Source organism: Eptesicus fuscus, chromosome 11 (genome assembly GCF_027574615.1).
Source record: "Eptesicus fuscus isolate TK198812 chromosome 11, DD_ASM_mEF_20220401, whole genome shotgun sequence".
NCBI lineage: Eukaryota > Metazoa > Chordata > Mammalia > Chiroptera > Vespertilionidae > Eptesicus > Eptesicus fuscus.
In genome coordinates this window covers 49,433,909-49,722,266 of record NC_072483.1, presented here as the reverse complement: position 1 = coordinate 49,722,266, position 288,358 = coordinate 49,433,909, and the positions used below count along the sequence as shown (strand labels likewise).

Sequence of the window (288,358 nt, the reverse complement as noted above, 5' to 3'; positions counted from 1 at the left end):
AGCAAAGTGGTGCAAGGAAAGAGAGAGATGGAAAGAGTACTTGGGCTTAGGACAGAGGGAAGCTGGTTGTTTAGAGTAGGACCGGATTTTGAAAGTCTCTACAAAGGCACATGGAACAAATTTGTCCCAACTGCAGTCCAGCTGCTCTGGTGGGGGGCGGCGTGCTGATGGAGGATGTGCATCACACCCCGAGAAAGCAGAGCAGCGATCAAACCTCATCTGGTAATGCTGCTCACTTAATGTGAATTATATCTTAGAAAGAGCCCTACATTTGACAGTCGCTAAGCCACATGCCAGCTACTTTGTCTTTTATTCTATAATTAAACAGGATTCCTTTTCTTGGGTTTGGAGCTTGCAGGAACTCTGTCTTTTGACTAATTCGCCTTCATATCAATGGTGTGTCTTGATGTATTACAGCGATAGGCTGCACCACGCGTGTAATCCATCATCGCAGTCAGCTGTTGCTGGGTTCCCAGCATAGAGAAACGGAGCCAGCTGTTGTTCTGACACATCGGAGCAATGCATCACACAAGCCCAGGATACCAGTGATCTATTCCTCCAAAATGGCACAGTCCCCGATAGAGATAGTCCTGGAGCACGTGGAGCATCGTGCTGGCTTGACAGAGACCTACGCGGGTCTGGGGAAGACTTTCTAACACTGAGTGGTTTGGAATAGATTGGTTTCCCAGACCCAGTCCAGCAGTTTTTATTAAGAGGGTGCAGAAGCCTTCCCATGTATTGCTGCTATTGATCCAGCTTGGGACATCAATTTCTTCGTGAGGTATTTCTGAAAAGTCAAAGCCATCCTGACAGCATTTTACATATCTTAATCTATATTGTTGATCACATAAATTTTTCAAGTTGGCCAATGATCTAGGCCACTGGTCGAACATCAGGGCCCCCAGTTGGGTAGGTGTGAAGAATTGTTTAAATACTGACTGCTGAGAATTTGCTGAAATTGTCTGCTTCCAGTTTGCCTTATGTTCATCAAGTGAACACTTGCATTGGTTTCTGCGCCGCCCTGGTGCACAAGAGCACAAGCAGTTACCTGAACCACTGCGGTGAACTACTTAGGAAAGCATAGTGACCCCTCATCCCCGCTCTCCCATTGACCCAGCCTTCCCAGTACTGAGCTGTCGAAGCGGGGATTGACCCAGATGGAAAGATTTGAAAATGCGTTATAAAAACTCTAAACTCTTGACTCTCCGTTTTCTACTGCATTTACAGAGGCCAAGTGTTTATAAGCAGTTCCTCCGGCATCTTTAAGAAGTCTAGTGAAACTGTTTTCCTGGCTGTGACTCCAGTGGCACAAAATGGACCCTTCGGTACCTACACCGCCCCATCTGCAATGTGAGACACTGGAGTGAACTGAAAGAAGAGACTGCCCCGGAGGAGAGGAGGCAGCACAGGCAAGGAGTCTTTTCAGTAACATAACAATCTCATCTATTTTTTCCCTTTTTTTATTGTGGCAAAATACACATAAAATTTACCAACTTGACCATTTTTAAGTGTACAGTTCAGTGGTATTAAATACATTTGTAATGTTGTGCGACCATCACCACCACCCATCTCCATAACTCTTTTCATCTTGTAACAGTGAAATTCTACACCCATGAAACAATAACTTCCCATTTCCCCTTCCCTAGCCCTTGGAAATCATGATTCTACTTTCAATATCTATGATCCTGACTACTCCAAGTACGCCATATAAGTGGAATTATACCGTATTTGTCTTTTTTGTGGCTGACTTATCTCACTTAGCATAATGTCCTCAAGGTTCGTCCATGCATAGCATATGGCAGAATGTCCTTCCTATTTAAAGCTGAATAATATCCCATTGCTTATTTATATTCCACATTTTGCTTATCCATTTTTCTGCCAATGGACATTTGGGTAGCTTCCCACGTCTTAGCTAATGTAAATAATGCTGCTGTGAATATGGGTGTGCAAAGATCTCTTTGAGACCCTGCCTTTAGTTCTTTTCAGTATATGCTCAGAGGTGGAATTGCTGGATCGTAGGGTAATTCTATTTTTAATTCTTTGAGGAACTGCCTTTCTGTTTTCTGTAGTGGCTGTACCACTTTACATTCCCACCAACAGTACACAAGGGTTTCCATTTCTCCACATCCTCACCAAAACTTGTTATTTTGTTGTTGTTGTTTATAATAGCCATCCTAATGGGTGTGAGGTGGTATCTCATTGTAATTTTGATTTGCGTTTCCCTAATGAATACAATCTTATCCATTTAACAGCAAAATGTTAATTTTACATAAAGAGAAAAGCTAGCCAAATAGTACAGAAAAGTTCAATTTGGAAATCCTTCATTCTTGGCTATTCTCTGTATGACCAAAAAATAATGATGGTAATGATTTCCATAAATAAAACATCCCCAGATAAAATTTCACACACCTTAATGGAATTAAAATGTGCACTCAGCAATTTTGTTTGAGGTCCATTCTCCCTCTCCCTGCCAGTGAGTAAGGTCTCCTTTGTTTATGCATGCACAATAATCACTTTTTACCTCCCCAACAACAAGAGAAGCATGGAGTTCAGGGATACTTATCTTTAGAAAAGGGATGAAGGCTATGTCTTTGCTCTGGATATACAAGTTGGGTGACCACTTTATCCCAGTTTGCCTGGAACTTTCTCAGTTTTTGCACTGCAGTCTCTTGTCCTGGAAAACCCCTCAGTGCTGGGCACACTGGGGTGGTAGGTCACCCTAGCAGTAGGTCCTCAGGAATTCACACCTGGGGGCAGTATAATTAAGCCCAAACAGGCTATTCTGCCTAACCTTAGAGTTCTATTTTCTCCTGGGAAAATAAGATATAAAATGTTGTGTGGTGTAAAACACAATTGGAACTAGGTTAAGAAATGGGTTTGCAATAGACACAGCTCTTCACAAAGAACCTTTACATGGATTCTAGGAGAGGAGAGAAAGGGATGCAACATTTATTAAGTAGCAATTTTAGGCACTTCACCTAGCTCATTCATATAATTCTCATTACCCTGCAATAAATGTTATTAATACTATTTTTTTACAGAGCACATTACTGAGAATCAGAGAGATAGTATAACTCTCCTAAGGTCATATAGATAATGAGTAAGTGGCAAATATGAGCTTTGCACAAAGGCCTTCCTACTGCCTTGCACAACCTTAGAAGTAGATGGATGAGTGGAATTAGAGGAGGAACCCTCACCCAAAATAGCAATGTAGTCTACTGCTTGTAAGTCTCTCATTATAAAATATATTTTCCTGCATCCAGAAAATGTTAACAGCCTCCAATTAAAAGGCAAATGCTCCTGGAAGGGGGCAAGGCAGAAAGTATTATAAGTTACCATTTTTCTTACTGGCGATAGCCAACATCTATGTCTGTCCCAAAATCTAGGTTAATGGGTTCTAGTAAACACTCAAAGCCTAGTGCCCATGGAGTATCACCATGTTTATCCTGGTCCCTGTCTATATTTTCTTCTTCAAATAATTTTTTAAACTTGTTTGATAAAATTTCACCCAGAGTCACCTTGTTCCCTGTATAAACCATGGCCCAAGGTCCATGTTAGGGGAACCTGTTCCTCTCCTTTATCCATTGCTCAAACACAGCTCTCTCCAAGCATGTCCATTCTAGAGGGTACTGAAGACATTGAGCCCTGGACCACTGATAATCATTCCCACAAAGAATCCTTCAGAAGAGCCACAGCAGTTGCCGGGGTTCTTGTCCCAGCTTTACAAAGGATTCTGCTATCTGGAGAAAGGAGCTGATGCGTAGATGATTAAGAAGGAGTCCAAGGACGAAAGATAATTTTGAAAGGCATTGGGGGTCAGAGGTGCTTCAGCTAAAGGAGCTGAAAGACTACCCTTTGTCTAAGGACCCCATGCTATTTATTAACACAATTTGTCCTAAGGCAAGGTGGAGACATACACTTCAAAGGGTAAGGTTCAAAAGGGTAGGGTACATTGTCAGTTTGGGGAGTAGCCTACATTGTCAGTTTGGGGAGTAGCCTACAGCTGTTCAGGTGTTTGACCAACAGGAGGCAATAATATGCAGATTTAAGATGCTCTGAGCTGTCTGGCAGCAAGCAATAATCCTATTCAGGTTTGGGGGAGATGCCCTCAGCCATCCCAGATGATTCAGCCCTTCTGGCATGCTGAAATTGGCTTCCGGCAAGCAGTCAGCACTGCTCCCACATGCTGTGCAGTCTGCCTCTCAACCCAGACCTAACCCAGACCTAAGTGGTCTTGTTTTCAAAATAGGTCACATCCCACCCACATTTCTCAGATCCTTCTGACCTTTCCTAGCTCCAATCAATTCCTGTTCATAGTCTGAGCCCAATGTAAGAGAACGGTAGCATCTTACTCCTACATTAAAATACTGAAGATTTGATACCAAGTAAAGGTTGCCTTAATTTAAAACTAACCATTCACTTAGGTGAGGTACCTAGAGTAGTCAAATTCATGGAGACAAAAAATAGAATGATGGTTGCCAGGAGCTGGAGGAGGGGGGGAATGGGGAGTTATTTAATGGGTATGGAGTTTTAGTATGGGAAGATGAAAAAGTTCTAGAGATGGTTGGTGGTGATGGTTGCACAACAATGTGAATGTACTAAATGACACAAGCACACTTAAATGTGATCAAAATGGTAAATTATGTATATATTACCACAATTTTGAAAAAAAATCACTGATCTATCATAGAAAAAAGACCTTGGATGTTTCCTCAGACTTTCCATAGACTAAATGTTTGTGTCCTCCCAAAAGTCACAATGCTATTAGGAGATGAGACCTCTGAGAGGTAATCAGGTCGTGAGGGTGGAGCTTTCATGAACAGAGGTAGTGCCCTTATAACAGAGGCCCCAGAGGGCTCCCCCGCCCCTTCCATCTTGTGAGGGCACAGTGAGAGCATGGCCATCTCTGAACCAGGAAGAGAGCTCTCACCAGACACGGAATCTGCCGGCATCTGATCCTGAACTTCCCAGCTCCAGTTTAAGCCACCCAGTCAATGATATATTTATTCTAGCAGCCCAAGCGGACTAAGACAGACTCTCTCCCTGCTTTATTTTAATGAGTACTCACTCTAACTGTGAATCCAAAGTGCTGGGTCTCGGGGGGGAGAGGGGAGCAGAGAAGGAAACCATGAACACAGCTCCTGCTCTGGAGGCTTAACCCTGGTGCCGAGAGGACTGTCTTGGAAAACAGAAAAGAAAATGCAGGCAGGGAAAGTGAGCATGCACCGAGCTGTGGTGTTTCCAATGCTGCACGTGTGCGTGTTTCACTGGAAAATGGTTTCTCCATGAGAATATGAACAGGCCCTTAGTGTTTCCTTATACTTCTGTCCAGAAGACAATACAGTGTAGTAGTTAAAGTCCTCACATCAAGCCCCCTAGGTTCAATGCCAGCTGTGTGTCTTTAACCCTTTAACTTAATCTCTCTGTGATACAGTTTCCCCATCTTTGAAATGGGGAAATGAAATGAAAATTTCCTCATAGGATCCTTGCATGTAGCATGTGAAGTGACTACATCTCACTTGGCAAATAATAAGTATTTGCCAAGTGAGATGTATAAATAATAAATAATAAATAAATGTTATTGGGTATTATTCCTGGCTATGCCTCTCTATGCCTTTCCAAGTGATGGTCAAATTAAGCTTGAGGTTTAGTGTTATATGTCTGCTTTCTTAAGTTGTTCCTTTCTGTTCTTGGACTATCAAACTTTCTCCCTGAGCAGTGGTTTAGCCAGATTTACAGATCAAAAGACTTTATACTCTTCGTGGTTACTTTGAAAATTTCCTAGAAAATCTTTTTGTTTTCCAGCCAAAGAAATTTTGACATACAAAGAGTAACATTAATATGCAAATCAGCATACTGTAAAATTCATTTTGGTGCCTCAGAGGCAGTATTTTTATAAATACAGAAACATAATTATGCATCCTCTAGAGGGCTAAAAATAATTATACAAATTTACAACAAAGCCCAAGGCTGTGTTTCCTTTTAACTGACTGTTTTTAATATCATTTAAATCTTGTTAGAACTTAATTACCAAATCTCTCTTGTAATAATTCAGGTGGAAGATTTAAAGTCTAAACTTGCCATTCAGAAAACAGAACCTCATCAGGGAAACAAAGACATTGAGGCACTGATTGCCTGAAGAGGACAATAGAAGAAACTGTCAGGATGGAGCCACGGGCCCCGAGACAAGGGGGCCCACTAAGAGAAAACGTTACTATTAAGATATGAGCCAGGTTAATTGTTTTAACCTACAATTTCTTGGAAAGACAAGATTAGATATTATGATCATTATGGATTATAAGCCCAATTAACCATTTCTTCCTCATCTTTGTTTTTCCTCTATACTTTCCTTGTCCTTTCCAAATTAAGGTAAATATAATTTGGGGGCAGCATTTTTTAATGATGACTTAATTATCTTTTACGAAGCCTATCCAGAGTGTGTGTGTGTGTGTGTGTGTGTGTGTGTGTGTGTGTGTGTGTGTGATATCTAAACACTTGCTTCTGTGACTGCAGAAAAGAACAACAAGCCAACTCATGAGGAAGCATCCAATTTATTCTCTGTCTGTCTTACAGGCATTTATTTATTAGCCCGCAGAGAAAATGAGTCCCTTGTTATGAAATAAAAGGCATAAGAAGCTCAAACAGTTGAAATTCAAACATATTTTTATTTACCACTAGTTAATAATAGTTGCTAGGATTTAGAGTTTCCTGGACAATTAATTAGTCAGCTTATGCTATAAAGGATAGTACTTTTTTTTTTTTAATGTGAGCTATCTCGGGCATAGGTTGTTACCCATTATGGCAGAAGCTGACCAATTAATTTTCCCAGGAACTATAGCAATTCCATATATGAGATGTCTATACCATGTTGCAATTCATTCTAGTCACTAAAAAATATCAATCCATTCAGTGATAAAAAAAATTAATCAAAATGGTTATTTGACAGCATGTAGACAAATCAGTTAGTTGGCTGAATTTCTCATTTTTCAACCATTTATTTTGGTTTGTGTAGGTATATAAATGTGCATGTATGTGCTTATGGTATATGGACTTTTCTATGTCAATAGCTTCAATCCTATAGAAAGGTCTATAACATGAGAACTTGTTGTATGTAACATACCTGATGGGGTGGGGTGGGGTGAGGTGGGGTGGGGTAAAAGGCTTTGTTCTTGCTTCCTGGTTTCACAGGCCCTTTCCCATCCCTTTCCGGTGGATCCAGAGGAAGCAGCACATTGACAGGGGGAGTTGGAATGAATGGTCCAGCTGAGTGGGCAGGTTTTTCCATTCTAACCCCTCTTCTTTCACTGACATGTGATCTTTTGAACAGTTACCCCCATTGTTCCATTTCTTTCTTTTTTTTAAAATATATTTTATTGATTTTTTACAGAGAGGAAGAGAGAGGGATAGAGAGTTAGAAACATCGATGAGAGAGAAACATCGATCAGCTGCCTCTTGCACACCCCCTACTGGGGATGTGCCCGCAACCAAGGTACATGCCTTGACCGGAATCGAACCCGGGACCCTTGAGTCCGCAGGCCGACACTCTATCCACTGAGCCAAACCGGTTTCGGCCCATTTCTTTTTCTTACCATGAAATGATGTCATTATCTGAATTCAAGCCATATTTAAGGCAATTTATTATTTTTCAAAATTCCAGTCTTGAAGTGTTTAAATTTCCTATCCATGATCTTGGCTGTCATTGTGACTGCTCCCAGTGGGACCTAAAATAGACCTGTGCAGATTGCACATCTGAAAGAGGCCTGTCCAGCAAGGGAAGCCAAAAGATCGATAGGTTCGACAGCATCTCTGAAAAACCTGCATAAAACTGTTCAGTTAGGGATAATAATTAAAGAAATCCAAGAACATAGGTTTCCCCTAATCTCTTTTTATTAGTGATGGAAGACTATTATTCAAAATCTTGCAAGTGGATATATTGGTTTGGCTGCCGAAAATGGAAAAACCTAAATCTCTTTCTGGAGAGATTATACCCAGGCCTCACAGCCTGTGCCCATCTTTCCGTTGGGCCAATAAGGGAAACCACCCAATGATAGCCGCCCATTGTCCACAGCTGTTGCATTTGCCAACTAATGTTTAGTAACAAGAGCTGTTTGTTCTTCTTGATAATTTGAACTTCTCCATTTGTGTTTACCTTCACATCCACACTGGAACGACTCTGTTCGGAGTTCATTCCTGAATTTCATTATGGCCATGTAGGGGAAGGGGGAGAGAATCTGCATCCAAAACACCAGACAGAAAACAATGGGAAGAGGCAGCCATCCAAGAGCGTTGGCACAATCTGCAGGAGGAAGCCAGCGCTGATTAATGCTATCAAAATGCTTGTCTTTCTTTTGATTGATATTCCAGGCCCTTGTTACAATTACTGATGCTGTTGACAACTATCATCAGACTCTTTACAGTTTGCTGCTGGGGAGGGAGGTGGCAGGGACTTCAACAGAACATTTGCACACCTGCCTCAATTTAACCTAAAACCCATTATTTTGTAAACAAAATTTATAAGCCCACCATAGCAATCATTGTTTCCTATATTCATTTATCAAAAACTCTCCAGCTCACGGTGGGAGGTAGGCCAGCTTCTGGCCTGTTACAAAAACAGTATATGAATGGCAGTGGATAGGGTAGGATGCACTTTTAAAAATATATATTTTTATTGATTTCAGAGAGGAAGGGAGAGGGAGAAGCATCAATAATGAGAATAATTGATCGGCTGCATCCTGCATGCCCCGCACTGGAGATCGAGCCTGCAATGAGGGCAGGTGCCCTTGATCAGAATCAAACATGGGATCCTTTAGTCCACAGGCCGACACTCTATCCACTGAGCCAAATCAGCTAGGGCTAGGATGCACTTGTAGAAGATTCTTTGGGATATGAAATCTGGCAAATTAAAGATGTCATTTGGAAGGGCATTGTTGTCCTTTGATGGTGGGTGACATTACAGCAGGCTAAAAACAGGCAGGGGTAAAGCTTTCTGGGTGTCCGCTCTTCAGGAGAAAATGATCAAACAGCCACAGGTACCTGAAGAGGACGTAACCCTGAAGAGCCTGCCCTGATGCCAGAAATGTGGCTGTAAACACTCAGCACAGAGCACATGGGTTTTTTTCTGAAATTGCTAGGCAGTGTGAATCGGTTGTTACTTACTCTCAGGTTATCTCATTATTCTGGTTAAAATAGTTGAAAAGACTAACCTCTGTGCACCTTCTCATTTAAACTAGACTGAATTAGAGACTTCTCCTCTTTTCCTGCCTCTGATACCTATGTGCCTGGCATGTTTGGTCTTTCTGTCTCCATGGGACACAATTCTAAATTAGAAAAGCCAGAAAAACATAAGAAGAGAAAGAGAAATAAAGTATGTGTTACAAATGCTCTTCCAGAGAAACTCAAGTCAACTTTCTTGGAATATATAGATTTAGTAAGGAGATTTAAAGAGACTGTGTGGGGTGTTGTTGTTTTTTTAAAGGCAGACATTGTTAAAAATAAATTTATATGTTCCAAACAATTTGTTTTCTCTAAAAGGTATTTTTGTTAAATAGGAGTTAACATATGTGCAGAGGAGAAAATAACCACATTTTTCCCACCTGCTGTATAGCCAGGAACTAGAATTGTGCCCCACATGTAGTAGGCACTTAACAAGTACTTGTTGAATGAATGAATGGATGAATGAATGAATGAATGAATGGAACCACCAGGGATGGATAGAAATAAGACTTTGTAGGGTGATGTTCTCTAAGGGTTGTTGTCGATTTAACTTAATCACTATGGGCAGCCAGATCTTGATGAAAATCGGCAAATGAGGTATACTTAGTCCAGATATCTGCTTGTGCTAATATCAAGTGCAGTTTTCCCCAACTTTTTAGTAAGAAATCTTTAAACGTACCAAAAAAAAAGTAAGAAGAAATTTATAGTTCAAAAAATGGTGATCATGTTTGCTTTCTCTGTGTATGTGTATGACTTGAAAGTGATCCACAAACATCCTGACATTTCATCTCTGAGTATTTCAGCATCCATCTCCTAAGCAGAAGGGCATTCTTGTACAGGATGTGATAAAGTTCTTTAACTGAAACTTTTAAGGAAGAAAAAAAAAGAATCGGATTTTTCTGACATGATATTTAAAGTAAAATGGATAAATAAATAACTCTTGAGCTCAAGTGTACACAGCAAGTTTCAATGGTGGGATTCTCACCATCCTTCCCAGTTCCTTGTCACGTGGGACGAATAGAAATTCTTAGCATCTATGCATAAGATGCTAAGAGAATCAGGCTCCCTTGAAGTGCTCTATGCACCCCTGCCTCAATTTAACCTAAAACCCATTATTTTGTAAACAAAATTTATAAGCCCACCATAGCAATCATTGTTTCCTACATTCATTTATCAAAAACTCTCCAGCTCACGGTGGGAGGTAAGCCTGCTTCTGGCCCGTTACAAAAACAGTATATGAATGGCAGTATATAGGGTAGGATGCACTTTTTAAAATATGTATTTTTATTGATTTCAGAGAGGAAGGGAGAGGGAGAAGCATCAATAATGAGAATAATTGATCGGCTGTATCCTGCATGCCCCACACTGGGGATAGAGCCTGCAACCAGGGCAGGTGCCCTTGATCAGAATCAAACACGGGACCTCCCAGCCATGAGGTTTCCTACATCATGGCCCTTATTAAGATCTGAAGGGAACTCTCTGGCTCTGACTTCAACAGCTTCAAGTCCAGGTAAAGGACAGTCTATTTATCAACTGCACTTAAAGCATAAGGTGTGCTCTAATGCTCTATCTTAGTCCATTTGGGTGCTCTAACAGAAGGCTACAGAGCAGGTGGCTTATGAACAACAGACATTTATTTCTCAGTTTAGACTCAGGTTGAGAACCGCTATCAGGCTCGCCTAAGACCATCGGAAAACACAGATATTTACATTACGATTCATTAACAGTAGCAACATTACAGTTCTGAAGTAGCAACGAAAATAATTATATGGTTGGGGGTCACAACAACATGAGGAACTGTGTTAAAGGGTCTCGGCATTAGGAAGGTTGAGAACCACTGGTTTAGAGGCTGGGAAGTCCAGGATCAAGGCACCAGCAGACTTGATGCATGTTGAGAGTTCACTTCCTAGTTCACAGATGGCTGTCTTTTCACTATGTCCTCATGTAGAAGGAGGGGTGAGGGAGCTCTCTGGGGGCCTTTTAAAAAATATATATATATATATATTTTTATATTTCAGAGAGGAAGGGAGAGGGAGAGAGAGAGAAACATCAAGGATTAGAAAGAATCACACCCATCGGCTGCATCCTGCATGCCCCCCACTGGGGATTAAGCCCATAACCTGGGTGTATGCCCTGACCGGGAATGGAACCACAACCTCCTGGTTCATAGTCCGATGCTCAACCAACTGAGCCATACCAGCCAGGCTGGCCTTTTTTATAGCAGCAATCATTTCATTCATGAGAGCTCCACTCTCATAACCTAACCACCTTCCAAAAGCCCCCTCTCCAAATACAAGTGCTTCAGGGATTAGGTTTCAACATATACATTGAGGGGAGATACGAACATTCAGCCATGGCCTCTGCCAGGCATTGCTGTCAGTCACTGCTCTAGGAGAGACTTCTTTACCCATTGCTGTGGGCTTAGAGCTTTCCTCTCTCTCTAAGCATTCTCTCTGAATGTGTGTGTTCTACATTTTGTCTGGAAGAATTTCCAGAGGGAGATCTGAGTTGAAATGGATGCCCTGTGATGCTGAATAGAAATATTATTACCTTTCATGTAATGAGCACCTCCCACTCAAATTCCCCATTCCACATCCTATTAGGACAACCAAGAGCCTAACCATTTAACCTATGCTCTTTCTATATTATATGAGTCACATCATATATATTTATGTTCTTAACAATGCAGATGCCAGCACAATGAAATATTTTTAATTCAGGTTACTGTGTAGACTGGAGCTGTGGCTTGCATTTTGGCTCAAATGTTAGATAATTAAATGCTAATCCACTGAAGATGTGTCCAAGATTATTTCCTTTTAGGAATGAAATTGGTGAGATGTATGTTTCATTTGCCATAGGATTCCTCCCTAACTTATTTGGGAGCTTATCTGGAAAGTGAACATGGGAAACAGTTGTAGTTTTGCTTAGGGAGAGACTCATTTCCTTCCAAGAAACATTCACTGTCTGCCAAGCACTAGCCCAGCACTGAAGATACAAAGATGATACTTGTCCCCGAGAAATTCATAGTGGGAGAGAAACTCACTTCTTACACTTACAGTACTCATTCCAGGACATTAAGTCATTTCTTCTATTTGAAGATATAAGAGGGTAACATGGAAAATGTCATTATAATCTTAGTAGCTGCCCTTGAGATAATACATTATGTCATTCTATTCTCAAAACAACTTGTTTATGTTGTTACTAATACCAGGTTAGATATACTAGTTACAAAGATTAGATAATTGGCCCAAGATCACCCTATGAGCATTCAAATCCATACAGAGACCTCAGAACCCAGAATCATAACCCCTACACTTTCCATTGTCTTTCATGATATAAAGGAGTTCTGTATGAAATAAACTCCATGAATTTGAGGTCATAAAGGCCATATTTATACCAATTGACTCTCTCTGGGTCCTCTCTGTAAGGCAGTAAAATCTTCGGATTTCTCTTTTCACACCTTTCAAGTGAGTGTTGTGTACTTGGTCACTTGGCCAGATTATAGTGTGGGTTTGTATGTAGATAGCTGTGTGTCCATGTTTCTGTATGAATCACAGTGATTTTAATTCTCTTAAAAATTGATCATAAATAAATGACACAGGAAAATCATTCCCAACCTTTAGATCAACACACTCCATAAAAGGGTGAATTTGGGGTGGACAAGACTTTCCCAATTTGGGTTTATGGTAATGATTCCCTGTGCCTTGGCTTTTTTACTCCACACTCCTCCAGCTTCCACCTTCCCCAATAAAAGAATGATTTGGCCATTTTCTGAAGTTCATAGAAGACTCACCCCTCCCCTTTCCAGATTTCTCCAATATATCTTCTTTTTATCAGCAAAAGTTTGGTGTTTGTTTGTCAACACTTATTAGAATAGACAGTGGGTTGGGATGAAAAGTAATTCATCACTATTTCACCTAGCTGCAGGTAAACGTCCCTCAGCCCTTGGCCTAGTTGCTGATAAATTTGTCTCAACTGTGATGACTATAGCATTATGATAATTATCGTAGAGATTGACTCTCCACCACCCTACCCATCCAGTGGTGACCAGCCTCGGGCTGGCGTTCAGTCATCTTGTCTTTCTGGCTGCCATAACATCTTCAGCCTCAGGCTGGAGATCTCGCCCTGTGCTGCTCTGCACCAATCCCAAGTTCCTCACATCCACCTCCCCACCCTCTCCCGCACAACATGCACCTTAACCTTGTTCACCAGCAGATCATCCCTCACCATACAGGTATTACCTAATCTAACCCCAAACCTCAACCTTCCTCTCCTCGCAGACCCTTCCATTGTGCCCTTAGGAACTCGCTGTCATCAGCAAACTTGTCTACTTCTAAAGCCATCTTCCTGCTAAAGTCAGCCAGGCTGTCCCCTGGGACACTACTTCCAGCAGCCCTCCCAACTGAAAACTGTGTCTGCACTACTCCCCGAGTACCACAAAGCTAGCGGAGATAAAAATGTTCACTTGTCCCTCCTTCTCATCTTCTCAGATGTCTTCCTCACTCAAACATCCCAGCATTTTTAAACAAATCATCAACCTTTACCACCTCTTGAACTTCTCTTTAAGTAATCTCCTGGCCTCCTGGTCAGTGGAGTCACAGGTAATGTCAACATATGGGTCACTGCCTCTGTCTCCACCATAATTCCTGTCATCATCCTTTGAGTCATCCAGCATCCTGATTCTCAGCTCCCCACTCTTCTTAACTCCATTTTTCTCCACCTCGCCTCAGTCATCTACTCACATCACCATAATCTAGGCCTTGTGATTGCCCTTGGCTCCCAGATACCACACTCCCTTTATTTTCCTCCTATATTGCCAGACACTTCTCAATAACCACGTGGTCCCTGTCCTCCACTTCCTCAAGTCCTCACTGCTCCCAGTACTCTTCCTAGGCTCCATGATCCATCTCATTTTAACTACCCTAAGTGTCATTAACTAAAACATTCTTAACCTCCTTGCCTCATCTCCCTCCATTGTACTCTCCTGGTGAAACCCTAAGTCTTCTTACACTCAGCTGCTTACAATATCCCTGTACCCAAGCAGGGGAAACTTGCTTGAGAAAATCACACAACCATTATGTCAGAATCCATTTCAAATTTATGACCAAAAATCTTCAGTGAATACTCAACACTATCTGACAACTAAACTTCCCTGGTAAATTCATTAGCCTACTCCCAAGATGACTATCATGCACTTTCTTCTCAATCCTCAAATCTTCAACATCCCCTCCCACCCAACTCACAGCTGAAGACTTTGTCATATATTTCATAGAGAAATATAGATGCAATCAGACCAAAATCATTTCAATGTCCCACCTTTCATTCCATAAGCTTACCTATGTCTGCAGTCACAAGCCCTGGTAAACTTGTGCCCTGGATCCTATCTTGCTCTCCTTCTCTTGGACTTGGCTCCTAAAATAATTTCCTCTCTTCTGCTTCATCTATTCCTAAATAGATTTCTAAACCAAATCTCTGGCCATTGATTGCAATGTGCAGAATTATTTCTCTCTTAGTTATTTCAAAAAGTCCCATGCCTTCAAATATCATCCATATGTTGATAATGCCCAAATATATTTTTCCAGTCCAGACCTCTTCCTTGAGGTTTAGACTTGTGTATATATAACTATATCTCTGTTGGAATGTTTAATGTGCCTTTTAAACTAATAGAGATAAAAGTGAACTATTGATTTCCCCTATCAAAAAAAAGTCATTCCTAATAAATGTTTGTATCCCACAAAATAGCACCACCATCCACTCAGTTGCTCAGGTCAAAACCCAAGGCATCATATTGGATTTCTCTCAATTTCACATTCATCCCACAGCATGGCTTCCAAAATGTATCTTGAATCCAGTCACTTTGCACCATCTCCACTGCTCCCATCCTGGTCTAAGCCATCATCTCCTCCCCTGTGGACATTGTAGAGCAACAAACAAAGAAAAATAAGTTAAATAATAGCATGCTTCATAAGAGATAAGAAGAAAAAATAAATCAAGGATATGGGCTATTAAGTGTTGAATTGATGAGATTGCAATTCTAGGTAGTGTAGCCATGGAAGGTCTCTGGCTTTGAAATGGGAGAGTGCCTGGAATGTTTAAGAAACAACAAGGAAACAAGTGTGTCCAGAACAGAGTTAAAGGGTGAAAGAGCGAGGAGACAAGGTCAGAGAGGTCACAAGAGTGGTGCCAGGAGGCTCAGTGGCCAGATCATACAAGTTCTTTTGTGTCTGTGTACCTTCTCAGAGAACCTGATTGAGTCTTTGTAACTTCTTGGACAAAAGAGTCTGTGAAACAGATGCTCTGTGACTTCTGAAGCTGGGTTATTAAAATGCTGAGCACTTCTGCCCTGTTATCTTGGGAGATTTCCTCTGGGACACTAGCTACCATGTTGTGAGGAAACCCAAACTAGGTGGAGAGTAGAAAGATGATTAAGACTTCAAGGGACTTACCATTTTAACTCTATTCTTTCACCTAACTTCTGTTCATTTTTCTTATGTCAACTTAAGTATTCCCTCCTCCATTAAGTCCCCCCGCCCCTCCCCTCCACCCCAGCCATCTACTTTCAGGCTTTGTTAAGTGGCCCTAATAGCACCTGGGCTTACCCCAGCATGGCCTTTGCAAGTCTTTCCTTCGGCTGACTCTGCTTGCTGGCTCTCCTCGAATCCACAGGCAGACGGCATGCTCCTGCAGGGCACACACCTTACTGACTGTTAGATTTCCTGACATTTACCTCACATCTGAGCCATTTGTTGAAAGTGTTCCATCGTTGAGAAAATGAAGGCCCTATGCAATGACCAAGTGAATTAATCTGCTTTGTTTCTCCTCATATGGAGATGAATTATTTTTCTTCCTCAAAAAATATGTATGTTTTAATAGATATCTAAGCTTTGCAGCCAGTCTTGTCTCACACTTCCACCCTCATGCAGCCTATCAAACTCTGTCCTCTAAATAACATGCCTTGCCCTTGTGCCTTCTCTTCTATTGATAGGAATTTTTCTCTTCTTCTCCTCTATCTGAAAAATTTATTTTTTTTCCAAGAGGCAACTCACATTCCCTCCTTTGTGGAAATGTCTATAAATGTTAAATACGGGTTATTTTGTTGTTGTTCTCTTTTCTCTCTCCATAGCATTTTGTATGTTCCTCTTGTTATTGCAATATGTTCCTTGTAATTAGTTGTGTAAATTCAATTGTCATATCCGATTTTCCACTTTGTCCATTCCAAAATCCACCTGTAATCTCTGGTGGATGAAGCTCTGTTTCACGGGCTACACCGTTGTGCTCGTATGCGTCAAGATATTTTAGAGAACTGTAGTACTTTTAATATTAGTCTTTTTTCAGCCTCTGGGAGTTAGCAAAAAGATAAACTTAATGACAGACTCTATCTCCCTTTTCTTCCACAATGTATTTTTTTAAACTGGCATATAATTGACAAACAATATCCTATTTGTCTCAGGTATGCATCGTAGTGATTCAATATTTATATACATTATAAAATGATCCCTATGATGTCTAGTTACCATCTGTCACCATACAGTTATTACACTATTATTGACTATATTCTTTATGCTATACATTATATCCCTATGACTTATTTATTTTAATATCTGTGCTGCCAAAGCAAGCACATGATTTGTTTATTTTATAACTGGAAGTTTTTTCCAGGAGGTTCTTCTAGGCCCTCATTAGTGATTATTCTACCCCACAAGTAATTCCCACCCACCAGACCCCTCGTGGTACCTCAGTGCTAGGATCCACACAGCGTATGTCAGTAGCTCAGTCTTCAGCATGCCGGCTGGTACTTCTGTCTCCCCACAACTAGTCCCTGAGGGCCAGAACCTTGTCTTTGGTATCCACAGATCTGTCTGAACATTGCCATGGCACCTGGCACCTGTTAGGAGCTTGGTGACTGAATAAATAATTGATGATTTACAATATCTTTCAAAAGGATTCTAGCTATTATTATTATCCAATCGACATGTTTTAACTCCCAACTTTTCAGTAAGCTTAAGGACTAGAGTGGTTTGTACATGATCTTGGGATTACTAGAAAATATTGTGCAGGATATATAATTTCTCTAACAGAAATGGATTTAGATTATAAACATATGCTTGTTATCCCAAGTGTTGTGATATATGCATAATTGCTCTCCTCCAAGAATACTTAATCACAGTGGGTGAGGCTTTAAATAATATTACTTAATATATTAGGAATCCAACATCCATCAAAATAATGTGACACTGCCTTATTTATGAGGTCCTATTCTACTGTTATAGAAATGATATCAGGTATCAACAAAAAGGGTATATTTGAGTTTTTGTAGAACTCTTCCCAAAACAGAAGCCTGACCTTACCCCAATGGATCTTGGTATTAAATTGATAACATTTCATCAGCAGCACATGAACTAGGAATCAAATTTTAAAAATTAGACACAACACTATAGCTTGAGAAATACATACAGTGTTTTAATATCTTTTATCTCATCGGAGTTAGCTTGAAGAATCTTTTTCTTCACCTTCTTTTAAGTTCACTGGAATGTAATAAGTCAACTATTTTTTCTGGAACATTATACAATATGGACAGTATCCTAAATATAGGATTTAAAATAAGAGTCTAATATTTTCTGCACTTACTTGGATGTGATGTAGGCTATATAGAAAAATTTGCTCTTGGGTGTGGTATAGTTTATATGATTAAATGCTTTATTCACACTCATATGTCAATCTATTAGTGTGCTGTTAATTCAAATGTTACTATGATGTATTTTATCCCCATTAGCACATTCATCACAGGTGGATGTGAAACTTAGACAAAGGTGTATGTTCTCATTAATGATGAGTGGCCTATTCATCTTACTAGAATGTAATTAATGTTAGTTACAATCCTTAATTTTTCACTGTTTGTCATGATGCATATTTAGCATTTCTCTTGTCCTTTGTCAACTGGTTCCCTCTTATCACACAGCCAATTCAAAAAGAGATATTTAAGCAAATCTGGTGCTTGATTTTTCAAGTATTTTATACATGTATGTTTCTTGATGTTTGTGGGAGTTCCCATACTGTGAGATTTCATATTGGCTGTAGCAAGTGCAAAAGCAATATTAAAGTGATTATTTGGTACATCTAATTTTGTAATGTATACTAGTAATATTGATGTACTTCACTTGCTAAGTTAAATTTTAAAACTTAAAAGGACATATTATTATATTCTGCACCTCAGCATCTACTGAATAGAGTTGTTTGTTAGATTCGGGGGAGGGGGGGAAGAGCTTTTAAAAATACATGCATTGTTATATATCACACAAATGCATAAATACATACTTATGCCTAGTATTCTCTCTATTAGATCCTACTAAATATGTGTGTATATGATAACTCATTTAATCCTCATAGCAATCCCCATTGACATGTTATTGAGATAGATACTATTTTTATTCCTATGTTATAGCTGAGGACATGGAAAGACAGAGAGGTGAAGTAACTTGCTCAAAACCACACAGCGAGTGAGTGATGGCACAGGACCCACGCCCAGACTGCCCGGCTCCAGAGCTCGTGCCCTTGATCTGACTATGCTGCCTCACATCGTCATAATTTCTAATGAGCTTCACCAGTTAATGATATACATTAAGTAAGTACAAAGTCTAAACTAAGGTTCTGGATTTCATTATACTTAACGATCATTTTTCATCATTTTGCTTTAATAGGACTCTAATTACATAAATGTCCTGAGTAAAATCTCTATATACTATTTGCAAAACAATGAACTTTAAGCTCTTTGCAGTCAGGAAGGACTTTTTAAATGAGTTTATCCTCCCCATAGCTAGACAAATACCTGTACTCAATAAGTGTTCAATAAGTATTTTAACAAATAAATGAATCTTTTACATTTAGGATTCAAAGAACAATGAAAGATAAATTTAAGCCTTATACAAATTACAGTTTTAAGGCTAACTAATCATGTATTGCAAAGGTTTTCAGATGAGATTCAAGCACTTAGCTGTGTCTCCTCCATTTCAAATATCAAAGTTTAAAATTGATTCAACCATCCTAGCGGGGTAGCTCAGTTGGTTGGAGCGTCCTCTTGTACACCAAGAGGTTGCGGGTTCGATACCGGGTCTGACACACACAAGACAACCAATCAATGTTTCTATCTCACATCAATGTTTCTCTCCTCTCTTCCTTCCTCTCTCTCTAAAATCAATAAAAACATGTCCTAGGGTGAAGATTTTAAAAAATACAGTTGATCCTTTGTATTTCTCAGAATATAGTTATTTGGTATTGAAATAGGTATGCTCTTAATCCTCAACTCAGTTTTCAAAAACTGTAATTCTCTTTACTTTTCTAATATGGAACTAGTTTCTATCTCAGTAGAAACTTAAGCCTTCATTCTGCCCTCCAATGGAAAACATTTTCCAATTCATAGTGAAATGAGGGTTTGCCTAATTGATTCAGGGTAAATTTGGTCAATTTAGGGTCTCCTTTTCCCAGGAGAGGAATGTCATCTACGTTCCCAGGAGTATGTGGCATCATGGCATCTAGGGGTGGCTTCTGGTCCTCAGCCTTCATCTGTCCACCTGGGCATTTTCAGAAATATGTATCTTGCCTAGTTTTCAGTTGTCTTCATCCCTCATGCTGGCATTTACCAGGGCAGCAATATTCCCTCTGGCCTCCAGCTATCCAGCCCATTCCTTATCTGCGGCTGCCTCCCCTCCCACCAGCCACAGGGCACCCCCAGGTCAGCCAGCTCATGTCATCATGCCCAATCTGTGGTAGGCCGTGCAGGAAAGCATTTCACTGTCCCTGTGTCCTATCAGAGCCCGAAAATGCTCTGGGAATCTAGCTTAGGCCAGGCTGCCCACATGTTCCACGTGAGTGGAAGTATAACCACAGTCCACTGCAGTTCTACCATTAGCTCTGTGCTGCCCCGTGGGGGGCCAGAGAGCAGGAAGCTGCAGATCCCTAACTCATCTCAGGGTCTGTCACATACACCACACACACACACACACACACACACACACACACACACACACACACTTGGCAGAAGGCACAATAGAGAAACTCCTTTGTGGGGAACAGTCACTAACTTTTGACTATTTTGATCTTCTCTTAAACTTTTTTTCCCTCTCATCACAAATCAGGAAGTTCTTCTGGGGACATGGAGGCCGTGATAAGAACTGCTTCCCCTAAACCATGTAGTCTTCCAAATAGTTGCTGTTTCATACCCAGACCATGGCATAGGTCTTCATAGCTAAGATGTTGATCCACCCCACCCGTCACCTTGGGTGTGAGGAGACACGAGAAGGGAAAAAATGCTATCCCATGTCATTCCTGTCACAGTACTATATGGAAAAAAAAAACATATATATCGGCATCATTAATTGAATGTCATCCATCTCTTTTAAACACCTATCTAATAGACAGCCCTAAAGTTGATCCTTGGTCCTTTCTGGTGTTTATTAGCTACTGTATTGGTATTCTTCCAGTGCTGTCTCTACCTTTTCTTCTTTTCTCTATTTACTTTCCAAACAGTTTTCCAATGCTGGTTTATTTTAACATATAGAGACCGTACGTTCCCTGGTCAGGCACACACTGGATTCAAACTGGTTCTTCCTCACACTGAGGCATGCCTGGCCAAATTGGCTGAAAAGCCTTTTAAAAAACACCAAAGGAAGCTTAAGCAACCTTCTGTATTTTTCCTGTTTTAACGCAGATTTGGTCTGCAATTTAGTCATTGTCAACATTTTAAACAAAGGGAGATATTTAGTAAATATGTTTATGATATAAAATATTTCATATCAAACTGGCATTGAGCTGGTTCTCTATGTCTCCACATGGCTGGTACCTCTGAGTACAGCAAACTGGAGAGCACTAAGAGTACTCTCACACCGGGATGAAGACGCGTGACCCCCACATGTAAATATCCTTGCAGGTTACCATGCGCTCAGGGGGTCAATCAGAGGCCACCAGAGAAAGTGGCAAGCTGTCAGTTCACAGTGTGGCTTTGTTTCCTGTAGACTTTGCTTTTCCTTCTCCAATTACCTTTGAAGGAAACTCCTTGCTCACCAGAAAACCATTCACAGCAAACCAACAAAGGCAGTGAAAGTCTTGGTGTTTTTATTTTGGAGACATCCTCCTGTTTACACCCTGAGACACTGGAAAACAGAAAATATCTTCAGCCCTGACCGGTTTGGCTCAGTGGATGGACCGCCGGCCTGTGTACTGAAGGGTCCCCGGTTCGATTCCGGTCAAGGGCATGTACCTTGGTTGTGGGACATCCCCAGTGGGAGGTGTGCAGGGGGCAGCTGATCGATGTTTCTCTCTCATCGATGTTTCTCTCTCATCGATGTTTCTAACTCTCTATCCCTCTCCCTTCCTCTCTGTAAGAAATCAATAAAATATTATTTAAAAAAAAGAAAAAGAAAATATCTTCATCTCTGTTTTAAGTAAGGGAGGCACCTATTAGTAGAATCACCTTTCCAACCTCAGGTCAGGAGACTGTCCAGTTGAAAAACGGACATCTCTCTACTACCAGAGGCTGCCTTTGAACTTGTCCCCCTCAGACACACAGTGCAGAGTGGCCAGCCAGCCCATCTCTGCCAACCTTGAACCAGCCCTCAGGCGCGATGCCACCTATTCTTGTTTAGTCCACCCCTGCCTGGACGTTAACCAGACCGACGGCAGCCGCATGAGACCTTGCGTGCAGCCCACCACAACCTCTGGACAGTGGCTCCCCGAGAGGAAGCGGTGGGTGGTCCTTGCTCTGGGTCCCCGCCGTCCCCGGTGTGAGGCCTCTGCAGCGGAGGTGGTCTGCCCAGGCAGAGGCAGGGGAATCAGTCTCTCTGCATGCAGCTTCCAACCGGTGTGTGTCTGCTGCACACCAAACGCCTTCTTCCCCTGCCCAAGAAGAGGCTTCCCTGTCGGAACGAGGCTCTGAGCTTTGTACAATCAAAAGCCTTTGATTAAATCGGACCCGGTCCTTCTACTTGCCATGGTATTGTGCGACCCGGAAAAGCAGCGGGGCTACAAAACAGCCCAATTTGTCGCTAGGTGGGCTGACAAAGCGGGGCTAAACACACGGTTGATTTCAAGCTACGTTACATCTCCAAGTTGCAAAGCTAGCGATAAAGCAAGCCAGAAAAGCATCCCCGTGGGTGAACATTTCTCACAGACAGAGGCCACTCTGCCTCGGAGAGGGCTGTTGTCCTTCCCACTGGGAGTTTTTAAGCCACTTAGGGACAGCGACCATTTGAACAGAAAATTGTTCCTGTTTCTAAATGATTTTTTTTTTTTTAAGAAAAGAAAAGGGTCCCAGGAAAGATGCTGCTTTTCTGACATCTAACCCATCAAACACACACATGGTCACACAAAAAGAGACCCGTTTACAAGAATTGACTCCAGTAGGTGTTTGCTTACTCTGCTCTCCCCCTGCTGATTGCGCTGTCCTCACCCTTTGTTTTTCTCTGACATTGCTGTGCATTCTCTCCCCAGCCTCGCAGCCCGCCGATAGAACTCAGGAGACCCCAGCTCACAGCTGCCTTTACTAGAAGCCCTCCCAACAGCCTCCTCAGGGCCAGAATGAGACCTGAGGGTGCCCTGGGTATTATTTGGGACACTTTAACTCAATGTCCTTTAAAGAATCAGCATTTAGTGACAAAAAGGTGAGCACTGAATAGGTGACGAACACAAGTGACAGTGCCCCCTGAATAAAACCGAAGCGCGAATTTAGCAGATCGTCCCCTCCTAGGTGGCATTTTGGCTTCCACCTATTGCTACTCAAGCATGCTCCTTGCACAGGGATGTCTCCGACCTAAGGGATATAGCAACAGATTGCTCCCAACTCCCTATGTGCTTGATGCTCCTGAAATGTATGGTGCAGTCACTTCCATCATAAGCTGATGCCTCCAGCACCCCCTGCCTGGCTCAAACCTGACTCCAGCTCTATTGCTCTATCTGGCCTTAGCCCTGAGTAGACCTGAGCTGTGACCCAAAGGCTAGATTTGATGGTGAAGAGACCTGAGCAGCAGCTACTGAGGAGCAGGTGAGGACAATGAAGTAGTGTCCAAAGCAAGGGGATTTACCAGAGTGAGAAGTCACCATCTGTGTGCCCCTCTGAGGGCTGGGATCAGCCTTGTGATCACTAGAAGGTCCTAAGGTGACCTTGCACTCTGAGGGTCCGTGAGCGACCTCCGCCACACAGAGGGCGCCACTCCACACCCTCAAGATCCGGGCCCATCCACCCACATCACAATACAAGCCCGGGCTTTGCAACAAATGAAAAGACCTATATTCACATATTCAAGTTTCATCATTTCTTTAACCCATTGGCATTAGAGTTCCTTTTTTTTTTTTTAAGATGACATTGAAGATTGGTATGTATTATTGAGAGCTGTAAAATCAAGGATAATGGGGCCACGTTATTGACATAGGGTGTTTCTGAGGCACATTCACAGTGAAAATGAGTTTTTAACACATTCCCACGTAGGCGGTTGCTCAGCATCACCCACCAATGGTTAATTCATTAATATTATTCAGTGAAAAGCACTTCTTCCATTTCATTTGTTAATAAATCTATTTTCATTCTCATGGAAATCAGTTCCTTTCAAGTTCGTTTAAGAGGAATATTTCATATCTTTCTAGTATGGTAAGTATTTTTATTTAAATACTTACAACAACTAAATTGAGAACTTATACCTTTCATCTTTAAAGGTATCTTCCTTGTGGTTCTTCAATGCTTTGGGGTTATAAGAGATTGAAAAACTAGGAAAGACAGGGAATTAAATAAAATGGAAATTGATTGCAATAACATTGGCTCCATTGGTACTATTTCTTCTAAATCAATGAAATAGTAGGAATTTATATTTAAGTTTAAAATTTTACAAGGGTATCATCTGCCTTATAAGGAGAGAAATACATGTGGTATATGTAATAACATCAGCAGGGGAAAGTTTGTTGCTAAATTTTTAATCCTTGGCAACTATCGTTGAGTTTTTTCTTAGTAAAAATAAATAAACAGAGGCCCAAAAAATAGATTTCTATTGTGTGAAATGCATCCAAGAGAACTATTAAGTGGAGTGTTTTTGTGGCATCCTACTGCTTCTATAATGTGGTATCTGGGAACCGCCAGCACTATGGAATTGTGTCATTTGTATTTTGCATTTATGTAAAAACCCAACAGCAGAGGCAACATTTGTGCATGCCTTAGACCTGAGGTGGTTAGGTCTTTGTTTTAGCTTTTAGTATTTCTCCTTTCCCCAAGCTATTTCCAATGTACCACTGTTATATAGTAGTAAATAATTTCATTATTACATTTGCCCTCATTTTGTATCTACTCAAAATGGATCAGCTTGTTTGGCTCAGTGGATAGAGCATCAGTTTGAAGACTGAAGGGTCCCGGGTTCAACTCCAGTCAAGGGCAAATGACCTGGTTGTGGGCTCGATCCCCAGTGGGGGGAGTGCAGGAGGCAGCCAATCAGTGATTCTCTGTCATCATTGATGTTTCTATCTCTCCCTTCCTCTCTGAAATCAATAAAAATATATTTAAAAAGAAAAAGAGAAAGGGAAAAGAAACAGTACCTTGCAATCAGCAGGAGGCAGTCTGCAGTGGTTGAGGTGAGGGGCCCAGGAAGCCGGACCCAGGTTAGAACCCAGCCTTGCTGGAGCCTGAACAGAGAAGCCTTGCAGCACGCCCTGGCATTCGTCAACCTGGCTGTTAGAAACTCTTGAACATCAGGAGAAAATTTTAATAATGATTATTTTCAGTAGCATAGTACAGCCAAGCCCTCAAAAAGAGGAAGTTTTCATTGGGAAGGCATTGCATTTAAACAGTGAAATCTGGTGTAATGTGAAGTATGAAATAAGTTTTGAAAGGAAGCTGATGATTAAGAAGAAATGCAGTGGGCATTTAATAAGTGGAGGAACCGCAAGATAATTAACTGGCATGCATAAAGATTCATGCTTTATACCAAAATTTTAATTTTGCACATAAATGTGCCTGATGTAGGCAGCATTTAATCACCTAGCTGACAGGAGTAACTACTTTCATTTAACCTTGACTGAAGATCATGAATTCTAACAGGTTTAATTGGATACATCATTTAACAGGATGAACAGAGCAAATTTTTCTCAATTCATAGGTTCTGATTGACATGCACCAGCAATAAGGCGTTGCACAATTACAGCTGCTCTGCATTCCTGCCCTGGGCAGCAATTGCCATAGCGACGTGACACCACTAGATCACTGGGGCACGGGAACTAGGCTGAATCTCCCCTTGTTTTGAAAAGGGCAATGTTTTATTTTAAAAAAAAAAAAAAAGAAAGAAGGAACGAATGAACCAAAAAAAAAAAAAGAGAGGGAAGCTGGAAAAGAAATTTTTCCCCCCATATTGATCGCATTGATATGCACCTGCTGTAAGAGAAGGGTATGTCATGTTATCAGCCACATGGACAAATGGGGGATAATGACATTATCTTTTATCTGGTTAGCCCTTCTTTGAGGAGTGTTAGAAAAGATAATAGTCAAAACATGCAGAGAGGAGGACCGAAAAGAAAGCCATGCTTGAAGCCTCTAAACCTGAAATGCAGTGTGATCTGAGCCCTCGGTGCTACGGACACAGGAGATGGGCACCCCACTCCCCGTCCCCAGAGTCCAATATGCACTGGAGGATCCAGACCCTGGATTTGCCTGAAAATAGCAAAGGTAGGGTTTGAAATGGTTCTCTTTCTCTCTTCTTTGCTTCACTAACAAAAACCTAAATGAATCCAGGAAAATAAAAGGCAAGTCCCAAAATAAAATTGTCTACCTTTTTCTCCTCATAAAATGAACATCAAACTTCAGGGAACTGCTCAGGTGGCTGACTCCTATAGTCCTTGGCCAATCTGAAATACCTCAATGAACTTTGTAAATATTCTAGAGAGATCTACAAGAGCTATACCTCATGAAATACTCTGCAAGTCCTGCTAGTTTCAGATATGGAAATAAACATAAAAAGCACTACATTTTAAAGACTTTCCTCTACAAATCAAACACCAATAGTTTCTCTACTCTTGTTTCTTTGCTTTCATTCTTGTTCAGCAAATCTATTCAGTTGTCAAAATACCTCCTCCACCCCTGCAGGCTGGGTGAGTTGCGCCCTCTGCTCCTCCCCACTCCCCCCACGTTACTATGTGATTTGTTCATTGTTACATTGATTTGTTCCTCGGTTGTCCTTTCACCTGTCACCTTCTCCTTATACACCCCCATCCCCCCCCCACACACACACACACCACCTAAATTGGGGGCCTCTTGAGAACAGACACTATACCCTCCTTTCCGTAGCCCCAGGTCCTGGAAGAGTGCCCAGTGGCTAACCCTGTAAGTGGGTGCTGGGGGTGTCTTTGAGTGGTGCTTTTGCTTTTCTCCTCCTGTCTTTGTCGTTTCCTTCCCCTCACCCAGTCCTTCTGCCTTTCTTTCTCTCTCCTAAGCTTTGCAAATAAGTGTTAATTCAGCAGAGGTTTGCTGTGTATCACCTACATGCCAGGCCAGGTGCTGGGTGCTGGGGCCTCCAAGATGACTAAGAAACTTCTCTCCTGCGGTAGCTCGTGGCCTCCTGGGGGAAGGAGGGATACGGATGGGAAATACGAAATTACAACATAAAGTTATTTGCATTGAACTATGGTGAGCAACAAGGCTGTGCAAACTAAGTGAGGGTGGGGGGATGGAGGTGTGACTCTGTTTGCCTGGGGTTCAGAGAAAGCTTCTGCGAAGGCGGTGACATGTTCCAATGAGGAGCAGGTTTGGAAGCCTGGACCTCTCAGCAGAGAGGACCACTTTACAAGGTTCTAGGGCGTGAGACAGCATGACTTACTGTAGGAATGGAAAGTGGTTCTGTGAGCAGGGGTAGGTGAGGGCAGGGCAGGGCAGGGACTGAGCGAAGTTTGAGAGGGAGGCAGGAGCCAGCCCCAGAGGTTCCTATGTGATGTGCCAAGGCGTTGGGCTTCATCCTAAGAAGCGGGGGAGCAGTAGGGAGGTTTTGTTAGGGGAGGGCCACTCTGTGTTTTAGAAATGTAGCCCTGACACAGAGGTGAGGGATGGGTTCGCGTATGAAAAGAATAGAAAAGCCCCGTTTCCCTTGCTCCCTTAAAAGACCTTCTTCCTCCGTCCCCTCTTTTCCTTGGGGCGTCCAGAATTCCTGTCTTCTTTCTTTCCATCTTTCCACTCCACTCTTCCCCCCACCCACACCCCCTTTTTTTTTCTTTCCCACCAAAATGAGCTCAAATAATCTTCCACAGAATTTTTGAACCATAAATGTTTGACAATTGATCACAGTCCATAAAGGGTACAAGTCTCCAGACGGTGCCACAGGGCCCATAGGATTTTCACTGCGCTTCTCCATTCTGGGGAGGCAGCAGGGAAGGGCCTCCAGCAGGAAGAATTAGGTTAGAGAATTCTAAGACGTTTGAAGAGACATCTGAGCCGGGAGCTATGGAGACTGCTGAGGAGACACCCACGCAACACTGGGTCCCCATGGGTTCCTAAGGCACCTTGGGCTGAAGAGAGAACCCCATCCCTGTAGGTGCCTGCCCTCAGGACTCTCCCTCCTGACCCCAAACATCAAGTGCTCTGCCCTCTGACCCACCTCAGTCACAAACCAGAGGATACCCCACCACCTGACAGTGCGGCTGTGAGCATCCTGTCCCTCCCAGAGCCACCCTCTGGCAGGGCACCCAGGGCCATAACTTCCAGGAGAATGGGGACTGCACCCCCACCCCCTGGGACCATTAATAAAGGGAGAATTTAAGTAAAAGCCTGGCCACTGCACTCCTCCCGCCTCTCCCCAGAAACAAGGGACTTCTCAATCCTTTAGGATCAGTATTGTCACAATTGGCTATAAATTCCTTTATTTGCCCTCATTTGCATATCAACCCTCCTGTCTTACTAAACTGTGAGCATGTGACGCCAGGGCCCATACCTTATTCATCTTTGTACCATCCTCCCCTTCAAGTTCATAGCACAGTATCTGGCACCTGGTAGCTGTTATGGTTACATTGTGTGCCCCCAAAATTCATATGTTGCAGTACTAATCTCTCATATCTCAGAATGCGACTGATTTTAGAGACAGGGTCTTTACAGAGTTAATCGAGTTAAAATGAGGTCATTGGAGTGGGCCCTACCTCCAATATGACTGGTATCCTTATAAATGCGGGAAATGTGAAGACATTGATATGGGAAGAATGTCATGTGAGGATGAAGGCAGAAATCGGTGTGATGCATCTTTAAGCCAAGGAACACCACAAAGACTGACGGCAAACCACCAGATGCCAGAAGAGAGGCGTGGACCAAATTCCCTTCACAGCCCTCACCTAAAAGGAACTGAACCTGCCAGCATCTAGATCTCAGAACTACGGGGAGACAATAAATACCTGTTGCTTAAGCCAACCAGTTTGTAGACCTTTGTTACAACAGCCTAGCAAACTTATACAGTAGCCATCCTATCTAATAAAAGAGTAATATGCAATTTGACCATCATTCCAATGCACAAGATGGCCGCCCCATGTGGTCAAAGATGGCTGCCCCCATGTGGACACAAGATGGCCACCACAAGATGGCCAGCAGGGGAGGGCAGTTGTGGGTGATCAGGCCAGCAGGAGAGGGCAGTTGGGAGGGGCCAGGCCTGCAAGGGAGGACAGTTGGGGGGGACCCAGGCCTGCAAGGGAGGGCAGATAGGAATTACCAGTCCAGCAGGGGAGGGCAGTTAGGGGTGACCAGGCCAGCAGGGGAGGGTAGTTAGGGGCAATCGGGCTGGCAGGGGGGTCAGTTAGGCGATGATCAGGCTGGCAGGGGAGAGGTTAGGGGGTGATCAGGCTGGCAGGTAGAAGCAGTTAGGGACAATCAGGCATGCAGGCAGGCAAGCAGCTGGGAGCCAGCAGTCCTGGATTGTGAGAGGGATGTCTGACTCCCTGTTTAGGCCCAATCCCATCAGGCCTAAATGGACAGTCAGACATCCCTCAAAAGGTCCCAGATTGGAGAGGGAGAGGGTGCAGGCTGAGCTGAGAGACACACACCCCTCCTCCCCCGTGCATGAATTTCATGCACCAGGCCTCCAGTTTGTCTAATAAAGTATTAACCTGAGGGTTATAGAAGAAGGGATAATGTTTTTTCTTGAGGAAAGATCACCCACGTCACCATCTGTGTTGTCATCAGTGCAGTATTGCAGTATCTGGTCTTTCCTCCTAATTTAAAGTCAACCTTGGTTTTGCCAGAGTACAACCATGAGCTAGATTTCGGAAAAGAACAGAGGGACATGGAAAACTCGGAAGGTTGGAGGTGGGTTGCTTAACTGGCTTGAGGAATTTTAAGTGGTGAACATATCAGGGCTAGTCTAAGAAATCATTTGACAGACCCAAGAAAAACTGACCGAGGCTCTTTTCTGAGGCTCTATAAACAATCTTCTCTATTTTCTATCAGGTTCTTAGCTTCAGTTTCCCTACGTTTTAAACAGACTGATAACTCAGCAGTCCCTGGGTAGCAGATAGTCATACCAAAGGAGCTCTGAGATTCTCAACTAAGTTACATGGCTGCGGAGAGTTTTCCTGGTTCTTACAAATTAGTTCCAGTGTTAATGTTTTTTTCATAAAAACGTCATGAGCAAAATTCTACACTATGCCACATTTACAAATGCCTTCCCACTACACTGGGAGAGCATGGACGGTTTCCCTGCCTCCCTGGAAGTTCTTTATAAACATTAAATGAGCAGATGATGTATTGAGAGAAAAGAGCAGGTCAGAACACACACACAAATAGTTCTTTGCTACTTAAACAATGATTCTTGAGTGTTGCCTTTTCTTGTCCAAATCTTCCTCTTCTCACCTGCCCCCTCCCCCAACAAATAGCCAAGTCTCTTAAACACACGTACACGCACAACCTTCATTTTCCTACCCATTCTTTCCACTTATTCTGGGTGAGCTCCACAGCCCGCTCAGTGGGACCCCCCCATCTCCTTGGCTCCCTTTCTCCATTACAGCCCCAGCTGGAAGTTCTGCTCTCGCTGGCTCCTCCCAGCTCCCAGGACCCCTGCTCCCTCCCTCCGAGCTGTAGATTCATCATCTCTCTTCAAATCTCACCTTAGAAGTGTCCCCCTGGGCTTTCTCTTGAGGTCAGCTCTCCATGCAAAATGTTTTGGGAGACTTTGTATTCAGGGTGTTATTGGCACTGATGGTACACACAAATCAATTGTATTAAATCTTCATGACTTCAGGTAATTTGTCTGGGGAAAATGACATTCTCCATCTCCCCCTGGGATTTTGAATTTGTGTGCATGTGCGCCTTTTCCTTGGTGCTGTTTTGAACAAACAACAAAAATTACATAAACGGCTGAATATCCTTTGCTTCCATTTTCCCCAGTGCACCTTCTCATTGTGCGAATTGGCACCGTCTCCCGAGCGAGAGCAGTTGTGTTTACCTCTGGGGCACACTGTATAATTTAACTCGCGGCAATATGAAATAAGTCAGCGGCGATATTTTTACTTGTTCTGACAATGTCCAAAGTTGTCTCTCGCTGTTTTTATTTAAAGGAACTAGACACAAACCTGGCTGCCTTCACCGTGGCCTCTGCGAGGGCTACAGCTGAGAAAATCCGCTGTCGGGGAGAAGTGAATAGAACTAACAAGACTATTGAGCTGGCCAACAGATTAGCGAAAGGTCTGGAGGTGAGGTCCTACAGGGCAGACTAATGAAGCAGGCCGAAGAAAGCACTTCTTTGTTATACACTACTGATCTGGCAATAACAGCAGCACTTAGCAAAGAGCCTGATGAGCTGAAAAAATTATGTCATTATCATTCATTTTTTCCATAATAGAAACATGTTTTTGACCTTTACATTTTCTTACATTTTACCATGCTGCGGCCCGTATTAACTGTAAGATTACCTAGTGACTAGCACATTCACGAAGCCCGACAGGAAAGGGAATAGTCGGTTCTTTCTTGAGTATTGACAAATAAAGTTGATGCCATAAAAGAGGCAAAGACTTTATTTGGAACAATTAGACAATGCTAATGATAGCGCCCTAGGTTGGTTTACCCCGACGCACGATGCAATTTGTCCGACTTAGTTAAGGAGTATGATAATGCCCTAATTATCTGTGTAAGATGTGCCCTGGCTATTACAGAGGAGACAAAGAATAGAGAGTGGCAAACCATGAATTATCCGAAATAATCCATATTGTTAAAGGTTGGCTCCTGAGAAAGTCTGGTCACTGGCAGCTTTCTCACTTGCCATTCATCTGTTGTTAATTTAATCTTTTGTATATATTTAAATTTTTTTCCCCTGGGTTAACATTTGTTGGGAGAATGTCTCTTCTTGTTCCCGGCCATTGTAGGAGGCATGTTTTTCCACCCAGCGGCTCTCCCTGCCTTTCTTTTATTCTGGGAACTGGACTTGCAGTGGGCCAAGAAAGCATCAACCCATGCTAATTAGACAGATTTACCCAACTGGATATTGTTAGGAGAATTTAAAACATAAATTGATGAGTGCTTGTTTAGCGCCATTTGAAGTTAAAACAGAAAGGATTTATCGGCTGAGAAGGAAAGGCCCCAGTGTCTTAGAGGAAAGCCGGAAAATCTAGTGAATTTGAAATGTATCCCACCAGGGTAGCCATATTTCTTCTCACTGTGAGACACTGATGTCTCCCAAATTAATGGAAGTAAATGACTGCCTTAATCTGACAAATTTATCACTGTTTCATCAAATCAATTTGCCCGGTCCCGAGTAGATCAGGGGAAATAGTAGAGGAGTAGCAATGGATTTCATTTTTCCCAGAGCCATGTGCACCCGGTCCTCTAAAAGAATGTCCAGGCCTGAGCCTGACTGGCTTCGTTTCACTCCGTTTGATGGAGCTCTTTGTGCAAAAGATACCTGTCAGGCACGCTCAAGGCAGTAACCCCACTCGAAGCTCAGAGCGTGTTGGATCTCCTCCAACATTGTCCGTGTCTTCTGCGCTATCCTTTCTGACCCAGTGAATCTGGCCTCCAGAGAACATGTGACCAGGGCTGTGAGTGTAGGGCACCTGCGGGAAGACCTGCCTCCCTCACCTGCTTGGACTTTGTATGGTGGCTCCTTTGCAAGCCAGACTCGCATTTGGCCTGTTGAGAAACTGAGTCACCATAACTAACCCGTCAGCAAGTAAATTCTCCCACCCCCTGGGGGACATGCTCACGTGGCTGCTCCACCTCTTCTTTGTGGGAATGCTTGTGCCACTTATTTTGAGGCATTTTGTAGCAAACGAAAGCACTGGAGGCTGTGTCGCCGCGCAGAATGGCATGCCCTTCTGTTCTTACTTCCATATGACAGAGCCCAACCACATCTGTGTCACCAAACGCTGCCATCTCTGCTCCTCTGGCAGATTGGGTGATTAAGGCTTCTTTCCAGCAAGCCTCTGTCGTAAGCTGTGCAGTCCTTGGACTTAAACATGTTTTGATATTTAGCCCATTAAATATTACCATCCCAGAAATAGAGTTTGCTTAAAAACCTTTCTCTTCTCTTTTTGCCTATGTTCTACTTTTGTATCCTTTGATAATTTTTCCTTTTAGTTTTTCTTTTCTTCATTACTATCTCCTTCTATGTCTTTATTTTTATTTCAGCTTTACTGAGGTGTAATTGACAAATAAAATTGTAACGTATTTAAGTGTACAATGTGGTGATTTGATATACATTGTGAAAGATTCCCCCACTGAGTTAAGTAACACGTCCATCACCTCACATTTTTTATCCTTATTTTTCTTGGTGAGAACATGTAAGTTCTACTCTCTCAGCAAGTTTTAATTATACAATACAGTGTTATCAACTGTACTCACCATGTTATACGTTGTATCCTCAGACCTGACTCATCTTACAGTTGGCCTGTTTAACCAATCTCTCTCTCGTCCCCAACCGTGAGTTCCTAGAAACACTTTTCTAGTCTGTTTCTATGGTTGAGGGTTTTGTTTGGTTTTTGCTTTTTTTGGATTTTTTAAATGTTAGAGTTTACATATAAGTGATACCATGAAGTACTTACCTTTCTCTATCTTGCTTATTTCACTTAGCATAATGCCTCAAGTCTTGTCCATGTTGTCAAAATGGCAGGATCTATTTTTTTCTCATATCCGAATAATTTTCCATTATATAATCTCACATATTCTTTATCCATTCATCTGCTGATGAATATTTAGGTTGTTTCTATGTCTTGACTATTGTGACTAATGCTACAATGAACATGGGAGTGCAGATATTTCTTTGATATTCTGTTTTCAATTCCTTTGGATATATACCCAGAAGTAGGATTGCTGCGTCATAGGGTAGTTCTCTTGATAAGTTATAGGTCATCCATAACATGAAATATCATATACCCACTAACAATTGTTGCAGAACAATATTTTTATCAAATGGAAAAATGCTCTTAGTATCTTTTGGAGTAAGCAATGCAAGTTACAAAACAAAATAGATGTTGTGATCTCAGCCTAGCATTATATTACCTCTCAGCTCCAAATCTTTACCTCTTCATACTGTTTTCCATATGCTACATCTTTCTCCCTCTCTCTCTCTCTCCCTCTCTCTGTCTTTATAAATCTTCCTGACTTCTTGTTTTTTCTTTTCTTTTCTCTCTCTCTCTCTCTCTCTCTCTCTCTCTCTCCCATTCTTCCTTTTCTCCTTTGTTCCTTCTTCATTTCATGTATGTTTTTTCTTTCAGGGAATATTTCTCTCTGTATTTTTCTGGGTGAAGAGTAGAAATCTAATTATCAATGATATTTTTAAAGGCAGCACTTTTGGAGCAAACTATTGAATTTTTGTCTCTTCCTTTGTAAAATACAAAGATGATGTATTACAATAAGTGTGTTTACAGTTTGAAATTTATATTTAGAGTAATCAGGATCTTCATTTATAAGTTCTGAGCATTTCTCTCTCTTTGGTGCTTTACTAATAGCCACTTCATTAGCATTTAAAATAATTCTTTGGTATTACTCATTAAATGTTGTTATGAGAATTGTTTCCTCCAAGACTATTTCATTACCATTATAAAATTTATTTAATTAGCATATTTTAAAACGTAGAACACATTAAAAATGAAATGCAGAAAATTATTAATACTTGTTGCTTTTAAAAATACTGCTATATTTCTGGAAGGAAATTTTAGAGCATGCATCAAAAATATTGAGTGTATATACTTTAACTCATAAATCCCATTGCTAGGACTTGATCCTAAGGCAATAAGAATATGACAAGAATTCACTACTAGGATATTTTTTGCAGCACTGTTCATAATAGCTACAGGTTAGAAATCACCTCAATGTCCCCAAACTGGGTATTGACTCAATAAGTTATAGGTCATCCATAATATGGAATATCATATACCCACTAACAATTGTTGCAGAACAGTATTTTTATCAAATGGAAAAATGCTCTTAGTATCTTTTGGAGTAAACAATGCAAGTTACAAAACAAAATAAATGTTGTGATCTCAGTCTGGCATTATATTACCTCTCGGCTCCAAATCTTGACCTCTTCTGCCTTAATGGCCTGGGCCCTTTACCCCTTTTTCCTTTGCAGGGAGCACAATGTTAGGTTTGTCAGTAGAGGGCGCAAGAGAGAGAGAATGCAGGAGGAAAAAAGCTCGCCCTCCTGGCCCCAAGGCTTACCTTTTGGTTTTCTTCTTGCTCCTACACCACTGCGAGGGGCCTCTGCCCCAGCCAACACCCAGAAGATGCAGTCCCTCAGCGAGCACTCAGCCCCAGCCCAGCCCGTGGCCACCTGGCAGCAGCCCTCCCAACAAGGACACCACCCCCCAGGCCTCTGCCTGTCCTGCTCGCAGCTGGTTCTTGGTGCTCTGACTGCCTCTGAGCACCTGCATTGCAGAAGCAGGGTCCCTGCTTGCCCAGCATCTATGGACCTGTTCTGGGTCAGGCAACCCAGAGAAGGGCACGTCCAGGGGGGCTGCAGACACACCCTGTCCTTCAGGGTCTGCATCCGTCTTGGGGAAGGGGCTCCCCTTTGAAGTTGCTCCTTTCTTAGATGCTCTTTCTTTCTCAGCCGTCAGGTGTTCTTTAGAGTTTTCTTTCCACCTTCCTCCTTAGGCCTGCAGTATAGTTAATAGTTCTTTAGAATAAATGTTCCCTCTTCAAATCACTGTGTGGTTTCTGCCTCCTGATTGGGCCCTGATGAACACATATGTTTATGTATAGGAAGAGAGAAATAAAGACTGAGACAAAAAGCCAACAACGTCACAGTGGTTGGTTGACTCTGGGTGGTGTGATTATAGGTCTTTTTTATTTTGGTCTTGGTGATTCACAGTATTTTCCAAAATATTTTGTCAGGAGCTTTTATTCATTTATTTCCAATGCTAAGATTCATTATTATGCTAGCAAAAGTTAAACCTCCACACAAGTTTATGTTCTTGATACAAAATTCAGATCCAAAACCAAAATGATCATATCTGGTGCCTATTCCATCAGCAGATTGGATGGAGCTGGCCTGCTAGTGGACCACACAAAGTTCCACAATTGCTTCTGCGAATTGGCTTCCTAAGAGTGACCACCATCAGCCCACCCACCACCCCTCCACCCCCAGCCCTGGAGAGTCACTGCGACTCCAGTTTTAAAGTTGCCGTGTTGATGCAAAGGTGTTAAGAGCTATTTTTGTGAATAGTAAAATGATTTTTTAAAAATACTGTCGCAATCTAACAATGTGTCATGCAATTTTATTGCAGCCTTCTGCTATTTAGAGATATGTGTGGGTACCCATAGAAAAGTGGCTTGTTACTGGTCAGCAGAAGTACCAGTAATGCAAGGATGTGGGCAAATTCTAAGATGCCCTAAGATGTGCCACTCCTTCTCTGATTATTCCGTCAAGCTCTGCAGTGAGAAGATTTTGCAGATGCAATGAAGGTCCCAACCCAGTTAGTTGATCTTATGATGGGAGATAATGCCCATGGGCCTGACCTAATTATAGGAGTGCTTTTAAAAGTGGTAGATTCTCTCTGGCTGATGGCAGAAAAGGAGGAGGTCAGAGATTGGAAGCTCAGGGAGCTTCAACGTGGAAGTGGTCCGTTGCTGACTTTGCAGGTGAGGGGGGCCAAGTGGAAGGAACACGGGCAGTCTCCAGGGCTGAGAGCAGCTCCAGGCTGACAGCCAGAAAGGAAACATGAACCCTGTTCGACAGGCACAGGAACTGAATCCTGCCAACAACTGAATGAGGCTGGAAGCGTGTTCTTCCCCAGAGTCTCCAGATGAGAGGAGAGGAAGCAGGCGGGCTGGAGCTCACTGGTCACCCCTCTTCTTAAGGAATAAAGACACAGATTTACAAGCTCTTGGAGGGACAACAGGTCCCTTGGAATTCTGAGCCGTCACCTGGCGCATCGTGCAGCTATGTGGTTGTCGCTGTGGAGCGGCTCCTGCACCACCAACGTGACCAGGGAGCCTGGACGGTGGACTCACCTTCCAGATTAGTCTACGCATTTGCTTTCGGATGGCCTGGGACTGCCCTTCTTTCTTTCTATTCCTTGAGGATTTGATGACATGAGGATTTGACCTCATGTGAGTAAAGCCTTGGGAAACGACTACTACTTTTTTATGTTTTGGTTATGTAACTGCATAAAAGTGTCATTTCTTTAATATAACCTTTTCTCCTTTCTTTCCTGTAGACTCAGACTGGCCTCATTCAGCACTCACCTGCCTCCTTCTGCCTGCCAGGACCATTCCTTTAATTATTACGCTCTCAGGACAATGGGGTTCTGATCAGCATCAGATAATCTTAGGAAACAAAGCCTCAGGTCTATTGACCAGGGAGACAGAGGATCAGTCAAACTAAAGATAGCATCTGGGCCTCAGTTGTGATCAGCTCCAGGTCCAGTGGCTGAAAGCAGATGTCACGGCTGACATCAGGACCCGATGCACTGATCAACTAGCCCCTACCCTAGTGCCAACCAATCACTAGAGACCACAGCCCTGACCGAGAACCTAACTCTCTTAGTCACCATGATTAATAATTTTCCCCTATGTAACCCATCCCCGAGGAGCCATCCGGGAGCCAGGTTTTTGAGCATTAGCTCACCTGTGACTATGGACATGGGCCACTTTCTGAACTAATGAATCCTCACTTTCTTTGCTGCAAACTCCTGTTTGTGTCTTACTGGGCTTTGATTCACGCAGGCAAATGAACCACTTTAGTCCACTACAGTTTCAGTTTTGAAATGGACTAACCCCTTGTTCAGTAACAGGCTTCTGTTTCCCAACACTTAACTCCTACTGTTAACACCCCTACTTCTACTCAGTTTTTTGTTTTGTGTTTGTTTGTTTGTTTTTTGCCCTAATTTTTCTAATATGATCTCTCTAATTTGTGCCGGAGCCTGCCGGCACTGTAGTTGAACGGTACCTGAAAAGGGGGGTGAGGATTAAAAAACACAGACACTCTAGTTCCCGGGAGGGCAAACAGTTCAAAACTGTGCGCCGAGTTTATTTTCTCACCTTCTTTTTATAAGCAGAAACAGCTTGTACAAGCATGAAGGTCATTGCCAAGGCTAGATGTTTTTCCCGCCTCCACAGGATCCTAGGTACACTCTATACTTCTCTCCCCGCCAACCTCCCTATCCTAGTTCCTGATATCAAGAACATACTACAGCTTTTGTCCCTGCTATTGAAAACATGTTGCAACTTTTGTCCCTACCACTATGCTACTCCCTCTGCTATGTATCAAACCTAAATATGTGAAACAAAGGGCCCCAGTAAAGCGGGGAAAACAAGATTACTGGATTGTTTACCCGATTGCCTCTCACGGTTTCCCACAAATTTGGTTACTTTTTGCTTTATTTTTGGTTTTCTGCATATCCATTTTTTTTCTTTCACTTTCTTTTTTAGTTTTGGTCAGTTTCACAGGGGTAGAAAATAAAATATAAATTTTACCTGAAACTTTAAGTGATTTTTGCCTATCAGCTTTCAAATCCTCAATGAAAATTTGAAGTCTGGTTCCAGATTTAAGTCATCTTTAAGTGATTTCTGCCAGTTACCAGAAAAAGAAAAGCTAAGCTTTCAGTAGCGGAGAATGAATTTTGAAAGTCCTGAAGAGAAGGGGTTGTTCTGAACTTTGAACTTAGATGATGTCACCAGAGTGAAGAAATTGCCACCCTTGGATAGAAGCTACCACGGGACCGTCCACCACCCACGACCTTTCTCTGCCCTCTGAGTGTGTTGCATTTATCCCAGTTTCCTGATAGGTATTCACCCTTGTTCACTCATTCTGAATACTCCCTCTGCGAATGGTTATTTTTCTAGTCTCCTAGTCATGTCAACAAGAAGGCAAAATAACATTTTATTTCCATCGTCAACTGGGAATACAGAAGCCACGAAATCACAGTGAAAGCCATGACATGATCAATTTGGAAGGGCAGTAAGGCGTGTTCCTCCGTTGACAGCACTGGCATTATAGGTGTGAATAGTCTTTAATGCTGTCTCCGTCTGCACTCACCAAGAGGGAAAATTATTTCAAACTCAGTTGAAATTCAGCCAGCCCATGAGTTTCTCACCTGCCTTCCCTCTGCGCAGTGTGATTTCCTTGGGGACACTTTCCCATTGGAGATGATCCCGCCCAGCAGCAAGGGAAAGAATGGAGGTTAAACACACAGGAAATCTACTTGATGAGTATTGTGTTGAACTATGTTGAACTGTGTTCCCCTGAAATCCACCTGCTAAAGTCCTAAACCCAGCACCTCAGAATGTGGCCTCACTTGGAAACAGGGTCATTGCAGATGTAATTAGATAAATTAAGATGAGCTCAAACTTGAACAGGGTGGGCCCCTAATCCAATAAGACCAGTGTCCCTATAGAAAGGGAAATGTAGGACACAGGGACCCACACTTAAAAAGAAGGCCATGTGAAGATTGAAGGTTATAGCTTCACCACTAAGGAGCTACCAGAAGCCAGGAAAGAGGCCTGGACCAGACCTTCCTTAAGCACCTTCAGAGGGAGCATGGCCCCCCTGACACCTTGATTTGTGACTTCTGGTCTCCAAATCTGTGACACAATAAAGTTTTGTCCTTGTAAGCCACCCAGTTTGTGGCACTTTATTACAATAATCCTAGGAAATTAATACAATGAAGACAGTGATTCTTACTTCCTTGCTTTTAATTGAATGCCCTTGGGTTGGGGGGAAGGTCATCATCATTGCCTCATTGCCCTTAAACCCACTATATTATCAAAATTACTGGAGGTTTGAAATGGAAAGAATGGGCAGGGCTGCATGAGGCCTTTGGCCTAGGAGCAAACCAGAGATCTGTGGGAGCTGCTGCTCAAACTGACCTCTGCAAAGCCCATAAATGAGTCCTTGAGATGTTCTTTGCCACCAGCATTTCACTGTGGTGACCGAGCCCAACAGCTGCCCCATGCTCAGGATCTGACATCCTCTTCTGCTGAAAGTGGATGGGAATAGTATGTGCCTGGAGCAGATAAAGTAATCTGTGCGTGTGTGTGTGTGTGTGTGTGTGTGTGTGTGTGTGTGTGTGTGTATGCCAGTGTGCCCTTTTTTGAAATGGTGAAACGGCTCACTGGAAAGTGAGAATTTCAAATTTTTTTCTGTATAAAAATTTTTTCAGTATCTTAATATATAAAAACCCAGGTCCGTAACTTCCAAAATGACCGAAGGCTCGACCTACTGAAAGTCAGTCCTGCAGTCAGTGCTGGTTGCTGTGGTGACCCAGCAATAACTGCTGCCAGTGCGGGCATGGTGACCCAGCACTGACGGCCAAGGGGGCTGCGGATCAGGCCCAGAGAGAGGCCCGAAGAGAGAGGCAGCCTCTGTGGCAGCTGTTGATCAGCCATTGCCTCTCTCTTTCTCTGTGGGCTTCGCCAGCAACCACGCCTCTGTTTCTCTCCAGGCCTCCACGGGGGCTGCTAATCAGCCCTGCCTCTCTGATTAGGCCTGGAAATAGGCCCAGAGATGCTGACTGGCATAGAAACCAACCAATCAGAATCAAATCTGGGTGAACTGTGAGGAACCAATGGCTGCCTAGGAGGCAGAGCATTTGATGCTAACTGGCATAGAAACCAACCAATCAGAACTAAATTGGCTGGCAGGGGAGGGCAGTTGGGGGCGAGATCAGTCCTGCAGGGGAGGGCCATTGGGGGCAAGATCAGGCCAACAGGGGAAGGCAGTTGGGGGCAACCAAGCAGGCAGAGGCAGTTGGGGGCGAGATCAGGCCAGCAGGGGAGAGCAGTTGGGAGCAACCTCAGGTCAGCAGGGGAGGGCAGTTAGGGGCAATCAGGCAGGCAGGCAGAGGCAGTTAGGGGCGATCAGGCAGGCAGGCAGCTGAGCGGTTAGGAGCCAGTGGTCCCAGATTGTAAGAGGGATGTCCGATTGGAGAGGGTGCAGGCTGGGCTGAGGGAACCCCCCCCCCATGCACGAATTTCATGCACCAGGCCACTAGTCCATATATATAAAAAGCCAGGGGCCATCATGACCAAAACAACCAGATGGACAACCGAACAGGCTGCATGGGCAACCAGGCCAGCAGGGGGGTTAGTGAGGGACAACCAAATGACTGAACAGCAGGCTGCCTGGGGCGACCAGGCTGGTGGGAGAGGGGGGGGCAGTTGGGGGCAACCAGGCTGGCAGGGGAGGTAGTTGGGGTCAACCAGGCCAGCAGGGGGGCAGTTAGGGGCAACCAGGCCAGCAGTGGGGTTAGTGAGGGATGACCAAATGACTGAACAGCAGGCTGCGTGGGGTGATCAGGCCAGCAGGAGGGGCCATGAGGAGTGATCAGGCTGGCAGGCAGAGGCAGTTAGGGGTGATCAGGCTGGCAGGGAGGGGCAGATAGGGGCGATCAGGCAGGTAGGCAGGTGAGCAGCTAGGAGCCAGCGGTCCAGGATTGTGAGAGGGATGTCCGACTGCTGGTTTAGGCCCAATCCCCAGAATCAGGCCTAAACAGGCAGTTGGACATCCCCCGAGGGTTCCCAATTGGAGAGGGTGCAGGCTGGGCTGAGGGGACCCTCCCACCATGCACAAATTTTGTGCAGCAGGCCTCTAGTAAAGTAAAAAAAAGCAAATACCCTAACTCTACTTTTCAACTATATGGTGATCACAGTTACCTAATTATAGCTTTTGAACACTTTTCTTACTCATTTTGGGAATATCTGTATTATTTTTAGCAGCTCACCAGCTTGAATTACTATTATAAAATTAGCCAGATTTGTTTTTCTTTCTGTGTGAAGGTCTTTTGTGATTATATGATCAAATTAACTTATTTAAAAGTGTGCCATGTCGCCAAAACCGGTTTGGCTCAGTGGATAGAGCGTCGGCCTGCGAACTGAGGGGTCCCAGGTTCGATTCCGGTCAAGGGCATGTATCTTGGTTGTGGGCACATCCCCCGTGGGGGGTGTGCAGGAAGCAGCTGATCGATGTTTCTCTCTCATCGATGTTTCTAGCTCTCTATCCCTCTCCCTTCCTCTCTGTAAAAAATCAATAAAATATATTTTTTCAAAAAATAAAAAATAAATAAAAGTGTGCCATGTGTTTTATAATTTTTTCCAATATTGAAGTTTGCCTGTATTGTAGTTGCCTGCAATATTAATGTTTAATTTTATTCTATAAACATGGATTTAAACGTGCTTAAATCTTCGTACATAGCCTAAGCAAATATATCCAAGTGTATGCAAGTTCTACTCCATTTTAACCACAGGGAGCCCACACATATTTTAAATATAGCTTCTGTATTTCAGAAGGAAGAACATTCTTTAGAAGGAACAGGCAGCAGTGTAACTTTTCCTTCATCATTAACATCAGATTTATGGGTAGTTTTCACACCAGATTCAAAGATGGGCACAAATTAACCTGCAATCTTGTTCTGCTTGTAGGTTTGCACCTAACATTCTCCTAAGTGCAAACCTGCAGGGGAGAGCGAGGGGCTCAGAGACGGAAAGCATTTGGTGCTCATGTTGGCATCTCAGGTTTCTCCAGTTCCTGACTCAACTCATGACCCCTCACTCCCCACTTCCCAGTGTAAAGGAGTAACAAATGTATGAAGTAAAATGGGGGGGGGGTGCCTCTAGCAAAATGCAGAGGGGACTCTTCATAGTGACAAAAAAGAAAACTCCTAATTTAATCAAGGTGGAGGGTAGGTTTAACATGTACCATAATTTTCAATACTGGATGAGGAAAGAAGTTGAAGATTTTAAATATGATTTGGCAGTTTCTTACTAACCAGTTTCTTCTGAATTTTTCTTTCTTGAACATTCTGTCATTTCTCAAAAGCCACCCAAGTCTCCACCCCAGAAACCTTTCTAAGAAGTCACAGTGTCATTTTGTGTCCCCCAGTTTTCACTAGGATCCCCTGAGGATCAAGGACAATGGAAAGAGAATATGTGAACACATCACCCCTCCCTGAGAGAGGGTCACCAGCATCATTTTTTAGATGACAGACATTATGTTTTCCAAACCATCTCTGGCTAGAATACCTAAGTTTGTCCATAAACATTTTTTGATCTGTTAAAAATTGGAGTGATCTTGCAAAATATGAGGAATGAGGCATCCAAGTTGGAATGCAAGATTCTCCTCTGGCCTCAAACCTTACCTGGAAACACTTGATTGGGAAGGAATTGTGTTTCCAGCTGGATGGGGTTGATTGAGGAATTGTCTGGAACCGATGGGCGACTCTCACCTATGTGTGAGTTTACCTTGTCATTTGAGAATTTCTGAATATATAAAGGCCCCTAGAGACTCAAGCAGTGGGTACTAATGTGTATGAAAAAATCCAGAAAAATACAGTGCTGTTTATTTCCTTGTCTTATGATTCATCAGGGCAGACTGAGATAGTTAATGCCCCCTTTAAAAAGAGCAATTTACTCTGCTCTTTCAAGTAAGATCAGGGCCAATAAACTGTAACAAAGTATAATATTTAGGACCCACATATAACTCCACTCAAGGATAATGTTCTACACATAATTCATAGAGTTAGTTCCAATCAATCCTCCTCCTGTGAACACATAGCGCTAATAGGTCTACTGTGGCCTTTAAATTTCCACCCACATTTTGATGTAGACGTTCACTAGAAAGCACCAATTATTAATCAGGGCAGTCTCTTTCATGCTTCTGTTATTGGTATCCAGAGCCACCTGAAATACAAAACAAGAGGAGTACATTCAAAGGTCAAATCATACCCAGTTTGCCATATGAAATTAGGAGTTAAGATGGAAAGTTTTAAAAAGAGGAAACATAAAACTTTTTCTCTATCTGCTTCTAGGACTCCATTCTGTTTTCAGGTTTATGGCTGCCTGTTGCTAGCATATCATGTGAAATTAGCTATTGGGCCTTCGAAGGTGAAGAGCTGATTTCATCACTCATTTAAGTTCTAAGGGATGCATTGCACTTAATTAAGGTAGCTCTTTACATAGGGTTTTAAAATATTTACAATGCTCCTTAGACTGTCAACAGGTGATGTTAACCAAACAACTGGAAAAGAACATTTGCCTCCAGATAATAATGGACCAGCCCAAAACTTACTCACATACTGTTTTCACAGACACACACACACACACACACACACACACACACACACACACACACACATTCTTCTGCTTAAAAAAAGTGATGGGGTGAAAAAAACTGCATAAGGAAGGATAATATTTTTTAAATACAGTAAGTGTTCAATTAAAGCTGATTTAAAATGCACCATCAAATGGATTTAATCATAGAAAATAAATTACCAACTATGTGTGGAGGCTGTGCACTCTGGGAGGCAGGATGTGGGAGTGCAGATCAGAAGGCCTTTTGACCTACCTGGACGCCTCTCTATTGCTGGGTGACCTTCTGTGTCCATGCTTTGGGCCCTACTTCACCCTTAGTGGGAAAGCACCCATCTGGTAATCTAGAACAACATTTCCCTCATGCCTTTTAGCTTTCACAGTGAAGAATTTTGAGACTATACCGCAAGTGAAAACATGAGTAAGGGAGTTGGCTCTGACTCTCTACAATATAAGAAAAGAAAGCAAGTAACTGTGGTTTGGGAAGGTGAAAGAACTGTTACTTAATGGTAAGGAGATAAAAATGATAACTTGGCAGAGAGATTCACAATCTCTTATCTGAACCCCTTTGCATCACATGTGTTTCAGAATTCAGAAATGTCAGGAATTTAGAATTGCAATTGAGTATACATGTCAAGATGTATAATACTAGAGGCCCAGTGCACAAAATTTGTGCCCGTGGGGGGGGGGTCCCTCAGCCCAGCCTGTACCCTCTCCAATCCAGGACCCCTCAGGGGATATCTGACTGCTGGTTTAGGCCCAATCCCGGGGATCGGGCCTAAACCAGCAGTTGTACATCCCTCTCACAATCCAGGACCACTGGCTCCTAACTGCTCACCTGCCTGCCTGCCTGATTGCCCCTAACTGCCCCCCCTGCTGGCCTGGTCTCCCCCAACTGCCCCCCCTGCCGGTCTGGTCGCCTCCAACTGCCCCCCACCATCACCGGCCTAGTCACCCCTCACTCTCTCCCTCTGCCAGCCTGGTCACCCCTAACTGCCCCCCCTGCTGGCCTGGTGACCCCCAACTCCCTCCCCTGCCAGCCTGGTTGCCCCTCACTGCGCCCCTCTGCTGGCCTGGTTGCCCATCACTGCCCCCGCTACTGGTCTGGTCGCCCCACGCAGCCTGCTGTTCAGTCGTTACTGTGAGGGCATCCTGTCCAATTTGCATATTACCCTTTTATTAGTATAGATTGCTACTGGAGGCTAGGCACTACTCCATAATTAAACAAATTCACATTTCCGCAGCTAAATGTATAATGTTTATACTTAGTGGGATAAATAAAAACTATCAAGAGCCTCATATTAGGTCATGGCATATTTTCCTGCCAAGAGTTATGAAATAACTTCCAGTTTTTAGAAAATTTTTTTAAATTTCAGAATTGGGCCAGCATCACACACGAACATCTGTCAAAGATACACCAAGTTGGTAAAACAGGTAACAGCATCCCAGTATGACAATGTGTAACCAAGGGTATAAAAGGTGAAATGATTTGACCCAAGTCATACAGCTGGATCTTGGAAAATTGAGAACCAAGCATTGGTTTATTATTAATTAGAGATAGTCAAATAATCAGAAAGCACAATAAATAATAACCCCAGTACTGTATCAAGGCCCCACTGTTAGAAAAGGTGGGAACCTCATCACCTAGTCCATTGCAGACATGATGACTAAATGGAATGTGTTATCCTGGATGTGATCCTGGAGGAGAAAAAGGACATTAAGTAAAAACTAAGGAACTCTGAATAGAATATGGACTTTAGTTAATAATAACATCTCTAATCCTAGCCAGTTTGGCTCAGTGGATAGAGCATCGGCCCTTGGACTGAAGGGTCCCAGGTTCGATTCTGGTCCAGGGCATATGCCTCAGTTGCAGGCTTGAAACCCTGGTTGAGGCTCGTGTAAGATGCAGCTAATTGATGGGTCTCTCTCACATCAATGTTTCTTTCTCTGTCTCTCCCACTCACTTCCACTCCCCCTAGAAATCAATGAAAAAATATCCTTGGGTAAGGATTAACAAAATAATAAATAATAATAATAACATCTATATTGGTTCATTAGTTATGATAAATGTACCATACTAATGTAATATGTTAAAATGGGAAATTGTTTATAAATGTAACTCACGTGATAACTCACTTGTACAGAGAGGATAGTTTTACCCTTTTGTTTCTTGCTGGTGTTCGTTTGACCTCTCACTTTCTGGTTGGTCAGGGAAATAACATCTTGTTTTATGCCATTCAAAACTTAGTCTTATCCTACCATTTTAAAATATTTTAAATATTGTTCACTCTCTTGAGGAAGAAATATTTTCAGACTCAGTTTACTCAATCTTCTTCCTGCCTCCTTACCAGCTGAATTTCTCAGTGACTGGGTGCACCGGGGTGTATCACGGCCTTGTGCAGACACGTAGTGGAAGGAAGAGTTGGAGCTGTAGATTCTCTAGTCTCCAAGGAAATCCCCTGCCCACCAGATTGCCAGGCATCTATAACCTCTGGTGCTGAGGACCATTACTGGTGAACTTGGCATTCCTTCGTTTAAGCCGAGATAAAGCACATGGGGAGTTGGAGCTCTGGCATCATCTTACCAGGTTACAGCATTCAATATTTACTTCAACTCAAGACACCCCTCCAAAAACCACATTTAATCTACTTTTTAAAGCATTACAAATAGTTTTAAGCTACAGTATCTTTAGGTCAAAACAAAACTCTCAGAGTTAATCTCTTCCTATGTCCTCAGATATCCTAAAACTAAAGATCTTCTTCTCCCTCTCTAGGGGATTTTCATTGGTCAAACCCAAAATAGAGTCGTGTACAGTTGGATTATGTCACTTGGTTTCTCTAAGGTCAGATGTCATACTCTCTGCTTTCTCAAGGGCTTGCTCTGTAGTTGCTTATCAACTAATTAAAAAAAAAAAAAAAAAAGGCTGGTACAACCCAGTGCTTCTGAAGCAATGTGTACTCAGACCCCTAACCACTATTGACAGGAGGATTAGGCTTATAAAGAAGACTAACTAGGTCTTTTGTGGATAAGCAGTTGGGGGAATTTGGGAGACTTCCTTGTCTGGCACTGTTTGGACTTTCCTAAAATGCAAACAGACGCTGGGCCCCTTCCTACTCTGCAGCCCCCTTGTGAATAGAGTGGAGAGCACTGGAGCTTGCAACTGGAAAGCTCTTTGTGTAACAGACTGAGTTTCTTCTGTGCCTTGTCAGGCCAATAAAATGAAGGCGACAGGTTAGAAGTGTATCAGGAACAATGCAGGGAATGGTGCCCGCGCCCCCCCACCCCCTTCTGATTCTTTCGAAGGTTTGATCTTTCTGTTCCAAATGGAGAACTTTAACTGTCCTGTCTCTTTGTTTGGCAGGACAAGGGAAAAGTTAAAGAGATTACAACTTCAACAGAAGAATCTTTTCTTGAGAGAGGAGACTCCAAAGTAGAATCAGCCCTCCCCTTCACCCACTACTATTTGCATCACACTCCTTGAATCAATGGTATGAGTAGTCAACATACAGACCTGGGCATGAGGCTGAATTCCATGGGGAAATAAGGACCTGAGCACTCCAGGATCACGGTAACTTACTCAGAGCTCACCACCACCCTTCCACCTTCCAGCCTTCTATGCTCTGTGGAATCCCATTTATCCCCAAAGGCCTGCCGTAATATCCCCTCTTCTAGGAAGTCTTCATTTATTTCAGTCTACCCCTATGGGGTGGCAATGCTCATATCAGACAAAATAGACTTCAAAACAAAGGCTATAACAAGAGACAAAGAAGGCCATTTCCTATAACTTTTCTCTCTCTTTCTTCCCTACCACAGCTCTTCTTCTTTAATCCCACTACCAAACAAGACTGTAGATGGGACTCTTCAACGTTGTCACAGAGAAGATCAATAACCTGATTGATGAATGATCCATTGAATTTCTTCTTTGTGTATTGTGGTCTACTGAGACAAATATATTTTAGTAGGTGTCTTGTTTTCCCACAGCTTTAATTAAAATACTTGTGATGAATGTGAGTGCATATTTGGACCATATTCATTAGGGTACACTGGGAAGCTACATCCCAACTTTTTTATTAGCATAGATAGGTTCTCTCACATTATTCCTTCATTCATATTTCTTGAGAATAGGTCATTCAACAGGTCTACACAAGGTTAAAGTAAAGCATCTGTGATTAGAAATAGCACTTTGAGTACTATGTCTTCTTGACCTATATGATAAGATGTTTACCTTTCAACCAGAAAGAGTTTATGGTCACTACACAAGATTCATCTTCTAAACATGAAAGATGGCTAAGGAAATCCTGAAACAGCTTTTATATATTAACATTTAAAGTATGACAATGCTTACATTTTAATATTTTTCATGAATAAATCATAGACTACCAATAAATTACTGTGTGTGATTGTTACCAGGAAGCAGACATTCTATAATCTGTGTCTCACCAAAAAAATTCAAATCTTCTCAAGTCTGAAATACACTTTTTAAAAAATGCAGTGAGCCATCAAAAGGGTTCTGAAGTGATAGGTAAGAGGGGGGAAATTTTTCTAGTGTATGTGCCTAAACTTTTCAGGATGAGAAAAGAAAGGAAGCAAGGCAGGAAACCAGAGATCCTGGATGCTTGGGTCTGCTATGCTATATGGACTCACTGGACAAAAGCCATCTGGAGTGGAACAGATTGTTTCAGGCTGTTAACGCTGCCACAGGATTCCTGGGATTTCTCTCTATTCCCTGTGGCAGGCTGGAAACTTAATTCTAAGCATATCCTAATAATGGGATGTAAACTGTGTGTCCTTAAATGAGGAAGGCAAAGGGTCTTACACTTGTCCACCCAATCTTGACTAGAACTCTAAAAAAGTAACTATGGGTGGGGGGAAGAAGGGAAGTAATGGTCAAAAAGTTTGAGAAACACATTATACCATCCCTGCAAGATGCATAAGGGACAGAACAAATTAAAAGTCTTAAGACATACCTGATTTGAAATCACTTATTTGAGTCACAGGACCTTTGCTGTTTGCATTTGGGGAAACATTGCTATAGAATGATGGGCAATAAGTTCTCTTTCCTACTACTGCCTCCACATGCTTCCAGACCATCCCTCAGAGATGTGCCCATCTAAGGCAAGTACTCTTGCTATTCTTGGGAAATGATTCTGATTGAGAAGCTCTGTCTTTTTCAATAATGTCCATGGCTTTTAATGGGACCTATGCTTCTACAGATTAGGTTCCCTTTTGGAAAAATGTCTCCTTCCTAAATATGTATTTAGGCAACAGAGACTTGTGTGGGCTCTAGGAAGTGCCCTCAAGACTGGAATCATGGGAGCTCAACCTTGACCCCTCTGCAAAAGCCCCTAATCTGAGCCACTAACCCAAACTTTGGGGAGTATATGACATCAGACCATTGAATTCTCAAGTCCTTTATATGTTGAAGGGCAAGGTCACCCCCAAGAGAAATAAATGTACTCAAGTAACCATAACCTTGGGAAGAGAACAATTCTTATGTAAAGAAAGAGAAGGTAAATCTAGTTAAAGGAAGAATCTTTCCCTTGATCTGTAAAAGGTTGGGTCTGGACTCCAATGAATGAAGCATAAACATGCTATATTAAGAAAGATAGTAGGTCCTGCAACATGGTTGCTGCCAGAGTGTAGAAAGAAAGGTGCCCAGGTGGGTATCCCCATGGGTGGGGTGATGGATGTTGACAGCAACCCTGTCTGCATCCTGGCCTCTTAGATTTAACTGACTTCCCATACTCCCAAACCCTCCAAAGTTACCATCTGGTCTCAACTTCCTCTGGGGAATTACAGGAAGGATCTATGTCCATATTCAGGCTGAAACGGGACAGAAAAACTCAGCAGAGCAGAAAAGTGGCATAAAATGGGGGAAGAGCAGAGCAGTGGCCCAGCGCTGGACAACCGGATTAGGCAGCAAATGGCTAGAGAGATGCGTGGAAGGTGGTTTGAAAAGGGGGCCCTAGATGATTGTGATAGGAACACCAGTGTGAGGATGAATATGGGAGAGTGGGATACATGTTCAATACATGACATTGTTCATACATTTTTTTTTATTTTTTTACAAATAAGGAATTAGCCATGGTTCTAATGCAAATGCCATCTTGATAGAAATGTCCATGATTGTTCCTCATGACCAAGGATGATAATATACATAGGAGTGGGTAAATCTATATATATAAAAAGCCAGTGTCCCTAACGACCAGAATGACCAAATGACCAGTCGCCATGAAGTGGCACTGACCACTTCTTGGTCCCTCCCCCCAGCCCGCGCGAGGGGGCAGGGCAGGACTGGGGAGTGGCGGGCAGGCTGAAATGCTGGCCTTTTGGTCCCTCCCCCAGGCCCACAGGCTCCGATGGGTCAACGATGGTGAACAGGGAAATCAGGGTGGGTGGCAGGAGGACCAGGCTGGCTGTCAGGCCATTGGGGTCACCAGTTCATCCCAGGCTGCTGGGAGCTCAGGACTGTGGGAAAGCGGGCGCCAGCAACTTCACCTCCATGCGTGTGCGCTGAGCTGGCCACTGATCGAATGCGCTGCCCGCTCAGGGCCGCTCATGCCAGGGTGGGTAGGTCGCGGGCATGCCCCGCAGCCTCTGTCAGTGCCTCAAGCCCCAGCAGCAGTGGCAGTGGCAGCTGTGGCAGCGGCGCCCACGTGAGCAGCCCCAAGCGGGCAGCATGTTCCATCGGCAGGAGCCTCCAGTGCCCGCTTTCCCGCAGGCCTGAGCCCCGGAGTAGCCGGAGATGAGCTGGTGATCCCAACGCCCTGACGCCCGGCGGCAGAGGCGGCGTTTGGCCTGGGAACTGGCAAAAGGGGAGAAGATGGCCCTGATCGCAGGAGGTTAGGCCTAGGGACCCTACCCACACAATTTAATTGTGTGCTGGGGCTCTAGTGATAATATAAAAAGTGAGTGTGCTGGGAGAATTCCAAAGGAGGAATTAAAGACAAGGAAAAATATTAATGTGTAAAGGACAGTCTTTTAACCCTACATATACTTGGAGATAACTGCCTTTATTATTTCAGTGTTGATAAGGTGTCATGGCCTTACTTTTCAGAATCACTTTAAAGTCAATAGTGTGCTGCTCACTTTGTGATCAGTCCTTGCAACTTCGATGGGCAGTCCTCTATGCCTTTTCATTGATAGGGCATTATATAAGCAAGCTTAAACATGAAAATGAAGGACATTCTCCAATAGTTCCAAAGATTGATTTGCTCTTTTGTTACTAAAGAAGACCTTCTAGAACGTAAGGCCCAGAAGATCCTCACTTCTGGTAGAAAATCATTCTCTTATCCAAACACAAACTTACTATGGATTCTTTGATTTGAAAATTAACATTACAATGTAACTGTCCTATGTAAAGAATAGTAGTGAAATAGCTGACCAAGCTGAACTGGATATTCTGACTCATTAAAGAAAAAGAAAAAAAAAAAAAGCAAGTAACTCTGTAAATACAATTTAAAATGAGCCGATGCCAAAGCAAAACCAAACTGCTTTCACAGTGCTGTTAACATTCAGGACACTGTGAACATTAACTCAGAATTTGCTACTCACTCGGGAGTTCTGTGGACCAGTTTGCTTAAAGTTGGAGGCTAAAACACCTTTTTTTTTAATGTCAAACTTGTAGGATGTCAAAGAGAAGAACAAGGTAAATGCAAGTAACAAAGAATAGAAAATTGGGGAAAGTGAAATTGTGGGCATTTGTATTTTAACCTCACGTAGAGATAAGTAGGGCTGTGAGTCAAGGAGGCATCAGAACTTGGAGTCCAAGGCTTGCCTGTGCTCTGGGAGCTGCCAGGGGAGGCGCGGGTGTGATCGGCTTCTGACTACACTGGCTGCCTCGGGCTTACCAGCAAGGGACCTACTCGAACAGCAATGGTGTCTCCTATTTCAAAAAACTCACCGTACACAGGGCATTATGTTTGAAGCCCACTCCCCATAACAGTGTTTAATCTAGAATGGGTTACTTATCTCCTTTAGTAGTAATAAGTAGCATTTCAAAATAGCCTGTAAAGAGATAAGGATCAACTGCATTGATTCCACGGTGTGCCTATGAGACTTTCTGTGAGTTTTTCTACTTCCCCTGACTTTTTTTCCCCCCAATCCTCATCCAAGGATATGCTTATTGATTTTAGAGAGAGGGGAAAGGAGAGAGAAAAACATCAGTGTGAAAGAGGCCATTGATTGGTTGCACTCTGCATGGGCCCCCAACCAGGGATCTAACCCACAACCCTTAAAATCTCCTTAGGCTAGCACACTAGAAAAAAATGTGTTGAAAACACCATTTAGGCCTCGGCTGGGTAGTTCAGGTGGTTAGAACATCGTCCTCATACACCAAGGGTTAGGGATGGATCCTCTTGTCAGGGCACATCCAGGAAGCAACCAATGAATGCATAAGTAAGTGTAGCAACAAATCAGTGTTTTTCTCTCCCCCTTCCTCTCTCTCTCTCCCTCTCTTTCTCTCTCTCTCTCTCTTTCTCTCTCTCTCTCTCTCTCTCTCCTCTCTATCTCTCTCTCTCACCAATCAGTAAAGTTTAAAAACACATCATTGAAGGGTACTTTAAAATCTAGTATAAATGAAGTACATGAACCCTGAGAGGCTTCAGCAATAGGGCTTGTCAACATCAGTGGTGCCCATCCAGGCCGGGCGGGGCCGGGGCCTGGTCAGGACCCGCACAGAGCCGGCTTCTGTCAAGTTGTAAGGAGCACGAACCCAGGACAGCCGCTGATCCAGTCGGTGACACATTTGCTCACTTCATAAGCTGTTTCTTACATAAGCTGTTACTGAATGGAAAACAAATGCAAACGCGCCAAGTCTGTGAACAGATGGTGCTTCTGTGTGAGGAAGAAAGAAAAAAAAAAAAAAAAAACGAGGGTGAGAGGGACAGCAGGCCTGAGAGATCGCCCTCTCCCCTCCCCCACATTGTCTGCCTGCTTCCCCTCCCCACCGCCCCGGGCCAGCCCCGTCTTTCTCTTCAGCTCCTCCCACCTTTGTTAGCAGGAGAGAAGTTACAGGTTGGAGAGAGAGAAGGTGAGGCTTAATCCTAAATCCCCTTGGTGCGTTTGAGTCCAGCTCTGGTCTCCCAAAGTCAAATACAGAGGCGCGGGCAGCTATAGGCCAGCAGCAAGGTCGCGCACAGAGAGCGCGGGGCCTACGGTGACCTTCCTTTCTCCCGGCCCTGCCGAGCCTCCGTTGGGGGTGCAGTGCGGGTGGGGTCTTAAACAGCATTTGGACACTATTGTTTGTCTGAAGCCCAGAAAAATGGGACTGTCTCGCCGAGCTGGAAGGGAGAAGAATCTAAAGAGGGGCTGATGGAAATGCCTAGAAATCTTGCCAAAATGTCAGTGTACTCATTGTCTGCGGAATTACATCTGAGGCAGCTCCATCCCTGCGCACGGGTTTGAAGTGAATGGGTACTTCCCCATTGTCCTCTGGTTCTTCCGTCTTGTCTTGGATCGGGGTTCTGTAGTATCCCAACAGGAGTGGCGTGGCATGTGTTCCGTCGAGAGCTATGCTGCAGTGACAATGACCACACAAATCAGATTTGTCAGGGTAGCTCCTATTTCAAACATTCTGTGTCTGTATGTCTATTCAGTACTCTCCTACTTGTCAGGCCATATGTTGCCCAGGTTTTTCATTCCGAAAATAAAACTCTATTGGTCCCTTGTTTATTATGAAACGAGTACATAGTAGGCACGAATAAATAGCGTAAGAAGGAAGGAGGGAAAAGGAAGGAAGGAAGGAAGGAAGGAAGGAAGGAAGGAAGGAAGGAAGGAAGGAAGGAAAGAAGGAAGGAAGGAAGGAAAGGGAAGAGGGAGGGAGGGAGGGAGGCCCTAGCCGTTTTGGCTCAGTGGATAGAGCACCAGCCTTCGGACTGAAGGGTCCTGGGTTTGACTCCAGTCTAGGGCATATGCTCAGGTTGCGGTTTGATCCCCAGTAAGGGGTGTGCAGGAGGCAGCCAATCAATGATTCCCTCTCATCATTGATGTTTCTATCTCTCTCTCCCTCTCTCTTCCTCTCTGAAATCAATAAAAATATATTTTTTTAAAAGAAGAAGAAAGGAAGAAAAAAAAAAGTGCTACATGAGAAGGTATCAGGAGGCTTAGACCTTAGTTCTAACTTTGCCACTAACTGATCCTATGGCTCTTGACCAAGAAAAGTAACCCTCTGGGTCTTTGGTTTCTTCATCTAGAAAATGTCTAGACAAACCTAATTTATTTCTGAGATACATCCAGACCCACAAAATGTGTATTCTAATAAAAGAAGACTTCATCCAACTTTTTAAAGCTCTTTTTCTTGGTTCCTGGTATGATGACTTAATTGTGACTTATCAAACGTGGGCAATGACATGTAAGTTTCTCTATCCTGTGGTGGGTGGCAAGCCCAGGACTGGAAGTCATTAAAAAAACAATCCAATATGGGGGAATATAAGCAGAAGCAGAATCATTTAGGCCTACTGCATTTCTTTAAGAAGAAAATGAGTATTAGTTTTAGGACAGAGGAGGTACCAAGGTATAGAGGCAAAATTGAAGGAAACTTAGTTGAGAATTTGAATAAATGATTTAAGAATAATATACTAAGTGAATCAAAAGACATAAAAGTGAAATATGAGCAATTTGGGCTTGCATGGGGCTGTTCTATAATGAAGACAAGACATCTGAACTTGCAGCCAACAAAGGAATGCCTTGTAGTTAACTGCACGCACTGGAAATGTGGTCCAAGTTAGAAGAGAAGACATGAGAAGTATTTTTTAAAATAATTTTTATTCTACTATTTCGTTTTGCTAGAAAGAGTGTTGTCATCTAATGCAGTAGTTAAGAAAAAGCTGATAGAGATGTAAGAAATGCATTCCTTCAAAGGCTAGGGCCTCTGAGGAGATCTCTGAGCTGGGGGTAGGGAGGTGGGGGGGGGGGGGGGATCCTAGAAGAAAGAGCCAGCAGCAATCGCTCTCTCTCTCTCTCTCTCTCTCTCTCTCTCTCTCTCTCTCTCTCACACTCACACACACACACACACACACACACACACACACACTGCAGTTTGCTGAAGGATTGCTCCCTGAGGACTAGGAGGAGGAGAAGGAAACTGGGGAAATAAACTTTGTGCATGTTTTGGGCGGTATGTCTTACAGGGAGGCCCACAATAGCAATGAGTATCGGGTAGCAGAACACCAATTCTGAGCACGTAGTATGTGCTGTTTGCTATAATAGCAACATAACTTTCTAGTAACTTGTTCTCTTCTTATGCAATGCTTTTCACTGATCAGTTGGCAAACAGGTACGTTTATATAAAGGGATTTCTTTTTTAGAATTGATAATTTTTTAAAAGGAAGAGAATGAGAAAAAAGAAAGGAAAAGGGGAGGATGGAAAATAAAAGTGGGAATGTAGAGAAGGAGGAGAGGAGGGAGGGGGAGGGAGGGAGGGAAGATAATGTACTGCAACCCATCTGCTCCCTGATGTAAAAACTTTTGTTATTTTCTAAGTCCAGCCTCAGATATGGTTTCTCGCTAAGATCCTAGGTTATGGTCCTGGCCGGGAGAGTGAGCTGGTCACCAGGACATAATTCTGAAAGTGTCTTCAGTCTGTGTTGACGTTCCCAGAGCAGCATCCAGCACTGAAGCAAGGAAAGGAAATAGCCCCTCTCTGCTCCCCACTCCCTCTCCCTACAGCCCTTCTTGCTTAGAAAAACTCCATAAAAAGAGGGGAAATATATTTCAAAACATAGGCTATCCACTTAGACTTCGCACAATTTTACAATTTTGCCATTGATCTAAGTATCTCTTCCATAAATAACAACAACAGCAATAATAACAGCAGCTATGACACATTGAGCATTCAAAATGTGGTCCACGCGCCAGGTGGTGTCCTAAGCACTTTACACATATTAACTTTTTTAACCTTAACAGAACTGTATCAGGAAGTTAACAAATATTAGTTCCATTTTGCAGATGAAGAAATTGAGGTGAAGTGACTAGTCAGGTCACATGACCAGGATCAGCCTCACGCATTCTGGCCACAGGGTCTGGAATCCTGACACTGAGTGATATTGAAAGCTTTTTCCTGGAATTAAACCACCTTCTTTTCACTTATCTTCTTCCTTTTTAAACCACACATAATACTTCAGCTTGGATTTCTTCAGTGAAATCTAGAATCAGAATCAGGTAAAAAAAATAAATAAATACACACACACACACACACACACAGAGAAGTTCAAAGAAATTCAAGTTGGAGAAAGTTCTGGAAGCATATTTGTTCATTTTTAAAGATTCTTACCAAAAATGCTAGTGTTTTTAATCTCTACCCCCATATGTTTAAAATAAAAGGCTTTTATTAGATCAAGTCATTGAACTAAGATGCAAATGTTAAAAAGCTAAAAAGAAAGAAAGAGACTCCTGAAAATGACCCAGAGCCATTGTCTTAGAAAATAAATAGGACCACAGATATAAACAGTTTTTAAAAAACTTAAAAAGAGTTTTTGGGTTCAGTTTGGATATTTTTACGTGTACCTCTAATCACCAAGGATTGCCATTGTTAGCATTTTGAAGTATTTCCTCCAAAAGGTATCAATAGTTCTAACCACAACCATATTGCTTATGTCATTTAGCTCTTAGGTTACAAGTGGGTTGTTGTTGTTTTGGGGGGAGTTGAAGATTTTTCTGCCTTATAAATAGCCCCCAGCCCTAACTGGTTTGGCTTAATGGATAGAGTGTCAGCCTGCAGACTGAAGGGTCCCAGGTTTGATTCCAATCAATGGCACATGCTCGGGTTGTGGGCTTGATCCCTAGTAAGGGGCGTGCAGGAGGCAGCCGGTCAATGATTCTCTCTCATCATTGATGTTTTCTCTCTCTCTCCCTCTCCCTTCCTCTCTGAAGTCATTTTAAAAATATACTTAAAAAATAATAATCTATACTAATAATAGAGGAATATGCAAATTGTCACAGTAACAGTAACGACCAAACAGCAGGCTGCGTGGGGTGACCAGGCCAGCAGGGGGTTTAGTGAGGGATGACCAAACAACTGAACAGCAGGCTGTGTGGGGTGACCAGGTCGGCGGGGGGGGAGGGGGGGTAGTTGGGGGTGACCAGGCCAGTGGGGGAGGCAATTGAGGGCAACTAGGCTGGCAGGGGGAGCAGTTAGGGGTGACCAGGCTGGTGGGGGGGGGTAGTTGGGGGCAACCAGGCCAGCAGGGGGGCAGTAAGGGCAACCAGGCCAGAGGGGGCAGTTGGGGATGAGCACGCCGGCAGGCAGGTGAGCACTTAGGAGCCAGAGGTCCCAGATTGTGAGAGGAATGGCTGACTGCCAGTTTATGCCCGATCCTAAACCAGCCGTCGGTCATCCCCCGAGGGGTCCCAGATTGGAGAGGGTGCAGGCTGGGCTGAGGGGACCCCCCTCCCATGCACAAATTTCATGCACTGGGACTCTAGTAAATAAATAAATAAATAGCCCCCATAGGTTGGGGGAAGGTAATGGTATTAATGTGTCAAAAGAAAGTGCCCACAGCACCCAAAAAAAAACCCAAAAGGTTTCACGAAGAAGTTAGTTCTGATTTAGGTGTAACTCCATATTTAGTATCATCTAGGTTTTACATTTCTCATCTACAGACTAGACCTCTGCAACACCAGAACAACTTGCCAGGCAATAGCTAGATTGTAGTTTTTGAAAAAAACAAAAATCCAGTCAAATAAGATTTTGAGATCATGAAAAGGAACAAAAGGAATGAACCATTGGAAACATCTAAGTTTTAAACTTTAACCCAATTTTTGACATCGTGGTCAAAGATATTTCTTCATTTGATCATTTCCTTTCTTGAGTTCCTTGAATGGCTTCAACCATTACCAGAATATAGCTCAGTAAACTTATTGAAAACATCTTTAGATGCTTGTTGGATTGAAATAAAAAATAAAATATAATTTTTTTAAAAGCCAGTACCGTTTGAAATCTCCCTGTGGAATGCCTTATTCATGAGAAGTTCACAAAAAGGGTTGATAATTAATGGGTCAGCTACTTTTTCTAGTATGTTCCTCATTATAGATGTCATGATATTTGTTCCTTGTGACCTATGTGGTTCAAGTAAATATGTATGTGGATTACAGTGGAATTGTTATTCTGTGGGTGTAACCTGATGGTTCTTTACCCTAGCTGCTTAGTAGAATCACTAGGTGGGTTTCTTTAAAATGATGATGCCCTGGCCTCAGCCCAGACCAAATTCTTCAAATTCTCTGGGTATGAAACTACTAAGGAAGTGGTGTGTTTTTAACTCCCAGGGCATACTACTGGTTTGGGGCACACTGGTACAGAGAAACTGCACAGGCTTGGGAGTCAGCTGATGCTGGGTTCAGAGACTAGCCCTGCCCCTGATTAATTGTGTAAATTTAAATCTTGTTTCCCCAAAGAGGACATACAGATGGCCAACAGATATATGAAAAGATGCTCAGCATCACTAATCATCAGGGAAATGCAAATCAAAACCACAATGAGATATCACCTCTCACCTGTTAGAATGGCTATTATCAAAAAGACAACAAATAACAAGTGTTAGCAACGATGTGGAGAAAGAGTGTACTGTTGGTAGTATTGTACATTGATGCAGCCATTAGCCATAATGGTAAATGATATGAAGGCTCCTCAAAAAATTAAAAATAGAGCTACCATATGACCCAGCAAATTCACTTCTGGGTATTTATTCATAGAAAACAAAAACACAAATTCAAAAAGATAGATGCACTCCAAGTTCATGGCAGCATTGTTTACAATAGCCAAGGAATAGAAGCAACCCAAGTGCCCATGGATAGACAAATGGATAAAGAAAATGGATACATATGCATAATGAAATATTACTCAGCCATAAAAAAAGAATGAACTCTTGCCATTTGTAAAATGGGTGGACCTAGAGAGTATTACACTAAGTGAAATTAGTCAGGAAAAGACGAAACAAAAACAGACTCATAGACGTAGAGAACAAACTGATGGTTGCCAGGGGGGGATGAGGTGGGTGGATGGTGAAAAAGGTGAAGGGGATTAAGAGGTACAAATAGACATTATTATCATAATAACTTTGTATGGTAACAGATGGTTACTAGACTTATTGTGGTGATCACAACCTAAAGAATATAAACATCAGCTCTAACTGGTTTGGCTCAATGGATAGAGCGTCAGCCTGTGGACTGAAGGGTCCCAGGTTCGATTCTGGTCAAGGGCATGTACCTTGGTTGCAGGCACATACCCAATAGGGGGTGTGCAGGAGGCAGCTGATTGGTGTTTCTCTCTCATCAATGTTTCTAACTCTCTATCCCTCTCCCTTCCTCTCTGTAAAAAAATCAATTAAAATATATATTTTTTAAAAAGAATATAAACATCAAATCATTATGTTGTAGACCTGAAACTAATATAATATTGCATGTTAACTATCTGTATATATAAAAGCCTAAGCGACCATCGCAACCGAACGGATGACCGAACAGGCTGCGTGGGGTAACCAGGCCCGCAGAGGGGGCAGTTAGGGATGACCAGGTCGGCAGGGGGAGAGCAGTGAGGGGTGGCCAGGTGGGGGGGGGGGGGGCAGCTGGGGGTGACCAGGCCAGCATGTGGGGCAGTAAGGGGTGACTAGGCCAGCGGGGGGGGGGCAGTTAGGGGTGACCAGACTGGCGGGGCGGGGGAGAGGCAGTTGGGGGCGACTAGGCCAGCAGGGGGGGCAGTTGGGGTGGCCAGGCCAGCAGGGGAGGGGAGTTAGGGGCGATCAGGCAGGCAGGAAGGTGAGCAGTTAGGAGCCAGTGGTCCCAGATTGTGAGAGGGTGCAGGCTGGGCTGAGGGACACCCCCTCCCCCAGGTACGAATTTCGTACACCAGGCCTCTAGTACTTCAATAAAATAAATAAATAATAAAATATAAACAAGTCCATTTTCCTTGTCTGAAAAAGGAAATAACACCTACTTTGTAAAGCCATTGTGACTATTAGATAAAAATATATATATATGCAGAAAATGCTTGTTAAATAGTAGATACTCATTAATGCAAGGTTCCTTCCCTGTATGCCTTCAAATTTTTTAATACTCTGAAACAAATCTAATTTTGCTAACATGTGTTGTGCAATGGGAATCTGACCCAAGAAGTTTTCTTTAAAATAAGGTATATAATGTGGTCTTAAAACCACAAAAGATCTCACCTTAATGACCTTGAGAAACTCTTGAGCTTTGTGAGGAAGTGAAGGGTTGCAAGTGGGCGTGGCTGGAGAAGTCAGAGGTTGTCCTCGTATGTTGTGGGCCTTCCAACAAAAGCCCTTTCCTGGCAGCCTGACGCAGGGGCGTGTGGGGCGGGCAGAAGTGACCATCCCTTCTCCTTAGCAGTGCTCTTTTCCCATCTCCTAGTCAAGTCTTAAACAGTAAGATTTCCTGGATTCTGGAAAGGTTCAAAAATTTTGTTGACTTCTGTGTTCACTTCAGAAAGAGAGAATTCTTTACATGTTCATCATCATAGTTCAATGGCTTAAGTCAAATACCATCCTGTCTTCCTTAATATTCATTATTTTGCCATGAAATGATATATACACTTTGGAGTTCAAGTTTGGATTTTCACCAGTTAGAAAAAGGCTCATACTGTATCCTTGGGTCAAAAGACAGGAAACGTGAGCACAAACAGCCATGGCAACTGCATCAAAAGAAGGCCACTGGGTTCTATTTCAAATAAGTGCGCGCTTCTCGTTACATCTGTGGTGCATTGCAGGACTGCAATCTGTAGCTTTTCAACATAATATATGTCTAGATCAAACAGTATTAAATAATCATTAAAATCTGCTTTGTCCTTCTTGAAGAGCTGCTCATAGCCTCGCACTGTGCTATGGTATTAACGGAACATTGGGTATTCTATAAAACGCGAATTGCAACTGTCTTGTGTGGTAGACAGTTTACAAAAGTATTATCCAGAACACATGCTATCTGGTTTACTAACTTATTATCCATTAAAAAAAAAAGAATCCCTGGGTAAATAAATGTGTAACTAAAAGAATTGTTACTCTGTATAATCAGATGAATAGATACAAACAGGGAAGATTGCTTTCATTATGTTGTATATTGTGCTAAGCAGATGTGCATGATTTTTGTCAGATAGTGTGCTGTATCAAACTGCTTCCTTCTGCCTAGGCTTTGCTTTTATCAATAAGATGTTTTATATTTCAAACCAATCGTTGTTCTCGAAGAAGGCCATTCCTCTCCCCTTCCTCTCCTTCTCCACCCTCCTGCCTCCCCACCCTGCCCCAAACCCTTCAGCCAAGGGGCGGGGCACAACGGGGAAGTGACTGGAAGCATCACTGTGCTGCTAAGCACACGGGGTCTGCTCTTACCCTCAGAAGCACATCGCGTCACAGGGCACCTCAGACACTCACCTCTAATCACAGTAACCAGAAACAGTCCCGGGAAGGCTGCCCCAATATCTGCTACGACCGTCAAAGGCTCAAGTGAACCCACAGGGCTTCTGTTTGGGATTCTTCGGCGGATAAAAACAGAGCTGTACTGACCCAACCATCCCTCGTTGGTTCTCTCCATTGGCCCCCATATTTCAGGTCATTGGTAGGATTTTTAAGAGCAGGCAGTAGCCATGCAGTAGCTATGGGGAGAGACCATCACTGGTCTTTTCCTTCCATCCGTCCTCTCCTTCCACCCCTTCCCTGCAAGAAACCTTCTGAGGTGCCTGCAGCGTCAGGCAGCACGGCCGGGATGGAGGAGAAAGGCCCCCTGAGACTTGCTAGCAGGGCACCAATTACAATATGGAATAATGAACGTGCCTGGCTCCTGTCAGAGATGCTTTTGGAGCCGAGAGGAGGGGTGCCTGACTCACACTGCGCCTCCACTCCTGCCCTAACCGTTGGAGTCAGGGAAGGAGGTATCCACTGAAGTGAAAGAGGCGGGATGTCAGGGTGAATTCCAGAGTTTGGGTTATGGCACCCGCATGTCTTCAGCCCTCCTGTAGCCGCTCGGTGGCAAGAATAAAGTAGGGCACATGCCAGAGGGTCGCTGAGGGAGGTTAGCAATGGCAACCGGCTAAAAGCACACTAGTGCCTGCTGTTAATGGCCCAAGAGCTGCTCTGGGGTCCACTCCTCCTGACCGCCATGGTATCTCTTCTCCGGAGGCCTGGCTTTGGTGTTGGTGTGTGTGTGTGTTTTTTTTCCAGCTTTAACAAGTTCGATCACGCATGTATCCTTACAATAATACCATCATTACTGAAAATGGTTCAAATGAGCTTAAAATGAAAAGCAGCTCAGAGGGATGAGGGGATCATGCACTCAGCACAGGATGTGCTGCATACGAGGAGCGATCGGGGCTCCACACTGAGCTGGTGTTGGGAGTATCCATGGGCCAGCGGAAGGGAGTCAGCGCTGTGAACGGGATTTGTGAGTGTTCCGGGTAGACAGAAGCCTTGGACACAGGGACATGAAGGTGGAAGAGACCGAGGAGCCTGCACAGGAGAAGGAGCAGGGCAGCCAGAGAAGAGAGGCGGGCGGAGAGCCAGGAGACAATGGCCGTGGACCCAGGGCGCACTCTGGTCTCATCGTGCTCCAGCCTAGAGGCCAGCAGCCTTTGCAATACGGCTGCCTGCATCTTCTTTATTCCCTCCTCCACCTGCTTAGGAAAGCAAACTGATTTCCCCACTCTCCGCTTCGATTTCCATTTAACTCAGTGAACAATTATTGAAGACCGACTTATGCTATTGGTAATAACCCGGCGGCGGGGGGGGGGTGGGGGGGGGGGTCATCATTAGGTCCCTGGACTCAGGGAAGGGAGAGAAAGACCTGGTGTTTATTGTGAGCTTACCATGGGCCGCCTGGCACCCAACAAGATATTGCTTTACGTTTTCTTATTTAAACCTCTCAACAACCCCGGCAGAAACTGCGAACGATCGTGGGCTAGAAACAGACAGAACATGGCTTCCGCCCCAAGCAGGTGAGTGATTGTGAAACCTTTCTCTAAGCTCCATTGCAAAGTGGGATCATAACAGATGCCTCTGGAGTTGTTGTATTAAATTATTGCTATAACCTGGATGACTTTGTCCCACAATGTTCATAGGTTGAAACTTAATCCCCAAATTGATGGTCTTTGGAGGTGGGACCTTTGGGGGTGATTAGGTCATGAGGGTGGGGCCCTCGTGAATGGGATTAGTGCCCTTACAGAAAAGACCCAGAGAGGTCCCTTGCCCTTTACGCCTCCTGAGGACACAGCTGAGAAGGTAGCTGTCTGTCGATGAATCAGGAAGCAGGCTGTCACCAGGCAAGGAATCTGGCAGTGCCTTGATCTGGGACTTCCCAGCCTCCAGAACTGTGAGAGGTGAATTTCTGTTGTTTATAAGCCCCCCAGGCTGTGGTAGTTTGTTATTGGAGCCTGAGTGGACTAAGACACTGAGATAATACGTGTACAATTCCTCATACATAGCAAGTACTGAATACATGGGCGCTATTGCCATCATTATCACCACTGCTTGTAAGGGGCAGACCTAGTTTCAGTCCCAGGTGTACAGACTGAACACTTGCCCACTACACCGTATTACAGGCTATGAGATGAGGGACATAGGGCAGGGGGGTCAGAAGAACCACCACTTCTGCACACGCTGTTTGTGCCAGTCATCTGCCCCCTACCTCCCCACCACTCCCCCACTTCACCTGGTTGTATTCTGGCTCAGGTAACACTATGCATGACAGCATTGTATATACTAGTGCTGTCAAAATGCAGTGCAAAGGTTTGAGAGAACTGGGAAGGGCCAGCCAAGTTAGGCTTTGTGAAGGACTTTTGGATATTCAAGATCCGTTTTTCATGCAAGTACACCCTTGGGAAGGGTCCCACTGTAGCCCTTATCAGCCCCCACCTTACTCAGGCAATAACCTCGTAGGAGGGAACACCTAAGGACTCCAGGATAGCTGGAGCGAGAGGCCCCAGAGGAGGGTGAGGCTGCCAGGAGAGGTGTGAGGGGGCAGAGACGCATGTCCACGACCACAGCATTCATTTCCCTGCGGATCTCTCTGGAGGGGCCCAGGCCGCACAGCCCCACAAATCCTCCCCAGGCCACCTGGGGTGTTGGTGCCATCTGTGGCTACATGGAACTGACTGAAACCCTCATAATTAGCCACAAGCCAGTAATAGAGAAAGCCAGGAAAAAGACCACATCAGTGGAAGTTGCCTTTGGAAATGAATTCAGACCACCCAGAAAGGCACTTAATTCTGCGGAGTTCAACAAATCTTAGTGCACAACATTATCAATAACAAATAGTGTGAAGTAAACCCTAAAATCAGAATTCTAATTCTGAATCTAACAGAAACCCACTGAGACAGAGCAGACATGACAGAGAGTTGTGAGCACACAGCACACAGCATACACCGCTGGCTCGAAAACACATCCTGCAACTCAGAGGTCAGAGACCTGCTGTCTGAAGGATTCCCCTATTCTGCTGTGATTTACTGAGATTTGGTGAATTATGTTTATAGAGGCACCGCATGCAAGGAAAAGAGTGTTAAGATGTAACCCCTGCTTTTGTGAAGAGTGCATCCTGGGTGGGGACTCGTAGGAACGCCAGCAGGATAGAGTGAGTGCTACATTGTGTGACCCCCAACTCTAAGAGCTTAGCATCCAGCAGATATCAGTGAAGCCTGGAAATATCAGGGAGGGCTCCAGAGAGGAGTCAGAACTGGAGCCAGAGTTTGGAAGAGAAGACTTCCCAGTTGATGAGAACAAGTGCCTGGCATATATATAGTAGGTGCTCAGCTACTTTTTGCGGTACTTTTTTAAAAATATTTTTGAACAAGGGCATGCAGATGGCCATGAGTAAGATAGATGCCCAGTGATGTCATTCTGCAAAACCCACTCCCCCACTTTCTCATCTTCCTTCTGGTACACCTAGTCAACATCCCCAAGCAAAGGCAGTCAAGGTAATACCATCCCCATTCGCAGCTGAAGCAGAGGCAGGACTTGGGGAAGAAGCAGAAAGGCCCTGCTAGCACAAAAGACCTGATGAGTCCAACCACTGTGCCTTACAGCTCCTTAGAAATAAACCTTCAGGTCTACGCTTTCAACCTGCACCCGTTCATTAACGTTGTCCCTCACTACCTCCAGCACCCGCTCTGGTTCACGCTGTTTTTCAGAGGAGCCTGTCAGTCCTGACGCGCTGTGGAACCCCTGTTAGAGTTTTGGGTGAATGTCCTCAGCAATTCAAGTTCATGTATGTCATGACTTAGAACGAAACCCTTGGAGTCTTGCACATGAATGGCAAAGAGAGGCACGCATGCAACTATCCCTTAGGTTAAGCAGCGGGGACAGATGAAGACAGAGACGTCACCACAGGACCGCAGTGGTTTATACACCAAAGGCAAGAAGAGAGGACCATTGCCTCCTCTTACCGTATGATTTTTGTCCATTTTGTCTGTTCGTAGACAGACGTCTACAACTTAACTTTCCACATAAATGGGCGATCCATTTCCATCTTCAGAAGCACAGGTTTTAGGGACTCCGTGTCTCCGAACGTCTGACGTTGCAGCCATGGGCCGCGGGGATATGTGTAGAACTGGAGGAATCGTCACTGTACAGAAGAGGAAACGGAGGCCCAGAGAGACTGAGTGACTCATCAAAAATCACAGCAGCCCTTAGATGCAAAGCCAATCTGCAGAAATGCGCGCGTTTCCCCATCCCCAGGACCCGGCTCTCTTATTTGCGCTCAGCATTTCTCAAAGTGTGCTCCAAAGAACACAAGTGCCTGCGTGCAGGTGCCCTCTGGAGAAGGAAGAATACGTCATGGTCAGATAAATTATGGAAATGCGGGTTAAGGAAAACTAAGTGGGTGCTTTTGTTTTTGTTTCTCATTTGTTCGTTTGAACTGCAGAACTCCGGAGACTTGTAACAAGCTTTCTTGCCAAAAAAAAAAAAAGGGGTGCGGGAGGAGGAATGCACGGCTAATACGTACACTCTCCCAAACTATGTGACCACGGAGCTTCTTGCCCCTGAGAGACCTGGGAGTTCCCCGAGGACAGCAACGCTGCATGGGACACCGCCTGGAGCGTGCGGCTCCGAGCCGCGCTGCTTCCCGGGTGTCTCGCGGGCTGGGTGGTTATTCCAGGACCGGTCTGCGTTTTGTGGGGCCTCCCTCCTCTCTTCTGCACCAAGCACAGCAGACGTGGGACGTGGAGTGATACAGCTGCTGCTTAAGGATTTTCTGTTTCTCCTTCCTGGGAATCCAAAGTGGGAGCAGCAGGGACATCAGGAAATCTGGCTCCTCCCAACCATAGGCCTCCTGTACAGCCCGGGCTGGCTCCCCTGCCCGCTGTGTCTTCGCCCTGTCCTATCCCATGGCAGCCCCTGATGGGCAAACGGAGCTGGGCCTCGGGGCGGAGGAAGAGGAAGGAGGAGCAAGACTGGCTGTTTTGTTTTTCCTGTGTTTGGAAGACTGGTCACACTCACTCCTAAAATGCCTCTTTTATATACAGCCAGGGGCCTGTGTTTCTAAAAGGTGTTACTGCTCTCCTCGTCCAGGGACCGGGCCAGGGCAGACCTCTGTGTCTGTTGGAAAGGTCTAGACCGGGTAACCAGCTTTCGGTGACCACTGACGGGTTTCCAGAGTTAGAGCTCCCCCTGCTGGCGACCAGAGCGCTTCGTAACCCTGCCGGGGATGATTTCCTCCCGGCGAGAGCGCGCGAAGCCCTGAGTGACTGAGCTTTTTTTTTCAGTCAACCACTTTATTCTGCACTGGCTTTTTCCAAGCACTTGAGCTGACATAAGTGTTCGGCCATTTGCTATTATTACTATCCCTGGGCTATTTCCCCCTTGCCGAAAGATACTCCCGTGTTCCCAGCCCCGATGGGATTGGACTCCTCCTGGCTGGGAATTTAGGTTTGGGCAATTTCCAAAATTAAAACATGGAAGTCCTTGTAGAACAAGTTCCTCAGTAATAAAATTATATTTCTCAAACATCAGAGCCTTTGAATTGCCTTTCTAGAGGGAAGAAGGAAGGAAGGAAGGAAGGAAGGAAGGAAGGAAGGAAGGAAGGAAGGAAGGAAGGGAGGGAGGGAGGGAGGGAAGGAGGGAGGGAGGAAGGAAGTCCTGTTTTTCTATCATGGGAAAAAGACTGTCAAAAAAAAAAAATGTTTCTCTTAATTGGGACCCAGGGGATGGAGGGTGGAAAAATACCTCCAGAAAGTTTCCCTTTGGCGTGACGTCTACAGCACAAACGCTGGGAGTCTGATTTCACTCGGCCCTGATTGCTAAGCCTTTCCTTGCTATAGGATCCTGTGGTTTCTGCCCAGCAATAAACAGTAAACCTTCCCTCATTTCCAACTTCATCTTCAGAGACCAGACCCTCCAGGCTCCCTGGTGGCTGAGTAATTTTGTGTTTCTCGATTCGGGGAATTCCTGCTAGATAGAGCTTTAATAGACACCATCCTTTTTAACACTTTATGCTGCTTTTTATTTTCCAAAAGGGGAAAAGGAAGGGAAAAGAGGGTGGGGAAGTCTGAGATGCCTATCTGGCTTTGTGGTGCGGGATAGGAGCATGGTTTTCTGCTGTGTTTGGGGGGGAGGGGTGTGTGTGTGTGTGTGTGTGTGTGTGTATGTTGTTTTTTTATCAGACGATGACTCATTGTTGGCACCGCATTTGGAGGCATGACAGCCCTGGAATCAGAGAGCGTGTCCGCTGTGGTTCCTTCCTCTAAAGGTGGAATGTGTGCCCGTTGGGGGGCTCATGGAAAAATAAGAAATGGAAAGACACCAAATGCAAACGCCTAAATAAAGCATACCTCCTTCAACTCAATGAATAATTATTCAGATTTACAGAAATGAATAATAAGGGAGCAAATCTTCATTTTACAGAAGGCTGCACCATGGGATTCCTTTACATTTCCAAGTTCCCCTGATGCATAAAACATATGATTAGATTTACAAAAACTTGATTTACATGGTTTTTTAGGAAAACATCTTTGCAGAAAGATTAGGTGTGATTAGATGCAAGAGCTCTTCTCTCGGGAGGGAAAACAAATGAGCTTAGCTAACAGGAGATGGTTAGGGAAACTCTTCATGCCATTTGGGAGCGTTGATTTCAATTTTGTGGGGTTCTCAGAGATTTCTTAGGCAACTGTAATGACTGCTTCCAGGGACAGGAATAGAACTCCTCCAGCAGCCGGCCCGCGCACTGGGCGGTGCTCAGCCTTTTCTGAACTCCGAGTTCTAGGTGGAGCCTGGCCCCTGGGAGGCACGGGGCTCTGCACACTGGCCTGGAACACACTCCCCCCTCCCTGTGGCCCGCGGTCCCCCCCGACCGGTGTGAGACAAAACCCTGTCAAAGAGAGAGAGAGAGAGTTGTGTGGCATTGGGGTCATTTGGCTGAGGCTAAAAGAAGAAATCTGTTATTCTAAATTAATCAATTTGTTCCAGGGTGGTCTAAGAAGTCTCTCGGAGCCTGCAGAATAGAGCTGGTTTTCCTGGTTGCCATTTCCATTATTTCCACAGACCTGACAGGGCAAACAGCACGGCCAAGGGCGTGATATGCAGGGTGATCTCTCATCTAGCTCCCTGAATGGTCAGAATCCACTTCATTTTTAAATTAGCCATTCTAACCTTAAAGGAAAAAAAGATATTCAGTTCACATGCTGTCTTTTCTAATAAAGAAATACTACCCTGGAATTCCTGGCACATGGTGGTCTCATCCCTGATCTGCTTTTAGACTCTGGTGTGAGAAGAAGCCAGGAGAATCCATATCCAGGTTGCTTTCTCCCCTTCAGGATTGCTAGGAAAGGGCTGTCCTCTCTTCCCCCCTCCCCCTCTCCTCTCTCTCTCTCATAGACTCAAGGCCACAATAAGGGTGAAACCATGCAGACCTCCACGTCGCTCGCTGCCATCCCTGTCCACGCCGCAGTGTTTGTGATGCTGCGGGTTCTGGTGATGCAGCACATTTGCAGCTCATGAATATTTGCTGCTGAATTAAACCATTTGTCTCTCTACTACATAAAGAACACAATTTAGTTCAGAGCAAACCACTGAAAGAGAACTCATTATTATTATGATACCACAATTTTATTTTATTTTATTGGAGTGTTTTGATTGTTAAATAGACAAAACATGTCTTTCTCTCTCTCTTTTAATGTTAATGTTTGTTTTTTGTCTAAAAGATGAAAACCTGCCTTTTATTTTGCAAACTACATTACTTGCTATCATTTAAATCAGGGAAAGTATTTTCCTAAAATATTAAATTGTTTGATTTGAGACAAATGGAAAAAAATAATGTTTTGCCAGGAGACAGTGCTTCAAGAATTAGAAAGGGAACATATGCCCCCTTTTTACAAAGGCCGTGTATTTAATAACAATTCCGCTAGGAGACGGTTCGGACAACCAGCAGCCGCCCCAGTTAGAATGTTTGTTGATGAAGAATCCGTAATTGAGTTCTGCGCACGTTGTTTTAACGCTATGGGCTCGTTTAGCCGTGCACGGATGCTTTATAAATGCCGGGTCATTATCAGCGTGATTGCTGCAACAGAATCACTGGCTTGTGCATCTGATCAAGGCACCTCCTGCGAGCAGTGATGAAGCTAACTGGGGGTCTGCTAAGCGAGCTGGACAGGCAATGGGTTCTTGTCCTGCCCACCCTGTTTTGTGTTGGGATTTCCATAACTGACCTAGTTGCACGGATGAAAGACGACCTCAGAGGACCTTGCCCTGCATGCCCTGTACCCTCAGGTAGAGATTGACTTCCTGACAGTGGCATGGGGTAGCCGGTCCTACAGCCTGGCCTGGGCGCCCGTCGTCGGTGAGAGGACATCTCAGGCAGTTAGTGAACACACGGAGGTGCTCAGCGAGAAAGGTGTACAAACATGCAGAGGTGGAAAATTGTCCACAAAAGTGGCAAAGCTTGTGTGTTCATTGATGATGGTCATTGATTTCACTTAACATAGCTATTTTCTTATTTGATTTTTTTTCCCTTTAATGTGACCAAAGCAAAGGAGGAAATAGTTTCATAATTTAAAGAAAAATAACCAATAATACAAATCAAACTATATAAATCACTTATTGAAGTCATAAAGATTTTTACCTTTATTTTCAATAATTTTAAGACTTAGCCATGAAACAAATTTTGTTCAAGAACCAGATTTTAATATGCCATATCAGTTATAAATATACTCAAATACTTACACTTCTCTATTTTCCTCCTTGTAAAAATATTTTGTTTCTTTTCAACAATCAATTGGTTTATAAAGGTCCAGGGTAACATTCCGTATGCCCAATATTGGCTGATTCACATTATAACACTGAACATAGCTTTTTTTTTTTAAATCCAAATGCTTCATCTGGTGTATAATTTAGATGAAGCCACGTTCAGACATAAAGGCCAAATAGACCTGTGCTTTCTAACTTACTATGTAAAACACCACAAATATTCAGAATTCCTCTGTTTTCTCTTGCATTCGATGGTTCTACTGAATAGTATTCCTTTAAAAACTGCCCAAAGCACATGGTCTATCACTGCTATCATTCCTAGCATAGCAGATGGCTCTCTGTAACGTTCCAGGCTATACTAGTAAAACAATACTAGTCAAATTTCTCTTTAATGATCTGTTTTAAGTCAGAAGGTACTGTTTAGGTGTTTGTGATGACATTTCCTCATGATTGACATTACACGGTAATCTCCTGTGTGCAACTGAATTGATCAAATATAATGCCCAAACCATCATAATTTGTGTTTTTATATTAATTGCCCATTATTGACCAAAGAGTAGATTTTATTTAATTGTTTTAAAGATTAATAACAACAAAAGCTGAACCCATAGAGTTGGTTAAAATGATGTGCTGTGTCTACACTTTTGCTTATGTTTTGTTTTTTTTTTTTGGTTGTTGTTTGGTTTTGAAATTTTGAGGACTCAGAGTCCTCAGGTATAAAATGAGGAAGTTGGATGATCTGATCGCTAGGTTTCTTATAATTCTGTCTCAATTTAAGGGCTGGTTTATGAAGCAAAGCTCTTTAGGATGAAATAAATAACTTAAGCTAACTCCTCTGTGTGGTCTCAGCAGCCACCTGCTATCACTGTCAGCACCGGCAGTGCTGCTGACCGGACAAAATTTGATGGTTTTGGTTGTTGCCATTTTTTTTTTTTTTTTTTTTTTTTCTTTTCTCTCTCTCTCTCTCTTTATCTCTCTCTCTCTCTCTCTTCTCCTCTCTCTCCCCCCCAACCCCACTTCTCTCTCTGTAACACACAAGCAGTTTCTCTTTTCCTATATTGCTTTCTTGCCTCCCTTTTCTCCCCTTCCTTGTAAGAGATTTCTTCTCGGACTTTCTGTTCACTCACCATTTTCCTCAACTACCTACGTCTAAATCACGTTAGACGTAGGCCCTCCTGAAAATTTGCTGGTTTGCCTCCCTACTCCCAGGGCTAGAGGGTCTCATGTCCTGTAATGGCATCAGGATGCTGCCTGCAGTAGAAAAGGCAGAGTTGCATTTTATTTGAAGAGTGTGGCTGTCCATGGTCTTGAAGAGGAAGAAGATCAAGAGAAGACAAGAAGATACTCTTGTGATGTGGGTTCTCTAGGGGCTCAGACATGGCCAGGAAGCTTAAAGGTTGGCCCCCGGGAGAGGGGGTCAGTTTTTATCCCAGAAGCCACCTAAATGTGGCGAGACCCAGACCTTATCTGCCCTCCTCTGTGGGCTGGCGAAGGCTTCCCAAGGCACCAGATTAGTGACTACATAACCGATCGTGTCACTCCCACTGACCAGCAAACACACACTAATGGAGTTTGTCTTATTGTTCACGGTGGCCCCACCCACCGCGGAGAGTGAAAGGGTCATTGCGGCCTCCCATCAGTCATCCTTAACATTCCAGCTTTACGTGAAACGGAAACCACACCGGGATTAAAGGTTAATCACACCGAGTCCACTGCTTTAAGTCTCGGGAGAAAGTATGGCATTTTAAAAACATAGTGAAGTAGGTCATCAAATCGGATGTAGTAATAGAGGCCCGCACCCACAGAGCAGGAAGAAACACTTTTGAAGAAACCAGAGAGCCCTTCTCCCCCATAGTTACCACTTGTTATTTTATACGGACTGTGTTTTCTACCAACAGAATGGTATTTCCCACCTGCTCGGTGCTTGCACGGCTGCCAGTGCACAAAGCTCAGACGACCTTCTTCTCCACTCCAGCCAGAACGTGGCCTCTTAGCTGCACATGTAAGAACCTGGTTGATTTACTCGGTAGCCTCCGAAAGCCAAGGGATAGCTTGTGTGAGTGGGAAGCAGTGGCAGAGATCCTGGGCTGGACTGGGGCACAGAGAGCAGAGACCCAGGCCCGGTAGGAATCCTATGCTTGAGATGCACACTGAACAAACTCTCCAGGCCCTCAGCGCCTCTGGCTCACCCAAGTCCAGCAAGCGTCTGTTGAGGACCCACTGCAGGCCCTGACCCGAGGACAGCCAGAGGAGACAGCCTGACCCTGGCTCAGTCACTGCAGCAGGCCCTGGGAGTCCAGAACCGCCTCTGCCCAGGCCAGAGGAGCCTTCCCCCCTGCTAGGCGTTGTCCAGTTTGTCATGGGCAGGGGACCCTCCAGGGGTACTCTGAGGGGCTGGGAACGCTGTGACGATGCAGGGTCAGCAAGGAGAAAAATAGGGGCTCCCTGCAGGTGCCGTGTGGATGTTGGCTGTCTGTCAAAGCATTTTCATCTCCAAATGCAACCTGTTCACCACTCAACTCCCACATATTAGTGCTGTAGGCAGTTAGAAAGACAGGAGCAGCGCAAAGATGATGGGCAGGTACGGAGAAGGTCACCAGGATGGAAAGCCCCAGGTGCCTAGCAAAGGACAATCAGTTTAGGGTGGGACCTCGCCCTCAGGGTGACCTTTCCTCCTCTAGCATAGCACTGGTCCTGGGGTTTGGACTCCCTGCCCTTTCTGTTCCTAGAGATAACATCTAGGCCTCGGTTGTATTTTAGCTCCAGGCCCAGGTAAGTAACAAAATCAGCCACAGGCTGACTGGCTGATATCAGGACCAGCTGCATTGGATAATGATCCCCAGCCCCCCTGCCCTGGTGCTGGCCAATCAATCAGTGGAGACCACAGCCCTGAATGGACACACCTGGAAAACTGCTGAATAGTCTATTGAGACCTTCCCCTGGGACCTCCCTTAAAATCTCTGCCCTTGAAACCCTTAGGATGGAAGACCCAGTGTGCTCTCCCTCCAGGGAGCACGCCCATGCTTTCCCCTTCCCTTCCCTTCCCTTCCCTTCCCTCCCCTCTCCTCTCCTTCCCTCCCTTTCCCTCCCCTCGCCTTCCTCCCCTTCCCTCCCCTCGCCTTCCTTCCCTTCCCTCCCCTCGCCTTCCTTCCTTCCTTCCTTCCCTTCCCTTCCCTTCCCTTCCTTCTCTTCCCTCCCCTCCCCTCCTCTCCCCTTCCCTTCCCTTCCCTTCCCTTCCCTTCCCTTCCCTTCCCTCTCCATTTCCCATTCCCTTCTCTCTCCATTTCCCTTTCTCTTCCCTCTCTGCTTCCCCAGGCACTTACCGTTAGTTTCCTCACTCCCAAGCTCCAAGGGCCCTTTCTTTACCTCTAGAACTGGTTTCCTAAGCCCATTTCTTCTAGAAGTTACTTTTTCTACCTCTGTGATTTAGCCAATAAATGTTTCTTACAGCTTGGATCTGGACTTTGGATTCTTTCCCAGCCAGAACCCAAGCACCGAGATTGCTGAACCCAGGTTTGGGCTGGCCCCACCGGTCAGACACCTGGTGCTGGTTCCCGACGCCCACAACCTTAGCTCTGGAAGAAAGCCTGCAATGATGACCTGAAAACACGAAATTGGTGCCATCCCCACAATTAATGAGGGGTAACAGTGGCTGCAGTTGTGGGTAAAGCCTCTCTGGGGGACAATTTCCTATTTGGATACACTCAAGTTCATCCGGTTTGTTCCGGAATCATAATAAACGCCCGCTGTGAGTCCAACATACAAAGCCGTTCCTGGGGCTCAGCCAGGCCCAGGCCCCGCTCTGGATCTCATGGGGGGGAGCAGATTTTTCCTAATTCCTTTTCGCTCCATTGTACACTGTGTCTTCTTGGGCAAGTTATCGGTGGTCACAGTAAAGCAACGAGGGAAAAAGGAACCAAAGGGTAGGGAGGCATGGAATCCTTCAGATTTTTCTTGAAGCTGTTCACATGGGTTAGGGAACTGACGCTGTCATCTGAGATGTCTGCAGGCACTTCGGTGGCTCCAAGCAGCTCGCCTTCTTAAAATAAACCATTTGTGCCAGCTGAGGTTTTCTTTGCACTTGGCCATTTAGCCACCTTGCGTGTTTTATGGCAACCTCCCACCCCCCGCCCCACCATTTATCACGTCATCTTATCACAGTCTCTTCGGAGAGACGCAAATAGCACACTAATGTTTCCTTTTGTCAGGGTGAGTTGTCAATCTCTTCAGAAAGGGAACAACTACAGACAGCTCTTCCTTTTGATAATCTTCCTGACACTTGCCTGATCCATCAGAGAGCCTGGCTCAGCGGAGAGGCGCATGGACAGTCAATCAGTATGGATGTCACCTGGTGTCCATCAAGAACATATGTAATGTGAGCTATCATGTATTTTGCTCTAGTAAATAGCCTTCCTTTTTTTCCTGAATCTTGTCTGTTTTTATGGGCTGACAGTACAAACACAACACACGGAGCTCTGCCCTTTGACATACAAGCCTGGAAGCTGTGCCTTTGTGCAGTTTTCAGCTTATTGATATAACTCTGTTATTTTTTATGACGATGGAAGGGGGCACACATGTGAAGAATCAAGATGCCATGCTTTTGACTCAAGAACACCTTGTTAGGATTAGGAATTCTGGGTTTGGTGTGAAATTGCTACGAAGTTGCATCACTAATCCTAACCTTCCAGCTACGGGAAGTCCTCTTGATAGGGGCAGAAATAAAATCTTGGGGACCAGCTATAATTGCAAGAAATATTAATCATGCTCTGTTAATAGTGATTGTTTTGTCCTGATGAAAGCAGGCACATTCTAACCTTGCTGGCAGTTATACTCGGGACCTGGGAGCTCACCTGGAAATGTAGCCCATCCTCCCCATCAGGGAGCTGCCTATTACCATGGCAAGATTAACAACCTTGTTGCAGAAACCAGAATCGCCAGCCCTTTGAAGATCCCCAGCCGTTGCATACCCACAGGCCTTTGCGTATCTCCAGACCAGTCAACTGCCCATGTGGCATACCTTTTGCCTACTTCCCATGTAATCTTTGTCCTTCTACCCAATATAAGCAGCTGGCTTATTGTGGGGGGCAGAGCAGGTTTTTGTGGATGACCTGCTGCTCCCCCATACTGCCAGCAATATGGGAATAAATGCTCATATATGATTCAACCCTGTCTCTGCTTAATTGGCTCAAGTAGTGACAGGCTGAACAGACCCACTGATTGTCCAGTCATACTCTCATGGACAACACCAACTATGAACAATGATTAACCCTGAGGTAATGAGACCAGGAGAGGCAAAATTTCAGGTTTTACTTTTCAGATGCTTGTTTGAATTTTTTAAAAACCAGAATTTATTTGCTTGCCTATTTTCTATGTCAATAGGAAATATTTTCTTTCTTCACTCACACAATTTCCTGGCCAGGAGGGTTTTAGGAAAGAAACTTCATGTGCCTCCATTGTTTTGGAGAAAGTGTTGTGTGTGTTTTTCTGAACACACATCAAAAAAATAGGATAATAAAAAAAAATATCTATGTTTAAAAAACTCCCATGCAGTCTTTGCTCTCCTTGGCTGAGAAAATTAAGATTTGGGTGTGCTCTGCCAAAGCAAGTGAATTGAGTTGAATTTGTTTAAGTGGAAGAGGAATGGGTTCTCCTGGGCCTCCCACAAAGATCTAGGGATTCCATGACAAAGAAATAATAAACCTGTGGTTTCCAGACTAAAAAGAATTCTGTAGACTTGTAAACAAATATCCCAATAAAAACCCCTTTTACTTTAAATACATATCTCTAAGGATTATTTTTACATGTCTTTTTTACTGAAAATAAGATACCTTTAAAAAAGAAATTAAATAACTGACCTGGAAAATGAACCTCTGATTTGAAAATTCAGCAGACATGCCAACCCACAGCACTGGAGTTTCCTACAAGAGCATCTCACCCCTAATGAAAACCATGGCGCCTCGCACAGAAAGCCTGGGGTTTGGGGCTGCGCAGCAAGGGCAGTGATATTCACGGATTAGAGCAGACAGAAATGCACTATGCACATTCCTGGAGGCTTTCCAGTCAAGTGGAAGGGGTGACATCACAACAGCGTGCCTGTATCCCTGTATCCAAGCATTGGACTCAGATGCAGGGTGGTTTGTTTGTTTGTTTGTTTGTTTGTTTTGCCCCGTGAATTGAAAGAATAGAATAATCTGTGAAGAAATGAAATGAAATCTGATGAACATTTCTGAATGACTTTTAAAGCCACATGACAGGGTGTGTGAACCCAAACATATTTTCTGTCTCCTACTCCAAGACTGGACTGGATTGGGACTACTAGAATAACAATAACATAGAATACACACACACACACACATGCACACACATGCACGCTCACGCACCCCACGCACACTGTCCTTCAGCATGTGCTGAAAGATGGGTACCTGCTAGAGAAGGAACAAATGTGGAGAAGAAAAGAGATGGAAAATATAAAAATGTAGAAGCATTTGAGAATACTCATACTTAATAACAGTTAAATTATGATTACAAAAGGAATAAATTTGCTCAGAGATGTTACCCTAATGTCAATTATTAAATATGATCATAAGGGGATGATGCTAAATATCCATCATAGGAAAGTAGTTTACAAATTATGCTACACATAATAACAGAATGCAGCCATTACAAATGTTGGTATAGTTTTATATTTATTGACATAGAAAGATACTATATAAAGTGATCTACACTAATAAAAGAGAAACATGCAAATTGACTGCCCAAAAGCCAATCAGAGCAAGTATGCAAATTAACCCAACAAATATGGCAGTTAATTTGCATATGCAGGCATGGAGCAAAGACTGAAGACAGCGCAGAAGGAAGCCAAGCGCTGCAGAAGGGAGCAAAGCTGCGGAGAAGCAAGTAGGGTGGTAGAGATGGGACGGAAGCCCACCTTGGCAGGCTTCGCTCCCTTCTCTGCTCCACTCCGGCCGCAGGAAGCCCTATTCTTGCAGGAATCTTCTTGCAACGGGCCTCTAGTAACTATATAATTACATATTTGTGTATAATATAAATGTGAGATTTTGTTGATGTTATATCAAGTAATATTATATAAATATTTGTCATATAAAAATTAAATAATAAAATTTTCATTTTATTTTATTATACTAGAGGCCTGATGCACAAAATTCGTGCAAGAGTAGGCCTTCCTTCCTCTGGCTGCTGGCATCAGCTTCCCTGTAGCACCCGGGACTCAGGCTTCCCTCACAGCCCTGGCTTTGTCCAGAAGGTTGTCTGGAAGGACGTCCAGTCTAATTAGCATATTACGCTTTTATTATTATAGATAAGGTGAGATTAGATGCAATAGTCTATAAAGAGTTCAATCCGTTTTTGTAAAAATGTCTGATATACATAAAACAATGTATAAAAGGTGTAATATACAGAGAACAAAGTATAAAACTGTGCTATGTGTATTATATATGCTGGGGGAGAGACCTCTTGGAGAGTATTGACTAGGAGGAGGCACAACAGTTATTGTGGTACAGAAATGTTTTGATCAGGGTGGGGGGGACATGGATGTACACTATTTTTTAAAAATGTTAATGTTTAGATGTGCACTTATGATCTCTGCATTTTTCTATATGTATTTTATACTTCAATGAAAAATAAAAAGACAAGCATAGAACCAAGATATTAAAGATGCTATCTTTGGAAAATATGGTTGATTCGTATTTTGCTTCGTCTATCTTTATTAAACTTTAGATAGCAGTCACATATTTATTTTGCAATCTGAAAACAACATACCATAAAGCAGTTCTTTAGAAAACAAATAAAGCCATAAAGACCAGGACTGTAGTGATTTTTCAGAATCAAGACAGAGTGTCCCAATGCCAGACACATTTCTTGATTTGCGGTGGACATACATTATCCAAATCACGTTTTCCATACATTGTACAAATTGTCCTCAATCCCAACTAAATCAAGTTTTCACTTCCTGGTTAAAAGGTGTAAGTAACATGGAGACCTAATCCTCCTGCCTCATTAGGAAAATATCCAACCAAAAGAGGTCAGCCACCAGAGCCGTGGCCAGCCCGGGAGGGAAGTGAATGAGAGAGGAGATGAAGGAAGCGCGTCTCAGCTTCCCACAGCTCGGGCCCACAAGTTGAAGGGCTCTGTTGAGGTATGTTGCTGTGTACGTGCCAGGTTATGTTTATTTCATGTTCTGAATGATTCCTTTTTAACCTACCAAGTATTTATAGCCCATAGAAACTCGGAGATGAAAGTTCTTCCAACCTGCAAAAGCCACAAATGACAAAATCTTGTTAGAGTGGCCGAAGCCAGGAGGGCTCTCAAGCTTGCGTGTGTGTCTGTCCGTCTGAAGCCCCGTTCATTACGACTGAGCTTTTCTGGGCTGGTCCTTAGTGGAGAATGGGTGACCCTAGGAAACCATTGCGACCACTGTGTTGTGAGCTGAAGGAGAGCCATTGAACACAACAAAAAGAATGCTTCAAGGACACATTGCCACACAATCAGAACCATGCCACAGGCTCTGATGGCTAGGAGGTGACAGCAGGAGTGACACAATTAGGGACAGGAGTGGTTCAATTTAGGGGGAAAAAACCAATAGAAGTGTGCTGTTTGTGGGACAAAGAGGCTGAGTTCTAACGTACCCCCAATAAGCAGCTTCCACAAAGAGCTGACCATGTGCACGCAGCAGCTCTGCGGATGGCTCTTTCAGCCGCACTCAGGCCTGGCACTCTCAAAAGGTTCGGGGCAGCAGGCTTGCAGGCAAGGGAGAGCGGAGCTGCGTGAGGATGTGCGTGTGCCCTCGGGTACCACGGACAGGCCGGGCCAAACAAAGCCATGCCTGGCAGGACTGGAGAGTCTCCAGCCTGCTTCTGCTCTCCTCCTGCTTCTTCCCCATCCTCCCCGCCCTTATGCATTTTGCAGTGATAAACCAGTTTAGAATTCCCACATCTCATTTGTTCAGCCATTTGGGTTACAAAGCTCAGTCAACCCATCAGTGAGTGCTTTTCCTCCAGACACACATTCTCAGAAAATAAGAGCTTTATAGCCTTCTGGAAGGAAAGGTTGGAAAAAGCTGCCTCTTACCAAGCAGGAATAGTAATCATGTACACGATGCTCTCAGTGACAGTGACTAAATATCAAGAATAACTAGGGGGCCTGGCCGGTGTGGCTCAGTGGTTGAGCATCGACCTATGAACCAGGAGGTCACGGTTCGATTCCCGGTCAAGGCATATGCCCAGGTTGTGGGCTCGATCACTTGTGTGGGGCCTGCAGGAAGCAGCCAATCTGTGATTCTTAACCATGATGTTTCTATCCCTCTCTCCCTCTCTTTTCCTCTCTGAAATTAATTTAAAAAATACATTTTTAAAAGACTAACTAGGGGAAGATATTGATGAAAAAGACAAATGGAATAAAATATGTGTTTAACCAAATCATTTTCCTGGAATACCAGGCCCAGGTTAATCTTTTATCACAACCCACCCACATGAATGAACCCCAACCAGACTTTCGCGTGCTGCTGGGGCAGGAGGCTGAGGAAGCTCTTTACCGCGTCGCACTACACGCTGCTCCTGAGTTTTGGGTGGAGAATAGCCAGCTCCACATACTCTAAACATCGATATCTTTGACTTTGGGGAGGGCTCTGGGTACAAATTTTTTAAACTTCTCTTGGCAGTTCATGTGGGGAAATGTCCTTCCTCAAATATGCGTGGAGTTTGCAATGCCATTAGTGAGGGAAATGCACCTGCATCTTTTAGAAAACGTAAGCCCTATAAATCCTATCAGTTTTAGGAAACAGACTCTCTGTCCTAGTAGACACAGGGGTAGTCTCCCTTGGAGAAAGTACAGACTTGACATTTACCCCTTTGTCGGCATTCCAAGACTGGTGCGTGGGACTCAAGGCTTCTGAGTATGGTTGTGCAGTTTGTGTACTGAACAAATAAACTGTAACGTGCAAGCTAATCTACCGTACGTGGAGGTGTTGCTTGATGCGAACAAAGATGAATGTTTGCTCTGGGACCGTGGTCGGCAAACTGCAGCTCGCGAGCCACATGCGGCTCTTTGGCCCCTTGAGTGTGGCTCTTCCACAAAATACCACGGCCTGGGCGAGTCTATTTTGAAGAAGTGGCATTAGAAGAAGTTTAAGTTTTAAAAATTTGGCTCTCAAAAGAAATTTCAATCGTTGTACTGTTGATATTTGGCTCTGTTGACTAATGCGTTTGCCGACCGCTGCTCTGGGATATTGTTATTTTGAATCAATGCAAGTACTTGCTCTTCTGGTCACTGCTGCATGCAAACCCAGGTATGAGGCAGTGCTGCCTTCACATTCCTCTACCTATGTCTATCCTATGCCCCCAAAGTCCATCTATCGGGACAAGCACTGGGCATGTTCATCCTGCCACACAGCTCACCAGCTGCCCCTTGGTAATGGCAATGATAGTTTCCATGCACTGAATTTTCTACCATGTGCATGACATGCCAAGACCTGTGCTGTACAGGTGATATGCCTTAGTCCCTTACAACTTACAGAGATGGGCTGGCCCAAGTTCAAGCTCAGGTCTGTCTGACCCCAGAGGCCACATTCTTTTATACAGTGATTGTGGGGGTCACTGCTTCCCTCCAGTCCCTGTGACCTTCCTGGTTGCACTCTCCAACCCAGGAATGCAGCTTTCTGTGCCTCAAATGCTCCCCCAATACTCCTCCACCTCCTCTCCCCCCTGATCTTTTCCATCCTAACTCTTCCTTATCCTTTGGGTTTTCAGCTCCATTTCACTTCCTCAAAATAAGTTAGGTCTCTCCCTCCCCAGCACTACCCCACACAGACACTGGGTGTTCCTTTGCAGCTGTACTTATTCAAAGTCTGCACTCACATTGGGGCCTGGGGCCTGGCACGTGCCCAGGATGCAGTAGGGCATCCATCTATATAATGAGGGAATATACAAATTGACTGTCACACCATCACAAAGCTGCGGGGCCCACAGCGGAGGCAGCGTTTCCGTAACACAAGATGGCTGCAACCACAGTGGAGGCCAAGTTCCCGTAACAAGCCTTAAGGAGCAATCAGCAGAGACCTGAGGCTGTGTGGCGCTGAGCTGGGGCAGGGGATGTGAGCCTGTGCCCCCCACCTGGCGGGGCTTGACAGGGGACCTCAGGCCATGCCCCCCACCCTGTGGGTCTTGACAGGGAACCTCAAGATGTGCCCCCAGCCCTGGTGCTGGGACAGGGGACCTCAGGTTGCTCCCCCTGCCCTGGGCCAGGGGACCTCAGGCCACACCCCCCACCCCGGCACCAGGCCAGGGTACCTGAGGCTGCGCTCCCCGCCCGACACCGGGCCAGGTGACCTGAGGGTGCACTGGGGAACCTGAGGCTGTGCCCCGCCCCTCTCAGCACCAGGCCAGGGGACCTGAGGCTGTGCCCCCCCACCTGGTGGGGTTTGACAAGGGTGGGGCCAGCCAGGTCTGGATCTCACCCAATGAGGGTGGGGCCAGTTGGGTCTGGGTCTGGGTCTCACGCAATTTTGAGGCGCCACGGGTGAGCGGGGACTTGACTCTGGGTCCCATGGCATGCCCCAGACTCTGACAGGAGGAAGATTTTCATATGCATTTTACTAATTTTCTTTCATCTCTGACAGTTCTATTATAGAGAAAGGGCAAATAGCAATATTAAAATATTTCCTCTAATTAATCCCCTTTTAATGTGCACGAATTTTGTGCACCGGGCCACTGGGTGAATGAACATATGATGAATGAACGAAGGGATGAAGAAATGAGTGACTGGCCAAGGAAGGCTTAAGCAGGACAGATTTACTGAAAATAACACCGAGCTTCATTGTATCCTCTTCAGATTGCTTCTAGTTTAGCCACATGTGATTTTCAGTGTAGAAAAAAAAAAAATCTCAATTATCATTTGCTCCTTCCTTCAAAAACCATTTTCCTGAGCAGGTATCAGTGCTTCAATCAGCCTCCCTGAGCCCTGCCTCCCTTCTGCTCTGGGCTCCCCAGCACGGCCCTCGCTGGCCACGGCAACACCTGCTCTCCAAAGAGGCCTCTGGCCCTTCCCCGGATGATGAAAGTCCTGCCCCCCCCTCCTGCAGGGCAGCCACCTTTCCTAGGTTCTCCTGCTAAAAGGCAAGGCTGCTCACCATTTATAACGTTCATGCGCCTCAGTCCCACCACAAAGTACAATATTACTCATTAGTTTCGTGTACAGTGATCAGATTATAGTGATATCATACACTGTGACAATCGTGATACTTTAGCCTGACAAGCCAACAAACCTGACAATCTCACTTTAAGGCATCTCCAATTTAAAGGGGGGAAATGTATGCTGTAATGTCACCGGGCCCTCCCCACGAGAGGAGGGGTCGAACCCACTTGGAATACGACATTCTGAGATGCTGTCAGAATTCTTAAAGTGAAACAAAAATCCTCTTGGTGTTACAAGTGAGAAGACAATAGCAGCCACTACCTGAATTGATAGCTGTCACTCCAGACGACAGCCCGCCTGCTCCTCAGACCGTGCGTCGCTTTGGGGTGGGGGACACGTTCCTGCTGGCGACCAGCTCCCACTGCTGGTGGGTGGGAGGCCCTCACCTGGCCTGGCTGGTCCCTCATGGGCAGGCCCTGGTTCCATCCGGGGAACAAAGGCTGCCTTGGGAACTGCCACTGTAGCCCTGTTACGGGGTGAGGCTCAGATCCACCGTCAATAACATGAATCCAGAAACCTGCAGCCTAAAGCCGTGTCCAGTCACAGCTTGTCAAGGTGTAATGTTACCATTGCACTCTATGGGTGTATTTTTAAAAAACTCTGCCTGCCTTCAGGTCAGTATATTTTCTGACTTTTTTACACATAGGTCCTCAATCAAAATTAATTACCTGCATCCTTTTAAAAAAAAATAACTTAGCTCCATGCTATAAATAGAAAAGCAAAAATTCTAGCGGGTTCTGAGCCTTCGGCGGAGGGAGAAGCCCCCAGGCGCTTGGGAAAACCGTTCCGTGTGCTGGCATGGGAGCAGGCACTGAGCTCCGCGGCTGGCTTTCAAAGCGCCAGCCCAACCTGCACCTCCGTGGTCAGAGGCGAGCCCTCAGCCTTGCAGGGCGGCGCGTGTCTGGAATCATTTCCCAGCCTTAACAAGAAGCTCTGTCCTTCCCAGGCATCGGATTAGCGCTCCCCCGTGACCCCCGCACGCGCCGGAAACTCCGAGGCGCTAAGATGATGCTCACCTTTGGGGGAAAAGAACGCTTTAATCTTGATCCTGCTCCGATGGCTGCCAGAATCCCCCCCTCTGGCTGCCTGTCCTTGGTCTTTTCTCTTGTTTGATTTGTGGTCTGGGTGCTCTGATCCCTTCCTGCCTGGGTGAGAGCTCGCGGGCCTGTGGGGCTCCCTCCCTCCATCCTCATCTGGGGAGCAGGCTTTTCCAACCCCCAGTCCTTCACAGGTAGGAAGCACATCACAACTCATTAGTAATTTACTGCTACAGTAATTTTTATAATTACTGCCAGGAGGCCTCATTAAATTTGATCTAATGAATAAATATTGTATTTTTCAACGTGATTACCAGAACAGCTTAAGCTGAGTGCCATAAACAATTATTTTCCTCACTACTCATGATGTTGGTGACTATCGATTTCTATTTCATAAAGAATTTACTGTAGTAATACCCATCTGACTGGCTTCAGGAATAGACAATATCCCCCGTGGCAATTCGCAAGCAGCATACAGCTCCAGAGACAGCCAAAGGGGACGGGAAGGCTGGGAGTCAGAAGGAAAGGAAAAACCTGTCCAGAATAAAGGTCTGCTGAGTGTTTGTGACCGAGGGAGGCAAGGCAGGGACGGGTTGGTGCTGCTCAGACTTCCCATGGTGAGTGGAGGGGGACCTGTGCCTCCAGGCCTGTGGGTGGTGACTCCCAGGCAGAACAACGATGCTGGCAGCGGATTTTGTTTGCATTTTGCAAAAGGGAGTCGCTAACTTCGGCTCAGTTACCAATTCCCGAAGTAAAAGGTGAAAATTAGACTATAACCCCCAAACCCGAGTTATTCACGTGTGTTTCTTCACTTCCACTCAATGTTTTGTGCTTTCCTGCTTTTCCTCTGTTTGGGGATTTCTATCGTCGAGTCACGGACTTTCACCCCTTAACTAGTAGGATGGATATTTCCCTACAACTTCTGTTTTTTATTCCACGTACTCCATCCTCCTCATGCCTAAGCTACTGTGAAACGTGAAGGGGTGGGTCTGTGATGTTTCTTTTCCTTCCTCTAATTTGCTGCCCCAGGTGACCCTCACTTCTCCTGGCTCATCTCACCTCAGACCTCTCTTCCGCCCCAGGGCAGTCATCCTCAGCCCTGGCTGCATATCAGAACCACCCAGGAACGTGTAAAGCATGCTTGTTGATGCCTTGGCCCCACCCCACAGACTCTGATGAAGTTGATCTGGGGTACGGCTCAGCTATCACTATTCTTTTTTGAACTCACCAGATGATTCTAATGTGCAGCCAAGGTTTAAACCCACTGCCCTGGAGGTAAGTGAATGAAGTTGGGAGAGAGGTAAGTGAAATAGGAGCCAGAGCTCCAGGCCCAAGACCACCAGAATGCCCTACGGATAGTTGTTGTGGGCTGAATTGTCCTCTGAAAATTCATGTCTAAGCCCTAACCCCAGTACCTCAGAATATGACTGTTTTTGGAAATAGGTCCTTTCAAGAAATAATTAAGGTAAAATGAGGTCATATGACTAGGCTCTAATCCTTATTAGGAGAGATTAAGGCCTGACCAGTGTGGCTCAGTGGTAGAGCATCAACCGAATTCCCGGTAAGGGCATCTACCTGGGTTTCAGGTTCGCTCCCCACTCCTGGTTAAGGAGTGTTCGGGAGGCAACCAGTGGATGTGTCTCTCTCATCTCTCCTCCTCCTCCTCCTCCTCCTCCTCCTCCTCCTCCTCCTCCTCCTCCTCCTCCTCCTCCTCCTCCTCCTCCTCCTCCTCCTCCCTCCCTCCCTTCTTTCCACTCTCCCTGAAAAGCAATGGAGAAAATATCCTCAGGATTAACACAAAAGACAGAGAGAGAGAGATGCCCAAAGGGAAGACCGTGTGAAGACACGGTGAGAAGACAGCCATCTACAAGCCAAGGTCACAGGCCTCAGAAGAAATCAGCCCTGCCCACTCTTTGATGTCAGACTTCTCATTTCCAGAATTGTGAGAAAATACATTTCTGTTGTCTAAACCACCCAGTCTGTAGTACTTTGTTATGGCAGTCCTAGCAAACTAATACAGTAGTCTTCACAGACTGGAACCTAGTGGCTAAAAGCAGAGATTCTGGAGGTAGGCAGAGCTAAGTTCAAACCCAAGTCTGTCACTTACCAGATGCACAGGGGTAGGCAAGAGTAGGCTTACTGTTGTGAGTATGCAAAACACAGAGTTAATAAAGCTATTGTAATAATCATAACCTGCATTTTTTTTCCTTTTAATTTTCACCCAAGGATACTTTTAAATTGATTTTTAGAGATAGTGGAAGGGAGGGAGAGAGAAAAAGAAACATCCATGTGAGAGAGACACATTAATTGGTTACCTCCCACACACGCAACCCAACAGGGGGCCAGGGATCAAGCCTGCCACTGAGGTGCATGTCCCTGGGCCAATGCTCTATCCACTGAGATAAATGAAACTGTAAACCTACTTTTGCCCACCCCTGTACATGCCTTGATGTTCTGGTGATCTACCACTGTGTATCAAATTACCTTAAAATTTAGGGGCATAAAACAACTCTATTACATTATGGATTCTGTGGGTCAGGAACTTGGACAAGGCATAATGGAGGCAATTTGTCTCTGTTCTAAACTGTCTGGGGCCTCATCTGGGAGACTGGAAGAATGACTGACTCTACAGCTGGAATCTAGAATCACCTGATGGCTTGTTTTCACATGTCTAGTGATTGATACCAGCGATTGTCTGGGACCTAAGTTGGCACTATTGGCCAGAAAATTTACATGTGGCCTCTTCATGGAGACTGGGCTTCCTCACAACATGGAGTTGGATTCTGAGGGCGAGAAGCCACAGTAAGAAGCTGTTCCAGAGGAAGAACCAAGATGGCGACATAGGTAAATACCTATACTTGCTGCCTCTCACAACCACATCAAAACCACAACTAAAAGACAAAAGAAATATCATCCAGAACCACGGGAAACCTGGCTGAGTGGAAGTTCTACAACTAGAAGGAAAGAAAAAAGCGCATTGAGACTGGTAGGAAGTGCAGAGGTGCGGAGGCGCGGGTGAAATGGGCTGGCAACTGGGTGCACTGCTGTTTTTTTCAATAGGGAGGGAGATACAAGCTCCTGATTGCTCTGAACTCCAGTTCTGGGCTAGATTCTGGGGACCTAGACTCTGGGGAGAAACTGGACTGTCTGGCATTGGGCCAGAACCGAAGGGCAGCTTTCTCTCAGAGGTGCTTGCAGCAATCATTGTTCCTGCACGGGGGCACGGGATGCGGAGACGCGGAGATGTGGAGACGTGGAGAAGTGGAGACGTAGAGACACAGGTACCTCCCCAGGGCAGGGATGACTGGCAGCCATTGCTGTTTGCTCCACCCTGGTGATTTCCTGAGACCCTGCCCCACCCAATTTACAAGCTCACCCAAGCTGTGCGCAGCAGTTTTGCATATGTATAGCCTGTCCTTTCGCAGCCTAACCTAACAAACTGCAGCTGGGTCAGAGAGCTCCAAAGCTTCCAAAAGAAGGCCCAAGGCTCGGCAGCAGCAGCGGCCTTGTTTCATAGCTGGGCCTCATCTGGGCACTTCCAAACCCGATACAAAGAGGAGGAATCTGCAGATCTCTCTGTAGCTCCTGCTGGGTGGCCTCAGGCAGTGGCTGACTTTGCACCTTCTTGGAGATCCAAGAGCCAGTGTACCCAGTGGTCAGTGTGAGACCATACCAGATTACAGCTCTTCACATAAGAGACACACTCAAGGGGCAGACTCAATGAGCACCAAAGCCCGACTGAAGCAAGTCCTGCCCCATAAGGGTGTCGACTGCACAACAGATCTTCCAGTGTAGACACAGCTGGTCCTCACAGCCAATTGGCCTGGAGGTCAGTTCCTCCCAGTGATACCAATAGCAATCAAGGCTTAACTACAACAAGACTGTGCACACAGCCCACAAAGGGGTGCACCAAGAGTGTCCACCTCAGGTGACTGGGGAGGGTGAGCCACTGGTCTCTATAGGACACCTAGCACACAAGGCCACTCTATCAACACAGGGAAGCAGCCAAAATGTGGAGACAAAGAAATATGTCACAAATGAAAGAAATGGAGGAAAGCAAACTACTGGATATAGAGTTCAAAACCACAGTTATAAGGTTACTCAAGAATCTTCTAGAAACCTCCGAGGAACTTAGTGAGACCTTCAAGGATCTTAGTGAGAATGCCAAAAAAAATGGAAAAGGACCAGTCAGAAATTAAGCATACACTGACTGAAATAAAGAATACCATACAGAGATCCAAAAGCAGACTAGAGGATCCCAAGAATCAAGTCAAAGATTTGAAATACGAGGAAGCAAAAAACACCCAACCGGAAGAGCAAAAAGAGAAAAGAATCCAAAAATATGAAGGTAGTGTAAGGAGCCTCTGGGACAACTTCAAATGTACCAACATTCGAATTATGGGGGTGCCAGAAGAAGAAAGAGAGCAAGATATTGAAAACCTATTTGAAGAAATAATGACAGAAAACTTCCCCTACCTGGTGAAAGAAATAGACTTACAAATCCAGGTAGTGCAGAGAACCCCAAATAAGAAGAATCCAAAGAGAACCACACCAAGACACATCATAATTAAAATGCCAAGGGCAAAAGACAAAGAGAGAATATTAAAAGCAGCAAGAGAAAAACAGTTAATTACCTACAAGGGAGCACCCATGACTGTCAGCTGATTTCTCAACAGAAACTATGCAGGCCAGAAGGGGGTGGCAAGAAATATTCAAAGTGATGAATAGCAAGAACCTACAACCAAGATTACTGTCTACCCAGCAAAGCTATCATTTAGAATTGAAGGTCAGATAAAGAGCTTCACAGACAAGAAAAAGCTAAAGGAGTTCATCACCACCAAACCAGGATTATGAAGGGTATTCTTTAAGAAGAGGAAGAAGAAGAAAAAGGTAAAGATAAAAATTATGAACAACAAAATGACAACAAATACATATCTATCAACAAGTGAATCTAAAAATCAAGTGAATAAAAAATCTGAAGAACAGAATAAACTGGTGAATATAATAGAATCATGGGCATAGAAAGGGAGTGGACTGACAATTCTTGGGGGGAAGGGGGTGTGGAGGGGTGCGGGAAGAGATTGGACAAAAATCTTACACCTATGGATGAGGGGGTAAGAGCATGGGGTAGGGTGGGAACCGGGTGGAGGGGAGCTATGTGGGGGGGGAAAGAGGACCATCTGTAATAATCTGAACAATAAAGATTTATTTAAAAAAAAAGAAGAAGAAGCTGTTCCACCTTTGAAAACCCAGCCTTGTGAGTGATGCAGTGACAATATTTCCACAGCATTCTATTCGCCGAGGCAGGCACAAAGGCTTCTCGGGTCCCAGGGAAAAGGAACTAAACTCCAAGCCTAGGGGGAATGGCAGTGTTCTGGAAGAGTGAGTGGGACCAGAAATCGTGTTGTGGCAAAAGGAAAATGCTTGACTTGGACAAGTTTCTTAACCTCTTTGAACCTCTGTTTCCTCATTCGTAAATTAGAATAATGTAAACTGACTCATTTGGTTGTTACAAGGATTAAAATGGCAACTTTAGAGCAGAGTGCCTGGCACACAGTAAGTGCTTAGGAAATTCTAGTTGCTCTTAATACCTGAGGCCAATGTGCTTCTTCTGGTCAGGCCTTAAGGGATGATGAGGAAGAGGGGGAAAGAGGTCAGGAGGTCAAAGGATAGTGTTAATAAATAAAGTTAATAAGTCAAGAAATGTCAGGAAAGAAATTATTTGAGATATAGAGATTATCCCTCAAAAGTTATAAAAACTTGAGTTAAAAGGGTTGTCCCCTGGAGAAGTGGGGAAAGGCATTGTGGCTTTGATTATGAATCCTTCAGAACTATTTGATTGTTTTAACCAAATGCACATGTTACTTTAATTTTTAGAAAGAAAAAGAAGGACCCATAAAAAAGACATGCCAGCCGTGGTCAGTGTGGCTCAGTTGGTTGAGCAGCATCATCCCATGCACCGAAAGGTCACCACCCAAGTTCCAGGTTCAATCCTGGGTCGGGATATGTGCAGGATGGAGGCTGCTGATTGATGTTTCTCTCTCACACTGATGTTTCTCTTTCTCTCTCCTTTTCTCTTCCTCTCTCTTTAAAATCAATAAAAACATTAAAAAAAAAAAAAAGACATGCCAAAGGTGTCTGTCCCAAATAAATGTAAATAAATTACTATTATGTCTTATTTTTGTAGTGTCTTTAAATTGATGTTTTCTAACAATTAATCATTATAATTTAGATATTAAAAAAAGGAAAGATTAAAGTTATATGGAAAGTATGGTCTTAGCAATATTAACAATACTCATGTTTAGCACTAATGAGTAACCCAGTCCTTAACTGTGTTACCTAAGAGTGGAAGGATTATGAATGATTTTAATTATGAAATTGCACTTTTATCTAATAAGAAATCAAAAGATATTTTAGAACCATCAAAATATAGCAAACAAAAAAATAAATAAAATACATAAGAATACATTTTAAAATAATGAATATAAGCTTATTTCCCATCTCTCTTCAGTCTCCTCCCCAACATTTCAGTCAGCATTTTCTTTTTTTATTTCTTTTTTTTTCTTTTTATTTTTTAAATTAAATTCAGTCAGCATTTTCAGATGGATTATTATATATGTTTAATTTAAGAGTAGGAACTTCTTCTTAATAAGGAAGTGTTGAAATGCTTAGGGTGAGATGCTGGAGGGTGGTAATATCCGTTAGCATTTGGAAAGACTGGGGATCAGAAAGTTACTGTTAACCCTAAAGAATTAGAAATAGTTCTTAAGGATTCACTGATAGGAAAACAGTTTCCTTAAAAATAATGGTAACTTTAATATACAAAAATGAGTTGAATTTCCATACATAAGCAACAAACAATCTGAAAATAAATTAAGAAAATCATTTCAGTTACAAGATTATAAAAAATAATTTGGGTGGGCGGGGAGAGCCCAGCCAGTATTGCTCAGTGGTTGAGCATTGACCTATGAACTAGGAGGTCATGATTCAATTCCCGGTCAGGGCATATGCCCAGGTTGTGGGCTTGATCCCTAGTAGGGGGCATGCAGGAGGCAGCTGATCAATAATTCTCTCTCATCATTGATGTTTCTATCTCTCTCTCCCTCTCCCTTCCTCTCTGAAATAATAAAAATATGTTAAAAAAATAATTTGGGAAGGATAAATATAACCAGGGAGATGTAAGACTTGTACACTAGAAACTATAATACATTGTTAAAAGAGATTAAAAACCTAAGTAAATGGAAAGACATCCCGTATTCATGGATTAAAAGACAATATTGTTAATATGTCAATACTTCCCAAATTGAAGTACATATTCATTGCAATTCTTATCAAAATTCCAACTTCCATTTTTGCAGAAATGGATAAGCTGATCCTAAAATTCATGTGGAATTTCAAAGGGTGCTGAATGGTAAAAATAATCTTGAAAAAAAAGAAAGTTGGAGGGATCACACTTCCAATTTCATAATTTATTATAAAACAGTATAGTAATCAAAACAGTGAAGTATTGTCATAAGGATAGACATAAAGATCAATGGAACAGAATTGAGAGTCTACAAATACACCCATACGTTATGGTTAACTGATTTTCAATAAGGTTGCCAAGATCATTCAATGGGAAAAAAGAGTCTTTTCAACAAATGCTGCTGAGACAATTGGATATTCATATACACATGAATGAGGCTGAATCCTTACCCTTACACCATATACAAGAAATAACTAAAAATGAACCACTGACCTAACTGTAATAGTTAAAACTATAATAATCTTAGAAGAAAAACATAGGCATAAATCTTCATGGATTCTTGGATATAACACCAAAAGCAACAACAAGAACAAGATAGATAAGTTAGTCTCTATTAAAATAAACTTTTGTGTATCAAAGAAGACAATCGAGCAAGTGAAAAGACAGTCTGGCAGCTACCCAAACAATGAAAAAGTTACTACATGACCCAGCAATTCCACTCCTAGGTATAATATAACAGAATTAAAACCAGGTATTCAAACAAATACTTGTAAACAAATGTTCATAGCAGCATTATTCATAATAGCCAAGGTGAAAACAACCAAAATATCCATCAACTGATGATAAGTAAATGGTGGTATAGCCATAAAAGAATATTATCTGGCCATAAAAAGAAATGCAGTACTGATACCTACTACAAGGATGAACCTTGAAAACATTATGCTCAGTGAAAGAAACCAGACACAAAAAGCCACATATTGTCTGTTCCCAAATGTCCAGAATAGGCAAATCCATAGAAACAGAAAGCAGATGAGTATCCCAGGGCTGAGGAGGAGAAAGAGTGGAGTACCCAGTTTCTTTTGGGGGTGCTGAAAATGTTCTGGAGCTACATAGTGGCAGTGGTTATACAACTTTGTGAATGTACTGGAAACCACCGAATTATACATACGGTAAATTTTATGTTATATGAATTTTACTTCAATTTTTTTAGGTTAAACAAAGTAACAAAAAGCTAAACAGTAGGCAAAGACCCAGGAAGCTTGACATGGGGTTATTTTCAAAACCCAGTTCTTTGGTAAAGCAAACCAGATTGCCAGGAGCAGCTCTCTCGTTCTCAAGTCCCACAACTTGCCTTACTGACGCCAATTAATAGAGTTCTTGGTGTCGGCCCTAATCATCATGCAGACAGATAAACTTTAGTTAATGTCCTTTACTCCCTCCCCAATGCTGAAAAATAAGATAAACAGAATCTAGCTCCATAATTTTCCTTAGTCATTTGTTTCAGTAGCATCTGTTTATGATGATTTACAAGAATTTGGCTGGCAACAAGAGTTGCAGGAAGCATGTGCATAAAGGAATTTTATTTACATATTTTTCCTCCTTCAGCTCTATAGATACTGAAAATGGTCATGTCTTAGAAATGCAGGCTAGCTCCAGTGGTAATGATTGCTTTTTAAAAAGCCATACTGGATGGTCTCCAAGAAGTGAGAAACATTTACAGCTATTTAATTTAGAAGACAAACTTGAGGATCGGCCTATAAAAGAACGTGTAATCAAATAAAAATAAGAGAAAACTGAAATACTGGTTCCCGCTGATATGAGATTTCGACTTCCTTAGCACAAGCTCACAGAATAGTCTGTCCTTGGGTATTTGAGTAGGAGAGAAAACCACTCTCCACAATATCTTTTCCTCTGAAATGTTACAGCTTAGTTCCATGTTCATATACGTGAGTATATTTCATCATTCTTGGTATGATCATTTAACTATGTTTATCTCTCCCATATACTGTATATAGTTAAGTTGGGGGGAAAAAGGCATAATAGAGAGAAGTATGCAATATGTAGCAATGCTGCCATTTATTTGAGAAGGCAAGAGGAGGGTACAAATAAATATTCATATTTGCTTATAGTTGTGAAAATCAGAGTATCCTATATATAAAAGGGTAATATGCAAATCAACCTAATGGCAGAACGACCGGTTGCTATGATGCGCACTGATCACCAGGGGCAGACACTTAACGCAGGAGCTGCCCCCTGGTGGTCAGTGCACTCCCACAGGGGGAGCGCTGCTCAACCACAAGCCAGGCTGATGGCTGGTGAGCACAGCAGCCCGCCTCCGCAGCGGCAGCACTAAGGATGTCTGACTGTGGCCTAAGCTGTCAGTTGGACATCCCCCAAGGGCTCCAGGACTGCGAAAGGGCACAGGCTGGGCTGAGAAAACACCCCGCCCCCCTTTCCCCCCCCCCCCCCCCCCGCCCACCGCCATGCATGAATGTCGTTAAACCTTTTAAATGTTTACCTATAGAGGGGGAGACGGATCAAGGTGGAAGGACAGAGATATCATCTAGACTTCTCTAAAAACATCTTATTTGTAAGCTTGACTTTGAAAATATGTAACTGTTTTACATCAATATAAAACAAAATTAAATTCTAATTTTTTTAAAAAGAAGCCTTTAAAATCAAATGCAAAATAAAACAAATGAACCTAACAACGTATCAAAGAAAGGTTACAGCTCAGGAATTAATGCTTCCAATGTTGGGATCCCATCATAATGTTAGTTCTCTCTACCAAAATCTCGGGAATTTTCCTACCCAGGATACTCAACTTATCTTTTGATAAATATTCAATAAATATTTGTTGAGTGTCTACTACATGATAAGGGTATTTGGATCAAAGATGGTCTACTGAGGGAAATAAATTAAATGAACTTTGGGTGGGGTATTATGTGTCATGATCTAGGTATGTAGCCAGATCTATCAGAAATCCTCAGAAGAGTGTTTGGTTCTAATATCTCTCTTCTTGGGCTAGGAGAGCATGCATGGGCTCTTGAGTCTTCAGAAATAACTTAACCTTGTTGAGTCACCTCATCTCTAAAGGACCTTCTATGAAGAACTAACATACTGGTGCCTAGGAGGTGCCCAGCTGACTCTTATCTCCCTCCTTTGGCAAATATTCATAATGTTGGATTGAGCATGGCTGCAATCATGCATTATCAGCAGGTACTTTCATCTGACAATGAACACTTCCAACAAATTCAAGTCAGGGGATTACATAAAAAATGTTTATTTGTCCAGCTATGCATATTTGCAATCTTACAGGTTGAGCCCACCTGCAGAGAGCCATGCCTCCATTTTGGTTTCTAGATAAGCAGCTCACCTCCTCTCCCTCCATCCTTGGACTGCACTCAAGTTCACCTGAGCAGCTTAGGTCTATAGACCAGCCCCACACTCTGCAAAATCCCAATCTCCTCCCTTCCTTCATCCCAGTAACTGAGTTATTGCACTTTCTAGAAATCTATTTTAACCCAAGATTCAGGCACAACAATATTAATTACAGCGTTACGCATAATAGCAAGTGATTGTTAATAATCCAGATATCCCAAGGTTGGAAATTAAGTAAACTATGGATCATATATATATAAACAAATATTGTATAGTCATTTGAAGTGTTTTGACATTCTTCATGCTAAAGAAGTTGTATATAAAACATAAATGCAACCTTATAAAACAAAATGCAGGGGAGATTGACGAAAACTCAAATGTTAGTAACTTTTAACCTTAAATGTTTCCTTTGTTTCTTGCTCTTTCCTTCAAACAAGTCTTGCATCATCTGGATATTATCTTGGAAAAGGTCCTCTACCTGGAACATGTCAATTTCTCTGCGACCAATCCATTTCTTACACGTTCCCAAGCAAAGATCCCCAGCTGCCTACTGCCTAAGTTTTAGTCCATCCTCCACTGGCTCACAGCAACACCACTTTTGAGGTTCTTGCCCTCCTCTTAGCATTCTTCTTCCCCAATCTTGTAATCTAAGGAGTCTTCTACCTACAGGACTTTAATGGCCCCCAGTTAAAAGGCTGAAGGATTTCAAATATCTCTGCTGAATGATCCAATACCCTGGTTCCCTACTACCCCACTCCCAGCTCCTCCTGACCACACAGCCCTGGGACCCCACCCAGCCTTGCCTGTCTCCCTGCTGACAGGGTTTCTGCAGAAGCCATTCAGCTAGGCTTCCACACCCAAGACACCTTTATTCTCACTGACAAAAACTGATTAACCCCCTCCTCTGCTTTTCTGAGTCCTAAGGCAGGCAAGCTCAGGTTAGTTTTAAAAAACAAACATAACAAAACCCTAACACACCAGTCTCTCTCTGCCACTATGTGACATCGGACAGTTTTGTCACCTCCTCTGGATTTACTTCCTCATCTCTGAGGTATTGCCCCATAAATGTGTGGTAAACACTAACATGCAATAACATTTGCTCACCTGTCATTTCCCTCAGGATTTGCTGTGACTCTCCTCTCAAAGTGGAATCCCCTCCAGCCTGGCTCCAAAGCACTGAACTCTTAACCGCATTCCTCTGGTTTGCAAATAACCCAATATTCTACCTGACCTTGAGCCATCAGTTCCCTCACTCCTTAGTTCTAAAAATAGAACACAAATAAAGCACTCCTACAGCCCCCTCGACTACCTTCGTCCTCTTCGTTATGAAGTTACTTTAGTCCATTCTAGTTTACATTTCATTCTCAACCCTAGTAACGGCGATAAAGGTAGATATGTCAACCTCGGATCATCAGGTTGGGAAGACAAATATACAGGCAATTCTTGCTCATTTGATCATGGACTGTCACAAGGCTACTTCTCTACATCCAATCGTCAAAAAACTGAGTTCTCTCAACTCTCAGGATGGGCTGTGGAGCTTTCAGTGGTGTGGAAGCATGGGGCTCTCACAACCAAGGCTGGGACTGAGCCCCGACCTAAGGTCTCCTTGTCGGATGGGAGTCATTACAGAACCCATGAGCCTCACAGAGGTATGAAATGCTTGGTTATGAGAAAATGCCCGTTTTCCTCTCTTCATTCCTAATCAGGTTATAGGTTTGTGTCTTAATTTTTCCACTACACTGTAAATCCTTTAAGAGTTAAGGCCTTGGGACTCAACTGTTCCTAATCAATATTTCTAATGAAAACCACTGTCAGTTCATAGTAGTAAAAACATGGTACCACAATGTTCCAAACCACCACCAATTCGAATAACTCTAAAAAAAATTTAAGCTTCCTAATCATATATCTAAAAATTTTAGATTATAATTTGGGTTCTTAAGATTCCAGTTTATGAAGATACCCATTTCCTTTGGATCTACATGTTATAAAACTTCAACCCAAATAGGCCATATTGCGTCATTTTTCACAACCCTCCAAAAACATTAAAAAAAAACATAGAAATTTAGTTTCTGTGCCATATGAACATAAGGCTGCAGCAGGATATGGCTCATGGGCTGCAGTGTGCCAACCCTGGGCTAAAGAATTGGGTTATTAAGAGCTTTCAGACCATGCCTTTTTTGTCTGGATTCTCAGTCCTGGAACAAGTTTCAAAGCACAGAGTGCCTTTAAATAAATATTTGAATGGTTGATGAAAGCAAGTTAGGTATTGTGAAATCGCTGTTTGTACTTGCATTGGCAAATGGTAAAGGAAACACTGCAAAACTTCATGGGCACTTATTATTTTCTATCTGGCCATCGAGCTGTCTGTCTTGGTAGATTTTCTGATCCCAGCTATCAGTCCTATCACCAAGTTAGGAGCTGCTCAGAGGAGCTGGCCTTTGACATTCAGAAACTCAATGCAAAAGGGAGATTGGAAAAGGAAGAAATAGCCTGATGTTTAAATATGAGGGGAAAAATTAAAATTCAGTGCAGTAAGATTGAGCATTATAGACTTTAAAAAGCAGACAAGCTAGAACAAAATGTTTTATTATCAAAATAAAAACTTTATATAAAAGCATTACAGATCAAAAGCTCTATTTACATTTATTGATTCAAGGTCCACGTATGCATCACTGAAAGGACACAGCAACAGGCTGCACATGCAAAGGGAAAAGGACAACACTCAGACCCCACCTCTACCAAGTGATTAATGCAAAAAAATGGGGGAGGGGAGGGGGAGGGGAAGGGGACACATGAAATCTGCCCAGAATCTAAACTGGCAGAGATGTCAAGTCAACAAACTGGAAAGTCACCCATCTCCAAAAAGGCACTTCTCATTGCTCTAAAAGTGCTTGAAACCTCAACACGAACCTCGTGCCTACCTTTCCTTGGTAAAAGCCTCTACCTTATGTCTGAAAACAAAAAATTTCTTCAAGAAAACAAAAACTGCAAATTGTATGCTAATATTAGTATCAATTTTCCATGCAAAATGATCAAGAATTTGAAATGCCTTACATTTATGAAATGAAAAAAAAACTTGGCAAGCTACCATTATACTGAAGGTTATATCATGAATTCAAACCACACTATTTCATACTAATTCCCTAGGATGTCTTTTCTATAATGACTGCGAATATAGCACTGCCCACAATTCTTTGGATTGTGCCAGTTTGAGCCCGATGTACCACCCAACCTCATGGTGGAAAAAATCAGCTACTAAGTCCCAGCGGTGACTACTTGTATAATAAGCACCATAATGGAATATTCTCATGAGAGGCGTCCAAAGTAACATACCCACCCCACTTTCCAACAATTACCTCATCCCTCCCTATGGTTTTAAGACTTTTGGGCCTTGATTTTGTAAGAAATGTCAACTAGTGTGACAATTATGCCCATTGTTTTTGTGTAAACAAGTTAGCGGGCTGGTCTCAATAGATGTAATTAGTTAACACCACCACTGCATTTCTAAGTGCTTGGTTTCATAGGTGGATTCCAGGGCTATTTCAACACCGATTAAATCAAACATGCTTTCATAAAACTGTCGTTTTCAAAGAATTCAGAAACTAGAGGGTGAGAGAGACCCACTGTAAATAGAGGGGGGTGGTGTGGGGAGAGGGGCAGGAGAAAGCAAAGAAATGGCAAGAGGGCAGAGCACAGCTGGAAACATGCCTCCGTGATGCTGGGAAACACGTCCGATGAGATTAACTTGATTTGAGTTTCCTACAAAACAAACTGATCAACAGAATTCTTAACTCAGGTTTCAACCGCGTGACAACACTGAAAACTTTAACAAGGAAGACGGGCGCGGTGGAAGGCAGGTAGTGGATCTTCCAAATACTATGCTTGCATCTCAAACTCCTGCTTCAGACTGAAAAAAGAAAAGGAAACATGTCAGGGCATTGGTTTCCAACTAAGAATTCTCTCTTGAAAGCCTAATTCACTCTTTTAGAAATGTTTTTATTGAGTTATAACATACATGCTTTAACATATGTTGTGTACATCTTAAATTTACACACACACACACACACACACACACACCCGCACACAGAGTTCCACTGCCCAGGTGACATAAAATGTTTTAAACATTTCAAAAGACTCTCAATGTGCCCCTTTCTGGTCAACACCTGGATCCCCCCCACCCCCCACCCCCCACCCCGTGCGGTAACCACTACTCTGACTTCCACCATCCTTTTATTAAGACACATAAGTGAATATAAGGTTTGGGTGTGGAAGAGGAAAAAAAGAATCATTACCTTTTCAAGTAAGCGTGCACATTCCCAAAGCCATGGTATTTGGCTAGGTACACAAGGACCCCAGTCGCACACCGCCCATCTCGCTGACGACAGAAACTGCAATTGCAGATTCTTCGACAAGGCGGGCAATGCCAGTTCTGCAGAATTGTGAAAAGGCACAATTAAATCAAACCTACTCCTCTCTCCCTCTTACTTATCTACTCCTATTTAAACCTCGAAGGTGGGCATCATCGATCGCTTTTAAATCTTTTATTTTTTTATTAAAAGAAAAAAAATCTTAACATGGTTAATATCCACTGGTCATGCCTAATGTTCCCTTAGGAATTCCAGCACAGAAAGTCACACGGCAATTACCAGGGGTGAACAGGAACGGAGAATCGGATTCCCCTGAACAGGCAGGTCCCGAGCTCTGGGGAAGGGGCTCACACCCACCCAGCACCAACACCATGAATTCACCTGCCTTCCCCGAAATGAAAGCCCCACAACAGGAGGCTCAACCCTTTCACCGATGCCATCTTTCTGACCCAATCAGCTAGAGCCTGACCTTCAAAGCCCACAGGCCCACCCTTCCAGGCACCTACTGGATCCAGCAGGGCGTCCTTGACCTCTTCGCCGTAGCGGTTTCGAAGGCAGGGACCGCAGAACTGGCCCCGAACGCCCCAGCACTCTGGGTTTCTGCAGTTTGTTTTGGTATCGATGGTTTTCTGGCGGCACTGATGGCAAGTAGACCCCTACAAACAAAAAGCAAATTACAACAACAACACTGCCTTCTGTAGAGAAAACCGGCTTAAAGAATGTCCTCCCTTAGAGGTAGTCTGACATTTTGAATCTTATTTCCTATCTTATATACACATGTATATGCTAGGACAGTGGTCGGCAAACTCATGAGTCAACAGAGCCAATATCAACAGTACAACGATTGAAATTTCTTTTCAGAGCCAAATTTTTTAAACTTAAACTTCTTCTAATGCCATTTCTTCAAAATAGACTCGCCCAGGCCGTGGTATTTTGTGGAAGAGCCACAGTCAAGGGGCCAAAGAGCCACAGTTTGCTGACCACTGTGCTAGGACATGGAAAGTATCTCAAGCATGGTGATTTCCTGCAGCTGGCAGATTCAATATTATCTGCACTTCTTTCCTTCAAGTAAAGGTCTTAACGTGCAAAAAAGCTTGCCCAGAATCCTTTTTTATCTTTAGCACACCACCACATCCCCAGCACCCATCTATGTAGACACATATAATAGATACACAGGAAATATATGCTGGATGAACCAATTTCTAAATTAACACAAAAGATTTAATGCTACTGAAGACTTAAGAGGGCCAGATCCCAAGGATGCTACAAAACTCTTTCCTCATCTGAAAGAAAGACTCAGGCACACATCCCATATGCTTGGACATTGAGAACATCAGCAAAACTCTAAGGATAGAGGCTATCCTTCCTCTCACAGACGCTGACATTTTCATTCACAAAGTGGGGGCTTTTACCAATGAGCGGCTATATATCTTCTCTCGAGAATTGTTGCAGATGTTCTCCAGCTCGTCCTCTGTGATTTCCTCCACCGGGCGAATGACGTGCGGAAGGGTCATGGATCCGGGACGACGACCTCTGGGCACGTCATCATCCTGCAGAACAGCAAGCATGGGAACAGTGTTCTGACCGGCTCTCCCAGTCCTGAGTCTCAGATACCTGATTTATCATTTCTTCACAGAGAATTCAACTTGGGAAATCTTTCTTAAGGCTTAAGGAGAGGAGACAAGTCCTAAATTTATAAGACACTATCATGGAAATGATTCCTAAAACTAAGAAAAGCTGACAAAGAAGAAAACTTGGATTCCTTCACCTGCTAACAAACATCATCAAATATTCCAGATATTCACAACTCGGAGTCATAAGAGTATCCATATATAGGAGAGAAAACTTAAAAATGTAGTCAGTGTGGTAAAACGTTTAGACAGACAAAGTTCAAATCTTCCTCAACATAAGAAAATCCACACTAGAGAGAAACCTTACAAAGGTAGAGTTATGTGTCAAAGCTTTTACCCCATTTGCAAGCCTTCCTGAGCATCAGAAAATACTAAACAGAAACATTACAAACCTAATTTATGTAGCAATGCTTTTATTCCAAGCTCAGCTTTGGGGATCATCAAAGAATTCAAGTAGGAAGAAACATATGACTGAGATAAAACTTACATTAAGTGTTCAAGCCTTACTTAACGACAGAGACTCCATTGTGGAGAGAAATCATATAAAAACTCATGAATGTGGAAAAACCTGTAACCAGGACTCACACCTCAGTTGATACCAGAATATACAAGTGTGGTCGGGAGTACAGGAAACACAGAATTTATTTTTGTATGATATATGTTTCCATACAAACAACTGTAAACCTACTTTTGCCAACTGCTGTAAATTTTTGAGAGAAACCAAACAAATGTATGGCAAGGCTTATCCAAAGTTTAAGACTCATGGAACATAACAGAATTCTTTACTAGGGAGAAACCAGCTTTATGAAAAATGCACAACTCTGTGGTCATGACAGAATTCATAGAAGATGGAAACCATACAAATGTCTCAAGACCTTTAGCAATGGCCTGGATACACCACAGAATTCCTACAGGACAAAGACATTACAAATGTAGTGAAGATGTAAGTTTAATCAATTCTTTCAATGAACACAAAAAAATCCATACTAGGGGGGCACCAAGTCTATTACTTTTGAAGGTTAACCAATGTCAGATGTTAAATTCCAAGAGAACGAAAAGTTAAAATTGCCCTGGCCGGTGTGGGTCAATGGCTAGAGCATTAGCCTGCACACCCAAGGGTCTCAGATTCAATTACTGGCCAAGGGCATGTACCTGCATTGCAGGTTCGCTCCCTGGGCACGTGTGGGAGGCAACCAATCAATGTGTCTCTCTCACATCAATGTTTCTCTCTCTCCCCTCCCTCCCTTCCACCCTCTGAAAAGCAATGGAAAAAATATCCTCAGGTGAAGATTAACAACAAAAAAATGTTAAAATTACTTAAAACTCACGAGAATGCTGTATGTCAATGGAGCAAGAAAATCTGTGGAAAGGTCTGATTATCCTCAGTTTATAAAATGTTATTTGAAGTTTCTTGAAAAGGCTGTTATTGATGACTTGAAAAAATCACCAAATAACTTGGTATGACATTAACAATTCTGAGTGGTTTGAGAAGAACATTAATGTGAATCATTTGGCGTTGGGCCTACAAGAAGAGGAAAAACAGAAGAGCAAGCACAAATGTGGAGAACTCACGTTCATGTAGCCGTCCATGGTCTTCCTCTTTCTCACCAGCATGTACTTATCCTCCTCCTCTTCCTCCTCCTCCTGCTCCGCGGGTAGAGCGCCACGGGACCCAAGGATCCGGGACCTTGACCGGGTAAGAGGCCGTGCTCTCCGATCGGGGTTTCTCCTGGAAGTAACCCCTGGGAATGTGCGCCTTCGGGGTGTCTTTGATTGCTAAACAAAACACATGGCAGAACCCATTTGTTCCAGAATAAAGAGAAGTGGCACCTTCTCCTACGTACGTGTTTACGTAAAGGGAAAGCGCCATTTTCTGATTTTCATTCCTTTCTATAATGCATGGAAAATGAGCCCAAAAAACAAAACAGCCTTTATAATTTTGCTTTTGTAACACCAAGTCCAGTTTCTCTCCAACTGAGAAATAATTTACTTATTCGTCTACTTAATAACGTTGTAAGAATAAATCTCGTTTTCCAAAACAACCTTTTCTACATCTTTTTGAAAAAAATATGTATTTTTATTGATTTTAGAGCGGAAAGAAGAGGGAGAGATGGAAACATCAATGAGGAGAGAGAAAGAATCATTGACTGGCTGTCTCCTGCACACCCAACGCAGGGGATGCAGCCCACAACCCGGGCATGCGCCCTGACTAGGAATCGAACTGTGACCTCCTGGTTCATAGGTTGACACTCAGCCACTGAGCCACACCGGCCGGGCTCTACGGCATCTCTTGAGCCCCGACACACTCACTGTTTCTGCAGCGAGTATGTATGTGTGGTTTTCCTTCTTCCATTCCTTGCTAGCTTCTTCCTTTTCTCCTCAAAGAGGGTTAGGGGAGGAAAGTCTTTTCTTTTGTACCACAGCAGACAACACCAAATTCCCCGAGTTACACTAGCTTAGTTCTCAGAATATACTCACATATATTAGGCCATGATGTGGTTAAGAAATCATTTTTTTTTCCTTCCCAAATTTTAAAAACATCAGTTACCACGCATCTACCATGAAAGAGAAATGTGCAAATGCTGGGAATAGAGAAAAAAAATATTTTCCTATCTTTAGTCCGTGCCCTTGAGGGGTTTAGTCTAGTTAGAAAGAAGAGAAATAACCAATCAAAAGGGGTTTGAGCACTGCACAAGCTTGGCATAGGGAGGCCACACCTTCCCCAGGATATAAGGAAGAGTCCCAGAGATGTATTAGAAGGTTCCCTCTATTCCCTTTGTCTATAAAATCCCTCTCACACACAGATCTATGAGAAGGTTTCCTCTTTGTCTATAAGATCACACAAAATAAGGAGACTGGGTTTTCAAACATCCTAACAAATCTACCTCAGACCTGCCCAAGATACTACTGAACAAACAAGGAGTCGCACTTACTGATCTGGGGCCTGGGAGGGAATGCCGGCCAGGGAACGAGCCAGGGAAACTTTCTAATTCCGCCATCAGCTTTGCAAGCTAAAAGGGAAGGAAACAAAGCAGAAATTATTGGTTTAGCATAACTGCTGAAAATGAGCAACTTATGGAAATTACTGTCGTATATCTCAGCGTTTCTGATTTCTCCTACACATTTACCAAGACGAATAGATTTTTAAGAAAGAAAAGTGAGCTCAGGGAAAGAAACACATTTTAAAGCACACATTGTGAAAATAACGACTTCATAGCTGCACTGAAAACAATTCCTGACGCAGATAAGCAACAAGTGGCTTAGAGGAAAGCTGGAAGAGTTCATGCTAACACATTCCAAGTGAGATACCTACCATTGCTTTGTTTTGCTTTATATTTAAAGCCCTTTTCTCCAAAAAATTCATGCCATTTTCATCTTCTGAATCAGAGTTGGAATCCGTCACAGATTTCTCTGGGGGCGCAGGAGCTGCTGCTCTTTTGCTGGCTGCGCCCCTGGTATTTCGAGCTGGAAACTTCATGGCCACCCGGAGAGGCCCGGACCGTCTGCTCTGACTGCGGGTCCGGCAGCCGGCATGGTCTGACTGTAATCGCTGGTTAATCAGAACAATTGAGTTATCAGTGATTTGTCTGCTGAACCGGTTGCACCAGCATGGCTACATCGCCTCTTAACAAAAGATGCTTGCATCAAATACATTTTAACCGGCCACTTTAATTGTCAATTTTAATTGGCAGCTCTGGGTAACAAAGCCAGGAATTATAAATACATACAACCATCTGAGTGTAGTGTAACTCCGGTAGCCTATCTGGGTCACACTGTTATTTGCCGTTTTCACAGCCCCTAGGCCAGTGGTTCTGGGCCATTTTTTTTTTTTTTATGTGAAAATCCCAACTCTCTTTTTAATTTAAAAATAGATCTTTATGTATTTCAAAAGAATTCCTACAGGAACAAATATGTATTCTCCCATAAACATGATTTCAATGCTAATGGCAGTATTAAAGTATACTGAAGATGGCTCAAGGCTTTAATCTACTTTAAAAAATTGTGGTAAAATATACTTAACATAAAATTTACCATCTTAACCACTTCTAAGTGTACAGTTCACTGTTATCAAATGCATTCAGATTGGTGTGCAACCATCACCACCATCATCTCCAGAACCTTTTCATCATCTCCAACTGGATCTCTGTGCCCTTTAAACAACTCCCATCCCCTCCACGTAGCCTCTGGCAACCACCTGTCTCTATGAATTGACTACTCTAGATACCTCTCTAATCCACTTATCATAAGGCTAACATAAGAAAATTCTTATTTTAAAGTAATCTAGGTTCCCATCATTAAATATGTGTTAAGATTAGCCATGGGGATAATGCAAATCAGGATCACAAAACACTTCATACCCACATACATTGCCAGTTGGAATGTAAAATGGTGCAGCCACTTTGGAGAACAGTCTGTCAGATCCTCAAAAGGTTAAACAGACTTACTCTATAACCCAGCAATTACACTCCTAGGTAGATACTCAAAAGTGTATGTACACACAAAAGCTTGTATATCAATGTTCATAGCAGTATTATCCATAATAGCCAAAAGGTACAAACAGCCCAAACATCTATCAACTGATGAATGGATAATAAAATGTGGTATGTTCACACAATGGAATGTAATTCAGCGATAAAAAGGTACTAAGTACTGGCTTATGTCACAACCTGGAAGAACCCTAAGTGAAAAAAGCCAGCCACGAAGGACCACGTATTGTATGGTGCTTTTTCTATGAAAAGTCCAGAATAGGCAAACCCATAATGATAGAAAACAGACTGGTGGCTGCCAGGAAAAGGATGCAAAGTGACCGTTGATGGGTACCGGATTTCTTCTGGAGTAATAAAAATATCCTAAGATAGATGGTTGTGATGGTTGAGAAAAAAAAAAAAAGAAGAAGAAATATCCCCCATAAAGTCCCAGAACTTGAAAACCCAAAAATTTTTAAAATTCAAAAATTTCTAAAATTCCCCACAGCTTTTACTACTCTTCATGTACTTTTAGTGTGCACAAATTGAAACTATAAGATGACCAAAAACTTTCATGAGTTCTGGAGACTTTTAATTGATTGGCACTTTATTGGTTACAACACTCAGCACCTACAAAGAACTGAAACAATTACCCAGAAGTGATTCGGGCTGTAGACTACGTGTGGGTCACATCCAGATTTTCAGAGCTGCCCTGGCGCTAACTCCAACATGCACTGACTGAGACCAGTATTGCTTATTACAGGAAATACTGCACTAGCACGAAGTGATGAGGGCCATGAAAACATTCCCTGGTCAGACACTCTCACTTATGCCAGCGTCACTCGAGTGTGGTTCCAGGCAGTCAGGCCACACGGAGCTGCAGAGCATGCACCTGACTGCAAATCAACACACGGCTTCCTTCGTCAAGAAAGTCTTGCTACCAAGAAGCCATCTGCAGAACTGAACAGCATGCTCAGGGAGAGCGAGACCCAGGTGCAGCAGCAGCAGCAGCAGCAGCGGAGGAGGCGGCGGCTGGAGCAGGAGGAGAGGTTAAAAAGGTAAGGCAGTGTGTGCAGGAAAAGCAGGCCCAAGGAGCAAAAGTGGAAGCAGAAAGGGCCCTAACTGTCATTGTCTGCACTCGGGCCCCAGCACATGCATTAGCGCTGGCTTTCCAAACGCACGGATCTGCTATGGGAACATTGACCAAAGGCCTGGTCTATGCCAGGCACTGGACGGGGCAACTGAACCTAAATGTGAAGGTAACTAATCTTGAGGACACACGTGTGCTTCCTCTGATTAGGCTGGATTTCTGTGGCAATGGAAATCTGGAGGTTGGCCAAGTTCATCTTAGCAGTTTCCAAGATTTTCAGAGCCTACAAAACGTTCAGGCTTTACACATAGGACTACTTTATAAACTGCTTTAAGGCCTAAATAGTCTCACAAATTTTAAAACGGTCAACAGAATCTCTGGCATGATGATTCAAATGAAAATTAAAAGTAAAAAAAAAAAAAAAAAAAAAAAAAAGCTCTTTAAAAGCAAGTACATCACGCCTCAAAATGTACCTTATTTCTTGATATTGGTGAAATTCTCAAACTCACCATTCCATCTTGTATCTCACTCTCTGAGAAACCGCAAAAGGATTCATCGTCAGAGTCGGCGTGAAAAATACTGGCCAGTTTGTTAGTGACATCTGGCCTTGGTTTCTGTAAAAATCCACAATGGTCTAACACATCTTGCACCTCACTTTCTGAGAAGCCGCAGAAAGATTCATTATCAGAGTCCTCATAAAAAACATTTGCCAGTTCTTCACTGATATCTGACCTGAATTTAGGTTTCTGTAAAATAAATAAATAAATGTGGTTGTGCATCTTTCCCCCTCTTTCAAGAACCAATTTCCCATAAACCGTGCAGAGAGCAAATCACATTCACAAGTGCACTACAAGAGAATAGCTTTTGTTACAAAGAAAAACGGTTCAGAGGTTTACAAATGATTTCTGAGTTGTTATGGCAAATCATCAAGCATGTTAGGTTAGGCGACATTTCAAAAGGATAGAATAAGTAGCTAATCTACCTCCAACAATTACTACCTAGAACCACAGCAAAAAGTGAAATGAAATTACAGTGCACACTGTATTTTCATAACCGCTGTATAGAAATGTAGGCAAAAAGCAAGCCGTTTTAATCACGCACAAAGCATTTGGGGCATTTTGAGCTCTGCAGACTCAATTCTGTTTATTCTCAGGCAGCACTTACTGTGTTTGCAAAATTATCAGAAGCAAAGCTGTCACAACTGTCATCAGAGGATGACGAGGTTTCCATGGAAATCAACTTCACATAGCTGAATTTCTTGAAGTTCGGCTTTACTCTGTGATCCTTTTGCTGCAAATGGAAATGGCAGTACCATTAAGTGGGATGCTCACTACAGTAGCTAACTAAAACATCATTTTTTAGTTTAGTAGCTTCCAACAGCACAGCTATGTCCATTTTTTAAACGCTGTATAGGAAAAGGGGAAGTTGCAATTGCTACAAAAAAATTTTCAAAACTAACTAAAATCCTAAAAACGGATCCCCTCTGAAGGAAAACTGTAATATTTATCAACTTAAATAAATATCTGTAGAGGTATCTCTCTACCCACCTGAAGAGCCCCCAAGCTCTTAGCATTATACTGAGCTCCCAATGAGTTTAATGCCAAACTCCCCAAATCCACCCTTAAAAAAAAAAAGTAAACTGTACTTCAAAAGTGCAAAATGGTGGACTGATTTCTCTCCCTCAGCTAAAATCAAGCTAATCAGGGCATCTGCTGCAAGCCTTGGGCTATATAGACTATGACACGAAGTCCCCAAACTACAAAACTGGACAGCACTTCTACTTCAAGATGGCATGCTTTCAAATAGGCCTTGTTCCGATCAGGGAGGGTACAGTGATTTCAGCACAAGTCCTTACAAATAGAATATATCAACACAGTGAACAAATGTTCAAGGAGCCAAGTTAAAGGTCAAACAGAACTCCAAACCCAGGGAGTATGCCGATTCCACCCCAGCACTCTACTAGCCTGGCCTGACTTTCAAGCTCTTAACACAGTCCCCTTGCTATAGGAGTTTTAAGAAGTCTTTTCATAAGGCACAAATTACTTGTAGATATAAAAATGCTTGTTTCATTCATACTAGATGTACCGGTTAATAATGCGGATTTTTTTTAATAGATGGAGTTACACATATGTTGATATTTATGCGATTTGATATGTATGCTATTTTGTTGTACTGACAACAAGCTTCAAAACCTCATATGTCAAATTTTCTGAAGGTGTTAACATCATAGATATTTTTATGCTTAAAATTGTCGAATTTCGTGCCCAAAAAAGAGCATTTGCAGGAAGTTTTAATTCATTACTTTATTTTGAAGAAGTTATCATATACTTCGGGAAGCTTATGGTGAACATGCTCCATCTCAAGATACTTGTGAACGCTGGTTTAAATGCTTTAAAAGTGATGATTTTGATGTGAAAGACAAAGAATGTCCAGGTCAACCAAAAAAGTTTGAAGACCAACAATTACAAGCATTATTGGATGGAGATGCGTGTCAAACTCAAAGACAACTTGCAGAAAGATTAAACGTTGCTCAGCAAACAATTTCCAATCGTTTACAAGCAATGGGAAAGATGTTAAAGGAAGGAAAATGGGTGCCACATCAACTGAACGAAAGACAAATGGAAAACCGAAAAGTCATCAGTAAAACATTGCTTCAACAGCATGAAAAGAAAGTCTTTTTTGCATCGAATTGTGACTGGCGATGAAAAGTGGATTTATATTGAGAATCCCAAATGCACAAAATCATGGGTTGATCCAGGTCAACCATCACTTCGGAAAGAAGACAATGCTTTGTTTGGTGGGACAATGCTTTGTTTGGTATGGAGTATTATGAGCTTCTAAAACCAGGTGAAACCATTAATAGTGATCGCTACCAACAACAAATAATCAATTTGAACCACGCTTTGATCGTGAAACGACCAGAATGTGCCAGAAGACACGGCAAGGTAATTTTGCTTCATGATGACGCACCATCACACACTTCAAAACCAGTTAAGGACCCGTTAAAAGATCTTGCCTGGGAAGTATTAACCCACCCACCGTATACACCAGACCTTGCTCCTTCAGATTACCACTTGTTCCAATCGCTGGCACACGCACTTTCTGAGCAGCACTTCAAAACGTATGAAGAAGTGGAAAATTGGGTCTCTGAATGGTTTGCCTCAAAACAAGAAAAGTTCTATTGGGATCCACAAATTACCTGAAAGATGGGGGAAGTAGCTAGAGATGGACATTACTTTGAATAAAGCACTTTTGATGTTTCTCTTGGAATTACTGTATTTTCTTTGGATTACAAAATCCGCATTATTAACCGGTTGACAGTTAATCTGCATTATTAACCAGTCAATAATTCATTGATTTTGTAATCAAAGAAAACACGATAATTTCAAGCGAAGTAGTCTCTTGCAAATAAAATTATTTTCATGATGATGGTACCCAACCATCCTATGCTCCTAAGTAGACTCCATTCAATCATCTTAGGAAGTTTTTGTCCTTTTAGAAAGGCAAGGAAATATGATAAAAGGTAGAGCTACTACATATTAACAGGATCTCAGAATCCCATTTTTCAGACGAGGACATTCAAGGCTCCGGGGAGATGACATTTCTTGTCCAAGATCATAGGGCTAGCAGGAGAACTCAGCCTACAATCTCCTAAAACAGCAGTATTCTTGCATTACTGCAGGAATTATCATATTTACTCATCAACCTATCTGCAAGCAAAGGCTCAAAGACAGAGTCAAGGAAGGCATTCCATTGGAAGCAGTCAGGGAAAGAGATGCTGGGCTTTTAACAAGTCAGCACATGCCAAAATTGTTACTAGGCAAATGTTTGCAGGAAACGACTAGAAGAAACACGCAAAGAGTTATGATTGAGAAACTTTTTTGGCAGACAGGTAATAAACTAAGAGCACTCAGTAGGTGTTTTCGGTGCCAGGCACTAAGGATGCTTTCACATTATAATTCATTCTTTGCAACAAAGGTGTGTCATTACTCCCACTTAACGGGGAAACTGAGCTTCAGAGAGGTGAAATGGATTATTCAAGTCTAGCCATTGCCTAAATTTGAACAGAGGCATGTCAGGTTCCAAGCTCGGCTACCTAGGGCTTTCTTCACCCTGAAAACCAAAGCCTAGTTCCAACGATGCCTCTGAATCCACGTGCCCAACCCGCTCTCCCCACCCCCCCCACCCCAAGCCTCCCCACTTGTGGACCTAACTCTGATATTTATTTTAAGCATGTCACATTCTCCCTTTTCACCCTACCCCCACCCTCTACCCTCCCCTGGGGCAGACCCCACGTTCCGGTTTCCGTTAGGAGCAAAGAGTAACGTTCCACTGGGCCAACATCCTGCGGCTTGAGAGGAAGGCTGGGGGCTGGGGAAAGGAGTGGGGGAAGAGCGAACGGCTGCCAAAGTGTGGGCCTCCGAGTCTTTCTGTTGTACTTAAATCACCGCACGGGACCAGAAACACGTCCGCCCGTGTGCGCCGCCCAAGTGTTTGCAAGACCTTTAAACTCCAAACCCACCGACCCCGCGCGGTTATTAGTGGCACCAGCGGGCGGGCAGCTGGAGAGGGCCGGGGGCGCTGCAGGGTAGGCAGGGGCAAGTCACAAGGAGCGCATCCCACCCGCCAGGATCGGGCCCGCGGACACCGTGGGGGGTCCCCGCGGACACCGTGGGGGGAGACTGGCCAACCCCCGGGCGCTGCCCGGCACGTGCACCTCGACCCCACGTGGCCTCGGGTTCCCCACCGCTGCCAACCCATCCTGCAAATCGCTCAAATCTCTGAACCGCCGCGCACCCCTTGCGCACGCCGGGCGGGGACTGCCCCGGACCCGAATCTACACCCCAACTACACCAAACGTGGGGCTTTCCGAAAGGGGCGCCGCCCAGGACGGCCGCCCGTGGACGAGGAGCCCTCAGTCCTTGGAGGTGGAGGGCGTCGGCCCGCCCCCACCGTGCTCGCCCTGCGGGTTTGCCCACCAAGCCCTCACCAGCACGCGGCGAGCATCCATGGTGGCAGCCGGGGCCCAGGCCCGCGTTTGGAGGAGAGAGAGCCGAGGAGCCGTGCGCGCCGCGGTCCCAGCGAGCAGCCGCCGCGGGCGGGCGCACAGACCCGGGCCCCGAAGGGCGGGGCTCGGGCCGGCTTTCCCGCGGCGGAGCGCAGGTCCTGCAAGATGAGGTATCGGCCCGCCCGAGCGCCCGACCCGCTCAGCCCAGAAATAAAAGAGGCTCACCAAGTGTTATGAACTCCAGGGAATTCCTTGGAGTCCCCTAAAATCCGCCTTGAAAAAGTGGTGTTTTTAGGGCTCCAGGACTTCTCTCTTTATGTGGCTGCACGGTCCTGAGCGAACGGCGCGAAAGTGGTTTGTATTGCTGGAGGGGGGGGGGGGTGAGAGTGGGGGTGGGGGGGTAGCCAGATGATTAGCATGAATTTCGGGCTGGGAGAAGAAATGAAGAGGAGGGCAATGGGGAACCCGCCAGGGTCCTGTGGGTCTCTGCCCTGAGCCCCGAGCACTTCCGTAGCGGCCTGCAGTTTGCAATATGAAAAACAAAAATCAAAGAATCAAGCACGAACCCCACTCCTTGTTTGCACTTCTTATCTGGTAGCCACGCCATTATCTATTCTAAAGCAACCAAATGTGTTAAATCCTGTTCTTTCCTACAAGCAGAGGAAACTAAGTTGTCTCACCTAAGAGCTGAGGTTTTTAAATTAGAAAAAGGGCGATGCTAAGACTTATCTATTAGAGTGAATGTAGGAGCTAAGCACGGTACTAACATGGTTAGGAGATTTTTTTTTCACTCGTCACCTAATTGGAATCACCTAATTCCGAATTGCTCTTTTACTCAAATCTGACACTACGACGACATTTTTGTAAAGAGCCGGGGGGGGGGGGGGGGGAATTGCTTTTAGAAGAAAAAGCACAATAATCTGGGTTGCTTTCAAAGACCCTAATTATAATCTTACATTTAAAACAAGTGCTTGAAATAAACACTCCATTTTCCCCCTTCAAAACTTTTTCTCTCTGGAATAATTCCTTTGTAGTAAGAGAGCATGCGTGAACACATTGCGTTCCTCTTCCGATGCAATTAATACAAAAATCTGTGAGCGAGTAAAAAAACGCAGGAGAACAATGGATTGGAAGAATTGGAAGGAACTTGGTCGCCAGGTCTTCCAACCTTTCTAGAAACGCCTACCCAGGGCCGCAGTGCCACAGGGCAAGGGACAAAGAACTCACTGTCACAAGGTAGGCGCCTGGAGAGGCTGCTGGTCTGCCTGGTGAAATTCCTGCGGTAGCAGAGGGCCCTCAATCAATATTGGTTGAGCAAATAAACAACTATATGAATGGTGAATGAACTAAAATTGTTAGCTCTGTGTCCTTGGCCATGCAATCGTGTGCCACTAAAATTAAATACAGGAGAATTTGAAATTGTGAAATGCATAAGGTAGAAGATTAAGCCACTTTGCCTATGAAAGGTTCTGAAAGGAAAATTCTTAGCCCTCCGGAGGCACTAGAAAATAATTTGGTTTACATACATTTTAAAGGATCAGATCTCTGACAGTCTTTTTAGTAATCAGGCAAATGCAAATTAAAACAAGGAGATATAGTTTCACTCAGACTGGAAAAAAATTTAAAAGCCTGATAAGACCAGGTGTTGGCTAAGGATATGAGGAAATTCCTGCAATGATGTTCGTAGAGAGCAATTCAAGAGTGATTAGTAAAACCCAACAAAACCACTTGCAGATACATACCCTAAAACAAAGTTTTTCACACTGCAGGTTCAACTTAGTTGTTGCACCTAGCATATTTTCTTCTATCTTTGTTTTTTAAATAAAATTAAAAATAAGCCCTGGTCAGTTTGCTAAGTGGTTAGAATGTTGGCCTGCAGACCGAAGGATCTCGGGTTCGATTCCAGCAGTGACCAGAAACCCAGTATGCTGGACCATCGAGAGCAAGGGAAAGAGAGGGAGAGGGGCCAGATGACATGGGGTCTTCCTGGCCATGGGAAGAGTTTTAGGTTTTATCCCAGGTAGGATGGGAAGGATTTTGTTGAAGGAAAGATCCAGTCTGACTCCATGAGCTGTGTGAACTATGTATAAACTGAAGGGGAGCAAAAGTGGAAGCCAGAGAGACTTAGGAGTCCCTGGAGGAGAAAGTGATGGCTTGGACTGGGGTACTTGTGGAATAAGTTAAAGTGGTCAGTTGAAGATGTATTATTTTGAAGGTAGAGATAATCAGACCGAGGGATGGATGGCTCATTCATAGTAGCATTGTATATCAGTAAAATATGGCAAACAATCTAAATGCCCCTCAGAAGGGAAATGATACTTGAACAGTGCTATGGGACTTGAACACTAATTCAAATGGATGGCATAGCTTAACTTGTATCAGTGTAGATAAATCTCTTTTTTTTCAAGTTCTTAGTCTATTAATCCTCATGAAAAAGCCTCACAATCACCGCAGGTAAAGTCACTGAAGAGCTTTTACTTCTCTTTGCCAGCCCAGCGTTGGCCTGTGCAGTCAGTCCCCTGACCTCCTTCATTCTGTTCTCGGGTTCCTTTCACTGTTTTCTTGAGGTCGTCTTCTCATACAGGCCACGTCGTGCCAATTTCCTGGGGTTTATTTTTGTTTGTGTAATCCAAGGAATCCTAAATCATGCCAAAGCCAATCATCTTGCCACCGCCACAGTGGGTTCTGAATCCAAATACAAAGATGACATCTTGTACATTTTGACTCGTTTTTCCCAAATTTCTGTCTTCGGTGCTGCTGCCTCCCCAGGGTGAGGGACGTCAGTGACCACCTATTTCTGCGAAAGTCCTGTGTTGGTCATGAACTTCCTGGTCTGGATGGTTGCTGTGCCGTCATGATGGTAGCCGATCTTGAAGCTGCCAGGGAGGAAGAGTGTGTAGCTAAATCTTAACAAGGTTGAATGAAAGAGCAAATTGAAAACGTTTCTGTAAGGTATTTCCCTTATGCAAATTTTAAAAACACTACACATACGTAAGTTGTGAAATTATAAAAATATGGTCAAGCACAGTGGAGTAGAGGTAAGCTCCGAGGAAGGAAAGATGGAGGAAAGAAGGGAGGGTAAGGTTTTAAACTCTATCAGTAATGCTTTTTTAAACAAATAAATGGTATGAAGCAATATGGCAAAGTGTTCAATGTGAGTGGTGGGGTACATGAGTGTTTTTTATATTTTTACTCTCCATGTTTTGTTTTTTATATCTGTAGCATAGTAAAACATAGCTGTTATATTAAAACCTTTTGAAATTTTGTTCTGTCATTCAAGATATATACAGGGTGTCCTAAAAAAAATGTATACACAGTTTAACAGCTGATTTTATTACATGTTGAAGATGAGATATATTTTAATAAACATTGCCTTTATAATTATTCAAAGTGTATATACATTTTTGGGACATCCCGTATATTTGTAGTGTTTAAATATACATATAATCTCTTCATAGGATTCTATAAATGGGAATACAAGTTGCCTTGCCATTTTAGGTACCGCATAAAGGTTTTATGTCACTGTGTTAATCATAGGCTGGTAAATATGTTCATTTTTAAGGAAAAACGCAAAATGAATGGAAATGCGATGTGCACAGAGAGATGGGGGCCCAGGACACAGCAACAGCTCATAAGGAATGACATTTCATAAGCACATACCTGACATATACAGGCAGTATTTGATATGAGGGCTGTAAATACAACAGTACTCGGGAAATACTTACCAATTAGAATGATTGAGATGGAATTTTAAATCTGTAAAACATTTTAAAATACTAGTCTCCTGTTCAGGAGCTTTGAATTCCTTGGACAGTTATGAATGTTAAGGATTATTGTGTATTGTCCTGTAGCTTTTATTCACCTTGCACACAAAAATTCCGTTCCCTCTTATTAAGTTTGAAGCTTGACCCTGAGGTTCTGAGCACTTGGCACTTGTATAAAGAGGGGAGCTGAAGTCAAACTTGAACTAAAGATAATTGCTTTTAGCATAAAGAATGAAACAACTAATAAGATGTATCATTTTTAGATGCTATTTCAATACCCAGTAGATTAAGTCCCACACACCCTTCCTTCTCTCAGACAATGTAACATGAGCCCAAGCAGCTCTGGAACCTTCAATAGACCATGCACACCCCCAGACAAAGGGCTGGAAAGAGTTTTCACTATTTATGGATACAGACAGGTTGCAGTCTGTCAGGTCACAAATCTCTGTTTTAAATAACCCCTAATTATAGATTTACCTCCCCAGTGCTGGCTTTCAGGATGCACAAAGGCAAGAAACCTAAAAGGCCTAGAGTTACCCAGCCGCTCTGCGGGAGGGCCCAGCCCCTACCACCCTGGTTCCATCTAGGGCAAGTGCAGAAACCAGCCTCTCCAAACTGCATTGGCATGTTTGCTTCTGACCGTATGTCAACACTCTTTCAAGTAGATCAGTCTGCTGACATCTGATACTTGGTTAGAGAAAGAAGTATGGAAACATGAATGCAAATGTGGCCATTTTGAACAAGAAGAAATAGTTGTTTTTTTTCCTGGATCAGCAATGTTCATCCTCTATAATAAAGAGCTAATATGCTAATTAGACCGAACGGCAGAACGACCGTCCGGACGACTGTCTGGATGACCTTCCGGATGAAGCCGGGGCTGCAAGGGCTGGCTGAGGCTGCGAGGGGCTGCGAGGGCCAGCCGGGACTGTGAGAGCTGAGCCCCTTGCACGAATTTCAGGCATTGGGCCTCTAGTTGTGAAATAAATATTTAACTGTTAGTACTAAAGCATTATGAACACTGGATGAGATAAAGTCGAGTTTTGATTATGGAATCAGTCAGTTCCAACATTATGGAAGCTAAATGATAATTATAACCTAACTCTACCTACATTTTACCATACAAAATTCCCCTCTAACTTCTTTTCCTTCCATACTATTTTTGTTTTAATTTACACCTGACAAGATTTTTTTATTGGGGTGCAAATATCTCTTCGAGATAGTCATTTCATTTCATTTGGATAAATACCCAGAAGTGGGATTGCTGGATCATATCGTAGTTCTATTTTTAATTTTTTAGAAACTTTCATATGTTTTTATAGTGGCTGCACCAATTTTTTTTTTAAAGAATATATTTGTTGACATTTTCTTTTTTTAATATATTTTATTGATTTTTCACAGAGAGAAAGGGAGAGAGCTAGAGAGCTAGAAACATCAAAGAGAGAGAAACATCAATCAGCTGCCTCCTGCAACACCCCCCACTGGGGACGTGCCCGCAACCAAGATACATGCCCTTGACCGGAATCGAACCCAGGATCCTTCAGTCTGCAGGCCGACGCTCTATCCACTGAGCCAAACTGGCTTCGGCATGGCTGCACCAATTTATATTCCCACCAGCAGTGTACAAGGGTTCCTTTTTTTCCACACTCTCACCAACATTTATTATCTCCTGCCTTTTTGATGATGGCTATGTAGTGATAACTTTTTAAAAGTGTTCTTCAATGGTTAGAGTGTTGGCCCGCACACTGAAGAGTCTAGGTTCGACTCCCTTGCAAGGGCATGTATCTGGGTTGTGGTTGCTCCCCACCCCACCCCATCCCCGTTAGGGCACCTGTGGGAGGCAGCCAGTCGATGTGTCTCTCTCACATTGATGTTTCTCTCTCTGTCCCCCTCCCTCTCTTCCTTCTACTCTTCACTCTCTCTGAAAAGCAATGGGAAAAATATCCTCGGGATATATATGACACAAGGAGGAAAAAAAGACCAGAAAAATAAAGATACATGGCAAAATATTAGCAGAGGTTTCTTCTATGATGGGGGGAGCTGTAGGTGATTTTTGTTTGTTTTCCCTTTCTGTTCTTTCCAATTTCTCTAGAATGAGCACAAATGATTTTGAAACTCAGGAAGAAAGTACAAAAGAGTGTCTCCCTGCCCTTAAAAATACAAAAACAAACAATGCAAAGGGAGAGACACAGAAGCAAGTTAGGGTGATTTGCAGAGGATGAAGGACTAGGGGGAGCAGATGGATGAGGGAGCCAGAGGGGAAGTGAGGGCCTGTTGGGAGGGGGGGCGGGCACAACCAGCTGTGAAGTGCTTCTCAGTTATACAGGCGTTCTACCCGTCATTCTGAAATCCCATGTATCCCAACCCACAGGATTCATTAAAGAAAAGAAACACTGACAAAACGGAAAAGCTTATTACTCTACTCCACCTTTCCTTAGGCTTTCAGAAAAACAGATGGCACCACACCCATAGTGGGCTGAATGGTGGCCCCCCAAAATATATATCCTTGTTCTAATTCCCAAACTCTATAAATGCTGCTATTGTCACAATTAGCTAGTTTATTAACATTAATCATAGGAAGCCCGGCCAGAGTGGCTCAGTGGTTGAGCATCGACCTATAAACCAGGAGGTCGAAGTTTGATTCCTTGTCAGAGCACATGCCGGGGTTGTGGGATCGATCCCCAGTGTGGGGCGTGCAGGAGGCAACCAATCAATGATTCTCTCTCATCATTGATGTTTCTACCTCTCTCCTTCTCCCTTCCTGTCTGAAATCAATAAAACGATATTTTAAAAACTATTAATGTTAGGAAGAGAGCAAAGGTGAGGCCAGACATTGTGAGGGATGGTCATCGGGGCAGCTTCACCTGATCACTGGGGGAAGGGATCGAACAAAGGGAGAGATGGGTGCATTCGCAGTGAAGTCAGGGTGACATAGGGGAGATACTTGCCTGTCTGTCTAACCTGGGAAAAAGATAATTGGCTAAGGGGGTGAAGCCACTGCAAGTGTGTGAAATCTTGAAGGGTTAATTGGTTAAGCTCCTGGTCATAATCCCCAGACAAAGAGTTCTGTCGCTCTTGTTTGCTGTAGCAGTCTCTTGTTCTGTGACCCGTGCTTGCCATGTGCTGGTCTGCTATGTGGTGTCCTTAACAGCCGCATAGCCCATGGCCATGTGGACCACACGTACAATGGACTGCAGCTGAGAACACAAGCTAAGCCAGCCAGATGCTGGACTGAAAATTTTTTTTATTATTTATTTCAGAGAGGAAGGGAGAGGGAGAGAGAGAAACATCAATGATGAGAGACAATCATTGGTTGGCTGCCCCCTGCACGCCCCCCACTGGGGATCGAGCCCACAACCCAGGCATGTGCCCCCGACTGGAATCGCACCCAGGACCCTTCAGTCCGCAGGCCGACACTCTATCCACCAAGCCAAACCAGCCAGGGCCTGAACTGAACTTTAATATGGAACAGAAACTCTGGGCAGTGGCCTTAATTCTTGCCCTACGGAAGACAAGATTGGACTTCTTCCATGTCAGGGCGGAGGGAAATGGGACCCTGGAAACTCAGGGGTTTTATTTATTCTCCTGTGTGAGTTTCTGGAAATTCCTTGCCTTGCAATATCATAAGAACTCCACTTCCACCACCGGTAACAGACGGGGACACAGAGGGTACCCCCACCAATAACGCTACCTTATTTGGAAAAATGGTCATTGCCGATATAATTAAGGGCTTTGAGATGAGACCATCATGCATTACTCAAGGAGACCTAATCCAGTGACAAGTGTTCTTATAAGAGACACAGAGAAGTGCATGTGAAGACGAAGGCAGAGATTGGAGTGAGCAGCCACAAGCCGAGGAATGAAGACAGCCACCAGAAGCTGGAAGAGGCCAGCAAGAAAGTCTGACCTTGAGCTTCTGCAGGGAGCACAGTCCTGCCAATAACTTGATTTCAGACATATGCTCACGAGAACTGTGAGAGAATAAGTTTCTATTCTTTTAAGCCACCAAGTGTGTGGTAATTTTTTATGGCAGCCACAGCACACTAATACGCCATAGGATCCCAGTCTCCAGTATGAAAAAGAGGAGTCCAGACAGAACCAGCTCAACCAGGCTCTTACCTAGCGATGGGGTTGCCATTACAGCTCTAGTGACAAACTACATCTTTCAGACCTTTACTCTGAAAGAAAATAACTTGAATAACTAGGCTTTACCAATTTCCAACTAGTATTCATGACTTACGGAGCCAGTGCAATGGACTGAAGGTTTGTGTGCCCCCCAAGTTCATATGTCAATGCCTAAACCCCAATGAGATGGTATTTGGAAGTGGAGCCGTTGGAGGTGATTAGGTCATGAAAGTGAGAGCCCTCATGAATGGGATTAGTGCCCTTATCATAAGAGACGTGAGAGAGCTTGCTTCCTCTCTCTCTGCTCCCCACATGTGCGGATACAAGGAAAGGACAGCCATCTGCAAACCAGGAAGCAGGCTCTCACCAGTCACCAGATCTACTGGTACCCTGATTGTGCACTTCCCAGCCTCCAGAACTATGAGAGGTGAATGTTAGTTGTTTAAGCCACCCAGTCTATGGTATATTTCTTACAGTAGCCTGAGCAGCTGCTGTGACTGTAAAAACTGAACAGCCAGTCTTGACAGTTTCTAATTTTTCCAACTTTTGGATAATTCTCCTTAACTGATCAAAGCACCCCAGCTTTCTTACTAGTCATTTGGTCTCTTCTCTTGATGTGTCATGGATTCAGAGCATCCTTTCACTTTCAATCTTACCATTGACCAGCATGATCTCTTGGTGTTAAGTAGGCTAAACCAAGAGAAAGACAATGATTGGCCTAAGTTCATCTTGGGTATGCGGATATGGGGTCCCTAAGGTATTGTGGACCGGCAGACCCTATGTCAGGTGTCCACTCTGTGGTGGTTGGGAGCAGGGGAACATTATCACATGGTATCAAAGGTGGCGCTTAAACAGCTGGGCCTGGGTATGATGGTAGAGAGTTTCGGTTCCACCCAAGTTCTAATAGTATCTCGGCCACCCACCACGTGTTTTATGACATCAGGCATATTAATTTCTCTCTACCTCAGTTTTATTTTCTTATCTCTATAATGGAGATAATAATCCAAGTCTGGGATGGTGTGAGGATTAAATGAGTACGCCTGGCATTGAGTAAGTGCTCAATACATCTGAGCTATTATTAGGGCTTTAATCTACCATTTATGCCATTTAATTTTGTTTTGTTTTGTTTTCTCTTAGTTTTTTGTTTTATTTTTCTGCCTTCCTGTGGGTTACTTAAACATTTTTAAATTCAATTTTGAGTTACTTATAATATTTTTAGTGTATCTCTTTGTATATTTTTATTAGTGTTTGCTCTAGGTATTACATCATCATACTTAACCTATCAAAATCAACTGATGTTTTTCACAAGTTTAAGCTGTTATTGAGCCTGATAAGCACATAATGTTTCCCATTCTGCTGTTCCAAAAATGCCCTAGACTAACATGAGCTTTTCTAACCATAAGTTCACATTCCTATTCCCAATTATACATTTTTTAAAAGCTCCTAAAATTACATCCAGCTACTGTATATAGAGATGATATCATGGGTCAATATTCAAGGTGCTTCTCAGTCTTAGAGTTCACAACCTCCTATACATCCCATCTCTAGTTCTGCTACAACCTTTTTTTTTTTTTTGCCATTCTATAACCTATAGAATAAGTAATACCTTTAACCTCCATCAACATTGCTGATATAGTACTTTTTAAATATTTATTACTACACATATTAAAATATATGAAAGTATTAAAATATTTATGTATATTAAGTATATATGTCAATTAAATGAGACAATTTAAAAGTAAATTTCGGAGGATCAAATTAATTGTAGGATGAGCTCAGCCTACTATGAGCCTTGCTCCAAGAAAACCAGATCCCCCTTTTCCTGCCTTCGGTTCATATATGTTGGTATAGCACTGGGCACATAGTGAATATCTACAGACAGGGCAAGTACATTAATGTGAGGTCTTTGTTATACATTGTTATCACCCTAATAATAATATAATTTCAACTGGAGACCAATGCTGTACTTTTTACTTCTAGCTTCTTTTGATTATTGGGGTTATGGTTTTTAGTTGGACATGTGATAGAATTAATAGCTCATGAAGTCATCATAATCCACAGCTTCTTTTTTGCTATGACAGTGTTTAATAATTACAACTTCATAAGCCAAAATAACAGTACTTTTCACTATCATGGCACACACATCTAGTATATATCCAAACTTTTACAGCATTATGAATGGAGCTCTTTGGCTTGTTTTTGAGGAAACCAATGAGATTCTCTGCCTTGTAATGACTGCACTCTAAGTCTCTTTTTCAATCCTATCATTTTAAACTCCTCTCCCACTGGTTTTGTGCTTGCTCTCTCTGCCTTCCTAAATATCTCTTCCCTGAATGACATTAATTTAGACCCTCATCATTTCTCAACTGGAATAGCTTCCAAACTCTTTTCCCAGATTCAGCTTTCTTGCTCCCTTCCTGCACAATCTTCGGCTGCTGCCAGAATAATGTTTATAAAATGCAAATTTTATAATGTCCCTTTGCTCAAAACCCTATTGCCTTTAGGATATAACTCAAACTCCTTAGGCCTTTCAAGTTCTAGCCGAAGAAGCTCACCTGATCTCCTTTGTTTCCATCACATCATTCCTGTTGCACGTGCCGGTGCCTCTTCTCTGCTCCCCTACTCTGTGGTCCTAGACAGCGAAGCATCTTGCCATTTTTGCTCACAACACCTCATCATCCCCTCAGTCACTAATGCAGATGTTTGGTGACACTTGTAGCTGCAGATGCTGGTCTTGCAGAGGCAGGAAAAGCCTCTCCCCCACCCCCATCTTTACAATTGTGTCATTAGATCACAAAGGGAGCAGCCCATGCTGAGTTAGAACTCAGGAGAGACAAGTTTCACCAGGCCCATTGGAGACCATTTGAGTGGACTCGTTGTGCTCCACTCCAAAGCATCCCTTTGGGCCCAAACTCCACAAGTGTTCTAGGAGATAGCTATCCCAGCCTGAGCATCCTTCAGAGTCCTTTGCTTTCACACTGGGTGACACTTACCAAGGGACAGCGATGCCAGATCTTCCAAGGATGGATCTGTGTCCCCTTGGGCCAGATGGCAATTCTGGGTTTCTTTTTATTAGTTTCTGATGGCCCATGAAGTGGGTACATGTTTGTGGCTGTAGAGATTATGTGCCACTAGAGGCCCGGTGCATGAAATTTGTGCACTGGGGGGAGGGGGGTGTCCCTCAAACCAGCCTGCACCCTCTCGCAGTCTGGGACCCCTCAGGGGATGTCTGCCTGCCAGCTTAGGCCCGATCCCCCAGTGCTGAGTGAAAAAAGCCAATCCGAAAAGGTTACATGCTGTGTAAGTCCATTTATTTTTGAAATGACAAAATTATAGAGATGGACTGCACTCTAAGTCTCTTTTTCAATCCTATCATTTTAATAGTGGTGGCCACGGGTTAAGGAGGAGATGAGGGCAGAAGGGAAGTAGATGTGGCTATAAGGAATCATTATGGTGATGGAAATATTTTGTATCTTTTTGTGTGTATTTTTAAAATTATTTTTTATTGAGTTTTTTTAGAGAGAAAAGGAGGGAGAGGGAAAGAGAAAGATTGCTGTGAGAAACACTGATCAATTGCCTCCTGCATACACCTTGACCAGGGATTGAACCCACAACCTGGGTAGGTGTCCTGACTGAGAATCGAACCCAGCATCTTTCAGTGCGCAGGACGACACTCAACCATCTGAGCCACACTGGTCGGGAGGAAATGTTCTGTATCTTCACTGTATCAATGTCAGTATCTGGTTGAGATATTGTACTATAGTTTTGTAAGAAGTTACTTTTGGGAGAAACTTGTTAAAGGGTACATGGGGTCTCTATTATTTTTTTATAACTGCATGTGAATCTACATTTGTCTCAAAAATAAAAAATTTAATTAAAAAATAAAGCTCCAAGAAGGACAGATCCAAGAAGTTCTTCCATGGCTACAAGAACTAAGCAGAGATTTCAGCTGCTGCCAACAGCAGGGGAGTCTGAATTTAAAGTTTGAAGCATGCCTAGTTAACTTTCTGCTAAAATAAACAATCAAGGCTCTTTGGAAGAATAGAATAGAATCCAGAATCTCTACAATGATTATTTATACTGTCTTGAATAAAATCCAAAATCACTAGACATCAGGGAACAAAAGAAAACATGGCTCATGGGCAATCAATGCAGACTGACCTTAAGATCCCCCAAATGTTGAAGTTAGCAAACAAAGATTGCAAAACAGCTATTATAACTATGCTCACAGACATCAAGGATAATATCTAATAATTAACTAACAAATAAGAGATCGTAGAGACATCAAAAGTATATAAAAAACAAAAATAAATGGAAATTCTAGAGCTGAAAAATAAAGTAACCTAAATATAATATCTAATGGATGGGCTGAGCAGCAGGCTACAGATGACATAAGGATACTGACAAATAAAGATAGATGATTAGAATTTATCCCTTCTGAAGAATAGAGAGGAAAAAGATTGGGAAGAAGAAAGGAAAAGATTAGAACAGGGTCAATATAAAAAATTCCAACCTTTGGGTAATTGGAGTTCTAGAGGAAAGTAGGGAGAAAATTTCCCAAATTAACGAATTCAAGAAACTCAGCAAACCCCACACAGGATAAATGTGAAAAAAAAAAAAAAAAACTACATCTGTGATATCCTTGGTAAATTTTCTGAAGACCAAAGATGAACAGAAAAATTTTAAAAACAATTTTAAAACATACATTATACAGAAGAATACAATACAAATGGCCATTGACTTCTCTTCAAAAGTATTTATTTAAGTATTCCAAAATCTGTGTTTTAGTGTAATTCAATGTTAGCATACCACCAGCCAAAAAAAGACAGTAAGGACACATGTTCATAAAACCAGGCTTTTAACAGAATTATCAGGAATTTTTTCTTCAGTCCCATCCTTCAAAATAGATCAAATAACCAGTTACACCACAGTGGACTGACTGAAACCAAGTTACTTAAGAAAATAAAATTTTGCCTTCATTATATAAATAAGTATTTGCGCCACATTGTCATACCAACCCTTGAAAAGCCAGGGAAGAAAGGACTGGTAGCAGAGTTTAGAAAAAGGATAGGTGATTAATTGGATTATCATCCTGACAGCCCCTTCTTCTAATCTCTAGTCAAGGCTGTCTCCCTAGGGGTTTATTTTCTTTATATTCTTTGGATAACAAAAGTGTTACTGTTCAGGTCATATTGACCTGATCCAGGACTAGAGTCAGATGACTTAAAAGAAAAATTTATAACTCTCCTCAGGATCAAGATCAATGCAGAAAAAAAGAAAGGTATTCTTTTATATAGATATTTCTGAAATTGAAGTTTCATCAGAGACATTCAAACAAATGAATTTATAGAGGTGTTTTAAAGCTACCTTCACAATGGTTGGAAATAGAAAGCAAAAATCAAATAAAAAACATACATCAGAAGTGGAATTGAACATGTTATATTGACTTTTACAAAATTTGACAATTTATAAGGATAAAAACATCTCAGGGAACCAAAGATAGAACCTCTTAGAATTCTCAAAAGTTGTATTCTCAACAACTTTTACATTCAAGTTATAAAACGTGATTCTAACAATGGCAGTGGACTGAAGGTCTTATGCCTTTGAATTTTCTTTCTTTTTTTAGAGAGAGTGGATGGGAGGAAGAGAGACATATAGAGAGAAATATTGATGTGAGAGAGAGAGAAAAAAAATAGAGAGAAAAAGCAACTTGATGATAACAGATTCTACAGGGGAAAAAATAAACATGGAAAGAAATGGCATTAATATCCTCAGAGAGATGAGAAGATATTATTCATTCCTTCTTCATAGCTCTGTTCTTGTTTAATGTGTCATACACATCCAAGATGACTGAACTTGACTGGAGGCAAAGCCAACTAGTTATGACTGTAGTTTCTTGGAAACCCCCAAACCAAGTTTCTCCACGAGAGAGATTCACGTTTTGCCACTCAACTTCCAGTCACATCCGTCACACAGAAAGTACTTGAGACTGTCTATGTCTGCTGCGTTTTCTTCACTATGACAATTGTATGCACATTAATGCTTTTCTGACAATGGTTATCTTTTGAAACACAATCATGCATGTAGGCAGTTTGCCATTCTGATGGACGGATGGAGCTGCAAAATGTTCGTGAAGTCTATTTCACATTCAATAACAGCTACTTACTATATGCCAGGCTCTCACCATTCTAAGCACTTTACCTATTAGATATGATAGATGCTATGCTGTTGAGGAAACAGAAACACAGTGGGGTTAAGTAACTTGTCACACAGTTTGAAACAGTACGCTGGATTTGAGCTGAGGCAGTCTGATTTGAGGCCTCTGGCTGAAGCCTAAGCGTTTCAGAGATAAAGACTTAGAAGATCATTGTGTGTGTTTTTTTTTTTAAAAAAGATCCAGAGGTCTTGAGAAATCTGAAATGAACACTGCTAAAGAAGTATTTTATCAACTTAATTATTTAGAGAGGGAGAAGCTCTTTAAGAATACAGGAGGTTGATAAGTTGGATGGGTAAGCAGGACAAACACTAAACTATTCAGGGATTAGCCAATAAGTAACATTTCTGATTTGGTAGTCCTTTTATCAGCTGCTAAACCACTCTAAGCGGCTGAACGAAATACAGACTTTAGATGGCTATATGTCTACCTGTCTGTAAAAATATAAAATAGTACTATCTGAAGAGGTACTATCTGAATAGTACTTCTTCATCATTGCAACACCGAAGTGCACCTGGTTCCGGGTCACTGGCAAGGCTGTGTGAGGAGGCCCTTCCTTTCAAAGGTGTCCACACTTACGAGGTGTGGAAGGCGCTCTTTTACCTACAGAGAGGAATATCAAGAATGGCTTCCCTTCGTTGAATGCTGGCTCTGGGAGTGTCACACTCATCCCTCATACTCACAACTCTCCTGTGAAGTCGGGATCCTTGTACCCATGTTGTAGGTGGGGATGTGTGTCTAACAACACCCCCAGTGAGGGACTGACATTTACTAGTAGGGCTGTCTCGGTCCCAAAGATGAAATTGTCGGTTCACATCTGATAAGAGCACAGAGAGCCTTTTCAGTGGCAGTGGTATCTCTCTGTGCTAAGGTCTGTTGGTTACCCCTCGAAAATGCCTGGCTGGAATTAGGGGTGCAGAGAGCAAACGGGGCACATCGTGAATAACTGGGGTGATCCTTCAGGCCCCAGTGAGATACCAAATGAAATTCACTGGGCTGAAGAGATAGAAAGCTCTCTCTAGTGGGTTTATCTGAAGATTTTAGATTATAATATTTATATAAGTACATTTTAAGCTAACTGAAAAAAGATACAAATAACCTACCTTCGTTTTTGAAGTATAAAAACAAGAAAAGCAGGACCAGGAGAAAATACAAAGCACCTGCTATCCCACCACCCAGAGATAAACAAAGATAATATTTTACTGCATATCTTTCCAGACTTTATTTTCAACACACACACACACACACACACACACACACACACACACACACAGAGGTTTCTTTAAATTTAACTTTTTCATGTAATAATATCAGAATATTAGGTTGGAATCTTGGGGATCCATTAAAAATGTCTAGAATTTTATTCAATTTACCAAGCCTCTATTGAAACAGGAATTTTTTGGGGTGAAAAAGACAGGTTCTAGGAAATTTTGGAAATTAAGGGGACCATGGAGGAAGCACAGGGCTGCAGAGCAGCAGAAGGTGTATTTCCAAAATCTGCAACAGGTACATTTTCACAGAATGAGGGAGCTGAGAACAGCAAAAGGTCTATATTTACAAAATGAAGAGAAGGAAGCCCTTCATCCAGAAGGAGAAGAAGAAAACCCAAAGGGAATAGGAAAACAATAAGGGGGTGGGGGGTAGCGGGGAGAGGGAGAACCTCACGTGTCAACCTTTGAGCCTAGGAGTTACTTTAGTAACGAGTCTCGGGGAATATTGACCAATCAGAGGGGATATCGAGGCACCAGGATCTGCAGCCTTTATAAACCGTAGGGAAAAAAGAACTCAGTGGGACCCTTTCCCCTTCCCTACGTGGGAGTCCATTCTGTGGGACTCTTTCCCTCTCCCCACGTGGGAGTCTGTACTTGTTCTTCAATAAATCTCCACCTTTGCTCTACCACTTTCTGTCCGTGGATTCATTCTTCGATTCCGGCGGACAAAGAATCTGGGTTCTAGTCCAAAAATTCCGTTTCACTATGGTATTTAGTGTTTAGGAAAATACAAACTTATACAACCAAGTCCCTAACAATAAGGTATATTTTTTTTGGGGGGGGGGGAGCTGACTAGATGATGAAATTTTAAGGAATTTAAAAATCGATCCACTACTAACACCGTATCCTTAAAGCAATATAAAAACAAAACTAAACAACAAAGGATTGAGGAGAATGATTTAAATAAAAGGGATGAACAGAATGACCGAAACTGGTGTGTCCTAGTAAGTGCTTACCTGGTCAAAAGCAGAGGAGAGCTTTACCATCTCTGTCTCAGGCCTGGCCATGTGAGTTTGATCTAATAAAATACTAATAGCAACAATGAGAAAAGTTATAATTTATTGATCCCATGGCAGGAGCCAGGTCTAAACTGAGTAGTTTACATACGTCTCACTTTTATTTTTCGGAGTAATCGCAGATGAACAGGAGAAAAATAAAACAATTTTAATTACATCGTACCCCACAAAAAAATGAGACCCAAAAGGTGGCCAGAGGATGGAGATTTATATACCATTCTGAGCTAAGGACCAGGATAGGAGCTGGGACTTCACAGCGGGAAGCAATTCAGAGGCAGGTGCGAAGAGGAATGCTTAGTCAACAAAGGTTGCAGGTAAGCCCCTCAGGTGAAACAATTACCTGGGAACTGCTTGCTTCCTGGTTTAGGCCCTCTTTCTAATGTAAATTTATTTTCTAAATGTAGATTTCCCTTACAAAAGAGTGATTTTTATTCTGTTTCCAGAGCTTCTGCATCTACAGTTTCTTAAAAATAATTAGCTCAAAATAATCCTTGTACCATAGAGGCGTATTGGCGGGGGGTGTGGGGGGGGGCACATTCAGCTACCCTTCAGTTAGGAGACGGAAAATTATCTCCAATGACCTTTAAAAAATTAAACATCTTTATTTTGTTTGGTTTTAGTTCTCAGTTCTGTTTACTTTGGTAAACGAGCCAGAACTTTCAGCGGCTGTGCTAAGGGGGGCGTTCTGTACCCTCACCCAGCTCGCCTTTGGCAAATTTACAGATTGAACCCTGGAGGGTTGCAGTGATGGCATTTCTTTGCCTTGCCTTGCCTGTTAGTAGTAATGTTTTAATGTTTGGTTTTCAAATGCTGGAATCAGCAGACTCAGGAATGAGGATTTGAACAGGACAGTGTGTTAATGACCATTGCTTTATATTTATGTTTTTGTGTTCTTAATTATTTGTTTTAAACTAGAATTAATGTTACTTTTTCCAATTTTTTAAAAAAATATATTTTTATTGATTTCAGAGAGGAAGGGAGAGGGGAGAGAGAGAGATAGAAATATCAATGATGAGAGAGAATCATTGATTGGTTGCCTCCTGCACGCCCCCTACTGGGGATTGAGCCCGAAACCCCGGCATGTGCCCTTGACAGGAATCAACCAGGGACCTTTCAGTCCGCAGGCCAACACTCTATGCACTGAGCCAAACCAGCTAGGCCTCTTTTTTCAGTCTTGACATAACATCTGTGCTAGGGAGCTGCAGAATAAATATATCTTTTAGATATGCCTAGACATTTCTTTAGTAAAATAACAAAATTTGAGATACCTATCCCATTTAATAGAAGCGATTGGCAACAGGAATTTCTTCTGAGAAATTCTTTTTTAAGATATGCATAAAATTAAAGAGGGACGTTTTTCCATTATTATACATGTATGCTTTTCTCCTATTGATCTGTCTTTGTCCATTTAATTTTCAGACCCAGCCAGGGAAACTAAGAGGGTCAAGGAAAACTTTTCCACCCACTACAATGGTGTTGTTTTCCTCTGCTGCTTGGATTGGAATCAGTCTTGCAATGACAGTATTGTGTATCTGAATTAAGGGCTAAATTTAAGTTCTTCCGCATTCCAACTTGGACAGCACTCTACCTGTTTCTAATACCTCCAGGGACATCTTTTCACCTCTGCAAAATAGAGATAATGGCCTTCTGGCAGTGACAAGGGGTTTATGGGCCTGGGTATGGGCCGGGGCATTTGTGGCTTGGCTGTTAAGCACTGCATAAAGGAAGAGCATTGTTACCTTTGCCACTTTTCCTGTCTGTGTTTGAGAAACTGGTCTACATAAAAATGATCCATTGAGAGAAGAGGAAGGGTGTTTTCTTTCAAGGAACTTGGCTAAGGAAAGTAGCTCACAGCAGAGCACTCAAAAACACAAAGGTTTCCGCTAGCATGTAAACGGTCTTTTATTGAGAACCAAACCACAGTCCATGAACTGTCTCTCTTTAAGGACAACAAAAAGCTCTCAAGATAATGACTGGACAAGTATCATTAATTCCTCATCCCAGCAAATAGTTGTGATAGCCTGGTTCAGGTTGAAACTGACACCCTTCAGGACCACTCAGGAGCCGTTCATCTTGAAAAGCTGCCTCGCTAAAGGAACTTCTTCAACAAGACAAAGACATGGGAAACAACACACCGGACTACTCAAGATTTGAGGAATTGAATTCAACATTAAATAAGATTCTGTCGATAAAGCACTGGTCACATAGTAAGCTGTAGTTAAATTGTTGTTACATTTGTTTCTGCTACTAAGACTAGGAGGGAGATGCTGGCCAGTGTTTGTCAGTGGTTAGAGCATTGGCCCCAGCACCCAAGGGTCTCATGTTCGATTTCTGGTCAAATACCTGGGTTTTGGGTTGGCTCCCCGCCCTCAGTTGGGGCACAGGTGGGAGGCAACCAGTTGATGTCACATCAATGTTTCTCTCTCTCTCTCTCTCTCTCTCTCTCTCTCTCTCTCTCTCTCTCTCTCTCCTCCCCTTCTTCCCTCCCTCCCTTCCTCTCTCTGTGAAAATTAATGAGAAAAATATCCTCAGGTGAGGATTTAACAAGAAACAACAACAAAAGACTAGGCAGGGAAAAGTTGGAAAACCATGGGTTTTCATTATCCCAACCTTTAAAAAGAAATGATAATTATGTGACCTGATAAAGGCACTAATTATCATGGCAATGGCAATTATAATATACAAATGAATCAAACCAACATGTTGGACATCTGAAATTTACAATGTTATATGTCAACTATACTTCAACTAAAAAAAAAAAAAAAAAAAAAAAAAGGAAAGGAATCAGCAATTCAGATAGGCAAGGACTGACAATCCTCCCAGGGTGGGGTTTAGGAAAGAAGGCAGGTATAAAAAGCTAGTCTTGGCTCTGTTACCACCTTGCTGTGGTCCTGGGCCCTTGAGTTCAACAACAGTGAACTGAGGATCTAGATTCCGGGAACTGGGGATGAATAAGTCATAGTTCTTATAAGTAGCTCAGAGGTTGCTTTATATTTCAGGGTCTCTTGTCTACCATCTGAAAATGACCTAAATCAGCATTCCTCAAACTTGAGTGATGTCTGGCATCCTTTTAAAGGAAAAGAATTGTTAAGTTCTGCCAGCATTATTAACTTATTTTGTTTATAATGTTACTTTAAAATAAGTACCACCACCTAAAAAAAGCATAAACCCCTTACCTTATAGTTGTCATTCAATGATATAACTGAAGCAAATTTATAAATTAAATATTTAAAAAATCAAATGAAAACATTAATTAGATACAAAGAATGATGTTTTTTGAAGTAAAGTTTCTGTTTCCATCATGAATATAGTGCCTCCCCTTACTCAATTCTGTCATCATTTTTCTCTGTTCAAACTACTGGGAAACCAAACCACTGCATCCAGTGAGTCTTGGCATAAATGCAGTTTATGTTGTTGGGGAGGAAAAAAATTTTTTCCTCTCTCCTTTTAAGTTCTTCCAGCTGGTCTAAGAATTAAATTGATTCAAGACACATTAACGGGAGAAAAGAAAATTTTACTAAGCCCAAGGAAATAGTTCCATAACTATTTTCTCCTGTTAATCTGAACTTAGAAAGAGAGAAAAAGGATTCACCAGTTTTGTTTCCACCAGGCCTGCAGACAGAGATCCAGGATGCTGACGTGGTCAGAGGTCCCAGGATCTCAGCTACAGCCGCCTTGTGGAGAAGTGGGGGTCTGGCCATTAAAGTTGATTCTGCTAAGGACACCTACTATTGAGGAGGAAAAATTTCTCCTCTACCCTTCCAGGTTCTTCTAGCTGGTCTAAGAAATAAACTGACCTGAGAGAGATTAACAGCGGAAAAAAGATAAATTTAATTTCAGACATACAGGGGCTCCATAAGAATATGGGGGCCCACAAGCAGTCAGACAATTTGGATTTATATGCTATTCTGAACTAAGGAGAAGGGGCTTGAGTGTGGGACTTCAAAGGAGAGGAAGACAATTCACACGAAGGTGGAAAAACATGTGTTTGGTAAACAAATGTTTTCTGGGCCATGCAGAGACAATGGGACACTGAGAAGACTTGGGCCTGCAAGCCCTGCTGAGCTCCCCCATCACAACTAGCCCATATGTTTGTAGTCACCTCTGGTGATAGCTTTTCTTCCTAGGACAGGCCCTCTATCTATAATCTTTTAGGCCAGTGGTCAGCAAATTCATTAGTCAACAGAACCAAATATCAACAGGACAACGATTGAAATTTCTCTTGAGAGCCAAATTTTTTAAACTTAAACTTCTTCTAATGCCACTTCTTCAAAATAGACTCGCCCAGGCCTGTGGTATTTTGTGGAAGAGCCACACTCCAGGGGCCAAAGAGCCGCATGTGGCTCGTGAGCCGCAGTTTGCTGACCACCGTTTTAGGCAGTTAAGGGGGGGGGGGGCAGCAAACATCAGACATTGGCGACATGGGAAGCAGCCGCCATGTGGGCACAGCTGAGTTACATTAATGGTAGAGCTTGGGGGCAAGTACCTAGCAACCGTCCCCAGGCCTTTAGACCCTCCTTGAGTTCTGAGCATCCCTCCAGCAGCAGTCTTTGTGAGGTTCTATCATGCGACAGTGACACTCCTTGAATTACCTTGGGCAAATAGCCATCCTCTCTATGCCTCAGTTTCCTTAACTGGAAAATGGAGGTAATAACAGAATCTACCTATGGGGTTGATTGTGGAGAATAAGTGAGGGAAGGGCTTAGAACTGGGCGTGGCATATAGTGATCACTGAATTAATGTTAACTCTAACCATAATTATTTCTTCCATGATATATTTTGTGTTACAATTGTGGATGAAAGGGGCCACATGCTAACCTGACAAGCTCAGGGGAGGCCTGCATGGTAGTCTTGCAAACTCAGAGACCTAAAGTAACCACAAAGGATGAGCTGAAAATTAAATATTTAACTCCAAGCAGGTTACAGTGGATAGTCATGTCCAAGGCCAGTATTTTCCCTGACAAAGATCAACTTAGATCTTTACTGAGCCCATTTGTCTTTTTGCCTCTAAGATAATGTATCTGCGAAATGTTCGGGTAACTTGTGACTTCCCTTTTTTCCGGACCCCTCAGGGCACAACAAATGGCACCAGGACATTCCCTCGTTGTTATTGTTATCAACTGTTAATCCTCTATCCATCTCTGTAAAAGAAGCATATGTCCATCATTTCACTTTTTATCCTATCCCAGAGGTTTCCCCTCTTTGCTTTATCCCACCTCCTTAATTTATCACGAATGGATTTCTGGAACCCACCTATGTCACTTTCCTTTGATTGCAATGTATAAATACAGATGTAACCCGCCATTCTCCAGAGCATTATTTCAATTCATTGAGGTTCTGCTTCCCGGCATATGTCGACAGTTTGGCTCAAATAAACTCATAAAAATTCTTTACAGGTTTCAATTTTTTTTTTATGTGAACACAATCAATTTAACTGTGTTTGAACTAGCTACAATGGGACTCTGCTTTTTATAGTGAAACTTCCGTAAAACAAGTAGGTGTTGTAATTTTCCTTTTGCATCTTCTTGGCACTTCATCTGTGCTGGTAAGAAGTATGGGCTTTTGGAGAAGTGGTCATATAGAATTGGATCTCTCATTTTTAGTGAATTCATTTTGACCTCTGATAAATTAAGACAATGATTTGCTATAATGGTTCAAATTTAAGGAAAGATCATTATTGGGTGTGTTATATTAAATACAGGGACTAATGAGATTTTGTCATTTTTTTAGACAAAGAGAAAGAATAATTGGGTAAGCTAAAGTTCTGAAATTCTGAGAAATTCAGAGCCACAGGTCCCCCAGGCAAGAATGTAATGCATACAGTTAAAGGAAAGGAATGGAGTAGGATGGTATGCAGAAGGAGCCAAAGAACTGGCTAAAGCAGGCGTCCTCAAACTACGGCCCGCAGGCCACATGTGGGTGTTTTTGCCATTTTGTTTTTTTACTTCAAAATAAGATATGTGCAGTGTGCATAGGAATTTGTTCATAGTTTTTTTTAAACTATAGTCCGGCCCTCCAACGGTCTGAGGGACAGTGAACTGGCCCCCTGTTTAAAAAGTTTGAGGACCCCTGGGCTAAAGAGTAGGGAATAAATTATTTCTGTCCCACAAAACAAATGATTTTTCTTTTTCTACCTCTTTCTTTCCAAGTTTCTAATTTAGTCTATAGGAAAATAATTCCTCCTACCTCTGAGACTTGTTTCTGAATTAACAATGGAAATCAGAGGGAATGCAGGGCCAGTGCCTAACACACGGAAGGAGCTCAGCAATTGCTTGCCTGAATTGAACAATAAAATGTACTTTTCAGACAACTTTGTTAGAAATACTTATTCCATAAAACAAATGATCTCTTGAAAGCACCACAGAATCCAGAGGAAACCAACATTGGCCTGGTGAAAGAAAGAGGACATGTAATTGCCTTAATGTTTTGTTTTTAGAAGCATTTAGTCACACCTACCAATCCACCACGACTTTCCCAATCTCCATGGAGACTCAAGAAGGCTCAACTATACCAACATAAAATAAGTGTTAACTTAGAGCAGCCAGACCTCATGAACACCAGTTTCTCATGTGACTACACATTTCACAAAGCATTGGGCTTCCTGGGGAACAGTGGAGGAGGAGCTGGCTGGCCTTGAGCTCTGCCTTTGCCTATAACCCACTGGGTGACCAGACAGGTCTTCACCCCTACAGATTTTGTGTGTTTTTTTTCAGCTGTAAAATGAAGACATTAATCTTCTGGAGATGGTCTTTAAGATGCCTTCTGGCCCGAACACTAAATTAAAGTATGCTCAAGTTCAAAATTTAATTGTGGGAAATGTAAAACAAGCAGAAAATGCAAAGTTCAGGAAAGAAGACAGCAAATTACAATGGGGGGAAGGGGGTAACAGGGGTTTTTAACAGTGTCTGTGGTAGATGACCCTCCAGTGATTCTTGCCTCCTGGTATTCAGACCTTTGTGTGGTCCCCTCCCATATTGAATAGGGCTGACCTGCGTAGACAGTGGGATTTACAGAAGTGACTGAGTGTGACTTCTGAGGCTAGGTCATAAAAGACATGGTGGCTTTCACCTTGTCCTCTTAGATCCGTGGTCTGCAAACTGCGGCTCACGAGCCACACGCGGCTCTTTGGCCCCTTGAGTGTGGCTCTTCCACAAAATACCACGGCCTGGGCGAGTCTATTTTGAAGAAGTGGTGTTAGAAGAAGTTTAAGTTTAAAAAATTTGGCTCTCAAAAGAAATTTCAATCGTTGTACTGTTGATATTTGGCTCTGTTGACTAATGAGTTTGCCGACCACTGCCTTAGATCAGTCTGGGGGCATCTGGCCACCATGTCCTGGGGACACATGAGCATGCAGAAAGGTCCACATGAGACGGGATTAAAGGCTCCTGCCAACAACCAGGGAGAGAACTGTCTTGGAAGCAGACCCTCCGGCGCCAGTTAAGCCTTGAGATGAATGCAGCTCCAGTGAGCACCTGGACTGACTTCATCAGAAACCCAAGCCAGGATCGGTCACCTAACCAACCCCGAATTCCTGAGCCACAGACACTGTGCGAGATAACAAATGTTTATGCTTATTTTCAGCCACCGAGTTTTCTTACATAGAGTGTCTATTAAAAAAAATAAACGTTTTTACAACATGCACTGGTTGTTTCATCTTCACTCCTTAATTTATTCACTCATCAGAAAATTTATTGAAAACTTATTCGTGCCAGACACTGTGCCAGGTGGTAGAAATTCAGAGGAAAAAAAAAGTTTCCTATCTTCAGGAAGCTCAAAATCTGGGAAGCTGGGGGTGGGGAGAGTGGTGCCAAACCATAAATGCTTGTAACAGATGCCACTTTAAAATCCCTGCTTTCATATCGCATCTTCTCTTCCTGCTGGTGTTTTGAGTATATAAACTTTGGCTGTGGCTTCAGTGGTTGAAGAGAATGCCACATGATTGTTTTTGGTTTTAATAAGAGTGATCAATACCATCAGCTCCCCTTTAAATGCTAATGAATGCTTTAACACAGCAGATGCAAACATACAGTACACTGCAGATTAAAATTAGGCACAAAATTAAATTGCTTACACATAGCAAAGGAGGCAGTTTGGACATCTTGATAATCAGTCACAGCCAGCTGACAAATCTTGAATTGTCCCTGAACCAACACTAAGTCTCCCGCAGTCTCAGCCAGAACAGGCATCATCTGGTATCAGGAGTGTGTGTGCCTGGTGTTCTGGGTACAAAAAGGGGCAACAGCCAGGTCAGGCTTCCAGTGAAGATGTAGAAGCAGCCCCAGCAGGACTGTAGAACCCACCAGGATTAGGAACAATTGATATCAGAAATACACCAGAATTTGTTGCCCTAAAATATGCCTCTTTGTCATAACGATCATTTTAGATCGTTATTTTTAAGAAACTGAAGCTCTGGAAGCAAGTAAAGTTACCTGTTTGTAAAAGATATAAGGGAAACCTTCATTTGTAAGGAAAGAGAAGGATGACCAAATCTCTAGAAACTCGCATCAATGGGCAAGGCAATGACTTAAACCTGCACAGCAACCTTACTGTTTACTGTGCTTTTCCTGGTCACCCCCATACCTGGCTCCCTGCCCCTACTCACCAACATCTGCTTTTGTCTTTAGATTGAGATGGTATTAAGGTGATGGCTTGGGCCATTTTGGGGAGTTACTCCTTTTTCCTGGGTATCTCTCCCTTGTATGCAGGAGTTAGACATGTTATCACATTTCTGTTTGTTTTTCTCCTTTTAATCTATCTTTTATTATGGGGGTGGAGAGGGTTTCAGCCAAGATCCTACAAGTATAGAGGGAAAACTATTTTTGCTCTCCTACATATTAATTAAAACAACAACAACAAAAACAGAACTTTGGGCCCTTGAAAAGTGATATAATGGAATTCTATAAATATCTAAAAAGACAGTGTCTGTGTGTGAATTTCTTGAGCATACATAGTGTTTCTATTGTCTTTTATTCCTGCAACAAGTGTTTATTGAAAGCCTGCTTTGATAGTACTACACTAGGTAGAGTTCAAAATGGAAATGAGTTCGCTATGATGTCAGCGGCTGCTTCTTGGGAAAAACAGACAGACCTTTCTGTTGGGGGCCTTTGGTATACCTAGAATCTGCTCTCAGCAATAAGTCCAAAAACATAATCTCTGTTTCAGAGCTGTGCTCAATGGCCAGTTCCCATTGGCAAAACTCACAAAAGACCGATGCATAAAAGTGGCAATTACTTGAACACTAGAAATACAACTCTAAAGTTGATCAGAGATGGTTGTTAAGGTCACTTAATGAGCATGAGATTAAAACAAGAATTTAGATGATTTGATGGTTTGTTAGCCTGGTTAATGAGCTAATCAATCAATGCATTCATTCTACAAATAGATTGAGTACCAAATATGTGTTTGAGATACACTGGTGATCAAGACAGGCATAGTCCCTGCCTTCATGGAGCTGATAGTCAAGTGAGGAATACAGACAAGCAAATTTTGTGACAATGATAACAAAGGGGGAGACATATGATGGAAACAGAAGGTTCTATTTGAACACATCAGGAAGGGCCTGCCCCAGAGCTGGGTGGGGAACAGGGAAGGTTTCCTGGAGGTCATGATATCTTAGCAGAGAGCTGAAGGATGACTTAGCCAGACAATGTGGGGGAAGCTTGATGGAGGGAGTAAAAGTTTTGGAGACAAGAGAAGGCATGGTAGCAAATTTAGTGGGGCTGTAGTGTGGTGTTTGATTGCTATGAGGAGAGGCAAATGGAGATGCAGAAAAGGTAACAGGAGCTGGAAGACATGACCATCTCCACAATAGGTTTATCTCTCTGCGACTGGGTAGATTCTCAAGTCAGTTTGGGAGGAGCTCTACTGGACAAGACTGTCCTGTGCATGGGCCTCCATGACTATGCCCTCCATGATGTGGATAGTGCAGCTAACCTTTTCCTTTGTGGATAACCTTATCTGGGCTTCCAAGGCTGACACTCCTGGCTTTCCCCAAACCCACCTGCAATCCTGCCACTGCCTCTAAAAGACTCAGGCTCTCTTTGGATTGCTTCATAGCTCCCATCTGATTTACAAATATGTTTTTCAGGCCTGAGAGGTATTGCAGTGTTGTGGCCATTCCATCAATTAATTCTTGGGACTTAGTCTTCTTTTCCTATTGTCAATTTTGTGGCATCACTGCACTGTTCTCACAACTTGCAGAGGAGGGGGATGGCAAGGGTTAAGTAATGGTGTAAGGGAGTGTGTGGCAAAAGGTTCCTAAGAGGAGGACAGAATGCAGAAAGTGGCTGGAACTATGTGGGGAGGCCTTGGAGGAAGCAAATGTCAGCTGCACCCTGAGAGCTGAGTGAGATTCATCTAGGATTATAGGGGAGGAAAATCTTTGGGACAGCTGAGTAAATGGAACGTCGGTTCTGAAAAGTACATCCTGATTTTAGTTTTGAATGAACTATGAGGTCATACGTTGCTTTCATTTTTTAACCCTCTTGCTTTGGCCATGTAGTATTTGGCCAGCTGGTTACTCAAAGGGAAAGGGCAATGAGTAAGAAGTCACTGGTACCTGCAATACTAATGCCTTGACAATTTTGACCATGAACTTGGCACTTATTCTACCTCTGGAATCTCATAAACCAATTCCAGTAATACAAGATGGAACTGGGTCCAGGTCTTATGCTCTGACTTCCTCAAGGCATCTTGCCTTAATTGTAGCTTCTCAAATCCAATGATGGCAAGAGATTTTTTATAAGCCTCCTGAATACAGTGTCTACAATTCAAAATTTCAATGAACAAGTTGGCACAACCTAAATCATGGCATCTTATAACTGAGTAGTTTCTGAGAGCCAGTGTCTCAGATGCATGCCATAGCTGTACCAACTTGTTGAGGTGAAATGGTAAGTTACAAAGAAGGCATTTAGAAGACATACAATATTTGGTATTTCTGAACAGAAACAGTTGCAGTTAAGTCAGAATGCCCTGAGCTGTGGCCAAAATGTTCTGACCCTGTCATTATTTTAAACTACTGGATGTTCTGATCTTGCTGTTTTGACCTATATCCATGGGGAAAATTTTGACTCTATATCTATGGGAAATTTTTTTTTAAAGCAGAACTATATAACTATTTTTGTCAAGAAAGAATTTCATGGAGTGAATGCCATTATGTCAATTTAATTTCCTGATTCTCTACCCAACATAATAGTTTCTCATTTTCATATTAAATTTTTTTATTGTACTAATTTTCTTCCCGTGAGGTCAGTTCTTTTCAATTTAAATTTTACAATGAAGATTTTTATATATCAAATTTTCTTTTGTTCATACCAATTATCACTTGTGCCACTAAGAGGTTTTGTGTGTACCCATTGTTTTTAATCTGATTATTCCCAGGTCAGATTTTCCTGTTCTAAATTTTACTATGCATAGTTTTAAACATTGCAGCTTACTTTTATTACTTTATGAACTAAATTCATGAATTGGTTGAAAGCAATTTTCAGTTTATATTATATCTTAAGTAATCCCTGATAAATAACCCTTGATAAAATGTTTTCCTTTACAGCCGAGACCGGTTTGGCTCAGTGGATAGAGCGTCAGCCTGCGGACTCAAGGGTCCCAGGTTCGATTCCGGTATGTACCTTGGTTGCGGGCACTTCCCCAGTGGGGGGTGTGCAAGAGGCAGCTGATCGATGTTTCTAACTGTCTATCTCTCTCTCTTCCTCTCTATAAAAAATCAATAAAATTATTTAAAAAAAATGTTTTCCTTTACATATTTAGGATTATGTAATTATTCGGGTTAGTTCTTGTTTATTATTTATTGAGTTTGAGAGAGAGAGAGAGAGAGAGAGAGAGAGAGAGATGAGAGAAAGAAAGAGAGAAACATCCATGTGAGAGACACATCAACTGGATCTGGGGTTGAACCTGCAACCCAGGTATGTGCTCTTGACTGGGCCAACACCCTAACCATTGAGCAACATGGGCCAGGGCAGAACATCCAAATCTTATTATTATTTTTACAACCAATAAGCAGACTCCAGATGTTCTTATTTTGGTTTTGACCGAGAGCATTGATGCTGACAAGTATTTTCCCACGAGATATTACAAAGTGGCCAGTTGTGCGGACTGTTGGAATAACCTCTTTGTGACCAGCTGCTACACTAAATAGGGCCGAGGTCACTAAGTTATTTTACTACCAGCTTGGACTCTCTAACCCATGGCCCAAGAAAGGCAAGAAGGGAAAACCAGCAATCATTTACAGTGCCTTTTAAACTAGTTTTAAATAATTCCCCAGAATTCACATTTTTGTTTAGTAGTTAAAACCATATTTTGTGTTCCTTTCAGAGTGACTCAGTTAAGACCCTGTGCTCAGCTACTTACCAAAAATTCTAGTCAAAGAAAATATTTGAATTGCATTTGAATGTAGCATACCATTAAGATAGCATACTTTGCATTAGTCCACTTTTCTTTAAGTTTAAACACAAACAAGGGGGAACATACCTAAAAACTGTGGTTGATATAAGCTTAGTGAGAAAGGATCCAAAGGGAGCTTAAAACCTTAGAGAAGATATCCAAGATGGAAACGAGTGCCCCGCTATTTGATTTCACCATTTCCCATTGTTTTTGCTTGTAAATGCAGATGGCACACAATATGACTTATAAACTCAAGTTGTTGAAGCAAGGTTTAGTTCACAGCTTCCCTCGTAAATAAAGGTCATTTCCTACAACCTTGACTTTAATGCTACCCAAATACAGTTTTCCCCAACAGGCCCGAGCACTGAATTAGAGCAGGGCAGCCACTCTGGGAATAATGTACGCATGTACTTGATGAATGATTTCTATTACCAGGGTGTCATCAGGATTTCTACAGGGCATGGTGAATCCTGTGCATGGCAAGGGACACTTGATATTTAGGGTGAGTGAATGTTGAACAGAATCTCAGAATATATTGAGTGACATTAATTTATTTGACACATAATAAGTTTGTTGCATACCCCAGTCCCCCCAGCCCCAGCCTTTTTGGTTTGTAAAATTTCACAAGTTGGATCCACAATTCCCATCCTAAATGGCAGGCAGTTTTCTCACATCTGCACCCGTTACCTCTTTGCCCCCAGCTGCTTAGCACTTTCTTGCTGCAAAGATGTATTTACTGTGTTGCTGGAACAAGGATGTTGGTAATTTTAAGTTTCTCTGGCTCTTAGCTTGTGACATTATTATCCTGCTCTGTGGTTTCCTTACAGATTTTAGATTTCTGACATGCCAAGTTTCCCTCTTTTCCCCTCCTTTGATAAAATGTTGAAAAAAATATTCAAAAGCCTCCAGTTGCTTAGGAAAATAACCACAAATCTCCTAGATCTTTGGTTTCTGATGAGTCTTAATGAATGAGATATGCATCGTAATCAACGTTAAGTTCAATAACATTCTTTTATTGCCTAAAAATGACGACCTAAATCAGTTCAGCTCTGACCATAATAAAAACCCAAATATCTCACTAAAATAAATACTAACCAGTAGTGTTGAGACTAGGATGAGGCAAGTGAGGCACTTGCCTTGGGCACAAAATTTAAGGGGACATTAAACAACAACAAAAACCCCTCAAAACCGAACAGCTCAATAATCAAGATAAATTATATTAAAAAAAAAAAGAAAATTAATGCCAAAAAATCATGTTGAACAAAATATCAAAATTTTAAATAAAGACAAGATCAGTAACAGCACCTTGTCAAGCCATATTGGAGCCTTAGACAAAAAAGAAAAATCATTAATATTGATTCTGTCTTTATCTAGGATTTTGATTATTTTTGTCGCATATTTTTTGCATTAATTTTCACTTATTTAAGTATTGCATTAACATCTTATTTCTCTTGATTGTTGAGCTTTGGGGTGCTCCCTGAAATTTTGCACCCAAGACGAGTGCCCCACTTAACCTCATGCCAGTCCAGGTCCTTGCTAAGCAGACCAGCAAAGGTTAGGGTAATACGATGGCAGTATTATCCCCTCCTCAAAGGTTAGGGTAAAACGATGGCAGTAATATCCCCTCCTCTGAAAATGTTAATTTTGGGGGGAAAATAAGTGCATTGTGTTTAAGTCTAGTTACTATCATTGGTCTACCAACATCCATCGTTTAGGGTCTGGTTTGGCAGTAGTTTCAATTAGAACGTTTCTCCCAAATCCAAAAAAATGGCAAAGTTGTCTTCTTGTCAGTTCTATCTGAAGGCATCATATTATGAAAACCCATTAAATTTATTTTATTTTTTTTAAAGCTTGCTTCGGAAAGATAACTCATCTAGTTCAACTCATCAGAAGGTTCTCCTCCCGCGGTAGCTTCCGCGGGCTCTCTCTCTGCTAGTCTTGGCAGGAGACGGCCGGTGGGGCTTCTTCCGATATTCCACCTTCGTCCAGCCTCCTTCGCTGACTCTGCTCTCCTCCTCGCCGGCTCCCGAGTCCGTCTCGGGGTTCAAAGGCATCCCTGGGATGGTCCGGCGTTGGTGGCGGTCACTGGGGCTTCGCTTGAAGTCAGGCGACTGATGCGCACCGAGTGCCGACTGATGGACGCGGTAGAACTTCCCCGCGTACCTCTCCCGTGCAGGAGGGGAGTGCGCGCTCTTCCCGCTGTACCTTCCCCGGGGAGAGGAGCTGAGCGACCCGCTCCCGCGCTCGTACTTGTTCCGACTCCTGCTGGAGGACTGGGCCCTCTCCAAAGAGCTGTCGTTTGTGAGACTGGCAAAGCCGCTGTCCCTGGAGTTGAGGTGCAGAGAAGAGAAGTTCCTGGGGAGCCCGTACTGGGTGGGGGAGGAGCTCCTGGACTGGTTGATGGGTGTAATCTGTTGATACTTCATGGGCACCTGGGTCCGCCTCACAGCAGCAGCGTAGGAATCCTGGTCGTTGAAGTAGGGGAAGAAGGGTGACCCCAGGATAGGGTTGCTCTGGGAGCGTTGTAAACCAGTGTTGGAGGCAAGCTGCCGCATGCGCAGAGTGTCTAACCACTGGCAATCGGCATCTGCAGAAGAAATGGAAGTGAGCATCTCTTAAGTCAACAGCAAAGCTGCACTGCCTAATTCCTCAGCCTGTCTCTGGATAACGCAAGCCTGGGATGCTCTAAGCTTTACCATTCATGGAAATTCTAGGCTGGGTATAAGGACATTTCCCTTATTATTATAAACTAGAGGCCTGGTGCACAAATTCGGCCTAGTCTGCAGGATTGGGCCAAAACCGGCTCTCCGACATCCCCCCAAGGGGTCCCAGATTGTGAGAGGGTGCAGGCCAGGCCGGGGGACCCCACCGGTGCACGATCGGAGCTGGGGAGGGACGCGAGAGGTTGGCCAGCTGGGGAGGGACCACGGGAGGACTCTGGGGCATGTCCAGCCCTTCTCGCTCAGTCCCGATCCACCGGGCCTCAGAGCAAGCTAACCTACCAGTTGGAGCATCTGACCCCTGGTGGTCAGTGCATGTCATAGTGACTGATCAACCAGTTGACTGTCTGCTCCCTGGTGGTCAGTGCAGGCATAGCGAGCATTGAGTGGCCTTAGCACATCATTAGCATATTATGCTTTGATTGGTTGAATGGCTGACCAGCCGACTGGTCACTTAGCATATTAGGCTTTTATTATATAGGATACGTTTTTTTAAAAAATCAAAGGCCTTTACACTATATATTTACACTTATATGCTATATGCTTGTCATTGTTCCATATGCTTTATTTATATTATTTCATTTAATCATCTCGCTATTCTTTTTAGGCAAATAAATACTAATAATCTTATTCCATAAAGGAGGAGCAAGTTTGGGAAATAAGTAACTGGCCCAAGGCCACTCAGCTACTAATTCTGGGCCCTTCTGCATCTAAATCCCATCTTCTTCCCACTTAGCCATGTTCTCACTTCTGAAAACACTGTGTGAGTGTGTTTGGATGGCAGGGGCACATTTAGAAAACAAAAAGCTTTTTCTCAGCGAGCACTTTTAAGTCCTCAAGAACTCTGCAGGTAAAATAAATTGGATTCCAACAGGAGACAGCTAGAGATTGTTTGGAAGAAAGACAGTTCGTATCTCTAGAGGAGAGATTCCTGAGGTTCAGGAATAAGAAAGAAAAAAAATTTTTTTTTTTTGGCATGGAAATGAAGCAAACCGGAACAGGTTAAGGTAAAAGAAAATGGTCAATTAACAGGAACCATTTTGTAGGCTATATTTTAGTAAATAAGCAAGTTTCTCACACCTGGGATCTCTCCTGTTTTCTCCAGGGCCCCGCACTACGTTGCCCACATTCTTGAGTTCCCTGGTGGTCCTCCCTGAGCTCCTGATGGAGCTTCTGACAAGAACAGAGGATGCTCACTTCTCTCTGCCAGCAAGTAGCCTCCCTTTGAAGGGTCCCAGGTTTGATTCCGGCCAAGGGCACATGCCCAGGCTGTGGGCGCGATCCCCAGTAGGGGGCGTGCAGGAGGCAGCCGATCAATGATTCTCTCTCATCAATGATGTTTCTATCTCTCTATCCCTCTTCCTTCCTCTCTAAAATCAATAAAAATATACTTTAAAAAAAAAGAAAAGAAAAGAAAAGAGAAAACTACAGCAGACGTGGAGAGAGAAGACCCCTACAGATTTCAAGGGTAGGGTGTTGTATGGATCAAAGGTGTTGCATGAATCAAGTGGGATCATGACTATGACAGTCCTACAGAAGTAAAATGTGCCTTAAAATAGTAATTGTTTGGGAGGGGAAAATTGTTATAGTAAGAAGTCCTTAAAGGCTTGATAGTATTTGCATGCAACACATGATTGTTGAATTAGCAAATGAAAGAACTTAGAGTTCCTTCTGTAGAGAAGCTAGTGAGGATCAACACCTACAAGAGGGGTTAGTCATGTTGTAGAGACAGCATGCCCTAAGAGATGTTTGAAGATGCATTTCTGGCTGAGAAGGCCGGTAAAAACTCAAGCCCAGTTACGGCGGTCAGAATATCTTCTTGTGATCAATTGTGAAAGAAAATAACCCAATCAACTGTGTTGACAGAGGAAGGCAGGTCCAGCATGCTATCAAAGTATTTGTTGGAGAGTTTGGCTTACTGTCCAGGATTCTGGGCCTTCTGGCTGGTGCATATGTAAAAATATCTGGGCTGGTTGACAAACCAGTCCTTATAGTAGAAGACATGTAGCCAGGCCTTCATAACTCTGTGACACTAGCCATCAAGGTCCTTTGTCTCCATGCCAACAAAAAACCTTCTGATATGGCTTTTCAGGTAGATTTTCTTACTAGGGAAGAATGCACTGATCAGAAAACATGTATTTCTGGTTTGTTTGCAGGTATATTTCTCACAATAAAAACTGAATTGCATGGGGTTTATGCATCCATCCCCCATGTGTTTTTTAGCTTGTCACAGAACATAACTCTGGGTTGTATTTGAGTTTCTGGACCCACAAAGGTGACGGTCAGAACCTCTTCCCTGAATCTACCAAATGATGACTAATTTACCATCAAGTCAGCTGGCCTTCCTCCATGTTATTTCTAAATTGTTTCTTTATATCATCTATAATTACCATCACCACTATCCATTATATGCATATCATGTTTTCTCTTTATCCTCTCCTACCTATATTTTCCCGCTCCCTCCTTTCCTTCCTCCCTTCCTCCCTTCAGCTCTCCCTCCCTCCTTCCTCATGTCATTCCTATGCTTTGATGTATATACGGTATTCAGGACTCAGGAAGTTGCCCCAGTGATAGCAGTAGCTTCATAAGAATGTTTGTTGGACATGAAAGATTCATATATTTATCTACAATTTTGAAAACTAAATATATATGTGTAGAAATAGATATACTTACTTTATTTAGCAATATAACATAGTCATTAATTTTCATGTTTTGTCATAGTTATCCAAATATTAAAATTTATTATAATATGCTCACATCTGTAAGTCCATAAATACCATTCAAAACAAGTATTCAAAAAATAGAAGAAGGGCCCTCGCTGGTTTGGCTCAGTGGATAGAGTGTCGGCCTGCGGACTGAAGGGTCCCAGGTTCGATTCCAATCAAGGGCACATGCCCGAGTTGTGGGCCCGGTCCCCAGTGGAGGTTGTGCAGGAGGCAGCCAATCAGTGATTCTCTCTCATCATTGATGTTTCTATCTTTCTCTCTCTCTCTCCCTTCCTCTCTGAAATTAATAAAAATACATTTAAAAAAATAGAAGAAGGAAATATTATATTAGAAAGCTGTATCTATTCACAGAGTGGCACTTGTCCCTGGCATGAGAATTTGGTACCTAAGGGTTTGGAGTCTAGTCTAGTGCACGCCTAACTTACTTGAGTTAGACCTGCTTCCAGGGTTGCCCTCTGAGTTGGGGGATAGTGTCTGAATGGCAAGCTGGAGGGCTTTCACTTCATCCTGAGGTTTCGTTCTATTCCACTGAATCGAATGAACATGTTTGGTGCTTTTGGGAGTTCTAACATCACTCTGAAAAAAAAAAAAAATAGTGAAACCCACAACCAAATATACACATGTTAATAAAATAGGAAGGAAAGAAAATCAGGTTATCATATCACTTCAGTTTAACTTCTTAGAACACTGTAATAAATGCATTAGGTGAAATATTTATGGTTTGCCTAAATATGGTAATTTGATTAAAAGACACATTTTAACCACTTTATTCCAGATGATAGCACTTTATTCCTTAGTGGAGTATAGTCATTAAAAATGTGGCTGTCTTCTCTCAGAATTTATTATATTTGGCCAATCTCAACTTACTTCTTTTTTAAATAAGAAATGAAAAAACAATTTCTTCTGTTTATAGTACTTGATAGCTGACATTTTGCTGAATAAATAAAATCTGATCACCATTTTGCCTGACTGCCTCTGATCAGCAGGGTAACCGGGTGAGTGTGGGTAGTTTGGTGGGACTAATTACCCCACGGAAGGTGCATGGCAACAGATACAAAAGGGAGAGAGGATAGAGTCATTACCAAGAATTTGGAAAAGAAGAGGACACCAGATCAGGACACAGCACTTTCTTGTTCCCAAACTTCCCTACTCACCAGGTGTCACGAAGCAGGATTCAAGAGCCTCTCAGGATTCAATAAGGTTACAAAAGCATGTGTAAAGAGCCCTGGAGTGACAGTTACAGATGCCAGTGGCTTACCAGCATGGAGTCTGAGAAGGAGGAGGAGGAGGAAGAGGAAGGGGAGACAGAAGGAGAAGAGAAGAATTTGGTGCAGTGTGTCTCCTTACTAAGGAAGGCAGAGAGGAAGTCTAGCTATTATCACTGTCTAGTTAGCAAAAAGAGGGTTTTCCTTGGTGGTGGGGTGGGGACTGGTCAACAGGCTCCAGAATAGTCTAGATTCCAAGTTCCTCAAGACCAATCAACCTCTGTTTTTAGGTTTTGTGTCCTGCAAGCAACCTTTGACAATTAATGCTATTTCTCAGGTGCCTCATCCCTGGGACCCTGTGCACCCTGGCTGGCGAGGATACATAGCTGCTGTAAGACTATTGGCTCCAGCACTGGGCCACCCTGGGGCAGGGAACTGGCTAGGGTTTGGATTCTAATGTTGAAAAGCCAGACCCAGACGGCTCAGAAGACCATCATAGTGTGCTAGTGCATGGAGTCCACTTGGAGGCTAACTTCCTACATCTCACCGCTGGGAAGGGAACAGAAGGGACAGCTGAGGAAGAGTGGAAACTGTGTTTACAGTCAGAGGACCTGGTGGGACTCCACCCACAATGACACGGACAACTCAAACCTGGGGCTACCTTTCATCTCTCCGAGCCTATTTCCCCTAGCTGCCAAGTGAAGACAATGCTACCTGTCTTTCGGTATTTGCACAAGATCGATGAGCTAAAATGTGTCAACTCCTCTTACAGTGCGTAGGTCATAGTAAATCCTTACTGAATGTTCCTTGAATGAATACTTGAGTGAATGCATGAAATGCACATCATAGTGATGGTAGATGCATACCAATATCTCCACGTGTGCCAAGACTCGGGGCTATGACTGGCCCCCTCTGCCCCAGTCCCCCAGGGTTTCTCTACTTTGTACGTCCCATCAGCCATGAAGTCTTGCTAATTTTCAAAACACAATTAGATTATTTTAAGCACTTGGCTTCCCCACCGTGCTGAGAGTAAATCCAACTCCTCCCTTTGGCCATGACACTGCATGCTCCAGCCCCGCCCACCTCTCTAGCTTTGTCATTGCCCTCTGTGCCTCAGGAACTTGCACTTGCCTTTCCTCTGCTGTTTCTTGCTTCTTCCTCCTCCTCAGAGGAGCGGCCTTCCCTGGTCACGCAATCTCATGCCTGAGTCTCACCATTTTCTGGTTAGCACTTATCACTCCCTGACATCACTTATTTACTTGTTACCTATTTATTCTCTATCTCCGCCCTCCCCCACTGGAATAGAAGACTCAACAGACTACAGATTTAGTCTATCCTAATCACAGAACAATACTTGTCAGTAGGCATTTGCTAAATATATAAATTTTAACTTTAATAGTATATTTTTTAGTGTAAGTTTTTGTAATTTTCTGTATATAAAATCTATGGAATATGTTTTTGATAACAGATCCCCATCACCTCTGGAAGGTAGTTGAAGTTGAGTCTATCCTTGTGAAGAATCACGGATCTACTCTTACCCCTAAACTCTAAGCACTCTGTTTTATTCACTGGCATCCCCAATACATAACACATTATGTGGCATGTAGGAGGTGCTCAGACATTAACTGATGAATGAATGAATGACTACTTCAATCTCTATCTAGGTAAGTGTATCCTATTCTCTTTCCTTCTCAACACTTTGCTAGAGTAATTATATTGATCTTCCCATATTCACATTAGTTTAATAGTTTCTCTTCCAATACATTTTAAGCACTCTGAGGGAGCAAATAAATTCCTATTGAGAAAGCCACCAGCCCCTCCACCCCTCCACCCCCCCACCCCTCCCCTCCCAAGCTTACCTCATATGTGACAGTACATTCTACAGTCTGATTGTTTGTTATTCCTACAATCCACTTCTCCATTACAAACGGGGGCTGAAAAACAAAAGTTAGGCCAGTGTAGGGCAACGGTACAGCCTGTTCTGCTACAGCATGTTCCTTTGAGGCCAGCTGCAGCAGACACAGTTGGCAAATGGGGGCATAATGTCAGGTTAGCATGGAAGTCGCACTGGTTCACATGTGATTACTCATAGCATGCTAGTGTATGGGGTTTTGGTTTTCATAAGACATCCTTTCATATATTTACAAACATCCAGTTCTGGTCTCCCACCATCTTCTCTTTTCTGATATATCACTCAATCCTATCATTAGGTCATTCATTCATGCTAATATTTTGAAGCATCAGCAGAAAACTTTCTCACAATGAAGAGAAATCCTTAATAATATAAGAACTGAGAAGTACCTTCCTCCAGCAGTGGCTGGTTCAGTGGCTTCAACAACCAACCACTCTGTTCTCCCCTCTATCAGGCTATTGGCAAAGCTGTGCATGCAAAGGAAACTGTGGAGACATTTCCCACTATATTAAAACAAAGGATCAACGAAGAAGTGTACGCCTTGGATCCTATTTTAATTTTGATGAAAATGGTCATTATTAGAAATGAATCTCTCTCTTCTCCTCTCCTCAACCCCCCTTCATCCCAGGTGTCTGTGAACTGGGTACAAAGCAAATGCGGCTGAGATTTAACTGGGCTAGTGGGTTTTTTGTTTGTTCTTCTTGTTATTTTGATTAGAGTTGTTATTGCTTCTGATGGTGTTAAAAAATTCTACATATTTTGAGTGGTCTGCCCCAATTCTATTTTCCCTAAAAGCCCTATTAATGTTGGCGTGTGATTTTTGCAGACGATGTGGTGGTTCGTCAGGAATGCATACATGGCATTATAGCAGAAACACTTGTATTTGACTTAACACCTCCACCCTGGTCTTTCTGCCCTGAACACTTTCCTTCCCTTAGCAGGCAATGGCTTGGATCCTAAGTGACACTGAATCAATGAACAACTGCTGCAACCAGAGCCGGCACAGGTAGGGAGGAAAGAAGTACCTGTCCAGTCTTCAAGATGTCACAGCAATATGTCCCAACAAAATAAAGGAAAGTTGCAACCAGATCATAACCTTTACAGGTAAGTAACACCATTGAAACAACTCCATTACTCAGGGAAATCCAACAATGAATATCAAATCAATCTACTGGCTGAACTTGGGAGTTTAGCAATTTTAAATTAAAAGGATTTGGGAGTTTAGCAATGTGATGCCTGGGAAGGGAACACATTTGCAAGTCTAATGATGTGGCTTTGAAGACTCTTTTCACTTCCCACGTGGGTGAACCCGGGTTCTTCTTTGCTACCAACCCCATTTCCTCCACTAACACCAAATACACACTTACTGGCAAGAGTGTACAAGAATCAATGGCACAAGTGAAGTTCAGGTTGACAGTCCTGTTGATACCATGGCTGTCGTTGACCTCCTACAATTTAAGCCTCATATATATATTTTCAGTGTGATTGGGAGGGTTGAACATCTTCCCCCAACTTCTTTATTTATTGAGTCTTTTTAAAAACCTTTATTGTTGAAAGTATTACATTTGTCCCTTTTTCCCCCATTGACCCCTTCTAGCATGGCCTCCGCGCCTCCCCCCCCCCCCCCCCCCCGCCCCCCCCCGCTCCATCTCCAGGCCTTCACCACCCTATTGTCTGTGTCCATGGGTTATGCATATATGCATACAAGTTCTTTGGTTAATCTCTTCCCACCCACCCACACTTGCCTTCCCTCTGAGATTCAACAGTCTTTATTTTTTTTTTAGAAGAAGCTAAGCATTTCTTTAAGTCTTTCTTCAGTGTTTTAAAGGGCAGGCTTCTACCACTGACCCTAAAGCAGGAACATGCTCTCTGGCCTCGCCAGGGATTCATAGGTGTGAACTTCAAGAAGCTGTGAAGACTTCAACACGTGCCTCATGACTAACCTCGTCGCTGCCCTTCAAGAAACTGAGCACAACCAAGAACACCTTCCTCCTTACAAGTTTTCCAAAGTTTAAAATGAGCCAAAATTTGAGGTAAATATTTTCATCTTTAGCATTTTCTTTCCTTTAGTAAATGACAGAACGAGCAAAAAGAAATGTAGAAAAAAATTTAAATGACACCTTCTGTAATACTTTTTAGCTCACACAGCATAAGTGGAATTTTAACAAAAAACTATTATGATCTCAATCTGCTAAATAAAATGTGCCTTTCAACAGCCAGCTTGAGGCTCAGCTGATGTGAGCATCAACAGCACAAAAGCACACTGCTGGGGTATTTTAATGTCTTTGTTTGATATCTGTACATTCATAAAAGCTTTTAAGCTGCAAATAGAACCCTACCTTTGTCATCTTTAAAATCTCTGCATCAGGTAGGTTGGTGTTGAATGTCACGTCTTTGATGTAGGTTATTGCAATTTCATCCCCATCTATCTCCATATACATTTTCCACTTACAGTCCTGGAATTAAAGGCAAAATTACAGAATTTGAGAAAGTGAAAAAAAATTTTTTTAGTCTCAATGTTTTATAAGACATGAATTATCCTATATAATAAAACCCTAATATGTAAATCGACTGAACGGTGGAACAACCAGTTGCTATGACGTGCACTGACCACCAGGGGGCAGATGCTCAACGCAGGAGCTGCCCCCTGGTGGTCAGTGTGTTCCCACAGGGGAAGAACCGCTCAGCCAGAAGCCAGGCTCATGGCTGGCAAGTGCAGTGACAGTGGGGTCCCATGAGGAGTCCCAGACTGAGAGAGGGCGCAGGCCAGGCTGAGGGACCCTCCCTCCCCCAGTGCATGAATGCCATGCACTGAGCCTCTAGTTTTAAATAAAGTATTATTGGAGTGTTTCTTTTTTTCCCCCTCATTTCAATAAAAGGACATGAAATTAGATCTCTCTACATAGTTAAATAACCCCCAGTGAGGGCAATCTTGAGACATAATTTATCCATGTAAGTGTTCTATTATAGGGGCTGCAAACTCCAAATCCTAAAGAGGCCAAGCAGATAATAAAAATGAGTAAAGCCAGGCAGTTTCATTATGGAGCCTTAAATTGTAATCTTTCAAAATCGACCCATTTAATTTACATATTAAACATTGTAGGAATATTTTTTCATTGACACAGAGATGTAGTCTTTCCACTTTTTTTTTTTAAATATAAGGCCCTCTTAATCTACCTTTCACTTTTCCAGTATTGATAATGACATGGGTTCAAGGAAGAACTCACTTTCCTTTTAACAGGAAGGAAGACAATACCACAAATGTGATGATGTATGACAATTGGCCTAACTAAGTATTGGGGAGTTATGGGCAGGGCAAGGGACTCTGGGGAACAAAAGGGAAACTGTCCTAAAGGAACAACAGCCACCACTCAGCTTCTGTTGATTGTCCCCATGTGGGAATACAAGCCCAGTGTTGCTAAATCCTTTAATGTTTCATGAAAAACTGGGTATCTGGATTCTTATGTGAAAAATCTTGGTTTTTTAAGTGATGGCATGTTAAATTTTCAGGAAAAGAACCATGTAATGATACAGTGCTTTACTAGTCACCAGGGGACTTTAAATTAAAACCACAATTCGATACCACTATACACCTACCAGATGGCTAAGACTGATAACAACTAACGGTGGCCAGGATTTGGAGCTACTGGATTACCAGTGGGATTGTAAATGGTATAATTATTTTGGAAACAAGTTTTGGCAATTTATTATAAAACTAAACATACACCTATTCTATGACTCACAAAGTCTTTTCCTAGGCATTTACCCCAGAGAAATGAAAAAAGACTTGCACAGCATTGTTCTGATTAGCTTTCTCATGAGAGCCAAAGAGCTGGAAACAGGCCAAGTGTTCATCAACAGAAGGATAAACTGCTGTATATTCATAGAATGGAATATTACTCAGCAATACAAAGGAACCATTACTGATGCATGTAATGACATGGATCTATCACACAAACATTACAGTGAGTGAAAGTCTTATACAAAAAGAACATACTAAGAATTCCATTTATATGACTTTCTTGAATAGACAAAACCAATCTTGTGGAAAAAATTCACAAGAGTGGTTGCTTCTGCAGAAGGGATTGAATGGGAAGGGGCGTGAGGAACTTTCTGGGAGTGGGAATGCTCTACTGATGGGGGTTTGGGTTATAGAGGTATATGCACTAAGTAAGCAAATGCATATCGGAGACGTGTACATTTCTCATTGAACTCTAGCATACTGAAATATTTAGGAGAAAGTGTACTGATGTCTGTAAATTACTTTGAAATGCATAAAAATAAGGACTGATAGGTGGACAGACATGTGATAAAGCAAGTAGAGTAAAATGTTAATGGTTGAAGTGTGGAGGTGGGTATATGAGGGTTCACTATAAAATTTTTTCAACTTTGCTGTATGAACAATATATTATGTTGTGGGATGAATACTGTATGTACAATTAAAAGGAAAAATAAACTCATGTCTTTGCATCAGATTTGACCCCTGGACTATAAATTCACCTTTCTTATATTCTTTGAAGGATTCTGAGAGATTAAGAATAATGTACTGAGCACCTTACGTGCTGAAACTAGAAAACGCTCTCATAGCACTGGCCCTGGAACGCGTCCTCGGCAAGCCCAGACAAAGTGATTACGAAAGCGCACTAACAGAAAGGCTGTTGAGAACCTGTCGGCTTCACAAGGAAGCTGGGGGAGCCTCATGTCTTAGGAAAACTTGCAGGAGAATTGCAGAACCAAGGGGAGCCCAGGCCTGAGGGAAGTCGCCCTCTTTCCCCAGCTACAGGCACAAGAAGGAGAGACACTTAGTGATGGAAAAGGTCTATTAAAAAATGTAAAAACCTAGCTCTTGGCTAACATAAGTCAAACTAGTCACTCAGAATTGACAAATCTCTCAGTATTTCTTTGTTTTGGAGGCACTGCTACCGCGGCAACATGGGCCCAGAGATAACTGGGCAGGATAATGTCTCTTTGGCGTCTGGATTGCTCTTCTCTGAAACAGACTCAAGGCAGTGGCTGGAATAAAAGGCCTTCGACAAGCTGAGTTTATTTAGTTCTGTTTCTTTTACCTGTCAGGTTTTGGAATTAAGTTAGTCTAAGCACAGTCAAAAGACCTGGAACTGTGCGCAAATGTTCTATTCCCTCTGCTTGGCTCTCCCATCTCACAACCCAAGTACTCCTCTATGACCTCATTCCCCAAAGTGCACATGCGCAGAGAAACTCTACGGTGAGAAGGGGCTGACAGGAAGGGACTCACAACTGTGGAATGCTTACTATGCTCTAGGCATGTTGCTGGGTACTTATGCAGTTGATGTCAACTTACTTAGTTGATATCCTTACTAATAGGTAAGAGAGGAAAATGGGCCTCAGACAGATTAAGGACTTTTCCAAGAGTTTCCTAGCCAATGAGTGGTGGAGGTGGGATGATAACAGCACAAGGCGGCCTGGCTCCCAAGTTGGAGGAGAGGCCAATGGGGAAGGACAGTCGGGAAGGGTGGCAGGATGGACTCACTGGGTGGTTTGGGGAGCTGCACAATGGGATCAGCTATTGACAACAGGCAGGAGGGAGAAGGACCAGAGAATATTCTGCTAATACAACCAAAAAGTCAAGTGGCCATCGGTCCTGCCCTGGGGCAACTGCTTCTTTGTTTCTCAAAGTCTAAGTTGGAGAAACAAAGATCTACATAATAGTGTTGCAGACCTTCTACTTTCTAAATTCCCCTTTTCTCTTATCTGAAAGCCTTTCACCTGAGCCATAAAGGAAAATAGCCGCAGAAACAATAAAAGTATAATCAAGGCAGTTATAAGACAAGGGTGGCATTCTCCATTCATTAAAAAGCAGGTACTTCTTGTTACAAAGCTGGGTGAGAAGGAAAGGAGAATATGCATTGTTTACTTGAATTATTAACTCAATCTGTCAATGCCCTGCTATTACTCTTAGGTATTTTCAGGGCCTCTATGATTCAATTGTTGTCTACTTAAGAAAAGTAATCCACAAAGTAATGAAATTCTTTAACTTTTGCTCAATTTCAAATTACCCTAAGGCATTCCTGGTATTTTTGTTACCCAGTGAGTCATACAGTGTCAACGAGCATTCTCCACAACTCCTAGGATTTAAAAAATTATTGAATTCCACAGGACCCAACTCCAGATGGAATGTCATGGAACGAGTTCTTACCCAATTGATCACTGAAAAGGTTTTCATACAAATAAGATGAATTGAATGGTCAGTAATATCACTAAAAGTAACAATTCCACATATTTACAAGCCCAATATAGATTTTTACATGCACAATCGCTACCTTTTCAGTTCCTTGGTAGTGACAGGGAGCAGGTCATGGGAATGAGGGCTCAGTTTTAAAAACCATTCAGTTTAACTAGGGTGAACTATTGATTTTGCCTTGATGTGAGTGACAGAAAGGTGGGTATTGATTTTTAAATCGGAAACATCCTAGAGTCACTTTGGACATGTGAGAATGACTCTCAATTCTGACAAGCAGAAATCAAAAGCAGGTAACTCTGTATTTTGAGAGAGCCTGTGGGGCCTCAAAGAACTCCCTTTCCAAAACCATTTCACCCATGGTGGTCTGAAATAGCCCTGTTATTCACTCATTTGGTTGAAGATTTTGAGGATTTCTATTAAAACGGAAACAATACAGGAAAGAATGATACATTAAGCCATTTACTAGAGGAGCAGCAGGAGGGGGAGATAAAAGACCAGAAGTCTAAAGTCCAACTACATGAGTTTGAATCCCCCCCAACTTTTTTCTCTCCCAACCTTAGCTAAGTTATATATCCTGTCGGAGCCTTAGTGTTCTTTATTTACAAATGGCTGGTTGTGCTGTCTGAGGTTTAAATGAGGTAATGTAAATTAAGTTCTCAGCACAGTGCCAGAGCCAAAAAAGGAGCTCCAAGAGGAACAATTATTATTGTTACCAATATTGGTTACCAACAGAGCTCCAGTTTATTATTGGACTGGCTGGCCCGTTATCTAGCAGCAATTTAAGGGAATGGGCCAGAAGGTAATGAGTGTTCACTGGAAGGAAGGTATGAGGGGTGCCTAGACTTGGGATCTGGCCAGAGCAGGCGGGCTGGGTCAGAGCATCTTACTTGGGCATGAATTTGGGGATCCAGAAGACACTAAATAACACTAATGCCAGGGAATGACCAAGGTTGGAAAAAAAGAAGAAGGTGCAGCCAGGTGGCAATATAACAATGACTGATTTTATGCAAGAATTCAAAGAAGGAGGAAACTTGTATCTTCTTACATAAATGGATGAAATAACAACACCAGTTCTTCCCTTTCCTGCATCAATAAATCCTGATGAGGCCCTACCAATAGGAACATTATCTGGAGGTACACTGGCTATGAAAAGTGATTGACAGCCAGAGAGCCTTACCTCAGATGAGGAAACTAAAACATGGAGAGATGAGGTATTTAACCAAGACAGCAAGTTGTAGAGTTCAGAATTGAACCAAGGTGGTCTACTATATGAGAGCAGGTGTCCTCTCAGTCTTTTCTGAATCCTGAACAATCCGTGTTATGAGTTAACAAAAGTAAGAATTACAGTACAGAGGACTTTTATCTTCCAAAGTCAATAAATAGTCTAAATTATCTTAATGAATTCCTTTATAAGGCTCCATGGCAGAGATTGAAATACTGAGTCTCTAACAAGTCCAACATGGCCAATTTCCCCCTCCATTGTTGAAAAAGATCATTGTTAAAAGTGCCTCTGGTGCCATCCCACTGTCTGTATGCTCCTCCTTGACTGATCTGGCCAAAGTCTGGAATCACAAACACTTCCTTCCAGCCCTGGCGTAAAGGGCTTTGTGGCTAAGTATGACTTCCACTTCCCAAACCAGCAACAACCCAATCCTGTGTAGTTACACAAACAGATCATGGGACAGGTCCTGGCTACCATGGATTTTCATCTCATAACTAGAGGACATGCCCACTGCTCAGATCTGCACCCTGATGCACATTTCTAGGGGATGCTGATGACTGTTCAATAGGGAAAAGACACTGATGACCGGAGCAGAGCTGGCACTGGGAAGCTCTTTGTTAGGGTGTTGAATAGCAAAAAAACAGTTCCCTACACCGTTCTACCAGCGAGATAATCTGCCTCCCAGTGCAAATCTACAAGAAACGTGGAATTTTGTTGAGGAGAGGGGAATCTCTGCATTTGAAACTGATGAGAAGGTGACAATTCTGTTGGGTGCCCAGGATATGTACCATTTATCTGGGCAGCTGCTGAAATACCTGGATAATTTTAAGAGCAAGTGCCTGGTTGATGGAGGACAAGCAAGCATGCAAGCATTCATTCCCTTTGAACTGCTTCAGCATTGCCAACTTTATGAAAGTTTTTTCTGATTTAAGATTACTGGCCAAGTAAAACAGAAACTATTAACCCTGTAAAGACAAAATTCTAAACAACACTCAGTTAATGCTAAAGTATGTCTTACTGAGAAATCATTATTATGTTCTTTGCAAGCTATTTAAAATTCTTTGGAGTATAAGCAATGCAAAACATAGATATCCCTCCTCCCCCCCCCCCTACCCCCCGCCACACACACACACACACACACACACACACACAAATCAAGATAGCAATAAATTTTCCAAATGGGAAAAGGAATTGAAGGAATTACAAAAGTGAAACTTGAAATATTAAATTCTGGGTAACTCAGGGAATAAAATCTCTCTCTCTAATTTTTTCCTACCAACACTTAATTGCAAATATGAACACTACAGATTAATCTTTAAACATCTAAGGCCAAGACTTTTCAGGACATTTCAGAAGGAAACAGACCCCAAATCAGGCTTCCAGGCTCCTACAGATCACCTTTACCTGAAGGTTGCAGACAACATTTTTTTAATGTATTTTTTTATTGAGGTATGATTTGCATACAATAAAGTGCAATATCTTAAGTGCACTGTTTAATAAATGTTGACTGACGTATTCACCAATGTAACCACACAAACAAGCAAGTCATTTTCACTTCCCTAGAAAGTGCCCTCATGCCCTTTCCCAGCCAATCCTTCCCGCGCAACCAGAGGCACCGCCACTGTTCCAGTTTCTATCACCATCGATTAACTCTGCCTGCTCTGGAACTTCACAGAGCTGGAATGTACAGATCGCACTGTATCTATCCAGCTGTTTCCACCTGGGTTTTTGAAGTTAAGCCATGCTACTTAATCTTCACCGATTTACCCTCTCATAGATACCATTTTATAGATGAGCAGACTGAGGCTCAGAAAATGTAGATTTGCAGAAAATTCACTTAGCTGCGCTAGAATTGGAGTTTAAGTGCTGGGCATGCCCCGTCTAATGGTAGACACACTGCTGTGTAAAGTCCCCATCAGTCCCCCATCTGTCCCCCACGAACAGAGGAAAAGTAAAATCATCAGAGAACGCTCAGAATTCTAGCAAAGATGCCCCTCCACCTTACAGAGGCCTGGACCGAGGAAACATTTTAAAATATATAAAACACAGAGGTCGAAATAAACTTCTTAAGATTCAAGAGGGGGGAAGAAAGGGAAACAATCTCATAGCAGGCGACTGACTGTTGCGAAATGTAAGAAGCAACGCAAGATGAAATAAAAATACCGTAGAGATGTTGGTCATGCTGGTATTAAAAGTAGTAAGATGTTGATGACTTAGGTCTCTGAAGGCGTCTTTACATGCGCTGCTATTATCTAGCTCAGCTGCTGGGACCTGCTGTTTTAAAGGCAGGAGAGGGGAGCATCCCGGCCTAGCACCTGGGTTATTTATCATTATGTATCACCCCGCTACACTCCATTTTATGATGCTGCCTTTAAAAGGAAGATAATGCAAGTATGGTTAATTTGCTCCTCTTCTTTATCTGTCCAGTGTCGTGACCCATCGCGGCTTTGTCCCACGAGATTTGTTTTTCCACCAAAAAGAAATGCGCAAGAAACTCTCCCTAAAAATTCCATTAATAACCTCTTTCAGCGCATATAGGTTGCAGGGTCTGGAACTGAGAATGTTTTAATCTCTTCAGCAAAACAATGTCTCATAATGATGTACAGGACTATTGCTGTACTGATGAAGAATCATACATAATTCAGCACCTTTCACTTGGCACCACTGTGATGTCCTCATTAGCTGTGGCTCACAGTGTCTGTCAGATGGTGTCCATGCGAACGCAGGCATTATATTGTCTTTGAGATGTGCAGCTGCTTCCATGACACTGCCAGTATATAAAAACATGACGCCAGTTTGTTTTATTTAGTGCTAAACCTTCCAGTTTGTAAAAACAAGGCTGACACAGAGCCTGACATGAGGCAGTGAAAATAATTAGCTCTCATTTTCTCAGCCTCCTATTTCCTTCTCCCTGCTGTGTTCTCTTTCCACTAAACCACCACATGTCAGTCGAAATGGGAGGCAATTAGTGGGCTCATTTCAGTCCCCACAACTGTGCTGAAAAGAAAGTATTTATGATGGCACAATGCACAGCTGAAAGATTAAATAACATTTGCCTTTTGAAAAGAAAATGACTTCTAGCTAAATGGGCAATTTTTGATTATTCTCAAACAAGCTTAGAGTAGTTGGTTTTTAAAATACAAGAAAGGAAAATGAGTCATTTTTAGGTGAAAGAATCAAATAAAACTTGACACAGTAATGCAAATAACTGATGTTTTATTGCAAAATATGTAAATGCGTTACACCCTTAACAATGGCTTGTGTCTAAGGTCAGGGCAGATTGGTGCCAACTAGACACTGGTGGAGATAAGGTTGTTATATTGCATTTTGGGGGATTGTTATTTGAGTTATGTGTGAAAAAGGGGCTTTGGGGATGATGGTAAAATAAAGTGACATCAAGTGAGACATACTTTCATATGATGTATTAGACACTTGACTACCTGAAATGGTGTGGATGTTAGTTGACATGTTTGAAAAGGACTTCTTTTATTTTTTAAAAACTGTATTTGAAATTGAAAGGTACTAGGTATTCATCTTAGAGAAAAGGAATAGTAAATCTTATTATTGATTTTTGAATAATTAAGACTCTATTCTATCCCACACTGAATTTCTTAATGAATATACTAGTAGAAGGTGGTCGGGCTTACCTAATTACTGCTTAATTTTTTTTTTTTTTAATACTGAGAAATTGGCTGCAAAAGAACTTTTACCCAGGACCCTCAAAATATAAAAACAGCTCTTTTACATATTAAATTCTCCTATCACCTTCTATGACTACAAGAAATATGATTTTTTTCCTAATATATTTTTATTGATTCCAGAGAGGAAGGGAGAGGGAGAGAGAGATAAAAACATCAATGATGAGGAGAGAATCACTGACCGGCTGCCTCCTGCACACCCCCTTGACCAGAATAGAACCCAGGATCCTTCAGTCTGCAGGCCACTGAGCCAAACTGGCTAGGGCAAGAAATGTAATTTTAAAGAACCACTAGCCTAGTTAATAGGCATTGTTTACCAGTTGAGCTATTCTCAGTCCAAATCCTAATGTCCATGGTTGACACAGTCATCATACATCTTTGCTTTTACAACATGCTGCTTTTAAGTTTATTTCAAATGATCTCTCCCTCTTATAGCTGATTATTTTCAAGACCTAATTGTTGGTTCAGAAAACACAGGTCACTGTGAGTTACTGAAGTCTTCTCTCTGCCGAACTTTCAATGAGCCCCAGAAGCTTTGGGAAATCTACGTGTAAAAGCAGACATCTCCTCTACTATTTATTATCAACATCCTGGAGTCAACAACTACAACTGTTCCAACATCTTAAAAACAATCACAAATTAAAATTTTGTTCATCTATTTCCATAAGTATTTCCATGAGTACAAACTCAAATCCTAATCTTTGATTCATACAATATGATTAGTGCATCTGTATGAGCCAGAGCGACTCAAGGTGACCTAAGCCAACAATGGAATGGAGTCATTGGGAGGCTCGAGCTCCCTTTGAACTAACTCTGCATATAATTATAGCTGGAAACCAGAAACGATGTATTTGTAATTTGTTCAGACCAAAGTCTTTTTACGAGATCCTTGCTATTAGCTATTTAAAAGGAATTCAGAATCTTGACTAAGAAGACCAAGAGTGATCCAATGGTGTGCTGGAGCCAGCTCTCATGGTATGAGGGCTCACATCTCTCCCTGACTCCAAGTTCAGTGATGTCAGATTGGTAACTTGAACTTGGCCATGGCGGGAGTATTTATTTAAACCATGGAAATATGCAAACACTACAAGTGAGGGCTGCTTTTTCCAGTTGTTAGACATTTTCTGGCATGCCATTTCCACACATCACTGGCAAGTATGTACTGAGTACCTCTCCCAGGTCCGCTTAGTTGTACAGGCCACTGCCCAACCCACTTGAAGTCTATCTCCACGCTCTAATTAGAAATCAGCAGCATGTTGTGTAGTCAAATTCTGAACTGAATTTGTTCCTTCGCTGTCAATTAAAATTTGGTTTCCTATAGAATCTTACCACTGCAAGCTTATGTACTTAGTCACACAAACACATGTGTGTACATATATTTCCCCCTCAAAATAGTTGAACCTGGGAAATAAATTTCCCTACACTGAATTTTTAATAAATGCAAGATCTATAAAGAGTAAAGAAAGTGCTGGTTTTAGCTGTTCTGAAATTTACAAAAGGTGTTGGCTTTTTACTTCCTTACAAAATCCTTTTCTTTGTGCCCTGTTATTTTATTCATGTTTATCCATTTATAAAAATTACACAATAGGGGAAAAAAGCTCTATTTGACCGTTTTTGATATTCATAGTGCTGTGAGAAAGGGCCTGGAGATTCAATTAAGTTTATTAAATGCAACATTTTATAAAGCAATCTAATAAAGACCTAAAAGCACAATAGTGAGTGGGAAGTATTTGTAAAAAGCAGCTTTTTAACCTATAGATGAAAGAACCGGAGAGTGGGAGTGGGAGAAGGGGACAATGACTGTGTGGAAAGAGGACGTGGGAGAGGACAGGAAAAGCCTTCGCTCTGATGGGTAGTTAGTGCTGCTCCCCTCTCTTCTAAACAGGCCCCTTCAAAATACGGCTCAAAAGAAACCAGAAGAGCCCTAACCGGTTTGGCTCAGTGGATAGAGTGTCGGCCTGCGGACTGAAGGGTCCCAGGTTCGATTCCGGTCGGGGGCATGTACCTTGGTTTTGGGCACATCCCCAGTAGGAGGTGTGCAGGAGGCAGCTGATCGATGTTTCCCTCTCATCGATGTTTCTAACTCTCTAACCCTCTCCCTTCCTCTCTGTAAAAAATCAATAAAATATATTTAAAAAAAGAAAGAAACCAGAAGAGATGGTCATCTGGTGGGACTGATTGGGTTGGGGAAGCCTATCTCTGTGTCAGGGCCTCTGAAGCGGGGTGTTGGGGGAGACGTTGCTGTTTCTGAAGCTTTTCCAACCTCAGTCTCTTCTCTAATGGCAGGCAGTCAACGTGGACCCACAGGAGCCCAGCCGCAGTCAGGTTTCCTCACCTCACTGGGAAAAGGAGGACATCAGGATGGAAGGGACAAAATGTGTGACTGCCAACAAGGAATGCCTCCCAGATAGTTCCTTCGTAAATCTGCTTTTGAATTTTTATGGCACAGAGTCTCAGAAAGATCTTAGTGAGAAAACTGCTGGGTGATTTGATAGTTTATTCCTTGGCAATTTGAGAATCAATGTTCCTGACTGGTGAGTTTCTTATAGATATAATAATGAACTCTATGCAGCAGAATATTTCAATGAAAAAGGGTGGTTGCCACCCTGAGGAGTGCATGAAGCTGCCTGGGATTCCTTTGTGCCAAGTCAAAGGCCTTAGATTATACCCAGATGGTGTAGCCCAGTGGTTGAGCGTCCATTCATGAACCAGGAGGACACGGTTCAATTCCTGGTCATGGCACATGCTCGGGCTGCGGGCTTGATCCCCAGTAGGGGTGTGCAGGATGCAGCCAATCAATGATTCTCCCTCAACACTGATATTTCTATCCCTCTCTCCCTCTCTCTGAAATCAATAAAAACACATATTTTTTAAAAGGCCTTAGATTACAAAACACAAGGAACTTTCTACACAAAACAAAGTGGCAATTTAGTATTAACTGACCAACAATTTTTTGCTTTTTTATACTTGGGGGATGATGATACTTCCAAAAAGAGACAGTATGACAATATGGTTCTGCCCCTTACCAGGTGGGGACTCTGGATGAAAAACTTGACCTCTCCCTTCCTCAGTTCCCCCCGAGGGATGCTACAGGGATAATGCTCCCTGTGACGGTGGGTTGTAAAAATTACATGAGAAAAATGTTTGCAAAGTAGTTGTCACAGTGTCTGCCAGAGGTATAAAATAATAATAATTATCATAGGCATCTCAAGCCCCTAGCACAGGAAACTTGAGCTGAGAAAGACCCAATTTCTGCTAATTTCATGGTCATAACTTCAAGCTGCCTCAACATACAATGCTACTTCAATTAGTAATTAATTGTAATCTTTAGAAATAGGTCAGGTAAATAGGTAAAATGCATCCTCACTAATTATTAATTTAATTTAAAATTTCAGTGAGTGAAGCCTTTGATCCAATCATTTTCTCTGCCAGGTTGTCTCAAAAAAGGAAAGGAAAGAAAAGGAAATGGCTATTTCATTTGTGGAAGAATCTTGAAGTGTAGATGGTGCTAGGGTCTGGTGAGAGCCTGGTTCTCCAGAGGGGTATGTCAGCAAGGACTAAGATCCAGGCAAGCATAGTGGCTCTTGACCATAGTAGCAGGCACAAGCTCTCACATGTGATTGGCTTTGCCCAGTTGGACAAACCAACCTCACTTTGGTGTTATAATTCATCTGGCTGTAAATAAGGCTTAAAAAAATGTTAGTATGGAAGACATAAACAAATGGAAGAACATACCATGTTCATGGATTGGTAGAATCAATATCATTAAAATGTCCATATTACCCAAAGCAATCTACAGATTTAATGCAATCCCCTTTAAAATACCAACGGCATACTTCAAAGATCTAGAACAAACTCTTCAAAAATTCATCTGGAATAAAAAAGATCCCGAATAGCCACAGCAATCCTGAGAAAGAAGAACAAAGTTGGAAGGATCACAATACGAGATATCAAGCTATATTACCAAGCCACGGTTCTCAAAATTGCCTGGTACTGGCACAAGAACAAACATAAAGACCAATGGAACAGAACAGAGAACCCAGAAATTGACCCAAGCCAGAATGCTCAATTAATATTTGACAAAGGAGGCAAGAGCATACAACGGAGTCAAGACAGTCTCTTCAGTAAATGGTGTTGGGAAATTTGGTCAGATACATGCAAAAAAATGAAATTAGATCACCAACTTACACCATAAACAAAAACAAATTCAAAAGGGCTAAAGGACTTAAATGTAAGATGGGAAACCATAGAAATCCTACAAGACTCCATAGGCAGCAAATAGCAGACATATGTCATAGCAATGTCTTTACCAACATGGCTCCTAGGGCAATGGAGACTAAGGAGAAAATAAACAAGTGGGACTACATCAAAATAAAAAGCTTCTGCACAGCAAAACCATCAACAAAACAGCAAGAAAGCCCACTGCATGGGAGAACATACTTGCCAATGATATTTCAGATAAGGGTTTAATCTCCAAAATTTATAGAGAACTCACACAACTTAACAAAAGGAAGATAAATGATCCAATAAAAAAATGGGCAACAGACCTAAATAGACACTTTTCGAAAGAGAACATACAGAAGGCTGACATATGAAAACATGCTCAAAGTCAATAATCATCCGAGAGATGCAAATCAAAACAACAATGAGATACCATCTCACACCTTTCAGAATGGCTATCATCAACAAATCAACAAACGACAAGTGCTGGCGAGGATGTGGAGAAAAAGGAACCCTCCTGCACTGCTGGTGGCAATGCAGACTGGTGCAGCCACTGTGGAAGACAGCATGGAGTTTCCTCAAAAAGTTAAAAATCCCACTTCTAGGACTATATCCCAAGAAACCAGAAACACCGATCAGAAAGGATATATGCACCCCTATGTTCATAGCAGCACAATTTACAATAGCTAAGATTTGGAAACAATCTAAGTGCCCATCAGCAGATGAGTGGATTGAAAAACTGTGGTACATCTACACAATGGAATACTACGTTGCTGTAAAAAAGAAGGAAGTTTTACCATTTGCAACAGCATGGATGAAACTGGAGAGCATTATGCTAAGCAAAATAAGCCAGTCAGAGAAAGATAAATATCACATGACCTCACTCATATGTGGGATATAATGATCAACATAATTTGATGAATAAGAATAGATCCAGAGACAAATGGCAGCAGAGGGGGGGTTAGAGAGGAACCAAAGGACTTGTATGCATGCATATTAGCATAACCAATGGACACAGACACTGGGGTGGTAGGGGCTTTCCAGGGGTGGGACTGGCTGGGGGGAGGGAGGGGCAGGCGGTGTCAAGCAGGGAAAAAGGAGACATATGTAAAACTTTAGACAATAAATAAATAAATAAATAAATCAATCAATAAAAATGTTAGTATGAATTCTTAGACCAAAAGGTTGACAGATCTTTCAATGAAAGGCTTTTCCTCTTCATATGTTTGTATATTTGTGTATAAGGTCATATTTTAATGGTTTCCTCTTAATAGGTCAGTTACTTAGCTGACATTCCAATTGTAAGTGGTATTTAGCTGGTGGTCCTTCTCAGATGCAATGGGAAAAGGTAGCTACTATTTCCATGATACAAGCACTGTCAAGACATTATCCATAGTGGTTGTCATTAGAACACATCTTTCATTTTATTTGTAAAAGAAGAGGTGAAATGGACAGCAAATTTCTCAGGTTTGGAGAGAATTTCTGAAGCTCCAATGTCCTCTTGTAACTCACTCTGGTCATGGAAACAGGGCCAAAGGCTCTATCTTTTCCATGAAGATGGGTATGTAAGAACTCAGTTAACTGGGATTTTGAGGATATCCTTTTTCAGGTCTACCTTTAAGAGCCAAAGTAACAAAATTTTCATGTGGGGAACTGGAATTTCAATTTAAAGTGCTTTTGTAAGAAAATATTTCATAATGTAAGGGTATAGGCTGGCATAACCATTTAGTTTAGAACTGGAGAGTAATTTATTGTAGTATTAGTTTATGAACATTTACAAATGGCTCAAAAACCTTGGGTCAGGTATGAGAGAGAGCACTTGTTTAATACAGAGGCGATAATAAAGATGTAATTTCTGGACTCAGCTCTGTCCTCACCTCAGCTTACACTCACTTTCTATCAGTTTTCTAACCAGTGATGACAATACTATGCCTTATGCATCTCACAGAAATGCCAGGGGGATAAATGAGATGACATTTATGAAATAACCTTCGCTCTCTAGAAAGAAGTACTCTCTAAGCAAAAGCTTTAAACACTATATTCAGGGAATTATTTGCAAACAACCCCTTCAGGCCTGTTTCAAAATTCATCCCTTCCAAAAAAGCTTTTCCTGGTTAAACTCACCCATTTCAGTTGCCTCTTTATACTATTAGCACCTTGGCATTACATCCACATTGACTTTCACCTTTTGACCTATTATACTATAGCATCACCTGTCCTGCTGCCACACTAGAATCTTTGGTACCATCCTGGCTCCTCCCTTCCATTCACCCATCTCCAGCTAAGTGACAAAGTCTGTTCAAGCCCGCCTCAGAGTGTCCTTGAACTCATGGCACTGCACTGCGACAGCTTGATAAGCTATTGGCTCCTTGCAAGACGTCACTGTACTTTTTGACTTTGTATTATGGAGTATTTAGCCTAGAGCCAGGCACACTGGAAGTCCTCAGTAAATGTGTGCTGAATGAATGCGGAAATTCCTCTGCGCGGGTGACCAAGGATCAGCAGAATATCAAAGGTTGTGGTGATTTTAGGCTTTGTGAATAACCAATGACTCAAGAAGTCTATCTACACAATTATGGTCAAAAACAGACAGCTGTATTTGGTATCAAATGTCCTTTATAGCTTCTAATATTTACTAAGCAGTTATTTTCTAATTTTCCACATTAACAAATCATTTCTTTGTTAGTTGAAAATTATTTTCTTGGTTGAGACTACCCTTGACTAAGTCTGTTTCAAGAAAGTTCTTTCCTCTTATTTTATCACCTACAAGCCATAAGAACATTTAAACACAGAGTACCCATCGATTAAGTGCCATGAGGCCGAGGATACTAAACAAGGCAAATTAAAATGTGCAACTTGTTTAACATGAGATGGCTCAAGGTGCTCACCGCTACAGAATCTCAGGGTTAGAAGGTCCTGTGCTTGCTGTTGGAGAGAGAGGAAATTACTGTCCGTCCCCCTTTCTGTGGCTGTTTCTAACAACAGGCATAAGAAGACAATGGTCCATTTGCAGAGGGAAAAGAAAAATATTCATAGACAGGACACCTGGAGAGAGAGCAGCTCTCACTCCACCACATTATGTGGCTCTAACAAGGGAAGTAAATATTTCCCTTCAGCAAAAGCATCAATACAGCTGCAGCAGTGCAGGAAAGACGCTCTGTCAGGTGTCTAGAAAGAACATCTTTGGAAGCCCCTGGTGAAATTTCAACCCTTTGCAACAATTTCAATTCATTCCCAAGCACTGGTTCCAGGTATGGCCTGGGTCAGCCTCCTTTAACCCTTTGCACTCGCTTGCTTTTTTCTCGATTCCTTTATTCTACTCGGGATTTAATTTTTTAAATACCCCAGATTTTACAAAGCGCAGCAGTAGAATAAAAAACTGGAGTTTCTTTTCATACAAACTTATTTATTTGGATTTTTTTATATTTCAAATTATTGATACATTCAAAGAGTAATTTGCACTCGACATCCGAGTGCAAAAGGTTAATTAGAGAAGAGCCAGTGGGCTGACACCAGCCCTACCAGAACAACTGGCTAGCAAGCATGTCAAACTCGTGGCTGGGCCGCATGCATCCCTTGTGGCCCGCCAGCCGTGAGTTTGACATGCTTAGAGGAGCTGCATTTATGTACTAGGTCTCTGGCTGCCTCCAAGGAAAGGTACAAATCGTGCAGTAGTTAAAAGCTTGGTTCTGGGGTCTGAGAGGCCTGCATTCAAATCCTTATTCTGCTACTTGCTAGCCATGTAACCCTTGGACAAGTTATTTTATCTTCCAGAGCCTCAGTTTCCCCATTTGTAAATGGGTGAAAACAACATCAACACCTCAGTACTGCATACCTGGAACGTCATATGTGCTCAATTAGAACTGATTACTAGTTATCTGGGGAAATCCCCATATTACTAGTTATCTGGGGAAATCCAAAGTAACACAATCCTGTGATGATTCCAATTCATATGCTGCCTGGGCCAGAGAAGTTTTCCAGACTTTAAATATAGCACAGAGTGAAAGCCTGCCTGAATGAATCTTGGTCAAATGTCCTGCTGCCCTATTTAGAGCTAATAATTTGAGTTTCCATGTTGCCTACTGTTCCATTCTCAGCGTTGTTTTACTCTTGATATTAAAAATTGCTTCCCCTTAGGAAACAGGAAACAAGCAGCTGTGATGCAAAACAGCATAAACAGTCCGTATTCACCCCTCCCTGTCCTCGCTTTACGGTTTCCTTGAGGGTTTGGGTGGCGAGAGAGTCAGATCCCTAGATGGGATAACAGAGGCAGCTGGCAGAGTTACAACTAAAGTCTATTTTATAAAGTCTATAAATTTACTCAGAGTCAAGTCACCAGTTGGGAGGGGGCGGGGTATATAAAACCACAGAATACTAGGAGAGAAAAAGAATACATGAGGTTGAAATTTATCCAAACAACTTAAAATGCAGTTTACCTGTGGGCCTGTTTCTGGCTTCAAGTGAAAACCAAAGACAAGTTCAAGGTTCACTATTTTTTCCTCATTTTCTTCAGGTTCACCTACTGAGTCCTACAACAGAAAATCAAACACCATTTATTCTAGATAGAATGTTCACTTTTACTTCTCATGTAAAAGAGATGATTTCTCAGCACCAGTTGTCCCATTCTAATATATATTTTTAACCTTTGGTTATTTTTTGGAATAAGCTTCAGATTACAATTACTTAAAGCAATGGAATGACATCTTAAGCTTTTGAGAACTTTCCCGAGTGATTTATCTGACACGCTCCAGGTTGAATGTCACCGGCTTACATTTTTCACAGCGCTTCTTGCATTGTGTAATTTTACCCCAGAAATGCACGGAGCACCTGGAGATGCACTGAGAGACTTTACCTTGAGCGTTTCACGGCACTCAAAACATTTACACTCTTTCCAAAGAGGAATTAGCAGTTCCGAGAGCGTAAGCGGATGGAGGGCCAAGCAGAGGAACAAATGAGCCTTCTCGGGCTTAGAGACGGAAACCATACTTATCAATGAATAAGAAGAGTTCTGTGTATTAAGAGCAAGTGTCTGGAGATTAAGATATGGGATGTGAGCTTAAGGTTTAAGACTGGTGAATGGCTTCTAAGTAGTATGATATTTGCTATCAGACAAATATTCCCAAGTGAATTTTCTTAAGTGATACATAGACAATTCAGGAACAAGTCACTAATGTTTTTTCTTGAAGGGAGTAAGTGTTCTAATTCTTATTAATATGCATTTACTTATTTCATAGGTATTGGAGAACTTTGTCTTTCAGTCATTTTAAATGATGTCAAAAACGGGTTCAGTGAGAATATAAGCCATAAAAACAACTGGTAATGTGAAAATTAAGCACAGTTAAATAATGTGAAAGGTTTGGCAGTCAGTAAGCTTATTTAGGTTTTCAAAGATCTATTATATCGACCACAGTAGAAGTAAAATGATCCCCAGCTCTGTATTTTCTTAAAATAAAAAATTTAAAAATCTAAAAAAAAGAGCAAGTATCTACTTATTTAATAACAAAGTATACCATATACCTTTAGACTATATTCAAAAGAATATGTCACATATACTAATATGTTGTTCAAACAATAAGCCTCCCACCCCAAAATGCAAGTGACCATCCTGAGCTCGGGTATGTGAATTCCTTCAGTGACTTATGGGTCAGGCAAAGGTCTCCAGAGCCAGGTGGGAGGCCAGAGGTTGGTAGCCACTAAGGTGACATGTGTGGTTCTTATCATGAATGTATTGTTAATGTTCCAACTTTCAGGGAATAAGGGTGTTCAATTTAAACACATCCTGAGCTTCACTCAAAGGGCCTTTTGTTGGACAGATATGATTCAATTTCACTTCAAACAACAGTTCCCGACATTGGCAAATTTAGGTGTGGAGGTGGCAGGTGCATATGTCGATAAAAGCATATTCTCAGTAAGAAAAAAACCTTACTTACCTTAATTAGTGGTGGGAAGTGAAACAAGTTTAGATAATCATGGGTTAATTTCTCAATGGCTGACTGTAAAAAAAAAATCACATGGCTTTATTAATGGTCCGATAATGCCGAGAGGATTAAAATTATTGTGCACATATAAAGGCATTCTTTATGTAGTTCATAAAATATCTTGGGGATGTTAATATCCAATATCTATGGAGAATAAACCTGACTGTTCACAGTATTATATACAGTTAGTAATTATTTAATGGAACAGGAAGATATTTAAGAATTTAAATCTCAGACTAAAGAATAAATAAAACCATTCTTCAATCACAGGTATAACAGTGACAAGTTGATGTTCCGGTGTATAGAATGCAGTTGTCACCCTGAGTCACTGGGAAAACAACAAAGAACATGAATATGTCACCAGAGACAAAAAGAATACATGAGGTTGAAGAGACCTTCATTAAGGCTGAAATCTCACCGAAGGGTTTGCTGCTTTGTAAGGGCTTTTCTATGGGTATGTATCCAACACTCCATTCCCCAATGAAGCACAAAGAACTCTTAAAGGACAGGAGGGCAATTTAAATTATGATTCTTTTTTATACTCATCAGGTGTAATCCGGCTTTTCTGTGAACTGAACATATCACGTAGAGAGTAAAAAGTGCCAATGTGAGAAAATTAGATGCATTTTATAAAGTGAAATGAAAGCTGCTGAAACTTGACAATGTAGTGAACACTCTTTGGATGTTCAGCCCTATGCCTTGTACGCGGCCCCTCCACATGAGGGAGCCAAGACAGGCTCAAAGGGACCACTGAGCAGCAGAAGGGTCGGAGATCACTCCAATGACCTCCTGTTTAAGGGCTTAGACTCTTAGAGAAGGTAAACAACAATGCCTGTGCCTGCATTAGTGAAAGAGCAGAGAATGAAGGGACCATTCTCCCCATCAGTGTGTGTGTGTGTGTGTGTGTAACAGTTCTGACAAGTACCACGAGGACTCCTCTAGTCTGGAGGTACTCATCCAGTACCCCATCCCAAAAGGCTCAGCTTGAAGCATTGTGTATCCTCCGTACCCCAAGTACTAGTACATGCAGTTCCCTCCTGGAGCAAGTTTCCATGACTCTTCCCTTAATTTTCCCCTCTCATATATAAGCTTATTTGTCAGGATTACCCGCCATGTAGCTGAGTTTAACAGAGTGTTGCCTGTTGGCTGAGCCCCACTACATGTCCCTCTGAGACAGGCTGGCTCTGGCAGTCAGGCGGAGGGTCCACCACTCTGAGAACCACATGCAGACTCACCTGGGAGCTTGAGGGGAGTCTTGAGGGTGGCCACACCCTCTTTTGGAGCAAAGGACACTGCACTGCCCCACCCCACCTGGCAGCTTCCCACAGTGGCGTTTTCTCTATGTGTGTTTCTGGGCTTCTCCCTAGCATGGAGCATTTCTATAAAGCTTTTCAACCTCTGGCTTCTGTGACACTGTTCTCTGCTCCCTGTGCTACTTCCTACAGCTCTCTTAGCTGGGCTGCCCTTCCTTCTCTCCATTCACATGTTCCCACCCTGGCGAGGCCTTATTATTCTCTATACCACAGCCTCTGAACTGGTCTTTCAAAATCCAGCCTTTCCTTTCTAACCCACTTGATAACTTCCAGAAGCAAAGTTTTAAACATGTCAATTCTCAAAATTTCCAATAGTCCCCACAGATCCCAGGTCCCAGGTCCCATCCCAGCTCCCAGGCCTGAAGTCATACGCTGTCCATGTCCCTCCTGCTTTGTGCATGCTGAGTTCCCTGCACCTGGGCTTCCTTCGGACAGAGACACACACTGTTCCTTTGGACTCTCTTCTGCTGCTCTTCTTCTCTTAACTCCTTCTTCTCTCTTCTTGACCAATGTTCTTTCCTTTCCCACTCCCATCTACATTCCAAATTTTGTCTTCCCTTCAAGATCCAGCTCAACGGCACCCACCCCCTGATGTTTCCCCTCTCTGTTCCCCCCACCCCTGCCACTGCCCCTCCCAAGAGGAGGTAATGTAGTAGTAACTTTCCTCCAAATTGCCAAGACCCTGTATTATGAGAAGTTGTATGTGCATGCTTTATCTCTTCTCTAGGATATAAATTCCTTTGGGGAGAATTCTCCTTTGTGTTTTTTCAGGCCCAGTCTTGCAATGAGTAGGCATTTGCTGAATTTGTTGAACAATAGCCAATAGGTTAGGACACTGCTTGCCTTCATGATACCAACTTGGCATGCACAGGGCACTTTGGCTGTCCTAGGCCAAGTCTGGGAATATTTCCATCACCATGGGCTTTGGTGAGGTGTCACAGCTTGCCCCCCCCTTTCTTCCTGACTGCTCCTTAAGGAACGTGATCCCTTTTCAAAGCCAGCAGAGGGGAAGGGGAGGTGGGAGCATCTTATCGGGCAGCTGTCAAATAACATAAACTTTACCAGATTTCTCTCTTGGAACCCTGACACTTCTTGGTACTAGAAAAATAATTTTTCCTACTATAGGCCATCTAAGCCAGCATAACTTTTGGGGATGGACTTGCCCACACCCAGAGGTCGAGATTAAATTAATATTTGCCAGCCTCTGAGGTGTATGCATATGCATGAGGTTTCCTGCCCATCTATTGAGAGGGAAAAGACATTGAAGTTGAGGCTAAGCCATCACTTAGGGGCTGCTGAGGGCTATGAGGATGTCCCTTCCATGGATCCAGAGCCCACAAAAAATGCAAGTAGATGGTTCTCTTTGGACCACAGGGGATTTCCCTAGAAAGGCTAGTATCAGGGGCTCTCATTGAGGCAAAGGGAAAAATAGTTGGCATGTTGGTTGAGGCTTTGCGAAGATGTGGATTTGGATGGAAGCTGCTTTTCTACATTCCCTTCTTTATTCTATTTCTCTCCTTTCTAACCTGTGCCCACCCCTCCATCCACCCACACTGGGGCTGAGGAAGTTTGGGGAGTAAACTTGATTTTATCCTAAGATCTTGCTCAAAATTGACCTCTGATTAATAGCAATGCTGCAAAGATGCCAGAAATTCTTATTTGGTTTCAGTAACTAAAACAAACAAACACAAACAAACAGATCTGGTTGCTAAGTGAAACTCAAGGACTCGGTCCAACCTCATCCTATATAAGAAGCTCCATGCTTTAGCTTGTCTTGGGCCACATACCTACTTCATGACCAGGCCCAGAACAGAGAAAGGAACAATAAAAATAGAGGTTTAGCTTTGAAACTGTTCAAAACTGAAGTTTTGGGGTCAATGTGAGAATTTCCTGAGAAAATGAGGGTTTAAAATACATCTGTATGGTGTGTCTATTGCAGGTCAAAATCATGAAGATTACAAATTGAACACACACACATTCCTATCATCTGAGGTTCTGCAGTGGCTCAGGCTCTTCCCAGTCCATGGACAAGTTCCGTCATCCCTAGGGATTCCTAATGGATACCTAGCCTCTCTGGCCTTAAAGGAAGTTGCATCCTGCTATTCTGGGTGGGGCGCCAGTTCTGCAGGCACCCACTGCCTTATTTCCGGGTCCCCTGGCACACCAAGCTTCCTCCCACCCGGCCTTTCCACAGGCATACACCCCCCTAGAACACCTCTTCCTACCCCCTTCACCTGGTGAACACCTTCTTGTTCTTCCGCTCTTACCTCCTTCACAACTTCTTCACAGAAGCCCCTCCTCACCCCAACCTCACCTCTTCTTTGTGGCATTTCTTACATCTGTCATTTTACCAATGCTGCATGATTAATACCTATCTTCTCCACGAGACTAGAGACTTCCTGAGGACCTGGGGGTGATCATCAGGAGTATCCAGGTGACCTCTGCTGTGTCAGGTAGTAACCCTTTTGTTGTTGGCTTATGAGGAGGAAGTAGGGTCCCACGGGGGCAGCAGCTAATCATCAGCTGGTGTGGACATGGTTCAGTACAACCAGCGCAGCTGTGTGTCTGTCCTCAGCCGCCCACAGACCATGAGCTCGGCTACAGAGCAGGCGCTCAGGGAGGATTTGTGGACTGCTCTCCCCCTTTCTGAGGTACCTTAAAGTGAATGATGTGCCCCTTGGAGACAATGCCCATGTCCTTCAAGTCTTCTTCCTCCAGGAGAAGCAGCCGCTTTCCCGTAATGTTGTTTTCCTTAAACAAGCTCGCGTACACGCTCATCTCTGCTGAAGAGTCACCTGAAGGGAGGGATTAGAAGGTGGAATAAAATGAGATGAAATCATGTCCACAGCAAAGTTAACTCCGTGAATTAAGAAGGTAAATTATTCCACTTGCCTTTTCTGACGAGCTGCTGAACCCAAAAATACTGCGAAAGAGAGGACATACAGAGTTTTCAAGATTCATACATGATCCACAGCCAGACTTAGCAGTAAAAAGCCATAGTTCTCAAGAGGTTAAAAATATCTTGAACTTTGGCTCAACCACAAAGGTAAAATAGAAAATTTTCTTTTTATGATTTTAAAAACTTCAAGCTTTCACATTGGAGCTCTTTCTCTCTCTTTGGGGGTCTTGGACACTTGGTGGATATTGGTTTTCCTCCTTATCTGGGAGGAAACATACTTTAAAATCCTTTCAAGAAGGTTCTCATCATGGTTTTCCATTTGTGTCCCCGGGGTTGTTGAGGGGCACTGGTTTAGCCAGAAGTTGTATGAGGAACAGGGACCACACAGCAGCGGACAGAGAAATGGGTAGAATTTGTCCTCTGTTCTGGGCCTGGTCATGAAGTAGGTATGTGGCCCAAGACAAGCTAAAGCATGGAGCTTCTTTTATAGGGTGAAGTTGGACCGAATCCTTGAATTTCACTTGGCACATGTTTACTGGTACCGTCTCACATTACCCTGGTCAAGGGAGATAGAAGGGAGGCCAGATCCAGTCCCACCAAGTCTCTGGGGGGTGGGGGGGAATGGCCCCCTTGATCCTGGAATTTTATTTAAATGGTTTGAAAACCACTGAACCCCGGGACAAAGACTAAAAATAGCCTTTAAAAAATTTCTCAAATTTGATGCACCAACGGTGCAACTGGGGATAAAGGGATTCTATCCATGCCCTGAACAAAGGAGATCCCATGTCCTCTTTCCCTGTTAAGCAGGAACCTAGGATCACCAGGGCTCAGCGAATGGGACGAAATAGACGCAACTGGTACCAAGTTTCCTTTCTCTGTAGAAGCCAGAGGCCAGCTGATGTTGAAAGTACGTTTACTTCACCAGGTAGGTGGGAAATGCCTTGGCCCAGAAACCAGGGTGAGTTGGGTCAACAGGCCTTCCCTAGAGTTTCTGGTGGTGAGTTTGTACCTGTGGCGCCTGGTCCATTTCCTGGGGCGGGGCCTGCTAAGGCTGGCATGGCAATGTTTTCCCTTCTTTCTCATTTAATGAGACCTTGAGCACAAGGCCCTGAGGTCTCTGATCCAGAATTCTCAGACCGTTTTTTCACTAAGGAAACAGATACAGAGATACAAAGGGCTAAGTAGGACTTTCCCTCAGGGTCTCTCCCCGAGGGTGGGGCGCGGGACTTCCCTTTCGACTGAGTCTGCCCACTTCTCTCAAAAACCCGGGGCTCCTCTGGCTCCAGCTGCTGAGAATGTCTGAAAGCTCGTGTCCATTCCTCCTAGGGAAGGTCAGAGTAAAGATGGCAAAATTGAACCTGTCACTTTTGAACTGGCCTAAGTCGGGAAGGAAACCCAGTTCAGAGGAATCACAGTCCAGGCTGCTGTTACCAGATCTTTCTCCATGCGGTTCAAGCCCATCCCTGGTAATTTTAGGAAAATTTAAGATATATTTTTTTCTTCAAGTGTGTTCATTTGGTATCCCAGACCAGCCCTTTCCTTTAGTCAATGGGATTCACTATTTTATTCTGGGACACCTTTCAGAGCAAATAGGGAGGGAGGTGGAAGGCTCTTGTAAGATGTGAAGCCATACTTGCTCTGCTCTGGAGGCCTTATTTTAAACATCACTGCATTAAAAAACAGAAAAGCATGGAATCTGTCAACTTCTAGTTCCTGAGGCGTTTGTAACTCGTGGACACTGATTAAATACCCGCCCAGGTCATATGCGGCCTTAGCAGCAGCAGCTTACCACGTCATCTTCCGTCCATGCGCCAATCTCAAAGGAAGGCAGCAGCTGCAGGGGAAACAGGAATGAAATAGAACAAGCATATTATCATTGTCCTTTTGGGTCACCCCCTTGTCTGTTTCAGCTCTCGGCTGCTGCTCTGGTTGGTTCCTCCTGCAGGTGAGGTTGAACGGGAAACAAGTCTCCTGACCTTAAGAGGAGTTTTCAGGGCTCCACGGATTTTGCCCACAGAAGCCAACCATGTGCATCCGCCTCTCAGTAACAATTCACTGCTCTCTGTGAGCTGCCGGGGCCGGACTCGGCACATCTTGAGATTTTTCTCTCTTCGTACTTGGCACACCAAGAGTCCTTTCAGATCCCACAATAGGGCTTGGCAGTCAAGGAATGCCTGACATTTGTCAGATGCCTGAGCGTTCTTCGGAATTCTCAGTGAACAAGAGGATCGCTTGATTATTAATGAAAATTCCAAAGCGACCATTTGGTAACCAGACGACTCAGGCTTATTCTTACAGGAGAATGTCTGAGTGTTTAACTCAATGTCTTGCTTGCATTATATTTAAAAAAACAACACACACAAATATTAGGAGACAGGGATGAAGAAGGACAAGCGAGACTGGAACTGCTCTAAGCAGCCCAGGCTGCAGAGCGGCTCTCACCGAAACAAACAAAACTCGCTCCCTGCCCGGTGCGCAAACAGGAGAGGTCACTTTGCACGAGGACCTCAGTTGGCACCATGTTCAGAGCCAAAAGGCCACTCACTTCAGGAAGTGCCCCGTGGCCAGAGACTAAATAAGAAATCCCTACAAAATTTTGAAAAACACCTGGGTCTCCTGTGACTTGAATTAGAGCTTGTTATAGCTGCCAGCTTTTACTAACTTAACTTGTCAAAATGGTTGAACTGCTCATGAGATAACTGTAGCAAAGTGCTTTTTAATCTGTGACAAATATTTTTGTGTGTGGGTGAGTTGGAAAAAAGCTGAATTTGGTTATTTTTAATGTTAGTGTCAAAGTCAGAGGGTGGGTGAGTTAGTATTTTAACCTGCAGGTATTTGGTACTCGCAGGTTCAGACCCTGCTTGGAAAGGCATGGCTCTGACTACAAGGAGCTTTTCATTGAAACGGGGGATAAAATAGGTATGAATTACACATGGAGGATCAAGGACACCCTCTTCTTGGTTTACTCAGTGCCTAGTCCGGTGTCTGGCATACAATACCTGGTAAATTTTTGTTGAACAGTTTGTTGAACGAAGAACACCGAAGGATGTATTTACTAAAATGCTAAGCTCTCCGGTGGAGAGCTCAGTGCCCATGGGTATATGCCAGGGAAGAGGGAGGCTTTCACAGACTAAGATGGGGAGATGGAAGGCATAGTGGCTTGAGCTGGGCACTGCAGGGCAAGAAGAGCAGGCGAGGAGAAGCAACAGGGCAGAACACCGGCGTTGGGGTGGGGTGGGGTGGGGAGAGGAAGGATGGGCGGGCAAATGGTACATTTGCCCAACCAGGGCACCAGAGGCAGTGAATGTCTAAGAATAAAGAGAAATAAGGCCGACTCTGGGGGCCAGGCAGCATTTAACAAGCCCCACTGGTTACAGTGACTATGGATGGGCAGAGTCTGAGTAGTATAGATCAGTTGCAAGGGCATAACTCCCTATGCTCTCGGCATACTCTGCTGCCCCCACGCACTCCTTCCCTGGGGGTTGCCCCTTCCCTCCTCTGAAATACCCGGTGTGTGTAGGAATCAGCGGTCACATGCACTCACCTGCTGTAATAATGCGGAAAAGAAAAGGACGGGAGGAATAGGACCTAAACGGAACTTCATCAAAGAAAACACATGACAAGTTTTATTTCTTCGCAGGGCAGCTGGATCCAGCTGCAGAAACATGTCATTTCCTTTCCCCATCACGGAAACAAATGTGAAGTAGGGAACTTTCCTGATTAGTTCAAGAAACAACAGACTAAGTTACAAAAATACTTCCCTGCATCAGGGCTGGCTTTTCGAGGGAGGAGAGGGATGTGCAGTGTGTTGATTTTTACACCATTCCCAAATGTTGTGCTAAACAACATGGATAAATAAGTATTTCTTGATTGGAATGAAGGCTGTAAATGAAATGACTTATCAAAACCAACACCTTGGGTTTTCATGTCAAAAGGAGAGAAGAGCGTTCTGGCGCTGGGAGGATGGCTCATGCAGATGATGCCCAGGAAAAGGCCCTGGGCTCAGTGTGGGACTCGCTCTGGCGAGGCTCCTGCAGATGCTGGCAAAGAGCCGCGAGGGGAAGACACTGCTGGAGGACGGCTTGGGCTTGGCAGGACAGGGGATGGGCGTTAATGACCTCCAGCCACACAGCGGCTCACTGTCTCCTTTATGTCTTCTGTACCTTGTTAACATGTCAGTGCATGTGCTGGAGGGAGAGTCCCAAGCCTTCCTGTCTCTCTCGGGGGATGAGAAAAAAATCCACCTGTGACTGAACCCCGTCCCTTTACAAATTCATACACTCCCCCCGATTTCAGGAGAGAAAAGCTCGCACTCATGTGCATGCGTGTGACCTCAAAGGGTGTCGGGAGTCTAATCTAAGATGTGATATACTAGTACACAGTAACACATAACAAAGGGATTTACTGTCAAAATGTTTATTGTAAAATGGAGTCTTAAAACAAAGGAAAGCAGAGTTCACATCAAAATGAAATTTATGACACCAGCTTGGATTTCTGAATACATTGTGGACTTTGTGCCGGAATATCAAATTCCAACGATGAAGTCAACCACTGAGTAGTCTTACCACACAAGAGTAAAATTTAATCTTCCATACAAACATTACACAAGATTTTGGCATATGACTTCCTCAGAATAACATTGCAGTAGAATTGAGGAAAAATTTTGTTAAAAAACAAAAACAAAACCCAAAAACAGTAAAGTGATAATGCCATCTATTCAAAGCTCACACTCAAAGAATATAAATATTTTCTATTATTTAGTACAAAATTTTAAAACAGTGTAAAAGCAATATGTGCAGTGGATTGTATCTGACATGAAAAGATATATTATTCTGCACACGATGTAAAATAATTAATGTAGGTGCTTGAAACTCTACTTTGAAGTAAATAATCACATGCCAGAAAGCTCCTCACAGGCAACAGAATGCAAATCAGTTGGAATCAGAGGAAACGTGGCTAGTCCTCCGGATTCCCCGGTAGACACTCATTTTCATCACAGAAATGCTGCATCTAGAGCTGCCAGGCTATGCCCCAGTCAAAGCACTGAACATCCTTCTCTCTGGCAATACTTAACATCTACACAGGAAACCAGTCTTACTCAAAATCAGTAAAAGGCACCTGATTATAGAAACATGTATGCTCTGTTACATACGTGGTTTGGTGAGACTGCTAATTTCAAAAGGCGGCAACAAGTTTAGTGTATCACAACAATTGGAAGTACCAATATTTAACTCAGAATGAGTTTTAAAATGACCTTTCACGAAATTCCTGCCACTCCAATGAAAACTCAGAAAATAAAGTTACAGAAGTCCTTTGGGATTGCTCCCAAACCTTCTCCCACCCGCAATTCCTAGATTTTAATGGGGTTCAAGATGGCATGCTTCAGCTGGTGCTAAAGTCTAACTAATCCGCTGCATGTTAAAAATCACCAGCCAAACCCAGCCTTCAGCAGTTCTACAGCATCAAAAACAAGAGGGCTACGTGCCTGCAACCTCTTGCCATTGGTTACTTCTGTAAAGTATTACATTGGGATTGGTAGGGAAAGGGCCCTTTTAAATGAAGCTGGCCACTTTGCAGAATTGTAGCTACCTCAGTGATGTTTTCCTTTCGTTATTGTGGCGTCGGGGTAACAGGAGGGTAAACTTAGTTTCATCAAGTTTCCACCAGCATTCTTATGGGGAAAGAAACCATTCCCACAAGTGGAGATTTAAGATAAATGCCACAAACCTACAAAATTCAGATTGTGTAGCTGAGATTCTGAAAATGCATCTTTTGACTTGGGTGATTTTGTTTGGGGGAAAACAATTAGACATGGAACTCTGAAACTGCCAGGTTCAGCAAGTTTCTTCATGGAGGAAGGGACAATGGAATTCTCTACTGGGTGCAACTGTCCCTGGCATTCGGGATGTCACCATTTTTGGCACCGGGCACTAAATACACCCCCAGTCACCATGACACCCAGCACTCCCAATCACCCTTAGGTGACAGCACTACCTCGGCTGAGAACCACTAGTAGGTGCCATCAAATTCTACAGGATCAACTTTATGAGTAAAGGGAAAAAGATGAAAGAGTAGTATGTTTTCAGTTGTATGGCTCCAACAATTATTACTACAATTCAGAGTTTCAATTCTCATTTTGAATCTTCAAATTTACGTTTCTTTCTCTTACAAATGTACATTTTTGTAAGTCAAATAATTGGAAATAAAGCAAACACCAATAATTTGCTATTTCAAAAACTGATCTGAAAGGTGTATTAATTAGAAGCTGCACAATGAACATCAGATTAGATTTTCTCCATATGGCTTAATAACTGTTTCTTTATAAAATTAATAAAACTAATAATAGAGTCTAAAGTCTTCTAATCTTCGCAGAGTGAGACTAGAAGATTAGATGATTTGGGTTTCAGGAATGTTGAAAACCCTAGGAAGATACTGCTTTGGAACAGAATGTAAAATAGCCAGTGCCATATGGTAATTACCTGCAGCCTAATTCTCGGTGGAGAACAGTTTCAAGCTTAGTCCTGAGGTTATCGACCTGCTGGATCCTGAGTCCTTGCCGTTTCTTGATGGCAGAGTACTGAGCTATGACCATCTTTGGAATATTAGTGGGAAATGGCAGCAATTGAAAGAGTAACGAATATTACCTAATTAATGGTAAATTGGGGTCTGGTACGGAGTCCTATTACCTTCTCTTTTGGCCCCACTTGGCTGTTTTTATTAATGCAGCAAAACTTTGTGTGTAATCATAATAGATTTATATGTAAAGCAAAAAAAAGTCAGTTTCATTAAGTTCATCTGTTCTAAATTTATTGCTGATTATTCCTAAATGAGGGGCAAGGTTTACATTCTTCCATAAAGTGCACAGATCCCCAAATTAGCCCATATACATTCTCTTATCAGTGAGGCCTTTCCTGACCAGACATTAAAAAACCTCAACACTCCCCTTTCCTGTTCATTTTACAGCATGCACTTACCAAATATTTCCATTCCATATGATTTATTAGTGTTGTTACTGCTGCTCTCTAGCACGTAAGCGCCACACGTGCAAAGATTTTTTGTCTAGCTGCTCCCTAGAACAGCACCTGGCACAGAGAAGGGGCTCAGTGAATATCTGTGGATGACTGACTATCTTTGCCTGATAAAATGTGCAAGGGGCTTTTAAACTACCCTCTTTGGCGCTCTCCTTTAGGCTGCTAAGCCATAGTGTCCGAGGGCATGCTGGGAAGTCAAGAGTTGAAAACTGTCCCTTCTGCTCCACTCCAAGACTTTCTGCTTGCGTGGCTTGGCTTGAGCCAGGGAGCAGACAGGAAGCTTGTTTAAGTGTGTGCCTATTAGTCACCAGCACTCTGTTGTGGTGTGCGTGTATCAGATGGGGTATGTGGGAACCCAATTTCCAGGTGAAAGGCCTACCTACTCTTTCTGTATTTACCTAGTCTGTGGGTGGTAGCTTCAAAGAGCAACAGGATTAATCTATAGCTCACACTCTTTCCGGAAAGCAATCAATATTTCATACTAAACAAATATCACTTAAAGTCGATAGTTTTCCAGAAACTTACTGAAACCATTTCTTTTTTGTTTTCTTTTCACTGGAATAATTACAGCAGCTAACATTAACTGACCGTTTACCATGGGCCTGGCTACCTAAGTGCTTTACATATATTATTTAATAATAATAATAATAATAATAATAATGACAACAACAACAACAACAATCCTCACAACAATTCTTTGACCTAGATTCTATTATCATTCCCATGTTAGAGATGAGCAAACAGACACACAGAGGTTAAATAATTTGCCCAAGATTGTATAGCAAGTGGACGCAGGGCTTTGAATCATGATCTGACTTCATATCCCTCTCGTTATCACTCTACTTATACAGGCTGTTCTACATCTCGCACCCAGAACATTTTATTTGTTATTTTTCTTCAAACAAAGCTGGAACAGTGTACTGATAATTTTGTGGTATTTTTCAGCTATTAATGGGGATTAGAAGCACAGCACACTTCAAATTCCAAGAGGCTTTTTATGATCAAATATACTTGGAAATAGGATTAGATAGTATCTATGATGATATCCTTTCTTAAGTCTTCCATAAAAAGAATCACCAAATGTACTTTGATTTAATAGTCAAATGAACAGCACTGCTCTCTAATTTAGGCTGGGGAAAAAAAAGTCTTTGTTCTTTTGCCTTTAAAAAAATATAACTATAAATGGTCTGTAGTTTTTTTTTAAAAAAACAGTGTTTTATAGTTTAAACAAGCTTTAACAAATAGGTGGTAACATTCAGAGACGATCTCCAGTTTTTTAGAGCCGCGCCTGCATCTACTTCTCTTTAACTCCAGCATCACTTAGGGTTCAAAACAGACAGCCCTGGAAGGCTCCATCTGATGTAAGAAGAACGCTTCCTCTTGCACTTTTGCCTAAGTAGTGAGGACTTACCTTTGCCAATCCTTTTATAATATTTATTTCCTTCTTTAAAAAATCTATACATATATTTAGAATACAAGATTATCAGGCCCCTCTGGGAAACAAACACACATACGCCCTTACCGGAATGCAGGGCAGACCTGTGCCAACACACTGCCTGCAGGGGTCCCTCTAAGACTCTATCCCTGTCTGTATACAGGAGAAGGTGAGCCTTAGATGACAGATGTTGTCCAGAAGCTTCCAGGGCTAGCACTGGTTTGAAAGCCTGTGACATCTGCTGCTGTTTTCAGAAGAGAGTATTTCTCCTTGGAATGTACTATGGAGAACATCTCTCGGGTCTCACTTTGACTAGCTGTGCTATTAAGTATTGAAAGTTCTCGGCAGTTAGGTATTTCTGAGGAAGTGTTTGTTAAACCTCCTTTCATCTCAGTTTTTTTATTGTTGGATTTTGTAGTCACTGTCAATTATTTCTGACAGGACAGTGTATCGCCTTAAGAAAAAAAAAAAGTAGTATGTTACAAGAAAATCAAGTGTCAAAAAAGATTAGGAGTTAAGAGTGCTTGTCCAAAACATCAGTTTTCCTAGGCAACTGAATAAATGAAATAAAATAAAATAAAATAAAATAACATACAAGCTGTAAAGCATTCATTAAATTAAAAAAAGCCAGAATGTCATTAGTTAAAAATACTATATTGTATATGGAATCACAAGTTTCTATAATCAGGCACCACATTTGCTGATTCATATGCCTTTTTGGCTTGATTTCCCCCAACCCCATTTTTCTATAAGCAAAAACAAATCAAAAGTAAAATCAATAAAGAAATGACTGTTATAGAAATGCAATTGGCCTACAAATACTTGGTTTTCTACCTCCTTCCTGGCTTTTGTACAGACTGAGATAACAAGTTTATTTTCTTTTTCCAAACATTTTTCAATTTTATTACTTTGCTTTCTGCTTTCATTCACTATTATTATCCATGTCATTATCCTCCTCATCACCGTCATCATCATCATCATCGTCACCTTCTGACAAGTCAAGATCACTGAACCCCAGGGCCATGTTGACCTTCTTCCCCTTTCTCTTAGATGTGGTTTTAGAAGAATTCTGCTTGGCTTGCATGTTTATCTGCATCCCAGAATGCAGCACAGCTCCTGCTTTGTTCATTGAGAAGATATCCCCAAAGCCCATCAGCATCATGGCCTGCAGGCTTTGGTTCATGCCATGGCCCTCCCCGTTACTTGTTGCTGTGATCTGACATGACATCTCTGCACTGTTTGACTCCTCTGTCTTAGATTCAAAGTAAGACTCCTCAGACATTCTTGCAGCAAGAGGCAAGAGAAGCTATCACAAGGGAAGAAAGGACAGAAGTAAAAAGAGAAATTAGGATCAATTTAAACAAAGGAAAACAGATACCACAAAATTAGCGGGCACTGCGCAGAAGGTACATGATTAGGGAAATAAATCAATCTAGGGAATTTTGTGAGAATTTACTTATTGGCACGTTTGGCTCCAGGGGATTTGCCATAATTTATAAATGACAGAATCAATCACAACCCAAAGTTTGCAAAGCACTGTCGCAAGCCAAATTTTTAATGGGGAGGAAGCTGCACATTTTAAGGCTTCATTTTGCTTAAAACAAAATAGTTTTTAGGATTTCTCTTAATTTTTCCCAATTTCACTTTCATCGGAGAAACATTAGTTAACTAGTATATTAAAAAAGAAATTAAGTGGAGATGAAATCTCAAGTAAAAAAATCAAGAAACCTTGAACCAAAGAAGAAAAGCTTAGAGGAAGCATGGAAACAGCTCAGCAGTCAATATAGTTCTAAAAAAAAATGTTGGTTATTAATTACCCTTTTAGCTAAATTAGGATCTGACTCTAAACCAAATATGAGGCCAGAATTCACTTGTTTCCACTTATTATTTATTACACCCAGATAAGATATAATACTAGTTATTCGATTTATGAAACAACTTACTTGTGAACAAATTCTAGATTCTGTCTCTAATAGCTATGTTATAAACAAGTACATAAATACATGTGAAAATTGGGAGGAAAGGAAATTACTGCTAATTTAGATTGTTATTTTTTTCTTTATTCTCTACTATGTAAGTTTTCTTCTTTAGCATGATTTTATTTTTAGGAATTCTCCTTTTCATAGTGGATACAGACATTTATTTTTCTACCTTATGTAATTACGTTGAACAGCCAACTTATTTCCATAAATGTTGGTCAGATTCATTTTGGGAGTAAAACTGTTTGGCTCCGAAAAATGTTACTGCTTCTTTTCTTGAGAAATAAGCAAATTAAGGCTTATATTTTTGGCGATGTTTAAATATGGATAAATTTATGATAATGTACAAATATATCACTGTGGGATGACCTTTACCTTCTGGTGTAAGTATGCTTTTGAGGACCAATTCCTAATTTTTAAATTAAAGATGAAGCTGAGTTTTTAAAATATCCTACTCTATTAAGAAAAGACTTCTGAGATTGTTAGTTCAAAAAGAATTTCATCTAATTCTTCTATAGAAAACAATGGCTTTATATCCTTTAACACTGAAAACAGGATATTATTTTCCTTGTCGTCAAATTTCCCAGCTTTGCAAATTTGTTTGCAATTGTTAGATGCTCTCGGGAAACTCTTTGTTGCTTGTTTATTTTATTATCTCATGGGTCCTTCCTCACATTATGTTAAGATCTTAATAAATCTCTCTCAAATAAGCTTTTACATTTAAAAGAAATAAAGTTTTTTTACATCAAGCTATAATAATAGTTATAAAATAAACACTGTTCATATATATGTACAGAGAATTCATCTTCCCAAATATCTTTAAGTAGTATTTTAATTTCAGGGAAGAAAATAGTGTCATTCCTCAAAATAAATCCAATAATACAATTTTAAAGGAGATATGTCCATTTTAAACTTCTATAATTAAGATGAGGCTACCTACAGGAAACTTAAACCTCCAGCCAGTTCCTTTTTAAAAGCTTTATTTTTCATTCCTTCTCTCAGAAACCTCACTTACAGTCATCTAGAAACTGGTGTGAGGATTAAAGGAAATACCTACTGATAAAGTACCTGAGCACAAACTTTCTTTCCTTCAGAGACACCAGCGCTAAGCAGGAGAGACATTAAAGGCAGGTATGTAAAGAAAGAAAACTTAGCGCTCACAAGTGAGACAAGGGAAGAAAATCGCGCTGAGACGGTGCTTCATGCCGGCCATGATTAGATGGTAGCCCTCAGAGCAGCTCCTTTACAGCAAGTTTTCTGCAGTTAGAATGCAGCACACAACCTACTGAGCACTCACAGTGTGTCATTCTTTATTACACAACTATGTTACTAATAATAGCAAGAATGTGTGCAAGGCAGCCCATAATTTCTTAGCAAAACGAATGCCAACAAACCAAAGAAAGGTTCCAAAGCATACTCTAAGAGGTGGTTTAAAGTTTGTTCTTACAACGCTACGTTTACAGTCAAGCCATGCAATGCTTTATAGCTGAAGATTTCAACGTACTGGAAAAACACAAACAGCTCACGGAGATGGCCGGGTTTCCGCCCCTCATCGCTCTCAGAAAAGCAGAGCGCCTCACGGGCCCTAGGGCCATGCTCTCTGATCTGCCTGTTGCCAGCAACTCAACCAGAACAGGAAACTCCCCGCTACTTATTTCTTGGGAGCCCGGTTAACTTGACTGAACTTATAAAATGTGGCACCTTTTTAATATCCACGATCGTCTGAATGTATAGCAATTCAGGTTTTACTTTGGGATTCCCTGAATGTTACTTTTCTGAAAAAGTAAAATCTGATAAGAAACGTTTACCTTCACTTATTTTCCCTTTTTTGGATATCAGGTTGCTTTTCCACGTAAACGGGAAAAGGAGGCAAACTATTTTATTCTTTAGACGCTGGAAAACACTTTGCAATTGGGCATTGACTGCTTAAGGGAGATTAAGAATTTTAAAAATAGGAAAGCTTTTTGAAGATCATAAAGTGAAGGGCATTTATGTATTTTTTTTTGTATAATTGCCATAGCAACTATCAAGAATAAATATAAAATATATAACAAACGTACTTTTAATCTTACCCTTACTTGTGATTTTAAAGTGGACAAATATGACCCATTAAAAAACCTGGAAAAAACCAATGATAAATTTATACTTCATTTCCAAAATGATAAATCATTTAAAATAGAAAAGAATGCTGAAATTTGATTAGATTTTATTTATTTATTTATTAAATATATTTTATTGATTTTTTTTACAGAGACGATGGGAGAGGGATAGAGAGTTAGAAACATGGATCAGCTGCCTCCTGCACACCTCCTACTGGGTATGTGCCCGCAACCAAGGTATATGCCCTTGACTGGAATCGAACCGGGGACCCTTCAGTCGGCAGGCCAACGCTCTATCCACTGAGCCAAACCAGTTAGGGCTTATTAGACTTTAATATAACATATCACTATATAAGCTCAAGATAAGTGTATAAATAACAAAATCCGTAAAAAGAATTTTTATCGTCCTTAAATTATAAGGCTTGGAGTAAACCGAGATATTTCCTAGGTGTAATAAATATTGGAGGTCTTTTACTGCCCATGATCATAATGCTAAATTGAGTAAGGAACATTAATGCTTGTCATTTATAAGTCATTAAATTATCTCTCTTTTAGAAGAAAAACTTGGTGAGGTTCTGACACATCAAAGACTTTCTGAGACAACTAGCTGCCTTGGTGTTTCATTTATTAACTGATGAAGTTTAAAGAGTTAAGCAGCATTAAGGCACCTGTTCTGGGCAGCTAGCAGATGGTGTGAAAATACATTGGATTTTATTTTTGTAATTCTAATATATGAACACCCTGACAGAATAATAGTTTTAGGCAAAGAGCCAGAAATAGAGTAAGCTTTTCTACATTTCTGGCATTTTGTAACTGAAATGAGATAGGAGCTCTACTTGAGTATAAGTGTGGGCCTTATAATATACAGGTGTTAGGCAGGAAGTGAGGAGGTGGTAGTGGGAGGGAGGGAGGGGAAGAGTTGCCATGCACCATGCTCAGCCATGTCTTCTACGTGAGGGGGCGGGGGGACGGGGAGGGTTAGGTTAACCCTGTGGGGAACACTCACCGGAGTGTTGGACTGCTCGGTTAGTTTTTGCTCCCACATCTTCAGACGTCTTTCTCGTTCTTTGAGCTCCTGCTCTTTAAAGCTGAGGTCACGTTCTAGTTTCTTCAGCCTCTCAAGAGTTGCTTCAATTTCACACCTGCACAGGGATAACTAGTTTCAGTCTCAACTTTGCTCAAGAGTGATTAAATGGGTCCATCGGAATGCTTAATCAAGGTAAAAGGCTAAAACTCATGCTTTTAAACCAAACAGCAAACTCTCAGAGAATAACACATCTTTCATGGCCTTCAAAATCAATGGGCAGTTTCTAGTTTGGAAAAATAAGCTCAAATACTTTAACAAAGCATTAAAGAGCCAAAGCCATGGGGCTGGTGTTCTAGTTTAGTCATTTAATAAATGATTACATTCCTCTAGCTCTTTACAATTAACAAAGGACAATTTATATTATCTCATCTTATTCTCATAACAGTCCCAAGAAACAGGTGCTAATCTCAGAGAGAGAGAGAGAGAGATGGGAAAATGATACTCAAGTTAGGTGATCAATATCACACCATTAGTAAATTCACGTTAGCCTATTCATTGGCTAAGTCAAGTAATCAATTGATTAAGCTGACTCTGTTACCTGAGTTGTAAGGGGTGGTGGTTATCTTACATCAGGGATTCCTAACTTGCCTGATCCTAATAATTATCTGCACAGCAGGTTAAAATAAACAAACAAACAAACAAACCCATACAACAAAACTCAGATTCCTAGGATCCTTCCTTAGAGCTCATGATTCAGTAGGGTTGGGTGGAGCCCAGGAATTTATATCCTATCTAATAAAAGAGTAATATGCAAATTAACCACCACTCTGCTATACCCACCAGCCACGCCCACCAGCCAATCAGGCGAGAGTATGCAAATTAACCCACCCAAGATGGCTGCGGCCACGGAGAGAGCAGGAGGCTAGGGTTTCCCTGGCAATGGAGGAAGCCAAGCTTTCCGCCTGCCCTGGCCTGCCTTGGCCTCCACTTAAGGCTACAAAGTTTCAATTACAGAAGATAAATAAATCCCAACAAAATGGTGGCAGCCACAGAGCTGGAGAGAGCAGGAGGCTTGAGTTGCCCCCAGCGATGGAGGAAGCCAAGTTTCTGTAGCCCTGGCCTGCCTCAGCCTCTGCTTAAGGCTACAAAGTTTCAATTATAGAAGATAAGTAAATCCCAGATACCAGGGCCTCCGCTTGGGTCGCCGGGGGGCATGGTCAGCCTGCAAACCACTACAGGCCCCTCGCCAAGGCCACCCCACGCCCCAAGGGAACTCCCACCCTGATCTGGGACACCTTTCAGGGCAAACCAGCTGGCCCCCACCTGTGTACCAGGCCTCTATCCTAGCTAATCAAAGAATAATATGCAAATTGACCATCACTCCAACACACAAGATGGCTGCCCCCTTGTGGTCAAAGATGACTGCCCCCAAGTGGACACAAGATGGCTGCCACAAGATGGCCAGCAGGGGAGGGCAGTTGGAAGGGACCCAAGCCTGCAGGGGAGAGCAGTTGAGGGGGGACCAGGCCTGCAGGGGAGGGCAGTTAGGAGTGACCAGGCCTGAAGGGGAGGGCAGTTAGGGGCAAACAGGCTGGCAAGGGAGCAGTTAGGCATCAATCAGGCTGGCAGGGGAGTGGTTAGGGGGTGATCAGGCTGGCAGGCAGAAGCAGTTAGGGGCAATCAGGCAGGCAGGCAGGCAAGCAGTTGGGAGCCAGCAGTCCTGGATTGTGAGAGGGATCCCAGATTGGAGAGGGTGCAGGCTGGGCTGAGGGACACCCCCCCACCCGTGCATGAATTTCGTGCACCGGGCCTCTAGTTATTTAATAAAAGATCCAGATAGTTTTTACCATCAGGCAAGTGTAGGAAATTCTGGGCCATATGTACTCCAAGGTCCTTTTTAACTCTAATAATTTTAAAAGAAAGCCCCCCTCCTGAGTCTGTATAGGCCAACCAACCTCACCACTTCATAGAAATTGAAACTGGTAAGATGGCTCGATGCATTTTTTTCCTCTTTCAGGATTACCATGTTTAAGTCTAAACTTATCCTTTGAGAGCTGGATGTTCTTTCCCTTGAGTTTCTGAAGAGCCCATGAGGAAAGTAACAGTAATGAAAGAAAAAAAAATAGAGAAAGAAGGAGAGAGAGAGAGATGGAGAGAGGGAGGGAGAACCCTAGGGAAGAAAGGCTGGAGAAGGCACACAGAGAAGGAAGAGGCTGGAAAGAGGTGCCGTGTAGAGCAGCTGTTGAGTGCTGCCAACAGCTGTTTCCAGGTGCCATGAAGACAAACCTGCATGGCAGACTCGGAACTTCTGGCTGAGACCTTGTCTATGGAAAGTAGAAGCCCCCAGATCTAAGTTAATGAATATAGGTGACCAAAATATGCCCTTTTTTATTTCCAGGGAAAATCAGAATAAGTGGACAGCTTATTCCAATGTCCTTGTAGATGAGAACTTATCGAATGCAGACAAGACAATTATTGGCAAATTCCAACTCAGGGAACAGCTATTGAGATGGGTCTAGATTTGGGTCTGACACTTTACTTCCTTGGTGCCATTTGAAAATTAAAAAACAATATAGTGAAGTCACATGATAGTCCCCATGTAGGATATCAGACATAAATATTATACCCATTCATAAATAAGTTTGTTTTTATTTTTCAAATAGAGGACTGAGGAGGAAAATCAATGTGGAAAACCTGAGGTTCAACTTCCTTAACAAAGAAAGAGCCACCTTCAGTCAATGAGAGGGAAAGAGAGTAAAACCGCCTGTGCCCCTGGCTGTCCTTGCCTTTGTTGATGTGCTGTTTTGCATCCAAATGCATCTCTTAATGCATTTATCTAACTTTCCTGTTGTAAAAAATATGGTTTAAATGTTTTAACTGATGAAAATTACAGCTTTACTCTTAAACAAAACCTAATGAAGGTTGACTGCCACTACTATGAATTTTCCATATGCTAATAACAGGCGATAAACTATACTTATCTTCTTTTATTAGACAGAAACTTCCTTTGAAATAAAAGGTCAATTAGTCAAAAACAGCTTTATTATATATATATATATATTACATAAGCATATAATGTGTAGATTATATTTATTCTTATGTCTTAAATGAGTTGTGCTAATATCCAAATAGCAAAGATTAAATATTTTTGATCTTTGTTTTTAAGAAGCCATGCCCCAGGGAGAGTTTTTGATCACAAGTCAGACCACAACCCACAGCGCTTTGCTGAGACAGAGATCTGAGCGCTCCTTCACACACCACCCAGCTCATGGAGCATAGGTTCCCACAGGCCGCAGACGACCCCACAGGGCAAAGAAAACTGAAACAGGATGACATATTTTCTGTTCTCAATGCCCACTGCCATTACTGCTAGTAACTCAATGGAGGAGAAACAAGCTGAAGGTGTGATGAGCAAGAAACGCAGACAAGATTTCTTCCCTGTCATTCATTAGGTCAAAGGAAAGAACATAGTTAAGGTGGTTTTTAATAACCTAGTTTTAAAAAGAATTTCCAGAATAATCATTTAACTTTCTAAAACTGGATAGATGTTCCATCTGGTCTTTGTGTAGAGGAAGCTCAACTAGAAAACAAGCATTTGCCAGAAACACCGGAGAAGGACTGGAATCTGACTTCACTGTGACTCTAATTTTCAATACACGCTTTGGACAATAGCCACATGGTTTCAGACACCAGACGAAGTGAGGTGGGGGGAGGGGAGAGAGAGGAGTGGTCTGATGTGTTGTCTTTTGAAATACCCAGATGATGACAAAACATTTAATTCTTTTCACCACTTGGTATACTGAGTGAAATAGTTGTTTTACCTTATTCATAACCTAAAACAATCACGCCCTGTAATATTTCTCTTCGCTAAAAAGGAGCCTGGTCAAGTGAACACTGCACGCTAATAAGTGGATGGTGTGACAATGGCCACAGTCCCGGAACGGTACTGCACGCGTGTGTGCTACTGCAGGCCTGGGGATCGGACCACCTGGGTTCCTCTACTGGCTTCATCTTATACAACATGATTTGGGCAGGTGACCCAACCTGTCCAGGCCTCAGTTTTTGCATCTGTGATGTCAGGGTTGCTATGTGGATTAAAAAAGATAATCTGAATAAAGTATAACTATCTAGTAAGAATGTAATACATGACAGCTGTGCTTATTATTGTTATTCTAATTAATATATTATTCTCCATGTTTTTAACCAATGCCCAAGTTCAGATAAAACAGCTCTGCTGTATCTCAACAGTGGTTTAGTGGTCCAGGTAAAGATCTATACTCTTTCAGCTCTCAGGATTAACTCGTTCCTGAAAGACAGACAATGAGGCAGCCCTCTAGGCAACTATTCACCTTTTACTAAAATACAATGTTTTACCAATTTTATTCCCCTTATCTTTTCATTTTGAAGCCTTTAAAACATTAAGTTTATTATTCAGCTAATCCAGGTTTATTGTAGAAAAAAATTAAATATATACAAATAGAAAACATTCTTCCATAATCTTATTACCCAGTGATAACAATGACCTTTTGATATTCTTTTATGTACACACCAATATACACATAAACATATAGCCTCTATTTTAAAATAATTTTTATCAGATCTCTGATATCATGAATTGCTCCATACTATTCTGTGAATGGAGATATTGTAACTTTTAAAAACCACAAATAAACAATAAAAACAAAATGAATCTCCTTTTTATTGCACTTCATGCTATTTCCAGTTTTATGATTCTAAGGATTGAGGTGTCCTACATTCTTGCATAATCTTCTCATTCATTTTTTTTAGGAATACCTTCTTCAGAAAGGTAGTATTTTTGTCACCAGCAATGCATGAGAAAATTCATAACACTGGGTATTTTCATGATATAAATTTTTACTAATCTGAGAAATGAATTATGTTCCCTTATATTTATTTACTTGATCGCTAAATGAGGTTGAGTATATTTCATATATTTCTTGGCCACTGGGTTTCTTCTTTTGTGATGTGCCTTTCCATGTCCTTTAGTTTGATAGTTTAATTAAAATGTTCTTTTAAACAGTAACTCTGTCTATCACAGTGGTTTTCAAAGTGCAGTCTGGGGACCCATGAAAGATTTTCAAAGAATTTGAGAGGTTCAATTGGTTTTCAGAGGAACATTAAGCAAATCGATGATTTGCTTTTGCTACTCTCCTTCTCCCACTAGTGTGTAGACTCTTCCAGAGGCTTTGTGACATGTGATAGTGCTACAGGCTGAATACAGAAGCAGCATTTATTATTTTTAAAATGAATCAATAAATACATATTTACATTTTCCTCAGTTCTAATTTTGAATGTGATAACTATTGGCAGATGCAACATTTAAACAAAAGCTCTTTGGCATCCTCAATAACTTTTCAGAGTGTAATGGAGTCCTGAGACCACAATCTTTTAGAACTGTTGATCTATCACACAGGACAAAATGCTGTTACAGGGTGGCCTTTGTTTTAGAATTATATTTATGAAGCATGATGTTGTTTTTGGACATTTGGAGGTTTTACATTTCTATATAGAAAACTTACTAACGTTTCCCTTGTTTTCTAATTTTGTTGATATACTTTAATAGTAGGGTATTAACAGTAGGATTAAAACCTTACGAATCCTTTGGATCAGCGGTTGCCAACTGGTGGTCCACGGATCACTGGTGGTCTGTGAGGTCTGAAAGGTTGGTGACCGCTGCTTTGGATAACAGATCAAACAGCATTTCCTCAGGGAATCCTTTAATTATATTCTCAGCCTAGTTTAGGTTTCATGGTTATATGCTCTCAGATGTCCAGTACTCCACTGACATAATACTTCTCAAAATAGTAATAATTATTTGTATACTTATACTTCACTAGAGGCCTGGTGCACGAAATTTGTGCACAGGGGTGGGGGGTCCCTCCGCCCAGCCTGCACCCTCTTCCAATCTGGTATCCCTCTTGCAATCTGGAACTGCTGGCTCCTAACCGCTCGCCTGCCTGCCTGATGCCCCTAACTGCTCTCCCCTCCTGGCCTGATCGCCCTAACTGCCTAACTGCTCCCCCCTGCTGGCCTGATCCCCCTAACTGTCCTCCCCTGCCGGCCTGATTGCCCTAACTGCCTATATGCACTCCCCTCCTGGCCTGATTTCCCTAACTGCCTATCTGTGCTCCCCTCCTTGCCTGATCCCCTCCTGGCCTGCTCTCCCTTCCTCTCCACACCCTTCGGACCCCCGGCACAGTAATGCTGAGAGCTCTCTGCCACTGTCTTGATTGGTCGTTACGTGACAGGGTCCCAGCAAATTTGCATATTCCTCTATTATTAGTATAGATAGTTCAACACTGGGCATTCCATGTGCATTGGGACTGATCTGTTCATCACCAAACCCAATACCTAGAAGGGCACCTTGCCCCAGCCAAAGTTCAACGAGTATTTGAATGAATGCATGTAAGAACATATTTGTCGTGGCAAAAAAATTAACTTGCATATTTATATTCTCTTGTGCAATACCATACTGTGTTTTTTTATATTATTAACACCACTGCATTCTCTTCCCCAAATAGTTATTGAGCAACTGCTATGATGAAGGCACCTTTTAGATGTTGTAGGTACAGTGATGAACCTGATGCATTTTAGCCAGTGACACACACATTAAATAAACTGTAACTTACTTATTAATTCCAATAGCAGTCATGGGCTACGACAGAGATGTTCTCCGAGCACATAAAGTAGAACCTCATGTTGTCTGGGGCCAGGAAATACTTCCTAAAAGTCATGTTATTTTAGCTGCTCTCTGTCATTAGAGTTGATGTTTTAAACAGGGATGAGCTTTATTTATTTTCATATTTTAAAGTTAAAATTAAAAAAATTTTTTTTATTGATTTCAGAGAGGAAGGGAGAGAGAGAGAAACATCAATGATGAGAGAAAATCATTGACCAGCTAGATTAGGTTGCACGCCCCCCTACTGGGGATCGAGCCCACAACTCCAGGCATGTGCCCTTGTCCGGAATCAAACAGTGACCTCCTGGTTCATGTGTCCACACCCAACCACTGAGCCACACCAGTGAGGCTTGAAGATGCTTTTTATTTTTAACCATAAAACCCTTTGGGCGTATATCTTTGTCCACATCTCTACTTCCTTAGAATAGATTCCTACAGATGGAATTTCTCTGACAAATGATATGAAAAATTTAAAGGTTCCTGATTCTAACTGATTTCTGGGAAGTCTGTATCAGTTTACAATCCTGCCAGCAATGTGTGAGAGTGCCTGCCTCACCGTCCATGTACTTGGAGGAGTATCAGTGCTTTTTTAACCTTCACCGGTTTGATAGTTAAAATATTATCTACTTGATATACTGTGAATGTTCTAAACAGGGATGAATTTTAAACAAAACAGACTATATTTTGCAAGAACTCTGAGGGAGGAAGAACTATGCACCTTCTGAGGGACTGAAAGCCTGAAATAAAGGACAGACCGATGCTCTTAAGATGAGGCTCTGGGGCCAGAGTAAAGTGAGTCTCATGAGTCTTATTAAGTATTTTGGCTTCTGTCCTAGAGTACTGGGTACCCCTTCATATGGATTTACTATTTTGTATATTTGTGTGGAACTCTTATTGTAGGAAAAAAATATTAATTTTATATGTTTTGTTAATTATTTCAGCCCAGAACCAAATCCTTTGTGCCTAGACTAGAGCGGGCAGTATTACTTTTGTGTCCCTAAATAAAAATTCATTTAACTTGCTGGCCTTTGATAAAGATTTCAAAAGAATAAAAATAAAGAAAGTTATTGTAAAACACCAACCAAATAGCCCCAAAACATGTCTAAGAACAGGAGAAAACAAGTTCGTTTTCAAAGCACATGCAGTATTCATTTGGCATCAGCAGGTGGCGCAAGGCGTCTCATTACCGCCTGGGCTCTCAGGAGCAGAGATGCAGTTACTTAAGTCTCTGCTGAGTCAGGGAGGAATAATGTCAGCTCCCAAACATGCTATTTATATTCGAGCATCATGTGACCTGGCTCAAATGTCTCATCCCAGGCTTACTTCTTCCACTCACACAATACCATTTTCTCATTACTGAACTTGTTTTACACTGGACACAATTTAATAGGACTTATAACATCTAAAGTTTTCTTTCAAAAGTGTTTTTATAGTCTTCCTACCTTCTCTATCAACATACAGTGCTCTCTGCAAATTTCCAGGCAAACAGTATTTTTATTTCTCACTGGACAGAGGCCAAAGCTTCCTAACACACAGTGTACACAGAGAAATGGTAACTAACTGTCCTCTGTCTCAGAAGATCTGATTTCAATATTCTTTCCGCGGATACTCATACAACACGCTCAGAGGGAACTCTCATTTTTGCTTACATATGAAATAGAAGACTTATTAGATCTCCAGAGATTTTTAACACAAAAACAAAACAAGCCCGGCCGGCGTGGCTCAAGTGATTGAGAATCAACCTATGAAACAGGAGGTCACAGTTCGATTCCTGGGCAGGGCACCTGCCCAGGTTGTGGGCTTGATCCCCAGTTTGGGGGTGTGCAGCAGGCAACAGATCAATGATTCTCTCTCATCATTGATGCTTCTATCTCTCTCTCCCTCTCCCTTCCTCTCTGAAATCAATAAAAACATTAAAAACAAAATAAAAAGCCGCAATTCCTAAGCTAGCCTTAGAAATCAGGATTATCATCTAGTTTCCTGGTTCTCTCCTTCACTTCATTTATTCCTAGTCCCTGAAGCCAGGGGAGGTGCCTGCTGAGCAGGCCTACCTACCTCCACTCCGCCTTGTTGTGCAGGAATGAGTTACACTGGTCAGGAAGGTTAGTGTCATTTGACATGGATTCCAGAATTGAAATGATTTGCTTGAAAGACGGCCGTTTCTGAAGAAGAGAAAATAAATAACCACTTGTTAGAAATTCAGATAGATCTTCAAGAGAAAATCTATAAGCATAGTAAGAAGCTCAACTTATCATGACAAAATAAAATAGGATGTAAAGTCCCGATTTAGTTAGTTTACACCGCCAGACCACTCAGGTTTAGGGAACTATATATTCCTTATTTTCAACAAATTATTCATAAGGATAGACTCATGCCTTTTTTCTATCTGTGGCCTACATTTGGAATAATTTTAGTTTTTCTTCAGGTAAGGAAAGTACTAATTCTCTCTTTGGGGTATGATTAAGGACTCCTAAAAGGCAAAAGTTAAGTCCTTTAAAACTCTATGTGATAAAGCAAGCAGGTAAACGTTAATGGTAGAGTCTAGGTGATAGGTATACCAGTATTCGCTGTAAAATTCTTTCAACTTTTCTGGATGTTTGAAAATGTGTATAATAAAATTTTTTGGGGAAAATCTGCTTATAAATTTATCAGAACTAACAAAATTTCCTAAACCACTTGCTCAGAAAATTTCCCCAATTTAAAAGCCATCATAACTTCATTGTTCTCAATATTCATTCCACATTGTAACTAACTTTGGTGCTGGAAAACGCTGGGATACTGTTTAGCAGAAATTGAAAAGGGAGTGGGTATGTGTACTTCTTTAGCTTGCAGTAACTACAGTAGTCTATCTTTTTAGACTGGAGCCAATGTTGAGAGAAAAGGTTAAACCAAAAATGGAGAAAGACAATAAAAGTATGATGCATATTCTCTCTTCATCATGCCTCATAATTACAGCATTTCTGAATAAATTACAGTTGCAGCAATTAAAACATGCATTTTAATTTAGGAGCACAAAAACAAGAAGGAACAATGTTGAGGTGCTTGCGCTCAGGACTTGAGTGCTTCCTACATTAAGAAAGGAAATTTTCCCATTTCTCAGGAATATAAAATGGAGATATTTATTCTGAGCTGTTTTTTTTTCCTGAGTTCTTTTAAGAGAGAGAGAGTGTGTGTGTGTGATTAAGAGAGGGCAAAAGTAGCAAAATGTCACTAATATATATCAAGCCTTCTAATAAGCAAAAAAGAAAAATGCTGTAAATAGGAAATTTGAAAAATATTGTCTTTTTTTAACTTTGTTCCCATTTTAATTTCTACCACTATGTGTAAGGCTGCAAAATTTTAATTATTTGTATAGGAACAAATTATATAATAAATATAAAATTTTCATTTTGCATTAAAGAGGCAGAAGAAATAATAAAGTTTTAAATAATATATTCCTACATAATCATTCTTACAATAAGGTGAAATTCTTTTGTAACTGGATGACAAGTACCCCTAGAAAAAAAATCTTAATTTTATCAATAGAATACGCTCTCAGAAAGAAATTATCAAAGTGAACATTTAACAAAGCAACACCAATGCAGATTTTTGTGGTAATGATAGTTTATGAATATTCTGACTGCAGAAGACAAGATTTGGGCTAAGGTCTTATGTAAGTTCCTCTGAAGGAACTTAATTTCCTTTCAGGAATTATGCAGGCGCTCCTTACTTAAAAATCACAACGAGGCCCTTTATTAAGCATCTGCACACAGCGTTTCTTTAGCTATCTTCACTTCATAGATAAGGAAAATCAGTCTCAGAGAAGTATCAACTGCCCAGCATCACACAGGAAGCAGGCCACAGAACCAGGGACCACGCATGTAACCCTTCAGAATGCTTTATCACATGAGGGTAAAATAGTACTTCCTTTCAGATTCAGGGCTTTAACTGTTATCTTTTTTCTTATTTAGAAATGTCACTTTAGAACTTGAACCAATACCTACCTTCACTTCCTTCTTTTCTTCAATGCAATATTTTGAGGCCCGGGGGTAAGCCACTGGAATGACGGGACATTAACCTAAAACCAGCTTGCTCTTGTACACATTTCCTCCTCCTCATTGCAAAAGAACACATTTTTATAGCTGAATATTTTTATCTATGTGTTAATATTCTAAAGCTCAAGGACTGGAAAAACTATTTTAACCAATTGTTATATGTGCACAGGTCTGGCACCAACTTCTGGTTGAAATGCTATGTACTTCCAGCCAGAGAACTAAAACAAGCCTGGGGTGGCTACTTCAGTCAACCACAAATTGGGCATCTATTACTCAACTTATGTTAAGGTGCTACAGAGAAACACATATTAAAACTAGCTCTATTCCCTTATATATCCTGCAATCAATTTAGGAAGAAAAGATATTTTTTAAAAATACAACAGTACAAGGTAAGGCACTAGCCCAGATTGTGGGTTAGGAAAAGAAACACTAATTATAGTCCAGAGTAAACAGAGTGACCAGGGAAGCTTGACGATGAAGTGATGAGGGGAGAAAAGGAAAGAAGGGGGAGCATGGTTGGGAATGAAGGTGGGAGGCGTGTCTGGAGGAGCTCAGCAATGGAGCTGGGAAGGTGGGCTGCGGCTGGGTGTAAAATCGGATCAAGAACAGGCGCCATGTACTAGTTTTATCAAAATAAAATGTCATGAATTTAGGAAATAAAAACCAATCCAACTTTCTTTTTATACTTCACATGGCTAGAACACAAGATTCCTTTGGTCCTAAGGAAGTTCAGCTTAGCACATGTTAAAGACATGCCAACTTCATGGCACCAACACGGGCCTAATGTTCTGTGCTGATGGGTGTTTATACTACCATTTCATTAATGCGCCATAAATGTACATTCTCAGAATTTTAATTAAGGTGGTACAGAGTTTCTGATTAAGAAATTCGCAACCTGCTTTGCATACTGAAATATAATTACAATTATAGGGATCTAGTTGCACTAATCTAATTCAATGCAAATAATTTCAGGTGAAATTTCTATTTAAATGTCAGAGAGGAAAAGACTAACGGAATTACTGTATATGCCACAATGGCTATATGACTGTTAGGAAGAGTGTGAAGAGGGCAGAATGGTACTATTTGAACAGTACAAAATAACTGTTCTACAGCAAGCTTGCAAGTAGCCACTTATAGTTTCTACTGGATTAGTTACAAAGTGCAGGCCTTTATCTTAATGCTTAACAATCCCCATATTCTGGAAAATCTCACTCTGAAAGAATAGGGCTGAAACAGGAATAGGGCTGACCACTCAAAACCTATGTAACTTGGTCACAGAATACTAATAAAAACAACAGCTATCCTAAATAGAAATACCAGCACAGTTTACACATTTCAAAGGACTCTACTTGTTAAAAGACAAAGGCAGTTTGATGAACAGGAGTAAAAGCAAAGGTGGAGGCTGTTGGTAATGAGAGGAAAGGCAAATGCTCAAGGGGGGGGGGGGGCGCGGGGAGAACCGCAGCAAACCCTCCTAAGACAAAGCGCGCAGCCAGCAGCAGGGGCAGGCAGCTGGAAGGGGCCCTGCTGCCCTGCTGGCCACGCTGCCCTACCTGGTGCTCAGCTGTTCTCACCTGGTGGTGCGGAACACAGTGCTGGGAAACGGTACCTGTGATTCATCGGGAATTCTGAGTTATACTCACACAGTTCCCATACTCACTCATTATTTACGAGTTATTCCCACTAGAGAAACATGTACTATATGTTATCATTCATTCCTCTTGAGGACCAGACTGGAACTGGGTTTAAATTAAGGAAGAAATTTCATCCTTAAGTTTTTATTTTTAGATCTCTATTTAAAAGGTCAGGTTGCAATAGATATATTTCCGTGAAAAACTGGACAAATTGAAACGATAAAATTTTAGTTCCTTTCTTGAGTATAACTCTCTTACTATAAGCAATGTTTAATCTGTGAGACTCTTTATTTTTAACTTATTATGGAAAATTCCAAACATACACAATGATAGAATAATATAATGAACCTCCATATACCTATCACTCAGCTTCAAAAATTATAGCTAATCTTATTTCATTTATACCATCAACCATTTCCTTTCAATTTATTTTGAAGCAAATCCAAGACTAGCCTATCATTTTATCTATAAATATTTCCGTATGTATGTGAGAGTCTTTTAAAATGATCTTTGTAGGGAAAGGAAATGGGCCATTCATGCTTAAATGTGATAACCACATGAAAGCCGAAGTTTGGAATTTCTCCAACTCCATTGTGATTGTCTAAAAAACATCACTGGAACTGGACAGGAAGTAGGTATCAAGGTTCTCTCCAAGGGCTACTTCTGGTCTTTGGTTACAAGGGCAATAGAGCATAGTGGTTAAGAGCAGGACTCCTGTCAGACTGCCTGGGTTCATGTCCAGCCCCACCACTTATTAGCAGTGTGGCCTTGAGCTCATTCCTCTACCTCAGTGTGCCTTGATTCTTCATCTATAAAATGAGGGTAATGAAGGTACCTATTTCATAGAGCTATTGTGAGGAATGAGTTCATACACATAAAGTATTTGGAACAGTGCCTGACATATAATAAGCACTGTGTGCTAGCCATCTTTAAAACATGAAGGTGCAATAGTTACCATTAAAGATGAAAAAGAAAGGAACAAATTTCTCTTTATTGAGTCAAGAATGTCAGAGTGCTGTAAAAAAGACCAATTTTATTGAGTTTCTAGGGGTCAAGATAAGCAGATGTGAACAAAAAGCCTTCACAGTCAATCTGGGGAACAGCAGCCCGGCTTTGCTTTGTGATAGATTTTATTACCCCCCACCCCCAAATTCAAAGCCAAACAAGTGAAATTCCAGAGTTCTGAACAGCGACAAAAAAACATATACATACCTTGGCATCAGCTTCCCAACACTGATGTAACAGTTCAGCAAAACTTCTGGGGCAACTGCTTGGAATGGTTAATCTCTACCATAGAGAGTAAAAGCAAAATAAAACATAAGGATTTGCTCATTAAGGAAAGCAAATACTAATTGAAGGGTCACAAAATAATTAAGAGCATGAACAAGGCATTGCATTTAAATCTTCCACTGATTAATGTAGGACAGGTGAGAGTTTATGTTTAGAGTCATAATATCTAATCTCTGAAGACACTTGTACTTTTCCGCAAAAATAATCACAGTAGATGGAGAATCAGGTTCAGCACAACAAATGCTTTAAACAAAAAAATCAAGTCTAAAGGAAACTACAGAAGGAGAGGGGCAAGTCTGAACTTAAATACAAAATCTAAAACCACAAATCTATTACTGCACTTTTATAGGCAACTGTGAAATATGCAAACAGGCTGGGCAACTCGGAAACCAGTTCAGTTTTGGCAGTAGATGGGCAACTGTGAAAACAGCTTCACTACAGACAACCACAGAGACAGTTTTAATGAAGTGCACACTCTGCCATTGGTAAACAGGACGTTCTGAATGCATGGTTCGTTATGGCTTCGTTTCAGTCAAACGCATAAACGGTCAGGACCTGGTACAACAAAGATGACAGTGTGAGGATCAGCGCTGTCCTAACATTCCACAGCAGTGGTTCTCACAGAACATACAATGCTCTGGAGGCTGTTTAGAAGCCCATGAGCATTTCTGTTTGTTTTAAAAACTGGTGGGTTGCCCCTGAAGCAGGTCAAGAATGCAAGCCATCCTTCAATATGCAGGGAAGTCCTACTTGATTAAGAACCAGCTTATATTCCATCAAAATTCAAATGCCCATGTGCATTCATGTCAGTAAAACAGGCAAACAATGAGGTTTACAATTACCTGAGCCTAGAATCTAACACCGACTTACAAATAAACACAACGTATTTTTTTGAATAGCTTTTAAGTGCACTGAATGTTCTAAGAACGCAATTACCAAATGAAATAAGTCAAGGGCTGAGTGAGTTTTGCATTAACTAAAAGTTTTGGAAAATGTCACAGACAACAGTGTTGCTCACACATGGTACTGGAGTCATTAACCCAACTCTATCTGCGTGTGTAGCTGTTGAAGTCTATTTATCCATAGGTGCCAGCCCCTAAAACTGCTCCATGACCTCACTGTGGTCATGCCTGAACATTCACACATTGCAAGTGCAATACACATTCCATTAATTTCTTCTTTATATTCCATTAGGGCATTATATTGCCTTAAAATCTAATGTGTGTAGGTAGGTTGTATTACCTCTGAATTTCACTTAATGGAAGTAGAGGTGGGCATTAACACACGGTTATGAAAAGCACGGGGGTGCTGGAGTTGAGAACTGCTGTACTAAGAAGTACTGGGAACATTTATTCCACAGTATTTTTTGACAAAGAAGTTTTGCAAATAGGAAACTTAAAACTGAACTGAGTTGGTTGGATTGGGGGGAGGCTATGTGTAAAAGTAGAAAAATTGTTGCCTTGGCAAGAAAACAGACAATCTATATTTGGAATTACAGATAACCTTAAAATCAAAATAAAATAAAATAAAAAATTAAAAACTCTCCCTGAGTTGGAGGCTATGCTAAACATCTTTTAACTTCCAGCCTAGTGATTTCATAGAATAGCATACAATGTACTGGTAATAAACTGTAATGTGAACTGGGACCTTTTGATGAAGGTCAAAAGAAAAATCAGGTGTTTACTTTTCTTAAAAATAAGATGGTTGGGGTGGCAACTAATAAAACAGACAGTAATTGCAATTATGCAACTGAATATGCCTCATGTGTGATGAAAAATAATTTTTCACAAAGGATAACATTTGCAATACAACTTTACCTCAACATTTTTTTCTAAGAGCTGAAATGTGAACAGAATGAGTATAGATATTGATCATTTCTATTGTCTTTTCTTACTGACAAACTTTTTAGATACCCTATCTGGGACATTGTACAAGGAGACATAATTATTTTAAATGATCTGACAAGGTCAGTTAAATCTAGACTCAGGCTTTTTAAAAATATATGTTTTTATTTATTTCAGAGAGGAAGAGAGAGGAAGCGAGATAGAAACATCGATGAGAGAGAATCATTGATGGGCTGCCTCCTGCACGACCCCTACTGGGGATTGAGCCTGCAACCTGGGCATGTACCCTGACTGGGAATCGAACCATGACCTTCAGGTTCATAGGTCAACACTCAACCACCAAGCCAAGCTGGCTGGGTCATATCTGTCACATTTAAGATATTTATTATTAATGCTGTCTTAATTTCATGCCTTCTATAAGGGTTTGTTGTTTGCTTTGTAAAGTTTAACAGTGCTTTATGTATCTGGTTTTAATAGGATTTAATATTAGAAAAAACTATTGTTTAAAGATTTTATTTCATTATTTAGGGTTTAGAAGCAAAGACCTTCAGATATAATTTTTAGACAGTACTATCTTCCTATAGATGCAAAAATCAACCTTAAATGGTGAAACCAAATAAGGTCTACAGTCTTGTTAAGAGTAATGTTTCAATGTCCACTTCCAGGTTTTGATATACTATGCCTACGTGTCACTGGTGGGGGAAGTTGGGGGGAGAGTACACAGAAATTCTTGATATTTTTCAACTTCCTGTGACTCTGTCATTTCTTTAGAATAACATGTTAATAAGAAAAGATAACTCTAATATTTGGATATAGGTACATTCTAGGGTGACTAGTTCACATTTTAAATATCTCCCTGAAAATTTAAACATACCATCCTTTGTTTAATGAGGCTTGTTTTAAAAAAACCACAGCTTTGTCTTTTCAACTCAATAACCCAAGACACCTTCAATGGCAATGGAAACTACATTTATGCTTAATTTTCATATTTGTGACAAATAAATATTGTGCACAGTAAGGACAGATAAATAAATATATTTGTAGTGCCCAGTTTTCCTGAAGTTCATTAGAAAATTGAGAAAACTTATTTCACCTTATGGGTTTTTTCAACTTACTAGTATATGTGATAACTACAGTATGAGAGATTTGAGCAGTCTCCATCAGTTATTAGCTGATCATAAGATCACACCATGGATAAAACAGTAGTCTACTTCAGGGGGTCTCTGGAGATAAGGGAAAGATGGCCTCCTTGTATACATGTTGAGGAGGTTCTGAAGGTTATGGATGATTCTCAGTCAACTATCCAAAGGCACCTTCTAAATTCATTTTTCTCTTCAGCTTTAAAATTCCTTGATGGACACTCCAAAATGTTTTGAAAGTACTTTAGATTTATACTTATTCTGCCATCCTTTAGATGAAATGTCACTTAAATGATTAATTATTCTATACATATTTGGAGGGTCCAGTTAGCTTTAAAAAGAGTTTATCTTGAAACAAGGTAGAGAGGAAAAAATGATATTGAGTGCTCTGCTCCAAAGTCAACAGAAGGTCAATAATTTTCTTCACTCTCATTTGTAAACCCAGAACCAAATATCTAATCATCTCGCTGGCAAAAGAAACAGAACAGAACAAGTGGGTTTTCATATCATGAAAATATCAGTTCTCCTGTATGCGAGGCCTGATTTCATAACACACCAGGAATTACTCCCACATTTAATTAAAACAGAGCAGTTCCAGTGAAACAATGAGTAAGACACATTCTTGAACGTAACTCCTTTTAATTTTTCTTAAATTGGCAGCGCTCTCCTACCAAGTTCAGTTATCACGAACATTTCATCCATTCCCAATGGCTCAGGAGGACAAATTAATCACTCTGGATTATGTGATCTAAAATATGGAAACCTGCTCTCTCTTAGTCAATAGCAGCTGTTTGATTAATCTAGTTTGTTCCTGCACTCACATGGGGGGTAGATCTATCTAATTCTTTTAAAGCATTAAAAAGGGACTCTCTCTCTATAGATATTCATCTTTTGCAAATTATTTTATCCTCAGGTTACACTCGTACCCTTTGTAGGGGGCACACACCAGGTTTGGAAATGAACAAGTTCTGTGCAATGAAGTTGTTTTGCATTGCAAAGACAACCGCGTGCTTCCATGACATGATCTAAGTTCTCCTAATACCCTGGTAACTGGATGCTTCATCCGTATGCTGAAAATTTCCATGGCTGTGCGTTTCAGTCACAATTTTAAACCTTTCAAAACGTAGTTGCTCTCTTTGATATGAATGTACCATGTTCTCTGATGTAGGCTCATAGGTCCAACTAACTGAAAGCCTCAATTTGTGGGAAGAAGAAAAGCGAGGCTGGGGACACAGCACAAACGGTGTTTACGCCACTGAAGTTCTTTTGAAATGGAAAGGCTCTGCATGAAGAAGCGCACAGTTATGCCACTGCCTCGGCAATTCCAGCGAGGAGCTCATCTTCAATGTAGTGCTCAACGTAGGTGGCAAAACTGTAATTTTTCCCTTTTTTGAAACTATTTTTTCTTCTTTTATTTTTGAAATTCTCATCTAAGCGACAGTTTCTTGTACTATAGTGACTCCTGCTGGGAGAGGTAAGTTGAAGTAGCTGAAGGTCTCTTACAGATATATCAACTCCCAGCCAGTAAAAAAGATGTCCTAAACGCAGGAGATGGAGTTAAACTGTTCCCCTACCTTGGACGCAATGGCTTCTTTCATCACTAAGAACAAACCCCTAGGTTTTACAATTGAGACTGAGAAACTAGTACAGTACTTGTACAATTTTTGATCTACAGCATCACGACGTGAAGCTGCAACAATTAGATGTAAAGGGTCCATTCATGAGGAATAACATCACTTTGACCCTTTGTGTTAGCTCCTACTGCTAATCTTTCCATAAGCGTGAACTTACTTTCAATTTGAAGAAGATGAAAAAGTCTTTTGCAAAACCCCAATACTGTTTTCTGATCTATGTACCTGAATGGAGAATCGTAGTCTTACCTCGTTTTTTTCCACTACAAGCCAAGCTACTTGTAATCCTTCCAAACCTTTAAAGGGGACCTCCCTTGTTAGCATCTCCCAGAGAACCTGGAACAAAAAGAAAATGGAATTTTTATTCTTGTACTTTATATTTTGGCATATTACTGAAACTTTATGTAACACTTAACTGTATCCAATTACCAGACACAACCAATCCCATCTGTAGAAACTTGGGCAAAATGTATATATTCATGCATGGGACTCCTTCCATATATTACATACATTTTTTAAATAAAAAAATTCTGATTTAGAAATTAGAACATCTAGAGCCAAACTTCAATTTTTATGAGAACAATGGACTTAAGTGATTTAACTTTATCTTGTAAGTTATTAGAATTCTCACGTATACCCATAAATTAGATTTTATATTTTGTTAGTTAAAACTCTTCCCACGTTCAATCTCTGATACGTTTCACTATAAAATAAATAATAACTAGGAATTAAAACATTTTTAAAGGTCCAATATGGTCTCATCATAAAAAACAATCAAGCCCCAAATCTAAATCACTGGCTAACCCACTTATCCCATAATAGCAGGTACTTGCAAAATTGTAACATTTAGATTTTGTGTTTTGGAGAAAATCTCAAAATGTGTTAGTCTAAGGGATTAATTTTCATCCATAATTTGTTAATACTATATTCTAAAATGTAATAAATACTTTATGTACATTACAGACTGAGAATGTGTGTGTGTGTGTGAGAGAGAGAGAATCGATGTGTGTGTCCATCTGCCCGCATCCTTGAGATCAGCATGATTAATAAATTGGCACTGGCGTGCCCAAAAAAAGCAAATTGATTCTGGGAAGGCTGAGAGCAGCCAATGATTTTGGTTTCATTTTAAACATTAAGTAATGGAGATTTTTACGCCCAGTTATTTTCTCTATTTATACAATTGAGCATCAAAATTTGAGTTTACCAATACTTTGTGAAGTGCAAAAAGAAAAGTAATTATGATTTTATCAATAATAATCCTAACAACCACTATCATTTATTGACTGATCATGTTCCAGGCACTGTTAAACCCTTTAGATATAATATCAAGATTAACATTGACCCACTGGAGAGATAGTATCCTCATTTTATAGATGAGGAAACTAGGGCTTATAGAAGGTTAAATAAACTTGCCCACAACACTCAGTTATCAAGTGGCAGAGCTTGAACAGGAACCTGCTGTCTCACCCTGAAGGTCAAACTCTCAACCCCATGTCACCCTACAGAAGGAAAAGCTGAAGCACAGGGAGAAGGTGACATGCCATATTTCAGGGGTGGGGCCATGGCAGAAACAAACTCAGCAGTTCTGATGTAAATTTATCTGGTTCTAAAAACAAACAAAATTTCTAAGTAAGAATATAGACTGAAGATATATACTGCACTCCAGCAACTCCTATAAACCTTTAGCTCTATATCCACTATTTCCTCGGTCAATGCTACGTGAGCCATACATGTTATTCGAGCCATAACATTTTCAATGAATTCTGGCTGACATGAAGATAATTAGCAGGAAAATCAGGGAAATTGGCAGATGCTGCTCACGCAGGAGAAAAAAAAATTCACTGAAGCCTCTTTGGGCTTTTAATCAAATGTGTGAGGTACTTCTTTTGAGGAGCTACTGAATAATTCTATTTGAGGAACAGAAGAGATGAGGAAAAGGTAAGGGGCATCCCAGAAGGAGATGACTCTAGGGCAGACTGTAAGTAAAGGAAGGACGAGGCAGGTGTGCAATCACCCCTGACGGAGGCCGGCACCGGGCAGGGGCAGGGGCTTGGAGAGGGCCGAGCAGGAAATGGAGCTCCTCACTTCGTGGTATTTACCGCTCCCCTGGTGTTGGGTTTGGGGAGGGGAAGGGATATGAAGCGCAAGTAAATTAATGGACTTGACATTCCTAAGGAGAATGGGAATCAGGCTCAAATAAATCAAATGCACCAGATCCAAAACGTTCAGATGAGCAGTCTCGCGCCCCCCTTTCGGAGTCCGGCCCGCACGCACAGTATATTGTGCACGTCCAGACATGAAGACAGACCCGGTTTTGTGAGGGAAAATGCAAAACCAAGAGCTCAGGGAATAACAGCAGAAAAAGATTTATGTCATTCTTGATTCCAAAGTATGCAGTTGGAAAATGTCCAAAATCTAATAAGATCGTAGTGAATACTTCTCTAAGAGTTCTAACTCTGGGAAAATAAGACAGTTTCACTTTCCTCCCTCTCCGTGTCTCTAAAGAGCTACTCTAGCTGAGGGAGCCACTTGATGGAGGTAAACCTACCGGGGATGGCGTCATGAACCGCTCAGTTCTGAAGCCCAAAGGAGGTCCGTCGTCTAATTCCAGTATCAGCACATCCCCTGACTTCCTATAATTAACTCACCAGATCCAGGAATGTATCAAAGAGTAGGAGGTCTGAGACAGGACAAGAGCTTTTCCTACACTAAACCCGATGACATTTGGCACACAAAAAGGCAACTTTGTTGAGGAAGTCATCTGGAGGTCTAAAAATATATTCGACTCTGCCCGAAAATATCAGTTATGGGGATGCAGGCCAAACATTATGACCTTTCACCCTGAACATATTTTCCAGCTTGTTTTATATTGAGACGCCCTCCCATTTAAACTGCTCACAAGGAAATTTTCTATTTTCAGTTTACAGAAGAGAAACTTGGACCAGGCAGTGTACTTTTCCTGCCGTGGCTTTTACAAATAATGGGAAGCGGTTACCTGAGCTGCCCGCTCTGGAGCAGGGCTCCCAGGCCAGACCGGCGGTGACGCGTGCTCTCTCAGCCACTCTTATTTTCAAACCTGGTTTGGCTGAGCAGCTTCTCAAAAGGTAATGCTTTCTGCTCTGTCATCAGGGAAGCTTTGTTTTCAGAGAGTGCCTGGCCTGTGTTCTCAGAGGCTGCTTCCACAACGATGATTGCTTTCCTTGAGTATGTGGGTAACCTACTAAATACTCCTGGTTTGGTCCTTCGAGAGCCGTCATGAGAAGAGGGTAGAAAAATCTCTTCTAAAATAAAGAGAGAAACAACTGCCTGCCTAGCAAAGTGTACCAGCTTGGAAGGAAGGATCACAAGACCCATTCCTGGCATTCGCAGCCCATTTATTTTAGGGCTGGTTAGTCTTGCCATGTGTTCAGAAGGAACAGGATTAGCAAGCTGGGGAGGGCTAGGGACTTTGATAATATTAGGGGCTACATTCCTACAGCAAGTCTAAGAAAAAAAAGCAAAAATATATTGGGAACTTGGGGGTGGGTTTCCAAAAAGGACAACTTTTTAAAAATATATATATTTTATTGATTTTTCACAGAGAGGAAGGGAGAGGGATAGAGAGCCAGAAACATCGATGACAGAGAAACATCAATCAGCTGCCTCCTGCACACTCCCTACTGGCGATGTGCCCGCAACCAGGGTACATGCCCTTGACTGAAATCGAACCCGGGACCCTTCAGTCCACAGGCTGACGCTCTATCCACTGAGCCAAACCAGTCAGGGCAAAGACAACTTTTTTAAATGGTCTTATTCATCTGTCTGTGACTGTTGTGAGTGTGGGGGGGCTCAAAGAACAGAACAGAGTTTTAATATATTATGGGATCATTTATGCAAAGAGATGCTCCTTCGGAGAAATAAGTCCTGGCTACTCACCTAGTTTTGAAAGGACATCAAAAATTCTAAATAACCACATTGCTTTCCTAGCTTGGTATCCTTCTCAAAATTTATACATTGCGAACTTCTGAAACCAACCTGGCCCCTCCCGAACCACTGTCCTCTCCTGCTTTTAGGTAACACCTACATCGAACATGGAATACCTTCTTGGTTTTCTTTTTTATTACTGATTGTTTAAACACAAAGGCTCTGGAAAGCAGGCCTGGTACTTTTTCTTTCACTAATGGTGTTTATCTAGAACAGAATGTGTGAAGGGGTCAGAATTAAATAAAAGCCCAATTTCCATTTATTATTAAATTAGGATATATGCACTTTTCTGAATGGAATTCTGCCTATATAGCTATGGGGTAAGAATAACCAGCACTCTCTTCAATACAGTAAAACAGAAGCTGTTTTAAAACGAACAGGTTCACTGAAAAGCATTTCTGTTTTCACCCTAACATGAATGTAAAACTGATATTCAGAAGCAGGTGCTGAAATTAGTTAAATTACTTGACAGAACCATTTATTAAGCATTTGTTAAATCCCTCAAAACAAAACAAAGGCAGGGTCAGGAAACAAGTAGGAAACCTAATTCCCAAAGAGAAATGCCCAGGCCCGACGACCGGAAGGCACTGCACAGTCACTGGAAGGAAAGCTCTTAAATAAACCAAACCGAGCATTTGCAGCTTCGGAAAGGGGGTTCAAACTGTGTTTAGCATGAGGGGTCTATGGGTGCGAGTGGAAGAGATTTTAAATGGAATCGGAAGAAATCCTGAGCTCCGCAAACAGGAGTCACCTCTCAGCATCTTTTACGGTTTACATGTGAAGAGGGATTTGTTTTTCTTGGCTACTGCAACTAAGATTCTACTTCAGCTAAAGGAAAGCAGGCGGGCCCGTTTCACACTACAGTCCCTGCCACGGTAAGCCTTTAGAAGAAGGCAATGGGTGAAGTTTGTTTTCGTAAATGAAATAATACTAAAACCAAAAGCTCACTCTATGCATAACTCATAGTCGTGTCTTCCAGGCGTAAAACTTCTGAGGTCAGGAAATTCCACGATGTGGGGAGCCTTGTAAAAATGAAAGCCCTGTATGAGGACTGTGGGGTGCTAAAATGAGCCTCAAGTCTTAACTTACGTAAATGTGCAAAATCATTTAAAAACTATAATCACCCAACTATGCTGATGTATATTTATGTGCATGGGCAAGTGAAAGCAGTGAGAAGTGGGGTCTTTTCTGAGTCACTCTGAACTGTTCTTCAGCCGTGGTGCTCATCTTCCATCCCTCTTGTTCCACAGAGGGGTCTGTAAAGTGTGGCCTGCTGAGGAACGCAGACTGGTGCTAACATTTTAAAGGGTTTAAAAAAAACCCACACCCAACACACACACAAAATGCAATAAAGACTATGAATGGCCCTCGAAGTCTAAAGTATTTACTATCTTGTCTTTTATAGACAATGTTTGCTGGCTCCTGCTCCACTACAATGAAGTCCTGTTCCAAATAATCCACTTTACCATTGACTTACTCTACAGACATGTCGACCCGGGAAAGCACTCGCCACAGGGTGCCTCAGGCCCAACACCAGCTTAGGTTCCATCTAAGTTGCCTCTTCGAAGTGGCACTGGCTTCCCCTCAGCAGAGGACAAAATAGCTCAGATGCATAAAAGTGATCAAAGTAAACATTCTAGTAATTACACTGTGCCAGGCATTCCACAAGAAACATCAGCCCTGACCGGTTTGGCTCAGTGGATAAAGCATCGGCCTGCGGACTCAAGGGTCCCAGGTTTGATTCCGGTCAAAGGCATGTACCTTGGTTGCGGGCACATCCCTGGTAGGGGGTGTGCAGGAGGCAGCTGATAGATGTTTCTGGCTCTCTATCCCTCTCCCTTCCTCTCTGTAAAAAATCAATAAAATATATTTTAAAAAAAAATCATTGTCTTAAAACTGTGTTAAATTGTTGCATCCCACTTCTGTAGTTTGTTTGCTTTTTGTATTTCCTTTAGCAACAAGAAATGAAAAATGAACTCACCACACCATAGGAATATGTGTCACATGTTTCAGACACAGGAAGACTTTGGATAACTTCTGGAGCCATCCACGGGAAAGTTCCAACCAAGGACATGTGTGTTGTATGGTTATGGAACCGAGAGGCACCAAAATCGCAGATCTGAGAAAAAAGAAATAAGTATCAACTTTCTATTTCATGACTAATAAAAAACACAGTCATAAACACCTACCTCTGAAATTCACAATTTTTTAAAATTAAAAGAAATAGTCCTACCTTCAATACCCCATCAGCAGCTATAACAACTAAAAAAAAAGAAAAAAGATAAATTATGAAAATCATCTACTTTGTTTATCTTATACTGAAATATCATAAAGTTCTATTTCTATCTTCCATATAGCATCATGATGGGTAAAATTAAAGTGGTTACTGTACTTTGAAAGATTCTGAAAGAAGGAGCTGATATGAAAACAAAATCAAAACAACAATTCCATGAGGTACTTAAAAAGGCTTCTAAGACATTTAGTTAAATCAAATGTAGTACTGTCTGGCAAAAAAATATAGATTAGTAGTAATCAGGAGAACCAAAATTTTACTTGGGGTCTGCCGCTAGGCCGCCAACAAGGTACTAAGGAAGTCAGTAGTTTTATTACTTCATAGTATATATGTTTTTTTTCCTCACAAGTGAAGAGTAATTTTCTTGAAGGCAAGGACAATATTCATTCATTCAGTTATTCATACATTCATTTACTTAACAAATATTTTCTGAGCAATGCCACGTGCTCCATTCTGGAAGAAAAAGGTAAACAACTCTATCATTGTCTCTGCTCTTATGGAGCTTACCTCCTAATGGGAGAGACGATAAAAGACACATCTATAATAAAGTGGGAGAAATTCCACGCTGAAAGGAGAGATTGCCATGTAACTAACAAGCAGGGATAGCTAACTGTAAGCAGGTCAGAGGGTGCTTTCTGGAAGAAATGATGCTTATGCTGAGACTAAAAGAACAAATTGGGATTAACCAGAGACTAGAGAGCTGGGGGAGAAAAAGTAGTTTTCTAGGCAGAAGAAAGAGCCTTACAAAAAAAAGGTCAGCAGAGAAATAGGCATGCGATTTTGGAAGACAGGGGCCAGCTCCAGAAGAGCCTCTGAGAGAAATGGAGAGCCAGTGAATGACTTTCAGCAGAGGAATGAGTGGTCTGATGTGCAGAGGGGAGAGTATATTGGAGAAAAACAGAACTGGAGGCAAGGAGACCTGTGCGTGCCAGGCCTAGTCCAAGAGAGGGATGAGGATGCCTGCAGGCGGCTGGGGGAAAGGGCAGGCGTGGACCAAAGTCCAAAAACATGAAGGAGGCAGAACCAACTGGGCCTGGACAACAGGATATGGGGGAGAAGGACTCAAGGATGCAATCAAATAAGGAGGCAATGGGGCGTAATGGTTGAACAGGAGCTCTGGAATCAAGCTGTAATTCCTTTTCATCTAATTCCTGGTTTAGGCAGCTGGCATTGCCACTTCCTGAGAAAGGGAAGGCAGGAATAATTTTTTAGGGGATAGAGAGAAGATGAAAAGATCAATACTTTGGACTAAATACATCTTAGAATCACATCAAACGTGGCCACATCCAATAAGCAGATAGATATATAGTTTTGAAGTTGGGATCTGTTTGGGAATATTAATATGCATATAGGGCTTTTATAGGAGAGAGAAAGAGAGTAAAAAGATAAAGAGGGAGAGGAGCCCGGCTAGCATGGCTCAGTGTTTGAGCATCAACCAGGAGGTCATGGTTCGATTCCCACTCAGGGCACATGCCCAGGTTGTGGGCTCAATCCCCAGTGTGGGTCATGCAGGATGCAGCTGATCAATAATTTCTCCCATCATTGATGTTTCTATCTCTCATTCTCCCTTCCTCTCTGAAATCAACAACAAAATATTTTTTTAAAGAGGGAGAGGACAAGGACCCTGAAGAATGAAGTGTTTTGGGCATTTTTTTTGGTAAGTCATGCAGTGTCTTGAACATGGTAGATGACTGGTACTTATTGGCTGTTCTTAATGACCTTGATAACTGGGGGGTGGGTAGGGGTAATCTTTGCATGATCTAATATATATAAATAGGCTAAGGGTAAATATAATACTATATATAAGCTATAAACTATTTCAGATAAAAATTGATAATACTATATTTAGTTATTTTAAAATCCCTCTATTACTTTTTCTTATTATAATATTGAAAGTACTCATTTTTAAATATCTAAGATTATAAAAACATATAATACAGAAAATAAAAGTCTTGCTATTCCCCCTTCCAGGAAAAAAAAAGTTAAAATAGGTCTATATTATTTCAATGTGTATGTGTTTTCCCATCAAATTACTATACAAATTGTAGTTTTAAGAAATAGGGACATTCTCCATTGTTATTTAGTTTTCATAGTGACAGCATGAAGAAAACTCACCCATAATTTAATCATTCTCTTCTTATGAGATATTCATGATATAGAGACAAAGCAGATTAAAAGGAGAGAAATCAAATAACTTGCTTAGAGAGAAATCCTGAGTAGAACTAAAAATTTTAAAGTCATAAAACTCTAGGAGTTCCTACAAGATTCTAGATTATTTTTAATGACTTCCTGTTAGCCAACTACATGTCAAAAGTGTTTAGCGCCTGAACGCTAGGTCTAAGGAGAGCCAGAGGATAAGTGATAACCTAGAGCCACAGCCGACTGGCAGGGCCAACCTGGTGGTACAGCCTGATGAGTGGCAGCTGCCAACAGCATCCCTTTCTCCACCCCCAGAAACCTCACAGTCCTGGGACAGGAGCAAGGGTAGCTGTTCAATTCCCTGCTCCTCTCCCTCCACTTACCATAACTACCCATTCTAAGGATGGCACTATTAGTATACACCCATTTTAAAGGCAGTGATTTAAAATTTTCCTAAAAGTAAATAGTTCTCTTCCTGCTTACTTAGAAGAATCACGTAGAATGCATGTAAACGATTCAATTAAAGCATGTAATTGAATTGATAGCAAGGTGCTTTTTACAAGTAGCAAACTCTGATGTCTACTTCAGCTCGTGCTGGCTCGAGATATAATCCTACTGCCTTTTTCCATTAACTTTCAAGTGACGTGATGGAAGAACCATTCTGTTCCACTCCTACTTGAAGGTAACTTACGTCTGACCTTGCAAGTCATTTTAAAATGCTCTCTCTCCATATTGCAGGATCATAAATAAACTTTAGAAAGTTCTGAAGGAGAGAAGAAAGAAAGAGTAAGGCTTTAATTTCTAAACTCCTAAATGTGCTGATCACTTTTGGGCACTACTCCAGGTAACATGACTGCCATAAAAGATTTACACCAAATAATTCAGAAGTAACAAGGACAAAACTCAAAACCACTAGTACAGAGAACCGTCTAAAAATAGGAGACTAGAAATACACGAGTTGGTGCTTTGATCCAGCAATAGCTCTTTCAGAAAACGATTCTAAAAAAGTAATTAAGGATGTGTTGAAAAATTTTGCTGAAAAATATTAAGCTCAACCTTTTTTTTTGTCATAGAAAAAAATGTAAACAAACCGCATATCTACACTGCACTATTCATACAGTGAAATACTATGTAACCTCTTCAAATAATATGGAGAAGTTTGATATTTATTAAGAGTGGAAAGATTTTCATGGTATCAGTGGTTAGTCAAAACAGCAGGTTGCAAAAGATATGAAAAGTATGATTCTTATTTTTATACACAGGTGCATGTATTTTGAAATAAAATAGGCAAAATAAAAAATTTACCGTTTCTTGATTTGAGATCTCTGTGAATCACCTTGACAGGAGCTTCCATATGTAAATAGTGCATTCCTTTTTATACAGAGGGAAGAAAGGCCCATTAATACTGTTTTTCAACACTGTATCAATATTACCTTTCTATTTTAAACATCAGCAGTAACATTCACATTTTGCAAAGGATTCAATAAAACAGAGGGAAGACATGTCTACATTAGGCCTGATGAAATAGAGACAAGATGTGTCTACGTAAGGAAAATCCATATGCTAAGGAAGACATATGTCTGATCTCTTGGAAGTTGGAATCTGATTGTGGGTAAAGCCAGCTTCTTATAATACCTAATAAGGACACCTTATTTTCTGGAGTCTGCACCAAAATAGCACAGTTACAACTGGAAGAACTGTTCCAATGACTAAGGTATTCCACTGCCTTCTAAATCGGTAAGTTCTGACCGAGGTGTTCTGTTTTCGTTTGGATGTCTCCGGTCACCCAGTTAGCTGCAGCCTGGCTGATTTTCCCAGTGCTCATTCCAGTGAGACCCTGGGGGTGGAGGTGGGGCTGTGAGTGTGTGTGTGTATGTGTGTCTGGGGAGAACTGGCTGGATTCCTCAGCTGTGGTTGCTAAAGGATTTTATGATCCTCAGATAGAAAAATAATATATAGTAGTTACAAAATATTTTATCCTTCTTACAAGAATAAATCTTCGAGATAATCTATATTTATAGGCACTCCAAATTCTTCTTCAACATGTTTAGAATATAAATCACGTTACTTCAGTAAATTGGATCCACAGAAATTAAATGGAGTTTTATTATTTTGAATAAAAAATTATACTTTGAAAGACACATATTTCACACTTACCCCTTTAGTAGTGTTTGACTTTTTTTTTTTTTGTACTTATGTATTGTCTACCCCATTAGAATAAAGATAAAGAACATTTTCTATGGAAAATTTCCCCTCCTTTTATTTCTCACTTTGTCTTTTCTAAGTAATAGAAGAAATAGCGCCTCCCCTTTCCAAATCAGACAGGCTCCTTTTTGAAATAAATTATCCGTTAAACATAATAGGCTTTGGTTCTTTTTTAAATACATAGAGAAGTTCAATTTTATAAAGGTTAATTATAAAAATAATCTATCATGTGTCTGCTAATCTGATTATTACATATTGAAGAATCATGAAAGAACAAAGAATATAAGAGAATTTAAACTCCTGCCATATAAAGATATTCCTGAAAAGAGTCAACTTAACAAAAAAGTATTACTGATTTAAATGATCCTAAACACAATGTAATTGGAATAAAGGAAATCTAATAAGAAGTTCTGCATACTACAAACTGTGAAAATTCAATAGCTACAACTTGGGTAACTTTTAATAATTTTTATGACTGAATTTCATAGTTCTCTCTCTCTTGCTTTAAGAATCAAATTCCCGAATTACTATTTTCAGGTAGAACTGGTTTAATTATTATTAGAGGTACAAGTAGACATTTCCTACACTTGTGACAACTAAGGATTTCAAAAACAACAACACTCAAGTATAAAAGCTTTAAATATTGGCACTTTTCTCCTCATGGCAGATATTATGAAAAGAAGTCGCATAAATTATTGTGTATAATACACAGCACACACTTACAGAATATTTAGTGTTCATAAACATGGTAGTAATCACAATCATATAAAATTCTATTTAATTTGTTTTTATAGTGCCATCTGTAATTCTGCCTTATTTTTATTGTAAACAATTAAGAAGGCTGAAAATACCTTCATCCGTTTTTAAGATTCAGGGTTTCCTAAAAAAGATATGACTGGTATCATTTGGAAGAGATTTGGAATCAATGATGACCATTTGGAGACTGGATGCAGGTTTATCTGCTTGAATTGTTCCTCTTACACAATGCTCATTGAAGTGCAAAATTTTCAGATATGCTTGCTGGCTTGCCCTCCTCCACTCCTCTCTCCACCCCTCTCTCCACCCCAAAAGAAGAGAACCTTTTTGGTTTTGAGAGGCATTCTCTCTGCAGTGATGGTGCAGTGCCTATGTCAAAATGCATGAACCAGCTCTTCCTTAAAATGAATTGTTCATTCTTTGATTTCTCAGCATCTTGTTACTATAGTGCCTTCAATCTTGGTCAGACTGAAAGGTACATAGCTGAATTTGCAACGGAATAAATGAAAATCAAGCCTTCCTATTTAATCTCCAACTTCTACATATAGCTTTATCGGAGAGGTTTGAAGTCATTCCAATAGCACTGACTTCTTCTTCCTTTTATAGCCCATCTTAAATAGGAAGTATGACTTGTAACTGTAAACAAACAAGTATCTTCTCTGCCTCACTCTACTGAGCGTTGGCCAAGCACATTAGAACTCGCCTTTTGGATCAATTCACCAGCCACAAAAACATGATCTTATTACTTTGTAGTTTTGGACACTGTCCCATGATCCACTCAAGTTCTCTCCATCCCTATTCTTGGCCTCTGGTTCCAGTTTGCTACTTAGCCCTGTTTCTTCTCCTCTTTGTCCCCCTGATATTGAGTGCCAGCGGTCTTGAGAAACTCCAGGAATGACAGATGATCTGGAGCCGAGGTACTACCCCTCAGACAGGGACTATGCAGGGCAAGGGGCCAGGAGGGACGAGGTTTACAGGCTGGGAGCCAAGCAAGCCTAAGTAGAGTGTGCACAGAAGGAACCAGAGTGACTGTGTCAGCTGGTTTATTGGCTGTCTGTCCATCCTAAGTGCCATCCTATATAACAAAAGGCCAGCAACAGTAACGGCGTAACGACCAGAATGATGGATCGACCAGTCGTTATGAGGTGCACTGACCACCTCTTGGTCCCTCCCCACCAGCCCACAGGCTCTGATCGCTGCATGGCCAACAGGAACCATGGGGAACCTGGGTAGGTGGCGGTGGGGTGGGACTGGGGACTGGCGAGCGGGCAGAAAGCCGACCTCTTGGTCCCCCCGACTGGCCCGCAGGCTCAGATTGATCGCCTGGCCAACAGGAACCAGGGTGGGTGGAGGTGGCGGGGCAGGACTGGGGACTGGTGAGTGGGCAGAAGATGGCCCTGATTGCAGGCGAGACCTAGGGACCCTACCCGTGCAGGATTTCGTGCACTGGGCCTCTAGTTAAGTAATGATATAGGTGTTATAGGCTGAGCTTACCCCTAAATGCAAATGTCTGTAAGGTGAAGTGCTTTAGGTCAAGGACTGCTTATATATGTACTTACATTCATGTCAGTGTATTTCCACAGTGCTTCAGGCAGTTCCCAGTAATAATAACCCTGCTTACAAACAGGCGGTACCTGTGTACTACTGACATGCAGAGAAGTGACTGTGATGTTACATGAAAATGTCTTGAAGAATGTGAAATTTTAAGGCTGATCTGTGATGCCTGATGCATGAATACACAATTAAGTTAATTAACACAGCCAAAGCGTTAAGTACACATTCCTAAATGTAAAGCTTATTGTTTTTATAATGTAATGAAATATCATTTAGCAGCAGCATTTAGCATGAAACTTAAAAAATATATTTTTTTCCACTTTCATTATTTGAAGAATTTGGCAGGTGGTAATGAAACTTAAAACAAACAAGATAATTCCCCAAAGGAAAGACTATTGTTACTTTTGGAAGTCACTGTATGACTTCCCAGCTTATAGAATCTGGAGTAGCAAAACTCAAAGGAGTTAATTGTCCCAGTAACAGGCTTTCTAGAGGTTGTTAGAATACAAATATAACTATCAGTGTTCATTATTTAGATTATGTTGTTTCCAAAGCAACTTTGACAGTTATAAATAAAACTCAGAAATGTTCAGTTGGGAAAATGGAAAAAAAAGATAAAAATAAATGGAATTTAAATTGCTTCAGAAAGCATTAGTCTATGTAAGAATTTATGAGGGAAAAAGAACTGGGCACCTTGTTTAGGGATTTTGTGCATTAAAAATATATAATTTCCAAGGGTGATTTCCAAGTTTACATTAAATATGAAATAAAATCTGAATTGCTTGTACATGGTAGCACAAATCACAATTTTTTTGCAAGTGGTTACTATTTTTAGTATATTACTCTGTATACAAAATGAGTAGAACTAATCCTACAATAAATCATGTTTTCTGCATACTGAATCTAAGTAGAGACTTGCAGAACAATAACAGGATTATGATCTTTCCACTTAATTTGTCAAGCAAGCTCATCGATTACATTGGTAAAAAATGTGGTAAAAATGGCTGTTCTGGAGACACTGATTTTGTGGGGACTTGGTTTTAGGGAAAGAAATAAAGTAAAAAATGGAAAGAGAGAAAAGGAATGCATGAGTGAAAAGGCAATGGCCTAAAATATTACCTATACAGTAAGTTGCAGAATTCTTGCTACTTTTGGTCTGAAAAAAGAATTTATAAAAAACACAGAATAACAAATCTTCTGACTTAAGTCACCATGTCAGGATGGGACATCCACGAATTCTACAAGAATTCACGAAGGATTAGGATTACCTTTGGCTACATCGGTGGCCCAGGTCATAATGTGTTCCATGTCCATCTCTTCACTTCTGTTACTGTTAATGTAATCATACAGTGATCCCAGGGAAGCATATTCTGTTTTTAATGGAAAGATAAGCATATAATTAAAAACAAGGGGCATCTCATAAGTAAACCTTTATATTTTCATTAGGAAGATGTATTAAAGAACTTAACAAAAGACATCAAAAGTGTATAAAAATATACTTTTCTAAAAGTGTTTTCTAAAAGTATAAAAATATACTTTTCTAAAAGTGGTTTCTAAAAGTTAGTCTTATCCTGGAAAGAAAACTGTCCAAGACAAGCACTAACAGAATGAATAGTTAATCTTCAGCCAAGGATAAAATCAAAAGTCACTTAAATGGAACTCAGAAACACAAAAGTGTATTGGAAGAATGTACTGGAAGCAAAGGCAGACATGTAAATGGGTATTTCTTTTAAAATGGCTATTCTTGTAAGATAGATAAGACTAAACACAAGTCAGAGTTTATATGACAATGTAAATAAATCAACTTTGCTGTGCCAGAATTTAGACCAGCCCTTAAAATTTAGCACAAATGGCCAAGAAAGTGAGACAATGCCTTTAAAAATGTCTCTGAGGTATACATTACATACCATAAAGTTCACCCACTCTAAGTGTACAATTTGATAATATTTAGTAAATTTATATAGTTGAGCAATCACAACCACAATCCAATTTTTAGAACCGTTCCATCATCCTAAACAGTTCCCTGTGCCCATTTACAGTATTCACCACTCTCATTATCTACTTTCTCAGTGCCTTTTCGAGATATTTCATATAATGGAGTCTACAATATAAGGGCTTTGTGTCTTTCTCTGTGTTCTTTCTCTTCACAAAATGTTTACAAGGTTCATTCATACTGTAGCATGTATCAGCACTTCATTCCTTTTTATTGCTGAATAATATTCCATTGTATGGATTTACATTTGGTTTATTCATGACCACTCAATAGGTATTTGTATTGTTCCCAGCTTTTGGCTATTATGAATAATGCTGCTATGAAAATTTTCACAAATGTTTTTGTGTGGAAATATATTTTCATTTCTCTTGGGTAGATTCCTAGGAATGGAATTCTGGGTCATATAGTAAGTTTAACTTTTCTTGTAAGGCAGGATTGCTAGCAACAGATTCTTTCATTCTTTATCCAAAAATGTATTTATTTTGATTTCATTTTTAAAACATAATTTTTATGGATAGTTTTTTCTTTTAGCACTTTAAATGTTTACTGCCTTTTGGCCTCTATTGCTGTAGATGAGAAGTTAGTCATTAATCATATTGTCATTCCCTTGTACATGAGACATTTTTTTCTTGCTACTTTCAAGAATTTTCACTTGGATTCTATCAACAGTTTGACTATGATGTGTCTAGGTGTGTGTTCTTTTGCCTTTATCCTACTTAGAGTTCATTCAAGTACGTAGAGGAATGCATTTTATCAAATTTGGGATTCTTTTGGCCTTTATTTCATCAAGTAGTCTTCTATTTTTTATTTTTATACCATTCTTCTCTTCTTTCTTTGCTTTATACATTAATTGGTATACCTGATGTTGTCCCATAGGTCTTTAAGGTTCTGTTAGTTTTTCTTCAAAATTTTTATTTTTCAGATTAAATAATTTCTATTGACCTAGTTTAAAGTTTGCTGATTTTTTTTCTCCTATCTCAATTATGCTAAGTCAATTGTAGAGAATTTTAAATTTCAATTATTGTCTTTTTAAACTTCAAAATTTTCACTGAGTCCTTTTAAAAATTTTTTCTATATATTTGATGAGATTCCTTATTGGTTGGTTCATTGTTTTCACACTTTCCTTTAATTCTTTAAAGTCTCTTCTAGTTCTCTGAACATTGATGCTTTGATGTTTTGTATGTTGAATCCAATGTGTTAATTTAAAGAGGCAAGGTTAGTGCTATCATCCCCCAACCCATATAGTTTCTCAAACTTGACTCAGTTAACTACTACCCATGTACTCAGTATGGCTAGATCCTAATGCTGCAGAAGGTTGGTTGAAAAGTTCACATATTGTTTTGGTAGATACTTGTGAACAAACAATTTAAACTAGCATCTTTAGAAACAAAGACAAATCAGTACATTTTAACACATCAAAATCTGGCTAAGAAGTATCTTTAATAATCAACCTCATAGGTCAATAAAAGAGCTATAAATACACAACTTACAATTACCTCACAATTTTGAAACTTGTGTTGTTTTAAAGAAATGATTAATGTTAATATTTAATGTTACTTACTGGCCTTACAGGTAAATAAGTATAGATCTAAAAAGAACTAGTCCCTGATAACCAAAGATTTTGGGTAGGAATAGTTATGAGTAGAAAATATTAGAAGGGTTCATGAAATAAAGGACTGGCTAGTCTATTAAAAAAAAACACACCACTAAATACAATCAAACATACACATCCAATTACTTGGATTCTTTCTCCCTCTTTTGGATGAGAAGACAGTTTGAACATGCTAGCTAAAAATGACTGTTCCATATCCTCCTAGGGCAGTGATGGCGAACCTATGACACGCGTGTCAGCACTGACACGCGTAGCCATTTCTGATGACACGCGACCGCTGAGGCGGCCGCATGCTGAGGATGAAACATTTGCTGCTCCTGAGGATGAAACATTTGCGAAATAATGTTTTTTCCTCAAAGTGACACACTACCCGAGTTATGCTCAGTTTTTTGGTGAAGTTTGACACACCAAGCTCAAAAGGTTGCCCATCACTGTCCTAGGGACTGAGAGTAAACTCTTGGAAAAAGGATTCACATCATGATCCAAGTCTTTTTTTTTCTACTCTTCATCCTCATCTCAAAAGAAACTAGAAAACTTCCTGAATAGTCCACCGAGTTAAAGTTAAAAATCTTATCCTCAAAAGCATTAAGCATGAAGGGCACAAGACAAAAGCAGAGTTTCTAACCTCTTTGGAGTATCATACTATCATCTTCTATATAAGAATAATTTAAGCTACATCTGAGGATCAGAAAACTGGGTTCAGATTTATAAGGTAAACACAACCTGTAAAAAGTAAATACAACAGACTAGGAAACAAAGAGCAATATGGAAACTGGGTCAGACACAGGGTTTAATTTTAAATTAGAAGTCTGATCTACAAGGTTAAGCATGGCTAAGACACTAACAATATAACCCTTAATTGGGTATTCAAGTTAATAGAAAAAATATAAGCTCAAGGAAAAAACTGCCACATAACTCATTTTAGACACAGATCTAAAGATAGCTAATTGGGGATAAAATACCCACTACTTCAGGTAAAAATACCACTTACCAGAGTAAAAGCATGTTAAAATGCCTGCTATCAGAAGATGGAAATAACAGCAGCCATCCCCTTTGAGTTTAAGAACCAGTGTAACCACAGCTTGCACACAAGAAGAGGAACTTCTGTACAAGATCAAGCTGAGAAATTTCTACCACTCTGATTCTACCACTAACTTGGGAAAGTTACTAAAGTTAGAATTTTAGGCTCTTATTTGTAAAACAAAAATTATTTTACCCATCTCATAGGGTTATTGTAAGTATCAGATGAAATAATTGATAAGAACGTACCTAATCCAATCCATTTGTTTGAGTGTGTTTAGTTGTTATTTTCCACAATGACAATCCAAGTTCTTACCACTAGAGTAGAAGAAGACAGGGCTAATCTTTTAAGGCAAAGAACTGCCATGATAAACCGCCTGATCAAAGTTATTTACTGTAAAATTGAACATTATACTTATTATATACCTAAAGCTGCTGGTTGGATTGTACAAGCATGAGTATAAAGTATCTAAAAAATATGTCTGTGTGTTTTTTATGGCAACATTTTCTGTGTGCTCCTTTTTGGAAAGGACATTTCCATCAGTTATAAACTGCTGTTCCAAATTATGTGATAATTTAGATCAAGGTCATTACCAACCCAGATGACCAAACCTGAAAAATATTGTTCTCATGTCAGAGACCTTGAAGAAAGAATGCTCTAATGGGATTAAAATGTCTCGCAAAGAATTATAACATGAATAGCTCAAGAAATCTTAATTTGTAAAAGGTCACAGTTACAAAAAACATCGCTCATTTCAACTAATTAAATGAAATTTTAGTTAAACGGCACCTTTAAATATTGGTATTGCAGCTGCAAGTGCATTTAAATAGCATTTACACAGATATAATTAGCACAATTAAACATGGGTAGAAGTGGAAACACCATTCTTAATTATATTGATATAATCAGTTTTATTAATGCTTTATAGCAACAAAGGTGACATCTGATAGTAGCACCCAATTCATGACTGAACCTGATATTAAACATTTTAGCATATTAAGGAATCTAAAGCTAGATCATTGGGGAAGGAAAATCAAATAATGAGTTCCTACCTGTGACGATTCCATAGTTGGGAGGTTCAAGAACTACTCCATAAAACTGGATGATGTTTCTGTGACTGAGGACACTGAGTATTTCTGCCTGTATAAAAATAAAAAATAAAATTTCACATTTACAAAAGTCTAATGAAATAGGTTCCCTATTTAATTTTCTTTTACATACATTTACAAGATATACACTCAATAAGTGTATAATGCTGATAAAACTCTTGTCGTTAGCAGCATTCTTGAAAGTTTAAGAATTTCTATTGAACCTTTCTGAAAATTTAAAGCTGAAATGGGGTTGAAGTGGCAACAAAAGAGGAGCCAACTCGCAAGCCAGCATAACTGATGGTGAAGGAGGATGACCAAAGAGGGAGGTACCATATTTATTTGAAGTGCAAGTCCTCTTTCTAATAGTCAAATATATTTCTTCTGCATAATGTCTCTTCTCAGAGGCTGCAGCAAGACTAAACTTCTACCAGTTGGATGAGCAGTAGATAAAATTAAGGTAGAGGTTTTAAACTATTAATGGAACAGATTCAAGTAATATCTATTTATATTATTTATCTAATCATTCATTAAAAATGTTATTTCTGGCCCTGGTCGGGTAGCTCAGTTGGTTAGAGAGTTGTCTTCATACGTCAAGGTTGCAGGTTTGAATCAACCAATGAATGCATAAAAATAAGTGGAACAACAAATCGATGTGTACGTGTGTCCCTTCCTTTCTCGCTAAAATCAATAAAAAGTCTTAAAAATGTTGTTTCTCTCCTATTGTATGCAAAAGGTACTCTAAAGGCTAGAAAGGTGGATTATTGACTTATAGCTCTGATTGATAGGGAAGCCATACTTTACACTTTAAAATGTATTAAATACTAGAAAACTATGGTGGAGTGACATGGTAAAAAATAAATTACATTTATTAAACTTAATTTCTGAAGTGAAAAAAAAAAGAGATAGTACATTTATATCTGGTGTGTGTGGTATTTAAAACATTACTCCATGGACCCTGATCTCTGATGTCCTCACTGATTCCAAGGTTCCATGATTCCATGAGAATATGATAGCAAAAGACAGAAAAGCGGCTCATCCAATCATTCAGAGGAAGCATCCTCCTTACTGCACTGTATTCAAGATCAAAAGCTCTCTCCAAAGACAGCGGGGTCTCTAAAATATCAATAGGATCCCATATTTTACAAAAATAAAAATTATACATATAGAAGAGAGACCGGGAAGAAATTAAACAAAATATTAATTGTGGATATAACTAGGTAGCAGGAAGATCCTAAGGGATTTTAAAGGTTTGTATGTTTCCAAATTCTTTATAATAAGCCTAAATAATTTTAAAATCAGAACAAGTAACACATGATTATTATAGGTACTATGTATGACTAGAACATCTATATATATAAAAGGCTAACATGCAAATTGTTCCCTCGGGAGTTCGACAGGGAGACCAGGAGTTCAATCGCTTGCTATGATGTGTGCTAACCCCAAGGGGGTGGCATGGAACGAAGTAAGGCCCCAGCTGGCAACCAGAAGGAAGGCCCCGGCTGACAGCCTGAAGACCCCCATCGGCCCTGATCACCGGCCAGGCCTATGGACCCTACCCATGCACCAATTTCGTGCACCATGCCTCTAGTATAAATATAAAAATATTTATTTGCACGGAAATTCTGATTTTCCTAGGAGAGAATGAGGAAGAATTGAAACTCTTGCCTTACGTTCGCAGGACTCTACTAGGCATATAAAAACTAGTTTAGTGAATCTCTGAGCTGTGAGTTTCTCCTGACATGGCTCTGAAACAAACTAGTCTTTGCCTGGGTTATTCTCAGGAAGGTTCTCAGGGGCCCTGAGACCAAAGATGCAGGCGCTGGAAACTGAGTGTATTCTGGATTGAGCTCAGCCTGCTCAGTGTCTGGATCAGGGTTTTAGTAAATGATGTTCCTCTTCCTCCTTACATTTGCTCCTATGCCTGCTGCCCTTTATGGAAGCTTTTCCCACTTTGCTCATCTTGCAGAATGTCTAGTGTAATATCACAAGAGAGAGAAAGGTCAGGTGCTTTCTACACCAAAAACACACAATACTATTTAAGGATGAATGAACAAATCGTATTTGATGATAATGATATTTAGTGTGTTTAAATAATTGCTATAAAGCATCCATGTGACAAATGTTTACTCTGAACAGTACAGTGAGAAGAATGAAATGCTGGTGGGCATAGATCTGCGCCAGCATTTATTCTGTTCTTTTACATGCATAAGTGTAACTAAGGCTATGATCTCATAAGAATGATAGTCGATCAATTATATAACCACAGTAGAAGCTACATTTGAAATTTGTATTTACCAGCTCACTGCTGATTTAAACTTTCAGAATGAAGACTTTGCCTGTTGCAGGGTCTGCAGTCCATGGCAATTAAATGAGCAGTTTCTTGACAGCCTTTTCCTGTTTTGGTTCTTCTCCAAGCATGCCCTTGCCTTGACATTGTATTTTTTCAGATTCAGAATGCAGAGGATTGCTTAGGCTTAACCCTTCCATTTCCAGTTTTCTACCCAATACATTTGTTCATTTATTTCTAAAACCACCTCTGCAGGTAAGCCCGCCTTTTGTCAAGTACACTGTTCCCCTACCCACAGTGAAAGGTGCTCCTCTACCACGCACTGAGAAGGGAGCCCTAATTCTCAGGAGTGGGGCTACATTTCAAGCAGGCTCCCTGCTACAGACTGAATGTGTTCCTCTAAAATTGGTATGTTGAAACCTAACCCCCAATGTGATCAGGTCTTTGGGAGTTGAGCGTCATGAGGGTGGAGCCCCTATGAATGGGATTAGTGCCCTTATAAAAAAGACCTAGGATTGTTCTCTCACCCCTTCCACCACACGAGGAAACAGCAAGAAGACAGCCATCTGTGAACCAGGAAGCAGGTTCTAATCAGAAACCAAATCTGCTAATGCCTTGATCTCAGACTTCCCAGCCTCCAGAACTGTGAGGAATAATGTTTGTTGTCTATATGCCTCCCTGTCTTCAGTCTTCTGTTAGAGCAGCCCAAATGGACTAAGACAGTCCTCTTCATAGGACTAGGCTGGCATAAAAGTCCACAGCTACTGAACTAGGCCTCTCATGAACAGAACGGGTTCAAAAAGACAATGCCACTGAGTTTCTCAGGACAGCATATCTCTTATCTTCGTCACCACAGAGCCCAGAGCTATTGCACTTAGCAGCGGGATATCAGGGACAAGGGAACTTCTTGCTTTAAGGACTCCTAAAACAGTGTTTCAAGTCTATAAGACCAAAACACCTAGCTCTTACAGGCAGGACGTGGGTAGGACTTCCCCTCCTTTCTGTTTCAGGCTCTGGTTATAAAGATAACTGAGGCAGAATGCTCAATATGAGGAATTAAAAGATTTATATGCACCAGGTCACAAAAACCAGGATAAAAAACAACACAATGCTGTTTAATTAATTGCATTTTCACCCCAAGCGTATCATGGTAGGGGCATTTTCCTAAAAGAAAAACTTGATTCTTACACGTATGGCAAGATGGAAAACCAGGCCCTCTCCTCCTAAAAATGCAGCATTCAGGAACAACTTAAAAAGTAGGCTTGACTTTCAATCCTGTATTTAATCACCAGAGTGTCATGCACAGGTCATGCTCTTTGAGGCGCTTTAGGCTTAATGAGACCCATTCACTAACACAGTCACATGACAAGCAGCAAACCTCATAGTTCTGTAGGTTCTCTTTCAAAAGCTGCCCTGTAGGTATTCAGGGAAATAAAGAAGGACAAATGAACCGAATTCGGGTTCTATAATTTGAAACAGCCTATATTCCTAATGATGTTTCATGTCACGAAAACTTTTCTCTGGAAGGAAAATGGCTAGAAATACTAAGAAAAAAATAAGCCAGTCATTCTGTGCACTCCTGGGGCACAGCTGAGCGGAGCCCTGTGGGATTTATTACGAACATCCCCACTGCTGGGAAGCCACTGCTCAGTGGTTTTCCTGGTGGGTTGCAGCAGACTCGCTGCATGTGGGCGCCCCTCCAGGAACCAGGCTGCTGCCTAGTTAAGTACACACCCAATTCAGGGCAGACTAACCTGGCAGGATGCGAGGGTGGCTCAAACGGAATGAAACAAATAGCAAAGATTTAAGAACAGGGATTGGAGAGCTATTTCCAAATCATCAAAAGACTAAGAGATTTTACAGTCTTCATGCCCACAACGGAATGTCACTGTGATGATAGGAAAAAGTCAAATATATTGTAAACAACTTGTATTTAGTTTGGGTGACAGAAGCATATACCAAACCCCAGATTTCCACTAAACAACTTAGGTAATTTGGTCAAAGTAGTAACTTGGTGCTAAAATTACATGGAAAACCTCCCTAAAGGGAGCCTATAAATTAGTTCCAAAGTATGAACTAATGAAGGATTAAGCTTCTAAAAAACTGAATAGCAATATAATTTAATTAAATACTGACTACATGAGTGGAAATTTAAATTCTAGTTCCAAAATAGACGGCCCCAAAGCCACCTGGTCACCCTGGACCTTGTTTTCCTAGTAAATGACTTGGTTGAACAAATTATTTTCTAGATTCCTTTATGCTTTAAATTTCTATGCATTTCTGTAAAATAAAATAAGAAATATTATTAACAGTTCTTTACACAGAGTGGGTTCTCAATAAATATTTGATAAGCTGAACTGAGATAATTAATCATGATGTATCAGGACATTCTCTAGAGTCAAACAAGCTTGAACATGAGCCTGGGCTCTGTCTTTTACACAAGCGAGCTGACTTTGAGGAAGTTATTGAACCTCTCAGGGCCTCAGTCTCCTCATTTGTAAAATGGGGACAGTAATCCTAGCCCAGTGCCCAGCAAATGCCAGGTGCTCAACTCATGCTAATTCCTTTCTCTGAGAGCTTACCCTTCCTTTATAGTCAGCTTATCATTTACAGTGAGGTCAAGCTTATGGGCAAATCCAGATGTCTCCCAACAGTGGATTCCACCTTCATTTTAATTAGCTTTGTGTATTTATTATTTTCGACCTTCCATGTTTACCTATGTTTTTACCTCAATACAGCACTTCAACATTCCAAAGCACTTATCTTAGTTGACTCTCACAAAGAAGTTATTTTATCATATTTAAGATTTTAAAAAAGTAGGCCTTTGATTGGATTTGTTCAAGCTCACTTTCCAGGAGCTTAGTAAATGTCAGTAATAAAATATGAATCTAGGTTTCCTACCTCTGACTCTTTTTATATATTTCTCCTCTCTCTCTCTTTAAAGGAAAAGTCCAATAAAAATATGAGTCCTTTCATCTACACTTTTTTTTAAGTAAAAGCTGCCCTTTCTCAAAGAGATTCCAATTTACAGACTCCTCTATAATAACACCTAATATTTACTGAGTGCCTATTATGAGGTAGGCCAAGAACTTTGTGAAGATTAAACCTTTAAATCCTCACAGCAAACCATGAACTTGGGCCTACTATTACCTAGGCACAGAGAAACTTAAAAACCTGTCCAAGAGCATAGTAAATGGCAAAGTCACGTTTTTAACACACGTAGGTGATTTCTAAGCCCTGCTTATAATCACTAAACCACCCCACTGTCCTTTACAAACCTAATTTGAATACAAAATGGAAGGCTAGTTTATAGAACATCCTAAAATTACAACATGCCTAGAAAATTCCAAGCTCTCTTTAGTTAGTTACAGAAGCATCAGAAACAATTCCTCATCAACTCCCTCATAGGGCCTCAGCGCTGGCCCTGCGGTACTGGTAAGGTTGCCATGCCTTCCGAACACTCAACTGCACTGGATCAAGTTAAGCACCGTCATCTCACTCTCCATTAGGCGCTAGGCCATCAGGCCAGCTTGCAGCAACCAAATTTATAGCTAATAAAACCAGGTAATTGCACAGCATGAGGCACCCTCTCTCTATGCAAAAATTACATGGTTAGAAATTTAGAGCGACTCTCACAATCTGATTAGCTAAGTGCTTTATAATATTACTCTACAGTGCAACAGAGTTTGATTATTTACATCCCAAAAGAGAAATGTTTGCCACATTGATTATGGAAATCTGTAAATTCATTTAGAAGAATTCAGGCAAATTTAATTTTCAAATAGTCTGAAAAGTCCTCTAACATCTTATAGACTCCAATTAGACAGTATCTTGAATACCTGGATTCTTCAACTGAATTAATGATTTTACTATTTCTGGGTTCTGCCAGCATACTCAAACAGTAACTAATGACAAAGGCATGGGTGTGACACCTGCCAGACTACTTATTTAAAAAGAAGTAGCAAATCCTAACAAATACACAGTAAAAATAATCTGGAGGATGGGAGATAACTTGATCAAAAGTATGAACATATTTAATAAAGCTTTGAGTGTGTATATTTGTGCACATGCATGTGTATGTTTAGCGGTAGTTAGGGATGGTCAGCCATAATGGCCCAGAGTAAAAGTTAAAGAGATAATAAGGACTGGCAGGGAGAAGAGGTGGGATGGGTGTTGTAAGGCATCATAAACTCCCCAGTGAGGTCTTCCTGGTGAAGGGTAGATTAATCAGATTATCAGCAGAATGTAGTATAAGAACATATTAAAATCCCATCACTAACATCTTTTGTTCTGAATCCACACTGATGAAGCAATCTCTAAGTTTGCTTTCCATATAACTCACCTACAAACCGAAAATTTAATAATTAGCAAATTGATTTTATTCTTCAGTCTCAAGTCAAATGTGCTAGTATGATTTAGCATCCTGAGTTCACTCAACTCTGAGCTCTTAAGATAAAATTTCTGAACACAGAAAGCAGAAGCTACCATACCAGGGACCTATTTGGGCATCCAGCAGCTTTTCCTAGGAGGTGGCTTCACTATATCCTTGGGAGTCTTAGGTCTCCTATGGTGGCAAACTATTTTTCAAGACAGCTTATTCTACTGCCTCAAATTACTAGAGTTGACCTATGTAATTTCCTGTGATCCTGATTCCTCTTGCTTGCTATATCCAGTTCAGCTCAGATTTTTTTATTTCATTTCCACATACTGTCTTACCCCAAATTCTGATTTTTATCTTTGCTTGAAGGGTCAGTGGGTGTCCTTAATTTGACTGTAACTCTTCTTAATACCTTAATACTTATAAACAGAAATAAATTTTTAAAAAGCTCCTTTAAAGGCATTTGCTAAATGGTACTTAACGATACTGTTACTGGACCCATTCTTCATGCCTGGTGACTGCATTAGTGTTTGTGTAGCAGATTTCTTCTATGTCATGCAACAATGCTTAGAACCCTGGAGAGATCAGAGATGGGCCTCAGTTTCTATTTTGAGTTTTCTAGGTGGAACTCTTCTCACACAACAGACTCTCATCATTACTAAAAGTCCCAGAGAAAATGATTCTAGATTTTCTCTAAAATACTGCTTTATCAACTGCCTAGGACCCCCAAGAGATAAGAATTATTTTGCATGTAAAATATATCTATATATATAAAAGGCTAATATGCAAAGTGTCCCTTTGGGCATTCCACCAGGAGACCGGGAGTTTGATCACTTGCTATGATATGCACTGACCACCAGGGGGCAGCGCAGAACATGGCGGGTGACCAGCAGCAGCAGTGGGGCACTGAGAGAGTGAGGGAAGGAGGAGGCAGGGAACCTGATCGGCCCTGATCATCAGCCAGGCTTAGGGACCCTACCTGTGCACAAATTTTGTGCACTGGGCCTCTAGTATATATAAACCTGGCAGTGACTGATGCCACCTATCAACCTGCATCATAGTAACACTTCTGGCACCCCACACATTTATTAACAAAGCACACAGAAAGTCACTGCTGAATAATGTTGAACGGTAACAGTGAGCCCAGAAATAAGGTTCTCACTAAATAATGAGGGCCAATAGTGAGCTCAGAGATAAAGAAGAAAGTAAATTAGCACATCAGCGTGTTTTCAAGGAGATGGATAAATTGTGGGCTATGAAGCCTGAGCGTATAGACCCTATTACGGGCCTACAGAAAGGCATACAAATTTATTTAAGGCTGGGAGAAAGGGATTTGATACAGATGAACCAGATCATAAAATATCACTATTATCATTCTTTTGAGTTTCAGAACTTTTGAGCTGAGTATAACCTCACTCATGAGAGCTTCCTGTGTATCAACACTGTCTCATCACTACACATATTCACTCATTTAATCCATGAAGTCAGCACTATTATTATCATCCCCAATTTATCTCTAAGAAACTAAAGAACAGAAAGATGAAGTAACTTGCCCATAATCAGACAGCTAAGAGGTAGTGAAGTGAAGATTAAAACCAAGAAGTCTGGCCTGAAAGCCTATGATTTCAACCATGATGCAATATTGCCTCACAAATGAGTATCGATTTTTAAAACCACATAGGCATACATGTCTATACATGTACACAGATGTACATGCACACACATTTCTACATATTGCATAAAGATAAACTCACATATGACTATACATATGCCTAGGACTTTGTACACAGTAAATATTCTAACACTTATTTGATCTCAGTATGCAAAGAACTCTAGAATCAAAATCAAGAGACCTACATTCTAGTCTTTGTTCTAACAGTGGATGGCTATGTGATTTGGGGCCTCAGCTTACCTACTGATAAAATGTCAAAATGTGGAGGTAAAAGGGAAAGAATGGATGATCTAAAAAGTCTCTTCAACTCTAACATTCTGACTTAAATCTGATTTAATTGGTTTGGGGTAGTGCCCAGGCATGGGTACATCTTAGAAGCTTCCAGGTGAATATAATGTGCAGCCAGGATTCAGCTCCACTGGCCTAGGGTGACTGTTGGCAAGCTACACTGTAGCCTACTTACTTTGCAGTCATAAAACCCTGGGGCTATTTCAGCTCTATCATGTATGAGCCGTGTGGCCCTTGCAAGTATCCATGTCCCTGAGCTTGCTCACTCTTCATCTACAGTAGTGGTTCTCAACCTTTCTAATGCCGCGAACTAGTTGAGAACTGCTGCTGTAGAGCCTAAGACCATCGGAAAACACAGATATTTACATTGCGATTCATTAACAGTAGCAAAATTACAGTTATGGAGTAGCAACGAAAATAATTTTATGGCTGGGGGTCACCACAACATGAGGAACTGTATTAAAGGGTCACGGCATTAGAAAGGTTGAGAACCACTGAATAGTATAAAATAAGAAAACCAGTATCTACTTAAAACAGCTGTCAAGACTAGGTTTACATGGAAAGTACATGCTAGGCACAGGTTTTTCCTCAATAAATGTTAGCTGCTAGTAGTTGTACCTAGATTGAGCAAAGAAAATGTTTTTTTTTAAAAAATACAAAGAACCGAACTCAGAGATACAGAAGGTCAGCTAGAACTATGAATTGCTGGAAAATGTATCCACAGGCTGACAGCAAGAGCACAGGGAAACTCATAAAGATGAGAAGAGGCCAGAACACAAGTCTGGACAGGACACTGACCACAGACCAGAGCAAGGCTAGTGAAGGCAGCATCGCGCCATCCTGCAGACTCAGGGGTACACGGCAGGGGAAAATCTCTAAATTCAAAGACCAAAGTATACCAAGATGACAAGTTGTTAAGCCCGATTCTTCAACTTCTCAATAAACCTCTTAAGGTGTCTCAGTATTTTAAAAATCAAAGCCAAGCTGAAAAAAAGTGACCCTCACTTGGCTTTTCCACTCACAGGGTAAGGAAGCTGGCTTACCATCATTAGCCTCACCATTACTGCACTGGATGGGGAATCTGAATTTGATGGGGCAGTTCTTATGTTTCTATTTTCTACCCATTCTTATATTTTTGTGTCAGAGGTCACAGAAGACCACACTACACTACTGTTGTTTTTCAAAACAACTCTCTTTGGCCTTGGCTATCATTTATCATAATGAAGTTTCTGCTGTAATGTTGTATTGGCTACATCAAATGAGCCCCCAAGTATGAGCCAATTCAAATACAAAAGGATAACAGATCCAAAGTCAGGGGAAAAACATTTTTGAGTAGTGAACATGGAACACAATGATCTATTATCTGTAAAATGGAGGACATTATCTCCCAAATCTCAAAAGGCTATTGGAGGATGATGCAGAGAGCAATGCATGTTTAGTGAGCAGCACTGAACTAGGAGCAAAGACTAGGGTTTTGGTTGTGGGTTTTCATCACCTCTCCTGTATGCCATTCAGCAAGTTCTTAGCCTGCCAAGAACTTAAAAACTGGTGGGCCCTAGCTGGTTTGGCTCAATGGATAGTGTTGGCCTGCGGATTGGAGGGTCCCGGGTTCGATGCCAGTCAAAGGCACATGCCTGGGTTGTGGGCTTGACCCCCCCAGTGGGGGGCATGCAGGAGGCAGCCGATCAATGATTCTCTCTCATCATTGATGTTTCTATCTTTCTCTCCCCCTTTGCCTTCCTCTCTGAAATCAATAAAAATATATTTTTTAAAAACTGGTGGAATTGGGAGCAATAAAAACTATTAAATAAACTTAAAAAATAAAATGTTTTAGATTACGCTTAGATTCACAGTAAAAGATAACAGAGTCCTTGTAGCCCTCACCCAGTTAACATCTTATTATGCTACTATAGTGCATCACTATTCACTAATGCCAGACTGTTTGCACCTTTCACTAGTTTCTCCGTAATGTCCTCTTTGTGTTCTAACATCCACTTGTTCTAACAAATACCACATCGCATTTAGTTGTCATGTTTCCCGAGTCTCCTTTGGCCTCAGGATTTTGATAAGAATCAAATAAATGTGAAAACACTTTTATAAAATAAATAGGAGTTTTAGAATATAATTTACTATTGTTATGCATTAAAGGAGTCCATGCATGTAAAGCACCCCCAAAACTGCCTGGAATGCCTTAAACTAAAATGTTGGTTATTCACATTATCATTATAAGTACTTATACCTATCCTACATTCTGACCAATCCTAAGTCTTCAACTGTTGCTTGGGGTTCAGAATTCCTTTATGACTATGGACTTTATTTTCTCTGTAGTCAGCTTTATAGAGTTCCTAGAGGCCCGGTGCATGAAAATCGTGCATGGCGGGGGGGGGGGGGGGAGGGGTGTCCCTCAGCCCAGCCTGCACCTTCTCCAATCTGGGACCCCTTGAGGGCAGTCAGACATCTTCTCACAATCCAGGACTACTGGCTCCCAACTGCTCACCTGCCTGCCTGCCTGCCCCTAACCACTTCTGCCTGCCAGCTTGATCACCCCCTAACCACTCCCGTGCCAGCCTGATTGATGCCTAACTGCTCCCCTGCTGGCCTGATTGCCCCTAACTGCCTGATTGCCCCTAACTGCCCTCCCCTGCAGGCCTGGTCACCCCCAACTGCCCTCTCCTGCAGGCCTGGTCCCCCCCAACTGCCCTCCCCTGCAGGCCTGGGTCCCCCACAACTGTCCTCCCCTGCAGGCCTAATCGCCCACAACTGCCCTCCCCTGCTGGCCATCTTGTGGCGGCCTTCTTGTGTCCACATGGGGGCGGCCATCTTTGAACACATGGGGGCGGCCATCTTGTATGTTGGAGTGATGGTCAATTTACATATCACCTCTTTATTATATAGGATAGCCCTTGACCAAATCTTGAAAAACACCTTGCTTTAACAAACTGAGTTAGCAAAGCAGCTCAATCTAGGAGAGCAAGAAAGACAAGAAGACAAAGGCATTAATGGAACCTCAGAAGCCACCAACGTTTCACTTCATCATCAAACAATGTGTCTCAGAGCTACACAGACAAAGATGCCATGACATTCAAGAGGGAATATTCCATAGACATCAGAAAGTAACTAGTATCTATTCATTTCCTGTTAAGTGATCTGCACACAGATTATGGTGAGGGGAGGCAGCAAAGTGATGCTTTTCTTTATCTCTCAGTTCACTGAGCTTGTTAACTTGCCCTGGAGAAAGCTCAACCAGAATCCATATACTCACACAACTCATCCTACGGAGATCAGGAAATAGTGCATACATTCCAAGTTGCTTTAGAAGAAAAAAATGGAGGAAAAGCTCTGGAGCTGAACCTGTTCTGAAAGTCACTAAACATCCTGCTGATAATAGCATAATAATTTACTAAGTGTTCACAAGGTTTTATGACCCAAGAACCAGGGAGAATACTGAGTTGTTTTTTCATAGAGAAGCCAACATGTCCACTTAAGGGTATGTTTTTCAAACCCATTAAATATAGTGTAACATTAGCTGATAAAAAGTACAGTGTGTGTGTGTGTGTGTGTGTGTGTGAGAGAGAGAGAGAGAGAGAGAGAGAGAGAGAGAGAGAGATGAGGAGCAAATAGCTTAGTGGAGGTATAAGAAAGAAGGAAATAAATTCTTTAATTGTAATAAATGGCAAGCGCTTTCAACTTTTAGCATTATCTTTAGAAAAACCATACTAACAAAAATCCAGAAATCTTCTTTTGAAGCCAGTTATAGAATGCTTCTTGATAAAATTCATAGTTCCGAGCAGTTAGGATAATTCTTCATGAAGTTTGGTAATACACAGTTTTGAGCCAAAAGCAAAAACTGTATGTGTTCTGGCAGTTGTTTAGGGTAGCACTGACCCCAACCAAACTTCCATCTTCTACCCTTCTCATGCTAAATTGTGGCCATATGACACAATTCTGGCTATTAAGATAAAAGAAGTTATTATCCACATACAAAAAAACAACACACACTCAAGTTTGACCCCTGCCTCACACCATACACAAAAATTAACTGAAAATGGGTCAGACATAAATGAGCTGAAACTATAAAATTCTGAGAAGAAAATATAGGAGTAAATTTTATTGACCTCGGGATAGCAAAGCTTTCTTAGATATGACACCAAAAGTATAGGTAACAGAAGAAAAATAGATAAATTGAACGGTATAAAAATTAAAAATGTTTGTGCTTCAACAGACATCAATCATAATCAGAATTCGAACAAAAGTTAACTGCCCATTTGTGGCAGGAATGCTGCAAAGAAGATTCAGGCAGCACAAATGTGGTCCCTTGGAGTCTTTTCCAGAGCTGAGCTTATTAAGGGTAAAGAGCACTGGATCCAGAGCCAGAAAACCTATGATGAAGCTCTGGTTCTTGAGAATTATATTTTGTGAATCATACTGAACCTGTTTCATTTGTAAAGAAGATAATGTAAGTAACAGTACTTTATAAGTGGCAAATACATTATCTGAATATTATTTATTGTAATTTGAGGATAATGCAAAGGATACCAGGTTAAAACCTTAACAGGATTTATTTAAGCCTATTTATTTATAAAGCAGAGTTCTGAATGGTAAGGATTAGAGTGGCCGTTTTTTCCAAGAGGTTGTGGAATCTGGACAAGAGATAAGTAATTCTCAGTGATGATTCAGATATGATGTTGATCTAGATCAAGAAGCTGAATAGTGAATTATGTGATACTTTATTCACTAGTTGCTAGAAATGCTCTGAAGAAGAAAAGCAAAAGGACCGTTTATTGTTAATGTTATCAGATGCCCATCATTCAAGCATATTAAACCTTCTCTCTTGAAACAAGCATAGGGTAGGCAGTGACTGTCATTTAGAAATAACATACACAGTAGGAACTTAACAGTGTGCTCCTGACAAGAGCTCGAGACTGGCGAACCAAAGACCTGGGCCATGCACTGGAGTTTATTGCTACCCAACACAGCTGTTCTGAACTTCAAATTACTGATTTTTATTAATGGGGTGGGGGGTTGGAATTGTTGGATTAAAATAGCTATTAAAATTGCAGTTTGAGTATTGTATGAGATTTCTAAGATAACAGACCTTTTATAATTATGTGCAAACCTATCCATTAAGCAAATCACCTGCCACAGTATCAATTCTTTATCAGCTTTCAAAGCTCCTTTCTCTTATACTGATGTGACTAAGTATAAAATAACCAAATCCTGACCCATCCATAATTAGGAGTTCACAACATGGTCTCATAGTTCATAATCATGAACACTTACATATTTTAAATGTTCTTTCTAAAATTACAAGTATTTTTTAAAATTTTCACCCAAAGATATATTATTATTGATTTTTAGAGAGAGAGAGGAAGTGAGAGGGAGAGAGTGAAACATTGATCTGTTGCCTCCGATATGCACCTTGACTGGGGATCAAACCCTCAACTTTTTGGCGCACAGGACGATGCTCCAACCAACTCAGCCACACTGGCTAGGGCACAAGTATTTATTAAACTGTGTATCTTTTCCAATAAGCTATTTATCAAGAATAAATAAGGATTGCTAAAGTATAAAAAAATTGCTACATAATTGTTCAAATAGATTTTTGTAGGTTGGTTGGTGGAAGAGCACTATTATTTTCTTTTACTTAAATCTAGCTGTAGAAAAGCCAACAGTCCTGGTATTAGGAAATTTTATGTGGGTTACAATTTAAGTCAGTACTTTAAACACTAGACAAAATAAAATCTCCTTCTGCTCCATGATTCCCATTTCTTTCTTAGGACCCCAAATTTTCCAGCTATATATATAAAAGCCTAAGCGACCGAGCCACCGAATGACCCGTCAACCAGTCGCTATGATGCGCACTGAACACCAGGGGGCAGACACTCAACACAGGAGCTGCCCCCTGGTGGTCAGTGTGCTCCCACAGCGGGAGCGCCACTCAGCTGACCAACAAGTGCCAAATGCAGGGCTCACAGCTGGCCACTGCAGTCCGGAGACCACAGTGGAGCAGCAGTAAGCCTACTGAGCTACAGCAGCAGGGGCAGCGGGGCCAGGATGAACAGGAGCCGCAGGCAGGAGCGGCAAGTGGCGTCAGAGTGCTGGTTTCGACCCGATCCCCGCAGGCTATGTCGAGGGACCCCGCTGGTCCACAAATCCATGCACCAGGCCTCTATAGCAGCGGTCGCCAACCTTTCAGACCTCACGGACCGCCGGTGGTCCGCAGACCACAGGTTGGTGACTGCTGCTCTACAGAGTATAAAATACAGTAGTAACAAGATACTTATTCACTGAAAGAAAGGGGGGAGAAGAGACAAAAGAAAACACACTTCTTTTTTACTGTTATATATGATTACTAGACAACCTCTCTTACACATAAAATTACTTGTCCTGAAAAAAATCTTTTCAAGATGACATTTTAATTAAAATTGATGCTTCGTCTTCTCTTGTGCCTTCATCCTGACGCCTGCCTCCCCAGAGAACTTAGATATTTATAATTCTCTTCTTTACACACACCTGCGCTGCACTATATGCCTCAGTAACAAGATGACTATCAAAGCACAAAAGACTTAATACAGCCATAATCACTATTATTCTTTAAGCCAAGTGTTTTGGCAGATTCCCAATCTAGATTCTGATAGTAAATGGGGAGCTCCACAAGCAAATTTTATGGTAAGGCATTATTATATTTAAAATATAAAAAATATGTAATGAAGAGCTTAATAAAAATCTAACACAAACACAGGAAATCGTGTTTTCCCATGCAAAGTCCACAAACACAGCCAGGGATCCTTTTTAGATGGAGAGGGAAACTGGGAAGACCAATCTGAATATTTTCACAGCCGCTGCTCCTGAAAAGGGGTGCCTCTTGCAAGAAAGGGATAGAACAAAGATCTTAATGTTGCAGGTCTGAAAGATACCCACATCAAAACCAGGTACGGTGGTCCTAACCTAAGCAACTGGCAGACTGCAGGATGGATGTGGGCACTCTTCTGCCTAATACAATCTGAATCAAACACTTTGCATCTGATTCTCCATGTGAGCTTTTATGCAAACTTCTAAAGTGCAAGGAATCCTGGGGTGGAAGAGCTATTCTGAGAGATTTCACATAGTTCATGTAATTAGGGAAACCACTTCCTTTGATTGTAAGTGTTCAAAACAGCTGAATTTCTCCTATCAAAGGCACTCTGTGATTTGGGTCACCTCTTTTACTTTCCCTTTCATGTTTCTCAGGATGAGAGGTGAGGCTGGAGAGCACATTATTTAGGGGAAAAAGCGATTTCGCTTTTTGTTTTAGGGATTGAACTTACACCATGTAAGAGACTGTCGTTTAGAATCTCCCTTTCTTTCTCGCCCTCTGTCTCTTTCCTTCTCTGTGGAGCCTCTTCGGTGACTACAGAGAACACAATCCAAAACGCCAATTTAAGGGTGATGGAAAACTGTCATACTGTGTGCAAAGGATTCTAATTTTCATGTTTGGGCTTAAAACATATTTAGAAAGAACTGTAATCGGCAGGATCTTGATCTCCACATTAGCATGTTTGTTGTTTGAACAGTTGAATACGCAAGAGACAGACAGAGACAAACAGGCCTGGGAAAAGGAGACTTCTCCCCTCTCCCAAAAAAGCACAGGCCACCAGCTTAGAGTGTCAAAGAGACTACCACTCTGTTCCTTTGCTGTATTCCTGGAGCATCCTTTCCCCCTAAAAGTGGAAGCAGGCTCATTGAATGAGGTGGTCCATGCTGCTTTTGCCACTGCTAGTCTAGCAGTGATGCTGTTAGGGTATTCAGTACAACTTTTTCTAAAATACCTTGGTCAGTTTAGCACCACAGACTTGTCAGTGAATATAAAAACTGAAAATGAATGTGCAAACAAAAGTAATTTACCATTTGTCAACCACTTTGATGCCCACATTTTTCTAAATATAAGGCAAGCCAAAGAATAATGAATATGCTACAACCTCTAAGATTTTAGTAAATTTAAATTTTAGTTAATTAAAATTCTGTATACCTAAAAACTAGTAATGTCAGTCATAGCAAGGAAAAAGGGTTTTGAACCACATGAATAAAATATGACAGAATTCTCTAAAGTGACTATCATTTGCATTCATTACATTTGCTCTTTACATTTCTAAAGGAAAACAAAACTAGGCAGGAATTATCTCCATTTTATAAGGGAAGAAACGAAGTTCCAGAGAGGTTAACTGTTTTGTCTAACATCCCACTGAGTAAAAGGCAAAGTAGGAGCAGACTGAGAACTTTAAACAGGTGAAGAGGACACGATCTCCCTCATCCAGGACCCTAAGTTTCTCTTATCACAGTTTGGATTTCACATTAGCTTTTCTGGCAGTGCATCACATTTTAACGCACAGTAAGACAAATATAAGGTAGGGCATATCAGTATTCTTACCTTAGAAATGAGGAAGTTAGGGCACAAAGAGCTTGCCTGAAGACTAAGCTAGTCAAGTGGCCTACGTAGGGATTCCAACACAGGTCTGACCCCACAACCACACAGTTCCACTGCCTCTGCACTGAAGGTGTATGTTTGCAAGTTTGTTTCTCTCAATTGAACTATTAGATCCTGTGGGTCCTCCAAGTTCTATCCAGCACAGTTCTGGCACATATTAAGTACTTAATAAATGGCTTCTGAATTAAGAAACCACAGCACAATAAGGTGGGAAGGCTCTGCAGCCTAAATAAAAGAAGGTTTAAAGGGCATCATAGTTATCTCCAAATATCTGAAGGCTGCCAGATGGAGAAAGTATCAGACCCAATTTATGTGGTTCCAATGGACCATACTACAACCAATGGGTAGCAAATTCTAACTAAAGCGAATTAAGGTCTTCAAAAGAGGGCAATCCATAAAAAAAAAGGGGTGGGGGAGAATGTGTGTGTGTGTCTTAATATAAGGATCCTATTACCAGAGGTATTAAAGTGTCCAGATAATCATATGATGTAGGAAATAATCCCATATAAGAACCTCTGGTTGAGTACCTACATGCCAGTCCACTGACCTGCTATATCAGGGATGTTATAAAGACAATACTCACACATGCCCATGCACACACATGTGCTAGACTCTATGTGGACCTATTAAGTTAGAATCTTTAGAAGTAGGGCTAACTATGCATATTTTAACAAACCAAGTTATGCAGCCAAAATTAGAAAAACTAGACTTGTGAGGTGGGTCCTTTTCAGCTTTATATCTCCATAGTTTTATGAAGGTATGCTCTCAGTTGTCCCTTCATTTTATGTCTGTGTTTAAAATTCTAAAGTACCACAGATGCTATAGTCCCCGAATGACTCTCACTCCCTACATCAAACTCTGGCCTATGTCCTTTCTGTTAGCTATTGTGAAAGAGCTTCTTCCAGGAATTCCTTTCCAAATTGTGCGTCATTTCTCTCCGTGTTACCCAATCTGTTTTCAGATAACATCCACTTTTATTACCATGGTTAAAAACAATGACATCAGCTCTATGGGTAAAGGACTCTTCCAAGTGTACCCTGCTTTGCTACTATACTTTTTTCTAAAATTCAGGAGTTACATATAAAATGTTTATTCACCATACTGCCCCTCGTAAAATACACAAAAATTTAGATAAATCATTTAAAAATATTGCCTCCCTAGCCCTGTTGGTGTGGCTCAGAGTTGAATGTCAGCCCATGAACCAAAAGGTCTCTAATTCGATTCCTGGTCAGGGCACATACCCAGGTTGTGGGCTTGATCCCCAGTAGGGGGAGAGCAGGAGGCAGCTGATGGATCGATGTTTCTCATGAATGTTTCTCTTTCTCTGTTCCTCTCTCTCTAAAAAAATCAATAAAAACACATTTTAAAAAATATTTCTCCCTAAATTTTATTTATCTCCATTACCTGCTTTAGTAGAGAAATACTTATTGAGGACTCTATGGAAATAAGCCAGTTTTTAATCAATAAATATTTTTGAGTACCTACTATGTGTAAAGCACTGTTGGGAGCTGAGAAGTGGAAGAGATCACAGGATGTACTCAGTATGCATTTCTAACATTTATTTAATGCTTACAATATGCTAGGCACTGCGCTACACTATGCTGCACATGTACTTCTAACCACCACCCTACACAGAACCAACTGAGGACACATGCTGGGGAGAGGTATAAGCAGAGTCTATGAAAACACAGAGAGAGACTGTAACTCTGACAGTGGGGAAGGGACAGAAGGCTGGAAGAGCTTTTAAGAAGGGGCATTTTAAAATTAAATTAAATTAATATTGATATTAGAGAGGGAAGAAGGGAGAGAAAGAGAGAGAAACATTGATCGGTTGCTATATGTACTCCAACTTGGGAACTGAATGCAACTTGGGAAGGTACCCTGACTGGAATCAAACCCAAGACCTTCCATTGCACAGGACGATGCCCAACCAACTGAGCCATACCAGCCAGGGCTAAGGAGGGAAATTTTAAGGACAACAGCCCTCTGACCTGTGGGAGCTAGTAGAGATGCATTCCAGCTGGAGGCAGGAAAGTTCACTGCCCATTTGGAGAAAGTTCTGTCCTCTCATGAGGGAAAGGTAGCAAGAGAAGAGGTTCAAAGCATTGTTGAGCTAAATTTGTTTAAAGGGTATAATATATTATTAGAGGTTAGAAATTATTCTATAGGTAATGGGAAACCATCAAAAGTTCTGGTGTAGAAATGACATGATCTGATCTGCTTTTCTTTTCTTTTTTTTTTTTTCCAATTGGTGTCCATTTGGCAGATGGATCAGAAAGGGGAAATAGCCAGGCGCTGGAAGGAGAAATAATAATGACTTGAATGACAAGAAGCAGAGACGGCGATAAGGGAGAACCAATTCTGAAACATCCTTCTACTGCCAACCAAATTTATACAGTTGAGAATCCAGCGCGATGAACACCCATTTCCTTAGCAGTCCTAACTTTCCATTTCAGGGACCTTGTTTTGGAATCCATTTGATTAGACACGAGAATTTCAATGGGGACGGTTGGGGGTGAGGTCAGGGAATATCTCCAGGAAATGGAAGAATTAGAATTAGTCCTGTTTGCAAACTACTCCTAGCCACAGGGGAGGATGTGAAATCACATCAAACTAGCTGCCGTCCTTACTATTGCTTCTATCACATCTTATTATCTCTTAAAACTTGCTCCTTTCCAAAATCTTTGCTTTGAAATCAATCCAAAGGCTGCCTAGGGTTCCCAACTCTGAGGGCCCATGAGCAGACCCCAGAGGACTCGCCTCCTACTGTCCTATCGCCATCCTTCTGCATTTCTGTACTTGATGTTGAGTTTTACTCATCTTTGATTAAAATATTTTTCTCTTAAGGATATCTGTATGCCACATAATTTCCCAGGTAAAATGAAGAATTCTGCCCAGCTCTTTGGCTTACAAAACAACAGACAATATAAACTAACTTTCATTAATTCATAATTATTTTGAAATGTTTTCCTTTTAATTGACAATTTTGAAAACAACTATTTGTATACATGACTGGTTTAATGATAGCTATTTCTGGACAATGTATTTTCCACTGTACCTCACAATGAAATTGCTGAGTTCCTAAGCAACTCTTTCCCCATCTCTATCACACTGGGTATCCATGGCAACATATCCTAAAGAACTGGTACACTGTGGCATTGCACTGTTTAATGGAGCACCTCATGTCAATTGCTATACATGTAACTTTATATGCATGTGTATTACTAAGCTACCTTATATCCTATATGGCACACAGGATAACAAATGGCACTACTATGTAAGGTAACTTAATACCTAAGAACTCACATGCACATTGTGATCAAAGGTTCTCCTAGAAAGGTCGAAATCTGTTTTGGAAAGCATCTTGCTTTAGTCATAGCCACGTGTTCCAGGAGAATTTAGTAGGTTCTAAAATCCTGTCAAACTCTCAATCCTGGTGCAATTAAAGTTTTTGTTTGATGCGGACATGATGACACTCGAATAGCAATAACAAATCACCATCCCAACTTTCCCTCTCTCTCACTGCTAATCTCATTTCACTTACCTGATAGTCTGCCAGGAAGAGAAATGCAAAGCCCTTGGGCTCACAGGCAGTGCAAGTAAGAAAAATAAAGAAAGTGATGAAGAAAGAGCCTCTCTCCAGCCAAGCTCTGGACAAACCCATGCACCAAGCGTCCAGTGGAAATGCTTTGCCGTCTGCTGAAACAATTTTAAGAACCAAAAGAGAGGTATGGGAATGAAGAAAGCACCCCTCCCCACACAAGCCAAACTAGGAACTTCTGGGTGAACCGTGTCAAATTTTGAATAGCTGAAAAATTAAATGGAAATTGCCCTTTTTTCCCTTTTATAAAATTTGGACACATACACACCTACACATATAGATACACGGCAAGTAATGATACAATAACTATAATAAAGGAAGCTAATAAAAATATTTTTGACAAGGAGGGAAAAACAGGTTATTGGCTCTGGCTGGTGTGGTTCAGTTGGTTGGAGCATCTTCCTGTAAACCAAAAGGTTGTGGGTTTGATCCCTGGTCGGGGCACATATGGAAAATGACCAATTGATGCTCTGTCTTACATCGATATTTCTCTTTCCCTCCCTCCCTGCCTCTCTCTCTCCTGCCCACTCAATGAGCACATTCTCAGGTGAGGATTAAAAAAACAACATGTTCTGGTTTAATGGAATTTAAAGGAAATCCTATTTGAATAGGAAGAGACCTATTATTTTATACTTCCAGGAAAGAATCAGCTCAATAACCTTCTAAATCGTGATCTTAAGCAAAGTCTTCATATAGCTCTGGGGGAAACCATGCAAAGAACAGTATGGAAACTTTTAATTAAAGTCAATGTAACCGTAATGTTTTCCATCTGCTGCTCTGTCACGGGGTCTTTTGCAGATGCATAAACCCAAACCAACGCAGCTTCTTGGGAACTGCAATTAGAAAACTGCCATGAGAAACACGGGAGAAGGCATCAAGGAAGAGTGTGAGACAAACCCGGCATCAGAGAAAAAATAACTCTCTCTTCTTATTGTAATAATTTTTACAAATGTTTCGTTTCAAAGTTAATTCACTTATTGCTCTTGCTAAAATAAAAAAGAAATTTATAACTAGGCATTGCGAAGGCTTCAACTAGGTACATTTCAGTTCACAGAGGTGCAATTGAAAGAAGTGCACATAGGAGCCAGGAAGGTATGGATTCTAATTCTAGATCTACCACTTACTATGTGCCCTTCTCTTCATTTTTTTCTCCTGTATATTGGTAATAATACCTAACTCACTGGGGTGCTACCTATGCACACAGAACACTGGCACATGGGAGGAGTTGGGTAAAGGAAGGCAGGCATTGTTAGTTGACATGTGTAAATTATAGGGCTTCTGACATCATCTCTTCTTTTGCACTAATTTAGGATAAATTTTACTAACATTATATTCCAAACCAACATATACATTTCAGGGGTTAGCACCCCATGCCCATCTCATTTAAGAATTAGGCATTTTCTTTAAAAAAAAAAAAAAAAGCTTCCCCAAGAAAGAAGGCTGCCTTGTTTACTAAAAGTACATAGTAGCTTTTTCTCCTATCCCATGCCAGTCAGTTCCCATCATGTGTCTTCCCCATCAAAAACTCCTCAAAATGTAAGCATGTTTGTATTTAGCTGGGATCCTAAATTTGAAAGATGCTGCTAATTCTAACAGTCCACTTTTTAAACAGAATCTTATGAAAAAGCAAAATTGCTGTTTCTAAGCAAATTATTTATAAAAGTATTTTTCATCTATTTCCCCATTATGAATAGCAGGATATGTTTTAAGAAAAGGGGTAAGAAAGTAGTAAATGGTTATTTAAATTATTTAAATATTAACAGAGGTTTAAATGAGGTCGCAGATGGAATGGGGGAATGGGAACCTCACCTTCAGAGATTTTATCATTAGTGTACATCCATCCATCTTTTTGTTCTTTCTTAAACGCATTGAGATAATGAGAGGGGATTGACCACTGGGTTGTCCTAGGCAGTGGAAAATTGGTTTTCTTGTTCCTTGTTTTATTTATCTGTGATCAAAACCTGATGTGCACTGAGCAGTCACCATGCTAGTCCCTACTTCCTGTGGCATGCTCAAAGGAAACCACAAAACCAACCCCAACAGGACTGTGGTTTGGCGAGAAACTAAGTGTCCATTCTAAAACCACGTGGCTGACACACAGGTAGCAATACTTGCAGGCTCCCTTTCCTTTCTTATAATCCAGAAAACACACACAGCTTACTGGATGCAGTGGCCAGCCTCAGTTAAACATGTGGACGCTGCCCAGCTGAAGGCGGACCCTGCCTTTCTAAGACAACCTTACTGCCCAGGAGGGTCTGCAATTCGAGCAGCTCTCACTCCCCTTCTCTACGGACTGACAATAAAAATAAGAAGTGAATGTTCTCTTTATAAAGAAGCACGCTCGATTACTTTGGACACCACCCTCTCCCTGTCTCACCACTGGAATACTGTAGCATTATCTCTTTGTCCTATGCAGGTCATTCTTTTCTCTGCCCCAACTACACAGTAGAACCCCAAATTCTATACCCACTCTAATCTATATGTAAATATTTATATCGATATCCATCCATCCATCCATCCATCCATCCATCCATCCATTCAGACATACTTACACAGAGAGATAATACCTCACTCTTTGGATTAAACCTATTGAAGTTCCATAAAGAAATTTAATTATATTGCTGCAGAGCATTTGTTTTTAATCATTCTAGTGGTACAATTTTCTGTTCACTTACAATGTACAGATTACTGGAAAACAGAATTGGAAAAGTATACATCCCTCAATTTAGGAAATTAAAAGGAAATAAAGGGTAAAAATTTTTTTTGAGAAAAACTCTCTGGCATGAAATGCACCTTCTCTTCCACTCCCCAGTCTATTGACCTTTGCATTGTTAGACAAAACAATACTACTATTACATTCAATAATGTAAGATTCTGTTTTCAATGACCATATCAAAAATTTAACTTTTTCTTTTCCAAACTATGAGGTAGAGGCTCTAAGCTGAGAAACACGAGTGAGTGAGGTTACTCTAAAGGCAACATGAGCTTCTTGTTTTGCTGTGAGAGGGCTCCCACCAGGACAAAAAGCCATGAAACAATGTATGTTCTTTAGCTGCCATCCCAGGACACATAGGTATATTAATGATCTGAAGACAGAATTACATGGACAAGAATTTATTGCACTGAGAACACGCTTTCTTTCAGGCGGTAATGTGCATGAGATTCTTTCTACAAGAGATATATTTAAAGGCAGATTGAATACACACATCTCCCACAAAATACATAAACTAATGATGAGGCCATCTGCATATCTCCTATGGCTATTTCCCCCATGTTTTATATACAAGTTGTTAGGCGTTAACTTTATAATTTAGTCTTTAGGTTACAGAATATTCAATGGGGCTGTGATAGAATGTGAAGGGGAATTAACAAAGACACAGTGACTGCTGGGATTGTGTGTCTCCTTATTTTAGGGGAAGAGAACTTCTTCACTTGTACGAGGGACGGCTGGTGTCGAATGGTGAAAGCACCGAGTTGTTTCATTATTATATGGAAGTTCAAACCGTAGAGGGTGTACACAGATGCCGAGGAGCCAAAGGGGTGAACTGTGCCAGTTAACACGTTGTTGCCTCCTAGCACCCCATCTATTGTGTTTGCCCTGCCTTGTGAACTGGAGCTAGACATTATAAACAGTTTTCCTTTGCCAGCTGGCACAGTGCTAGGCTATGTCACCACAGGGCCTGGGAGGACACTGCAAGGCACAGCAGAGGGAGACTTCTCTTTCGGTTTCCTGAGTGATTTCCCCGGGGCTGTGGCTGCCGGAGCATGAGTGAGACCCAGTGTCACTCACCCTCACGTGCTCTACTGGGATCTCAATGGGAAGATTCCGGTGGACCAGCTTCAGTCTGCCATCACCCGGCAGGTGGCTTCCTGCACACCAGCCCCAGCCCATGGCAACCCTGAGAACGCCCCTGGAACCCCAGCAGATGGCTTCTTCTGGGCCAGTGCCAGTCTGACACCACAGCAAACCCATCGTCCAGAAGGCTGCAGCCACGTGCTCTCCAGTGAGGTCTAAATTTCCGCCTGGGGGTGGGGGTGGTTGCAAGTCTGCTCCTCCCTAAGCTCTAGAGGTGGGAGCTGCCCCCACATTTGCCATTCCTATATTCTTTAGGGGTTCTTACTAGCTAATGGTAGTTGACCTTTTTGCCAGTTAATAAATTTTATATTGAATTTTCCCCTTTCAAATTACTGGCATGGTTTCTGTCTCCTGAGTGGAACCTGGCTGATACAATGACCCACTGGACAGGATTTACTAGCTGGACAAACTGTATACCTTTCAAACTTAGTGACAGCTACCTCTAAAATCATTATTATGATAATATTTTTAAGTAGATAATAGAAAAAAGTTGTGATTCCTTGAATGAAATGTCAGTTTGAAATCAAGTGCAATATACCATGATGATGTAGATGCAAAAAATGATGGTGAACTGACATAATTACTACTCACTTCTAAGGCAAGCTTGCCATTTAGGACCCTTGCAGCTTCCAGGAACCCAGGGGGGAAGTCCAGCGAAAACCTAAGGGGGGAAGTGTGTGGGTGTGTCGTATATACGTGTGTATGCTTGTGGCTCCCGAGTGTTCATGTCCAAAGGAATCAAAATTAGACTCCCAGTAAATCTAAGTAACAAACACATAAAATAGTCACATGCTGCATTTTTTTACCTGCTGCTTTTCTAAATTGCTCCTCCATCACGAACCAGTAACACAGAAATAAGAATCTGGAAATAATTTTTAAAAATTAACAGGTCCATACAACTCTGTGGTTAGTTCTTGCTCCCACAACTAGACTCATTAATTTTACTAACGTCACACCTCATTCCTTCAGGCATATTTATTTAAAGAATTATTTTATCTCCTTAAAAGTAAACAACACAATAAACTAAGAAATATTCTGATTGGAGGAAAATGGAATCACAAATAGAAAAACAGATGAAACAAAATCTTAAGGTCTTCTAAATAGCTAGATTGCTCTATTTGAAAAACAATGGAAGCAAAAGTAGCTGACCTGAGATAAAATGTTTTCAGGTCCAAACTGTTGTGGTTATAATTGTGGAAAGAACAGAAAACCCCGTGGGCTAAGTCTCCTGCCATCCCAGAGATTTAGAAACTGTGCTCTTGTCACTTCTCTCAGCTTAACTACCCCGAGCACCCACCACCTCTTCCTACCCTCCCTACCTTGACAAATGGCAGGTACATCGCTCTAACTGAACAGAGAAGGTCTTTATATAACTTAAGCATTTTTCTAATACACCTTAGGAGGAAAGAGGGAAGTGTCTCGGGTACTAGGTGCCAGAAGAGAGTAAGAAAAATTTCTGTAGCTAGAAGTTATTTATGTCTCTTTGACTCATTCAGATGCATTTTCTAGATGAGCACTCCTCTACAGAATCTTAACATTTGTTCTAGTCTGTGTTGTGCAATCTTGGAAATTATGAACCAGTTCGTTTTGTGCAATTAAGGATATTTAGGTTACAATCTAAAAAGTGGAATTTTAGTAAGAAAATAAATAGCAAAATAGATGAGGTATGTAAGAGCCGTGTTATTATTTTCATTTCTGAGTAAATCATTGAGGAGATAACTCACATAAAATTTTATCTTTGTATTGTTACAAACCTCATTTTAAAAATATTCTGTTTTCAATAGACAAAAAAAAAAAAAATTAAATATACCAATGCACTTAATACGCCCTATAATTTGGGGAAAACCTCCAAAAAAAGTGGGGGTGGGAGAAACCTTTAAATGCAATAGAAATGTCTGCTAATAAAACACTCTACTGTGTATTAAATATTACTTCTTTTCTTTTCTTTTTAAAAAATATATTTTTTTATAGATTTCAGAGAGGAAGGGAGGGAGAGAGACAGAAACATCAATGATGACAGAGAATCATTGATTGGCTGCCTCCTGTGCACCGCACACTGGGGATCAAGCCGGCAACCATGCCCTGACCAGGAGTCGAACCATGACCTCTGTTCATAGGTCAACTCTCAACCACCGAGCTGCGCCGGCCGGGCATTTACTAAATCTTTTAAAACTGATATTTCCAAGTGCGCCTCGCCCTCATCAGTGAAGTCGCCAGTGTTACTCAACAATAGGGATCCAGTGTGTTTCTTTTTCACGGAAGCTAAAATCTGGATTTTCATGCAAAATCATCTAAGTTTTAAATGTTGATGATACATTTTTAAAAATTAAAATACCATGTAGACCAAAAAGAACATTATCTGCAGAACAGATGCATGCATGAGCTGCCAGTCTGGATCTAGTTTTAAACAGTGACTGCCCTGCTGGACTAGCACACAGCTATGCCCAGTGCAGGCTGCCCTCTCCACTCCCCACAGTTTTCACCACTTCCCACTGTGCGACACCAGGCTGACTTTACTTCCTCAGATTACTTACTATATGTAGACTCTGACGTTTGTAGCCCAGAGTTAAAACTGCAGACCCTGTAATTCCATTAGTTGGGTTCCTCAGTGCTGTAAACATTTGTCCTCTGATGGTAGGGTCAATTTTTGACACAGTGAAAAATTATTAAAACTAAACCTATAAATAGATATGTTGACATCACTTGCCCATTAAGAAGACAAGAACCCTGAGCCAGGTGATGCACAGATGCACAAATCCACTGTGTTTTGTCTTTAAGGACTAGAAGATCAAGGGGACAAGAAAGGGGGAGGGAAGGTGGGTGGGAAGTGATCAACCAAAGAACTGGTATGCGTATATGCATAACCCATGGACACAGACAATAGGGTGGTGAAGGCCTTGGTGGGAAAGGGGGGCTAGAAGGCGTCAATAGCGGGGAAACGGGGACATATGTAATACTTTCAGCAATGAAGATTTAATTTTTTAAGACAGAAAGGAATTTAACAGGATTAAGAGGTGAGCCCTGAAATGAGTGCATGGTGGGAGATCTCTAGGCTTGGAGACAAGTGAATCCAAATGTGAGTGCTGAGTTTGGAGAATAAAACCTAGATGCCAGGATAAGGTTGAAGAACAACAGAGCTGTTGGAAGACTGGGGAAGACAAATGATGGGCAGAGGAGGGGTGCTCCTCTGAAGGCAGAACAGCCCTAAGCTATGAGATGTTGAAGGTTTCACCCAGAAGTGGCTGAAGGAAAGTGGAGCTGACAGTCATAGAAGCGGTGGTGACTCGAGTCTGCAGTCAGCTCAGAGGTCTTTCATGTGGACACCAAATTCACTCAGGATGATGGTCAAAGACAGGACGGCGACCACAACTGAGGCAGGTACTGAAATCAGGGAAGGTGGGAAGGTGAAGACATGAGGCTGCAGCCAATGGTTAAGTGGGAAGAAAGTCGGTGATGAGGGGTGGTGGCAAACGAAAAACAGACCAAGTTTCTTATATAACTTATGAACTGATTCAGCCAAAAAGGACATCAAAGGACTTTGTTTCTTTCTAAAGTCAAAAAGACATTATTTTTACTCGTGTCATCTAACTTAGTACTGATCTGAATTAATAATATTTTAAAAGGTAGGTCATCAGCCCTAGCTGGTTTGGCTCAATAAAAATATAGATTAAAAAAAAAAAAGGTAGGTCATCAAATATTCCTTTGGAGGAAACAGATCCATGATGCCCCACCCCGACTAGATTTCCCAATATGCTAGGATGAGAGAGACATTTACTATCTCAAATGGGAACCAAAACTGAAGGTAGTTTTCATTAAAGAAAAAATTCTAAACCCTAAAGTGTGTTTCTGAAAATGTGTCATAGGAGTGTCTTGTGAGCACAGACAGTTCAGCTGGGTGAGCTGAAAGACCTGCAGAGATGGACTCAAATGGAGAAATGGGAGACGTAGACAAGGGTTTTGTCTGAACTGTGGGCCCTCCGTCTGGCTCTGAGTGCTCTTACCCAGAGCTGATGCAGTCGCAGATGCTCTCTTTTCTAAACGCCTCTCTACATGGAAGAGTTAATGGAGAATCTGCCTCCCCCTCTCTGCAGGCCCTGCTAAGATAAACAGGTGTGAAATGTTTTCCTCTGTTTATATACAGATCTTAAAAGGAAAATACCTAACTCATCCTGACAAATGGCTGTGGGTAAGCATTCCAGAGCCTTTATGGGTTTGCTAAAACAAAAAGAAACAAACAATCCAACAAAATTAAGGAAAATACATAATTTCAATTACCACCTGAGTACTGGGTTAGGTGTTCTTTATAGGTTTTCACCTACAGAGCAAATGCAGATTCATCTCCCTTATAATTACCAGTTCTGGAGCAAGCTAGAAACAAAGGCAAGATTCTAAAGCCTTATTGGTTAGTAATCAAATGAGTTATTTATATTCCTAAAGAATACTAAAAGAAGGTGCCCAGGCCCAGATAAATGCAGATTACATTTAACTTAAAATGTCTGCAATCTTTCTTTAGCTAACAACTAAGACCTGGAAAAGCTGTTAAGCAGAATATGTGTTTACTTTAGACCACATGTATGCAGAGCTTCGTGACAGCAAAGAAAGTGGGGGGAAAATAAGATTTTTATCAATAAGTTTAAAATTATAAGCCATCAATGATATTCTGGGAGAGTTGAAACAAAAAATATCAAAAGTATATGAATATACTTTCAAACAACTTTGCATGATTCAAAACTAAACAGAGGATAAATTGCCTCTGTATACAAAACAGACAGACTCTAAAGATGTTTTTCCCATCTACCTGCTATAAGTAAGATTCCATGCATTTGGTTAGCTTTGAGGTTTTTTCTGATTATTAAGGTAGCACTTGCTCACTGCTTCCAATTTCCATGGCCATACACAACTCTTAATACTTATGAATGTTCATTTTTCTAATTATTTTCTTAGAAAAAAATTCTTAAAAGTGAAGGTGATGGGTCAAATGGCATTTCATTTTATTATTATTTTAAAATATATTTTAAAAATTTATTTCAGAGAGGAAGGGAGAGGGAAAGATAGAAACATCAATGATGAGAGAGAATCACTGATCGGCTGCCTCCTGAACACCCCACATTGGGGATCAAGCCTGCAACCTGGGCATGTGTCCTGACAGGAAATCAAACAGTGACCTCCTGTTTCATAGGTTGATGCTCAACCACTGACCCACACTGGCCAGGCAAATGGCATTTCATTTTAACCTTGCCGATTTGGTAAACTGCCTCCAGAAGGCTATGCCATCTTAGACTTTCAATGAAAATCTGAACTTCCCTGAGGTTTCCTTCTGCTCTGCAGGCCTCTCAATGGCAGCGGGTGGATCCCTTTTAGCACTTGGCCCACTGGGCCTGGAGGTGAGCACACTGTCCTCCTTGTTTCTCATTTCCACTTCCACACAACTCTCCATGCTCCTCCTCAACCAGAGTCACATGTCATTAGGTTGCACTATTCATTATCCTTCACCGTTGCCAGCATATACTGAAAGACCGCGAGCCCATTATTCCATCTCCTCACCAGCACTAAGATGTCACTCCTTTTCACTCCACCACTCTCATCTGTGAAAAAATGTCTCCATACTGTTCTAGATGCAATCATAAGGACCCCACAGGACAGTGATTCTCGAATAAGAAGATACCACTTTCCAGAGGACAGGGAAAGGGGAAGGAACATGTATAGTTAAAGAAAGGTTAAAATATCCTACTTCATAACACAAAATACAGTAAATTCATGACCAAATATTGTTGCTGGTAAGGAAATAAAATATATGATGAGAAAACATCACAGCCTGGCCGGCATGGTTCAGTGGTTGAGCGTCGAGGTCATGGTTCAATTCCTGGTCAGGGCACAGGAATTGTGGGGTGTGCAGCAGGCAGCCGATTAATGATTCTCTCTCATCATTGATGTTTCTATCTTTCTCCCCGTCTTCCTTCCTCTCTGAAATCAATAAAAATATTAAAAAAGAAAAAAGACAACATCACAGAAAACATGGTTTTAGAAGACCGGGAAACATTATCCTATATGAATTATATAAGAAGCTAGTTATCTACAAGCCTCTTTAAAACTTTTATTTTTTTATTGAACGTATTGGGGTGACATTGGTTCACAAAACCATACAGGTTTCAAGTGTACAGCTCAACAAAACATCATCTGCACAGTGCATGGTGGCCCATTGCCCCAAGCAAAGTCTACAAGTCTTAAAAAGAGAAAGCTATGCTGAAATACGTGCTAACAAGCCACAGAGGAGAGTATAAATATTGGGTGTGTTCTGATTATAAGCTGCTGAAATAACAGTAATAACAATGGTCACCCATACTGAAAGCCGACTAGGTGCCAGGAAGCATGTGAAGTGCACTCACATGGACAGCCTCATTTGGTCCTCACAGCACCCTTAGGAAGCAGGCCCTGTTATTATCCCCATTTCATAGAAGAGGGAGCTAAGACCTGGTGCGGGAACTTGCCCATACAGCAGCGGAGTCGTGGAGCCAGGGTTTCAGCCTACACCGTCTGACTTTGGAGTGCTAGCTCTCCAACACCGAGCCACACTGCTTCCTGGGGACGAACGCCTCCATTTCCAACACAAGACAGAAGACTCTGTGTAAAACGGCCAAATGAAATTCATCATAAATATTCTGACTACTATCTTTGCCAGTAGATTGATTCCCCTTTAAGGACATGCTGGCAAGAAGGTTCTCCTCATTTCGGTTTCCTGGTTTCTCTAGAATGGCCTTGTTCTCGGCCAGTTATCTGCTCTGCGTCTCTGACAAATTCCAGACCACACAAATCACACAACCTGAAGTCAAGGAAAATCTCTTCTCTTGTTAAACAGATTTTCCTAGTCAATGTGTTCCTCCCCACGTGTCTCTTCTGTCCAACTCCTGAGGCCAGGGGGCCAACACCTACCCCTTCCCACCCCCACAGCCTGGCTGCAGCTATCTGCCTCCAGAACTCGGGAGCCAGTCTCCTGTGCCCACTGTCCCTGCTGATGTCATCACCACAGGACAGCCCAGGCCCCAGCTGCCCCTCCCTCATCCCTCACATGCTGATCCCTGTATGACTGCACATCTTCCATTAGACACTACTTCCCACTTCCCCCAACTCCTGAGACCCTTCCAGTGCTTCCACATTCCCTCATCAGCTGGACCACACCATCCTGAACCTCTTCTCTAAACTTTCGCTCATCCTCTCTGACGAAAGCTGTGTTCTCCTCCGCACGCATGTCAATGGCCGCCAGCCTCTCCTTTCCGCACTTGCTCCATCGGGCAGGGCACAAGGTGAGCGAGGTGGCCTCACTGCCATTTCAGAGAGCTCTTCCGAGGTCCTCCCTAAATCTTACGCCATTAGACTGCATCATCCATTAACCTTCATTACTGCCAACATATACCAATTCCAAACAGACACCCCCCCCCTCGTTTATTATTTCAGCTCCTAGCTGTCATTTTCTCCAATTACTATTCCTGTATCAGAGTGCAGGAATGTTTACATGCACATAAATGAGCCTGACACTTGTCCTCTAATGTCCTTGAACTCCCCTGTAAGGATCTAAGCCTTCACCACACCTTGGTTGCACATTCCTTTGGTCACATCCTAGACCCTACATTACCAACAGCTGCACCCCTCCATAATACTAGTCCACGCACCCCACTTGCTAACCGCCGATTCCTATGTTTCCAGCTCCCTTCTTCTAGTACCTAAATTCAAACAATCCCTCGACCTACAATCAACCGTTTCTGTATCTTTTCAGTGCCACTCCCTTCCCTGATGTCTTCCCTTCCCTCTTCACCTAGCTTAAATTCCATGGCAACCAACAGAAGCCTTCCCTTGCATCCATCCTTAACTCTTTGGTTCTGCTTTTACTTCACTGTACTCAGGACAACCCATCTATCTGTACATGAATACCACACAATCTTGATAACTCAATAGAAAGTAATGAAATAAAGCAGCAGTATAAATCCTCCAACATTGCTCTTCTTTTTCAAAGTTATTTTAGCTATTCTAGGTTCGTTGTAACTCCATATCTGTTTTACAATCTGCTTGTAAATCTCTCCACCAAAATTGGCTGGTGTTGTGATTGGGATTGTATTGAATAAACAAATCAAGCTCAGGAGAACTGGCATCTTAATAGCACGTATTCTGACCCAGGAACACAGTGTAACCCTCCAGTTATTAATGCCCTCTTTAATTTCTCTCAGCAATGCCAGTGCAAAGGTTTTGCACAGTTCAGTTGTTAAATTTAACCCTTAGTATTCCTCTTTTTAAAATAAAACTTTGTATTTTACTTGTAGTACATATAAAACGTACCATTTTAACCATTGTAAGTGTAATGGGTTAAGTACATTCAGACTGTTGTGCAACCATCACCACTATTTCTAGGATCTGTTCATCATTGCAAACAGAAACTCTGTACCTATTAAACAATAACTGCCCATTCCCCCTAGTCCCTGGCAACCACTACTTAACTTTCTGTATTTGAATGTGCCTACTCTAGGTACCTCATATAGGTAACATCATACCATATTTATCCTTTTGTGTTTTGCTTCTGTCACTTAGCATACTGTTTTCAAGATCTGTTCATGCTGTAGCATGTATCAGAAATTCATTCTTTTTAAAGGAATTAATGTTATTCCATTATAAGCATATATCTTATTTTGTCTATCCAACCATCTGCTGATGGACTTTTGGGTTGTTTCCAACTATTTCATATTTTTGTTGCATTGTAAATGGTATTTTTTAAATGGCTAATTCCAATTGTTCATTGTTTATATAAAAAATGGACTCTTGATTGCTCTTACAAACCTGCTCCGCCCAGGTTCTTCTCCGTCTCACATGATGGCAAATATGTCCTTTCATCTCCTTGGTGCAAGCCTTGTGAAACTTCCTTGATTACTTTCACAGACCATGTCCAATCAGTGAGCAAATCTAGTTAGCTCCACCTTTAAAACACACCCCAAATTCAATCACTTCCTTCTGCCTTCCTGGCCCCGGCCACAAACATCTCTCATCTGGGTTCTATTCCTAGCTGGTCCTTTCTGCCCGTACCTCTGCCCCACATCGTCTTTTCTCAACAGAGTATCTAGAGTGGTCATATTAAAACGTAAGTCAAATTATTTCACTTCTCTACTCCGACGTATTTGATTGTTCACCATTTCCTCCCAATTTAAATCAGAAGCTCTTACAGTTTCCTGCATGGCCCTCTACCATTTGGTCTTGTTACGCTCTGGTCCCATTTTCTGTTTCTCCTCCCCTCAGGCACTCACTCCAGACACAGCGGCTCCCTGGCTGTTTCTCCAACACATCAGACATGCTCCCACCTGGCACTTGCCTCTGCCTGGAATGCTTTACCTTTATACATGCATGTGGCTCCCTCTCTTCCTTCCTTCAACTTTTTTCTTATATCTCTTTTTGATATTTTTCCATTGACTTTTAGGGAGAGTGGAAGAGAGAGGGAAAGATGGAGAGAAACATCGATGTGAAAGAAACACATCAATTGGTTGCCTCCTGCATGAGCCCTGACCAGGGCCTGAGCTGGGGAGGAGCTTGCAACCAAGGTACGTGCCCTCGACCCGAATCGAACCCGGGACCCTTTGGTCCACAGGCCGATGGTCTATCCACTGAACCAAACTGGCTAGGGCCTTCCTTCAACTTTTTACTCAAATATCACCTTCTCTATAACTGACTAACTCAGTGGTCAGCAAACCGCGGCTCGCGAGCCACATGCGGCTCTTTGGCCCCTTGAGTGTGGCTCTTCCACAAAATACCACGTGCGGGCGCGCACGTACAGTGCGATTGAAACTTCGTGGCCCATGCGCAGAAGTCAGTTTTCAGCTCTCAAAAGAAATTTCAATCGTTGTGCTGTTGATATTTGGCTCTGCTGACTAATGAGTTTGCCGACCACTGGACTAACCTATTTAAATTTGCAACTTCGGCCCCATTCTGTCATACCTTATCTCCTTTGCACTGCTCTTTGTTTTTCCTTACATTTTTATATAAACCTTTTATTTTGGAATAAATTTAGATTTACAGAAAAGCTGAGGAGATCATGCAGATGGTTACTCTCATTCTATTTCCCCTAATGTTAACATGTTGCACCACCAGGATAGATTTGTCAAGACTAAGAAACCCTCATTGCTACATTACTATTAACTACACTCCAGACTTCATTTGGATTCACCATTTTCCCACCAATGTCCTTTTTTTCGGTTCTAGAATCTAATTCAGGATCCTGCATTGTGGTTGGCTGCCATGCCTCCTTAAACTCTTCTGGACTATGACAGTTTCTCAGTCTTTCTCTGTTTCTCAAGACCTTAATAGTCGGGGGGCTACTGGCCAGGTACTTTGTAGAATGTCCATCGGTTTGTGATATCTGACGTTATCCTCATGACTAGGCTGGGGTTATAGGTCTGGGGAAGAAGACCACCAAGATGAAGTACTTTTCTCATCACACTGTGTCGGGATATATGCCATCGACATAAATTATCACTAGTGATGTTAACCCTGCTCACTTGGTTAAGGTGGTGGCTGCCAGTTTTGTCCATGATAACATTACTAATTCCTCCTTTTCTGTACTCTAATCTTTGTATGTTAGTAACTAAGTTCAGCCCATAGTGAAGCGGGGTAAGGGTCTTTATAATGTTTTCACATACCATATTTTCCACATTTGTAGGTAAGCTCTAAAAGGACATGAATATTTGTCTATTTTAGTTACTGATGTGGCTCCAATATCTAGAATAGTGCCGAGCATGGAATAAATACTCAATATTTGTTGGATGGCAGAACACAGAAAAGGAGGTTGCCTTGTATTCTTTTCAGGTCATAGAGTCCTGCAGCATCAATTATGCAGCTCCCCACCTAGAAAAGTATGTGCTCATGGAAAAAGCCACATATGTCATTTACTCAGTGATAGTACTAACATGCGGAGTTACCTTTCTCAGTGGTAGCTGCTGTTTTTATTAGGAGAAACCATCTTAAAGACTGAAATTACAATGCTAAAATTTGAGGCATTAGCAATAGGATTACATAGAGAATACATGTAAAGTGCTCAGAGTAGTGGCTATAAATAACAGGAACACAAGAAATGTTCATTTCTTTTATATCCTTACTCTACATTCAGGTGAGAGATTTGGGGGAAGTACAGAGGATTTTACCGGGAACCTCAAAAATATACTCATCCTACCTACTAACAATCTGAAATTGTTTTTAAAACCAGGAAGAATATAAAATTTTAACACTCCATACCTCAAATTCGGTTCATGTTAATTTCTTGATCTCTTACTAAAATCTCTTAATTACTCTGAGTATAAAGTTTGTCCCAAAGAAGAACATAGGCGTTGTGGTTAAGAAACTATCCTGAAATTTTAAGGAGAAAATGTTCTCCACTTTCACAACTCTAAAAATTTGCTCAGCAGCTAAACCATTTTGGAGCAGTTAGTTTAGATGCTAAGTAAACGACGCATTATATTTTAAAACTCCCACCCAATGATTAAAATAACAATGTATACATATTTCTTTTTTATTTCTTCTGAGTACTTTTTTTATTGTCTAAAGTTTTACACACGTCTCCGTTTCCCCTGACTGACCGCCCCCTCCCCAGGTAGACTCTACATCCCTGGTCCCAATAACAAATTCCGTTTCCCACTAGAGAAAGCACGGCTCTGCTTGTTTTCAAAATTTAGTGAGTTAAACTGATTCTGTACGTTGATTGCTTAATATAATCTCTCTTCAAAAGCAGAGCAGCCGTACAGTCCCCTCCTTCTTCAACAGAGCTCGCATAAACACTGCCCAGACATTTTCATCCTTATCAGTGTAGCTGCTCTAATGCAGCTAATTTTACCGAGCGCTGTTTTCCTGAAGAACAGTATCAGGGGTAGGAGTTATATTTTCAAGTCATTAAAATTCCGGCAGTCTCATTTCATTTAGGACACCTTAATTTTTCTCAGGTCATGAATCAGTGAACATCTGACATTCACAGAGCTAGGGAAAAGCATCTTGGATTCCTTTTTTGGAAACAGGTCTGAAAAAACCAGATTGAGAAACATGGCCAGGAAAATCCTTCCCAGCTGCTATGAAACAGAACCTTTCATTCAAAGACAAACTAATTTATTAAGATCTCAAAAAAATCAGCCACACATGGAGAAGAAAAGGCTCCCAAGCAGACTAGGAACGGCAAACTGTTTTCTGTAATTCAGGAGAGCAAAAACCTTATGCAAATCTTACAAAAGAAGAGCAAGTTAAGGTGATTCCTGTGTTTACTATTGCTTAAGATTTGTTCTGGTGTGGCCCTGAAGAGGAAACCAGTGTCAATGGCTGAAAGAACTTCCTTGGAGTGAAAACTGCTCCAAAATTGAACAGCCTGCACCTCACATGTTATCAATGGCAGTGTTCAAACAGAAACTGGGTGTCCTAACCAGGAGAAGGGCTCAAGCGTGAATGAGAACAAGTTGATAAGAAGGTCTCTATCTTAGGTAATTTCATGTCAGTGACTTCCTGTCTACACCAGAAAGTAGATAAGAAAATTCTTGGCACCTTTTTAATACACAAGTGAGGTAATTCTATTCTGAAGACTGAGAGCAAATCATATCTATTTTGAAACTATTAGGAGTATTCATGGGTGGCAATTCCTCTCCTCCAATTTTTCAATTGTCTAGGCCCGTGGTCGGCAAACTGCGGCTCGCGAGCCACATGCGGCTCTTTGGCCCCTTGAGTGTGGCTCTTCCACAAAATACCATGGCCTGGGCGAGTCTATTTTGAAGAAGTGGCAGTAGAAGAAGTTTAAGTTTAAAAAATTTGGCTCTCAAAAGAAATTTCCATCGTTGTCCTGTTGATATTTGGCTCTGTTGACTGATGAGTTTGCCGACCACTGGTCTAGGCTTTGAATATCTCAGAAATGCAATTCGTGCTTCATACTATTTTTCTTTCAGCAGCAAGAGCCTGGCTTTGTATAACACCAGTTAATCAGGATATAACATTTTTATTGAAATACATGCATTGGTTTGAATTCAGCACAGTATTTAGCATATGGCTGGAGAACAAATATTAAGTATCGAAATGTTTATTGCTTAATAAACCAAGATTAATACTTTTTCAATGAGAGCTGAAATAACAGTTGCAATGAAGTTCCTCATATGACAAGCCCAAAATAACCTCCACATGCAAGTAAACAAGTAATCTAACAAAGTTTTGGAAGGATGTAAAAAGTGTTCAATGACTAAGGAGCAAAAATAAGTACAGGGGCTTTCTCTTGCAAATAGAACATTTTTTATGGTGATATCAACAATCTGAAAAATATCATAGAGTGATGTCTATCTTAATGTAAGTGCACTCCACATAACATGGTAAGAACTTGATTTACAATTCAGGTAGTTTTCTAAACTCTCCTTGGTCCCAGAAGAAACCATTCCTGTAGCTTTTCCTCACTGTAAAGTGACCTCTCCCAAAAGGTTTGTGTTACCTTCAGAAGTATCAGTCACACATGCTTACTCATTTAATTTACATATTTGTTCAACATGTGTTCAATTTTCCATGTCTCTTTACTTTTCTTACTTTATTATTGTTTTTATATTTTTTCAATTACAGTTGACATTCAATATTATTTTATATTAGTTTCAGGTATAGTGATTAGACAATTATATAATTTACGGAGTGATTCCCCTGATGATTCTAATACCCACCTGGCACCATGCATAGTTATTAGAATATTACTGACTATACTCCCTATGCTGTACTTTACATCCCTGTGACTATTTTGTAACCACCAATTTTCTATATCTCCTTTGAGCAGTTCACATTGGAGTGTCATAGATTATAAGCTCCCAGTAACAGAAATATCTCATACAAAAGAGCTGAGTGACAGACAGCTGTTCAATATAGACTTCTGGATGATGACTACATTAATTAGCAAATAAAATAACTCATTAGCTTTCTTATTCTCTAGTTCAAGTGATGGTTTATATATATAGCACAGAGTCAAAACATGGCACAGGGAAATGTTTAAAATCCCTTAAGTGGAAATGGCATGGCAGTGTAAGGGGTACAAAAGCAAGGGGATTTATAAAAATCAAACATCAGGTAAAGCAAGATGTTCTGTGACTACACAGCTGCACGCCAGTCACAACCAGCGATAGATACAGTGAGGACAGTCGTGTTCTAGCCTTTTCACGGCTCAACAGAGTAAATGAAGAAAACGTAGGTACTGAAATACAGGGCAGCTTTCTGGATGAAATTTTCATTTCCTGAATGGGAATGAAAGGAGAGTCTACAGTGACATGATACCAAGCAGCAAGGAACAAGTACGTTACTGTGAGCCAGGCAAGGCAGGCGAGGATCTACAAAGAAGGTAAATGTGTAATTCTCTTTATTGTTTTCAGGGACAGGGGAAAACATTACAACAGCATTTATACAACTAAAGCAAGTGCAAATAATTTATTAATAAAAAGCCAGCGACAGAACCACAAAGAAGAGGAAAAAGGGTCTCTCTCCTATGAACTAACAAAGTGGTAACAACATTAACTAGGTTTCTATGAAGCGCTAAATGCTGTCATGTGGATAGAGTTTGTATAACAAAAGCTTTTATTTCTCGTTCTTTCCTAGTTTTGTGTCAATATTAAGATTGTGTTTTCTATTTCACATGGATATTCCCCTTTTATATGAAAAGTTACTGGTAGCTCCTGTTCTTCTGATCAGTTTTGACATTTTTGAGCTCTCTTTATAAATATTTACAATGTGGGACAGTTTTGAAATTTAAATTTATATGGCTTTCAACATTTCCACAAGAGTCAGATATGGAAGGAAAAAATGTTTTTTAAATAAAGGGAGTGGTGCCTTGCATAAAGCAAGGCAAATGCAGAAAAAGCCTCATATTTTATCTCTTGAGGATTGAACTTCCTTTCAATTCTTTTGGGAAAATGAAAAGCAATCGTGTTTCTTTCACATCTCATACTTAAATCTGGTTTTCTACTATCAGTTGAATATCAAATCCCAAGTTAATGCAAATGCTTGCAGGTTTCCATCTCTCAGATGGGAAAAAAAATACCATGTACAGACAGGTCTGGTTCTACATGTCATCAAATGTACCGCAAGGGTAAAATGAAGCTGTTCCGATGGACCGTTCTAAAAGCCCCCGCTGTGAGGCTGATGAATACTTGTGTGCGGACTGTTCCCTGGGCCTGCAGTCATTGGAAGGGGACACTGATCCACAATGGCCTTCTTTACCCTCTCCATTCCTTGCTTCAATTTCAGCCTCAGCAATTTGGTTTGATCTCAGCTCAACTAAAATTTTCCAAAAAGATACAATAATGGTTTCTTCTCTTACCTTTGGTATATATTCTTCAGATCATTTTTTCCTGTTGTAAACTTTTTAAAAACGAAAATAAATAGTGCACTATAGGTAAACCTGTAACTAACATAAGCGAGCTAAGTCACCACTGCAGATCCTGTAGCACGGCTATGGAAAAGTACAGATGAAGCATTTTAGAAGAGCATACTGAGACTGAAAAATTAGTAATTTGTGACATACTAAAGAGGTTTATAAAACTCGATTTCCTGGAACAACCTTAGAAAGTGCCATAGATTGTCAGAGCTACACTTTTTAAAATTGTGTTTTTCTTATTATAAAAGTAAATATATGGGTCACATGGGCTCACATTTGTCAAAACTGAGTGATACATGCATTTCATTATATATAAATTTTTTTCCAAAAGAAAACAAAACTGCAAACACATACTGAACTCTGGTAATAATAGGCATGCTTTAAAGGAATTTAAGGGGAAATGTATTGATGCCTGTAACTTATTTTGAAATGCCATCAAAGTGGATTGATGAATATAGGATACATAGCTGGGTATATATGAGATAAAGCAAATATTGATGTTAATGACAGACCCTGGATGGTAGATACATAGGTGTTCACTATAAAACTTTTTCAACTTTTCTTTATTTTTGAAATTTTTCATAATAAAATGTTGGGGTGGGGGGAGGAATATGAGATCATAGAAAAATATGGAAAACAAAAGAAAGTATCAGAAAAATAAAAACAGACACCAAGCGGACAACTGGGATCACATTAAAATGTTTTATAACTTGCTTTTACCAGTTAGCAGTGTATCATATGCATTTTCCTAACTCTTTAAATATTCTTCCAAATGCAATGGAATTCCACTGTACAAATGTAGCATCATTTTTTTCAACTTTATTGAGGTATAATTGATGAATAAAATTGTAACATATTTAAAATGAACAAAACAATCAGTTTAATATACATATATTGAGTTCATTAGCACACCCTTCACATGAGATGTACCATAATTTATAAGATATTTTGTTATAGGATACTTGAGTTTCTAATTCTTCACCATTCTACATGTAGGATGAACAACAGCCTATTATATCTATCTTTCCGTACATATCTGATTATTTCCTATTTCCTAGGATAAAGTCCCAGAAGTAAAATTTCTGTCTCAAAGGAAATATTTTAAGATTTTTAAAAATACATTTTGCTAAACTCTTCTCTAAAAAGTTTACCAAATTACATTCCTAACAGGAGCTTATCACTGATCACACCGATCCAGATGTATGCACTAAAGCAGAGGAGAGCAATATATACTCACTAAACTAGAGGTCTACAAATAAAGTGAAAATCAACAGTCTTCCTCTATCTTCTCACCTAAGCAACGTTAAAGACTTTGGTCTATATTTTCTTCATCTTTTACTAAGTGCATAGCATATATTTAATTAAAGAATTACATGTGTGAGCCACGTACATATTATTAAATATTCCACTGCTTCTAAAACTCATTGGCAAAAATGACCAAGTGACATGAACCTGAATCTATAAAATAAAATCCAGAGCAAATTACCTTTATCTAATCACTTGGAAAAAAACCTAGCCAGCAAGCCAATTCCTACCTCATAAAGTATAACAAATATTTGCTTAAGAAATGCATATTTCCCTCCCAATAACTGCCATCCCCTAAGCAAAAATTTTCTGCATCTTACACACTTGTTGATTCAGTAGGTGTGGGATGCAATATTGCTCTGCAATAATTTACCATATCTCTTTATCACTGATAATTACTGACTAAACCAAGCCCCAAAGCTGAAATAGAATTTGTTTTCTCTACTTATAAGTTATGAGTTACTAGAGGCCCAGTACACAAAATTTGTGCACTAGGAGCAGGGGGCTGGGGAGGGGGGGTCCCTCAGCCTGGCCTGCGCCCTCTCACAGTACAGGAGCCCTCAGGGGATGTCCGACTGACGGCTTAGGCCCGCTCCCCGGGGGGAAGTGGGCCTAAGCCGTCAGTCGGACATCCCCAGCGCTGCCGCAGAGGCAGGAAAGGCTCCTGCCACCGCTGCTGTGCTCGCCAGCCGTGAGCCCGGCTTCTGGCTGAGCGGTACTCCCTCTGTGGGAGCACACTGACCACCAGGGGGCAGCTCCTGCATTGAGCGTCTGCCTCCTGCTGGTCAGTGTGCGTCATAGCGACCGGTTGTTCCCCAGTTTGATCGATTTGCATATTAGCCTTTTATTATATAGAATGCTCCTGTAGTTTACTGTAACCAACTCAATTTCTGAATGATACCCATGCAGGTTAAAAGCTTACACCAGAGTAGGACCTGGCAGTTTCCAGCTCCTGCTACACCCCCTGTGCTTTCCTGTGTCATTTTCCTGACTCTCTCAAAGGTAGCAAAAAAGGTATTGAGCATGGGTGGGGGGTGGAGGGAATGTGTTGCAATTATTGTTTTCCTATCAATATCTGTTTCATGTCTCATGAAGTCTAACATCCAACAATCACATAAAGATAAAACGTTCGTTGTACTGAAGTTGCATGACCTAATGTATAAAAATATTAGCACACTTCCATACTTCTTTGACTAAAATGTGATGGAATTGGTTTATTTTCTATCCTTAACCTGGTCAGCTAGAGGTTTCAGAGTTGAAAAGAACAACAACAAAAAACAGGGGGTCTGATCTCCTGGATCTCACTTGTCCCTCTGGGGAGGCCCCACACATTTCTCAAAGCTCTATTTCCCACGATAAAAAGGGTGCATGACAATGCTTCCTATAAAGAGCTCACTAGATAGAAAAGCTGGGTTCAGTCCAGAGTAAGGATGGTCTTATTACCTGGCGACTATTTAAAACTGTGCTGATCAAGAAACGAGGAGGAGGAAACTTGTTCTGCATAGTGCCCTCTTGTTTCGCACGCACTTGGCTCCAAAAGCTTTCGCATCTACTAGCAAGCTTTCCGCAGCCGGAGATACCCCCCCCGCAGAGGTTAGCCCTCTGACCTGGCCCAGCAACTGGAAACCCTGCTGGGGACCACAGTCACACAGCACTGCTGAGGGAGGCCTCTTGGGTTTCCTTCCCTCATCAGTTGCTACGGTTCACTGACAGCAATTAATGAAGAAGAAAAAACAACAACATTCAAGGAGATGGAAGGATATTTATGGAAAAGTTCGCTTTTAAAGGTACTGGAGAGAACAACAGCTAGCCAAAACAGGACTAGTAGAAATATAAATAGGAAAACAGAAATGACCAAAACAAGCTCCAGAGGGTAGCTATTAAACATTATCGATGCCACGGGGCCCCTGCAGGTCAGCTCCACATCGGCCCTACTCTTCAGGGCACCACGCTGAATTTGGGTGGCACGGTACCACGTTCCTGAGAAAGATGAAGGGCCCATGAGCTTTGAGCTTGACGAGGACCAGCACGTATCCCAGACTCTGAAAGCCGTTTCTGGGTTTATAAGTAGGGCAGCTCTGTCGGGCACCTGTTAATTCTTTATTAAACAAAGTCCATCACTTTTGGCCTCAAGCAGAGGTGAAATCCAAAAAAAACTGTCATTGCTTATACTTCAGTAGGAAATGCTTTTTGTTTTTTTTAAAAGACAACTCTCGAGCACAAATTCACGGATGGACAGAAAATGGAAGGGGGCTGAAAACGTGACACGTTACTCTTTACTGACCCCTCTTGGCTGATTAGGAAAAAGAAAAGGTCTGAAATCTTACCTCCTCTCCAGGAGAGTTCAGAGAACATTCGGTCTATTTCATGCCATGGAAAGAAATCCTCTCAGTTCAGATGAGCCTAGTAGAAATCAACCCTAAAGCACACGCGGCAATAATTTCTATTTATGGGGCTCCCGGAATGGAGGTTGGGAAACGGCCTCGCGGATCAGCCCCAAAGGCCTTGCTAGGTCCCTGGCAGCCTGTGACCTCTGCCTCGAGCTTGAAAAACTTACATAAGCGCCAGCGTGACCACTTCTGAGAGCAGGAAAGGACCTTACCTCTTTCTCTATTTTGAGCAGCTTCTTCACAGCCACCTCCTTGTCCTGTGATATCCATTTGGCTCGATAAACACTCCCAAAACTTCCTCCGCCGCAGTTTTCAAAAAACTGCAAGTCATCAAATTTAATTTGCACAAAGGAGGCTCCGAGAGACGACATCGCATAATGACAAAGTATTATACTTGCACAAACTCTGCAGAGAGAAAGAGAAGGAGAAGTTGGGTTACAAGAACATTAGAATGAACTCTCTGAGTCCCACTTCAGGTCACGTATAATAAGTCCTGTGAAACTTCCAGAAAGAGCCTTGATGACTCAGGAGAAGGAAAACCAGGACTATAAACAAATCAAAAGGAAAACACTTACCCTGGCAGCCCGTGCAAAATTCAGCAGCAACTTGCCCTGACTCTGCCACACAGCTGTCCACAGAGAAATGGCTCAGATTTCCCCCTGACAAAACCTGTAGCGGCACTTCCTGCACATCCCCAGGAGCTCTGCCTAAAGGCTACTGTGTCACCAGGTCTCCTATCATGAAGCCGGGGCGGCCGGGAAGCATGCCTTCAGCAGCGAGCTTGCATAGCTCTCCTGGCATGTGAGGCATGCCATCTCTCCACGTTGTGCTCACTTCACGCAAAATACACATAACCTAAGCAACCGAGCATCCTGGCGCGAGGAGAGCCAACATGCTGCAAGCTGAACGCAGTCAGTGTTTAGGGTCCAAAAGCAAAAACGTTCAGCTTCGGGACGACAGGAAAGCTGGCCAAGTGTTTTTCAAAGTGGCTCCCTGGACTGTATACTGCAGCAGAAACTTAATTAAAGAGTAGAAAACTTGCCCTGATTACAGTATATTAAGTCATCCAACGACCTCTGCCAAGAATGTTGAACAAAAATATTATGCTTGTTTCCAGAGGAACGGATGTCCCCTCCCCGAGATTATTATAGTGATATTTTCTGCAGTCTCAGGTGTTTTACGATGCACCAGGTAAGTGTTCACCCTCCGCACCCCAGGCCAAACCGCAGCTTAGCAGGAAACACAAAACAAAAACATACAAATAAGAAAACAGAACACTATAATTCTGAACGTGCATAAAAAGCAGGTGGATAAGAAAGTTTGTGTACATACACTTGCCAACAATGGAAACCAGAATCTTATAATGAGGGAGCAATAAGACAACACGTGGACAGGACACTCTACAAAACAATGTGGCCTGGCCTCCTCCTGTCAATGTCATGAAAGATTTTTTTTTTTTAAAGCAGGGAAACTTCTAGAATAAGGAGAACTTAAAGAAACATGATGACTAAATTCAGTGTGTGATCACTGGATATTGGATCAAAACAAATGTACAAAAGTATCACTGGGGTTTTAGGAAAATCTGAATATGTACTATGTATTAGATAATATTAAATTATCTATGGCAAATAACGGTATTTTGGTTTTGTTTGAGGATGTCCTTGTTCTTGGGAGATATGCTGGTAGACATAGCATAGTATGCTATCTACAGCTTAATTTAAAATTATTCAACTCCCCCTCCCTCAAAAAAAAAAAATGGGTATAGAGGGGAAGCAAACGTGGCAAAATGTTAAGAACTAGCAAATCTAGATGGAAGTTCATGGCGTTCTACTACTCTGGTCATTTTTCTGTGGGAGTTGATTATTTTCAAAATAAAAAGGTGGAGGGGGCAGTTTCTATCTATTCAAATTGGCAGCATTTCTTTATAAACAACGTGCAGCTTTGCTGAGTGATGGAAGCAGGCGGCCCAGAGATCTTACTGTGCAGCTGACTAGCAATCCCGTTTTAGGAACGCAGGTCACTGAAGAATGGTGATTTCTTATGTGAAGGAAAGCTCCGCTCTACATTGGGGAGAAGGTAAAAGGAAAGACTTTTTTTTATCCTCTAACGTTGAAAAGATAACCTAAGCATCTACGTAAAAATGCAGGCAGAACATGCCGTAGCATCCAGGGGCATACGCATATTTGAGCCAATAATTTACCTTACTAACTTTCGCTTCAGTTCATCTTTAGTTAATCAGAAAAAAGAAAAAAGTGTAGATAAAATTTAGGAATGTGGCAAAGCTAGGTACACGGAATATGCAAGCTAAATAGTTTGTTCAACAGAATGCAAAACACCATTGCAAAATTCCCTCAGTGTTACAGACGCTAGTCCTATATTTTTATTGATCATTTTTATTTTTATAAAAGTACAAAAATGAAAATAGAAGTACAAAGCTTATAATAAAATTAGAACTCCTGTGCCCACCCCTCTCCTCACTGGGTTCTCTCTCCAGAGGGAACTAATTTCAACTCCTTTAGCATTTTCTTCTGGTATTTACCTCTGTATTTCTAAAAAATGTGTTTATATTGCAATTTTGTGGTTGTTCCATTTTAAATATTATTAATTTCTGTCAGTGGAAGATAAGGCTTTAGTCATATACTACCCTTTACCTCTTTGCACACAATATGCCACACTTGCCTAATCCTCCCAGCTTCCAACTACATGGTAACATTTACTCTAGTCAATATTCAGGGTTTACAGTAATCTGACAAAGTAAATATTATTCCCAGGAGTGTTATGTAGAATTCAATAACTTTTCCTTTCTTGGGTAACTTTTTGTTTCTCCTAGAGTTATTAGTTGCTTTGTTGTTGTTTGCTTAGCTTCTTATACACCTAACACTTATTAACCTCATCAAATTCTCCCAAGAACTGCAAAATTACTCTCAATAAAGTAAAAACATCAGGCAATTTTTTAATTCTATTCTTTTCTTGGAGACATTCCTCCTTTTCCCTTCACCCTGATTCAATCTGGCTGGAATGGTTGCTCTGGAGGCCTGACTTGAACTGGGACTTCCCTTCCCTTTCCCATCACCCTAAGAATTTCCTTCACATTTTCCTCTGTGAACGCCTGTCCTTGTTTCTCCTGGCTTCTCTTTCTCACTTTACTTTCTTGTTTTGACCGTGCACATCTCCCGTTAGCTACCTGAATAGAGTGCCCTATGTCATTTTTTTGAGAATCAGTGTGTCTCAAACTGTCTTGATTGGTAGCCCAGTTGGGTATGTAATTCTAGGTAGGAAATAATTTCGGAAGCATTACTTCATAGTCTAGTTTCTAACGTGGCTATAGAGCAGTCTGATGCTGCTCTGGTTACTAATCCTTTTTACATATCTTTTCCTTTCTGAAAGCTTTTAGGATCTTGTATTCATCCTTGGGATCCTGAAATTAAATAGCATACACTTAGGACTGAGTCTGTTGCAGTCATTGATAGGGCGCTGAGTGAACTCTGTCTGTACTTCATGTCTTTTAACTCTGGGACATTTTCTTGTGTTCTTCCTTTACCGCCGACAGCCACTTTCACTCCTTCTGTTCTCATTCTCCACGTACACACGAGGAACCACGTGCAGTTCCTATCAGGCTGCTCTCTCCTATCTCCATACCTTTGCACAGGCTTGTGTCTTTGCTTAGAAAAACTCCTGTTTTTCTAAAACAAACTCCTGTCCACAGCCACCTCCTTTGAGCCTCAGGAACAGAGTTAAATTTTCCTTCTTCTGTGTCCTAACTCCTTTCTTTACCCATTCATCTCTCCCACTTAGTTCCCACCAGGCTGTAAGTTCCCGAAAGGCAAAAGCCATTCCTATTTACTGCTGGATCCTCAGCACCAAGTACACAGCCAGGCACATTGTAACTTTTCCATTCAAAAATATTTGTTGAATGAACAAATACATAACTAAACAGTTTCTGGCTATTCTTCGATTATGCCTTTTGCAACTGAAAAGATTCCAACCGATTAACTACAATCTAAAACCTGTAAGTTCTCACAAGTTCTTCCTCCATCCATCCTGGAGGATTCTGAAGCAAATCCTGATTTGGAAAGAGCTGCCATGGCCTCTTGGGAAACTGAAGAGTGTTAAGTTTGGGACCTCCGGAACTGGATGTCTCTGAGTCCAAAGGAGAAGGAGGAAAAGAGGGAAAGAGGAAGGGAAATCCTTTTAAGAAATAAACAGCGATCTGAACCAGAGGTGAGAGCGGTGTGATTAAATCTAAACCCTCCGGTGCAGAGCAAGCAGGTCCAGGGAAGATGGATGCACTGTGCTAGATCAGGCCCATTGGAAACTGGCCTAAGGGTGTCAGAGAAGGCGGGCCTTTGAGAAGCACAGATCTCCACAGACTTTACCCCCTGAGATGAGGCAACTAGTCATGTTCTTCCCAGAATCACTGTTTCTCACTTTGTGATACATCCTGCCATTTGGAAACCAGCTATGTATTAAGGAGCTATGTAATTATGTGAATGTTTTATTGAGACCATACAAAATTAAGTCCCATCTGATTAACAAAGAGACTAACAATTCTGGAGGGGACGGGCACAGGTTTTCACTCCCATGAGCTGGGCAAAGCATCATGGACTTATCTGTTAAGTCCAATTGAGAGTCCCACTGCCATCTATATGAGTGTCAGACCATATATATGTTTTTCCCTTTGAACTTTCTCTTCTTTAATTTTAAAATCATTATTCAACTTATGACCAGAAGAATGAAAAATCTGAGCTGCTGATTAATCATACTTACAGCATCTTGGGGAAGACTGCTACCTGATCAAATTGTGCTATTTTTCTGATGTATTCTCCAGGGAATACACCAGAATTTAATAAGTGTCATCTATGTAAATGTATTTACACAGTATACCCAGTCCTATGATGTTTTTATTCCACCAAGTTAAAATAATTGCTTTTACACCCAAAAGGCAATTTTTCTCCATGCAACAATTCCCAGTCCTAATTTTGCAGCATTCTAACTTTTGTTTCATAAATGCTCAAAACTGCTTTAAATATTACTAAGTATCTACCACACAGCACTGAAGGGTGAGTTAGAACAGGGATATCACCAAAATTAAAACCTAATAGGGTGTCACAACTCTGAAAACGGTGAAAATCACTAACTTGGTGGTTGAACCCAATCATTTCAGTACTGTAGTAAGACAATATTTTTTAATTTTTAAAATTTTTCTTAAATTAAAATTTTAAAAAATTTAACTATTAATAACTGAAAGCACACACCCACAGCACCAATGGCTATTATCAAATGTGAAACCATATTAAGGTAGAAACCCTTAAAGGGAGTATTACTTTATCTTTTAGTTTTTAGCCTTTCATCCAAAAAAATGGACTTTTGCCCTGAATTCATAACAACAAAAACAAAACAGAAAGACCCCGCCTAAGTGCTAACATAGCAGCAACAAGGTTTAGAATTAGATGTGAGTTTGAACTCTGTACCTCTCAGTAACCTTTCACAAGCACTTTTTCTCAGATCACGGCATTTCCAGAACCAATAAGTAAAAAAAAAAATTATAAATCTTTTCCATTCTGTTATCGAATGCCTCAAAATTGATAGTCCAAAAGTCATCCAGTCTGCACAGCATGGTTTGATTTCTTTGGTAAATCTCCCAGATGGAAGAGCAAGCCCGCACTCCCCAGCTGTTAGACCTTGGACAAGGCACGGTGCCTCTCTGACCTCGGGTTTCTCACTGGCAACAGCACCACCCGCTCTGTATAGTTGTTGGGAAGAGGGAGATACTGTGAAAGGACCTTGCATAGTGTCCCACACATGCTCAATAAATGGAAATTATGCCTGTCTAATTATTTTAATAAGTCTTGATATCACACGTGGCCATCTACTTCTTTAGCCTTTGTAGTCAGGTATGCTTTCCTCAACAGTTTTCCTCTCTCATGTTCAGAACTGCTTTATATTATATCTCCATTAGTTTTGCTGAGCAATTATTAATTGATAAATGTACTAATGATCCCTAAATCCTTTTTATCTGTGGTTCTTTGTGTATTTTTCTCTCGCCTCTGCTTGCTGCTTTTAACGTTTGGCCATTTTTGCCACATCTATCTTATTAGTAAGTAATTATAATTTTCCTTTAAATTTTTTTTTTCATAAAGAGAATATTTAAGTTATTAAAAATCATACTTTTTTTTTTAGATATTAGCGTTTCTAGCGCCTATTCATTCAATTATAGCACTGGCTTTGGTAGGGATCCAGAATGCACCTGCTTTCAGTAGTGGCCACTGCTTTCTTTCAGATCTTATCTACTGTGTATCAAAGGGACTCGGGAAACTGCAACCAGCTTCATGAAGTACCTACAAAGCTAATGTTAAAAAATTAAATCTACTTTATAAAAGGATTAACTTTACTAGAAAACAGGTCTTTGGACTTTTTTTCTGAAATTTTCTATCTTTTAGGTTTAGGGCCTATTTCTGAATTCAGATCCTTGGTATTCTTCTATCCCTAATTTACACTTTCCTTTTTCCATTCTTCACAAAAGTTACAAGTTTATTTTTAATGCAATATAGAAAAACTAATTTTATTATGTCCTGAATATGACAAAAAAGGCTTTGGAAAACAGCCATCGACAAATTCTTTTGCCATGTATGCTGCCCTAATACTTAGTATTATTTCAGCCTCCTAAACATAGATTAATGAATAAGCTAGTAAAACTGTGCTTTATCATCATGTGTATTAAAACACCACTTGGATAATGGTTCTGCAGTATATGTTCCTTTTAGTGTTTGTTCCTTTTTCCTATGAGTCTTAGCTTCCCAAAAATGGGGAAAGCTCTGGTCTGGGGTTCATAACACCACAGTTGAAGATGTAAGTATTCTATTCTACTATGTTCCTGTTTTTTAGTCACTAAAAAAAGTTAAGATCTCTATTAGCAAGAGGAGACTAGGTATGTGACTAGCACTAACTAGTACTATGTCTACCACAGATACTCTTTCCTTCCTCCCTGACTGCCACAGGAGAAAAGCAGTATTATCTTACAGAGAATAGGTCAGGTTCAGTGAATAGGATCTCTTTTTTTAAATATATTTTTATTGATATCAGAGAGGAAGATAGAGCTAGAAACATCAATGATGAGAGAGAATCATTGATGGGCTGCCTCCTGCACATCCCACACTGAGGATTGAGCCTGCAACCCAGGCATGTGCCCTGACTGGGAATCGAACCCTGACCTCCTCGTTCATAGGTTGACACTCAACCACTGAGCCACGCCAGCCAGGCAGTGAATAGGATCTTCAGTCACAGATATCTCAGGGAATTCCACGTTCAGAATCTTAAAAATTCAACAGCTATTGTTTCTTTTCTTTCTTCTATGTTTTACTATATATGTAACATAACTCTCTAGTTATGTTAAAATAACATAAAAATGAGCTAGTTAAAAGAAACAGTCTTATTTACACTTTACTGTTTCAATGAATGAAAAACAGGCTTCCATGACACACTTCCTTAAATGTTGACCAGGGGCAGAATATAGGAGGGACAGGAAGGTGAGGGGTAGGTGCACTTGTGCCACAGAAATGCTGCGTGGAAACATATCTGTGCTCAGAGGCCCAAAAGGACACGAGAAATGGGCACAATGCACGACATGGGCACTGCAGGGCTTCCTGTGTTCAATGGCTGGAGGTGGGAGGAACAGAAATTCGGAATCTGAATAAAATACAGGAGCGCTAACAGGGCCCTTTTCTATGGGTTGGCTAGAAGAGGAATTTCGGGGTGTTTGGGGTGGGGTGGGGGAGAAAGCAGTCGCTCCTCAGTCAGCAGGCCTACACTTCCCTAGATCCTGCTGCTACTCAGCTTTTGTTTCTACCCTTGAACCTGGTTTTCTGTCAAATAGAAAGCATCTGGCTACTGCTAACAGACAGTTACAATTTTTGGACTAATTGCTTAGAATGAATGTTCCCTGAGAAGGGTCAATATGAGGTTAAAACCCAGGGACCTTGATATAAAATGAAAGAAAATGGGGGCGTTAAAACTAGAGAAGACCAAAGACAGACCCTAAATTATGCATCACTGATCCAGAGGAAAAGTTATCTGTTGACAAAAGTTACAGGAAGAATTGCTGGTTATTAGAGTTGCCTAACAAGAAAATATGCCATCCCCCCCACCCCCCCGCTTAGTGAGTTCCCCATCACTGACAGTGTTCAGTGGGAGGTGGGCATGTACAGTAGGAGACTCCCACATCAGCTTCGAGAATGAATGGTTTTTTAAGGCCTACTCCAACCCTTTGAGTAAGCAATGGCTAATTAACCTACTATAAAGTATGAATCTCTTCTCAGCGATAGTCACAAACCTGACACGAAGAGCACAGTGATTAACACCAGTGATGGAAACAATGGAGACAACTGGATTATCCTCCTAAATGTCTCCTCCCAAACTGGCCGGGAAGGTGAGAGCCTTATGCCAGATTTCTATCCTACAACTGTCCTCTCCCCGCTCCCCTCCCCTCTCAAGGCAAAGAGCTCTTTTCCCCTTGAAAGCCACCGAAAAATGAACTCTTTGGACGATGATCCACCCCTATTCTTTTCTTAGCAAAATGGATCTGCATTACCTTATGCATTGGGCTGAGCTGTGAAGCTTGATGGCGCAGCACCGATGGTCAGAACCAGGCCCACACTCCTCAAATGTGGGCATTCCCACAGGTGGGTACCCAGCACTGTGCAGACGGTGTATGAATAAACACACACCCCACAGCATCGATTTTACTTTAAGATCGGGGGGGCGGATAAACATGCTTAGTATCTGTTTGTGTTGTCTTGTACAATAAAGCCAAACAATACAGAAGAGAATATAAAAGTCACATGCATTTTCATGATTAAATACGAGATTTTAAAGAAAGTGCTTGCTTCCATTGGGGGTATTTATGCCTATAATTACAAATCCTGAAGGAACGCAGAATTTAATGAGCAAATATTACTCCATGATCTCTAGACAGCAATTCTTGCCTTCTCTCTTTGGTTTTCCTAGATGAAAGTCCAGAGATAAGTCCAGAAAGAAGGATGTTGGTCCCTGGAGATAAACTGTGCTCAAAATCAGCTGTAAAATGATTCTGGTTTTGGTTTGGGTCTCTAGGTCATACATAACCTTCCCCTCTTCATGCAACCCCCCAATTCTTCAAGCTTCTCATATAGATATTTAAATGCATGAATTTTCTGATTCTCCCCTGAAAGCATTACCAAACTGTATATACTAGTAAACACAGAGGTGCACATAGCTGCTTTAGAAATCCTTATACTAAAAGCAGGAGAGTAGCTATGAAAACCTTCTAGCCCCACAGACACACGTAACCATGATCTGGGAACAGGGCAGGCTACCAAGGGCAAGCCTTAGTTGGGGATAGGTGAGACAGGAAGCTTTCTCTGTGTATAACTTGAGAATGTGAAAAAGCACCCTTCTCCATTATTCAGTTATGGCAGCTGAAGTTTCAGGCACTGGCCCAAGCATTTCCATGCGCTGTCTCATAAAGCAAGGCATCACTGTCCCCATCTTACATGCGGGGAAACTGATTGTCGAGGGTCTGAAAGATGCCCCAGCCAACTACCTAACTTAAAGCTGACACAACTGGGATTCAAACTCAAGTCTGACTCCAAAGTAATACCATTTCCCCCACCATACCATATGTCTTTTTCCACTATATTCCTCTTCCTCCTTCTAATTTGCACCCCCCCACACACACACACTTTAAACAAATCCTTTTCTTATTACAGTAATTACTGGATTGCTTACCATCCACGTACAGTTCAATCTGAGGCTTTCACTTCCTATTAGCAATCGTGATGCTGGGGTTAGGGTGTCAAATGTGTGGCTGCTTTGTTCTCACAGAATTGTCTCCTGTGCTGGGATTATTTAACTGCTATTAGGGCATAATCGATGCTTGAGCTGTCTGCAGGAGGGTCTGACACAAAAGCACCCTGTATCAGTCACACCAATCTAAGCTCAGTGTTTAGAGCTCTCCTTCCTTAACAGGTGCACTTCTCTGGTCACAGCTGGAACTCTGCTTATTTGTGTGTAGCAGGGCAAGGTTAATAGCCACAAAAGATGCAGCCTAAATCTTCCCTGCAGTAGTACACGACACCCTCCCTATCAATCTGTCCTGGGTAAAATAAAGTGGAAAACAAATGATACAAACTGATTTTTTAAAAGATATTTTTATTGATTTCAGAGAGGAAGGAAAAGGAAGGGGGGAGAGAGAGAGAGAGAAACATCAATGATGAAAGAGGATCATTGATTGGCTGCCTCCTACACACCCCCCACTGGGGATCCAGCCGGCAACCCAGGCATGTGCCCTTGACTAGAATCGAACCCAGGACCCTTCAGTCCGCAGGCTGATGCTCTGTCCACTGAGCCAAAACATCTAGGGCCAAATTGATTTTTATTGCCAACATCTCTGGATACAGACAGAAGGCTGTCTTATTCTAAGAAGTACTATATCACCACAAACACCTTTTTCTGTGTTTGTTTGTTTTTTTAATCATTGATTTTCTCCTCTCTTTTCTCTGAATCTATCAATTTCTAAAATCAACTGTCCATTTTTCTCTTTCACTCCACACTAATAGCTACATCTAACCTCTTTTCACGAAACATCACTGGGATTTGGCCAGTGTTTTCTCTGATGACTAGATTATTCACTCCACACCCCTCATAACTCTGTTTATAAGTGTGTAGCCCTATCAGAGTCAGTTTCACTACTCAATCCAGATAGGCACTCAGCCAATATATTGCCAATAGCACTCACTCTTGTGCTAACTTAAAACATACAGTGCAGCCTGCCAAGTGTCCTTATTTGGCAAGAAGGTCCCTCAGTTCCCAAGATCTTTGACCATCCATTTTTAGATCCAAATCATCATGCTTAATATTTGGCGTGCTCTCTCTCTCTCTCTCTCTCTCTCTCTCTCTCTCTCTCTCTCTCTCTCCTCTCCCTCTCTCACTCTATCCATCTCTCCTCCAACATGTTCTTATGTGTTCTCTAAAAGGATAAGTGTCAGATTATGGTCATTTACTCTGGAATTATTAGCACTGAAACTTTTGATTTAAACAATAATATCTTCCAGTAAAAAGAAAACACCTCCCAAAACAATTCCAAAACAAGTTATCATAGGAACTAAATTGTTTAAGATTAAAATAAACAGTGCACATTGCTCAAAAGACCATTTTTCTTTATCTTAATTCCCTCTTTCCAAACAAAACAAATTCATATTCATTTACAATCTCCCAAATCTCTCCCTATTGTAGTAGGAATGGAAAACAAAGGCTCTACACACAACCAAAAACCATAATCAAAATGCAGCCGACGCATATTTTTTTTGAAAATCAAAACCATGAAATTTCACTGTGGAGAGGGTCCTGCTACAAAGAAGACGTTAACTGTCTTGAATCACTTTTTTTTTTTTTTTTTTTTTATTTTTGTCTTTAAATGTGTTGGTAGGTTTGGATCCACCGAATCCCGGACGTTCTATTGAACTGAGTTCGGAAAAGCAAAAAGGCTTTACAGTCACCTTGGCTCCAGTATCTCCGAATTAATCCTGTAAGTTGCTCTGAAGACACCATTATCGCTGAGAGCTGCTTATTGTCGTATCATCGGGAATATGCCACTAAACTGCGTTGCTTTCATTATTAAAGAAACTAACAAAAATAGTAATTAAGTTCTCCATAAACAGTGCTTACGCAGGATCTGGAGGCGCGTGAGAAACACACGTTTCCGGCACTCTGACAACGACCGCCCCGCTTTCCTCGGGCAGGTCGCTGCCCCGCGCCGGTTCTGTAGGAAAGTTTTCCTGCAAGCTGTCAGGGGCCCTCCCCGGCGGGCCTGGTGCAGTTCCCGGAGCCCACGGACCCAGGGTCGGCCAAGGGGTGACCCTCAGCTCGCGTGGAAGGAAAAGAGGGGCCCTGGAGGGCGCGGGTGGGCGCAGGTTCCCGCGGGGCAGGAAGCGGCCGCCCCCCAGGGGGAGACATCGCGCCCCGCCCGGCGGGAAAGCCCCCGTTCGCCGTCTCCCCTCGCACGCGCGCACACTCTGCGGGGACGCGGCCGGCACCCCGCCCAGATTTGGGGAGACTCGAGTTTCGCTTCCCGAGAGGAGAGGTGCCCGGGTCACCCCCCTGCGAGGCCTGCGCTCCGGCGCCACCCGATCGGTGCGGGAGGCGACGGCCCGGGAGGCGCCCCACGCCCGCGCCCCGGGCCCCGAGAGCCGCAGGCGCCCCGGGCTGCGCCCCGCTCTGCCCCGCGCCAACTTCTGCGTGGGACCGGCCCGAGCTCCCCGAGCCGCTCGCGGCCGAGGTCCGGCGCCGAGTCCCCGGGAGCCCGGGACGCTGGCTCCCGCGGCCGCCGCCCGGACGGGCTCCGGGTCGGGGAGGGAGGCCCGGGCGGCGGGGGCGGCGGGGGACCCCGCACGCCGGACAGGCTCCCGGCTGGGCCGCGGCCCGGAGCGTCGGGACGACTCGCGAGCGCGCGGGCCTCCCTCGCACCCTCTCCCTCCCCGGCCTCCGCCCGGTCCTTACCTGGCTCCCGGCCGGACGCGAGCAGCAGCCGGGCAGCAGCAGCCGGGGCGCCGAGGCCCCGCGAGCCGAGGGCAGGGGCGGCGACCGGGGGGTCGAGAGGACGGCGGCCCGCGCGGCTCCCACGCTTCCGCCGGAGTCAGGAGTTGAACATTCCGCCTCTCCGCCCCGCGCCAATGAGGCGGACAGTCGCGGCAACAGCACCACCTACCTCCGGGCGCGGAACGGCCGGGCCTCCCCGCCCGCGCCGCCAGCCCGGCCGGCCGCAGCTCCGACTCGCCCGCCACCGGGCGTGGGGCGGCGCTCCGGGGGCTCCCGCCTGCATCCCGAGGGGCGCCCCCGGCCCAGCGCCCTGGAACCCGGGGGGCGCTCAGCATGGGGCACCTGCCACCTGCCCTATCGCCGGGGCCGGGGCCTCCTCTTCTTCCCTTTGCACCTTCACGTCTTTGTAAAGAAGTGAACCACCACCTGGCCTGTCAAGTCAGTCCTGTCCACCAACAGGACAGAGACGGGAGGCTGCTTCCATCCCTGCACATCTTCAGGATGGAGTTAGGAAGGGGACAGGCCTGGGAAGGTATTTCTGTGGAGTGAGGGCTGAAGGCTGCCTCAGTGGGACCCTCAGGTAGATACCGACCGAATTTCGAGGAGGGGTCATGGCTCTGTGCCCAGGTTGGGGACTTGGACAAAGCTGAGTTCAGATGAGGACAGGAGAGCTCGTGTGCCAGGTGTCAGCAAGAGGTGGACATAGATACCGGGGAGGGAAAGTAACTGTGGATTGGGAAGGATGGTTCCGTGGAGGAAAAGTGAGACGATGTTGCAAAAAAGTATGGCAACATTATCCAGGGGGCTGAGTTTGGAGTTTGCCATCTATGGACACCTGGGGAATGTGGAAAGGTAGAATCAAAGGGGTCAAATAGGTCTTTGTCTTTTTTATTTTAATGGCGATGTAGGGGAAGAGCAGTCCATGGGGTTGTAGGATGAGTTGTCAGGGGAACATGGGAAGCAGCGGTGAGGGGTAAGTATTGTCACTCCCCCGGGAACGGGGCTGCGAGGACTTGAGTAAGAGTGTGCAGAATGGAATTAGAAAAGAGGCAATGGGATTGAGAGACAAGTTTCAGGAAGAGGCCACAGAAATTGGTGATGTAGAAGAGAGGAAGCAAAGAGTCAGAGATGATGCCGAAGATTTTAGACCTGGGGTGATGGGCACAAGGATGGTGTCATGGACAGAAATAGGGATGCGTGGAGGAGAAGCTGGCTTCCTGTGGAGCTGAGGTCATGGGACGGAAGACAGGTAGAGATGCAGCAGTTGAAATATGAAGCCGAGATACAGAAAAGAGGTCAGGAGGGAAATATTGTAAATCATTCATTTAGTTAGAGATGAAAGTGGAGGGATGGGTACATACAGGTCAAAACACAGCTTTCTAGTCTGTTATGCAGATTCACTGAATTTCCCCTTTGACGAGAACTTTTAGCATGGATGGATTCTACTTCGTTAAGTGAGGAATTAGGATCGGTGAAAATTGTCATTATAAAAAAAAAAATCCCAATCAAATAATTCTAAAAACCATCTAAACAGTAAGAGAAAACTAAGGCTCTTTAGCACAGGCCCAGGCATAAGGCAACCCCAATCATTTTACCTGATCTTCAGAGGCACTAACTACATTGTGGTGGGGAGGACATTCGATTGGGGACCAGAGAACCTGGCTCCTGGTCTTAATCCTGGCACTTACCAGCTGGATACTTTGCTAGGCAGGCCTCAGTTTTCTCCTCTGCAAAACAAGAAGGCCCAATTAGATGTTAGCTACAGGTTCCAGCTTTAAAACTATGAATGTATTGCTTTAAATTTGGAGCACATGCCTTAGGAGTCAATATGTTTAGCCACATGACCCTTCCTTCCCATCCATTTTTTCTTCGTTCTATTTCCCCCCTTATAATTGGCTAAGAGAATAACCAGCAGGAACAGTGAACACTAAAGAGGAGTCTCACAGACATGCCTAAATGATCATCTGGTAGACATTCTCTTGTATTCCCAATTACGTTGCCAGCACCTTGAGGTCGTAACTTATATTTTATTATTTGTGTCCATAGCTGAAGTATATGCATAATTGTGTGATAAACTGATTGCCTCTAGTATGACTCTTCTTTGGTCAAGTTGCCTGTTTCCTTATGACTGTACTGATCCCTTTAGGCGCCAGACCTAGTAACTGTGGTCTAGTGCTTACTCCTGTGGCTGACTTTTTCAAACTTCCAAATCTTTTTGGAAGCATAATGGTTAATTTTCACCCATATAGGTTTATAAACATAAATAGCAAAATAGTCTCTTATCAAGCCTTCCTTTTTCTTTATTTTAGTCTCTATACTAAAAATAGATGTACTCTCAGGAGTGGGGTGGATTGGGAGTCCTTAGCACCCACTTGTACCCAAGAACACCCTCCAAAATAAACATGCAATGACACTAAAAACAGTGTATTTGCTATGCAAATTTAGCTTAAAGGAAAAGTCTCCTAGCCTCCTCTCATTCACGAGTTTCTCTTAAATAGAAATTCTGGAAGTGCCACCAGCTGTCAGTAGGTCAGAGAAGTGCAGACATAAATTCTATTAAGGAAAGAAGGAAAGGTAACTTAAAGGAAAGTATCCCGTGTAGCCTTTCCTCCCCTTACAGTGATAAGAGCTGTGATGAGAGCTGGTACCCAGGAGCATTCTCCCTAGCCATCTCAGTTCTCCATCTTAGATTAGGGGTAGTCTGTGTCTGCATCATAGCTAAGCATTAACTCCCTTTCCTACAAAGTGTGGTGCTTTATCTCCTGCAACACTCTGAATCCCTGGGAAATTAAGGCACACACTCAAACATCTTTTATGATATGTAGCCATTTCCTTAAAATCGCAAATGGAGATCAGGGCATTGTTTGAGCTTAGTTTTCACATCTAACCTGAGGACTCGAGAATGCACAAGAATATGTCGGGTACCAAATTTACTTAGGTGATCTAGGGTATGAAAGGAGCAGTAGGGCAAGAAGAGAAATTGGGGACTTTGGCGAAATTCATTCAACAAACATTCATTGAATGGCAGGCACTCTGGCTGAGTTTGTGATGATAACAGTGACTCAGGCGTGGTCCCTACTATCACAGAGTTTTCAGAGTGCAATGGAAAAGCCAGAAAAGACACAAGCCATTATGCTGTGGTGTGCTCTTAAAGAGATAACGATGGGGCCTCACACCAGGGCACCTGACCGTTTTGGGGGGTCAATGAAGGCTTCCAAGACAAAGAATTGCTAAGTCCCTACGGGGCCGGTTTGGCTCAGTGGATAGAGCGTCGGCCTGCGGACTCAAGGGTCCCAGGTTCGATTCCGGTCGGGGGCATGTACCTTGGTTGCGGGCACATCCCCAGTAGGGGGTGTGCAGGAGGCAGCTGATTGATGTTTCTCTCTCATCGATGTTTCTAACTCTCTATCCCTCTCTCTCTTCCTCTCTGTAAAAAATCAATAAAATATATTTAAAAAAAAAAAAAGAATTGCTAAGTCCCTACAAGAAGAATGAAGAAAATTTGCTGGACCAAAAGGAGGGAAAGGTACTATAACAAGAACAACAACTACAAAGGCCCAAGAGCATTGAACAAGTTCAAGGAATAAATCCCTTCAATATCTGAGTGAAGACACTGCCAGGAGGGAATTGTCTCACGGTTGTACTAATATTAATAGCAGTAGCAATAATAATAATGATAATAATAAGAATAAGAATTGTGATTGCTAATATTTACTAACTTCTCATATGCCATGCACTGAGCTAAGAGTTTTACACTCGTAGCTGCTCTTCATTGTAAACACTCTATTAGATAACACCAATACATACCGTGTGTCTTCACTAGTCATTCTTTTTGCTTCAATGTAGTTTTTTTGTTTTGTTTTGTTTTGTTTTGTTCTGTTAACTGATATTCCTGGTCTCTATGTTTTCTTAATTTTGCTTGCCTCCAAAATGTTTACAATTAAGCAATGTAGTTCCTCTGGTCTGCCTAGAGAGAGGATAGCGGAGCAAAGCAATGACTACTTCCCAGCAGCAGGCCCAGGCCCTCTCAAGAGTGAATTAAACTAGTTTATTATAATCAGAACTAGAGGCCAGTGCATGAATTCATGCATGGGTGGAGTCCCTTGGACTGGCCAGCATGAGGTGTCATTGACAGAAATAGGGATAGTCATCCCCTCCCCGCAGGAGGCTGGCCGGCTAGGAGGAGGGACTGCAGGAGGTTGGCCAGCCACGGGAGGTTGCCTGTGGGAGTGCACTGACCACCAGGGGGCAGCTCCTGCATTAAGCATATTGCCCCCTGGTGGTCAGTGCATGTCATAGGGACCGGTCAACCGGTCATTCGGTCAACTGGTCATAATGGTCACTTAGGCTTTTATATATATAGAAATCCTGATCAAAGTCTAGTCACTTTTGCAGCCATACTTCTTTTGTATTATTTTTTTCTCAAGTTGAACTTTTTCCAATGAATATTTTTATAAGTTTTTATTTGCTTTTTTTGGCCACCGTTGGCTTTCCCCTAACTTTTAGGTTCTTTTGTAATAAGCCCCTGTCTTTGTTGTTGTTTGTCACACCTTCCAATTTAGTATCACTTGCAAATTTCATTAACATGCTATTTACTCCCTCTTCCAGATCATTAATAAATGCTATTTCTTATGTATGAAATTTTGTGGTCGAATCGATTTAATTTGCTGTTGTAATTTCAATGCATGTTTTCTAAAGATACATTGCAGTTAAGAATGGTCTTAACATAGGCTTAAATCCATACCCAGTTTATAGTTATTTTCCTATCATGCCATCTATTTGTGTTCTCTAATCAGCACTGTTGTGAGCTTCATTGAAGCAATAATCTATTGATTTTCTTTTCCCTCTTTTTCAATACAGTCATCATCTTGGCTTTAAATGCACAGCAATAGCAGAGTTAGAACTATTGTTATATTCTAATCCATAGCTATTTATAAAATGAAATTAAGTCTTCTTTTTTCTCAGTGAATATTCTTGCACTGACATAAGAAATATTCTACATTAAAAATTATTTTATAATAAAATATTTTATTTTTTTATGCATGGTCTCAATGTTTTAAATAGAACTAGATCTTTTTAATATTTATGTTAAACAAATTATATATATATTAGGGGTGTGTATGTATTTTTTTTTAATAATAAATCTGCTCACGGACTCCCTGACTCCTAGAGAATCCGAGGTGACTTTGTTTTTAATAATAGACTTGTACATGCCACCCTCAAGGCAGAGAGTGAGGCTCATTAAGCCTTTGCTTCACTTGATGTCACGCATCATCCTCCTTATTGGGCCTCTATAGAGCCAGTTTTCAGTTTTAGTGAAATGAGGCTCCCTACATGCCACGTATTTCAGTGCAACTTTAAATCATTATTCATGAGGTGAGTCTTCATGTTTCTACATAATATTTCCAGGAACTATTTTCTTTCCCCTCACCAATAATATCTCTCTCTTCTCCCCCCTCCCCTAAATTGTTAACTGAGGAAGCCCATGGTAATCTTTTCTTTTCCACATTGAAAATTTTATATAACCTCTAAATCTCAGTTTCTGAATCTGTGAGTTGTCCCTCATAACTTACCTATCCACCTCAGAGGTTTGTGGTCAACTTCAAGTGAGATAATTTGTGTAAAAGTGTTTTATAAGTGATATAAAAGCAAGTAACAGGTATTGTTTTTATTGAAACATAGTAAAGGCAAATACAGAATATTGTTTTCATTGAGAAATAAAACCTGTATTTCCAGAAGATTTTCTATGTTGAACTTTCAGTAAATGTCCATTTTTATGGCAAAAGACATACTATCCTTTCAGAATTGGTTTTCAATGCAATTGAGTGCTATATCTAAGATTTGAAAATATCTGCATTTTAGAATTTCTCTAACTAAACAACAAACAATTTCATATTCTATATTCATAAATAACTCCACAGTAGACCTCTGAGTTAAAAAAGATAAGAAAAAACCCCACACCAAACAAGTAATATTCATTTCCTTATGGAAAACTCTTTTTCATAATTTTGAAGTTTGAAAGAGCTGAACTTTGTCCAAAAACATCAATTGGGTTATTAATTTGTTTTTTCATCCAGGGCAACTGGTCTTATGTACATTTTTGGAAATTCTATGAGAGCTTATTCTTGAAAAGGACACTTTACTGTTTCCTCTTCTCACTAATTCATCCTCCTGACATATTCCTTTCTTCATTACCAACCACGCTTACTGATACATTTCTATATCATTCCCCTACTTTGAACTTTTTCTTTAGAAATGGTCTTAATCTCTAAAAATGATGTAGTGGGTTTTTTTTCTTCCCTTGGGGACTGAAAAATCAAACACTCGCAGGTGCATGAGAGGAAGTATTTCAATGGAAGGAGTGTACTGTTATAGTGATATACACATAGTACATGATAGAAAGTTGCTATGAACTGAATCATTGCCCCCTAAAATTCATTGGGTCTATCGCCAATGTGACTGTATGTGGAGGCAGGGCTTTGAGGAGGTAATTAAGATTAAATTAGGTCGTAAGGGTGGGGTTCTTTTCTTATAGCACTGGTCCTTCTCTCAGACTTCCAGGCTCCAGAACTGTGAGAAAATACGTTTATGTTGTTAAGCCACCTGGTCTATGCTATTTTGTTATGGCAGCCTGAACTGACAAATACAGAAGTACTTCAAAGAAGAAATGTTCTATCAGAGTGAAGTAGAGACTAGAGATAATCATCTAGCATGTTTACATCACTATAATCCCCTCCGCCCAAACACATAGCATACAAACGCATTTTTGCTCAATTATTTAAATGTCTTTATCAAAATTATCTTTACCACCAGATATCAGGAAAAAGTAGAAGAGTTGAAATAGCTAGGTAATGGTCTTAGTGTTTCAATTCATTAATATAAAGCAAACCTTACCAAATTTATATGGTAGATATTTCAAAATAATTTTAAGTCAGATTTGCAAAATCCTACTGAATTATTTCAGTTGAATAATAAAAATTCAACCTTACTTAGCCAACCTTGGCCTGTCTAGACAACCAGTTTATCTGGATCATTTTGCCTTGCAAGTTAAATGCATAAACCTCTCTAACAAGTTTCAGTGGGTTAGATTACACAGCTTGATATCTACGACCAACATCCCCAACCTCTGAGGAAGCTGCATTTGATATTTCTCTAAATAGATGTCTTCCAGATTTTTCTGGTCTTGAAAGATCTGGATGCAACAAGTTTTAGTGTTGCTATCCTGTTATAGAATGAAGCTTGTAGGTATTCTTGAAGTTCTAGGACTGATTTACCAGTCTTATCTCCCAATGTGTATGTAGATGGCAACCAATTCAAGCTCCCACCCTTTCCCAGATGCGTAGGCAAGTCACTTAATAAGTTGATGGGTCCCTAGGGTCAAATGTTAATGAGGACTTTAAAATGTCTAAAACTCAAAGATTAAAGTTTTCAATGCAATATAGCATAGGGACTAAGAACATGAGCTTTGGCCGTAGATAGACCTGGTGCTTATGAGCTGTGTGATCGTGGGTATTTTATTCAGCTTCTCTGAGCCTGTTTCTTCATCTGTAAAATGGAGATCATAATAGAATTTTTGTTTGTATTAGATAAGCTAATGTATAGTGTTTAAATCAGGACCTGGCTCAGAGTTAGTGTTTAGTAATGCTACGTATTATTATTGTTACTATTGGTCACATTTCATATGCTAAATATTTGCTATTATTATTATTATTCAGTTAACTGAATTAGTTCTCTTTCTTCTGGAGTCAGTTTTTCACCTTATTTTCCTCATGGTACTAATTTTCTCAGATATTTCTGGAGAACAATAGATATTGTTTAGATTTAAGAATGAAGAATTATGCTGACTGTTTTGATTGGATGGCATGGACTTTCTCTGCTGTTGGGAAGTAGATCTTTCTCCTATAGGACACTTCCCTGAATAGGAAGACCCAATGGGAACCTTGAGTACATGGGGAGATAAGCTGACTGGCAGGTTTGCTTTAGGATGCAGTTAGCTTACATACATATTTTATGGTTGACTTGGCCATCACAGTAGAATTAGTGCTCTCATGCTTTGGACTTTTTCTTTTTCTTTTTTGGAAGTTATAACCTTGGATGGCTAATGAAATATGAGAGATAATGCAGGAGGTGACCCAAAAATGTGCCCAGGAAGAGTAGCCCACTGGATAAAGTTTGCTACAACTTGAGAAACCAGTTATCAAAAAAGGTAAAGATCAGGAACCAATTAGGAATTGGTAGAAGTCCTTTGACATTATGAAGGGCATTAAAAATATCACTATAGCCTCTGAGGATGTGTCAATAATAGCAGGGGGAAAACTCTCCCCTAAATTTTCTATGACTTCGGGAATTTAAGAGAAAGGGAGAGTGATGTCAGTGTGTGTTCTGGGAATTCATCTGCACATAGAAAGGTGATGGCTGGGTTAGGCTCCTATTTCCGCAAATGCACCCCCATGCTGAAAGTGTGCTCGGTC

General features: G+C 41.7%; 2 protein-coding genes across 4 annotated transcripts; both read right to left on the bottom strand.

Annotated features, from left to right (window-relative positions):
• Positions 1-96,326: 96,326 nt before the first annotated feature.
• On the bottom strand, positions 96,327-110,321 carry CDCA7 (cell division cycle associated 7). Its single transcript, XM_008138545.3, has 10 exons — positions 110,301-110,321; positions 106,475-106,600; positions 105,820-106,056; positions 103,068-103,304; positions 102,688-102,765; positions 101,327-101,530; positions 99,536-99,673; positions 98,630-98,779; positions 98,049-98,185; positions 96,327-97,663 (listed from the first exon to the last, which is right to left on the bottom strand). The coding sequence occupies exons 1-10, from the start codon at positions 110,319-110,321 to the stop codon at positions 97,633-97,635; spliced, it is 1,359 nt and encodes a 452-aa protein (XP_008136767.2). The 3' UTR covers positions 96,327-97,632.
• Positions 110,322-139,645: 29,324 nt separating this feature from the next.
• MAP3K20 (mitogen-activated protein kinase kinase kinase 20) lies at positions 139,646-280,010 on the bottom strand. 3 transcript variants are annotated; one of them, XM_054723531.1, is made up of 20 exons: positions 279,849-280,010; positions 267,530-267,722; positions 223,647-223,734; positions 219,237-219,338; positions 214,759-214,824; positions 211,255-211,283; positions 211,003-211,140; positions 205,308-205,394; positions 200,367-200,441; positions 195,542-195,648; positions 186,766-186,901; positions 175,005-175,049; positions 173,209-173,239; positions 172,972-173,111; positions 168,956-169,018; positions 167,462-167,554; positions 150,004-150,120; positions 147,612-147,686; positions 144,973-145,123; positions 139,646-141,688 (listed from the first exon to the last, which is right to left on the bottom strand). In XM_054723531.1, the coding sequence occupies exons 2-20, from the start codon at positions 267,686-267,688 to the stop codon at positions 140,988-140,990; spliced, it is 2,403 nt and encodes an 800-aa protein (XP_054579506.1). In that variant the 5' UTR covers positions 267,689-267,722; positions 279,849-280,010; the 3' UTR covers positions 139,646-140,987. The 3 variants fall into 3 exon arrangements, with proteins under 3 accessions (XP_054579506.1, XP_054579504.1, XP_054579505.1); XM_054723529.1 differs by lacking the exons at positions 139,646-141,688; positions 144,973-145,123; positions 147,612-147,686; ... (4 more) ...; positions 173,209-173,239; positions 175,005-175,049 and adding an exon at positions 180,926-182,987; XM_054723530.1 differs by lacking the exons at positions 139,646-141,688; positions 144,973-145,123; positions 147,612-147,686; ... (5 more) ...; positions 175,005-175,049; positions 279,849-280,010 and adding exons at positions 180,926-182,987; positions 267,893-267,969.
• Positions 280,011-288,358: the final 8,348 nt, after the last annotated feature.

Excerpts from the sequence above, each read along its gene's own strand:
- MAP3K20 (XM_054723531.1), bottom strand. The coding sequence starts at position 267,688 with ATGTCGTCTCTCGGAGCCTCCTTTGTGCAAATTAAATTTGATGACTTG. Across the intron at positions 186,902-195,541 it reads CACAACAAGGCGGAGTGGAG|GTGTGAAATTGAAGCAACTC; the intron begins GTAGGTAGGCCT and ends ATCCCTGTGCAG. Across the intron at positions 150,121-167,461 it reads AGCCAGAAACAGGCCCACAG|GACTGTAAGTGGAAAATGTA; the intron begins GTAAACTGCATT and ends CTTTAATTCCAG.
- CDCA7 (XM_008138545.3), bottom strand. The coding sequence starts at position 110,321 with ATGGATGCTCGCCGCGTGCTG. Across the intron at positions 106,601-110,300 it reads TGGATGCTCGCCGCGTGCTG|CAAAAGGATCACAGAGTAAA; the intron begins GTGAGGGCTTGG and ends TTCCATTTGCAG. Across the intron at positions 99,674-101,326 it reads CCATGGACGGCTACATGAAC|GATGATGACGTGCCCAGAGG; the intron begins GTGAGTTCTCCA and ends GCTGTTCTGCAG.